At 39.1% G+C, this 288,358-nt stretch overlaps 3 protein-coding genes across 3 annotated transcripts; 1 reads left to right on the top strand and 2 right to left on the bottom strand.

The window, feature by feature from the left end:
• Positions 1-30,582: 30,582 nt before the first annotated feature.
• Positions 30,583-98,787, top strand: COL3A1 (collagen type III alpha 1 chain). The gene is made up of 51 exons (XM_067549046.1): positions 30,583-30,771; positions 53,889-54,091; positions 56,349-56,396; positions 57,060-57,158; positions 60,373-60,426; positions 64,192-64,263; positions 64,876-64,929; positions 66,409-66,462; positions 67,613-67,666; positions 67,843-67,896; positions 68,522-68,575; positions 69,178-69,222; positions 69,489-69,542; positions 70,585-70,629; positions 72,124-72,177; positions 73,222-73,320; positions 73,479-73,523; positions 73,644-73,742; positions 74,658-74,711; positions 74,881-74,988; positions 76,283-76,336; positions 76,464-76,562; positions 78,005-78,058; positions 78,489-78,587; positions 78,797-78,850; positions 78,965-79,018; positions 80,100-80,153; positions 80,656-80,709; positions 81,450-81,494; positions 81,610-81,708; positions 81,815-81,922; positions 82,399-82,452; positions 83,455-83,508; positions 83,611-83,664; positions 84,375-84,428; positions 84,918-85,025; positions 85,224-85,277; positions 85,839-85,892; positions 87,672-87,833; positions 87,991-88,098; positions 88,908-89,015; positions 89,286-89,339; positions 89,521-89,628; positions 91,130-91,183; positions 91,292-91,399; positions 92,795-92,848; positions 93,068-93,175; positions 93,894-94,173; positions 95,507-95,694; positions 95,833-96,075; positions 97,680-98,787. Exons 1-51 carry the CDS (start codon positions 30,693-30,695, stop codon positions 97,824-97,826), a joined length of 4,356 nt encoding a protein of 1,451 aa, XP_067405147.1. The 5' UTR covers positions 30,583-30,692; the 3' UTR covers positions 97,827-98,787.
• Positions 98,788-108,716: 9,929 nt separating this feature from the next.
• Positions 108,717-185,355, bottom strand: LOC137153562 (collagen alpha-2(V) chain). Its single transcript, XM_067549045.1, has 49 exons — positions 185,335-185,355; positions 180,294-180,404; positions 176,523-176,600; positions 174,706-174,750; positions 173,540-173,593; positions 172,122-172,175; positions 170,492-170,545; positions 164,360-164,413; positions 163,554-163,607; positions 161,303-161,347; positions 159,870-159,923; positions 158,824-158,868; positions 154,258-154,311; positions 150,405-150,503; positions 149,880-149,924; positions 149,679-149,777; positions 148,572-148,625; positions 146,787-146,894; positions 146,015-146,068; positions 145,202-145,300; positions 143,488-143,541; positions 142,499-142,597; positions 142,325-142,378; positions 142,173-142,226; positions 140,707-140,760; positions 140,059-140,112; positions 139,625-139,669; positions 139,017-139,115; positions 138,288-138,395; positions 138,120-138,173; positions 133,532-133,585; positions 133,349-133,402; positions 132,119-132,172; positions 131,119-131,226; positions 130,956-131,009; positions 130,683-130,736; positions 129,203-129,364; positions 128,525-128,632; positions 127,230-127,337; positions 126,999-127,052; positions 126,559-126,666; positions 126,364-126,417; positions 124,817-124,924; positions 122,669-122,722; positions 120,789-120,896; positions 117,738-118,029; positions 116,432-116,619; positions 113,634-113,873; positions 108,717-111,336 (listed from the first exon to the last, which is right to left on the bottom strand). The coding sequence occupies exons 3-49, from the start codon at positions 176,583-176,585 to the stop codon at positions 111,190-111,192; spliced, it is 3,918 nt and encodes a 1,305-aa protein (XP_067405146.1). The 5' UTR covers positions 176,586-176,600; positions 180,294-180,404; positions 185,335-185,355; the 3' UTR covers positions 108,717-111,189.
• Positions 177,903-273,578, bottom strand: LOC137152985 (collagen alpha-2(V) chain-like). Its single transcript, XM_067547911.1, has 6 exons — positions 273,335-273,578; positions 196,543-196,770; positions 193,536-193,549; positions 185,335-185,388; positions 180,294-180,404; positions 177,903-177,935 (listed from the first exon to the last, which is right to left on the bottom strand). The coding sequence occupies exons 1-6, from the start codon at positions 273,438-273,440 to the stop codon at positions 177,903-177,905; spliced, it is 546 nt and encodes a 181-aa protein (XP_067404012.1). The 5' UTR covers positions 273,441-273,578.
• Between the last annotated feature and the right edge of the window lie 14,780 nt (positions 273,579-288,358).

The raw sequence follows: 288,358 nt of genomic DNA, 5'->3' as shown, positions 1-288,358 counted from the left end.
AAAGTCCAGGTGTTTCTTTTACTTTTTTAGGAAGTCTGAATGGCACATGCATGTTAGGAGTGGGATATTGACAATTTCGGAAGGAAAGAGGAACTTTTCAATGTGACTGTACATCACTCCATGTCAAATGAAGAAACCTCTCTTTCTTGAAGACAGATCCTTATATAGTGGGGTTGCGGGATGAGTAGGAAGACTTCAACATTTTGGTACAAGGAGTCCTATGGCCCTCACCTAATGTTACTCTGATGTCAGGAAAAGATATACATGACTAACTGTAGAAGAGCAGTGTGATATTATTTCCACAATGTATAAAAATATTGTCAATAAAGGGTTCAGTGTCAGGTTTTCTGAGCTGTAACATGTTCTTAATTTATATTACAGCTGATGACATATAAGATCATGCAAATATCTTTAGAATTTGCTGTTTAAAAATTTTTTTGTTTTTAATATAGCTTACTTAACCCTCTGGGCTTGATTCTGATGAGTGGTATAGATGGTCAGGAATTTTTTGTTGGAAAATGTCTGATTCATCAAAGCAAAACCTTTTTGTGGAAACTTATCACTCTTTGATGAAACTTTGGACAGAAAGGTTACTGAAGTGCAGGATGGAATTGCTGGTCTGAGGAAGAGCTAGACACACTTGCCAGCACTGCAAATAGCCCAGGGCACTTTCTTTGGAGGTGGTAGACCCAGGTTCAAGTCCCTGCTGTATCCATTTTGGATCAGGGACCTTATACTGAATCTTCCACCTTACAGGTTAGTACCCTGACCGACAGACTATATTGGCTGTTGAGGGGGTGGGTCTCTTTTGAAAATGTTCATAAAAAATGAGACAAAGTTCTTGGTTCATACCCAATGCCAAATTAAATCAATGTCATAACCTCCAAATAATTTAGCAGAAAACAATCTTACTAACTTGCTTCAACTACTACTAGTCATCTTTGTGTCTGTCTCCCACACAAATAAGCCTTCCCATCAATATATGATTTATGAAAGAACAAGCTTTAGTATATACACTTGAAAATCTTTTTAACTCCTGCATGCATTTATAATGTATAGTTATTGGTAATTAAAATATAGACTATAATTACCAATTTAAGAGATTTTCAGTAGTAAGCAGTAAGTGTCTCATTTTTTCCCAGACCTTTACAAAACATTCTGATGTCTAATCTAATGTCCACAAACTTGTTATGAATACAGACTGATACAAACCAAACATCCAAGCCTTAATATCAGATAACGATAACACTAAAGATTCAAGTTTCTTTCAACACAAATCTTCTGGACCTAATTTTCTCTCTCTCTCTCTCTCACACACACACACTCTCACTCTCTCTCACACACACATGATATATCAATTCCCTTGGGACTTTATAAACTTTACATTGTTTGATTCAATTAGGTTTGAAATTTTGCTGCATAGAATGGGACTTTGAAGAGTATCATGTTTTTCCGAGCAATCAAAATTCAGGAGGTTCTGAATGTGTTCTGTACAACAATGAAACGTGGAACAAAGTACAATGGGGGGCGAGGGAGACATTCTTCATGTTCTACAAGAAGAAAAGTTTATGGAAATTATAGTGAAGTGGGGATACAAATTTTTTTACCTATGGTGTGCCCATAATATTTTCGTAGAATTTTTGTTACTTGAATATTTAGTGTGAATATTGGAGAACACTTTTGTAGAGATTCTGTAAGATTTTCCAAACATGGCTTTTCATTTCATTTGGTAGAACTTAAGAAAAATAAGCCGGGAAAGAGATTTTTAATGGACTGCCCAGGATTTATTATTAGGACTTAACAGTGTGGAGGAAAGAGGTGAATAGATTGGTGACAAAAATTTGCTGATGTCAAGTTTATTTAGGTTAATCAAGACTGTGAGGAACAGCTGACTAGGAAATTTGACAACACAATCAATCATAATCAGTGTGGAGAAGAACAAAATGATGCATTGTGGAAAGGAACAATTCAAACTACTCACATATGCTGATTGGGCGTGAATTAGTTTTTATTCTTTCTGAACAAAGGGGTTGTGGATGGTAGGGCTGTAATCAATATTTGAAAGTAAATTTATAATTGTTTACCTAAGTGAACATATTTTGCATACACAGTGGGTGCACAAACTAAGTTTGCAGACATAGATAGCCAGTTTTTAAAATTGGTCCAGAAATCTCAACAGATCATAGACTGACATTTTTCTAAGTGAAAAATGCCACGGGATATTTTCATTTTACAAGATCACAGGAAATGGTATTCTATCAGTATTTTCATACAAAATAATCACGGGAAGCCCTGTACTTGTGGTGGTTGAATAGGAAACATAAAATAGGAGCATCAGAAGGATGAAAAAGGAGGAGAGCTGAACAGAGATGCTACCTAGATTTTCACAGAATGGAAAGGGCAGATGTGGGCATGGAAAAGGAGTGCTGAAATGGTAAAGAAAGAAGCTGGGGATTTGTCAAAGGGAGCCCTTTGGATGCACAGCAGGGAATGTCAGCATTCAGTTTTGGATGCTCTGTAATTCAGAGGAATTTTCAAAGCTGAGAGCACAGGAGGTCTTAAACATTTTCCACCCCTTAGATGGGTCCCCAATCTACCTGTGCACCCTAACTCCAGCTAGCAGGATTGTTCATGTTTGCTATCACACGTCTGTGTACACCTCTGGGGAAACACAAGTTTCCCTTCCTTGCTGTTGGGTCCCAGGCACTAAACAGCAAGCCAAGCAGAGTCCATGTGCTGACATTTGGGTATTAGGAAGAATCCACCCAAATCCAGACAATATAGTAGACATTAGAAATACTACAGCCAGATAAGTAGGAGAAATCCCTGACATCACTGTGTTCTCCATTCCCTTGCTCATTAAACATCCATTCTACAACATGAGCAATGAGTTATCAGACAGCTTTGCATGCAAGTTGCTTATAATTTTATGCTCCTGACATAACTAAATTGGAAGTATCTGGCTGATCATTTAGGGTTGGCTCTTATTTCTTTTTAAAATCCCAGTTGAGTGGCTCGTCCCTTTCACATATTCCATTCCCAGAGTTCACAGAGGACTTAGGCTTGGATAACAAACGGGTGTGGAAATACCTTGGGCACTGAACCATACATACTGAGAGCCAGTTGGAGCATGCACTGACCAAGCTCTTAAAAATACTTGCAAGGCAATGTATAAAAGAAAATTTGGATCAAAATATAAAACAGAGGAAAGAGGCACACCTTGTGTCAGCTATGAGTTTAAAGACAATGCAAAAAAGTGGTTCGAACTGAAGACAGGTTTTTTTGAGATACGGAGATTCAAGGTTCCGACATATGAGACATTTTCTAAAAAAGCACAAACTTTAAAAACTTGTAAGCTTATGGCTAAATTAAATGCAAGGGGAAAATACCATAAACCATTTTCTGTTAGAGGACTATTTTGTTCCAGAGTGAGTGCAAGAAGTATGAATAGGGTGGTGACCAAGTTTAGTTCCTTACAGGCAATATAACACATTCACGTAATCTGACAAAGGCCCTGATTCCATTTTCATTGATGCCAATAGGACCAGGTTGCAGTGCGATGACGAAAGTTCTCAGGGCTACTGCTTCTGGGTTTGTCCTGCAGGTCTGGAGATGGGAGGAGACTATGGGAGAGCTAAGCCCCACCTTCCTTCATCTCCACACCTGCCTCTCTCCACCTGCAGATCTGCAGCCCCAGAATGGGGCTTAAACAGAGTTGGGGAAAGGGGCAGCATGCAACAGAATCAGCTCTTCCTCACTTCTGCCCCTCCCCGACCTGATCTGTGTCTTTAGCTCCCTTCCACTTGCAGAGCTGAGACCCATAGGTCAGCATGGAATCCTTGGAATCTTCTGATTGAAGTCAAAGGGCCCCTGGTTGCCAGTTTCACTTTTTCTAGTAGGTCCAGTGAAAACTATCCTCTGTAACTTTTGTGTTTTATTGTTTCCACATTCATAATGTTTTCTCTCTCTTAGTCTCTTTCTGAGTGGTAGATAGATAATTAATTGGTCCATCAGGGAATTTTAAGTAACTCACGTTTTGCCTTTGAGCAATTGCTCAAACTATGCAAGAGAAATCTCTCAGCCAAGAAAGACAGTTTGTGTGTGTGTGTGGGCGGGGATATTACAAAATTTTTTTTTTTAAATGCCGGGAACCTAGAAATCTTTTATTGTGGTTTGCTTCTTCCAGGTTCCTATAAATCAAGATAGTAGTTTGTATTATTCCACTGCAGCCCATGATACATCCAATTCTGCTTCTATAGAAGTCAGTGACAAAACTTCCAGTGAGTTGAAAAGGAGCTAGATTGTGAATTTTGTGATCAATGTGGACTAAATAATTGCTAAAAGATTAGAATAATCTGAAGTTACAAATGACCAGGCAATAATATTAAGATACTCCTATTAATGCTCATCCTGGAGAATCTTCTGAGTAAATAATGGGCATTTAAAAAAAAAATTGGCACTATTAGGGCCTGAAGAGTAAAATATGTCCTTAAAAATATGACCCTCTCTTTTTTTAAATTAACATATAAAAAAATCCTCAGTTTCAAAATAACTTGTACAAATACAAAACAAAACAAAAAACCCCCACCAAAGCACAGTGGCTGTAAAGTCTTTGAGGCAGGGGGATTATCATTCAGCACATATTAGCACAGTGCCTAGCACACTGAGCCCCCAACCTTGTGGGCCTTTTTTTATTTGTTATCATAGTCATAGACCAGGACCCATTGTGGTAGGCACTGTACAGCCGCGTAACAACAAGACAGCCCCTGCTCCAAGGAGCTTACAATCTAAGTATAAGACCATAGATACCAAGTGGATACAGAAAATTGGGAAAGTATAAGCAAACAGAGAGACAATATTGGTAATAGGCAGTTGTTGCAGCACTAACTCTTGTCAAACAGCCTAACTGTTGTCTAACTAACTAGCTAGCAGACTAACTGTTATCAAGTTTTTTGTAGGTATCATGGCAAAGGACAAATTTTTGAACAAGGATAATGAGATTATTTTATGGATGATAAGGGCAAGCATCAACAGCTTGAGAGTGAATGAGAAATGATAGATAGGGTGGGGATTGTTTGTGTAAGGCCTTGAAAGTGATGAAAACAAGTAGCTTGCATTTGATGTGATAGAGAAGAGGGAGCCAGGGAAGGCATGTAAAGATACAGGCAATATGATCTAAGGGATGGGCTAGGGAAATTATTTTTGTAGCAGCAGTCTGAATGGATATGAGTGGGGCAAGACTGCATTTGTCAAATCCAGAGAGAAGAATGTTGCAGTAATTGAGATGCAAAAATATGAGAGCTTGGACAACAGTTTTAGCTGTATGGATGGATACAATAGGACATATATTAGAGATGCTATGCAAAAGGAATCGTCAGTATTTAGACATAGCCTGGCTATGAGAACCTAGAAAGAGATCTGAGCCAAAGTTGATACCCGTGTTGTGGGCTTGAGTGACTGACAGGATGGTGGGGTTGTCCATAGTAGAGCTGGGTGAATAACTTTTATTTTTCAGTTCATTGGCAATTCATAAAAAAAATAATTAAAAAATCAGATTGAGTTTAACCAAATCCAAACTTTTTTGGAATTTGTGGTAAATTGAAAAAGTCCATATCGGGTGAACTGGAAACATTTTCATTTTGCCTGAAATGTTTTGTTTCCAGGCATTTTTAAAGAACTAGATCCACAACATGGCAAGAAAAAGACGAAGGATGCCTTCCATTCCCAATATAACTTTTAGCTTGCTTTAAAGCTGGGATTTGAAACCAGGTCTCTCCCTTCCAAAGCAAGTGCCGTAATTGCGACTGTTGGATTTCTGAGGTGGGCTCGCTCCTTCTCTCTTCTGTGGAAGCTGTTCCACTATCTATAAATAACTAGCCATTAGAGCAGGAACTTGAGTCTCCTACCTCCCAGTTGAGTCCCTAGTCAAGAGGCTATAGAGTCATTCTCTCACTCACTCTCTCTGGCCCAATGGCTATAAAATGTAAAAGCTTCAACATAAAAGACAAAGCAAGGCATACTCCAAAATATCTTATCACCTAATCATTCGGGCACTTAACTGGTGGGGGAGACCTGGGTTCAAATCCTGCTCCAGAGGAAATCAAATTCTTTTGCTTTCTAATGTATGTTTTCATCAACAACAAATATTATTGCAATGCACCATACTGGGCATTTTTGTGAATATTATGGAGTTCAAAGTAAAATAAAGTCTGTTCTTTTGAAGGTTTGTTGGCTCTGCAGAGAAATTAGACGACATAGTAACCCTTTGGAAACCGAAGTGCTCCAAAGAGAAATTATATGGTGAACCTTTTTGTGTGTAATGTGGGATTTATACTATGTTTTGCCCTTTGGTTTTCATGGGTCTGCCTTATGTGTGTGTGTGTTCACTTCAGTGAAAGTTACCATGTTGGATTTAAATCTCTGGAGACTGAAGGCCCTCCATTTATTCGCATAACATCTACTGAGTGAGCAGCAGCCTCTCTTCCATATTCCATACCATTGGTCACCAGTTTGTCTCATCCCTTAACTGGATGGACCAGCTTTGGGGTAAAAGGTGTTATGTTAATTTAGATGGAATAAATGAGCCAAGATATTACAACACAGGATACCATTGTCTCCATGCACATTTATTGTCTTTCTTGCTAAGGATGACAATTAGGAACTTGTGATTGGATATGTAAACCCCATCCTAGAACTGAATGGGTTAAAAAGCAAGTCTGGGCCTAGACAACTCCACCCAGCTGCACCTCCAGGGCATGCTGCAGATGGAGGTGGAGCGTAAAAAGCAGTCAGACAGCTCAAAAGGGGGATGACAGGGCAGGGGAGAAGGTCCTGCCCTGGGAACTCCTGTGGAGGGGAGCTGTAGAAGTCTTCTCTCGGAGAAGCAGAGCCTACATGCTGGCCCAGATAGACTGAAGATATAGTTAGTACCTTTTTCTATTAGCTTTTTTCACAACAGACTGCAAAACTTGGGCAACAGAATAGGTGGCAGGAAGTGGCCCAGGGAGGGCAGTCTTAAGGCTCTCCTAGGTGCCAGACCTTTGGAAACCCTTAGCCAAAGCCTGGTAGGGGAACTCAGGGCCTCTGACTCCCTTCTGCATTAAGAAGGGGTTAACCCTCTAATCACTAGGCAATGCTTCCAACGAGCAAAACCTTGATTCTCATTTATGCTAATTACGTCACTCTGTTCATGTGAAGGGTCCTTAAAATAGCTATAAATATAACTCTCTCCCACTTTGTTTCCTTGACACTGCCAGAGCATATATAGCATAACGTAAGTAATAAATGAGATTCTCATCCTGATTTCGACTCATCTCTAATTTTCTCTATAAAGAATGTTTTTAAACACCTCCTTTTCCACCTGAAATCTCTTATGCTGAGTCTCAGGCCCAATGGAAGTTTGATTAGATACACAGTGTTTAAGATGTGGGATTTGTAATAATGACTAGTTTTTTCCTTCCAACTGGAAATTAACTCTTTCTGTGTCCAATCATAAACCAAGACCACCTTGTTCTCACATCTCTTACTCATTAGTTTCAAATGCAAACTTCTGCCTAAGAGTGGCTTGGTAAAATATATTTTCTACATAAAGGTTATTCAAGGACAAACTTCTGTTTGGAATTTTCTAGGAGGTTGTCTGATCTGAATTATAATTTTTGTTATTCATCTAGCAGAACTTGCAATACACATTACCTAGATTGGTGGTGCTTTAAATGTTTGAGTGCCACATTCAGAAAGAGATGCCTTATGAAAGAGATGCCTTATGAATATTTAAAGTTGCTGTTGTAATTGCTGCTCTCCAAAGATGAGTGAATTTTTCCTAATTTTCGTTTATTTGAAGACATGGTTTTCAGTGGAGAAAAGGTCTGAAAAGTGGCCTTGTTTGGAAAGTAAACAAGCTCTTGCTACATATTGGATGCAGCAATCATTTGTCTCTGCCTTTTGTCTATAACAGAAGTATGTCACAATTAAAATCAGTGCTGGAAACTCAGAACTCTGAGATTGTCTTTGCTAGAAAATTACACTGAGTTAGAATGTAACAGCGAGGAGTTAGGTTAGCTAAAAGGATGCTGACCACAAGTTTGCATTCAGCATAGACAAATCATGTTCAACACAGTCTCAGCTGCTTGCGAGTAAACCTTGGCCCCACTAAGGCTTACTTGCAATCAACTGTAAAAACGTGGAACGTGATTTGTCCATGTCTACACTGACTGAAAAGTCATGGTCAGTATTGTCTCTTAGACCCTGTCTACACTTACCTCCAAGATTCGGCAGTAGTCGATGGGAGTCACACAAGCTACGCAAAAAACTTGCGTAACTCCCGTTGACTTCTCTGCTTCTCTTCTGCGCGCTGACTTCACTGCACTGCGCCGACGGGAACCGTGTTCCCACCGACACAGCGCTATGCCACTTGTGAAGGTGGTCTTAGTACGTTGATTTCTGGATCGACTGAGCGGGTCTTCACTGACTGCTCAGTCGATCCAGAGAAATCGATCTCATGGTGGCAACTTTGCCGCCGTCAGTGTAGCCATAGCCTTATTCTTCTCATGGCTGTGTTCTGACTTTAGACAATTTGTAGTGAAGGCAAGTCCTATGTGGGCTAGACTGTCTCTGCAGTTACATCAATGAAAGCAAGAGTAGTACTGCAGCTTATCTGCCTAAGGGATCCTCTGTAGCATAAACTCAATTAAAATTGAGGGGAAAGATATTATCCGGATGCTCTGGCTATACAATAAGAGCGATTACTTCTGAGATTTTATTCCAAAGGGCAGGTACTAACTGTTCTGACAGGTAAATGATGATCCCCCAGAGTCAATAATGAATCGATTGGAAATAAATGAGTTTAATTATAAACACAGGAGTAATATAGATTTTTAACTAGTTATAAAAGGACATAAAAACAATTAAGCACAAAACAAACTGATATAAGAAAGTATTAAACAGGCAACTAACTATAAAGACCTAAACTAATATTAAACAGACAGTGGTTCGCTGACTGGGAATCAAACCCTGGTCTCCCACATAGCAAATAGGGACACTTACCGCTATGCTACACAGACAACTAGTTGCTTGTAGGAAACAGAAGGGGGTTACCCAGACTGTTAACTGAAAAGCACAGAGGCAGAAGCAGTTAACTACACCAGGGAATGCTTTCACACAGAGATTTCACAGACAATGAGTTAATTACAGGGCACAGAAAGGGGAGGGGGTCACACGGGCAGTTAACTGCGAGGGGCAAATGGAGTTTAAAACAGAAACTAAAAGAGAGAGAGGGTTAGCAATGGGGGGTCACACAGACGGTTAACTGCAAAGACACAAACGGACAGTTAAACAGACAACGTAGCTTTAAAATACAAACTGATAGTTAACTCCTCACCAGACAGGCGTAGAAGAAACTCAGGCTGATATTCGCAGCATTATTCGATTCGATACGGCAAAACACGTTTCACGCTCGGGGGGGGGGAACACGTGAGCGGGGAGAACAGGGACCAACGGATCAGGCTGGTTTCGATGAAGCTTTCTTAGGGGGCTTGGGAAAGAGCCCTCTTTATAAACTATGGGCTACGTGCCAGCACCCGATTGGCCAGAGGACACTTGGAGTAAGTTCAGTTTCCAGGTTGCTGGTAAGTTTCATTTCCCATGTATGATGTGGGAGCTGATCCTTTGGCTGGCTGCCCTAATAAGGTCAGTTTCAGAAGGAGTGAGCTAATGGCCTAATAAGGTCAGGTCGAGGTTTTACTGATGCACCAGGTGGGTAGGTGGGGGCGAGAGGTGGACATATCAGGTACTGCGTTGCAACACTAACATTCAAAAATTTTCAAGACATAGTTGATATTCCCATTGCTATTTTAGGTGTATTGATATTCCCAGTGGTATTTTAGATATATTGATATAGTTAGCTGTTTTAACTCTTACCACAATTTAAACATGTAAATTCTTTCTGTTGAGTTTCTTGACATTATTTATTTATGCATTTGTAAATGTCTTGTAATTACAATTTCCTTTACAGTTTGGGAGCAATCTGAATAATAACATTAAGTGAGAACAGGCCGTATAGGTTATCTCTCTGTTCCAACAGCAGCTGGAACATCTGAAGTGCCAGGCAGAATATCTTTCACTTTGTCCTTGCTTCAAGATAGAGGTTTAGGCTCAGAGGAATGGTAAGGAGACCTCCTAAAGTGAAACTGGGCCATAAAGTAGAAATGCAATATGTAGGGAACTTGTCTGGAGGGAAGGAACTCCTAAAATAAAGAGGGTTAAATTGAGGGATCAGGAGAAAGTCTAAAGAGAACATAGAGGATAGAGATTCAATTTGTTTATTTTACATGGATGGGGAGAGTCTTGAGCCTGTGGAAAGGCCAAGGCTAGTATTTTAGTCAGATGATATTCACATTCTTCTTCGAGCATATGTTCCTTTAGGTGCCCCATCATAGGATGTGCACCCACTCAGGTGCCCTTGACCTGAGAATTCAACGCCGTGTGCGCAGGTCTGCACCTGCACAGAGCAGCACCTCATGCCTCCAAAGGAGGGCATATAAGGGGGCTTGAACCCACTGCTGTCCAATTCCTTCTCAATTGCCTGTGGCACAGCACAGAGCAACTGTGTGATCTGTTGATTCTCAGCTTCCCATCTTTCTTAGTACACTGTTTATTCTTCATTTTTTCCCTTTGTTCCCTTAGTTATTTTATTTCTTTAGTTTCATACAGTTTTGTTTAGAATGGGGGCCACCCCCCTCATTTCTCCTTCTTCTCCAGGCCACTAACACTCTAGGTAAAGCTGAGGACCCCAGGGAATAAGCACAAGTCTTTCCCCTAGTGGGATGGGCATTCAAGCTGTCTCTGCTGCCTCGAAGAAACCCACTTCCTGTCTAAGTGTAAGGTCTGTATGGGATTTAAAGGCAAGTCTCGGAAAGACAGAGAGGCTAGACTGAAGCTTCTTCTAATGGAGCAATCTCTAGCCCCAGTGGGGTCTGCTTCCCCAACATTCTCTCATGTATTGGCCTCAATTTCCCATGCTGCTTGGGTGACAGCAGCACCTTCAGAGGCTAGGACTTCTGAAAAGACATGTTTCACCCCTTCCAAAGAGCCTAAGAAGAGGAGTAGGTCACCTCTAAATTCCACTTTAAGGAGACCTCATGTCCCTCAAAGGGTACAGCTGAAGCTCCATTTGAGCACAGTACTGAGCCACCAGCACCACACAAGAAGCAAAAGCTTCTAGCTGACAGCACAGGGAGCTGACACTTCCAGGCACTGAGATATGCACAGGTCTCCTACCTGTGCCCTAGTATTGTCACCTTCTTTAAAACAAGGCCACAAAGTTAAAGCAGATCCTCTGCAAGCCTCACTGGTACCACACTCACCATTAGCAACACCAGGCCCCAGTATCAACTCAGTCTTCTGGATACCATCATCGTCCAGATTTCTTTCCTCAGACGATCTGTTTATATTGGAGTCTCACCTGCTCTGATCTTCTAACAGGACCCTTCTGTGGTACCGCTCAAACATATTGAAATCCGGTCATCTCTCCAGCCTTCAGTACTGGCAGCTATGTCTGATGCTCCCCACCTTCAGCCCAAAGGATGATTCTTCTTCAGACTCTGAGGTCTCAGTACTGGGCTCTTTTTTGGCACCTTACCACCATATCCTGCTGAGCCAGTATTCTGAAGAAGCTCTTCCGGACCCCAACAAATGTCCTAGATCCAAGGGAAATGACTATTCATGGGGACTCTTTTCCTATTTTCCCCTCAGTGGATTTATGGGAATCCTTGGGGCAACCCTAGTGATCAATTTTTATAGCGTTCCAACCAGAAAGAGACCCCTGGACCTGCTGGGATCACATCATTCACAGGCACTGACTGACCAATCTTTGGTACAACAGGATCGCCTCTCGGTACCACAGAATTGTCCTCCAGTAACATGCTCCCATGGCATCAGGAGACACCCAGGACTAGAAAAACCTTCAGATGGAAAGAAACTCTCCCTTATCAGACTAAGTCCTCCTCATCCCTGGATGAGGCAACCCACCACTTTCTTCTGCCGACAACTTTTGGGCCTTCCAAGACCTCATGAAATGCCTAGTAGATCCCTCCAGATCCCATTACAGGAGGTCCAGAAATCCCTCCAGATCCCATTACAGGAGGTCCAGGAGTCTCAACACTTCTTGGTGGACATTTTAAATATGATGCCTTTGGGGAAAAAACATCCTCCCAGTAAATGAGGCTGTTATCTCCTGCGACTATCCAGCTCGCCTGTAAGCAGACAGATTAAAAAGTACTGTATTCTGGCCAACAGAATGGAGCACTTCTTTTCTCACCCAATTCCCTGGTGGCTAATGAAAAGAATAAACAGGCCTGTTCCAGATCCTCTCTTGATGATAAGGAGTTCAAAAGTTTAGACTTCCTAGGTAGGAAAAACTATTCCTTGATGACTCTCCAATTTTGCATAGCAAACTATCAAGTGCTGTTGGCAAAATATGACTTCAACACACATTCCAAGTTCACTCATTTTAGTCAACATGTGCCACAAAGCCAGAGTGAACAATTTCAGGCCCTCATTTCAGAGGGTCTATTGATAGCCAAAACCTCCTTTTGAGATTCTGTGGGCACAGCTTCTAGATCCCTAACCATGGCTATGGTTATGTGGAAAACATTCTGACTCCAGTTTTCCAGTCTTCCAAGAAAGGTACAGAATGCAGCTGAAGACCTTCCCTGTGAAGGGCCTAAGCTCTTCAGTTCTGACACAGACTCCTTCCTCCACACTTGGAAGGACTTGAGAGTTATGTTATGGTCAGTGGAATTTACATTCTTGCAATAGAGAGATGGTTTAATAAGTCTCAGACATGTCCTTAATCTAGGCCATTCTACTACAACCCACAACAGGTTTTTCCCAGACCGTCAGACTTTCAGAGGAGATCTAACCTTCAGAAAAGGAGACCCACGCCCTTCTACAGCAACATGATATGCATCTTCGTCTAAGAAACAGTTTCAACATCTTAGTCAAGGATCTTAAAAAAACCTACCTTCCTGGATCCTGTGCTGAACAATTTGATCCAGCCTTCCTTTGGATATAGGCTATCCCACTTCCTCCCTGCCTGGGCACAAATTACCTCAGACAGATGGATTTTGGAGGTGATCAAAGTGAGATGCTCCATCCATTTCCACATTATCCTCCCCTCTGAGCTCTCTTTGTTATCCCTCTTCAGGGACTCCCTCTCACAAAGATCTCTTGAAACAAGAGGTCCAGTCTCTCCAACTCAACCCAGTTCCCCCAGAGTTCATTGGAAGAGGGTCCTATTACAACTATTTCCTAATTCCAAAGAGGGGTGGAAGATGGATGCCAGTCTTTGACCTAAGAAACCTGAACACTTCTGTCCTTTCCTAGCACTCAAGATTGGTGACATGAACCACAATGATCCAGGAGACTGGTTCATTGCTCTCAGCCTCTAGGATGCCTACTTCCATATGGCTATCCACCCACCCCACAAATACTTCCTACACTTCAAATTAGACTCAAAATATGACCAGTACAAAGTCTTCCCTTTTGGGCTCTCCGTGACCTGAGGATATTTACAAAGCTTCAATCACCAGTGGAGGCTCATCTACATCAATGGGGCATAGCAGTATTCCCTTACCTGGATGATTGTCTCCTCATGGGTTGATCAGCTATAGTGGTCCAGACTTCAAACTCCAGGGCTCTAGCCCTGTTTTGTCTCTGCTTTTGCATCAGTCAAAAGATGTCTACAAAGACACTAGTCCAAAGAATAAACTTCATTGGAGCCACTCCACATTCTCTAACAGCCGCACCTTATCTTCCCAAAGAGAGATTCTTCACTCTGTCCAGTCTAATTTCAACAATACAATGCAGCCTGCAAACAACTGCAAGAACCTGCCTACAACTCATCAGCTACATGTCAGCCCTCACATTCATCACAACTCTCACAAGACTGGATCTCAGTTGTCTTTGGACGTGGCTAAGGTCAGTGTACACCGCAAACAAAGTCTCTTTAAACTCATTGAACCTGAAAGCATGAGTCTCAAGCATGGAAATAACCTGCTCAGATGAGGTCCAGTCAGTTCCCATATCTAGCAGGAAACTTAGTACTCAAAACTTAATTCCAAAGTGGAAACGTAAGATCTATCAATGAGTTCAGTCAGAGTGTACATTTGGCCATTATAACTGCCTTTCACTTACCCATCAAAGGCTTCTCAGTCTTTGCCCATCCTGCTACAGCTAGATTCCTCAAGGGTTTATACAATTTATTTTGCCCTTTATGAAACCTGGCCCCCCAGTGGGACCTCCGTTTGATTCTCAAAGCCCCGAGGATACCTCCATTTGAACCAATGGCTATCTGTTTTCTCCTCCCCATCTCCCTCAAAATTTCATTCCTCATGACCATAACTTCATCTAGACAAATGATAGAGATCAGTGCTCTTATGGCTGGCCTGCCACATACTTCTTTTTATAAGGACACAGATCCTTGCTTCCTCCTAAAGATCTCTTGGGAATGCCACAATAAACAAGAGATTTGCCTACTAATGTTCTATCCAAAACCTCATGCCTCTAAAGAGAAGACCCGCCTACATATAGTAGGTATCAGAAGGGCCCTCACCTTCTACGTTGACAGGACTAAGATCTTCCAGGCCTCTCCTAGGTTATTTGTATCATTTGCTGGGAAGATGAAGGAGGTCAACCTATTTCCACTCAAAGAATGTCAAAATGAGCTTCAGGTTGGATCTTAATCTGCTATGACTCTGCTGGGATGTAGCCCCCCTCTCAGAATGACAGCACATTCCACTAGAACTCAGTCCACAAGTATAGCTCTATTGAAATTTGTAGGGCTGCAACTGGATCTTCCATTCATACCGTTTCCAAGCATTACTCTATCTTACCCTGCTTCCAGGGACAATACTATCTTTGGTGATGCAGTCCTTCAAACTGTCTTGGACTTGCTTCCCCAGCATTCACCTCCTTGTTGAGTTACTGCTTGGAGTCTCTTACAGTGGAGTATCCCAAGGGACATATACTCAAAGAGGAAAATAGTTATTTACCTTAGAGCAACTTGAGTTCTTTGAGATGTTTTGTCCTTGTGGGTGCTCCACTTCCTTCCCTCTTCCACTTGGTTGAAGATGCTCTGCTTCACAGTTAAGAAGGAGCTTGAGTGGTGGTGCGTCTGTGCTTTCTTATATGCCCTTGTATGGAAACATGAGGTGCTGTGCTGCACAAGAACAGTCCCCCAGACACTGCTTTGCATTCTCCAGTTGAGAGCATATGGGCGTGCATTCTATGGTGGCGCACCTATAGGATTAAAATAGCTCAAAGAACTCAAGTTACTGTAAGGTAAGTAACCTCTCCTTCTAAAGACCAAATATTTCCTAAATATGTCACTGCTGAATGTCATCCATATCTAAGTATCTGTCTTTTATAAGCTATTCTCTCATTCACTTGTGCTCTTTTACACAAGTTGTCTAAATCAGTTCAATGAAAATTGCATCTATTTGGCTCTGCCCGGTAATCTGAAAATACAAACGGCAAATGTTTAGAGGGAGAGTGTTTTCTTTAAATAATATGAAGAAGTTTAGGGAGAGTGTAGTGAGGGGGTGTGGCCTCTCTCTGAGACAGACAAGGAGACACCCACACCAGCCCCCTCGTGAGTGGAGCCAGGATGCCCTGCCGGAAGCAGATGGGCAGGTCAGGAAGGGGAAGTATAAAGGGCGGGCCCTCTAGCTCAGTTGGGGGGGAAGCTGTTGGAGGGGAAGGATGTCTGCTGGTGCACTGCTGGTGCTTGAACCCAAGCTGCCTGCCACTGGGACACTGAGGAACTGCTGTGGCTGCCGCTAGCCATTTACTTCAGGGAGACTGACGACTCCAAAACTCAGGTACCCTCACCAAAGACCTGAACCCTAGATGGCTTGCCGCTCAACCCTTTACCAGGGCCCTAGACTGTGTTTGTTGCTCACCCCTGCTGTGCCTGAAGGCCTGGGGCCATAGACTGTTTGGTGGCTCTACCATGCCTGAGGGCCTGGGCACCAGAAAGGGTGAATTTCCAGCTTTGAGCCTGCCTGCACAGGTGCGACAGCATTAGGGTGTGGCCTCTTTCATGAACTGACAAAGTGGGACAGCCCCACCCCCCTACAAGGAGATAATATCCAGCATGTACGTAAAACTTTCCATCAATCACTGAAATTCAAACACTGATATCTGCTGGCTTTTTGCACTTCAGGTTCTGATTTAGCTGAACATCTGTTAACAAAAGCTGACACAGATAGATGGTTCTCTATGGACTACACATATGTAAATATTCAGGAGTGTTAGCTATTACAACAAGGGTGTGGAATAAATTTATGCTAAAAAAATTTGCTGGGTTATCCTGTTTTTGATGATAGAATATGAATAATTTGTTCCAAATCCTTAGATTTTCAGATGAATGCCACTCTCATTTTTGAAAGTGCAGTCACAAATACAGAAGATATGTGGATCTGGTGACTTACGTTGTTTGGAGGATGGCAGAAGACTAATGGATCACCAGTCTAGCATTTCAAAAGTGTATATTATTTCACTTCTTGTAGGCATGCATGTGCAGTTCCAGAGATATTTGGAGTCAAATAGGATCATGTTAGTTACTTTTCTGATTCTAAATATAAATTTAGGCTAATTAAGAATTATCACACAGTCAGTTGAGTAGTGAAGACCAGATTTGCTGTACTTGTGTTTTCACCAGTTGTTTATCAGTAGGCAGTGTGATTCAATGGCCATGGCACTGGATTAGTAGTCAGAAGACCTGAATTCTACTTACAGCTTTGCTGTGTTCTTGGCAAATATCTTCACTTCTCTGTTTCAGTTTCTCTAGCTGTAAAATGTAAATAATGATACTTGCCCCCTTTGTAAAGCATTTTGAGATCTAGGGATGATATATGTAATACTCTCACAGTGAGGGGTGATATGGAGAGGGCTGGATAAATAACACCATGACAAAACACACAAAATCTCATCAGCTTATGGGAAAAATACAGTCCACTGCAATAACAATACTGCCCTTCTGACTTTCATAATTAGGAAGTGCAATTTCTAAATCTAAAACAGCACCAAAAGCTCTGGGAATGGGAACAAACTAAATTATCTATTTTGCACATAGCCCAAGATATCTCATAACTGTGGTCAAATCTTCAACCCTGTCTGTGTGTTCCTGTGAGTTGTATAAATTCCAGATAGCTGCACCCTGCTCTGCTAGATCTTGAGGACAAGGAAGGATGAGTCAGAGCAAATGGAGGATGCAATAGGAAGTGGATGCAGATCTGCACCTATTCCATGACAGTGATATGTGGAGCTGCTCAGATAGTGGAGGAATGAGGTTCTGCAAATCAGAAAATTCCCCATTCTCTTGGAATCCTTTTGCAGTCCAGGTACTTTTGCCTTCCCCATTAGGACCACAGAGGTAACTGTAGGCCTAATGCTGCAGTAAGCAAAATACTCTCTCCACCAGGGGAAGAAAGAGACAAAGATCCTAAAATTTTAAACCAAATATAAATATTGTATGGTGTTAGGAGTGAAAGCACTGAGTGGTATGTCCTTCCTCCTGACAGGCACTGGATTCTAACTGATCTCAACATTTTGGAGTTGTCTGGTGGAATATCCGTGTTGAGGATCAATTAAGTCTCCCTGGCTGGGCAGCTATGATTCTGTCGGTTTGCACATAAAGGCATAACCAAGCCCAACATATGCTAAATTCATAGAATCATAGAATCATATAGAATCATAGAAGATTACAATTGTAAGGAATCTCAGGAGGCGATCCAGTCCAACCCCCTGCTCAAAGCAGGACTAACCTCCGTTAAATCATTCCAGCCAGTGCTTTGTCAAGCCACAGATTAAAAACCTCTAAAGATGGGGATTCCACTACCTCCTAGGTAACCCATTCCAGTGCTTCACCACCCTCCTAGTGAAAAACTTTGTCCTAATATCCAACCTAGACCTCCCCCACTGCAACTTCAGACCGTTGCTCCTTGTTCTGGCATCTACTACTATTGAGAAAAGCCTAGCTCCATCTTCCCTGGAACCCCCTTTCAGGTAGTTAAAGGCTGCTGTCAAATCCCCCATATTCTTTTCTTTTGCAGACTAAACAAGCCTAGTTCCCTCAGCCTCTCCTCATAAGTCTTGTGCTCCAGCCCCCTAATCATTTTTGTTGCCCTCCGCTGGACTCTCTCCAACTTCTCCATATCCTTTTTGTAGTGGGGGGCCCAAAACTGGACACAATATTCCAAATGCAGCCTCACCAGTGCCGAATACAGGGGAATAATCACTTCCCTCGATCTGCTTGCAGTGCTCCTACTAATGCAGTCCAATAAGCTATTAGCCTTCTTGGCAACCAGAGCACACTGCTGACTCATATCCAGCTTCTTATCCACTATAACCCCCGGTTCTTTTCTGCAGAACTGCTGCCTAGCCCGTCAGTCCCCAGTCTGTAGCTGTGCATAGGATTCTTCCATCCAAAGTGCAGGATTCTGAACTTGTCCTTGTTGAACCACATCAGATTTCTTTTGGCCCAATCCTCCAATTTGTCTAGGTCACTCTGTATCCTATCTCTACCTTCCAGAGTGTCTACCACTCCCCCAGCTCAGTGTCATCTGCAAACTTGCTGAGGGTGCAATTTACCCCATCCTCCAGATCATTAATGAAGATGTTGAACAAAACTGGCCCCGGGACCGATCCCTGGGGCACTCCGCTGTGTTACTGGCTGCCAGCTAGACATCGAGCCATTGATCACTACCCATTGAGCCCGATGATCTAGCCAGCTCTCTATCCATTTTATAGTCCATTCATCCAACCCATGCTTCTTTAACTTGCTGATAAGAATACTGTGGGAGACTATATCAAAAGCTTTGCTAAAGTCAAGGTATATCACATCCACCGCTTTCCCGACATCCACAGAGCCAGTCACCTCTTCATAGAAGGCAATCAGGTTGGTCAGGCATGACTTGTCCTTGGTGAATCCATGTTGACTGTTCCTGATCACCTTCCTCTGTTCCAAGTGCCTTAAAATGGATTCCTTGAGGAGATGCTCCATGATTTTTCCAGGGATTGAGGTGAGGCTGACCGCTCTGTAGTTCCCTGGATCCTCTTTCTTCCCTTTCTTGAAGATGGGCACTATATTTGCCTTTTTCCAATCATCAGGGACCTCCCCCAATTGCCACGAGCTTTCAAAGATAATGGCTGATGTGATTTCAGAGCCATTGGCTAACTCCCTCAACACCCTCAGATGCATTGTATCTGGCCCCATGGACTTGTGTATGTCCAATCTTTCTAAATAGCCCCAAATCTGTTCCTTCAGCACTGGGGGATGTTCACCTCCTCCCCATTCTGTGCTACCCAGTGCTAGTCTGGGAGCTCTCTTTGTATCGAAGCACATGGCTACTGTGCTCTTCACTGACTACACCAGAAGCCACCCGTGCACATCCAAGAGCAGCCCTGTGTTTTCAATATTCTTTGGTATTTATACCTAGCAGCATATTCACTGTGGTACCATTTTGTATAGGGCCTTATTTTCAAACATGAATATCTAGTAATTAAAGTAGATATTTTTTCTGAATGTTGTGTGTGTATCAGGAATTCTATGTTGAGAAGAACAAATAGAGATATTAACTGTTACCATATAAATATCAACTTTTAAAAAAACATTGTCAAAACATTTTTTCTATTTAAAAAAAAGGAATATTTTTATTAAATATTTCTTCATTTTCCTGCCAGTTATAATGTTAGGCATATAACTAGAAGTTACCGGTATCTTCAGGATGCAGTTGATGGGATAAACTGATTTCTAATTAGGTAGCAAAAGTTTTTGTTCTAACAAAGGTCTGATTGTTCATAAGATAGTCCAGATCAAAGCCAGTAACAAGTAAAACTTTAAGGAAAGAAATATAATTCAACTCAGTGGTGTAGAGCTACTACCAAATGGAATATACTTCCAATATACTGGAATCAAATCCTGTCTCATGTTACTGAATTGAGTTTTGTGGGTATTAGAGTAGCAGTGTTGCTGATTAAAAATGAGGTCCACTGTAGGAGTTGTGTATGGAAGCTGGCACAATACACGCCTGGCCCACTTCTAGTTTTGCTGTGGGGATGCACACCAAAATGGAAAGAAACTATTAGCCTTGAAATACAGAATACTAGGACATTTCTATGAAAATTTCTGTCATATTTCCAGTGTCTTCACCAGGCATTGGTTATATGGTGAATGAGGTTGGCATTTTGTGTAGTTGTTTTTGCTGGAACAAAACATGTTTGTGCAGCCAAAGCCACCAGAATGCATGGCAGCACCCTGAGACTTTCTTAGAAATCAGTCTGTGTTGCTGCTGCTGGAAAATAAAACAATGCGACAGTCAGACTGAAAATTTACATGTGGTGAATCTATTAAAATTACAGAAATACACTATAGTCTCTTGGCAAGGATCTTGTCTGGTATAGCTCTATGGAAGATACAGAAAGGAGCACTGTAGTAGCTTAAGTATATGAGAAGTAGAGTGCAGTGTTACTTCGGGCTCTGCTTTATGGCTGTTTCAATCAAAAGTGAAGTACTGAGTTGGAAATAGTTTCAGGACACGTGTTTGCACAATGTAAGTGACTGCAATTAAAAAGGTCAGCATTTGCCAAAAGTTTCCACATAAAGGTAACAGTTTGGTACCTGGTAATTGTATGGTATCAGTTGGCTGATGAAGTCTTTTTAATGGTGTCTGTAGAACTCTTGTGAAAGTGATGGTGTGATTTATGGCGCACTACAGGAGCAGAACCAATCAGGAGCAGGTGTACCACTTCATTCTTTCCCCGGACCATGTGGCCTCTGCAGATGTAGTAGGGCAAGCAGTAAGGACAGTAACAAGTGAAGAGGTTGTGGACCCATAGAAATGCCCCAGCCAGATGATGCGTAGAGGGTCCCTTTAGTCAGTCCTCCAACGGCAACAATGGCAGCAAAGCTCACTGAATTGATGCTGCCATTTGTTCTGGGACTGTAGCTGTCCGCTGTATCCCCTCTATGATTACAATGCACCATGCTCAATCTGATACCATGAAAGAGTTATACTGATGGGAAAAATGTCATACCTTCCAGGTATCAGCAGTGAGTAAGAGTTAGTTCTGATGATACTGTGGCCTGGTCTACACTAGGAAATTAGGTTGGTACCCTTGAGCAACACAGTTAAACCAACCTTAATGCTCTGTGTAGACTGCACTACAGCTTCTCAGCGAGGTGGATTACCTATGCCGACAGGAGAACCCTTCCCGTCAGCGTAGGGTGTGTCTTCAGTGAAGTGGTGCAGTTGTATCACTGCAGCATTTACTTTTGTCCTTTGAATTAACTTTACTCTGAATGAACACAGAATAACAATTGTATGTTCTTTCTTCTCTCTCTTTCAAATATAAGTCATGTAGGTATTGGTTCAATTTGTAGTATTTTGGTGAAATTACAATTCAGTGAAATTAGTATTTAGTGCCTTATTAGTAGAGGTATTTTTAGGTTCCTATAAACATCCTAAAGCTGTCCTCAGAGACCCACTTAAAAAGGTTTTAAAATCTCAGAGACAGAAAAACATGAAATAATACTCTTTTAAAAGCCTGGATACAGCCCAGGACCTTTTAGTTATACAACAATATTAAGTAAATTTAGTGATCATGAAAGGGGTTGGCTTGGTAGCTCTGAAGGCCAAAATCTCCTATTTAGGCCTCTTAGGATCAGGTTTTATATGCTTAGATGAGCCACAGCACAGATAGCAAGTATACAAATTCAGGTAAAAGAATTGCCCATTTAATTTCTGGCTGCTCTACTGAGATTACCTTCAAGGAAGCCAATCCTAATGGTGTTTTGGGTGGTTCTTTTTTGTTTGCTTTTGGCAGGCCCACCACCAGCAATTCCAGGCCCCAGGGCAGAACAGTCCCATTCTGCCTCTTCTGTCGGCAGCACTGTCCACAGTCCACTCCTGCTCTGCCCCAGACCCCGCCCCTGCTTCATCCCAGGTCCCACCCCCTCCCCACTCAGTCTCCCTCGCCACTGTGTCATCCCTCCCCGTTCGGTCCCTCTCTTCTCTTCCACACTCCCTCTTCCCCCAAGTGGCCAGTGACTGGGGAGCTGCAGGGGGAAGGGACATGACAAGCAGTGACGGGGGGGCAAGTGTGGGAGAAGAGGAGGGACACAAGCAGCAAGCAATGGCGGGGAGGCTGACCAGGGAGGAAGGAGCAATGCAGCGAACAGTGGAGTAGGGGTGGAGTGTGAGCAGGGCCATGGGTGAAAATGGCCCAGGCCCTTTTAAATTGCCAGACCCCTGGGCAATTGCCCCCTTAGCCCTCATCCCCGTTGATGGCTTTTGGGGGGATTTTTTGGTTGTGATTGGACATTACTAATTGGCCTGAGGCAATCAATTAATTACTGAACCTCTTTTTTAGGAATCATATATTTTCCCATCTCCTTTTACCATCTGTCAAATGATGCCCACACAGCCACCACAAGATCTAGAGAGCTAAAGTCTTTACAAGAAGCAACCATTCCACAAACATTCCCATATCCCTTTAATAAGTTTTTTTGATGCTGGGGAAAGTGTATTACATTCATACAGATTGATGAGATCTTTTTTAGTGTAAACGTTTGATTCTTTTGGGAGAGCTTTCTTCTCTATGGGTGGAATGAAAATCATAACACATCTGGCTTGTAAGAGAGAGATCAAATAATAGAAAGCATATCTTGTAAGGCACAGCCAACTCCTCAATTAAAGAAAAAATCATCCTCTTGTAAATATCTTCAGAACAGTTTGGACTGGTGTTCCAAATTTCCCAGCTCATCATTGGCTAGCACTGTCAGTGCATATATGTTCCAAAAAGGCATCCAACCTACAGATCTCCAATTCCCCACCATCAGGTACACCCAAAGTTCACCAAGTAGTTTGGCCTGTGTCTGCAACATTATGCAGAAAATATTCTGTGGGTGCTTTTTGCTTCACCCATGTCCAGGCATTCTGTTGGCTCTGTTTTAAGAGCTGTTGCAGCTGTGTTGGACACCATAGCAAGTTCCCAACATAACTCAGATGAAACATTTCATTTAATCTTATCTACGCTAGACTTTTTGCAGAAAGTGAAGTTTCAGTTATAGGAACCATGAGGCTCTTTGGAGCCTGAGCACAGAATTCTTATGAGCAAGATGACACATATCAAAAATAAATTTCGCCAATGAAAAATTATAAGTTGAATGGAAAGTTGAGAGAGGAGTTGAATAATTTGATTAGCGTTGGTCAGCACATTAATTCTCTAAAACTGTTCTTTAAGTATATCACTACTGTTTGCATAGTAACAATCTTGCAATATACCCTGTGCCCCAATCATAATTGCTAAAATTGTAATGTATGCACCAAAATAAAACTTATATAGTGTTTTTCATGTTTAAGCACTTTGGAAACATTAGGTAATTAATCAAATTGATTAAAAAATGCAAGAAATAATTGCATATAGACAAAATATATTTGTTCATAGAAACAATCAAATTGCTCTAGCGTTTCCTCAATATTTGAAGAATTTGCAACTATGGGACTAATCCTGTGACCCTTATTTACAACATGTAGTCCTTATTCATTGAGTCAATCAAACTATTCACGTAAATGTTTTTATGTCATTGAGTTCTATATTGTATAATAATAACTTGAATGCCAGGGAAACTGAAGAAGATTAATATTGGGGTATATGATGGAATATTAAATAAAACTTGGAATAACTCTTTTTATTTTTATGGCTTTTTGGTGACCACAGAACTTTGATCTAGTGGGTTTAAAGGGAGATTCTCCATTTTCAAACCACAGTTCAAAAGAAGACCAGCATGTTTTCCTTTCATTCTCAAAACCATTTTGACTGGATGACTAGAATGTATCTGTTTAATCTAAATGATGGCAATATATTGGAAATGAGTTTTCTCCCAGTGTGTGGGGCATCATCCAACTGCCACTGAAGTGAAAGGAAAGACTTCTATTCCTTTTCATGCTCATTTATCAGGCTCATGGCATTTAGAGATGTCATAGCTACATCCTAACATGAGGGGACAGGTTTCCCAAAGGCAAGATGAGGGGAGAGGGAAGAATTTTTTATATATTGTACTGCTTGCTTGCAGAAGTGATGACATGGCTCTCAAATTGCTTTAAGTTGCTACATTCTCAAGAACACAGTACTATTTAAAATCAAATGCCTTTGCTTTGCTGCTCTCCCACTGGAATTATGAAAATGTTCTTGGAACAACCATTATTTGGAGACCATATTTCTCAGATGTTACACAGCTGACTTTTTATTATTCATTGACAACACTCTATCTCAGTACTCTGCAGAACTTAGAGTTAGCCAGAAATTGTCTTTCTTTTTTAGTAAATGAGAATTATCCTTAGATAGACAATGGTAGTGGATATATTTCTACTTAAAAACCTAAAAAATAAATTTAAAAACTCCAGATGTTGCTATTGGTACCTCTATTAAAAAAATGGATATCAAGCCAAGAAAATCTGACTCACAACTCAAGATGATCAGTTGAGATGAGACTCAAGACTGAATGAAGTCAGTGAGGCTACTCGTACGAATAACTGCCCACCAATGTGTGAGAGTGTGGGTGTCATACTCTGGGCCTTGATTAGTATTGTTTAATATTGTTTGACTTGTACCCAATTTCACCTTACCTCTTTTTGGTCAATATGAAATTCAACTCGGTGCAAAGTGTTTGAACATGACTCCATGCACTATTAAAGATGCACTGAAACCCTTAACATAAGGCTTAAATGGGGCTCGAGCTGTGCATAGATCCATGTGTACTCCTCTGCAGCAAGGTGAATTTCACCCTTCACATATAGGCTTTGTTCTTTCAGGAGTACCATGCCATGCTTGATCTATCAGTGTTAACACAATATAATGTATTATAAACTGTATTTTACAGCTAGTCAACATTTTTTGAATTTGGATTTGTTAGCTGTAAAATAACCATAAAGTTTTGAAAAATCTTCACTGTTCTACTTAGTTGCCTCTTAAATTTCTCTTTTATCAGTTAAATAGAATGAGCTTCTTAAATCTCTATTTTAAGGCATATCTCCCAGATCTATAAGCATTTCTGTATCTCTTTTGTGAACCTTTTTATATATATTCTTTCTGTGACTTAGCAGTTAATTATTACTGTGATTGTGAGTATTAAATTAACACTGAAAATTGAGTCCCTATTGACTAAAAGGATTCATAGAGTAGACATAGATCTAAGTCATCGGTTCAGATATGGAATTGAACAATCCCAAAGCTAAGGAGGGCCTGGATCCAATATTCTGTTTCACTTTAATCTTACAGAACCAAGAATTTTGAATCTGGATCCAAGCTTACCCAGAATTCAATACTGTTTGGATCTAGTAGTCTGATCTAGACCCATATCTAAAAATGGTAAGAAATACACAAAAATATAGTAATTAATTGATATTTGTTCTGTTACACCATGTTCCTCAAGAAACAAAAATAATAGTGGACTGTATTTGTATTTGACTGTATTTGCAGAGGTCTGATATTCACTCAGCTATTAAGTCAATCATAGCTGTATTGTTTTTATAGATATAACAAGTCCTGTTTCCTACTCATTGAAGAGATCCTAATTTGTATTGGATATCAGATGCTTCCATAATCTGGTTTATTTATACATTTTTCCCAAGAAGAACCAGACAAATCAGTACAGGTTACAATTTAGAAAGGAAAAATGTATCTCATGTGCATGTGGATAATACCAAATATCGGAACCATTTGCTATTACATACTTAGAAAATTCAATGGAAAAAGTGGATATGCGTGTTCTGTTGTAACTAATTTAAATGAACAAATCAAATAACTTTTGGGTCCTGATTATTATGCTATTTTTAAACTGCCAATGTAGTTCTAAAACAGTATGATAACACAGTACATTCAGTATCTGTTTAATACACCATGGACAGCTAGGAAAACTTAGGAGTACATGATTCAGGCAAAAATTCAGTTATTCTTTTGAAATTTATCTACCTACCTCCACTGCATAAGCATTTAATGTACAACAATTTCCTCGGTCCTATATCACATATTGTCCTCAGAATATGTTGAAAGTGATTCCACTCAGCTATATCAAAAAATTCAAGGTACCTTCATGGCTTGCTTCCACCTACATAACCCTATTTGACCTTGTCAGATCAGGAAGGTCTGTGTTAGGTGAAAATTCATTTCAGATACTCGTGTGAGCTTGCTCAGGAAATCATGACCTAACACTATACCAGGTTAATTGTCTGTACCATGACATGAATACCATATTGATATGAGGGATGATCCTGCTGCGTTGTTGTAATATCGACAGTACTTAAGAACAAACGGTGTTTGTGAAGGAGTCCATACATTCCGTACTGTCCACATGCACAAAATGGGACCAAATCCATCTCTTTAAATTAATCAAGTTACAACAGAAATGAATTCCATTAAATCATAGAACCATAGAAATGTAGGGCTGGAAGGGACTTCAAAAAATCATCAAGTCCAGCCTCTAAGGCAGGATCAAGTAAACCTAAACCATCCCTGACAGGTGTTGTCCAACTTGTTCTTAAAAACCTCTAGTGATGGAGATTGCACAACTCCCTTGGAAGCCATTCCAGAGCTTAACTGCCCTTATAATTTGAAAGATTTTCCTAATATCTAACCTAAACTGCCTTTGCTGCATATTAAGCCCCATTATTTCTTGTCCTTCCTTCACTGGACATGGAGAGCAATTAATCACGGTCATCTCTATAACAGCTCTTAACTTGTTTGAAAAGTGTTCTCAGGTCCTCTTTTCTCAAGTCCAAACACGGCCAGTTTTTTTAATCTTTTTTTCATAGGTCAGGTTTTCTAAACCTTTGATCATTTTTGTTGCTCTCCTCTGGTCTCTTTCCAACTTGTCCACGTATTTCCTAAAATACAGCACCCAGGATTAGACACAGTACTCCAGCTGAGGCCTCACTGGTACCAAGTACAGCCTACCAATTGCCTCTCATGTCTTACATATGACACTACTGTTAATACACCCCACAGTGATTTTAGCCTTTTGAACAACCACATCACACAATTGACTCATCTTCAATTTGTGATACGCTATAACTCACAGATCCTTTTCAGCAGGACTACTATTTAGCTAGTTATTCCCCCTTTTGTAGTTGTTCATTTAATTTTTCTTTCCCAAGTGTAATAATTTGCACTTGTCTTTATTGAATTTCATTTGATTGATTATATACCAATTCTCCAGTTTGTCCCGTCCTCTAAAGTGGTTGCACTCCCCTCCCCCCTAGTTTAGCATCAGCCACAGCTTTTAGAATATTTTCCACTCCCTTATCCAAGTCATTAATGAAAATATTTAATAGTATCAGTCCCAGGACTGACCCCTGAAGAACTCCACTTGATACGCCCTCCCACTTTGACAGTGATCCATTGGTAGCTACTCTGAGTATTGTTTTTCAACCAACTGTGCACCCACTTTATAGTAATTTAATCTACACCATATTTCCCTAATTTGCTTATGAGAATATCACATGCAACTGTATCAAAAGCCTTACGAAAATCAAAGATATATTAGAATCATATAATATTAGAGTTGGAAGGGACCTCAGGAGGTCATCTAGTCCAACCCCCTGCTCAAAGCAGGACTCAGCTATATCATCCCAGCCAGGGATTTGTCAAGCCTCAGCTTAAAAACCTCTAAAGATGGAGATTCCACCACCTCCCTAGGTGCTTCACCGCCCTCCTAGTGAAAAACGTTTTCCTAATGTCCAACCTAGACCTCCCCAACTGCAACTTGAGACCGTTGCTCCTTGTTCTGTCATCTGCCATCACCGAGAACAGCCTAGCCCCATCCTCCCTGGAACCCCCTTTCAGGTAGTAGTTAGCTGCTATCAAATCCCCCCTCATTCTTCTCTTTTGCAGACTAAACAAGCCCAGTTTCCTTAGCCTCTTCTCATAAGTCCTGTGCTCCAGCCCCCTAATCATTTTTGTTGCCCTCCGCTGGACTCTCTCCAACTTGTCTACATCCTTTTTGTAGTGGGGGGCCCAAAACTGGACACAATACTCTAAATGCAGCCTTACCAATGCCGAATAGAGGGGAATAATCACTTCCCGTGACCTGCTGGCAATGCTCCTCCTAATGCAGCCGAATATGCTATTAGCCTTCTTGACAACCAGGGCACACTGCTGACTCATATCCAACTTTTTATCCACTGTTACCCCCAGGTCCTTTTCTGCAGAACTGCTGCCTAGCTCGTCGGTCCCCAGTCTATAGCTGTCCATGGGACTCTTCCATCCAAAGTGCAGGACTCTGAACTTGTCCTTATTGAACCACATCAGATTTCTTTTGGCCCAATCCTCCAATTTGTCTAGGTCACTCTATCCTATCCCTACCTTCCAAGGTGTCTACCACTCCCCCTAGCTCAGTGTCATCTGCAAACTTGCTGAGGGTGCAATCTACCCCATCCTCCAGATCATTAATGAAGATGTTGAACAAAACTGCCCCAGGACCGACCCCTGGGGCACTCCACTTGTGACCGGTTGCCAGCTAGACATGGAGCCATTGATCACTACTCATTGAGCCCTATGCTCTAGCCAGTTCTCTATCCATTTTATAGTCCATTCATCCAACCCATACTTCCTTAACTTGCTGATAAGAATACTGTGAGAGACCATATCAAAAGCTTTGCTAAAGTCAAGGTATATCACATCCACCGCCTTCCCTACATCCACCGAGCCAGTCACCTCATCATAGAAAGCAATCAGGTTGGTGAAACATGACTTTCTCTTGGTGAAGCCGTGTTGACTGTTCCTGGTCATCTTCCTCTCTTCCAAATGCCTTATACTGGATTCCTTGAGGATGTGCTCCAAGATTTTTCCAGGAATTGAAGTGACGCTGACTGGTCTGTAGTTCCCTGGATCCTCTTTCCTCCCTTTCTTGAAGATGGGCACTATATTTGCTTTTCTCCAGTTCTCAGGGACCTCTTCCTGTTGCCACGAGCTTTCAAAGATAATTGCCAATGGCTCTGAAATCACTTCAGCCAATTCCCTCAGCACCCTCGGGTGTATTGCATCCGACCCCATGGACTTGTGTATGTCCAATCCTTCTAAATAGTCTTGGACCTGTTCCTTCAGCACTGTGGGATGTTCACCTCCTCCCCATTCTGTGCCACCCAGTACAGTAGTCCGGAGGCTGACCTTGTCTGTGAAGACAGAGGCAAAAAAGGCATTGAGTACCTCAGCTTTCTCCACATCCTCTGTCACTAGGTTGCCTCCCTCATTCTCTAAGGGGCCCACACTTTCCCTAATCTTCCTCTTGTTGGCAACGTACCTGTAGAAACCCTTCTTGTTCCCCTTCACGTCCCTTGCTAGCTGCAACTCCAGTTGTGCTTTGGCCTTCCTGATTTCATTCCTGCATGTTCGAGTAGTATTTTTCTAATCCTCCCTAGTCATCTGAACATCTACATCTCCTCCCCAATCCACTAGATCACTAACCCTATCCACTAGATCACTAACCCTGTCAAAGAAGTAAATTAGTTTGGTTCAGACCATTGTTTTAACAATGATAGAGTGATTTCCTCAAGCCTTACCAGCTTTCCGGACTAATATCTGCATTAATTTTGAAGTCTCACAAATGAAGGCAAATTGTCTTTATAAAGCAAATGTCTCTCAGGATATCTGACTTTGAATGGAATATACAGGCTTGAACTTTTGATGCTCAATAAAGCCCTATGTTATGAGGAATAAGAAGGAATTTGAGTAACAAGGTAACAAATGCAACACTTTCAGGATATTTTCTGAGATGAAGCTGTTTCTTTGAGTGGCATGCATACTGAGGAAAAAATGATTGTTCTACATTCCTTTTGTTCTACTGAAATTAGGGTGAATTCATTGAAAGGTTTTAGTTTGAGGCCAGTGTCCATTTTTAGGATACATTGTTTTCCTCATAAAACTTTCTATGTTTCATTACTTCCTAGATCAATACAAAACTACAGCCATGATGAGAAGATGGCAGGATGGAACTAGAACAGCGCTGAAATTCAGCTGCCATCATTCAGGGCCCCACTTTCGTTTAATCTGACTTCTCATCCTCAGAAGTACCAGGGCTCTTTCTTTAACTTCCAGGACTCCTTCATTTTCTGTCATCTCCCATCATGTAAGGTAGCTACTTATTATTTTCACTATGAAGTTGACAGGTTGAACTTTACTGAAGCTCCAAGTATTATACATCTTGGTTAAGTCCTAATGGACAGGAAAAAAATACATTACTACATAAAAGGCACTATAACTTCATTCCCACATACATGCAGTGCAAACACATACACACTAACTATGCATACATCTGTGGGTAGCATACATATACAAAAGCTCCAGATGTGCTATTTATCTAGTTTAGTTTCTTCTTTAAGGCCAAGAGAAAAATTCATCATTTCTTTTAGTGTTAAGGTGATTGGTCGTCTTCTCATATTTCAGAAAGGGGCTGGAAAGTAAAGGAAGCCAAACTTTTTCCTATTTAAGGCCAAAGCAAAGGAATGCCTGTGGCTCAGTTCTGTGCAGGGCCCGGTGCTGAAAGGGCAGGGAACAATTGATGGTGCTATTTTGAATTGATTTTTCTTTTCCTCCCGTTTTTATTTTTGCACATAGAGTCTCATGTCTAATATTTAGACATGACGAGCTTTGTGCAAAAAGTAACTTTGCTCATTCTTGCCGTGTTTCAACCCTCAGTTATTTTGGCACAACAAGATGGTAAGTAATTCAAACTTCTTATAAGTTTATTATTATGTTCATCAATTCATTTCAATAGCACATAAGGAAAGAGTATTTACAAATCTCCCCGGGATACTTTTCCTTCACTGATTCAATATTCAGATAAATAGCTAATGGTTTAGCTGAATACTGGAATATGTGTATTGCTAACCAGGAGGTTCCTAAATGTAAGAAAAGTTTGCTTTTCTTATGTTTAAATGTGCTGTACATTTTTCTCTATTTAAGCTGCAGTTGTTCTTGTTCTTTCTGGTGCTCATATTATAGCTCTGGAGAGTTGGGGGTTTTTAATGATTTTGTTTTGAATGCTAGCCCTGTGTAGTCTGGAAGTTATTTGTCTCATGTAATAAGCCTGTGTTTCCAGCTGTTTGCTAGATTGCTGCTCTGTTGCATACAGTAAGTGCTCCTTTGGCACTACATGGAAAATGTTTCAAAGATTTTAGCCTATAGAAAAACACCTTACAAATTTTAACCAAGGTTGCTGAACCCATTTTTGTAAAACTGCACAAGGAAATATCTGTCAGCTTGTTGACTTTTTATTTTTCACACAAAGCAAATGGGTGAATGCATTCACACTACTAAAAGCTTTTCTATCACTCATCTGCAGGCTGTTTCAAACTCTTAAAAGATCACTTAACAGCTAACTGCTTTACTTTTATTTCATACATATCCAGGGATGGATGGATGGGTGTGTAAAGCAAGAGAGTACTGACACACAAATGAACCTGGAATATAGTGGAAAAATTACTCTACACTCAAATTCAATTTAGAGTGAAGATTACTGTGATAGTTAGCAGATGAGTTTCCATGAGAACACTTAATGCTTTGGGGATCTGTACTGTTTCCTAGATACTTTAATCAATGTGTTTCAAATCTTTTAACTCTTAAGATGTAAAACTTTTGTTCATGCACAAAAGAAATTAATAAAATAAATACATTGATAAATGGCAGCAAAATAATATAAAATGCAGAGCAGTCAAATTCAGCCAAACTTTTGACCAGCTCTGGTAAAAAATAAAAAAAGGAAATGATTAGAAATGATTACTTTACCAAATTGATGGCCAACCTATCTGCAAAAGCATAGCTAGACAGCAACCTGTACATCAGGGTTTACTATATTTCTAACAGGATGTTTGATCAATGGAACAATTGGAGCATAGGGTAATTGTTTCTTTCATGAGCATATCAAGTATTACAATCTGTAACAAAGAAGTGCCCAAATGAGCTCCAAATGTCAATGTTCCTCACACAAAAAATAGGTGGAAATTAAGCTTCTGAATGTTTTTTAAATTATGGATTCCAAGAGATTCTTTAGACATTTTCATTTATTTAAATTATGTTTGCTGTAACTTGGCATTTTTACATCTCTCTGCTTTCTCAATTGACCCTTCAGTTTTTTCAATAAAATGAATATTGTAAAGCCAGAGGAAATGTATGCAGTGGGGACACTTCTCTGCTATAACAAAAGAAATTAACGTGCTTTTTCACTATAGATAATGGCTAAGGATGCTACCTTGATTTCCCTTGTCAACAAAACCCTCCTGCACACCATGCCCTGACAAGACCATTCCCCTCACTTTGGTTGTCCCTGGACTTTACTGTGTTACAAAACACGTTTGTTCTAGTAATGGTCAATTTTGGACATGTAAAGAAACAGTTATGTCTAAGAAGTGTGAGGGAGTATTCTTAAGGGATCATTTGTTTGGCACATTCCAGGTGCATGATATGGCAACATTTCCTTACTGGGCTAGCTTCCATATGGGTTAGAGAGAGATGGTTAACTCGATGTTGGTAAAATATCAGTTAATCAATTTGTAAATGCAACTGAAACTAAATATCTCCTTTGGTTTGCTGTGAACATACAGTACTGTCCTTACCCTGGAAAGTTCTTTTTCACAAGGTTCAAAAATCTTTTCACTCTTCTGAAACCATTTCTATTTCTTTCCCCACCACCATCACAATGGGCATACTCAAAAAATGAATAATGCAAAGATAATTCAAAGAGTTGACTATTAATATTGTTAATGCACGTACAGTGCAGTAATGGGCTTGGAAGCTAGTGTTTCCATGACTGAAAAGAGAATTTCCAGACATGCTAAATTGCTCTCACTTGTCAAGAGAAAATGTTTATATGGTTTATATCAAAAGTAAGTCAATATAAAATTTTCCTTGGAAAATCATGTTAGTAGACAAGCCTTGGCAAGATATTAAGGAAGCTGTTGAGTATATAGTATATTTAGAACAGTCAGATGTAGCTCTGGGCTATGAGTTTTAGTTTTTCTGTAATAACCAGAAAGGGGAGTTTAAATACAGTCTAAGATTGAACCTCTGCTCAGCTCAAATTATGGATATTATTGAATATGAAATATTCACTCACTACAAGTAATCCAGGCTATAAAATGTCCTGGTAATCTAGCTAGAGTTATTTATCTTGTGGGGAAAAAATTATTTACTTTGAGATGGGCTTAAATTTAGATTTTCTGGTCTGTGTTAGTTTCATCAGTTTAAGCTATATTGGCCAACCTCCTTCATAATGAAGTGCCACCTAGTGGCTGGTAGGTTTGCTTCATATGTGACAAAAGTAAGAGTCAAGAAATGTATACCTAATGCTCACCTGTTACATTATTGAATCATTGATTTGGGAGCTATTAAGTTATTCAAGGCCCAATTATGCCACCTTTACATTGGGTAACATTAGCTGCCCCCTAAGTAGTAGTAGTAGTAATAATAATAGTTGTTGTTGTTGTTATTATTTATTATTTATTTATTATGAAACTGAAGTGTTGCATCCTGGCCAACTCTGCCCAGAATTACTGTAACTTTGAAAATAATTTATGCAGCAAATACTTCGTGTTGAAAAATCTGAGACTAAATCCTTATTCTTGTGAATACAGTTCCTCTGATCAGGTGTGTACATGTTCCTGGAAGAGTGTCAAATTATAGAAATAATATTTAAATTACACATCTCTGAAAGAATTTATATACACCCATTTAAAGGTATTTTAAAATATATGGAACACAATGATGCTTGCTTTACTAAAAGCTCTGCCTCGAGCCTCAAATGTTCACCAATACAATAGATGGTTGAAGTTCACTGTAACACAAAAACTGTTATTAGAACTGAGGAAGTAAATGTAGCAGGGAGTGAGAATGGTTTTCTCTGTATTCCTATAATGAAACCTGTTCTAAGAAAGATTGCTGCAAACACACCTACCTGAAGGCTCCTTTACACTGTCAGAGTGGTGTAAAGGGGCTTTTGTGTACATAAGAATCAGAACCAAGAATTGAATACAATTATGCTTCACTGTTGTTAGACCCTGGACTACTGATTGCTCTCATTCCCTTGAGTAGTTCCTTAAATGGATTTCAAGCTGTTACCCAGCCAGCACTGACTCCCACCAGCCTTTGCTAGCAATATATCATCCACACCAACAATGACTATAAGGAGATTTTGGAGACCTAGGGCCTTATTGTTCTCTGATTTACACCCTGAAAATTGAGAGTAACTCCACTGCTGGAAAAGAAGCAGAATCAGACCCCCTATATACCTGGCACCTAACTCTATGATTAGGCATTGCTTCACACTTATAGTATGATATAAATGCTGCCTCAACTATTTGGTCAAGCAGCACACCTCTTTCTTGATGTCTCGGAAAAAATTCTTTGAGAATAAGTTTTGATCTTTCATATTAATATAGTATTCCAAGTGGCAGTTTTCAAAAAGTGGAATGCAGCCAGGAATCAGTATGTTGTTGCTTCTGCACTAACTCTTCATTCTGAACATCTACTTTTGATTAAATATCTGCCAAAAAAAAAAAAAGCTGTTTTAGAAATGACGAGGGGCAAAAATAGGTCCAATTTAAGAGGGTGTTTCTTAAATGGAAAGTGTTGGGGTTATGAAGAACTGGCACGAGTTCAGTGATATATTTGTGTGATTTCTAAAAGAACAGCAACATTTTTAGTGTTTGCCTACATGCTACAGCGTGCTACATGTGCATCCATTGAATTAACTGGTGGAGAGGAAACACTTGAGACAGTTAGCAATGTCTTTCTTATTGCAGCCTTTGCCAACCCAGACATCTCAAGCTTGCCATAATGCAGATAAAAGCAGGGATAGACTGAGACATGACTGGCACCCGCAGTGCATGGCCACGGATAAATATATCAGAGTAGATAAGCTGTTCTATTTGGTGTTTAAATACAACAAATCAGGTGTCTAGTGTCCAAAGAAAAAATAGTGGGTTTGTATCAAGTATACATTATTCACCATTCAGTGAATGTGAACGAAACGAACACCAAAGCAGAACAAAAAGGGATGGTCGGAAAAGCAGTAAGAAGCAGGTTTCTTTATTTAGCGGAGCAAGTGAAAGGGAAGGCCAATGGCATGTTTCTAAGAAAATTATTCCAGTGATCTTTATTCAGCAGCAGTAACATGCTACCATGTGGGACAATGTTGGCATACTACAAAGGCCACCCTTCATCCATTACCTGCTCCACGTGCTATTTTGGATCCACTGTCTAATAAAATGTCTCATTGCTTTACTGAGCATTTTTTCAAATGGATCCACAATCCAAAACATTGTGGATAAAGAAACTGGCACCTTGATGTACTGCAGAGTGTGCCGAGTAGAACACATGGCAATGCACTTCTGGCACCTGGATGTTTTAGCCTGTGCTTGCTGACTATCAAATTTTAAGCTAATGCATTGTTAAAAATTAGTGTTTGAAATGAAAGCTTAGCAATATGCACCTCTCAAGCAAGACTGTGTTTTGGAAAAGTGATGAGTGACTTTCTGATTTGGAAAAATCAGAGCCTAAATTTAAAGTCTGGGGAATCCTGTCCCTTCAATCAAGTGTGTATGTTTTTGGAAATGTGACGGATTTCATAAACACCATTTAGATCACACAGACATTAGCCTTATGTGAGTGAAACCATTAGGTTTCTTTCATAATTTTCCATATTTGTTTTTGATTTGAGACCAAAGCTAAGCAAGACTGATTTTTGAAAGGGAGATGGAGTTGGAAACGTTCACTGCTTTACTACAGAGGGAGGAGGCAGAGGTGGAAGGTGTTGTCCATTGGCAGTAATATTCTTGTTAACAGACTCAATACTTGAGTCAGAGCTGTTATAGCCACTCTCCTAACAGAGTTACAAATTACAAGCAGGTCCTCCATTCTTTTCCAGTTGTTGCAAAGTTTTGGGTCTTGAATTAGACAAGCACAAATGAGACCACTTCTTGCCAAATGTTAGTTGTTGCCAGCCTTACACAATTCTTGGCTGTTGGCTTTAATCAGTTCACCCAATGGAGACGAAAGAACAGGAATTAGAATCCCATTTTTTCCAGTGCCATATTGACATGAATATATTATTGAATCCGGTGCCTGACATGCTACTGTGGGTTCAAAGTTTGTTATGGCTCACTATTTAATCAAAAATATAATAAATAACTAGGGACATATCTGCTTTGATAATCTGGAGAATATGCTATGCATCACTGCTGGAGGGTGACGTAACCACCTATTAATGCAGCGTTCTTCATTGCAAGGCCCGAGAGCCAGTGGCGGCTCCCATCGACCCTAAGTGCGGCTCTCTGACTTATTGTTTATATTCCAATTTATTTCATTTTTAACAGTAGAATATGTACCGAGCCTATCAAAGTCCTCCTTCTTTACACAGCCCATTGACCACATGGTACGATGTGCACCAGTAAGTACATCTAAGTATATCCGTTGTATAATAACGGTAATATTACCATGGCAACCAACATAGAACTTGAAGTGTTCAACCGTTTGTGTTGTATATTATTTTTTGGCCCCATTGAGTACCTGGAAAGAATGGATAGATTCTTAATTCCGTTGAAGAGAAAATCGGAATGTGAAACAGGAGAAAAAACAGATAAGAATGTAACTGTGGATATTAATGAAATGAACAAACAAAAGTTTCACGAGTCACTCTGTAACATTACATAATTAAGGAGTAGCAAGCAATGTGTTAATTTAGCAGTTGCTGTGGCTCTCACATTGAAGTTTTTTTGCCAAAGTGGCCCCTGCTTGAAAAATAGCGAAGATCACTGTACTGATGTGTGCTTTCAGACAGTTAGTTTTTTCTATCTCTAATACGCTGCATTTGGGTTTGACAGCAGTCTGTTGAGAGAAGAAAGAGGCTTGAGCTGCCACGAGTGGTATTTGATAATGTGGCATGTTTTCTCAGGCTGGCAGGCAGCATGAACACTGTTGTTCTTGGATGTCATCTTATGACTGAGCAATAACCCAGTGACTCTAAGAGCAACAATTGCAGCATACACTGAAATAATTGCATGCCCCTCAAAATCGGCTTGGGATAATGACTCTTCAAAACCTATGATACTGGAGCTCGGTCAATAGCTGTGTCTATTGACCACCTCATTTCCAATGTTATCTTTTTGTTGTATTTGATCATGAAAAAAGGGTTCAGACCAGAAACAAAGGGGTGACAAGAAGTTCAACGGCAAAGCTGTATTTTCAGTTAGGCTGTTGAGGGACTTGAGGTAACTAGATTAGATTCTGAGGTAATTGTGGAAATGCAGTGTGATATAGCAAAGTAAAATTTGTCATCAGTGGTATCTAGAAACTACAGGTGGATCTTAAAGAAGCTGGAGTAATATCAGTGATTATCCTATCCAGCCTGAAACCTGCCCCCTGGTTTCTCCATAGCCCTAACCTTATTACACTGCATTATCTGTCTAGTGATGGCTTAGTAATACCTTCAGATAGCTGAGGCTTCAACACAGGACTTGGTCTCAGTTGAAAGCATTACTAAACATCACCCACTGCCTACTTATCCAAAGCCTCTATGAACATTTATAGACCTATAATCTGACAAGCATCTACAACGTTTAAATGAAAAATATAGTTAGCTCTGTAATATTCAAAAGTACTTCAATATTAGGTGGCAAAATTTTCTGTTTGTCAGCTACTATTTCTTATATAGCACATTAAAGCTGCAGTTAAAGACTAATTTCTGGACTTTTCTAGTTTTGATCTTCAGCAGTTATTGTAACTACATCAACTCAGTTTAGTTTTAAAAAATGGGAGATTTTTAATGACCATATTTTACCTTAAAATAGTTGCAAGAATACTACGTTGAATATCCCTCATTCCAGACATTTGTCATAATAATATATCCTGTACAAAACATTCCTGATGATCAAATATGCAGTTGAACTATATAGTCTATGGAGTAAATCCTGAAGTCCTACTCAATAGCTATTGCAATTTTTACTCAAGCAAAACTCTCATTGTTCAGTGGGTCTTTTGCCTTAATAAAGAATGAAACATTCTATAAAGATTTTGGAATTTGCCTCCTTCTTCCCTCCCTCCCCCCACCCAAATTAATGACAATTATTTTTACATTTTTATACAGTAGTCAGCATAATCCCTTCCATTGACACAAATTAAGTGGATTTAACATACTGAAAGTCCTTCTTAGGGAGTGGAGTGAGATGCTATTTCTCTGATATTGTGCCAATTCCCAGGAACCTATAGAGAAATACTTACATTGGCTCTTTATGGAAGAGTTCTGAGGAACTTTGTGGGCAAGGTTAGGTGTTAGAGAAGGTTGAACAGGGGACAACAGATACTCACACCTCTGTTCCATGCTTAACCCAGGATTTCCACTTTTCACTGGAATTAAAGCTACTTAAAGCAGCATTAATACCCATGGTATCCTCTCTTATCCTGCTACAGAACAGCCCAAGGTGACTGACCACACCTTTCCTTGAGGGACCATAGTACTAGAGGGGATGGGAACAAGGAACAGCAGTCATGGGTCAGCTGTCCCAGCAAAACAGCATCTTCTCTGTGGATATTGTATTTCCCTTCCCCTACTCATGAATATTTTTTATCAGTAGAGTCGGGAGACCTCACCTTTTGTCCTCTCACATGAGGCTCTGCTTCCCTGGAAACACTATGGGGGGGATACTCACAGAGTTTTCTGGCTGTCCCTTCATGTTTTCCAGGATCAGAAGAAGCATGGTTTGGGAAAAGGAAACTCCAGTATTTAGACAAGTTTTTTTATGTTTAGGAGTCAATTCTCCTTTGTACAAGTCTCCTTTATACTACTGTGACATCGTAAAGGGAATAGAAATGGTTCCTAGAGATTGCCCCTTGTTCTGCCTATTCTTGGTTGCTGGATAGCACATAAAGGGAGACTGTAGCAAGAACATAAGTTTAGAGCACTCCTTCAGCTACAGTACATGAGATAAAATATTTTAGAACAATGATTATTTTTCTACAAACTGTGTTTCATAAGAACACCTATTTTTACTTCATAACTCTTCTCACTTAGAAACAAAATCCAACACCCCTCTGCCCTCTCTTTCTTTTTTCACTTCAGTACTAATCCTGCTGGCTCTAAGTTTCCAGAGCTGGAAACTTTGCCTGTTTCATGTCAAAATGACAATGGAAAACATGATATAACCAGTCAAACAACAATTGTCTGTTAACTTTAACTAGGGTAAACTTCAGACACTGGGACTTCTGGCTGTGTTTAGTGAAAATACATCAGAGGAGATTCTTTTCAGATTAGCTCAGAAACCACTTCCATTTTCCATGATTTTTCTCAAGCACTGTAGTTTTTAAAATGAAATATAAGAATGAGACTGAAAAGAACATGTAGTAGAATAATATTTGCATTTTTTTTCTTACGTTGTTTCACGCAAACACTTTGTGAAGAGATGTTTGCCAGGGAACTGAATCACACGCAAGGCACCAAACAACCTAAGAATATTACATTAAAGTCATGATGTTTATTTTAAGGTAGAATGCAGCCTCCTATTTTGAAGGCAAGTGTATACTGTGGCTTAGATCCTTAGTTATGGCTAAAGGGGCATTTAGCAGAACCCACAAAGTGGGATACAAATGTAGTTTTAAGACCTGGGCTGGCTGTGTGCCAGAATGATCCTCACACACAAATTAGAGCAAATTAAGAGCTATTTTCATTTGCACCAAACTGCCAATAGCTCCAAGAGACCAATCCTGCAGCTGGAGATCACCAGTCTGGAGGCAGCCTTTGCTGTGCTGCCTTTCCCCATCAATGTCCTCTACATCAGCAGCTGGGGGACGTTGTAGATGTTACTCACATTCTGTGTCATCAAAGGAGTCTCTCTTCCTTGGAGTGCTTTTTCCATGGCCAGCTATGCCAGCTTTAGGTCCAGTATCTTCCAGCAGTCCAAAGCAAAGTGATATCACAGGGAAGAATATAGACCTGTTTTCAATAGTAGGTATTAAAGGCTGAGGTGTGGCTGGAAGCCATGCTCCACGGTAATGCACTATTGGGACTCCGAGCAACACCGGGCTTTTATCTTCCACTCTGGGCCATAACTTGCTCCCACTGAAGTCAATAGACAAAGTCTTATTAACCAATGGATGCATCATTGGACCCTCACTTGTGAACATTGCTTGGTTTTCTCTTTTTTTTTTCTTCCCAGTGTTTTCTCTTTTATAGAGATGTGAGTACAAAATTGCAGCTCTTCTTTCAAACAAACAGAACAGAAACAATTGTTCTCTTGCACAGTTACTGAAAAATATGGGAGGGATGCTTCATTGTTACTTTGCAGTTCAGTGTGGGTATTACATTGAACATCAAAGAAGCAATGAACTGTGCCACCCTTGTTTTCCTGGAACTATGTGCACATGAACACAGCAATTGTGCTTTTTGGAAATCACTCTTATGTTAGTGAGAAGTTCTTTAAAAAAAATACAATCTTCTTTACCATTTGTCTATCTAGCAATCTATGTTAGCATATCCTGCTTGGTTTTATATAGATTTGCCATGATGCTATGCCAGTTGTTTCATAGGAGGATGTTCAACTGAAAGGAAAGAAGAAAGCTATTGTAGTGGGAATTACAGATCTTTGAGCACAGTAATTGAAATCAGCTCAGATGTTTGTCAAAATCTGTGCACAGTACTCTAACCCCACTATCCTTTTGGATGCTGCCCAGGTGGTCCTCTGTATAATATCCCCCTCTTTAATAAGAACCAAATAATCTGTACAGAGAAATTCAAATCCAGCTGCATCTTTTCATGTTAGATTAGGAGAAGAAAACAAAAGTTGCTTTAGGCTTGTTTCTTGAAAATCTTCATTAAATCAGGTTTTCACTAGCCCAGCCCTTGATGTCACATTTTTCTAACATCTTTAACTGTAGGGGGATTGAAGTCCGCAACAATACTTGTGCCCACTTTAAATATCAGAACTCACTAGCAATACTAGGCTTTCTGCATTGTACTGTCTTATTAGCATCAGGACAGGTATTAGTTAGGAAAGAGGATCTGAAATACTTAGAAACCAACAGCTGAAAAACAGTGTTGCAAATTTATAGTTAACAGATGGTCCAAAAATTGGAAAACGTCTTTGCCTGCTGTAATAAAACAACTACAGTGGTTTGTTTTGTTAACTTTATAATTTTGACATAATAGAGTTGTAACCAAAGCAGAGTTTTACAGGTAGATATTCAACCTTGACTAGAATAGATTCAAGGGGAAAACTATAAACACTGCCATATATATCCGCTAAAAGTCCAAAATACCTATGGAGACTGGTGAAGGATCACACATTGTTTTACAAATGAGGGCAGAATGACAGCTTTGGCTGACCTGTTCCATTTCTGAACCCTTACAGATACTTGTAATTTATTTGCTGTCACGGACATGATTCCTTTCTTTGGACAGTGTACTGGATCTCTTTTTAATACATCATCTGAATATAAAGTTTAAGGGCCATATTCTCCACTAACTTATGACCCACTGAATTCAATGAAATTGCACAGGGAGTTATGTTAGTGCAGACCCTGATGCTTTATTCATCTCTGATATACTCCTGTGAAGTCAGTAGAGTCACACTAGGACTGAATTTGCCCAATGTATCAGAAAATGTAAATTGTGTTACCATATGTACTGCACAGCACTGGAACATTTCCCATCTCTTGACATCTCTTGAGAAAAGTATTGACCTGAGCTAGCTTCTTCCAGGCAGACCTAGACACAGCCACTAAATAAAATACTTAGTCCTCTCATTTGGTTAGAAAAAATAATATTCCATGCCTCATTTTCTACTTTAATTATCTGATAGAAATTGTTTAAATGACCAGCAAGGCTAATCAACAAAAAAAGATGATAAATATTATTCTGTTTCATGAGTTCAGGTTTAAGCTTTTAAAGTGTAATCATTGGGCCCTGTCCTTCAAGATCCTTAGTGCACCTTGAACGCAGTGGGAGCTGAGGCCATCTCTCCTCAACTCCCAAGAAAAAAGGCCTGTTTTAAAATCTTTCCAGTATTTCCTGCTTCTAGACAGGTCAGAAATATCACAAGAACAGACTTTGTTGCAATATCATGACCTATCCCCTTGTGGTTCCTAAGCACAGAGGTATATGGTAATGAAATACATCTTTAAAGTTACCAGAGCTTTTTGAAACTCCAAAAACAGATTGTTTTGAATCTGAGAGTGATATTTTTTGGCAGGGAGAGCTTCTGAAATAATCTGATCAAATTTAATTATTCCTAGTAGTTATGTGTACCTGCCCGTTGTTCATCCGTACAACGACTTTCTGCCACCCTAATGCATGCTAATGGGTAAAATTGAAGATTATTTTAGGACTTGCTTTAAGTACTCTGCATGTGAACTTTAACTTTATTGGGAGTTATTTGCAGGGAAAGGCTATTCAAATGGGCCTTTGGCGTGGTATAAAAAATTGGATTTTGGAAACTGGTATGGGTGGGTCAAATCTTGTAGACCTTACTTACATAAAACTTCCATTCAAGTCTTCAGGATTTGACCAATAATTTATTTCAAATCTGTATGTGTGTGTTACAAGAGGAACTCTAAAATGATCTGTATTGTAAGAGATTGAAAAGAAGCTTGGTACATTTTGATATTTCCTCCTTCCCCTTCCTGCCCCTCCTCTCCCCCCACACACATAGCATATTACAATCATAAAAACAAAACAAAAAAGTGTGTTACCAGCCTACAAGAAGTTCATTGTTACAATTACCATATTCTTGTTAACTTGTACAGGGCTGTGACTATATACTAGGACAAAACCTGATCCATAAAATCAGTTGCAGTCATAGCAGGGCTTTGAGTTCGTGAGTGTTTGTTTTAGAGCTCAGCTCCAAGCAATGAGAATCTGTTCCAATGCCATGATTGTATCACTGCTAATCAAGTGATTTCAGCCAGCGTCTTATATTTAGAGTCACTGACACCAAAGGGTGGACAGGGTCATTTGACAAAATCATAGTAATGTACTAAGGACACAGAAAATGGGAAAAATCTCATAGACATTTACCAATGTTAGGAAGAGAAACTGGAAATATTATGCTATTGTCTTCCTATAAAAAATTAAACATATGAAAGTAGACTATTCACTTATTCACTGTGCTTCTTGTTCTCATGCAATCAACAGCTCTTATTTCAGGGCTTGCTCCTCTATGGTTCTGAGGGCCCCCAATTCCCATTGAAGTAAAAAGGAGTTGAGGGCACTCAGGTTTTTCCAGGGTCAGTCTCTTGCGGTCTGATCTGAAGCCTTTGAAGACTTATCTTTACTATCATGAGCTTTGGATCAGGCCCTAAATTCCCAACTAACCATTGGTGAATCAGGTTCAGTTTAGGGATTATATCAAAGCATAATAAATTAGGGGGTATCTGAAGTGCCTGTCTGTAATGGGGCCCATTTCTACTATAAAGACAGGAATATTAATATTAACCTCTGTTCTGTAATGCTAAATCCATTAAGACAGGGCCCTGAAGAGGAAAGATCTGAGAGATCCCCCTCATTCAGCTCCTCCAGCACACATTCCACACCTTCTCAGTTGTGCCTCAGAAGAATTACTGTTTAGCTCTTAATGAGGCTAGGGATAGTTAGTAGCAATAGCTTAGCATAAAACCCAATCTACCCTTGTATCCATTAATTGCTTTCGTCAGAATGGAACGGGGACTTCAGAAATTGGATAACGTAATTCTGTGAGCAACCTAGTAAGAAGTTGGTTTTCTGTATTTAGCCTATATCAATATCAGTAGCTTTTTATTACATAAAGTTTGGTTTAAAATGCTCACTTTGTGAATAAAGGCACAATTCAAACCAGCTGGCTGTTCTGTAAAATCAAGGGTAGCATATGGTCCTTATTTCAGAATGATGACTTGTCTTGAATGCATAGCTGTGAGTGAGCATCAGAAGTTTTATTAAGAACATCACCTACGCATGTTAAAATACAAGAATGATTGGAACAACTGATGACATAAAAAAGACCAGACAGTGACACAGACACAGTTGTTTTAAACTACAGTACCACAAACAATATCAGTAGTCTACTTAATATAAAGAACATGATTTACTATTCTTAATACAAACACAGTTGAAAACGGTAATGAAAGTGCCAATAATCTGAGAGTAAGAATGAAGGCATTCTAAATTTCACTGAGTGACAAATTGCAATCTGGTGTTTATAACACTCACATTGAGTTTCTAACAAACAGAGGGAATATCACAGCGCTTGGAGACTCATCAATAAAGAGAAAAGAAATGAGTAACGATAGCTTAAACTGTAGACATTTGTATTGAACAGGGGCCTGATTCTTCCGTCAATTCGTGTGAAAGGAGGAGACACAGATGGGGTGGATGTCAACAAAAGGGAGAATTTTAGCTCCATGATATACAATGCTTTCCACTGAGCAAAGAGATGCCCTTTGGACTCCACTCTGCATTGTCATGGAAGTGGTGTTCTGTGTGCATCTCCTCACTGGGGTAGGGTCCCCTCTCAAACCTATGAGGGTACAGCGGCATTATTAGCACTATTTTGTGCTACTTCCCCTCCTCACTGTGCACCAATGCTGTGGTGTGAAGTGCTAGGACAGCGATTGGCAGGGAACTATGTCAGCACCGGTTTAAATGGAGCCATTTTTGGAAGAGCCCAGAAAGTAATGGGAAAGTACTGGCCCTCCATCCAAAAGTCCAGGTTTTGTGTGGGTCTCCTAGGATACTTTTCCCACCCTGTCCCCATGGATCTCAAGACAACTGTGTGCTTGCAGAGTTAAGCTCCCTTCCCACTCCATGTAACAGCTAGTACCCTCCCTCCTGTTCCAATGAGATTCTCTAAGGAAAGACCACAAGTTGAACCTCATTGACTTTCCTTATCTATGTGTGGGGTTTTCTCACATGAGGATGACCTGAAGCTAAATCCAACTAATAATGTTGACTAATAAGCTGAACTAAAGATGACATCAAAACTTATTGCTCTGGAAATGTTGATCGTGTTGTAAAAAGAATATTATTCCATTAGATATGGAATAATGTGCAGGCATAGATGGACTCTTTCATCATCAAGCAGATGTCTTCTTAATGTAATTATCCTTACTAACTGAGAGACTTATGCTCTGAAGTGTCCCTAGTCTTGGTTTGCCAGAAGCTGGGAATGAGTAACAGGGGATGGGTCACTTGATGATTACCTGTTCTGTTCATTCCCTCTGAAGCACCTGGCATTGGCCACTGAGCTAGATGGTCCATTGGTCTGACCCAGTATGGCCATTCTTCTGCTCTCACGAAAGAGAAGAGAAATACTAGTTGTTGGTCCAGTCCTGTACTCCTCCCTCAGGCTAGATGCTTGTGGGCTCACAATCAATATATGATAGAATTGCTTATAAATAGCAACTGTATATATTGGGGGATTGAATTTCTTTTCCCACTTGCTGGTGCAGCATGTTATTAATTTAGGAACAGATTCTGCTACGCTTACTCATAAGAAGTAGTACCATTCTCTGTGAAAACTCCAAATGAAGTCAGTGGGATTACTTACAGAATTAAGATACTGCTCAATGTGTGTAAGGATGGTAGAATCTGATCCTATTAATGAGTAACCACTACAATATGAAAAACAATTGAAAAATTACTATTTATATAATCAGTTTAGATCAGTTTTCTGAAAAAAGCATCTCTTTTTGTGCTCTCAGAAATTGGCGTTTTAATTAACTGTGTGTGCAATTCCTGTCACTTAGCTCTCTAAATGCTGAAAAATGGGCCCGTCATCTCAGAAGAGAAGGCAAGCGCCACATCAATAATATCTCTCATTGATCCCGCATCTCTCATTGATGCGGTCAGGGATACGTGCTGTCTCCTGTTTATAGATGGTTTGCAGATCTCCTTCTTACTCTTCCCAACTGTGATGACTCCCGTAGGACTGCTTAACAGGAAGCATAGCCAATTTATGCCATATGCTTGGATTTTCTTGCCTAGTCAGGATTAGGCCCTCAGTTCTTCCTTCTTCTCACAACAAAACCTGATTTCAGTGAACCCCTATAGGTGAACTGTCAGAAGGCCTATCTTTAGTATTGCGAATGTTAAGATATAGCTATGTGCTACACATCCTACAAAATTCAAAGGCATGCTAGCCTTTCAGCTCCTTCAAAAATCCCAGCCTAAGTGAATTGCCCAAGGTCACACACAGAATTTGTGGCAGAATCAGGAACCAAATCTACAACGCCTACTCCCAGTCCTGCACTTTAAACACATCTCCTCTGTGAAGTACATTCCCACTACAACTGTTTATAGCATGTCCTCTTGTATACTTGGGAGAAATATGCCTCATGCAAAATGGATTCAATTAGTTACAGACGACCATTTCGAAGGGAATTGAAATTGAGACAATGTCTGTAGGTCTCTGCTTTTTTTTTTTTTTTTAATCTAGTTAAAATATTTCTCTGCTTATTTCTCCATCTCTAGTAATGAATCCTATAAAAGCAGAAAGTGTTTCAAACTTCTCCTATACTTAGCACTTATCTAATTGCACAGAGTTTAAAACATTTTGGCACAGCAAGCCAATGAGTTCGTTATGAGAGCCCATTTGTTTCCATTACTGATCTTCGTATGGAATGAGCATGTTTGCTTTTCTTATAAACATCATCATCATAACAGTCAGAGAGTTCATACCATTTGCTGCAAGGTAGGCATTTTGGCATTCTGCTGGTTTGTTCAGTAAGTGGAAAGGAATGCTGTTTCAAAAACTGGGATGGTAAAACTTGTTGTTCCCATAAATCTGCTCCAGAAGATGGAGGAGCTAGAAAATCTTCTCTCTATATTAAACAACTACTTTCCTGGCTACTTTATCCACATTTTCAGTCAACATAGTTTTATATTGATGACATTACCTAATAAATAGAGCATTTAAAACGAATTATAAATGCACTTTTAGCTACTTTACGTAGTGCTTAGATTTAGATTTACTGTCCCAAAATAGATGACAAATAAGAGAGCATAGATTACAAACACTCAAGGGGAAATTTCAAAAGCACCTGGGGACCCTGACCCAAAGTCCAATGAAGTCATTGAAAAAACAATGAGTTCAGTGGGGTTCAGATCAGACCCAAGGAATTTAGGAGCAAATGTTCCATTGAAAGTCAAAGGGGCTTGTACTTCTAAATCCCTTAGATGCTTATGAAAAATTTTCCCTCCCCCTATTTATAGGCTCTGTCCAATTCCCCTTTGAAGTACTAGGAAAGGCTCCTGACTTCAGCAAGCTGACTATTGACTTCAGCAAGCTTGTGGATCAGACCCTATCAGAACAGATTTTTTTCAATTTAGTTTCCCCGTCCTTCATCGAAAACCATTATGTAAGGTACTGGCTTTGTGTACATGGACAGCTGCCCTTTACAAGTATATCTTGTTTTGTTTAAAAAAAAAAAAAAAGGGAGGGGGGTGTTCTGAACTCGGGTTTACTGCCCCACCTTAGCTAACTCGAGTAAAACAGCTGTGATTACACTGCGACTCAGCTTTTAACTCATGTCAGCAGCTTGTGCTAAAGCCTTTAAGGGAACCTGGGGTTGAACTTAAGCTGCTAACCTGAGCTGCTGTGTAATCATGGCTATCTTAACCCAAGTTGCCTAACATAGGTTAGATAACCTGGGTTTAGAACATGCTGGGTTTTTTTGCAGTGAAAATGGATGGAATCGCACATTCTTAGATGTTCTTGGTTTTCTCACCCTCTTGTAGCTGGTCTGAAAACAAGTTATAAATCCTGCTACTAATGCAGCTACAGGAGATTTCACTTCCTCCAAAGAGGAGGCAGTCTGTGGTTTTGGAGAATAAATGTAGATCTTTTCCCCCTTTCATATGTTTGGGAGGGGGAGGGAGAGGTTGGGGGTTAGCTGATGATCCTGGTGTCTGAGCAAACATAAAGCCAAACACGACTGCATGACAGGCCAGTTCCTGAGCCATTGAATTCAATAGCAAAGTTCCCATTTACCCCAGTGGAATCAGGATTATATCCCATGTCACAGCTGTCCTCCCTTCACAAGAGGATATCCAGATATACTTTCTTACTTCAGTTATCTGAACCCATCCATGTATCAGCCAGATGGGGTTCTTTCAGAGCAACATGAAGTATTTCCTCTCAACACTGTCTGTTCTGCCTCCACTGCTGCTAGCCTGGTTAACAAATAGGAATTTTGGACTCCAACTCAGAACTAATGTGTGAGACAGGATAGATAACATGTTGTTGCACATAAACTCTGAAGGTACATAAATTTTCCAACAGAAAACTATTTATATTTCGTAAAATGTCTTGCAGATGTTCAAGGATTTATTATTTAAACAATTGCTGGCAAGCCATCACAGTAACTATCAAAGAACTAAAGTTGTTTAAAACCATTACAACTAGTGCTTTGAGAACTGGGAACAGATTTGATATTAGCTATTTGTTCTTGATACTTCATGAAATCTTAGTCTTATATATACTAATAGGAACCAGCAAGAATAGCTGGTTAAAGCAAGTATTTGACTATTTTAGCCACAAGTTAAGAACTAGACGAGTCAGCCTTTTTTATATCTCTATCATTTGTATGTATCACTTGTAAATGTTTTAGCACAGATCAGCTTTCCAGAGTATTCTAGAGCTGTCTTTTAGTCTTAATGTGTAATATATGATGCATTATGTCATAACATGCTGACACACAGATCTATATCTGAGTATCGAGGGGGTGTCTTGAACAGGCTAAATCAACCCAGATGTAATTTTCCTCTGGAAAACCTATTTAATACTTTCATTCTGCCAAAAGCCTCAAAGATTTGTTCTCCAGTTCTTTCAGTTTATTTCTTAACTGATTTAATGAAATCCAGAAAGTTAGATGCAAGTATGAAAGTCATTATAGCCAGTTGTCTGTGCCATCTATTCTTCTTTCTGTTAAATGATGCCATCTACTGTAAACTAAAAGAATGACAATGTTATGAGACTTTAGTGAAATCAGGTTTATTTATTACTGTTAAATTATGTCAGTCCTTTTATAAGACAATCGAGATTCCTTTGATTTTCATTTACATGGTTTAATTTCATGGAGGAATAAAATGAAAACCATGTTTTGCTAATTTTGAAAAATTGTGTTTTGAGACATGGTCATATTTTGTAGTAGTTGTTGAGAATACTTGACTTGAAAACTATTGGTAAAACAGTGGTAGTATATGCTAACTATGGACTCTATCCTGCTCCCCACTGGAGCTGTGCCATTAAGTTCAATGGGAACAGGAGCTGGCCTTATAGACTTCTGAGGAGAAAGTAACAAAACTATGTTGATGTAATGGGATTTGAGAGAACCTGAAACTGAAACTGTGCATCATTCCAATTAACTTTCTGGTGAATATGAAAGTGATATGCTTGAGCAAGTGTGGCTAAAGACAAGCTGCCGTTTGCAAAAAGCAGACAAATAGGGATATATGGAGCTGTATATATCAACCTTAAGAAGGTAAAGTCAACAAAGATACTTTACAATGTTTAGTTTTATATTTTATATATAGGAGTGCGTATGCACGCATGTATATATGCTCATGCATAAATACATACACATTTATACACCCAAGGGCACATATACACATACAAGCTCACCAGCATGTAGTTCTTTAGTTATAAATAATGATATTTTTATTAAACAGTTCTGAGTAAACTATGGTTTGCCCTGTGCAGTGAACTAGAGTAAGAGAAAAGGCACATTCCCTTCCCACAGCAAGGTGGCATGGGAGGCAGATACTTTTTAACTACAGAGGACAGGAGGTACAAAGATGAGCTGAGTAGCTCCGAAGGGGGTATGCCCCTGCTCTGTATGCTCACTAGACTATGCTGTGGGGCAGATCTGGCTACCCCTTTTAAAAAGTATATCAAGACCTGCTCCTCACTCTGCTCTGCCCTGCCCAGTGCCTTGGAGGGGAGAGGGGATGGCATTATGCCTCTCCTCCAGATAGCACACGTCAGACAGTGGCCCATCTGGAGCATTCAGCAATTGCAGAGCCATCCCTGAGCTCTTTGCATGACTAACACTGTACGGTGGCTTTCATTACAGAATGCTACTCTTCTTGATTTTAAAATACATTTTAACCCTTGTCTAGCATATAGTCAATAGAAATGTCACCCAGTCTTCTTCTGAGAAAGCAATGAATTTACCATGGCCCCCTTGCAAATGTTTTGTTTCTTCATTAACAACCACTGATGAATGAGCACATTTATCACAGTACAAAAACATTTCTTACAGGAACATTCAGCACTTAGCTAAGAGAATGCTATTTTCAGAAGTCCTGTTTTCAGAAGTGATTTAGGCACTAGGAGCCTGAGGCCTACAGACTTTCCAGTGACACTTAGGCTCCTATGAAAAAACACTAGGAGCAGCACTAGGAGTACCTGAAAAACAATATACTACTTTGTATATTAGAGCAGACAAAATGGTGTTCAGGTGGTGACTCTTCCTAAAGTTCTGAGCAGGCCATTGCAGATGTCAGTGTTTTTAGAACAAGTGGCTGTGTAATCAGAAAGCTCTCAAGTTTAAGACACAATATATTCTGACAGAAATCTAATAAAATGCAGATTAATCCTCTGTAGGTCGGAGGATTGGGTTATCTGCCCTGACCTCCATCCTTGACATCTCTATTTGTTGGCTTCATTTACCGCTTGTGTTAGTTTGTGGGTGTTCGTGTTGATTGGTATTATGTCTTATTTCCAGTGAAGATAGAACGGTGGAGTCACTGGCTACTGCTCACTGTCATGTGAGAGCAGAATTACATTTTGTAATCCTAATCCATGTCAAGTGGCTGGGAATAAGATTTTGGGATTAATCTGCAGTCTCTTGACTGCATTCTTGCATGTCACAGTGTGACTTGGATATACTGATGATGTCTCAAGTGGGGAATAGCATCCTCAAGTGACAAAAAAGCAGCAGGAGTAGTTGAAGCAATGAAGATCATGGTCTATGCAGGAGCATACTTTGAGACAGCACTGTCCTGTCCTCTGAGAACAGGTTCCTAGGGAATGTATACAGGAACAGCCTCCCCAGGGGCACTAAATGGACTACTTCCTGGGCATGAAAGAAGAATTGGGTTAACTACTTCTCCATTCCACCAGCCCAGAAGATTTTGATTCTCCTCCCATTGCCCCTTATAGTACTTTAGCACAATGCAAGGCACTTGATGCTTCCTTCTCTTAAATCTCCCTGTCACCCACCCCATCCCCTGAAGTCAGCAGCACAGCCTGCAAGTGATACTGTGTACCTGAAAAACAATATACTACTTTGTATATTAGAGCAGACAAAATGGAAGCAAGAGGAGAGACGCTTCATGGCTGATGGAAGAGAGATCAAGGTGGTAGTAAGTGAGGGGAAGGGAATAAGATATCTGGAAGGGATAGGGAGAGAAAGAAGAGATGGTGGAGGAAATTGGGGGAAAGGGGGTGGAGAGATGGAAGCAGCAAGACTAGAGGGATAAGAGGGAATGAAATGGGGAGATGCCAGTCATAGGAGTAATGCAGATGAGAGAGAAACCAGCAGTGTCAGTCAATAGAAGACAGGGAGACTGAGAGGAGAGGGGCATGGGAATGGCACGGGAGTGAGAGAGCAGAAGGGAATGTAGGGTAGAAACAAACTATGGAGACAAAGATAAGAGGCAGGCAGGTAGACGTCAAGGGAGATGGAGGGAACAATGAAAATGAGTTATGAGAGTGGGCGAAAAAGAGAGAAACTCCTGAAGGGAAATGGAGAAAGGAGAAACAGATCCGGGTGGGTAGTAATGGGAAGTAAAGAGTACACTGGGGTACAACCTGGGAAGCAGAGATATCAGGGGGTATGAAGGAAAGAAAGTGCACATGGGGTAGGAATAGAAGTTGACATAAACTCTGGCTCAGTCTTGCACTGTATGAGTTAAAACATTGCTACATTTAATGCTGTTCTAAGTTGTCCATGTGACATCAGTGGTACTTTAAGGGCACAGCTATGAAATAAATGCTTAAAAATATATCTGGGGTGCTTATAAAATCTACTGAAAAAGTAGCACAAGAGGGTAATGATTACTGGTAAAACATATATGTTTTTATATTGATGAAAATTTAAAATGGGCATATGGGATTAGTTTGGATTTATGAAAAATGTAGTGCTATGTTAGTATGGAAAGCTGTTGTTGAAAATTGGGATTCTAACGCAAATGCAGACATGCCTTTGCTGTAACAATGCTTGAGGGGAAACCATTACAGGGAATAAATAAAATAAAACATCTTAGATCACTGAAAAAGATGTCCAGCTGGGTTTTTTATGTTGTTGACAGAATATTATGACAAGAGCTATGTGCATAATTTGTAATGGATAATCTGTTCAGATATTGCAGTTATGGGGAGTGCATAATGCACAGATAGATATTTAATTTATTTTGGTATTTGTGAAATGCCTATGAGCAAATTGTTGTTTTGCTGAATTTACTCCTTATTTGAAATTGTTCACTGAATACTTTCTGTATTTCTTGATCTGTAGATTGGAAAACAATTCATTGAGATGATTATTTGATATTTAAGACTCCTGTTGATTATAAGGAAATTTTATTTGGTCCTTAGCTTTGATTGGAAACATAAGTTGCATGGTATTTTTTTCTCCTCTTTGACTGATTGATTGATTGACTGGAGCTCTCAGAACCAGAGTTCTCAGAAAAAATATTAACTTTTATTAAGTCAAAGTTCAATTTCTGTAAATATTCAACAATGTACATTTAAAATTCACTATCTGCGGCATTTCTGCCAGCAAACATGATCACTGGAGGAATAGTTGCTGAAAACAAACTTAAGAGTCATAAACATAATGGGAATTAATTTGTTAAAACATTAATTTAATACTCACAGAAGCTGCTCTGTAATATTTGCTCTTTTCAAATGATAAATGAATTGAAAACCTTTTTGGCTATACAATTTTAATGTTATGTTAAGATCCAACCTGTTTAGTCAATCTAATGCTTGTTTTCAGATAAATGGACATTTTTCTATTTCAAAAGACACACTACAAATGTATACTTCTTCCTATATCATTCTGAGGGTCACTTATGCAGTACTTCTTCAGCCTAAAAAACTTGATGCTATCTATGATGCTGACAACCAAGGTTAATGTTGGAAAGCCTGCAAATGATGTGAGCAGTTTTTAAAGCTAGAAACTCCATTTTTAAAGCAAAAAACGTTCCTTGTCTTTTTCCATACACAGACTTTCCTGGAACTAAAAAAATTGTTTCCCTTATTTGCTACAGCGAACATGAAGATTCACTTTAAAAACTCTCCTGAACCCCAGCTGCCAAGTGTGTTAAACCAGTCTGTGGACTGTATGTCATTTCAATGTGTGTGGAGACTAGAGACTTCTTTTTACTGTAAATATGTGTGTGCATGTGCATGCACTCAGGTGACTAGTTTAACACTTTGGACACAGTCTCCTGTTGACCGGCACTGTTGAGCTCTCCTGCAGATTATGCAATCATTCTGCCTGTAGACCTGATCCAAAGGCTAATGAAGTCAATGGACTGAATGATTTCAGTTGACTTTGGATCAGCCCATAGAGCTTCCATTGATGTCAGTGGGATTATCACCAGTAGATCCAGTGCGGACTTTGCATTTCCCAAAGCAGATCTTCAGGGTGGTCAGAGAGGAGAATTTGGCCCTTTATCATCAATGATACAGGTTTAAAATAAAACCTCCAGTTTTCAGTTTCATTTTCAAAATCCTATGTTAAGTATTATTGAACATTGTACTGGTGATTGCTACACATCTTACATTTTCTTTCATTCCTTTTTACTGTTTTAGCGGCATGTACACATCTTGGGCAAGTGTATGCTGACAGGGATGTTTGGAAACCAGAACCATGCCAAATCTGTGTGTGTGACTCAGGATCTGTCCTCTGTGATGACATCATTTGTGATGATCAGGATTTAGATTGTCCCACCGGTCCAGAGATTCCATTTGGAGAATGTTGCCCTGTTTGTCCACAGCCAGCACCTTCTGAACGAGTAAGTGTAAATGGCATACTTGTTTCATTGAGATATGAATTGTCCTTCACCCACACTTGCCCAAATCATTTGTCCATCCATACAATTATGTACTTTAAGTACTCTTGATTCAGTCTAACAGCCATTAACATCTGCTAAGCTTCAATGATGGGCCAAACACTTCAGATGAAACCAACCAGAATCAACCTGAAATTTCATTAAAAATTTAACAACCCTTTAATGAAATTCAAAAATCCTTTTATCCCATTTCTTTTCATTTTCATGCATCTCTCTGTACTTCCTGATTCTTGCCATATATTCCATCCACTGAAAGCAACAAATCCCAGTAACCTCATAAGAAGGGCTTTTTTTCACAGGAATTCTTGCTTAATTTTACAAACTCAGGGGCTTCTGATCAACTTCAGAGAAGCAATGAAATGATGGATCCTTATTAGTAATAAAGCAGAGCCACAAAATTTGGGCTGTAATTTACCCAAAAGTTGAGTGTTGTTAGGATCCAGAGTTCAGGTTCAACGCATTCTAATAACACTTGCCAGCTATAAAGTTCAGATCCAGACTGAAATCTTCACGGTGTGTGGTGATGTTCAGATATAGGACTGTGATTCCGGCCCATTTCTCTGTCACTAGTATTTACTCAAATCAGACAAAACTTCAGAATCTTTTGAGAGTCAAGCACCAATGATTTGAAGTACAGAAGTTAAGCAAACAACCATTTCTGACATAATGCTCAGTTTATGTGCATGAAATCAAACACAGCCTAAGTGTTTAAAGTAACTAAACTAAGCCCTATTTATAGCATCATGTTAATATTGTAGGCCTAATTCTCTTCTCAGGACAATTTTACATCACTATACAATAACTTCATTTTGTTTAGTGCTGCTTTTACTGATTTACTATAGTGTAAATGAGAGGTGAATCAGGCCCTTCCTATTTAAACTTATTGTTAACCCATATTTAGAAGACAACATTTTCTAAAAACAGGTACAACAATAGTTTAACCAGCTTGGGTTGATAAATGTAATAGTTTTGCGTGTTTTTATTACAATCAGTAATAATTATGTAGGGCCTCATCCTAAATTTCTAGCTCAAGGAGAACTCCTGTGGAAAGCAATTAAGTATTTTCTGAGTAGGAATTAAAGGAATAGCCCTTTAAATTAGTAAACTTAATTATTGATGGTTGAACATACATAACATTTGGATGTTCATTTTACATTAACTTCCCAAGGCTAGAGGAGAAAGAAAGAAGTCAAAGATTACTTTAATACACAGGGACATATTGTGCCCTGTTTTACAACCCATATAACTCCTTAAAAGCAAGTGGGTTTGCACAAGGGTATGTATTAGGGCAGGAAGTGTCTTATCCAGAGACTTTATCATGTGATTTTCATTGCTTTCAAGTTTAGGCTGTTTTAAAAGTCTAAAGAAGGGCTGGTTCCAACAATTACCCAGCTTTCTACTTTTTCACAGTGAGTTCTTCTTTGGGTCCAGTAGTAGAAGCTTGTGGTTTGGTGCTAAAACTCCTAGGTTTGAGCACTATTTGATTAGCTCTGTGGCTTCAGACCTTAAAGGAGATGTAGGAGGCTCCCCTCACCCCCTTTCTGTGCTATACGTAAGTCTAGCCAGCACAGCGGGCTACTGTGGGTCAGGATTGGACATAATGAAACTTCACTCCATAAGATCCAAGATTCCGATCAACATCCACTACTACAGTTATCAATAGCAGTAACAGAGAGGCCTATTCTGCAGCTTTAGTTGGCACCTGAAGATGTTGAGGGTCACTTATAACTAAATTATGTGCTGAAAATCAAATAAATACATTTTTTCTGGTAAATGAAGCTGAAAAGGTTTGTCTCAGTTATTGATATGTGAATTTAATGGTATGGAGAGGAAATAAGAAATATATCCACTATGGATCTCCATAATGAAAGTTTACAAGGTGAAATCCTGGCCCCACTGCAGTCAATTGCAAAGCTCCTATTGACTTCAATAGATCTGGAATTCACCAACAGCACCTATGTCAAGAATGGCCACTGTATATCACATTATGGATGCTCGGTGGTGATGCAACTGAAAGGCTTTCCATTTGGCAGTAGAAACATAGACTTTTAAATGTTGATGTGGAAATGATAGATTTAGTATAGTACAGCTGTATTTCTACTGTTGTTCAAACATTTTTCCTATTTGTTAAATATGCTGCACTTTATTGTTACTTCTTGGTTTGATTCCTTTGTACTTTTGTTTTGTTTTGTTTTTCTAGCCATCTACTTCTCCCGGTACTGTTGCCCAAGGCCCCAAGGGAGACCCTGTAAGTGCTGTCAAATTCTTCAAATAAATTTAAAAACGCAAAGGGCCAAATCCTGCAAAGCTGGTGAGGAATCTCAACTCACATTGATGTCTGCAACATGCAGGAATGGGCCCTAAGATTACTGGACTATGTTGGCCAAAATCTGCTCATAATGTAAATTCAGGATAATCCTAATAGCTACAGTGGAGATACTTTTGATTTATATCAGTAAAACAGAGAGGAGAAAAGAGAATTTGGCCCAAGGTGTATATAAATTTGTAACCTTTTAATAAAGCTTCTGCACAGTAGAAAAGATTCATCTGTGCTTCATTATCAGTGTTACTTTTTAATATTGATCTATCAACCCTATTTTTGAATATTTGTAGTATGCACAAGCCAAAGTAACTTCCAATCAGGCTCAATAGGCAAAAATATTTTTTCTTGCCTGTATTTTTGTACTTCCGCTTTTCTTTCTACTAATTTGAACTGTAAAATTTATTCATATTTAATATAAAAAGTTCCCTTTTACAGTATACAATATCTATTAATGTACCCAATCCACAAGGGCCAGATCTTACATTTATTAACTTCATTATGGGCAGGATTTGGTCCATGGTGCACCAGATAGTAAAATATTGAAAGACAAATACAACTGTTAACTCTTGTCTATTTTGAACTTTCTAGGGTCCTCCTGGTTCACCTGGATCCCCTGGACAACCAGGCAGTCCCGGCTCTCCTGGCCAGCCTGGGATCTGTCGGTCTTGCCCACCTATAAATGGAGTCGTAAGTCATAACTATTACATTTAGCTCTGAAGGTGTTGCTCGCAAGCACTACGGGTGCAACTGTCACCCACTCAACCCATATATGTTGGGGAATAAGGTGGCATACGGGCACCCCCTTATTCCTCTGTGCATCCTACCTGAGTCATGGGTCACTGTGCAGTGGGAAGGCTAGACTGTTAAGACTTCTGCTTTGACATGGATGGGCTGTACAGAGGAGTGGGGAGTGGAAAAATCTTGATTCTTCCTCCCACCTTCAAAATACCAGCCTGCATAAATGAGCGGGCACAGAGTGGGATTAATCTGCTACTTGGATAGACCAGTCTAGGTTTGATTGGCAAAACTCGTATTATCTTCAGTGGATTTCACCTGAGGAGCAAATTATTTCACCCTGGATTGGGAAGGGGAGTACTAGAACCCATATTGTCACTCCTCTGATCCCCAATATTGTCCCTGTTCTACTTCAGGGGCAGCACAACTATTTGCTACCCCTTACACAGAGAAAATTGTAAACTAATATTTCCCTAAATAATAGCAATAAAGGGAAGATTTTCAAAGGCACAAAAGGCAGTTAGCTGCCCAGCTCCCATCAACTTTCAATGGCACTTGAGCACCTAACTCCCGGGCCATACTGCTTTTGTTCGTAAAGTTGTACTGAAGTGCAATTAAATCAAGTAAACATAGAAGTCTGTCTCCTAAAAAATATGGTCCTTCGTAACAGCCAGATCTGTCAGATATGCTTAGAATGGTAGTTGAATAAAAGCAAAGAAACAGAACTATTTCATAGGGTTTATTAATTTAACCACATTATCTATGGTGTTTTTCACATGCAGTGCCATTCTCTGCCATAGTATAAATGGGTTGTTCATGCTGTATCATTTAATATAGCATTTAACTAAAAGTTTTATACGTATAGTTTTGTTGCAGGAGTTTCAAGTGAAGCAAATAATTAGTAGAAGGGTCATATTTAATCTTTCACGCAACTTGACAAACCCAGATTTACCAAGACTACTGTTTGCACATTAATTGCATTAGTACTAAAATGTTAAAGAAAGTATTACATAACAATTGCTGCTTTTGAATTTTGAATTGCCTGCCCATCTGTTCAAAGAAAACCCCCCATACGCCTTCCTCATTTACAGGTAAGCCAAAGATCACAGAAGGCTGCCTTTGTTTCATTGAATTCATAGAGAAACTGCTTCTGTGGGTGGGAATTTCTGAGACACACATGCCACCCTTGAGTAGCAGATTTAGTGGACACTGTGATATTACAGTATATTCAAAAGTGCTACCTACAGTGGTGGCACTTCCAGATATAAGTTAACAATATAGGTAGAATTTGTCACCCAATCTAAAGCTGCATTCCAGCAATTAGATCTGTAAGAGAGAACCGTTGTGCTCACATTGAATCCTACTGACATCTCTGAGGCTCCACATTGGAATAGGATTTCAATTGCACTGATCTGATTGCAAGATCTGGGTCCAGAGTGGGCTGGATTGTCAAATTACTGGATGTACTCACATCTTCCAAACTTTTCCTCTTGATCACAGATAAAAATGTTTACACTGCATTCATTCATTCCAAGTTAATCAAGGCATTTTACCAAGTATCTTCAAAACTTATTCAAAAGTTGCACCAATTGGCATTTTGGATTGGGAGCTTCCTGAAAATCTGAACATAAAGTTTGTTAGAAATAACCAAACAGGTTGTTCCTGGGACGAATTGGGTAGACGGAACCTTTTATTGCCTGCTCATTCCACCTCGACGCCGCAAGTGAGCAACTAAGGGGTTACTTTACAATTCTTTTATCCATAACAGTATGTAAATGTAAACATTTCCAGCAACCCCCCATAGACCCTTATTTGGTTACATTGACTCCTATAAAATGAACATTAACAACTACATAATGAATACAATTATACCTGTCCCTGTTTGTTGTTTACAGGATTACCATACAGAGGGCAGGCACATCACCTCAAAACCTATTAATTTGACACTGACATTCTTTGAAGTAAAGAAATGCCGGGGGAAAGGAAGATAATGCTTTCTTCCCACCAAAGGCCTTGAGCAGGAGAGGGAATAGTTATTTTGTTTGCCTCATCCCCTACACAGATGGCCAGGGAGGGAGGAAAAGAACAGAGATAACAGACTCTAACTAAAATTCACACCAATTAACAGAAACAAGGCTTGCCCATGCCATGACCACGTTCCCTGTAGCTTAGGCCTGACCATTTGTCCAGCTTTTAACTCTTTGCTCTCCTACAAAGTTCAGTTTGCTTTTTAACTGTAGCTGCATATTGTCCAAGAAAGCGGGTATTAAAACTATAGTTTGCTGTCCCAAAGCCTATGAGCCACACTCTATTCTCCTGCCTTCTGCAGAACTCCCACTGATGTCAATGTGTGTCCCAAAAGTGAGAATATTATCTCCTTGGCTCAAAACTGCTGAATATCTTTGAGTGGTCTAGCATTACATGGTGAAAGCCTAAAGGGAACACAGAGAGATGGAAAATGGCAATAGGTCAGTTGTAATGTTTATGACTCCATTTTGTGAGAACTACCAGTTCCTGATTTTTGAGGTGTCTGAAAATCATTGATTTGATAATTGCAGGGGGTGGGAATGAAAGAAAGGACAAGGAGTTTTTCTGGTACAAATTACTCTGAAATGAAGATGTAATAAAATGTGTGTGTTAGTAACATCTAAAGATTAATATGCAGCAGGTTGAAATTAATGAGGCAGGAGCTTGTTACACTGCCAATTAAGGAGCCTAATCCAGCTTCCTTTGACATCTATGGAAGTCTCCTATTGACTTCAATGGAGATTGGACTAGATCAATAGAGATGTGGTTTCAGGAGGAAACTTGGGAACAAGCTCAAAAGGAGTGACGCATGCTCCTGGTAAAATGTTATCTGATAATTTGTCTGGGGATAAGAGAAGAGAGAAAGGGGAAGGGCAGTTGGTTTCCTGACATCAGGCAGATCTATAGTACAGGATAGGATCAACTGTATAGGCAGCTAAGGTTATCCTGAACACCAAGCTAGAGGTAAACAAAGAGGCTATATGGGCTTCCATGTGGGATGACTTTTGAAACGTGCAGAATTGTGTTAGTAAACAGCTTATATAAATAAGTTATTTCTCATACAGTCTGCCATATCAAGTGTATATGTTGCCTGATTTGATTTATAATGGTCTCTCTTGTTTTGATCTCTCTGTTACAGAATTATTCTCCTCAGTATGACTCCTATGATGTCAAGGCTGGTGGTGGTGGACCTGTAGGTGTCCCTTTTTTAAGAGCACTTTTTCCTTTTGTAGATTGTATCTTCGATATCTATGACTTTCCTATTGAACAAATAAGGTTATTTATTGAATTGCTGATTGCAAATGGAATAAGGTTTAAGGCAGAGTTTGTCCTGGAAATATCATTCTAGGGCAGAGGTTCTCAACCTATTTATCATTGCAGGCTGCATCCAGCACTACCTGTAGGGCCCTGAGGATGTCACACGGGCCACAGCTATATGCTGAATGGGCTGCAGGTTGAGAAACCACTGTTCTAGGGTGACTCCAAATGTGCAGATTATATGAAACTGTGTGGTCACTTCATCCTGTACCAACTTTTCTCTTCATCTCTCCATCCCATTTCTGGGTCTTCCCTCTCTGCCTTTCCCCCAACTGATTCTCTCTCATACAGTACCTCTGCTTATTATCATCCTTCTCCTTTCTATGTTCTCACCTTTTGTTCCCTGCTTCTTCCTTTCTCTCTCTGTCATTATTCTTCCACTAACTGCTTTCCTCTCCTCCACCCCTAAATGCTTTTATATCTCCCTTCATTTCTCTCCAACAGCATTCAAGATCATTCATGCTCCATATATTCTTTTCATTGTCTTCCTTTCATCGCAGATGCATCCAGAGTGTTCTTTTGTTACCCACAGCTATTCAGACTTTGCACTAAGGATGCTGAAGCTGCCTGGCATAAACGTTTTGATTTTTTTTTAAATAAATCAAACACACATTGGCTGAAACAAAAACATGCATGAATTACACTTCCTCCATAAAGTTAATCTAGAAAATGTATCTCCTTAATTTTCTCTTTATGCACTAGGTTTGTAAGATCATTCATTCATCACAGCTAACATGGAGTGTCCTTACAACAGTGATATTCCATTGATGTAAACAAGTGCCTCCTGACAGTCATGAAACACTATGCAATCTCTAATGGCCATGGTTAATTATTATTATCTGAAATTGGATGCTGCTTCATTAGCTACAATCATTATTTCCTAGTCTATTTAACAAAGATTGTATGTCACATGCTGTATCATACAAAAGCAGCTCCAAGCAAACATGTTATTTCTTTGTGTTCCATCAGATCATTGTAGTGAATGAATGGTAGATTTCTTTTTGCTGAACTGTAGCTCATTATTTTCTCTGTTTTGTTTTCTCTCATTTGTTAATAAGTTCATTCATTCATTCATTTTCAGGTTCTTACCGTTTTTACTCACAGCTTGTCATATCATCTACGTTCTGCTACTTGGCTTCCTAACATGAGATGAACCACACAGATAACAGAGACCCTTCAGTTCAATAAACATTGTTGCTATACTGTATTTCGGCATTTATATTACAGATGCTTAGATTTTTCTTTGACATGGTTCACTGGACACTGGGCATGTTGTTTTTAATGTGATTGATCCTTTGCTGTCTGTTTTTGCCATACTGTGTTCTGTCATAAATTGTTTTACACTACATCATAGAATACACTGATGTGATGCGAATAATAGACACATCTAAACTTACTACTCTGTGATGTATTACAAATCTCAGCAGCATTTGATTTTTGTTTTACTAAATTCTTGCTGTTAATTCAGGTAAATACCTGAACCAAATAGTTGGAAATGAACTTCTCTTCAGTGCAAATACATTTTCCTTATAGGTGGTTAATCATGATGGTATTTAATTATTTACACATCTCTCCATTATTGTCGTTACTGTGTCCTTTCCCTGCATGTTTGCTGCTTTTTTAACTTTACATGTCAATTTCTCCTCAATGGCTTTCATTTCCCTTACATAGTCACTGTTTTCTTACTGTTTTTCCCAGCCAATCATATTTTACAACTAAACAATTCTCATTTATTCACAGTTTGGAGATAGTGCTAACAAGCAAATGCCATTCTTAACTGTGGTTTTATTTCCTCAGTGTGTACTTTGAAAAATAACGTTTTGTTCAGTTTGTAGCCATACATAGATGCAACACCAATCCAATTTCCTTTCATGTTAAATTAGTTCTAATAATCTCACATGTGAGGATACAAGCAAGTAGACTGACTCAGATCTAAGCCACTATGCTACATAGTATACTTTCTGATTGAAACACAATTACTATTGTGATTTTCTTTATAAAATCTGGACAAATATGTGAAATAAAAGTGGTTGGATTAATCTACCCCTTCTGTAGAAAATGAAATTGATGTGAAATATATGACCTGTGTAGGAAATCATGGAATAATACCTGTTCTGTGAAATATATTATCTATACCGTAAGTCATGGAACATATTTACTCTGCTGGGGAATATATCATCTATTCTGTAAGTCATGCAATATTTGCACTCTTCTATATAATATAGAATCAATGCTGTAAATCATGGCATATATTTCCTGTGCTTTGGAATGTATTACTTCTGCTGTAACTCAGATACACCCACTGTACTGACTCTACCAGATAAACTAAAGCTTAGTGAAGAAAACGTTTTTATTTGAACAACTGAATGCAGGTCTAGCAGGTCATAGTCAAAACTTGCCATTTTTTCTTCATGTTATTCTACTGCTTCATGCTTCCCTACATGTTGCTACTTAACAAACAGGTATTTAACATGAAATATTAACCTGCTTGTAAATCTTAAAATTTTTTGGGACAAATTTTGTTGTCAGTTACACCAGTTTAAATCTGAGTTCACAAGAGTTATTCCATAAGAAAAGCAGAGTGTAGTCTACTGTATGGTGTAGTATTGTACAACTTAAGAAAATCAGTGCATTTCCTAATGTTCATGAGTCCCTGCCAAGTGTCAGAAATATAAAATTAAACAGCTAGACATCCTAAGATGTACAGGGCATAAACCTTTTCACAGCATGAAGGTTATGTTGCCAAAGCACATCCTGCCCTCAAAGAGAAAATCTTCTTATAGCTATGGAAAGTTAGAACCCTTTGCTCTAACTGTACAGAGTTTTTCTAATGGATTGTACAAGCGAACAGGGAGAAGAAATTAGAATCTAACAAATGCTGATTTTACTTTCAAATTAATTATAGAAATCCAAAACTGGCACAGGTAGCGTAGCCTGCAGGTTTACTAGCACCATTTGGCTCCATCATATTGGGAACCTGGGTTTAGGAGCAATCTTGGACACAACTGTGTCCAGACTAACAGAACTCAGTTGCACTGTGGAGACCAAGTTATTGCGTCCATTAAGGAAGCTGGTACTCTTTTACCCTAGGAATATTCCTTGCAACAGATTTATGAAAGGGCCGGGTGTTTGCCTTGGAGCAAGTGGCTGTCCTTCATTTTAGCTAGACAAAAGGCAATGTAACAACATCCTTTCGGGGTTTAGATGTCTAGAGGAAAAAAATATTAACCTTGAATAAAGGGGTGGAATCAAAAGGACCCCCTTCTGGAGCAGGTTAGTCAGGGCCTGTATTGTATGACTGCAGTATGCCACTGCAGCCCCCCCCCCCCAAAATATGATTTAGTCTTTCCTGGAGATATGGTAAATACTGGAGATTATGAGTCAGAATCAAAATACACTGCTCAGTCATACAATGAAAATACATCCTCATCCTCCTACGAAGGCTAAAATTTGTTACAGTTCTCTCATTACGGATAGGAAATTTTCCATCATCTCTAATATATTTTATTACAGATTTCTATCCTACAGCGATAGGCACCCATACTGAATTGTTTTCTGTCATGCCTGTCTACGGTTACAATACTACTAAGAATTATAAATAGATTTTGATGTAATGACTATTTTTAAATGTACACTTTAGGGTATGCCGGGACCCCCTGGCCTACCTGGTCATCAAGGTTCACCCGGCCAAGCTGGTCCACCAGGCCCGCCTGTAAGTAAAATTCATTCTTGCTATGTACATCTTATCCCTTTAAAATATACAGCTCCTTTTCTCTCCCTGAATTTGGGTACGTTTTCAACCAACAAATCTAGATGCTGAGAATGTTAGGAATTTGTTGTGTTCTTTTATTGGTTTGTAATATAACCTCAGGAACAAATGACTTAGTACCAGATTCTGTCCTTACTCAGATTCCATGTGTTACCACTGACATCAGTGGAATTATATGGCATGTAAGTCAACATAGATTATGACCCTTAAAGACACTTACATTTTATTTTTACTTATGATCCACTGATAATGCTTCAGACTCTAAATTCATATATAAACTTAACAGCCCTAGTCATCTAAAGTGAATCTGGAAATTCCAGTGCATGTACAGCAATGTGCTCTGGGTTTTTTAATCTCCATTTAGTGGAATAGTTTCAATCCATATTGCACAGGGGCTTATTTCAATTGATTATTTGAGCCTGTCAATTTGCTTCCTTCTGGTTGTTCAGTAATTGTTCTGGGTGAATTATTTTTATGATTATGAGAGTATTGTAGTATGTCACAACCTCATGGGGGGAAAAAGTGATTTCTCGGCTGTGTTCTTCTACACCGCAGGGCCCTCATGGATACCAAGGTTCCCCTGGTGAGCCTGGACAACCTGGCCCTGCTGTAAGTATCACTTTAAATTACTATACACTTCAAAGGCACATTCCTGCAGGCTTTCAATAGGCATTCTCCCACCTTACCAGAGTAAGGACTTTAGGATTGATCCCTAAAGAAATGAATTAGTAGAAGGAATATAGTGCACCCTTTATTAGCAAAGCCTATGCAACTGTATTTGAAAAAAGAAATGTCACACCAGACTTTTCAATAGAATGGTAATAGACCATAGTGAATATGTGTAGAAAAAAATGACTTCACTATGAGTCTCATCCAAAACCCATTGAAGTCAGTGGGAATCCAGTAGGATCAGGCTTTATGAAAGGAAGTCTCATAGTGAAGCAATATTCACTATGGACCAAATTCAATTATTGGGATGAGCTGTATTTGATGCAAACTATTTTTGCTCATGAAAATAGAGCAAATTCTGGAAACCCTTGTTACAATTAAATCCATTGCAAATTTTCCTTTTCATTGCTGATCAAACTCCTCTCCTATCTGGCTGAAGTTTATCCATTAGTTCAGACATTCGAAAACAAATCTCTCAGTTCACTTCTGTGAGCTCACCAAAGTGTTTAATCAAGTTCCTTTCGATCTGTGACATTTAACTGGTTACTGCTTTTCATAGGCCTACCACAAATAGTAACAGGAAGAACATATCTATGATACATTTAACATTTATGGAATAGTTTAAACCCATGTCAACTGAATACTAAATAGGACAAAAACCTAAAGATACAACAAGATCCTTGTGATATTTTGAGGCAGGGTTGAATAAAGGTCTAAAATAATTATTGCATAAATGGTGGTGCAGATGTAAATCCTACTAGCTGTGTTGATTTAAATGGAACTATGCCAATTTACACCTGAGGATATGACCCATTAATACTTTTAATCCCTGAAGGTGAAAGTCCTCCTGCTCTAGAGTGGGCATTGAGCAGTAAACTATTTGGGGGTTTGAGGATGGAATTCGCCTTGCTATCTATTTGCTGTCGGTGTAGCCACATGCGTTCCCTCCTTGGCCACTGTTCCAACTCATGGGCAGCAGGTTTCTGATTCCTGGATCTACATAGTCATAAACATAGGGCCCTCTAGTCCAGTTCTGCCCTACTTTCAAACCCCTCTGGCTGATTTGAAGCCAATAAGAACAGCCATACTGGTTCAGACCAATAGTCCATCCAGCCCAGCATCCCATCTTCTGACAGTGGCCAATACCAGATGGTTCAGAGGGAATGAACAGAACGGGTAATCATCAATTGGAGGCCTATTCTGTGGTGTGTATTTAGTGCAAATGTCCCCGTGCCCACCACTGTCATGAGGTGAAGCATGCCTTGGACCAGAGCTCCCCCTGGGGGTGGATTTAACCCAGAATGATTACTCACTGTATTTACCAAACCTGTGTATTGCAGCTGTGTGAATATTTTGACTTTTTAATACAATTTTAATTTCTAAATTATGGAAGGAAATTCATCTTTATTTTGTTTTCAGGGACCTCCAGGCCCCCAAGGATTACTAGGCCCAGCTGGTCCCCCAGGAAAAGATGTGAGTTCACTATTACAGTATGTAATGGGGGAGGGTCAAAATTACTGCATAGTGTTATTAAAGCAGTATCCATTGGTAGCACTCTGTTTAAGTATCTTTCAGGTTATCGCTTGTAATCCCCTGATTTGTAAATTTCATAATATATCTGTAAAAATGTGCTCTTTTAGCTAAAACTTGGTATGAAATGTCTCATTTTCAAAGGAGTTGTGGCAATCTCTGGCCCCTTAATAAACTTATTAAAAATAATACACAGGCACAAGAAGTGAGGTCAGGACTGGGTGGCTGACTTGACAGTCTCTCTGAATTTCTTTGCATTGGCCAGTTCTAGTTGTAAACCATAGTTTTGTTTACCATTTGTGTGTTGACAGCTTAGTTTGTCTGTGCTTCTGTTGTAGTTCCAAGCTTTTATGTTTGTTTGGGAGTTTGATCATTTCCCCTGAGTGTACTAAAGTGATTATTTTTCCTAGATCCCAATGTGAAGCCTTTAATGTGTGTCACCTATATTGTATGCAAAGATCTTACCAACTTGATACCTGGCACGGAACCATTAAGGACCTGATCCAAAGCCCAATGCAGTCAATGGAAGACTCCCATTAAGTTTAATGGGTTTTGGATCAGGTCATAAATAGACGGGCACTGATAAATATAGGATAGAGCCAACCTTTGGTGTGTGTCTGAAATCTTGCTCTGAGCCAGATTAATTTTGAATCTTTGGAAAATAGGTTCTATGGTCATGAAAAACCAAGTTTTGTCTCACAAAACCCAACAGACTATTTTGCATGGCTATAGAGACACATCCAGTCAATAAAAGTCTTTGTCCTTTTTGAACGTTTCTCCATGGGTGATAAATATCCGAGGCATCTCAGGGATGCCACAATTTCTACCAAGAATAGCTTGGCTAATGCTGAAATTTATTCCATGTTCAGCAAAACATTTGATGAGAATGGATCTTGGAGCTGTGAAGTGCTTCTAATGTAAAGACAAAATTGTACTGTGAGACAAATTTCATCCTGGCATAAACTGCTGTGACCACTTCCATCCACTTACTTTAATGAGTTAAATTATTCCAATATCTGTGTAGTCCTGTATCACTAGTTCTCTGCCAGAAAATGAAGTAGCAACAGAGCAAAACCATTTATTCTGTCCACAGGGAGAATTTGGAAGAGCAGGCAGACCTGGTGAGCGTGGATTACCCGGGCCAGCGGTAAGAAAGAGCTCTCGAGAGAGCTCTTCCTAAATTTAAAAAAAAAAAGTATTGATTTTGCATTTTGTTAACTATATCACCATGCTGACGATGACCCTTAATACATAATTAGTTTGTGTGCTTCATTACTCCTCTGTATTGATCATTTATATATTTGTTTATGCTTACATGTTTAGGGCCACAAAGGACCCCCTGGCATGCCTGGATTCAATGGAATGAAAGGTCACAGAGTAAGTATTATTGTAAGACTATTTTTGAATGAATTACTCTGCATGAATCATTATGCAACAGGCACAAGGACTCCCCTTTGCAGAACTTTTGGAGTGTTCAGATCTGAACTTCACGATTGGCTCTTATCTCAGAAATGAACCTTTTGGAAATCTAAAATCCTGGACATGAACATCATGCTTATTTTGATTTACTTGTAATTACCATTAATACTGACAAAAATAAATTACCTGGAATGTATTTGTAACTCAGAGCCAAATTTTGATCCCCTTATTTTCATTGTTGAGCAATTACCCACATGAGTAGTGCTACTGAAATCAATGGGGACTGCTCGTGGGACTAAATTCTCAGCACTGTGGTAAAGAGATCACAGTCTGTTCATAAGCATGCACTGATCAACTTATGCATTTGTATGTATGTTCCTGTAACCTTTTTGCAACAGGATTTTGATTTTCTACTGTATTGCTATTTGAAAAAATATAAGCCATCTTCCTACAATGTACGATTTGATGTTAATCCTTGATCAATATTGAACTTTAAGTGCATCCTTTTTTTTTTTTAACCTGAAAATCCTATCAGCTTTTCAAGAATACAAATGAGATGTATGGTTCTTTTTCGTTCCCTTAGGGCTTTGATGGACGAGATGGTGCCAAAGGTGATTCTGGTGCTCCTGGTCTGAAGGTAAAGTGACTTTGTTGTAGCCTTTTAAAAGTATGTAATTTTATTCTAAATCAATTATATTAACTATATCTTGCATATTTTGCTTCTGTAAAACCACTTGAGCTTTTAAATTCCTGGCTGATCATCTCCATATAAATAACCAATAACTCTAGGGGAATTTGTTGTCTACAATTGCAGCACATCTCATCTGATTTTATAACAGTAGCAGAAAAGATGGAGATTCCCATCACTGTTCAGCTTTATTACTTTAAAAAGATGCTATACTGATACACTTCATGCCTAATTTACCTCTGTGTTACTGTAGCTTAACGCCATCTAAATTGATTTTAATGGAATTACAGCCATGTAAAACTGAAGTAATACAATGATAGAACAGGCCCTAACCCTTTTAGTTTTAATATTTTGTGCCTGAGGTTGTTGAGACTTCTCAATCCCTCCCTTGACTTCTGTAGAAGTTGAGGACACTGAATACCTCATAAAAGGTGCTTAGCATCTCAAAGGACTTTGCTTGTTACTGTGTGTCATCCCTGTAAGAGATCACTAATGAAATATGGTAATAAAGGTTAATTCTCTCAAAATGTACTATTCTCTTTATATAACAGGGTGAAAATGGTCTTCCTGGAGAAAATGGAGCACCTGGGCCAATGGTAATTTTTTTTCATTATTATTTAATTTGGAAGTTGTTACAGTAACTGATCCTTTTTCTGTTTAGCATTTCTTGCTATCTTCAGCTCTCTTCTGACTTTGATCCTTAAGAGCTTGTTTCCACCACCCTTCACGCACACTGAGTACTATTCACCCATAAAGAAAGCCCCACTGAAACATTTCTAAGCAAAAGTTTTTCTTCTTCTTGTTTTGTTACATGGTGTCTTTGGAAATCCATCTGCCAAATTAATAATTGTATGTTCTTTAGGGTCCAAGAGGTCCAACTGGTGAAAGAGGAAGACAAGGAGCACCTGGTACTGCTGTAAGTAATTGGAACAAAAGTAATGAATTACTATTATTTCTCTTGCATGACACAACATGTGCTTCGTAGACACATAAAATAAAAGCTCCCTGACTCACAGAACTTATAGTCTAAGTTAGATGTAGTACAGGAAATAGTGTATAGGAGGATATGGCAATATATATAGTATTTGCAAAATCATCATGAAAATTTACCAGCCAAAGTCTAAACGTTGCAGTAAAGATCACAAAGGGTTGTTACATACCATGTGCCCTTGATGAGTCCTCCTTTATACTGTATGCTAACATATGTTTTGAGAGCATAGGTTAGGTTAGCCAACAGGGTGGGCGAGATGCAACAGAGGTCAGCTTTGGAAAGCTAACCAAATGAAGTGACTGCTGTGCAGGAGAAGAGTGAGACTGTGGTGTTCCAGTTTGGCCTACAAGGGGAGGTCATAATTAACGTCAGGTATTGCAAGCAATAAGTTACAATCTAAAATATAAAGAACAGTAACTGTTAATTCTAGTACTCAGTGTACTGAGCAGTCAAGATGTCTGATGCATCTACAGAATAGGTAAAGGGCCTTAAATCATCATTGTTCGTTCCCTTATCCAACATTATAGCCTTTCTCTGTGGTTTGTAAACCATTGTCATTCTAGAATGCATGACATCTATTGCTGTCTTACTTATTTTATCTAAAGTACAGGTCACACACATTGTTTTGCTTTATTAAGCATGATTGCTATACATTAAAAGATTTCTGTGGTTTAATAGCATATTTCCTTGTATACCGCTATCTTACCATTACAGCAGAGGGCATGCACAATTGATAGGCACCTTCTGGATAATATTTATTATTATTATTACTATTATTTAATATATTAGGCACTCATACCTGAAGAATTATGTATACCTTAATAAATTACATAGCAATATATAGACACAAAGAAACATGATCTGCAAGTCAATATCATTGCCCAATATCAAAGTTCCTTGTACCATACTGTACTGCACAGCCCCAAAGAGAATGTTTGGTATCTGATACGTTGTATTCTTTTGGTAGGGGGCCCGTGGTAATGATGGTACTCCGGGAGCATCTGGACAACCTGTAAGAAACTTAATTATTGTTTTAGTTTAACTACTGTATTGCTTAACTATTTTTCTCTTGCCCATATGCTTGATATGCTACACCACCACCACACCTATTAATAGACATTGCTTGCCTTATGAATTGGTGTCTTAAGCAGATATAATTTTCAATAACTTTATGCTTGTTATGATTGAAACAGAAAACCTTTATTTTTGAAGTCTAAAGAAAATAAGAGAAATCATGATACTGTAAATCAAGAGGATGTGTATGCTCAAACTTTTCTCTAATTATTTAGTGATGAAGATAATGGAAACTCTTTACATGGACCAGATTTTGAATAATTTGACCATATAATCACTCAGCCATAGGGCTAGAACATGATGTTAAGCTGTCTAGAGTAACTCCCACATGTGAGTGCCAACCTCAAGGGAGACTGTCAAGGGACAGGGCACAAACCCCACAGTGGTTGTATGTTCTATAATTAGATTTAATCAACCAAGTAACAAGTGTGAACTCCTGTCTGTCTTGCCACCCAAGCAAGCCTGCCTTTGTGACAGATGGTTCCTTACACCAAAAATCACAACAATTTTCAGGTTACTTCCAGTCCCAAAGGACTAGTCACTTATTCCAGGTCAATTATACCTCAGATCTCAAACCAAAGACAACGCTTATAGCCAATCCTATAATACTAAATAAGGAGTTATTAACTAAGGAAAAGAAATAAGATAATTATTTACAAGGTTAAAGCAGGTAAACATATACACACAAATGAGATAGTCTTATTTCCAAAAGGTAATAGTCACTGCTATAATAAGCAAGTTCTATATATTTTAGGGCTAGCCCAAGCCAAGCAGCTTGGGGATCCCTTGCTTATGCTTAGAAATATTGGCCTCTCTGACTTCCAAGCAGTAGAGTGATATAGTTCCTTCTTGTCAGGCATTTTCATTCCCTTGCCCCAGAGTTCTAGCTGATGGGATGAGTTCACGTGCAAGCACCCTCTTCATGGATGTGGGGGACAGCAATCAACAAAGTCTTTGTCCTTTGATGTTTCACAATGGCTCATTTGGTTTCAGTGGGCCATACAAACCATTAGGCTACCATTAGGTAGCCCAACACTTTTATTTTTCCAACTACTTAGTAATTGTAAAAGTGGCAACCATATTGTCCTCTTCCCTCTCCCATGCTTTCTAATAGCTAAAGTGACCTGTTAAAATATTATGTGCAATATCATCTTGATATTCATCTTGATAGTCATACCTTTCAAATTGAAATTATACATTTGATTGAAAATGCTGGACATTGATTGTGGGTAACTAAAGTATAGGTGAGAGATTTTAAAACCAGCCAAATTCAATCTTCTATAGTATGACTCATATGTCTTGATGTTTTGCCAGATGTTTCTTTAGTCCCATGACAGAAAAAAACTTTTACAGTCAGATTGATTTTCAAATTTAGGTTCATTCCATATGGCCTTCACCTCTTGTAATAATAACTTTGTCTTCTTTATTTAAGGGTCCCATAGGCCCTCCTGGAACTGCAGGATTTCCAGGTACTCCAGGTGCTAAGGTATCTATTTGAAGATATATTTTGCCATATGATGTATGCTACATTAATATCTAAGATATACTGTGATGTGTGTTTCACTAGATGTTTCTCATTGTCTGGTTGCTATCACGTTTCTTGGAGGTCTATAGCTGATGTATTTTCATACACAGGCTAAGACAAATCATGCTCACTTCACTCTCATGAGCACTCCCACTGCAACCAGTGCTTGTGAACGAAGTCAAGATTTGGCCCCAGGCCTGTAACATCTCTCACTTCTGCAGATGTTTCGGAAGTTTCTCTAGGATGTTTTCATGCTGTTTTATGATGCCATAATCCTTTGGACTTCTCTTTAATTTTTATGGCAGATTGTCCTTATTTAAATAGGTATTCTTCTATTTATAATAACAAATAGATCTCTAGACCCATTTACAATGCAAGCAATAAAATCATTCAGCAGCACCACTTACTTTGTGTGTCACCACTCTAATGTGAAGCCCAGGCCTGTGCACATAACTGTCCCTGTAACTGTTGCTTTGTCTACCCTTCTCCTTTTTCCAGAACATCCTCATTTAGCCCTCCTTCTCTGAACTGTCTCTCTGCTCCTCCATGTTAAATGTGTTCTTTTTATTTCTTTTCTTAAATTAAAAGGATTAAATTGCAGTCGTGTTCCTATAAGGAATACTTTAAGGTGAAGGATGGAGCTTTGGTAACTTGGTAAAGGTATTCTGAGGCATTCCGCCTGCACAGGAAAGAGGCAGACACAATGCCTCGTAGTGTATTAGGAGGAATGTGCTCTCTAGCACTCTTTATAGCTGTAGGAGACATTGTGCAGTATGTCAGCATGTACTCCCCACCATGTATTGCCAAGTTTTAGCCGACTGTGTTCCCTTGGGTCAGTTACTTGCCCCGTTGCTCAGGATATGCTAGTGTCAGCATTCTGCCTGGGTCCAGCAACAGTTCAAAGGCTGAGAAAGAGATAATGAGGCTAAAATGTTCTGTTAACATTATTCATTGGGAACAATACTAGAGTGAGTTCAATTTGCTCTCATACTGTCTTCTTCTTAGGGTGAAGCTGGTGCTCCTGGTTCCCCAGGCTCTGATGGTACCCCTGGACTAAGAGGAGAACCTGGCCAACAAGGTCATGCTGGTGCATCTGGTACTTCTGTAAGTAACAAACACCACACGTCCTTGGGACTATTGTGCTGGTTATACAGACATATTGTTATGATTATTGCCATACAAACTGATGTTTGCAAAGTGCTATGGAATTTTTGGATTTAAGAACACTATGTTAGCACAGATTAATCATTTCTTCTTTCTAGGGCACTCCCGGAAGAGATGGAAACCCAGGTTCTAAAGGTGAAACGGTAAGTATCCCACCAAATTGTCATCTTTTGCTATGTTATTGGTCAGGATTACAGTTTTGAATGTGCAGCATTCAGTAATGCCGTGTTTTTTTCATGCTAGTGTCCTTCACTCCCACACAGGGCCCTGCTGGTATTCCTGGTGCTCCTGGGCTGAGTGGAGCCCGTGGCCCCCCTGGCCCCGCAGGTACTAATGGAATTCCCGGACAAAGAGGCCCATCAGTGAGTCACCAACATTCTTTTCATTGCTAAGAGCAAACAAGGGGATAGATTCCCTCTGCCACCTACACCAGTGTAAATCCCATTAACACCAGTAGAGTTGCACAGATATATGTGACAGACGAATAATGCTTAGGGAGTTCTGTTAGAAGCCTTCAGACATTTCCTGTTTATTTGAACTTGCCTAATCAATTCTACCATCCCTTTGCTGTTATCTATCCAACCAACAAATCATAAAAGCACAGCACAGCAAAATCTTTGGTAATAATATAATGTTGCAAAGTCATGATCCATAGTAAAATGCAAGCTTTTGTCCACCATAAGGGTACCAAGTATTGAACCGTACTGCCATAGTTATATCTCAGTTGGCAGTAGGAGGATATGTGCAGATGGTAGCTCAGATTTAGACTCTCACCATTCATCCATTTCTAACTGTTATATAAAAAAACAATTTCATCTCTTTTATTTCTAAATTTCCTTGGGCCTACCCCTATGAAACCTACTCACAGTGTATAAGGCACTTATTCTTGTATTAACATTGAAATCAACATGCCGTGTCCTGACAGAATTACTCCATAGTTGTTCAAACCTTATTCATGGAAATTCCTATTGACATCAAGCAAAACTCCCCAGGACTCAAAACCAGAATGGAACAAAGGCTTTGACCCAATGGAAGCACTCACTTGAGTAAGGGTATACAGGAATATGCCCTTTCTCTTTTATAGAGAGGATGTGTAACCAGCTCCCGTAGGAGTCTGCCACTTCTGTTTGACTCCTTTAGACAGATAAATCATAAAAATGAGCTGACAATTTAAATGCTGATAGATATATTTCTTATTATTATTATTGTTATCTAACAAATCTACTAAAATATTCTGGTATTATGCAGAATTTGTAATGGAAGTGTATTTTGTTTAGGGTGAACCTGGTAAGAACGGTGCAAAAGGAGAGCCAGGCGCACGAGGAGAGCGTGTAAGTGATTTTCTAAATATTCTTATTTCTTTAATGCATCATCATATTTTACGGGCTTATTTTATTAATAGGCCAAATACAGTCCTTATCACAGGAAAACCTCCATTAAACTCAGTGAGAGTTTTGCCTCTGCACAATATGTTTTCACTTGTTCCTGCTTTGTTACTAGGGTGAAAATGGTATTCCAGGTGCTTCTGGTCCTCCTGGTGAAGAAGGCAAAAAGGGTGCTAATGGTGAGCCAGGCACAAATGGCATACCTGGAACACCAGGAGAAAGGGTAAGCCACTCCAAGTCACTATACTTGGTAGTTAAATCATATTTCACATACTATGTACCAGAATCTAGGATTCAAACTCCACAAATTTGAGGAAAGTTTGAATCCGGATAGATATGGAATCAAACTTCCAGATGTGAACATCCCAAATACTGGAAAAATTCAGATCCAGAGCCTAATCTAGATTTGCTCTTCATGGCTTGGGTCTATCTTTAGTTTAAAATATGTTATTCATCTTTTGATAGCTAGACAGATATTGATCTTGAAAAACTGGTGTTTCTAGCTAAGATTTTGAACAGAATAAGAAGAAAAGAGAACAGAAAGTATAATATCTATTAAAGACTCCAAATACAACACTAATTCATCTACAATTTGTAGAATGTCACTCCATAAATTAAGTTGAATTAGAGTAGATCAAATTAACATGACAGAGTTTCAGCTCTTGAAAGTAAAATTAGGACTGATTCATCCATATACAGGATTATTAGCTGATTCATCTGCCAACAGTCTTTTACCAATTAGATGCTACTGTTTTGCACAGAGTTTTATCATGGATTAATTATTGAAATAAATTGTTCAAGCATAATCAAGAGTGACAGGCTGGTGCTCATTTTAACGTTCGGTTTCCATCTAAAACAAATTGGAATTGAGATTGATACAATTTATATTCACTAAATTTGTAACTGGTTGCAGGATTTTGGAAAGTTGTGAGGAAACCAGAGTGACACAGTGAACAAAATAAAAGGAAGTTGAATACATGAGTGAGATACAAATGCAAGGTTGTCTTAAAGCATTAGGAACAATAACAACTAATGTCATCAAAATATTGCAACCAAGATGCCTTCTTCAAGAATGATCTAGGGGAAAATCATTTTTCAAGGCTGAAATATCTTAGATAATTTTTGCTATGTTTTAACATTAATTTAAGAATAAGGCCCAAACCAATATCCATTGAAGTAACTTGAAGGACTCCCTTTGACTTCAGTGAATTTTGGATTAGACCCAAAGTGCACTGTGCATACAGACAAAGGATCCTGAATCTGTACTGTCAGGTTGGAATGTCATCTCTACGTATCTCTTTCATTAAATATCACTACAATATAAGTAAATGTGTCTGGTTGAAAGCATCAAAGTTCATTATTACAACTTTTAAAATATTTAGATCTATTTGCATGAACAGAACACTGCACGTTCTTTCAATAAACCCGCAGATTTTTTTGGTTGCCACTGTTATATAGGTAGACTTTGCCTGTTATTTGATCCACAGGAATAAAATGTCTGCTTTCTTGCGTGGCAGGGTTCCCCTGGTTTCCGTGGCCTACCCGGTGGTAATGGACTTCCAGGAGAAAAGGTACATGCTTCCTCCTCACATAAAGGAGTCCACATTTAATAAAATCCATTATTATAATGATCATTTTAATTGCTTTATTTACTTATTGTGAATATCCCATGTCCTTCTTTAAAAAAAAATAATTAAGGGTCCAGCTGGTGAACGTGGTGGTCCAGGCATTGCAGGTGCAAGAGGAGCTCCAGGAGAACCTGGACGTGATGGTGGCCCTGGTCTTCCAGGAATGAGAGTAAGACAGAATGTTCTTTTAATGTGGTATTAAGATAATTTGGTCTTTGTTACAGGTGGCTGAGCTAGTTTGATACAACAACCAAGACCAAAGCTCCAATTATAACAAACCTTTTTTGAGATTTTCAATCTGTCAATTTCTATTTTATGTGTTTAATTAAGTATATTTAATTGAATATTCTGTGCCCTTTGTGGTTAAGAATAGAACTAGAAGTGCAAAAGATACTTTAAGGAAGTTTTTATGAGATTTCCAACCCAAGTGTTCAAGCCCAAGAGAATTAAAACAATCTGAATAAATTTTGGATAAGTATTCAGACTTTGGGGTGCTTAGCTGAACCCCTGAACCTTTTCATGTTTGCCCACCATGTCTGAATTTCAATTAGCTCAAAATCCTTTCAGTGCATTTTGGTGATGTTCTAAGCAATGAGTTAAATCATCTCTTTGGCGCATTAGGGTTGTCTGAAGTTGAGTATTGCATTCTTGGGATGATAATAGCCTCCAAAGCTGTGGTCGTGCCCTTGCACAGAAGTGTATTTGGTCCGAGGATCTATATAATAGTAAATCAACCAGCACTGACCTGCCACATTCATAGAACACATCTTCACAGTTGAGGGTGGGAAGGCTATATGAAACTGCACTCTATAGGATGCAGGTAGTTGCAGAGTGCTCAGGTTACACCACAGATCTTATAGGATTTGGCGCTATATGAACTTCAATTGGATAATTACATATTTAATCTCATTTTATATAAAATATATAATTTTAACGTTTTTTTCTATTAAGAAGCCTTTAGGATTTGCGCACACACAAAAAAAGCAAATATGTTGTTTGGTCAGTGGCATACAATAATTGATGCCCACAGGCTCATTCAGAGAGAAACTATAAGGCATTAGGTATAAAAAGTAGAAAACTATAATGTGTTATTCTGAGAATTAGAGGGTACTGGTGACCAATATTTCTAAGTTCGAAAGTCAGCAACCACTGATTTTCCATGCAGGTTTATGGGTTATTAAATTTTACTTACAGAATTGGAAATCATGTGGCTTTCATACATACAATGTGACAAACACACATCATATTTTGTATAGTAAAATGAAGAGAAAAGCCAAATTTTCTAAGAATGTGTTATTAAATGTAGTTGTTGTAAACAATAGGGACTTAATGAAAATGCTTACATTACTTACTTTAGTTTTAGAATATAATGACTGCTTTTTGGTGCCTCCTGCAACTTCATTCGTTATAATGAATCCCACAGAATGGGCTGAATCCCTAATAAATGAATTATTGATCTGCCAGTCCCCAATAAATTCAATGGATTTCTTTAGCGAGCCTGAAATAGGTGTGTTAACTCAGAGGGAAATAATGGTGTCTCCTCCATACAATGTAATCTAACATCATTTCCTTTTTCACTAAAAATTAACATAACTTTTTCTTCAAATGCAGGGTTTGACAGGAAGTCCAGGAAGCCCAGGAAATGATGGCAAATCCGGCCCTCCAGTATGTACATTGCACAAATATTATATGATAGTACTCTCACTGGGTATGGCTTTGGTCTCACTTAACACCAGTATCACTCCATTGAAGTCCTGTGTCAAATGTAGGTGAGATCAGAGACAGGCTGATTAGTGGCGTGCTGTGTTTATTTGACACTGTCAGAATATTCCGTAGGTTTTTCATTGTAACAGCACTGTCCATACCTTGTTATTTAACATTACTATACACATGGACAACTCTTCCACAGGAGTTTAAGTACAACTCAAATAACTCATAAAAGTATATTTCAAATGGAAAATTAGCCCAAAATAACATGGTCTTTGCTCACCTTTAAAACTGTCTTCTTTAAAAAAAAACATTTCTCTATTGTTTACATAATCATTGGTTTCTTCTAATGGTCTCTATATCTTTACCTCTCTCCTGCCTGTATCAGGGTAATCAGGGCGAATCTGGCCGACCTGGTCCTCCAGGCCAATCAGGTCCACGAGGTCAACCAGGTGTGATGGGTTTCCCAGGTCCTAAGGGTAATGAGGTTAGTGTAATTATTTTTTACTTAAAAAACAAACTTAATGGGCCAGATCCTCTGCAGTTGCAGATCAGTTTAGTTCCATTGACTGTGATGGTGCTACATTGATTGAATTCAGCTGATGATCTGGCCCTATACGTATGAAACTATTATTTAGCTAGATGTTGAATTAGAAAGTTGTACTCTAAATATGTCTGGTCTTTCCCTTTTTTAAGGGTGCACCAGGTAAAAATGGAGAAAGAGGTAGCCCTGGACCCCCTGGCGCACAGGTCAGTTTCATTTATCACCTTCTGTTTAGTAATATTTCACAATGTCCGCTGTGTTTTAATCCTTTTTAAAATTTCACTGATCCATAATCACAGTCTAATTTTGTCATTTGATAGGGTCTTCCTGGAAAGAGTGGTGATGCTGGTGCACCAGGTCCTCCAGGACTTGCGGTAAGTGCAATCTCCAGACAGTCTCTCAAAAAAGAAGTTTTGGAACAGCTGATATCTTTTCATTAAAAAAGACGTGTTATTAATGTTTCTCAAACACTATTGAACTGCTCAGTGCTGGTGGTCAGCAAAGAGATAGTGAACACTGAAAGAGAAATTTCCTGTTGGTTATGAAGACAGAAACACCTGCTGGACTCACTTGTCTTTGTTTGTTTTTAATATGTACTCAATATTTGTTAAAGATAACTAAGCTAAAGTTCTGCTGATATAAACTGAAGTGAATAGAGCTTTGCCAATTTACACCAACTAAGGATTATTGGAGAAATTTACAATTCCCTTTGGCAGTTTATCAGTGCTACAGTTAAGTAACCGGTATCAGGCATATCTATGAAGTTATTCTTTCTGTTGGAATTTTTAGCCCATGATAAGAGAGGAAAGAGGAAAAGAATCTTTGCATGAGAATTCACAATGTCTTTTTGAGTGCAGCAGGATAAGCATGGATGACTTTGACATGATGGCTTCCCCTTGTTGAAATGGGATACAGCAGTGGTCTCCTGTGTACCTGTTCCTTCTGTCGAACCTAGCAAAGCGAGCCTAGAGCAGAAATTTCATTTAGCAGAGAGCAAGAAGTGACATTATGCAATCTCTTCTTTCTCATCCCACAATGCACTTACTCTCATCAGGCTTGCCACAGTTGAGTCCTTTGTGTATTGGAAAGACATCCATAAAGCAACTTGTGAATGATGGATGTCTTGGGAAGTTTTAATCTTTCTGATTTTTTTAATAAAATTTTCACAGTAGGCTTAATGCTGCAGACCTTTGTTGAAAAAAAAAAAAAAGAAAACCAAAAAAAACCCTTGACTTTAATAGTTTTATGTGAGTATAGTCATCAGGATCAAAAGGGTCTGATAGTAACATGACAAAAGCTTAGTTGTGCTAATGATTCACCTTATGTTTTCTTTTTCTCTAATTTTGTGGCTTAGGATATATGTGGAATTTTGACTACAATATGCATATGTTAAGAATTCTTTTATGAACTAGAATTAGGTTGATGAATTTTGCATTGCTTTTTGTTTCTTTCTAGGGTCCTAGTGGTGAAAAAGGAGAGGCAGGATTACCAGGCCCATCTGGCTTCCAGGTACTATTCATTTCTCTTTTATTGCTTCCAATTTTTTTTTAAAGTTTTAAACTTTTAAATTTTTAAACAAATGACGAACTTCTTAAGTATTTCAAGTAAGAGTTGTTTTATCATGTTTTGAAGTGAGAAAGGTCAGCCAAGATCATCATCTAAGTTAGCTGGTCAATAGCCAGCAAGCCTGTCAATACAAAGAATGGAGATGGATCAGTGGGTTATCTATAGCCGAATCTCTGGCTTTTGTAGTTAGACCTTCCTCATTTTCAAAATATTAGATTAGATGACAAAATTATTTTCATCGAATTATTTCTGTCAAAGTTTTTTGTGACTTTGAAGAATGCCTAATTTAGATTGGAAAACTTTGATTAAAATAAATAGCTCTTAGGACAGTTGTTCAGATTCTGCTTTTCTCTAAATCACCATGAAATATCAAGTATATATAGATATTTCAATCTAGGTACATAGAAAATATTTATTTATGAAGTGGTATCTTTCATTCAAATAGGGATTACTCGGTCCTGCAGGACCACCTGGAGAGAATGGAAAGCCTGGAGAAGCAGTAAGTTGTCTTTCCGCTTTTGGAAATCAAGAAATCAGAAGACAAATATAATAATAGCAATTCCTTCCAGGCTCACTTTTCAGATGTAAAACACGTTATACATAGAGGAATCTGTATTCTTGTGTCCTGGGAAGCCGTGATCCATGACAGAGTCTTTATGCATCAACACAGAAAACATTACTGAGGGTGGGTGGGCAGGTCATCACAGCCAGAAGGATGGGTTTTGGTCAGTGTATCTATGATAGCAGATCCATTGGTCAACCCCCCACCAGAGTACAAATGGGCTGGAGCAGATACTGAGGCTAATGCAGTTGTGATGCTCTGGTGGACAATCATTTTTCTCTGAAGGCTTCTTCTTTCCAAGTCCCAATGAGTTATGATATTCTAACTTTTAAATCTTTCATACAGTGGGCACATGTGGGCTAATGGTGCTGATCCAATTTTCTCATCTCCCTATTCTACCCCTAGAGATATCCCCTGAAAACACACCCTAAGTCAGCCCTCTTAAATCTGAGGAAGCCACTACCTTTTGACATCCATCACTGGAAGTACTGTCCTCTTGAAAATAGTATTTCCCAGAATTAGATCATAACAGGAACTAAACATGAGTAGTTTGTATTATCACAGTCACGGGTAAAGTGTGAAGGAAATGAGATGCCAAACACAAGTATTTTCTGGATAGACTTACTGTGTAAAATATAAAGTATATGGATTAATAATATTTCTTGCATTGTAAACAGGGACAAAGAGGTGAAAATGGAGTCCCTGGACCCCCAGGTAGTAAGGTAAGTAGTAACAATATTTCTATGATTAAATATGTGAAGGAGAGAATGTAAATAGATGCAGAACCACAATACAGGCCTTGGAAACAAAGAACTAATGAATGTTTCTTTATCACAGGGTGAAAATGGTCTCCCAGGTGAACGTGGTCCACAAGGTCTTCCAGGTTCCTCAGGAGCAAGAGGTGGAATAGGTCCTCCTGGCCCAGAAGGCAGCAAGGTAGCTACTTTGATACACAAAACACAGTGAAGGGTTTGAGCATATTCAAGTTCACTCAGGTGCACCTTCAAATTTTATCTATCTTATTTCCCCATTACACTTGTAGGGTCCTGTTGGTGCTCCTGGCCCTCCTGGTGGTGTCGGACCATCTGGTTTACAGGGAATGCCAGGCGAGAGAGGCGCTAATGGAAATCCTGGACCCAAAGGAGATAAGGTAACAATTGTTTTTCTCCTACTAATTTTGTGAAATCAGCATTTTAGCTTCATGCAAAGCAGCAGGTTTGTTATGTGTTCCCTTTTGGCCTGATTTCAAAGGTGCTATATACCTGCAGTTCCTACTGACTTCAGTGAAAGCTAAAAAGTACACAGTATCTATCCAAATCAAGACATATATTTAAAAAAGACTACAATATGTGAAAGTGCTGAGTGAGTCTCAGCTGATGTAAATCAGCATAGCTCCACTGCAGCCAATGAAGCTATGTCAATACACACCAAAGGAGGATCTGGCCCATTGTTTCTAATCCTGTGTGGCTGAATGGATTTTGAGTCTTACACTTGATTTCCGTATCTGACTGCATTCTTATGCAGAACACTATTTGCATGACCACAGTTAGAAAATCCAGTTAATTTGATATCCTAGTGACACTTTCCTCAGTAATTATATAATCCTTTTTTATTTATGTTTAACAGGGAGAGCCTGGTGGCAGAGGTGGTGATGGCTTTCCTGGTAAAGATGGACCAAGGGTGAGTACAACCTCTCATATTGTATGAACATTCTCATTACATATGATTCAGCTTCAACAGCTGTTGGAGAATCAGTTACAATGTAAGTAAAGTTCTAATGAATGACCATCATTGTGATGTGAACTGCAAACCTCATCATGTCTACAGAAAATGATTTACAAATATAAAATTGCACTAACAAAATCAAACTAGATTTAATCCTTGTGCTCCTAACTTACATTTTTTGATTGTGGAAGAAGATATTATAGAATAAAATAGAATCTTGATTATTTGAAGCTTATAGATAAATAAGGTTATGTTACTTAGAGAAAACATCCAGATGAAAGTAGGAAGGGAAGCTGCTGGCTTCTCCAAAATTAACTGGCTGAAGAGAAGCATATCATTCTTCCATGAAGAATAGTTCCACAGCATGTTGTAACTAAATGAAATATGCAGTTTCTTTCATCATATGAATGAAACCAGGCATGGCGTCTCAACATAATGAGACACAAGAAATATAAAAAACTAGTTAATGTGGAAGTTATGGTTGCGAATGCATTTTAGACTTTGTGTTAATAAGATAGTTATGTAATTGTTTCTTCCTTATTCTGTGTCTCATCCTATGCCCATTGAACTCAGTTGCTAACCTCCCATTGTCTGCAGTGGTGTAGGAACTAGCCCACTATCAATAAAAGAGTATAAAAATGGATCAAGTACTATGGAATCATGAGAAATTCAGTAAATTGTCTGGAGGTAAAGTTTGATGAATGGATGACTTCCACTGAGTACCAATGGAATGACTCCCATTGACATCAATGGACATTAAATCAGGCCCTATATTGAGAAAACAGTCAAGAAGCGTATGCAATCCATCAAAATGTCAGTGTAATAGAGAAGTAGTTTTTCTGCTATTAAAATAACTAAAAATATTTATACTGAGGGTGGAGATGCAAGTTGTCTTGATCACAATACATGATCAAGTTCATACTTCTACAATAAATATGTTCTTCTCTAATTGTGTAGGGTTCTGCAGGTCCCATTGGGCCCCCAGGTCCAGCTGGTCCACACGGAGATAAGGTACTTTATAACCGTATGTTGAAATATGGGCATGTGAATATATTTTTGAGATTATCTCCTTAAATGGAGGAATAATTCTTAAACATATTTCCATTCTTTCAGGGAGAACCTGGTGCAGCTGGACCCCCAGGTCCTACAGGTGTCCGTGGTGGTCCTGTAAGTGATCTTTCTTTTTGTTCAGTCATAACTCTACTATAAATTATAATGACTGGGACAGATTCAGGTCTACTATTACGTGATGTCTTCAAGACCAGTTGGGGCCTGATTTCAAAAGGAGTTGAGCACCTGCAGTTCCTATTGACTTCAGCAAGATTTGTTGGGCTTCAGAACTTTTAAAAATAGGACAATTTGTTTTTAAAGTTATAAAAGATACCAAAGAAGTGGGGGGGGGGGAAAGTCTGAGATGCACAGTTTCTTGGCATTTTCATCTCTGGTTGAAAATATCACTAGACAAAATTAAATCCTGAAAGTTTTGAATTATTAGTTTGTTAAATGGCCTATTTTTTCCTATATTGTCTATTTATTTTAATAATTAAGTAAACTTTTCAAAATTCACTTATTTTTGTGTTGTTCCTTTTCACTTTGAAAAAATGGGACAGATTCAGATCTCAGTTACACCAGGATGAAACTGGAATAACTCCACTGAAGACTTACACTAATGTAACCGAGAACAGGATTTGGCACAATGTTGACAATTATCAAGAATGAAATAATTATACAGTTTGAAAGTTCAGCAACCACATTTAAATTTTATTTCAAGTCTGGCATTGTAGAGTATGAACCATATTCATCAAAGAGTTCTCAGATATGAGGTGTGAAGAATTTTTTTCCCATTCTTACGCCTTGGATATGTTTCTTTTCTGCAGGGTGAACGAGGTGAACAAGGTCCTCCAGGGCCTGCTGGTTTCCCTGGAGCCCCCGTAAGTATAAATACAAAATGAAACTGATACTCCATTTTTCCTTTTAATTCATCTTAGTAATAACTGATTATATTCTTGCCCATCTTAGAATGATTTAGCAAGCACAGCACAATACACTATAATCTCTTTATTCCATTCCTACATTTAATAGATCTTTTAAAAATTATTTATTTTTGTTTACTCACACAGCCATACTTGAAGATTCCCATCCCTCTTCCCTATCAAATTCTCTTTAGTGAGATTTAGAGGAAGCAACACCTATCAGTACAGGCGGCAACCAGAGAACAGTTTCTAAATTGTGTTTCAGCTCCTTAGATAAGAGTATAGAGTCCTGCTTCTGATCTCACATTGGGTTTATAGTGTCCGTTCTCTTCAACGGATTTATACCTTATAGCCATAGAGTCTTACTTAACAAATGGATACATCCAAGGAAAGTCATCTACCCTCAGTCTCATAGCTCTTAACAAAACAGAATTTATTTTATTACAGGGACAAAATGGGGAACCTGGTGGAAAAGGAGAAAGAGGCCCTGGTGGTGAAAGAGGTGAAACTGGTCCCCCAGGAGCAGCAGGTCCTCCAGGAGGCCCTGGTGCAACAGTAAGTATTCATTGTTACCCAAATTTTACAAAACTACTGCATCATTCTTACTACAACTTCAAATTTTTTTTTTCAGTTGTGAGATCAAATAGATGTTTGAGCTGTTTGAAATGCATAATGCATTGACACATCTTAGAATCTTATCTGTTGTTGGTTCTTTTTCATATCAGGTTACAATGTTCTTTTCATTCTTCATAGGGTCCACCTGGTTCCCAAGGAGGAAAAGGAGAGCGTGGTGCTCCAGGCAGCCCCGTGAGTATTATCCTTTTCTATCAGTCTGTCTATCACTGGTAGACATCACAGCTGATTATTATTCTAGCAACAACTTCAGCACGATCTGCAGCAAGCACAGGACGTTGATGGTCTTGATCTGTTTTATGCAGATTAAGAAATGTCATATCGAATTTTTCCCACACAAAAGTAGGCTGGAATAACTAAGCCAACCATCTATGGCCTACTCTAGGTCATCTACCATTTTGATCTGAAAGATCTCATTGGCAATTTTTCTTAGACCAGGAGTTAGACATTGAGGTATAGCTGAGACCTTCCAGTGTCAAAAGTGTCAAACACTGGGTCTGTATGTTTAGTTATCTTGAAAATTTAGTCAGGCCTTCTACGAAATGGCTGAATATCATCCAGCATTCCACTATGCTGTGCCTATTGCCTTTGCCATGATTTTGAAACCACAGCAGACATGTGTTGTGTTAGGAAACTCAGGTATCAATCAAACTTCTGATATTCCCTCACCTTTTTCTTTCTTGTTTTGTTACTAATGTTTTAAAATTGACATCTACACTTTCTTATGCATTTCAGGGTTCATCTGGTTTCCCGGGTGGTAGAGGCCTGCCTGGTCCCCCTGGTAATAATGTAAGTGTTTCTGGTATTCTTTTATACTTACTTTGCAGTTATATCTAAAACATATCACTATTACAGTACATCAGCATAAACAACACACAAGGAGAAGAATACTGAAAATGAAGTTTCATTTTTGTCTTTATGTCACAGAAATGGGCTTTTCCCTTTCTCACTTTGTGTTAGATGGCAATTCTTTTATGTATTGTCCTGATAGTCATCTTTCAAGGCTTGCTCCTCCAAAGCCTACTGATGTCTTTCCATTAAATCCAGTGGGATTTCAATTAGGATTATTTATTTACGTGTTTATGGTGGTCATAACTGTCCTATTTTCTCTCTTGCTTTTTTATGATTCAAGAAACATGCAGTTTAGGATCTTGACTTGCAGTGTTTTCTTTTCACACAAAGCCTCCTTTATTTCTATCAGTGATCTTAAACTGTGTTCCACAAATTACAGTTGATCCCTGCGACCCTTTTTGGTTGCCTGCAGAATGAAACAATTTTAGAACCAAGGAGTTGGAGGTACGGGTATTTGGAAGGAAGATGGCCCATGTGAGCATCATTTCCTTATGATGTGGTCCACAATATGAAGATGAGATAACTGCAAATCTACATTATCCCATTATAATCACTAATTCCTGCTTATTCTACTTTCCCAAATTTTTACAAACCATCTCTGTCCCAAGAAAATCTATTTTACAGTGCACTTGTTCAAACCACATGTACCTCCTTTCTTACTTCTACCATGAATACTAGACTATGACTTTGGAATTTTTTTTAAACAATCTGAAAAAACACATGGAATTTAGTTGATTTATCCAACTTTTGCCATTAAAAAATTAGAATTTACTCACAGTTACCATACAGTCTCAAGTGAGAAACAACATAAGAAAAGTTCCTGCTTCCTGTAACACCTTCAGATTTTTCTGTCTTTTCAATATACCCTAGTCACAGACAGACCTAAATCAATGTTCTATTTCACAGTTAGAGAATTATGACCATAGGAAAAGTTCCAGAGGGGTAGCCACGTTAGTCTGTATACAGCAAAAACAACGAGAGTCCTGTAGCACTTCAAAGACTAACAAATTTAATTTCTACATGCATAAGCTTTCATGGGCTGTAACCCACTTTGTTAGATGTAAGGAATAGAAATCAGAGAGGAGGTATATTATATGTCTAAGGGTAAGGAACAACAATAGGGAAGTTAGGTATGAGCAAAGTCCATTCAATTAGAGTAGCTGAGGCCTATTCACAACCATTGATTAGGAGGTGAGAATGTGTGAACAGTGACAGAGGGGTAGCCATGTTAGTCTGTAAACAGCAAAAACAACGAGAGTCCTCTTTGATACCAGGCACCCCATATCAGGGATATGACACAGTGACAGCAAGAGTACTAGAATTTGTTCTGGGTGGGGGATTCCAGAAATCAACCAGTATCATCAATAAGCAGGAATCCCTCTGGCAGAACCCTGGAATAAAAATGCAGTTCTACTTCCACCCAAGCCTTACAATATCAAGGAGAAAAAAAAATCTAGTAGGTGAGGGGCTAGGTTTTTATATAAAAGCAGGCCAGCCTTTCCAAATTTAGGTACCTCAAGTTAGACACCTAAATCCGCATTTAGACACCAAAACAAGTGATGTATTTTTCATAGGAGCTAGCTATCACAACTCCTACTTATTTTAAGGAAAAACAGTCTGTATCAAATGGATCATGATCAAGTAGTATATGGTGTTGACTCATCTATCATATCAGATATTGTATCTGAGTCTTCTCTCTTTAAAATTCATTTATAGGGCAATCCAGGGCCATCTGGTAATGCTGGTTCTCCCGGCAAGGATGGTCCTCCCGGTCCAGCGGGTAGCACTGGTCCAGCTGGCAGCCCTGGAGCTGCTGGTCCTAGAGGTGAGCCTGGCCCAGCAGGTGAAAAAGGTTCACCAGGTACACGAGGAGAAACGGTAAGTAAATTATTTAGCAGTGCTCATTAAACCTGTGAATAGGAATATAATAATTATGTCAACAAAAGAAGGATTCTATTGAATGCAGAGGATAATGATTCAAAGCTATATTTTAATTGAGTACCTAACACTTATGTCTTTGAAATATTGTTGACAGGGGTCGCCAGGTTCTCCAGGCCTCCAAGGTATAGCTGGTCAACGTGGTATTGCGGGGATATCAGGCCCTTCTGGCAGACCAGGCGCTCCTGGCCTATCTGGCCCAAAGGTAAATGGAGGTTTATTGAAATAATTTTCCCTCAAAGATAAGGCAGCTAACATCATGCAGGAAATATATAAAAGAGTTTCAGCCTATCAGAAATGTAGGGCTGGACAGGACCTCAAGATGTCTTCAGCTCCAGCCCCATTCTTAGGTTGGGCCAAGTAAACCTAGACTATCCTTGACACGTGTTTGTCTAACTTGTTCTTGATGGGGATTCCATAATGACCCTTGGATTTCAGAGTTTAACTCCCTGGCTGCAGATTAAGCCCATTACTTCTTGTCCTATCTCCGGTGGGCATAAAAACACTGATCAAAGTCTTCTTTGCAACTGCCCATAACATATTTGAAGACTGTTGTGAAGTCCCCCCTCTTGTCTCCAGTTGTACCACACTTTTCTGTTCTCTTTAACCCATTATTCAATAGAAGGCTCATGCAATTCTTGAGCAGTTGTTCAGTGTTAACATCACTCATTATCAGCTATTCACTTGTTTAATGTTCATTATGTACCTTGCTCAAAAAATATAAGTCAAACAGAACTTCACTTTCAAACCCTCACCAAGGCTTTTCAATCCCGCATCTGTTGAGCCAAATTCTGTTTTTATTTATTCCATTGTAAGCAGTGGCATGGCACTGGATTTTCACCATTGTAGCTCTACTGAAGTTAACCCACTCATTCCAGGTTCAATGTTTTGTTTTTTTTACAGGATGCTGCAGTGGATTGAGGGGAAGGGGGTTAGGAGAAACTGAGAACTGCATAATTTGATGACATTACAAGAAGTCAATATGTAATGAAACCATTTCATTTTTCCATGGAGGGTGAAGATGGTAAACCAGGAAGCAATGGTAGCCCAGGAGAACGTGGTGCTCCAGGTCTACAAGGTCCTCCTGGTCTAAGTGGCTCACCTGGAGAATCTGGCAGAGATGTAAGCAGAGGTTTCAGATTTTCATGCTAGATTGTGAATTATACACAGGCACTATCTAGGGGAGAACTATAGTGGATTTAGAATCCCTCTCTGAACAGCCTGGTGTATAGGGGAATTGTGCCCACACCACAGTCATTTAAAAGGGTGAGCCAGTTCCTCCAGTCCAGCCTACCCACTCTGTGGGCCAAGGTCCAATCCCAATTGGTGCAGACCCTGGGGACACTCCCTTCACTGTTACAAGCACAGGGACTATCTCTCTGTGTTTTTCAGGGAAACCCTGGATCAGATGGCTTGCCAGGTCGTGATGGATCCCCAGGACCAAAGGTAGGAAGCACTAAGTATCCAAACCTATCTATGGCATGTATAGATTGCCAATCTCCAAGGTATCTAGGCACTGTTCTGCACCTGCCATCTCTGAGACATCAGTGAGGTGTTGGTTGCATAGGCACTATACCGTAATAAACAGATGTGTTCCTGATGCTGGCTGTTGTGAATTTCTCTGCAGGGCGATCGTGGTGAAAATGGTGGTCCAGGTGCACCTGGTACCCCTGGTCATCCTGGGCCCGCAGGAAACATTGGTCCAGCTGGAAAAGGAGGTGAAAGAGGACATCCGGTAAGTGCAAACATCACAGAAACCATCTCATGTCCACTTGGTGTTGTTTTTCCAGGGGCAATCTGTTTTATATGCTAACAGAGAGCACAGGAGTATGCAAGAGTCAAACTGCAGGTTCCTTGATGTACTATTATTGCAGTTCATTGACAATGGAACATCATTAAAGGTCTACCATGGAGAAGAAGCCACTATGTGCATATAAAGAGATCTTATCTACACTTGCAGCAGCGTGAAGAGTATATGTAGCTATATGCAGCAGTGAAAGACTCTGGTAGGAGGAGGCAGCAGAGAAAGGCTTCAGGAGCGGGGAGCTGCCAGAGCCTTTCCCTGCTGCAAGCACTGATTGGAGAGCCATCAGGAGTCCAAGACGCTCTACTCACTTAAGCAGTGCCTTGCTGTCTACACTTCTGTTTATACCGGCCATGCAGTGTACTCTACATGTTGCCATAAGTGTATACCTACCTAAATCATAAACAGCTATCCACAAGTGAAGCTCAAATCCATATAGTACTTAGTTCCAGCAGGGGTAGCTGTGTTACTCTGTATTCAGCAAAAACAACGAGAGTCCTGTAGCACCTTAAAGACTAACAAATTTCTGCGGGCATAAGCTTTTGTGGGCTGCAACCCACTTCATCAGATGCATGCAGTGGAAATCATAGATAAGAGGTATATATACACATCCAAGGGTAAGAAACATAACAATGGGGAGGGCAAGTGCTAACGAAGTCAGTTCAGTTAGGGTAGATGAGGCCTATTCACAACCGTTGATTAGAAGGTGAGAATGTGTGAACAGTGACAATTACTTCTTGTAAGGAGATAACCATTCTAAGTCTGATTGTGTCAAGTTTGCATATGAGTTCCAGCTCAGCAGTTTCTTGCTGAAATCTGTTTTTGAAGTGTTTTTGTTGAAGAATGGCAACTTTCAAGTCAGCGACAGAGTGTCCTGGGAGATTGAAGTGCTCTCCGACTGGCTTATGGAAGTTACCATTTTTTATGTCTAATTTGTGTCCATTTATTCTTTTGTGTAGTGACACTCCGTGTTTTTTTTTTTAATATAGTACTTAAGATGCCACAAAGTAAATCAGCCAACCAGACTATCTCAAGTTACACACTATGCTGTGCCTGTACAGCACTATCAATATTATAACAGCTAAGGGAGTGGGGCACTTTGAAAAAGCCTGGCCTCTTTCCAAATGTTGGGTCTAATCCTGTAGCACACCATGCGCCTCCTGAGAGGTACCAAACACCTTGCACATGAGGCCTGGTCACATGTATCAAAAGGATTGTTTAAGTGGAGCTGGCTATCAAGTAGATTCAGGAATCTGTGTTACTAAACAATATAAGGAACTTACCAATGAAAAGCTAAACTCAATGACAAAGTTTGTGGATTTTCTCCCTAGTTTCTCATCAGCTCTACCCCTTTGCACATACCGTCTGTCAGGAGAAAAGATGATGACAATTGCACCTGATCATGAACATCTCATTCCTATTTTGTTTCCAGGGTCCCTCTGGGCCTGTTGGCCCTCCCGGTCCTGCTGGTACGCGTGGTGCTCCTGTAAGTATCCATTTAAAGCACTTGCAATATCAGCTCTGCCATTTCTGTTTTTGACAATTTCTCCTACTTATTTTTCTATTCATTTTTATTAATCATCTATTTTTAAAGGGTGTCCAAGGTACTCGTGGTGACAAAGGTGAAACTGGTGAGCGTGGCAGCAATGGCATTAAGGGTCACAGAGGATTTCCTGGTAACCCAGGTTCCCCTGGTCCCCCTGTAAGTATCATGCTGAATTTTATACTAAGGCTATAATTCTGCTCTCAGTTATAGTGACTCAGTGCAGGTAATGGAGAAAAAGAATTCAGCTTTATGTAATTTACTAAAGCATCTGTGTATTTTAAATGCTAAACGCAATCAGTAGTCTTGATCCCCCCGTTACACCAAGGGTCCATCAACAAGCGGGGCCAAGGATGAGTAAAGATCTCCATGGATTTATTAGATTTCTAGGACACACAACTGGATTTGAGAAAACTTCTTTGAATGAAGCTTTTTGCTTTGTTTAAGATAAATAATTTTCACATTGATGGTCTGTGACCCTGAAAATCTCAAAAGACAAGGACTAGGACTCAAAGATATCTATGGTATTTGATTGTCCATTTTCAGTTAGAAATTAATGGCAGTTGGATATCCAAATTCTTAATTTGGCTTTGAAAAATCCCACTCTTACAATCTGGAGGCTTGATTTTTTTGTTGCCCTGCAACTTGTGTAGTCATTTACACCAGCCAAAGTGAGAATGAAATGCTACCAGATCAGAACTCTAGTATTTTACATGTACTGTGCACTCATTTTGTATGGATATTAATGATTATACAAAGCACTGGGCAGCAGAGAATCCAATCCTAAGTATTTATCATTGTCTTCATGTCAGTCGCATAATTCTGCATGAGAAAGATTTGTATTTAAAAGAATCACTGTATAGCTTCCACTGACTCTAATGAGAATCAAGAAACCAAATCCCATGCAATGCTCTAAAAATTAATGGGTCATGTAATTTAAACTGTAATGGCAGAAATATAAAATCTTAATGTACAGAGGCCACGATTAAAAAGTCATTAACCAGAAATTACCATACAGTGGCATCTGACCTGTGGTTTTCTTCTTTCATGGATAGAAGGAAATCATGATAGTTCTATTAACTTACATTTTTAATAGGACACTATTAGCCCTATATGGCTTACTCCTTGGCAATTCATCAATAAGTAATGGTCATTTCCCTATAAATTATTGTAAATAATTGATGTTTGCAGAATCCTTAAAAGAAACCTTGCAAATATCATAGTCAGAACTGCAGTGATATAAATCTATAGTTGTGCATTGCAATGCAATTAGGGCTTTATCCAAAGCTCACAAAAGTCAATGGGAAGACTACCAGTGACTTTTTTGTGCCCTGGATGAGGCCTTATCACTTATACTTTTCTGTTTGGACAATGACAGGGTTTTATTTGTCATATCTGAGCTTGAACAAAAATCTTTTTTCAATTATTTGCTTTATATACATTTTAAAAGAAATCTTTATTAAAATGAGTATGCAAGGAGCATCACAGAGATTTCTGCTGCATTCAGTGGGTGAGAGAATATTATTAAGTGTATGACCTATCTTCTCTTAACAGGGTCCTCTGGGTCCACAAGGTGCAAATGGAAGCCCAGGATCTATGGGTGCAAGGGTAAGTAACATTTCCTGATCAGGCAAATCCAACTGAGTTGAAAGAATGTTTTGACCTAAAAATATGGCAACTGTCGAATGGCAGGCGCTAAAGAACCAGGAAACACATGGTAATTCAGAAGAACGAAATGTTTAAATACTTTTTAACATTTGAAATCATTCATATTCATATCCACCACACATGATCTTTTACCTTTAATTGTGTTTGTCATTGTTGTAGGGTCCCCCTGGCCCAGCTGGTCCTCACGGAAAGGATGGTACAAGTGGTTACCCAGGTCCCATAGGTCCTCCAGGCCCTCGTGGTAATCGAGGTGAAAGTGGGTCTGCGGTACGTGGGCAGCAAGCACAACTTTAGTTCAATGAGCAATTCCTCTTTATTGCTATCTCTATCATTAAGAAGATGAACCTTTCTTAAATATCTGTATCAGAACATTGTGTATGCTGGAACAACAGCTAATGTAGAATGTATCTACCCACTTAGGGCTAAGCCCTGAGGGGTATTGAGCACCAGGGGCTTGATCCAAATCCACTGAAGTCATAGGTGACATTTCATCATTAGGCTTTGGATCAGACCCCAGATAAACACCATCATTTCCCATTTAAAATGGGAAAGCAAAATTGCCTCTTTAAAGCCTTGACAACTCTAGAGGCTGGCTAGTGTGAAGTAGAGGCAGGACTACAGCCTATTTTCCCCACATGGGGAGGCTAGCACTATCCGTGGCAATAGCCTTGTCCATTGCCTTTGTTCCCTAGCCATATTGTGGCTGCTGTATGCACACAGGTGCAAGGGCTCCCAGTGTCATCTTCACGTCCACAACTCAATTTGAACAAGGTTGCCCACAATTTGACACTGCATTAGAAATAGGATGGGCCAAAGCTGGTCCCAGATTGGCTAGCACGAGGGCTGAATAAAAAACAAACCACAATAAAGGTTTTTCTGTAACTAGCATTCTCCTTAGCTTTATAAATTTGGTTCATGTAGTACTTGTATGGACTTGGGTCTGAGCCTGCAGTCCTTACTTGGCATTATATTCTTTATTTCCTAGGGTTCACCTGGCCCCCCTGGGCCCGCTGGACCTCCTGGCCCCCCTGGAGCTCCTGGTCCATGCTGTCGGGGAGGGCCTGATGGCCCTGATGAAAAAGGACCATCATCATATTACTATAGAGATGAGCCAGCTGAAAACAAGATCAATATGAACGATATCTTATCTTCAATGAAATCAGTTAACAGCCAAATCGAAAACATCATTAGCCCTGATGGGTCCCGGAAGAACCCAGCTCGTAACTGCAGAGACCTGAAATTCTGCCATCCAGAACTCAGTAGTGGTATGTTAGATTTTTTTGGAGGGGATATTTGTAACGCCGCCTGAATTGAATTGTTCAGTTTTCAGTGTGACTGTACACTGAAAAATGAATATGGACAAACTACACAGTCATGGCTGGGCTTCTTCTATGTCAATAAAATACTTTTTCTAATGGCCAGTACCACAAAGTAAAGCTGGAATCTGCAAGTCCGTCTGGATTCTCTTTCTTGCACATCATCACTAGTAATTGAGGGCTTGATCTCAACTGCAGAGAAATCACTAGAAAGATTCGTATTGGTTTTAGTGGAATTTGCTCAGACCCTGAGTTAGACCTGTGCAACCATATTTTCTTCAGATTATGCCTTTGCTGTCACCCATGAACCTCTGTTGCTTTTCTACACGTCTCAAAGTGCAGTTTTACTCAAAAAAAGAATATTCTAATACAACTTTTTTGGGGGAAAAGGGGGAATTGATTTAGATATGCTGCTTTATTTAATGCTTTCTTTATAATATAACACTATTTTACACTAAAATATGAACCCTGCATGCAATGCTTCTCTTTATACTTGAAAAGCTGTTTTAACAGGTTTATCAAACTGAATCAAAACCAAATTAAGTTAGAAAATAAAGTTATCTGATGGACAATAAAAATAAATGGTGTAAAAATAGTAATATAAAATCTAATTATAAAAATTATGCTTAATCAAAAATTTAGAGATTCTGTAATCTTTATCATCATGATCTGTTTTCCACGAAGTCTAAACACAAAAGTAAGCCTCATTCAAAATGCAGAAATCTGCTGAAAAATAATTGTCATCTACCTACAGCATACTATTCCCAGAGTATAAAGCGTGGTAAATATATCTTCCATTATAATAACTGAAATACAAACTCATGGAGAAATAAAACTACTCACATTTGAATGCTGACTTTAAAATCAAATTCACCATTAGCATATGAAGGGTGCAAACCCACTGTAGTCAGCAGAGTCTTAGGCCAATGATAAATTTTCCCCCAAATGATTTGGGCCCTGACAGAGCAAAGTACTTAGTGTGATTTTTAAGCACATAAGTTAAATATCTGCTTAAGTCTTTTGCTGGCTGGGGGCCATAAGCAGCACACTTTAAAGACAGCAAGAATTTGTTCTAAGATGACTTGTCAGAGATTTGAATGAGATCATACATTGTCTTTTTGTGCCATGTTAATTCTTCTCCTGGCTTGCCTTCATCCAAAAATTCCATACCTCTTATTCAGTGCAAGCATTCGAGATAGACATAAGCTTTAGAGCATAGGAGTATAATGATCAAATTCCTCTCCTGCTCGTCTAACCCTTCTGCTATTTTATGTCCCTCTAGGAGAGTACTGGATTGATCCTAACCAAGGTTGTAAGATGGACGCTATAAAAGTATACTGTAATATGGAAACTGGTGAGACATGCATCAATGCTAATCCCAGTAGCGTGCCACGTAAAAACTGGTGGACCAGTTCAGGAGCTGAAAAGAAACACATCTGGTTTGGAGAGTCTATGAATGGTGGCTTCCAGGTAAGAAATATTAGACTGTCTCAATTAGTAGCCTAGACATGAATTCTTGTATTTCATTCACATAAGAAAATAAATTAATCTCATGGTATTATATATCAGCAGTTTAAAAAAAAGATTGTTTTGTGTGTTGTACCACAGTTCAGCTATGGAGATGCAGAGCTTCCAGAAGATGTTTCAGATGTGCAGATGGCATTCCTTAGAATGCTCTCTAGCCGTGCCTCTCAGAACATCACTTACCACTGCAAGAACAGCATTGCTTACATGGATCAGGCCAGTGGAAATGTTAAGAAAGCTCTGAAACTGATGAGTTCCACTGAGAGTGAGTTCAAGGCTGAAGGAAACAGCAAATTCACATACACCGTTCTGGAAGATGGTTGTACTGTAAGTACACAAAATGTTTATAAGATAGCACCACCATACATTCCCACATATAGGGCTAGATGGAATCCTCACCTTGCAGAGACGGGAGAGGGCAAAGACTCCCTCACCCATTGTGTGGCTTGTGCAAGGGCTGGACACAGTTGCAGCTGGGACGCTCAGAGATCTCAAACAATGTACTCCAAAAGCTTGATCTCAAGAGTGACTGTGTGGAGAGTGAGCAGGGTCAGACAGGGAATAGGTGGAACCACCTGAGTTAGTTCACATGGTTGGCCACTTGCAGTTATAGCATACCCTTTGCCAGCACAACCAAGGAAGAGGGATTGGCAAGCATTATGCCACCTCCTGAGACAGTGCATGTCTCTGCACTGCCCCTCGCTATGGGTTACATGCTAAAAATATCTTTGAAATCAATAGGACTAAGATGCTATTCAAAACTGTGCTGTACAAGGGACTTCTTTTAGAGGTCCCCTTTGCTTTCTCCCTTTTGGAACTGGCATCAAAATCATACTGCTGAAATTCTGATCCAACCCAGACTTAATTCTATTCCATTCAAAGTGGGGCAGTTTGGTGAACTAAGAATTGAATGTTAAGGGCTAGATTGTCCCAATCATGCAAACATTCACATGGCAGAAAAAGATCCACACCCAAGTGCACTAAGATAGAGGTGGCCTATAAACAATTTCACCTCCCTTTGAGATAGTGTTACTTGGAAACATAGGCCAACGCACCTGTTTCATGACCATATATCTAGCTGGAGGGCATTGATGCCATGAAGTCTATCATTGGCAGGTCCACTTGAGGCAGGACTGACATCATCCAAGATAAAGCCGCAGTTGAGGGATCTCCCCCTATTCTTTGGCAATATGCTCAGTGCTGGCAGGAATTAGGAACAGGCAAGGAACCACGTAATAGCAATAGGCAAGGCGGTTAGTCTAAGCCTCTTGCAACAGCAAGTGGTGAATGGCAATTATGATCAAGCATGTCCGTTTATGTCAATAACAGTAGTCTATTTGGACAGCAGAAGCTAGTGCCCAACAGCATACACAATTGCTGGTTGTTGCTGCAGTGCTCTGAGGTCTCCGTGGCACAAAAGATACCAGTGCACATCGCAGAAAGTGCAACTTAAAGCAGCATGATCCAGGTTTACATTGCTGCATGCAAAAAAACAACAGGAAGAGAGGCATGAAACAAATGTGAAATGCAGCTTATTTTTTCCTTTCCTTTCCTGTGGTCACAACCACTTTCCTAGCACATTTGTGCTAACTGCTCAAGGATGGGGAGCATTTCTCAGTGCCCCCTACCAGCTCCAAGCTACACCAGGCGCCAAATGTGCCATAGATCTGTTCTGAGAATGAGAGAGATGTCTACTGATAGCCCCGTACCTAAGTCAGCACAAAATCTGGGCCAGATTTTGAACACTAATTAAGAGCTATTATAAATGTATGCATTTCCAAGAAGATAGTGATTAGGGAAATACAGTAGTTCGGTGCAGGGATGAAACATGGGTTAGTGGGACGAACAAAAGGTGTGAAATTAAATAAAATAGCCACCCTATAATACTATACTGGATTTCTTTAAACTGATTTTCTCTTTAATTTTTGCAGACGCACACTGGTGAATGGGGTAAGACAGTCTTTGAATACAGAACACGCAAGACCATGAGGTTGCCTGTGGTGGATATTGCTCCCATGGATATTGGTGGTGCTGATCAGGAATTTGGTGTGGACATTGGCCCAGTCTGCTTCTTATAATCAAGGATATTGCTTTTTCTAAAACCCCAGCAAACAAATCCACACTCTCCTTTTGTTTTAACCTTGTCAACTGGTACAGGTGATCAACTGTATCCCAGTTATTTGTTTACAAAATTTTTGGAGAAAAAGATAATTTGACAAAGTTCATTTTTTTATTACACAAAGTACAATAAAATGCTTTTTGCTTTTTTTTTTTTTAAACCAAATTCCATCTTCAAAACATGTCTCCGTGGTGCTATAATAAAACTTCAACACTCAACAAAACAATACTGTCTCCTATTATTTGAATGCAAGCCAATTTACAAAGCACTGATTGCTCCCAGCATCAAAGTTTTCCATCCTTTCTAAGACGGAGTCTGTAAAGCTAGAAAGACTTCCCCGTTTCAACTACCTCAACATGGACAGAAACTGGGATGAGTTTGATGAGTCACACCAAAAAAAAAAAAAAGCCAGCCAAACCAAAATCAAAATACATTATAACCATTGGTTAATCCAAGAGAATTATTTGGTATACAGTTGTATTTTTCTGTTCTGATCATTTGAACAGAGTACAGTACATTTGAAGAATTGAATCCCTAATGTTACAATCCAACAAAATTCTGTTTCTAAGGGCGCTTCTATACTTTCCTGTCATTGCTGGTAAAGACCACTAAAATTAGGGAAGTGTAAAAGACTAATGTGATTGTGCTAATGTATTTTTCACTTCTAAATCTGCAAGCCAGGTTTATTGACCTGCATTAAAAAGGAAATGTCTCCTGTCAGAGATTAGGATTGGCATACTATTTTTGAGGTCATTCTCCCTTCGCTCTGTAAAAGTCATTAAAGATGCAGAATTGTGAGCGGCTTTCATCACATTAACACATTTGTAGTGTTGAAGGTTAACCATCTTTGTAAGCTTTTATATGGTTGTTGGTCTTTTCCTTACAGAGACACACAATAAATATCTTCATAAAACTCCTAATTTTTCCTTAAAGTTGACTTTTTTTTTAACCTTGCTATTCTCATCCCCCAATTTTACTAACAGGGAAGCAAATTCTGAACTCTTTACTCAGTCCTGCAAACTCTCCATAATCTTTCCCCAAGCATAATTCTCATGGAAGATTGCAGGATTTCACCCAGAGAGTTTACAACTTTGTACTAAGTAATGCTACCTGCTGCAAATTTTTTATGCAGTTTTAACTTTAAAATTCCATCTGGGATGAGCTTTTCAGACTATCATTCCATGGGGTCAGCACTAAAAAAACCTGTGCAACATGAGAGACAAATGTCTGGTACTTTGATTTGTTCATTTCACAAATCCTTTGGAAGCTGCACTGAAATTTGTAAATTCTGTGCAGTTGAAATTCAGCCCCATGCTGAGGACCAGCATAATGCCTTTACTGCAAGTAAAGTCCTTAAAATGGGGCTTAAGCAGGGTATAGGCTTTATACTGGTCAGCACTGAATTTCACCCAGGAAGAATAGTGGATGGGTTAGGAATGAGTGCAAAAAGCGATTGTAGAGGTGGTAACGTACACCTCATAGGACTGCCAATATAGTCAACAATCTTGACTACAGCACAAGCCAGCAAAATGACTGTCATAATTTGATACATCTGTGTATTTTGCGTTATTAAAGAGAACGACTAGTGTCTAGCAATCTGGAAGAAAGAACAAGCATAGGCAAAAGGGATATAATGTGTTATATCAATGCTAACTATTCAGTTACCTTTACTTTAGCAGACCTTTGTTTTTGATATTAATACTGGAGATTAGATTGTGACTTGGACTAGGTGACCATGTAAGGGAATAAGAACACCTGCTAAGACTCTACATGGGCTACCCACCACTTGGGTCCAACTGTGTAGGAATAAGCAGGGCTACTCAGGAGCGTATTGCCTCCGTGGAGTAGGCAATGGGCTGGATACACTTTCTGCCAGGCAGAATAGATTAAGCTTCACAGGGTGGGTGGTAATAGTGCTTCTGGTATAGGTCAGCAGTAAATGAGGGATAAAGGAGAAAGCAAAGGAGGAAATGTGACATACAAGTAGGTTGCTGCATCACAATGGTGTCTGGTGCTACTACGGGGTTGATGGCACTACCTTTCGCTCAGGGCTGTGCCTAAAGACACAGTTAACATAGGGTGGGATTTTCTAAAATGCTGAGCATTAGACTAACATAGCATTGTCCAACTGACTTCAATGGGCACAGATTTGAGCCAGTGCGATTGAAAACCCCGCATGTACATTTATAAGGGAACCAACTTCTGCTCTGTGAAATTACATCAGGGGAGTTGCACTGGCATAACTGAGGCAGTACTTTAACCGTACTTAATGTTAAAAAAATATTTGGTTAACATAAGACGTGTATTTGGCACATTCATCTGTCACTATAAAAATGACCAATTCCATTTAAAAAGGAAGAAGCTGTTGAATTAAAATAATTAGGCAACCAAATTTCAAGCTGTGTAATTCACAGTTTCTAAAAGGTTCACCATTTTTTAAATTTGTACCCAAGTATATATTGCACTCTACTAAATTCATTTAGGTTTATAGCAAGCCTCATCACCTTCAATGCAGACTATACCCCTATATAGGAAGCAATAATAGGCAAATTGGCACAGAGGGAAAACACACCGAAGTAACAAAAACAAAACAAACAAAAAAAAGCAGTACCACTGATTAGTAGCAACTATGGGTCCACTCAGGATCACTGATTTGTCATTTGTAAAAAGTGAAACATTTTATTACATTTGTTATTACTCGTGGAGTGGTGTAAAAACACTAGTGTGCTAAGCCTTAACTTGGTTGGAAAGAACTTGTTTCTGGAGCCTTCCTCTCTGAGCTGGAAGCTTGTGAAACCAGCTGGCAAGAACGTTGTCAGTTTGATGTTGGCCTTTGTCATCACTACAGTTAAGTTTAACTGGCTGCTACTCCCATATTCACTGCTAATCTAGCTCTAAGAAGCCAGCACTAGGGCTGGTCATCTTAGAAGCATTACGTAGTAGTATGAATCAAAATATAAACTAGGGTATTTGTTCCTTGCGAGGGTGGAGCCTGTGTTTTTGGAACTGAAGATGTAGGGTTAGCTCCTGGCCTCGGCTATGGACTCTGTGCATGGAGGAATCCCCATGCAACATAGCGGCAGCACAGCTGGCTGTATTCTATCTTCCTCATAGCCCTCAACATGGGGGTTGGAAGCACTTGGACGTATACATGACACCAAAAGACGACTTACTCAATCAGCAGTGAGGCTGAGCAAATAATTGGCAACAAAAATACGTATGGGTGAACTGACAATTTCGTTTGTGTGAATATTCATGCATGTGATTTTGAAATTAATTTCCATCACCACTTTGTGCCAGTGAAACTTGATCACTTTAATGTTCCTTCAAAGACACAAAAGAGGCACAAGACTGTTTGATTTAAAAAAATTGGCAGATGTTTGCCTCACCCTAGTAGAATCAGTTATTGGTTTTTGTGTGTGTCGTTGACAGAAAAATTGGATTGATGCAAGGGTATCAGAGCAGCCTAATCGGTCCAGATTCCAGAACCCTTGCTTTATCGTTAGTCAGTGCTCTGTGGGTGTGTCTTTGTTTTTCCCTCTCCCCTAGGTAAAAATGCCAGCATAATAATAATGCTGCTTCCTGAGGATGTTGTAGCAACTGTACGCTGGGTTACATTCCAAGGCCCAAGATCTTCTTTAATAATCTTTAATTATTCTACTGTGTATCAAAAACATGGCAGATTTAGGGACCAGATCCTTAGCTGGTGGTTCTTCAATGGATTTAGATCAGCTGATGAGTTTTATATATACCCAGGCAAAAAAACCCACCACCTTGGCAGTGGTGCTGGAACAATTTTGATAGTGAAGATGCTCAGAACCATTGAACCAAATTGTAAACACTGTATATAATAGATAGACACCACTTCAAGCCGGGGGGAGGACAGCAGCACTCTCACCACCCCTAGTTTCAGCACTTTGGTGTTCAGGGTGAAAGGACTAACCCTTAGTTTCAGCCAAAAACCTTTTAGACAGCAATGTAATTTCCTTCCTCTTTATACCCCCCATGAAACCTGCAATTCCCATGTTCAGATTCTTGTGAATAGCCAGAAATTCTGAGATGGCCTAATGACAAGGTGTGGCTGAAAAACTGATTCAATTCGTCAGGAAATTCTGACACTTCAGAAGTTATTGGTGTTTTGTTTATTTAGAAACTTCCCATGGATTTCCTCCCAAAAATATTCTCTGCTACACCAAAACATTTTGTGTTGATACTGTCAAAGCATTAAATATAAACTATTGACTAAAATGACAACTTCAATTGTATAAATAAATAGGAATATACATTTTAATATGGTATGTAAGTAAACAAAAGACATCAATATAGTCAAAATGAATAATTATTCAAGAAATGTGTGAACTGGAGGATGACATGCTATATGCCATAGTTTCTCAACCTGTGGTACGCATACCCCTGGGGGTACATGAGACACAGGCAGTGAATACCCCGGGAAAAACTGCGTGAAGGGGAGGCGGGCACCAGCTGCCAACTTCTGGGAAAGCCTGACAGCAGCAGCCCGCTTCCCACCCGGTCCCAGCTGGGAGGTGGGCAGCAGCTGCCACAGTCCCAGGAAGCCAGGCTGCAGCCACCCGCTTCCTGCCCGGTCACAGCTCCCAGCTGGGTGGCAGGCAGCAGCCACCAGCTTCTAGGGGAGGCAAGTGGCAGCCACCCGGGTCCCAGCTCCCAGGTGGGAGCCCAATGGCAGCCTCCTGCGTCTCGTGAGCTGGGCAGCAGCCACTTGCGTCCCAGCTCCGAGTCAAGAGACAGCCTCCAGCTTGAAGACGGGCAGCAGCCGCCTGCCCACATCCCTGGGTCCCAGCTGGCGCGGAAGCCTCCTCTGCCCCAGCTCAGATTGGGTGGCAGTCACCCACCTCCCGGGCTGGCAGCCACCTCCAACTTGCCCATGTGGCATCCCCCTTCTGTGGCTCAAAGCCCAGTGCCCAGAAAAGTTGTCAATTTCCCTGCTCTGGCTGAGCAGAGAAATTGACAACTATGACAGCCCCAGATTTTACCAGTTACCCTTTTCCTGTCTCTCTCTCTCACCCCTTCCTCCTCTCAAATCTATAGCAAAAAATTTGGCACAGTGCTTTATATTCCCCAGCATTGGCATGCCGCTCAAAGCCGCCTAACTTTGGCCAACATCACCTCTACTCCAGGTACATACTTGAGTTGTGCACCGCTGGTATAAAGGTGGTAACCCTACCCACACTGTCATATCACAGCCTTATATACTCAGCCCTTCTTCCAACATATGGCTCACAATGGTCTGTAAATATAAAATCCCGTGAAATATTGAGTGTTGGGTACTTATTAAAGTTTTCAGAAGTTAGGGGGTACTTGTTACTTAAAAAGTTGAGAAACACTGCAATATACGAAGGGCTAGGAGGCTCAGTAAATAAATAATTTTGAGGGAAATTGAAACGCTGTCATGAGCACTTAAAGTACCCAGCCACTCTAGCGTATTAAGGGATCACAATATGAAAACAAATATATATGTTAAGGGGAGGATGGGAAGATTAGGTAAAGTGCAAAGTTTAAACAGATTCATATTGTGCATTCTGTTAAGAAGCAGATATTTTAGGCCTAGACTCACAGCGGGACTTACTTAAGGACTTAAGCACCTAAATCAAACAATTAGGCACCAGCCCCCATCAGTTACCACCTAACGCTGTTGGCACCTCATGTCCACACTTCTCAAACTGGACTTTACATCTCCAGCTTGGAGTCACACCCAGGGCCCAAGCATAATTTTTTCAGGCCCAGTACAAACTTTTAACACAGGCCCCCCCCTCCCATAATGATGATAATGGGGGGGGGAGGGGGGGGGCGCCCTGGTCATATCTGGCAAGCTCTGATCAAAATAGCATGCAAACAGAGTGTAGCCATGGTGACAGAAGCAACTGGAGCTGCTAGCAGTCCTCAGAAGTTACTGGTCCAAGATCCTGGGACTATAGTTGAAGCAGCTAGCCTCTCCTGCCACGACTACACTCTATTCTTATCAAAGCTAGTACAGGTATGTCTCGTCAAATTGGCATTTACACATCCAGTTCTAATGCAGACACACCCTGAACTTCCAGCATTAAAGTCCCTGAAGCACCTAAATTTCAGCAGCTAGGCTTGTGCACAGCCACATAAATACTGACATCATCTCCCAACAGCTTGGCCCCTAACTCATGCCGAAGCCCCTGCAGGAATCACAAACTAGACAGTCTCTGCCTCTCTTGTCTTCAGGGCCTGATCCAATTGGTGTGCTCTGGAACACCTAAACCCACACAAGAAGAAGAAGAGGAGGTGGTGGGGGGTGAGGATCACTGCCACCACGTGCTGCTTGGCCATCAGCTTTTGTGAAGCCCATTCTTAGAGACCCAACGCTCCCCAGGCACCATATGCAGGATTGTGAAGTCCACTAGGTAGCAGGGGATCTAAAAGTTAAGTGTTGCACTGCTGAGTATTGCAACACCCAAATCACCCTTTGTAAATCTAGTCCTTACAGCCAGTGAGAGTTTTGCCCGAGTAAGGACTAAAGGATCAAGCCCTTTGAAAAGGGAAGCTGTAGTCAAAAGACAGTTTAAAATTCTTTTAGAATATTCTACTCTTCTCTAATAAGCACAACTGCAATTGGACTTTCGTGCACAAATGACTTTCGTGCACAAATGATCTTGGCCTTTCTTTACTTACATGGTTAAGTAAATATTAGTGCTTATGAAAGGAGCTGGATAAAGAGAAGTAGAGTATGCAATCTTCTACCCATCAACGGCAGTGCAAACAATATGTCACTAACATTCTTCAACTGTGCCCTAGTCAAAGGTGAGAGCAGGCTGTCTCATTACCCATTCAGGTCGCAATTGCTAGCTCCTTACAGAACACGCGCAACTGGGTTTTCACCAAGCAACATGCAGTTCAGTGACATGCGCTACTATCTTCTCCATTTGCCAATCAACTTGGAACCTCTCCTCTCTCACAGCCAGTGACTGCACATCCAGGAGGATATCTATGTGCTACAGCACAACAGAGTAGTCCCAATAAAAGAGGCAACAAAGGACCCAAATAAAATAGCCACGGTTTTTACCTTGATCCGGTATAAGTTGTCATTTTCATAATTTTGGAACAATTTATATAGCTTCATTATGCCACAGTAAATTTTCAACATAAGCAACACTACATTTTCCCCACCACAAAGAGCTAAAGGATAGTCAAGAAGGGTTTGTCATTTACTGGAATGTGGTGCCACAAGTAATTACAAGTTTAGCAAGGTCAGCTGACCGTTGAAGCAGGTGTCAGTCTAGGATAACCATCTCATCTGGTCTCAAGGCAACCTCTTGTAACACCATTCATGTTTGCAACCAGTTTTCCCATCACAGAAACAAACAGCACCATTTTCATGCAACTCCCAGGACCCCACAATCATACAAGGTTGGTTTTTTTTGTTTTGTTTTTCCTCATCTGTATCGGTATATGTCTGCAATTCTTTGGTGTCTCTGACATCAGTATTTAATACAAGCTGTCAGTTGAACAAAGTGTCAGCATATGACAACCCAAGCTTCACAGGTGTCATTCTGCAGTTTAACAGTACTGAACACAGATCAGAGTTTGACTCCCTTTGCTTGGCCAATTCTAATGCGTTATCACGGGTTAATTCTGGGTCTGCCAGCAGTATCTCTGTTTTTTTGTCCCAGAGCCCAGTCTGGATCTGGTCTCCTGACATGAACTCCATTAGCACTGCAACAGTGAAACATTGGCGCTTCAATCTTAGACTCCATGGCATCACTGTCTTTTTGCACTCTGTTTTAAACCCTCTCCCCCCATGTTTCACTTTTACATGGGGTGCAGTGCACCTCAAATTTCTGAACCACGGTGAGCCTTTTCTGCCTGTCTTAACGAAAAACTAGTAAAACACACTAAGTGCTTCAGAACCAGCTGCTGCCAGAAATAAGGCTTACCTTTTAACTGGCTTCCTTTTTGTTGGCACCCATTCCTTGCGGCTAAAGAGTGAAACACTATTTAAACCTTTGCCAACTGTCTGCCAGAGCAATTTCAACTCTGGTGGGGCTTTTAATTACTCCAGTCTTCCTCGCAGGGTACTTTCTTACTCCTTTTACTCCTAGCACTGGGGGGAGGGGGGGAGCCGAGAAGGGATGGCACTGGGCTCACACCCAGTGAGTAGGGTATTTGCAAGTGCTCTGCTGTATCCAGTACCTGAATGCTAACTCAGCTACAGTCCATAATTTGAGCCTCTGAATAACAGACGATCCAGCTCCAAAATGGCTCATGCCACAGTCTTTGCAATGTACCATGTCCCCCCAAGACAAATACCCTGAGTGTGGGAGTAGCCTGAAAACACACCTGCCCCCGGCCAGCTAGCGCTCAGGCAAGGCCTTTCGGAGTGACCTGGTGCCACTCGGAGCTTTTAGACAGGAAATCAGGCGTCGTTGACTGAGACGGGTCTGCTCACTTACCTGGTGAACCCCACCAGGCTGCGACTTGCGGGGGCTGCACTCCACCTCTGCCTGTTCTGGGCACGCACAATGCGGCTGGAGCGCCCCTTTGCGTTAACGTAGCGCCAGCCGGGGAGCGGAGAGAGCAGAGGGGAGAGATTTCCCCTGCCAGCTTTCACTCACTGAGCCACTTCTCCTACCAGCACAACGCATCTGTGGGCTGAAAACCAAAACACCCCAATGGCCGGGCTGTTACGGCCTGAACGCTGAGTGAGCCTTTCCCCAGCACAGCCAGACACGCGCCACTCCCCACTCAGCAGGCGACGTGCACCTGGAGGCCCGGCTTCAATCAGTTACTCCTTAACAAGTGCCTCTGAAGGGGAGAGGGGCGCTGAGCCCTCACTGCTACATTACAGCACGTTGTGAGCAGGGGCCCGGCCTGCTGGAGAACAGCTGCAGCAAAGACACCTCAGGGTGGGAAAGCAAAGGAGAAAGAGTTAAAGCCCTGCTTTTAAAAAAAAAGGTTTAAGGTTTGCACCTTAAAAATTTAAATGCCTACCTTACAACGGGGGATAGCACTTGCTTTTTTCGTGGGGGGGGGGGCCTCTGGTATCTTTGCACCCTGTAGTAGGCTGGGCAGGTTCTTCTCCTTGCTGTGAGAATGCTGTTTATGCTCTTGGGTGAGCAGCTCCCAGTAGCCTCCTGGCTTCAGGTAGGGTTTGAGGCCCCCACGTGCCTGTCTGACTCTGTCCATTCCTGGCAGAGTGCAAGGCTGCAGCTACAACGCCCAGCTCACCCTCTCAGCACCCCGGGCCCTGGTACTATGCGAAGTCAGCAGTCTGTGGCCACAAGGTTTGTCCTCTGATGCTCCATACCCTGGTGGAGTGCAAGGGTCAGTGGACCCTCATTCTACAATTATGCAGAGTTCCTCAAAATGTCACTACAGGATGGAGATGCCTAAAGTGTACATTTCCATGTAACATTTCACCATCACCTCTCACTCAAGCAAACTTGGTTTCACTCCCATTAGGAACAATGGGTGTTAGTAAGTGGCCATTTGGGGAAAAAAAGAGAGACAAGGTGGATGAGGTAATATCTTTTAATGGACCAGCTTTTGTTGGTGAACTAGACAAATTTTTATACCATGCAGAGCTCTTCTTCAGGTCTGGGAAAAGTACTTCCACCACACCACTGGAAAATGCAAGGTGGAACACATCGTCTAGCATAAATAGTAGCACATATTGTGAGGAACTATTTAAGGTGGAGTAGCTAACTACTTTTTGCTGTGATGCTAGGAGTACCTTTTCCAGACCAGAAGAAGAGTCCTGTGTGGCTCAAAAGCTTGTCTCTGTCACCAATGAAAGTTGGTCCAATAAAAGACATTACCTCTCCCACCTTGTCTCTCTAATATGCAGGTCCAACACACAAGCTGATTGCAGGCTACAACTACACTACATTTGGGAAAAAAAGGCTCTTTCTTTGCCAGTGGCAGCCCTGGAACCTCACCTTCCCTGAGAACAAATAGGAGATGGCAGCCATTTTGAACACAGGCAGTTCTTTGTGGAATTCTATGAAGCAAACCATTATTTGTCAGCCTTGCTGAAGAAGAAATTGTCAGTAATGAAGAATAATGGCAGGAAGTGACCATTAATCTTTAAAGAGTTGATTCAAATGTAGCCTATGCACAAGCTTTCGGTAAGGAAAATTGAAATGTCTTATTTTGTTACTAAGTTCATTCATGATGATGAAATGGGGTACTAAATTTCTTAAAGGACCCAGCCTTTAATTAATTTTAACTTGAACTAACCAATTAACTTTTAAATTCTCAGAAATAATATTGTATTTTTGGGGAGGATACTCCACGTTCTTCATACATGACACAGTGGTTAAATCTCTGTTTGAAGTGCAAAACTCAGCCTCGACAATGGAACTGTGTGTGGTGCTTCCATATTATTTAGAAAAAAGAGATATAACGTGCATCCAAGTGTATGTGTATGCATGCTTTTGAAGAATTTGTTAAAGGACAGACACATGGATCTCCAACAACTTGACCCTCAATTAATTTTTCTGAAAATATTCTGCTTCACGGTGGCACAAATTTCTAGAAATATTGAGTCCCTGCTGGCAGTATTTGGGCATTATTTTCTCGTTAATCTCCAGAAATGTCTTTAACAGAATATTACATTGGGACACTTTAGTTAAAGGTCTCCCCTAATGAAGTCACAGAATGCTCAGGGAGCCCCCATCAAGGAAGTGCTTCAGTACAGCATGAGCATCTATTAAGAACATGAATAGAGAGGTTTGGTAAGAACAAAACGATCATAATGCATCCTTTATACCTAAAATCCATCTGCTCTAAAGTATGCTGGAGGGTATTATTTCTGGATTATGTTACTCCAGCTGATGAAGGTCAGAGACTAAAGTACTTTAAATCTTGAAACAAAGTAAAAGATTCATCCTTGGTTTACTTCTCTTTATTTTATGCCTCTGAATAAACCCCAGGACAATACCATCTGACAAACTACCACCAGTGAGCAATATTGACATTTCTGATAAAGTAGTATGTACTAAACACTGTTCATCACAGGCATTCAGCCATGATTAGATTGCCCATCAGCTCTGAAGGAACCTATCCTGCAGACTTTACTCTAACCAGATTTTAATGGAAGTTTTGCCCTAGTGAAAAATCACAGAACTGAGCCTTTGTCATAGAGACAGAATAGATTATGCCCATGTGAACCTCTGAACATTTTTGGGGGTCACTGTGTATATCTACTGTATACAGATGTGCACACATACACACTTAAAATTTACAGTGATAGAACAATTACAATTTTGGAATGACTGATTATTTAAACATTCATTTTTGATTATCTTGATTACTGCACGTATAACTTTGGAAATGGTCTATATATTACATTTTTAACACCAGAGATCATTTAAACTGACATACTGATTTGATCATCATATTTTATTCAATCATGAATAAAAATTCTGTCATCCTGGACTTCCAAAGAGTATAATCTTGGCAGCTTTAATAGGATAGATGATGATAATTTGGTGCAATTTGACTTCTACCTTGTGGATTTGCAACAAAAAAAAGGATATCACTCAAAATTTCCTCTATAATCCAATATATAAAATATTTTAGGTGCACATTGTACAAAACACATAAATCATTTAAAACAGCAACAAAAATATAAAATAATTCTGCTTTCCCCCAGCAATGAACTGATATGGGATACGTTGGAAGGAATTTTACAAAAAGGAAACCACTGACATAACAAGAAGCATGTATTTAATTAAATGCTTTGCAAAGATACATGAACAAAGCTATGTGCATGGCTTTTCTTTTGGGATAGCCCTAGCTGGCTTTTTTTTTTTTTTTTTTTTAAAGAGACAAACAAAACATTGGCGAGCACAAATGCAATAAAGAAACAGAAAAACCCCCTCAAATTATGTTTGCACCCACACGCTTCATGTAATAAAACATGTTGGTATTACAAAAATTTCCATATAGTGTATGACCAACAGATATAATGCACTGTAACACTGTTTTTTCAAACACTGGAAGTCTAACAGCTTTACTCTTCAAAACAATGTTGTTGGTAAATATCTTTATTTCATCAGGCTTTTACAGAAGTCATTTTAGCACCATCACTTAATTTTTTTTTTTTTTTATTTTTATTTTTGCCCTGCCTATCTCCATATTTGGAATTACAACAGAAGCATATAGCACCTTTTAGTATCTAAAATAAAAACAAGAATATTAAATGCATCCCAGCTTTTAGAGATGAGGTAGCTCATGCTAAGACATGATGGATCATTTTTTGCCCTGACAATTCAGGGCTCATAGGTCAAAATTACTGGTGATGCATGACCGGTTGTCGACTAAAAAGTCATCTCTGCAACAGTGAGTCTCTGACCCTTTGTTCTGATACACATGTGAATGACTGACGACACAGGTAAGCTGACAACAAACTTATGACATTATATGTAATGGCTTATTAGATTAGGCAAGTACTGAAGAAATCACTTGGGTATAATGTTTTAGACATATTTAAGAGTACATACTCCTCCAAGTGAAAGCGTATGGAGTTATGTACATACATTGTCAGGAGGGAGAAGGACAGACCCTTAAAATTCAAATGTAGACCTACTCAAAGATTAACTCCAGAATTTTCTTATTTCATAAAAGTTTATGATGCTGAAGGGATTTTTTCTGGGTCTCATAAAATACAAGGCCATCCACTTCTGTGTAGACTATTACATTTACATAGAATAGTTAAGCCTTTCACTAAGGACAATACCAAATTAAGATGGCTTCACTTGAAAAGCATTGTTCGATTAATGAAACTGATTTTTTGTGACTGGCTGTTATACTGGCAAGAAAACAAATACATTGGCTTCATTTAAACAGCGTGGGGGAAAAGCATATTTGGTTGCAAATGTTATAAATGAGAGTTCACAAAAGTGCTCTACTTTTCTGTTATTTAATCTGCATCCAAGCAAAAGAAGTATTCCTTTGAGTTTTACACAGCTCCACATTTAAAACTATCAATTTAGAATACCTATACATTTTGAATTACACTCAAAGAAGGTGAGCATAAAAGCCCCACAATTGTCATTCAGAGTTTTTTAAAAGGGTAATCATTGGTCCTTTTTAAAGTGTACTGCTGCACTAGAAAGTTGGTTAGATCATTTAAAACTGAAGGTCTGTAAGTAAAATAAATATTCTGAAGGAGGCCAGGCATTTAAAAAGAACTGTACATACAATGCTGATGCAATATCAGCCATTACTTCAAGAGTCTCAGGATTAACTTCCATCAGTCTAAGTTCTTGAGTTTAGGTGGTGGTGGTGGTGATGGTAATATTTTCCTCTTTCTTTTACACAAAACAAACAGGCCCAATCTCAATGCCAAATTCCTGGTCTGTACCACCAACGTCCACTGGGGCAATATCTATGATAGGTAAGCGTGCCACGTTCTGTGTTCTGTATTCAAAGACAGTCTTGCCCACGTTCCCATTACGTTTCTAAAAAAGAAGTGAGGGAAATGTTACGTCATGGTTCAGGGTCATTTGAAAAGTGCTAATAAGTAAGTAAACAACACTAGGTAACTGTAACAGACAGTCCAGATGTCGTCTTGTATTGCACATTATTTACTGAAGCTTTTTAATTAAAAAATAAAAAATGCTCGCCCATTTAAGTCATCAGCTTCAGTCTTGAGTCTTAAATAGCAATATTACTGCCCTAAAATTAGATTAATTTTGAAAGTAAAACAAATTAATTTCTGTTTGATGTGTTAGTATACATAAATACTGCTATGTATAAATAATACTGGGCTATATTTCTATGCAATCAAGCTGAAAGTGAAGTTGGGGGGGGGGGGGGCAGGGAGGCATTCTCATTCATTCAAAAATAAAATCTCTTCTTCTTTTCCTTTATGTCACTTTTCCTGGTGAGGGTTGTGGTGGCAGCATGAAGAGTAGGGAGGACCAGACTCCTTTTCTTCCGCAACATGTTCCATCTTCTCTTAGGGGATTCCCAGGCTTTCCCAGGCCAGCCGGGAGATATAATCCCTCCACAGCATGTCATGAGTCAGCCTCGGGGTCTCCTCCTAGTGGGACATGCCTGGTATATTTCCAAAGGAAACCAAACCACCTCAGCTGACTCCTCTCAATCCAGAGAAGTAGCAGCTCTACTCCAAGGCTCTCCTGAATAGCCGAGCTCCTCATCCTATCTCGGAGAGTCAGCCCTGCCACCCTACAGAAAAACTCATTTCCACTGTTTGTACCCACAATCTCATCCTTTTGGTCATTACCCAAAGTTCACGACTATAGGTGAGGATAAGGACATAGATTGACCTGTAAATTATCTGAAAACTTAGCTCCCATGGATCGGTACAGTGCCCACATCATTGCTGCCGCTGCACTAATCCACCTGTCAATCTCATGCTCATGCTTACCATCACTCGTGAACAAGACTCCTAGATACTTAAACTCTTCCACTAAGGGCAGCTGCTCCCCTTTCACCTGGCGAGAGCACTCACTTTCTTCTGGGAAAGAACCATGTCCTCTCATTTTATATAAAAAAAAAATTATACAGAATACCAGGACTTGGATATCTAGGCTGAAAATGGTATGGTACAGCAGGAAATTCAGAGCAAATATGGTTCTAAAGAAAAAAAGGTGTGAGAGCTGCAGAATAAGGATGATAGACTTTAGCAAACACAGAACACTGTTAGGTAAAGCCCCAGAGGAAGAAAATCTAAGGGAAAAAGTAGTTCAGGAGAGCTGGTGGTTTCTCAGGGAGACAATATTAAAGGCACAATTGTAAACTAACCCAATGAGAAGGAAAGATAGGAAGAATAGTAAGAGCTAATACAGCTGCATCTGAAAATCAAAAAGAAATTCTGCTAAAAGGGGAAACATGGACAAATTGCTAAGAAGGAGTACAAAAAATAGCACAAGCATGTACGGACAAAATCAAAAAGGCTGAGGCACATAATGAGTTACACCTAGCAAGGGACATAAAAGGCAAGAAGACGAGGTTCTCTAAATACATTTGAAGCAAGAGAATGACAGAGCAAAGTGTAGGTCTGCTATTAGTGGGAAAGGAAAGCTAATAATTAATGACATCTAAACACGAAGGTGTTTAATGCCTATTTTACTTCAGTCTTCATTAAAAAGTCCTGATGCTCAACATAATTACTGTTAACAACCAGGGGAAATAAATGCATGCCAAAATAGGGAAAGAATATATTAAATTTTCCTAGCATAAAGGAACTAGCTGAAGCAAGCTCAGAACTTTCCAGCACCACATTTCAATGATCTAAGCTGTTTCTTATTTACATCGTGGACTTTCTCTCCTTTCCAGTTCAATCTAAGTAGAGGTATCAATGGATTAGCAACTGTACACGATATCTATTGTCCTACTTATTTGGCACAGAAACATTTAATTTCGGATTTATCTGCATTTTTTGGGTGATCAGCACAGCAGCAAGGGGGGGGGAAGAGTGAAAGGAGGGAAGAAGAGACACAGACCTTGTATAATAATAAAAAATAGTAACTAGTAATTAATAATTCCTCTAAATTGATCAGAGTTCAATTGTGTGTACCTAGCTCTGAAAATCTGGATCAAAATGTCTTTTCCACCTGTAAATCCTATTATTCTGACACCCAGGAAGGATTTCTGTAGTATTATTACATTAGAAATGTAAAATTCTGTAGATTTTTTTCCAACTTGAGAAAGATCTGAAAATATTAAAGGACAAAAAAAATGTTTTCTCTATACCACATTATGAAATTAGTTTTGAAACGGTAGAACTTACAGAGCAGCTGTCCTGAAGGACTGTGTATCTAAATCGATTGTTTCCTTCTGCTTTGATCTCAAGGTCATTAGCCCCCTTAAGAATGACAGCTTTCTTCAGGTTTTTAGACTGGTCATCCATATACCCTATACTGTTTTTACAATGGTATGTGATATTCTGGGAGGCTTCCTTTGACAGAAGGCGCAGAAAGGTCATTTGGGTGACAGCTGTATTGGGTGACTCACTGTCTCCATAGACAAACTGCAAAGATACAAGACAGATTATCTTAGGTTACATGAATTCATATAAAGTTTGTGGATGTAAGTAATATTAATGGTTTCCAGATGCATCAAGTCCAAGAATCATTAGAATTCTTTAGTAATTTGCTACAAGCTGAGTATCCAGAAATTGAGGCCACTTTGGAAAATTTTGGCCATAACACGTAGTACCTTTTAAGCTAAGGCTCTGATCCTCCACTGAGCGCCACATGCACATCCCAATAGATCCCTATCAAAGTTAACAGGATTCTGAATGGGCACAAGGGTCCAATGTGAAGAAACTCAAAGCAGCATTAGTGCCTTTAACATTAAATGTAATAGCTCATTATAGCAGCCTCAAACTATATAATAGATGTCAATCACAAAACATTTTTAATATGTAACTATTTTATTGTAATTCTAGGATATTATTTTACATATATTTATTCAGTAATATCAACAGTAACCAAAAAAGTTTGAATATATTAAATTAGCTACACTTCCACCTGCGGATTTTATCAGAACAAATGACTTAGACTGGAGCTAGAAAAAAGGCTTATATCTTGTGACCTTGACATTGCACATTGTTAGCTATTTGCACTCTTCTCTGTGAATAATCAGAAATCAGACATTTTGCTAATATTCTGAGTTTTTCCTTCCTTTATATTTTTCATTTTATTCATATAGTTTGAGTGACTGCAGTGTAAAAATGTAATATTGGCTGGAAAATGTATGCTTTCCACAAACCAGATAATGTACAAAGAGGAGGAAATTATTCTCTAGCTGTAATATCTTTTTATAACATATGCTAGTTATACTCAGTCAAGTCTGGAAATTTCTTTTCAACTACCAGTCTCTAGAGTTTGCAAGTGAATATTATGAAGGTTATACTGGTATCAGATCTGATTGTGTTGCCAAAATATTAAATATTCTTTTACGGTGTTTTTGGTGGTGAACTCTACCTCCCTTCCAGCATCTGATAATTGCTTAAATATCCTCAAATCTGTAAAATATTACTGTGAGATGCTAGTAACCACAGCAACTACTGCCTTTAATGCCCCTCACAGGAATTCTTCAGAATGATCTTCAGTGGCCCAGGAAGTGAGTGTTCCGAAGCTCATTCTGGAAGCCTGGTATTTTGTATGGTGATGTTATATGAACATAATCAACAGGAGTTTTGTCTGCATAGGGACTGCATGATTAGGCATTTTGATTCCAACATTTTGTTTGTGCAACCACATTTTTGGAAAAGAATTTAGGGATACAAAAGGAAGTTTTATATTTGTGAAGAGTAAACAATATTTTTGAATCAAGTAAGTAACAGCTTGAATGCCAGTCAGTCTGTCTTCCAGTATTTATAAAGTTCTTATCATAGAATGATCTGTTCAGAATAGTAGGCAATATCCAAAAACAAAACAAAAAAAGAATCTGGAGAAAAGCCTTCTCACAGGGTGGATTGATTTAAATCAAAGCTATTTAAAATAGCAAGCAAGAAACTTTGATTTAAATAATTGATTTTACTCATGTTTTGCATTTGTATTTTTTAGTTAGTTTTTAAGGACAGGTTGATTTTCATTGGTTGGTAATCTTTAAAACATGTTGATTTTCAACTAAATATAGCCCTCATACTGAATTTGGTGCTTCTTTTTGCTAACCAGCAGGATACACTATGTCTGTACACATTTATTTATGCATGTATGTAGTTTAATTTACATTTATTCATATTCTTAATTTTTACATTTTTATTATGTTAGAAAATGGCAAATAATGCATTTATTTACTAGATGCTGCTTGGTTTTTCCACTTGTGATTTGTATCAAGCTCTATTTGGATGGAAATTCAAATTCAATTAAAATGCACAAAAACAGAATTTTATTTTATTTTATTAAATAAAACTATATTAAATGTGCTGTATACATAAGAAAAATCAGTTTGTCAAAAGGTTAATCAAAACACGTTTTGTGTTTAAAACTAACTGATTTATTAACCAAAGGAAGTATCTGCAGTTAGTGAATTAAACTGATTCTTTCTGGCCACTATGTCCTTCAGGATGTTAAACTAGATCCCACCCTTTCACACCTAGTTTTTATTCATAGATTGGCAGAGGTTTTCCTGCTTTTTCAGTTCCCAATCAGTTTCTTAACTTTGAATGAACTAGTCATTGAACTGATATAGTTGAATAAACTTAAATAAAGAAAATATTCTCTCTGCATCTACAGAAGAGGTTACTGTTATCAAAAGCTGGTTTAGCATTTCAACAAATTATGGTTCCAGGTCTTAGCCAGTGACTTCAGTGGTTTGACTTCCTTCAAAACTTGGTAGCAAATATATACCACTTACTTACTATTAATTTTTGTACTTAATTTGAATGATTTCAATAGGTTATAATAAGTTTGGGCCTTAATACATGCTGTCAATTTCAAATTTAATTTTAAATGGGTTTATTTAAAAAAACAAACAAATCTGTATTTAATTTAAATAAAATTATCTTATTTAAATGTTAAAAAATCCATTACAAATTTTATCACCCCTATTTTATCCCAATTAAATATATTTAGTTACCTGTGATCCCCTGTTCATATCAAGGCCATACCATACAGGCTTGAGGTCAGATGATCTACTAGTCCACCATGTTTTGCGTGGTATGCTAGATGGATTTGCAGAAATACAAGACTCTCCAGTTTCCATGTTGCAGTAGACTTTTACAGCATCTTCAACACAACCCTGGTTAGGGTCAATCCAATATTCCCCTGCAAAACACAAAAAATGTAATATCTGCTATATTAGTAAAATTCCAGAATTAATTAGGGAGTTACAATTAAGAATCTCTCTAAGTATAACAAAACACGAGATTAGCATTTACCTTATACCTTTTATTTTGATGCCTCAATGGCTAACCTGTTTCGCTTATCAATAAATAACTTGTGTAAATATATTGAGTATGATGTAAAAACCCTCTACTTGTTTTAATATGTACTCAAGGGATAAGTTCAAGCACAAGAGTTGGATCAGTATTTTAAGCACTTTCAAATTGGGGTATTTAGAACCCAGATTTTGCTTAAGCCCGGTGCTTAATTTGTAATGAAAGAGCTGCCAGGGTTCAAGCAATTATTTTACTTTAATAACTGATGCAGCAAGCCCAGAGGTGCCGGGGCTATGAACTGCCAAGCCTAGAGGTGCCAGAGCTTCAAATTAAGCACTGCTTAAGCCCATTATAAAAGCCCTTGGCACTACTCCAGTGGAACAAAGCAGACAAGCCTAGCTTAATTGGCCACTGGATCATTCTCCCTTCATAAGGGAATACTCTCGGGGCACGGAGCCAGCATGGCAGCTCCTATGCCATTCCTCTCCTAGTCATGGTATAGTGGGCACAACTGTGGAAAAGGGGAAAGGCTGGGGTGGCCCTGCACCAGTTCTCAGTTACCAGACAATTTTTATGGGATGCTGGGAGCCAATGTAAATTAGAGTAATTCCAACACACTACTCAAAGAACAATGAAGTATACAAAATTATACTGGGTAAAGCATAACCATGTTATTTTAGCAATTGAATATATTATGCATCCAAGGACAGCCTTTGATGCTTAATTATTATTGGCTCAAACATGCAACGTACTGGCTTATCACTGTGATCGTACATACAGGAGTGGCACTCCAGTGAAATATCCAAGTGCCTTACACAATAAAATACTTAAGAATAAACAACATTTTTACAAGAGGTTTTGAGCTTCTTAATTCAAAAGACCTGCTGTGTATGACAACTATTATCGTAACAATTTATGTCATGCATGTTTTCCCACAGATCCTAAGAAGAGAATGGCAATACACACCAGGATACTGCATGATTAAATGTTGCATTTTATACACACCACTTTTCTTGGATGGATGACAGAGCTTTAGATCATCACAGGTGCGTGCTGGGTGTTTCTTGGAGCCATCAGGGCTCCGCATAGTTTCAATCTGGCTACTCAGTGACTTCAGTGTGGCATGGACTCCTGGGTCAGTTTTATTGTTGTCATCAGGGGCTGCTTCATCTTCAGTGAATTCTGGTAGTGGATCTGCCATACTGTCATCAAAGTGGCCCATAATATCACCGATGGCAGCTGTGAGGTGACCTGGGGGACCTGGGGGCCCTGGGGGCCCAGGGTCACCTGGAGGACCCTAAAGATAAAAGCAGCAATAGGGATACACAAGATCCTTTCATTAGACGGAATGGAGAATGGGACAGTATAGTCAGTAAAAAGACAGGCCCCAGCCAAAGCCTCAGCTCCAATCACCCTCAAACTTAGGGAAAGTTCAGATCCAGAGTCACACTTCACAGCTGACTCCTGCCTCTAAGAATAGAGATAAGAGAATAGACCTACACATATCAGACACTGCCTCTTAGGGCATGTCTACACTACAGCTTACGTCACTTAGGGATACGAATAAACGATCCTTCTGAGCGACACAAGTTATGCCGACATAAGCGCTTGTGCGCATGGTACTATGTCAGTGGGAGAAGCTCTCCCGCCGACATAGCTTCTGCTGTTCACAGAGGTGATTTTATTATGCCAATGGGAGAGCATCTTCACCAGACGTACTGCAGCAGCACAACTGCATTATACAGCCGCGCCACTGTAGAGCTGTATGTGTAGACATGATTTTACTATAGCTCCTCCCCTCCCTCTGACTTCTCTGCTTCGCCTGCTGTGCTAGTCTTGATACCCTCTCTGGCTTTTTTCTTCGCATTCCTGTCTTGATGCTTTTTATGTGCTGCTAGGGGTGCATGGAATGGCCTCCCAGTTTCAGTTCTCTAAACCACTACCCTCTGCCCATTCAAATTTTGCCTTAAAGCTCCTTTCTTCCAAAATTCTGACAAGTTATTAGCTATTAATAATTACATAACTACAGCAACAACCTTAAGTTATTACTTTCTCTGAATTTCCCTGTGTACCCTGCCTCTCAGCTAGTAAAGCCCTTCAGGGCCTGGACTGTCTCTAACTCTGTCCTGTACAGTTCTGAGCATTTTGGCCTGAAATTCAGGAAAGCTTTTTAGCAAGTACGAAGGGATACTGTGCTAAAGCAGGATCTTTGTTGGTGCAAAACAATGAATAATGCATTCTATAATGGGTCAAACCAAAATGTTGATCTGAAGAGCCCTGAGCTTTAGCATCTGAATTTTATGGCTCAGGGCTATTTCTAATTCTAAATTTGATGCTGTGGTACCACCACAGGTACAATGAGATTTGGATGTAAAACTCCCTTTAATAGTAATTAACCAGAGTTCAAAACTAATGTTCCAAATGTCCAGTCAGGGGCATGCCCACCATCTAATGCATTTTGTGTCTAGGAAATATGGCAAGAAATGTATTTCTTAATATATTATTGTGAATTTGTAACTGACATTAAGTATTGAGAGACAATAAAAACAGAAATGTTAATATGAGATATCCCACCATACTGTCTCAACTATATATCCGAGCTATTTAGAGACAAGCTATAATAATACTCTACTCAAAATTCTGAACTCTGCATTCAGTTCATGGCATCTCAGTGGTAGCTGAAAGATAACTTCAGACAACAGCTATAAAAATGAAAAAAGATATGAACTGATTCAGACATAAGGAACATAGGAACTGCCAGGAATTCTTGTGTTATGAGACAGGGAGAACAGCAGTTCCCAATCTGCCTACTCTATCATTCATTAAAGATACTTTTATCAGGTCTCCTCTCATTCATCTTTTCTCCAAAGTAAATAATTCACATCTTTTCAATCTCCCCTCATATGAGATATTTTTCAGGCTTTTGATCAGCTACTCTTTTCTTAACACTCTCTAAGTCTATCCTTTTTGAGATGCACACAGAATTCCAATGAGGCTGATTTATATAAAGGCATTATAATGTTCTTTGTTATTATTCAGCATCCCATTCCTTATTCATCCTAACATCCTGTTAGCTTTTTTGACTATGATAGCATATTGAGCAAAGGTTTTCTTTTATCAGTCTACAATGACACTGTGGTCTCTTTTCTTGATTTGATACAGTTAATCAAGAACCCTGTAAGGTGTATGTTTGGTTTAAATTTTTCCCCCCAATTAACATTACTTTGCATTTATCAACATTGAATTTATTATTTTATTATTCTGTTTATCATTTCAACCAGTTTATCAGATCTGTAACTCTAAATCACCCTAAAACCTTTTTTAAAAATATAGATACAACAACATTTGCTACCCTCATATGGAATGTTTGAAAGAATTAGGGCCAAATTCTATTAGTGTAAACTGGTGTAATTCAATTGATTTATGTTATTCTACATTTACACCTGCATAACTGAACAGAACTTGGCTTTTAAATATCTGTACCGTGCCTGATCAAGAAGCAAGGATATACAAAGGTAATTTTCTCAAGTATTTGTAGTGTCTGAACTCCAAACAAGAAAAGGAATTATTTAGGATGGAATAAGGGGCTATTACTAGACATGTAGGCTGAAATTCAAAACAGAAACTATTAGAGTCGATATTAGGAGAAATTCTTTAACATGATTTATGGAGGGTAGAACAAGCTTCCCAAGGAATTGGTAAAAGTCTCATCTCTGGAGTCATTTGGAACTAGACAGGATAGCTCACTGGAAAATGTAGTGTAGAGAACAATCCTGCAGTTGAAGTGGGACATACTTAACTAATACATCTTCTCTTTCTCTAATTACCAGAGTGGCTTTTGATGGAAACATCTAACATAATATATTTCAGTTCACAAATGTAATGGCTAAAAGCCTATCTTCTAGATTATTTTTGGCATTATAAAGTAGTTAAGGAGCACTGATCTCTATTAGGCATTACTCATACGTCTAAGATCAATTTTATAGGGTGCTCTTAAGAGTTTTAACGTCATAATACTAGAAGGCAGCTTATCTCCCCAAATTCCCATGAACTTACTTCGGGACCTGCTTCTCCGAGAGTTCCTCTTACGCCAGGAGGCCCAAGTGGCCCAAGTGGCCCACGACTTCCATCTCTGCCTGAAGGACCTACTGGACCTGGAGGGCCCTGAATAAAATTAGATAATTAAAGATGGGTTTTAATAGTTAATAACGATCACATTAGCCAATTTACTAAAGCAACTTTTATAATAAATGTAAATAATATTTAGTGATTTTTGAAAATTAGTGAATTTAAAAATAACAACTCTTTTCTTTTTCTCTGAAGCTTAGAAGTTAGTTTGAATTTTACCATATACTGATACTTCTGAATTTGCCCAGCCTTAAGCCACAGAGCTAGATAAGAGGCCTGAAGGCCAGAGAATAGCAGAGGGAGTTGACTGCTGACTTCTGTGATGAAGTGGAGATATTCTTCGGGTTTAGTCTGACTGCTATGTGTGTGCCTCAGTTTCCCCATATATTACTCATGTATTTCGCTGATCGGACCTGGGTGTGTGATCATTTTAGAAACCATTAGAGGGCAGATGGGTTTTCCCCAGCCACATGTACACAGACCTAGCCAGGACCCCCTGCCCTGGCCCAACCAGTTGCAACAGGTTGTGGCAGATGGAGACCAAGAGGAGTGGCCACCTTGCCTGGGAAGGAGGCAAAGGACTGGGGAGGGGCAAGGGAATGGCTCTGAGGGGTGGGGGGTTGATGGGCTGCCTAGAAGGAAGAGCCAGTGCCCCATGGGGAGTTCACCGGGAGCAGAGCCCAAGGATGGGGCTCCTTGGGGGGTCGCTGCTGTAACTCCTCATTAAGCTGCTAGCAAAGTCTTTCTACGCTGTGATCCTGAGAGCTGATAAACCCTTCTGAGGCCACGCTGGCTATGAATCGCTTCTGACTGCAAGGCGAGGTGCATGGCCCCTTGGGGACATGGAAGAACTCCCCAGGGTCCCATCCAGGGGGGCCCCACAGTGGGAGTTCTGGCGGAGCAGGGGTGCTGGACCCTCCGAGGCCAGAGTCAGGAGGTGGCTGCACTGTTGTGTGGAGACCTGAGGGGGCAGACTCCGAAACACTAGAATCCTGACTGGCTGCGTTTCGAGTGATTCCAGAGCATGGTTCCTGGGGGACTCCGTCACAACTTCTAAGATGGAGAACTACAGCCGAAGGCCAGAAATGACTTAAGACAGGGGAGCAGTGGAGGGGCTTACTTGCTGATGTCTCCACCTTGGAGGACTGGACTCAGGAACAGTGTGAGAATGAGGGGGAGTGAGGGATGCTCTCTGGTGAGGATGATCACCAAGCAGAGAGGCTGTGGGGGTTCTTGCTAGAAAGACCAGAGTTGCACTCCAGCTGAGAGGTGTGCGGTGGCTGTCCAGACAGAAGGACAGAAGAGGACTGACAAGGAGCCTAGGTGTGGTAGAAAGGGCTGGAGTGTGGTATGTACTATGTCAGTGGATGACAGGATATGGGATTTGAAGGACTACATGTACAGGGTGTGAGAAATGGACTATGGTTTGGGAGTTTTGTTATGGCTTATGTGGACTGTGTTTTGATAATAAACTAGCCCAAAGAACTGGTATTAGTGAGGCAAAAGAGCCTGGAATGGAGTTTCGGGGACTGTGAAGGGAAAACTGAGGCAGGCATGCCAGTCATGCCATAGCCTGCTGCAAAAGGGTGCCCAGAAAAGGGCTTTCAAATCACAGTATACTTCTGTAAAAGCTTCTGCTACATCAATTATTAAACAATATAATTTCCCCCAGCAAAAGAGAATAACGTAACCATTAAATGAAGTTATTTTAGGCTGAGATCAACAAACTCCAGCTGCCTAACAGTGAACTGTAAATAGAAATTTGATCGTTTCCATATTCTTATTTATATATAACACAATATACTCACTCTAGGGCCAAAAGGACCTGGAATCCCAGGACTGCCTTGTTCACCAATCGGACCCTAAGCAGAAAGAAAAGGGATATTTTTATTATACATTAAATTGAACATCACACTAACTTTAAAGAAATGCTGTGTAAACCTAAGCTGTAAAGCTATGATTTCCAAAGTGAGCAAGGATGTGCCCAGGAAACGTATGCAGTAATTTCCCTCTGAGCTCTCAATGGGTGTGCACTTTTAATTCTCAATGTATTGTTCTCTTTTGCCATGGTAACACAATAACAATGGCCATTATTAGTAAGGTAAGTAAAGTTTGTAACGCTAGTACAAGTCTATACACAAAATTATGTTTGAGGTCACATGCATAGAAAGTCCTTGGTTTGGTATTAATATTGATGGCAAAACAATGAAAGGGAAAGAGGAACCTGTCAGAATCTTTATCCAAAGCTAAAACCAATCAATGTCATTCTGTACTGGGAAGAAGTTCCAATTTTGTTATTTTGTCTGTCTGTTTTATTTTTGCCTTTGGTTAGGACCAGGACACAAATACTACAAGAAGAACAAGTTTCTGTGGCATTTCCATCCCACTGCAGCTGAAATTAGAAAGAACTGCAAGTATCATATGAACAAAATTTAATGAAAAAGACAGTTCTTATGAGACGTCTAGTCTGATGCCTGGACCTTAAAGAGTTCAGATAGACTGTTGAGAAGCAACTGAACTGCCTGCGTACTTATTTGAAACAATCAAAAAGAGCATCTTAACTTTTTTTTTAAGGTTCATGAAGCATCCCATATTTCTGTACAGTGGTTCTTCAGTCACTGGCTACCATATGGGTGATGAAAATGAGACAGGCACAATTCCTGCAGGAGCACAGCTGCTGACACACCATTTGAAAGAGCACAGCATCTGCTCCTGTGGTCCCCGAGGTGCTAGGCCAACTCTGCTTGTGTGTGTGTGTGGGTGGGTGGGTGTGTGTGGGTGTGTGTGTGGACATGGATCTGTCTTTTCCTTGTCCTCTTTGGTGTCCACTGCCATTGGCAATTCAAGAATCTTATATTCACTCCCTACTCCTGAGCCCATGAGATGCTGAGCCCACTTACATCTATTTTACCTGAACTAACTAATCTTTTTGTTTTATATATTGCCAATCACTACAGCATTTAAATATCTTTTAGAAGAGTTTTACGTTCCAGGGTAGTCTATGCTCTCTGCTCCACTTTCAGTTACAGGTCCACAGGGTTGTTGAAATGCTGAGACGTGGTATATGTTGGCCAGAGAGCACAAGATCTAGTAGTGACAGGACAGAGACCATCAGGAAGAACCAGAAAAACGTGGTTCAAGATGCTGAAGGAGGACTTGAGAAAGAACAAGAGATGTCGACCACAAGGAGGAGGAGGAGATTTGTGGAGGAGGCAGAGAGGGTTGGAATATTTTGGGGAGCTGAGGGTGCTCAACACCGAACTATGAGGTGCTGAGCATTTTGCTGGGTTTGCTTCACTCATGACAAGGACTATGATTGGACTATGATTGCACTCAGCCTCTGCACAAGCACACTAAAACTTGAGCCTGAGACACATGCAGGGCCAGGCACACACTGATTCATGCTATATAGTTTTGATAAAGCAGAACTGCTAACAAATGCAATAAAATGCTATTGCATCAGCTGTGCATGGAACAAATATCACAACTGATATATAATTACCACTATCAACAGAAACCACAGAAATTTCTATGTTGGATACAAAGTTACTACTTAAATGGTAAGTTCTTTGGGGGAAGAGAATCGTGTTTTTCTATATGTTTGTATACTCCCTAGCATATTTTGTATGCTAACATTAATATTAATACCAATGCTAACAGCAGTAGCAGCATGCAGGCTGCTCAGGTTGATTAACCTGAAGTTATAATTTGCATAAATCCACTTGATGGATGGGGAGCAAGAAATAAATTTGACAATTTAATATTGCATTGATATTAGCAATATAGAAGATCTATTGGAAACTACAGACAGTCAGGGCACCAGAGAACGGCTATATGGAAAGCATATTTATTGTTGTCCACTGCAGATTTTCCCTTTGGATTGTTTTTAATATCAAAGTCTTAACAGAGGCTTTATTATTCCTTTCTTTTCTTGCTAATTAAAGAAAACAACTTACAGGAGGACCAGGAAGACCCTGAAGACCAGTGAAACCTCTATGACCCTTCTGGCCCCTGTCACCTCGGTCTCCATTGTCACCTTTGTCACCACGAGGCCCTTGGGGACCCTGTAGGTACAAAAACAGTCAAACATAGGATTCTAAACTAAGGACAAACGTTACTTTGCTTGGGACACTAATGTCTGACACTGTTCACTTCTAAAGGCAGAAAAACATGAGGCTATCTTTACATACCCATATTAGAAAATGCCACACACATAAATAAAATGGAGTTGTTTTTTATTGTGGTTGCCATAAACTTAGTCCTTAGTGTTTAACCTATCTACTTCATACATTCAAAAATACTGGTACTAAGAATAGTGAAGATATTATATAATATTATATACTTATATAATATTCATCCCATGCTTGATAGTGGGAAGCACTCTTATGAAAAGGACTGAAATGTCATGAGTAAAGATGACCTCCATATACTTATATCTATAAGTCTGTATTTTCAGTATCAGGAAGGAAAATGTCTTCACTTCTCACAACTAGCTACATACCCAAAGGCTGACTCCTACAGTCTTTATTATGGTAAACTTAGGTTTGAAACTTCAATGGGGTTTTTGCCCGAGTATGGATTACAGTATTTGGGCTCAGATGAGTTTGTTTTATAATTATTTAACTCCAAGTTCCTGAATTTTTTAAACTTTACACATTGGTTAAAAATCACTAAAAATATTTCTTTGGCTTACACTTTTAATATTATATTTTCTAGTCCAAATCTCATGCTAGCCTAAGAATAGCATTTGAAATTTTACAATCATTTTCAGTAAGTTTTAGTTACTGAACTACCTACATCTTGAAACCAGAGTGAACTTTTAGAAAAAGTCAAGAATTCTCTTTATTTTCCTTCTTCACCTATGTCTTCTGACTAGAAATGTCAGAACTGGATTTTCATGTTTGAACCCCCTTTGAATTCCTGGGGATGTGATCTTGAATCTTGGTACCAAGCCTGAACTCCCAAAACAACTTTGCCTGTGATCAAAAACTGGATGGCACATATTTTTGGCTCCAGTTCAGCTGCATCCAAAATTTCACGATATTAATGAGGTTGTTTTATAAGAACAGCCGATTTTGCAATATTTCTGCCATTTCAGTCTGAAATCTCATGACAACAGCACATGATATTTCAGCATCATCAAATTCTAACATGAATCCAAATCCTGATTTGGCCTCATATGTGAAACACAAACCCTAGATTAAAGCTAATTCAGGTCCAAATGCCACTTGGTTGGCCACTCTACTGCACCACTCTAGTAAAGAAAGTTTGAAGCTTCTTGTTACCTCTGTTCAGTCACGTTTTACAGACAACACATTGTCATAGTTGGAGACTCTAAAAGAATTATATAACTCAGAAAATATTTGCTATTCATTAGGAGTCAGCTCTCTAAAGCTTGAGTTATTATTCAGTCTTCTAACTCTAGCTTTCTTACCGCTTTGGTAACGTTTCATGTAAAAATAATCTGGTTTGGGCAATAGTAAAGGAATCACGCAGAACTTACAGGCAAGCCTCGTTTTCCAGCACGACCTGGTGGACCCACTGGACCCCGAGAGCCCTGCAGGGAAATGCAAGGACATGTTATGTGAAGCAACGAAGCATATCTTTATAGCACATCCGTTTGTATAACATGTCCAGAATCATAATGCAGCCATACATAAAACTAGTAAAAAAAATCTGAAATAAAGTCCCTACTTACTGGTTCACCTCTTTGCCCTGCTTCTCCTGTCGGGCCAACTGGTCCTGGAGTTCCTGGGCTACCCTGTGCACCTGGTAAGCCTGCAGGTCCAGGTTCACCACGTTCTCCCTACAAATCATCATATTTTACTTATTGTGTATTTAAAAAATGGCACCTGTCAATATCAAAAGATTTTTCTATCTTGGTGCTTTAGTACAACAGTTATGACTGGTTGAGATATTCTTGCTATCAGTCCTCAAGCGTGAACTCCCATGAAAAGGCTAGCTAGGATTCTCCAGCTTTGAATTTGTGTCCTCTTGCAGCCCATCAGTGTCCTGATTTGGGGTTGGGGTGTAGTTTTGCCACCAGGGGAACCCTAGGAGCCATGCAAGGGAAAGAATCTGCCACAGACCCAGAAAAGAATGGAGATTTACAGCAATAGCTTAACTAGATATTCTTACACGTTCTCCAACAGCTCCATCTCGTCCAGGAGTACCATCATTACCAGCAGGGCCCTAGAAACAAAAATAGGACTATACTTAGTTAATTGTGCAAGTTGCAGGGAACATGTTACATTTGCCCAAAGACAGACTAGAAACTAGCAGGTTTTTTTCAGCTCTAACTTCTATGACTCTAGGTAAATAATTACAACAAGTCAGTTATTTTTGCCTGTTTTACACCACAATACTTACTTCTGGACCAGGTTCACCTACGGGACCACTGGCACCTGGTGGGCCAAGAGGCCCTGAAGGACCTTTATCTCCCGATGGCCCTGTTGGACCCTGTTTTCCTGGTGTACCCTAAAAAAAGATAAGAAATACCTTATCAACCATTTAAGGTAATGGAACAAAGAGAACTCAATAGAAAAGATCACCTGTTGTTAAACATTATGGTTATGAATCCAGTTTAAGCATTGTTAACATTTGTAGCTTTTAAAACTTCAGGACGGAAGAATGTGTTCTAACAGATTTTGAATACCCTTTAGATTTGTTGTATAGTACTATGCAATTTGATTGTGCTTTTAAAATTAATTAATCATCCTAATGGAGTAGTCCTTTATCAGCTAGGAACTGTATTTTGAAGTCAGCATTTCTGATTTCAGCTTTATAAGGACCAGATCCCTTGTTATCTAGATGATAATTGTGCTTCATGCAGGATCCATGGTGGACTAACACTCCTTTGATCCTTGGCCCAAATGGGAACCTAACCAGCCTCCAGCATAACTTGGAGCAGCCTAAACATAACTGTTGGCTTGGGGCCTTCATTGAGCCAGACCATCCTTCTCAAGGCCAACATAACTTCTGATTAGCAAGCTTGGGACAAGCTCTGGCTAAGGTTGTAACCTGCTTGCATAACTGCTTAAACAATCTTTTCATGTATACCATCCTTTGATAATCACTATATTAAAGGAGATGTTTTTTTTTCCTCACCAAGCTTTCAAAATGTATGAATCTTACAAGGAAAAAATCCAGAACTTTTGTAAGTTCTAGACCTCACTGACACTTGCAATGACTACTTATGAGGCATGGGTCCTATTGTACTCTGTTTAACAGAATTTCACCCTGCTCGAGTGACCTTGTTAACCTGTAGTATCTGGGCTAAAAGACAAAAGTCAAAATATTCAGACCTGAGTTCTTCTTTGGACACCTAAATGAGTGGTCTGATTTTTAAAGGTGCTGATGCCTAGTAAGAAGTGCCTGATTCGGAACATTTTGGCCAGAAACCTCTCTTGGACTAAAGATTCTCCTTTAGCTCAGATGGACAAGGTGTTTGTTCCATAGGTTCCATTCTCCATGCCATCTGTGTGTGGTTTGGTTGTTTGCCATACATGTAGACACACTGCCACTGATTCTTTACACAATTAGAACCCTCTAAGATTGTCCTGTTTCCATGTAGCAGCTAGGAAGAAGGCACATAGTATCACAGAGGTGACCACAATACTTCAGACTGTGTTGCCAGGTGAAATATCGGCTGCATTGCTACTCACGCCAGGGCCAGGCAAGCCAGGCATGCCTCTCTCACCTCGCTGACCTGGCATGCCAACAATACCTCTCTGACCAGTAGTTCCAGCTGGACCTGGGGGGCCATCAGGACCCTGAAATGGACAAAGGATACACCAGGGTTACTATCATTTTCAGTATCAATACCAACAACATCATAAGGCAGAATTTCTAGAATTTAACTTAATCTACAAGGAGTTACCACCTCAGAAACCTCATTATTACACGAAGCAAACATTATGACAGTATGCACAACTGGGAGGTGATGTGTTACATTTGCCAGCAGGACTAAAGTGTTCAGACTGGACAATGTGTAAAATTAACTTCAAAGTCAAATGGAGTTAAAATGCAATTGGAAAATCCATTTTAAACAAAACATGAATAAAAATGGATGTCTGGGACCCAGTAAGAGTAGTTCCTTTTACATCTGAAATAGGTATTGTGTGTAAGCGCAAGGGGAAATAGGTGACATGAAGCAGGGTGTGGAAAATCAGATGCTATGGAATGTTGAAGTGGATTTAAAGCTACATTCTGTACATATTATACTGTGCACCTGTAGCAGATTCTACTTTTGTTTCAAGAAGGTACAAAGGTTGGGCATTTCAATAAATAACTCATTTAAAAAACTGTGACTAAAAAGCAAATATAAAGACAAAAGCACTTACATGTTGCCCATCTTCCCCTGAGTCTCCTTTGTCTCCAGGGCTGCCAGGTGGCCCAGCTGGCCCTCGATCTCCCACCCGACCATGAGAACCTGGATCACCACGAAGACCTGGAGGGCCTTCTTTTCCTGGGTCACCGAGAGGTCCAGCAGGCCCCGGAGCTCCCTAGTAACATTAAAAGACCCTGATTACAATAGACTTCTGATCAAATCAGAACCACGTTCTGATTAACTAAAAATAAATAACTACAAAGGAAGGACCAGGGTGTGAACATAATATGATATGATATAAAAGATAATACAGTGCTTTCTCTTTAATAACGTATGATGGACTTCCAAGACTTGCAAATGATCTCCAGGTTTCATCCCTTACCAGCCATTTTGGATTCTCTCCTCTAAAGAAGGAATTATTCTAGCTAGAGCTGAGCAATTAGTGCCATAAAATTCCACAAATATTCATTCAAAAATTCTTCACTCACACCAATGATAGAATTTTGTATCCATTTTTCACTCACTTTTCACAGATGTAAATTATTTTGGTACCACTGAACATGACCAGTTCTCACCTTTTTTTAAAGCAACTTCTTACATTTATGTTATGTCTTTCATCCTAAAAGAGCTCAGAGTGATTTATAAATTACAGGAATCAATCATGAGATCAGTTGTGTTACGGGAGGACTGAGAGATAATGGAAAATACTGAATATATGCATTGATCTCCCACATTTCTTCAAAGGATGGCAATGTACATTATTAGCATGTATGTTATTTTCACAAATGTGTTTTGACATCACTTCACTTGTTCCATTGCATGTGACAACTACAAAGTGAACTTGAGCAATTTTGTTATCTGTCATTAAAGACAGGATCAGATTCTAATTTGTCAAGCCTTACATGGAGAAATTACACTTAATTCTTTAATCACAGTGTCACTGAGAAAAATTTCAGCATAAGACGTACTTTTTGCCTTCTTCTTTTTCTTTAAAAATGTACTGTTAGAGCAATTTCACTGAGGAGATGGCACAAGTAAGGGTCTGTTGTTTAAAAGGAAAATTCCCCTAACATCAATAATTATACTGAAGAAAGCACTGCATGACATGGGATTTTTTTAATTTTTATTTTAATGGTAAGTGAACAATTCAACCAAAAACAGCTTTACTATATCTCAGGGTTTTACCTGAGATAGTAAAGCTGGGTTTTTTTCATGGTTTTCTTTTTTTACACTGAAATAAATTGAAAAACTTCCATTGACTTCAACAGGCATTGGATCAGGTCGACAACTAAGAGGCTTTGTTTGTCTTAACGCCTAATCCTAAACACACTGAAGTCAATGGAAGCATGCTATTATCTTTGGTGGGCACAGGATCAGGCCATGAATACTGTGGGTCTTTTCAAGTTATAATGTCTTGATTCTCTGATTTGTTCTTGTTTCTAACAACCATTTTATAAAATATGCCTATCAGAATAAGTCTCGAATTGACTTACAGTAGGTCCGGGAGGTCCAACTCTTCCAGCAGATCCGGGGAATCCAGTAGCACCCTAGAATACATTTTAACATAAGCACTTGAAAGAAATCTGGCACTGGTTATATGAAATGTTCTCAGTCAATCAACTACAACTGGTATAATTATTGAATATGCAATACAAACTCAGATTAAGAAAGATTTAAGCATTTCCACCAAAATAATACCATATCTCTAATATAAAATGGTTCTATGGCATTAATTACACTAGTTCACAAAAAAACAAAGTACTTACAGGTGGACCCTGCGTACCTCGACCACCTTTTAGACCAGGAACACCATGAGGTCCCTTTGTTAAAAATGAGAAACAGATGGGCCATGATGAACAACAAAGAACATTTAAAATGAGCAAAATTGATAGAGGTCATTGTTTTCCTTCAGTTTGCTTTTTTACTTACTGGTGGACCAGGAGACCCAGAAAGGCCTTGTGGTCCTGGGGATCCAGCATCACCTTTCTGTCCCGGTTCCCCAGGTTCACCTTTCACACCTGGTTGACCATCAGGACCCTATGAAGAATAATATAAAAAAGACAGATTGGGTTAGAGAACACCAAACCTTTCCAGTTTGACAGTCAAGATACACCGTGGAAAGCTTTGCAGGCATAAAAAAGAGGCAAACAAATCAGTCTAGCACATAGACTAGTACATAAGTTAAATGGGACAGCAAAAGTAAACTGTAGTAGTTTGATACTAACTTTAGGGAGTCAGAAGTGTTTTATGTGAAATGCCACAAAAATGTTTTCTAATCTAGTTTAAATTTCTCTTTTCTTAAAACATTAGGATTTCTCTTCATTCTTCATCTCTATGTCTTACATGTCTAAAGGTTAAAGGGATTAAACTCTCACTACCTGCTTTATTGTCTCTTTTCCAAGGAAAGTAGATGCCTACTTCTCTTTCCTGGAAGTTCAATAAACTATTTGGGGAAAAGGGGCCATTTTCCAGGTATCCTGAAACTCACTAGAAAGCACTGTCGGATTGTGGGAAAGGTTATTGCACTCACAGATCTCCCAATCATTGTCATGAACACCCTGGCCAGTTTCCTCATATATCACAAACTCCACAGCAAGTCTCTGCTACCTTTCAGTGGATGACACTTCATGGTTTTCTTCTTTTCATCGCAAGAGGAAACATTTTCATAAATTAGTAAAGATATATAATCTAGTTAACAATGATATAATCTTGTCAGCAAAATAATTTTCAACTGTCTGGGGCATTTACTGGCTCACTATTTTACATGACATAATCAAGAAAAAAAGGAAAAGTTCTTTTGAAACAGAGAAATCTGACTGTTTCAGAAATACTTCAAAATGGTTTAGAATCCACTAAACAAAAGAGGTTAAACAGCATTTAAAATTAGTTTATGGTTAAAGGAAATGGATTAGAATAATAAAACACATACCGGAGGACCAGCAAAACCAACAGCACCAGTTGGGCCATTTTCACCACGGGAACCCTGGGCAAGAAATTAAGAATGGTTATGTTCACGTAGTATAAAAGGCTTGTTGTATGGAGAATAATCTACACAGAAGTGTAGAAGAAAGGATGTGAACAATTTCCTGTTATAATTATAATTACATACATGCTATATTAACTATAATCGCACAACTGAGTTTTAAAAAGAGTCATGTGGTGTAACTTAAAAGGCTAAGTAAAATACCTTTGGAAATATATCCTTTTAAAACTAACAAATAGCCATCTGAGATACACGTGCAACTAAAGAACTCAATAGGCCAAATTCTGCTCTCTGTTGTTGTGTAATTGATAGCAGACTTTGGCCCAATGTATACATTTTATGTGATCTATTATTCCATTCGGTTAGATTGGAATACAAATATATGTTGGTTTCATTAACCATATGATTCCAAAATTATGGGACCAAAGGAGCTGTAAAGATTCCTCAGTATGTGTGGCTAGGGGAGAAGGGGAACTCCTGAATGCTGCTGAGTGCCAGCACTCCCCAGCAGGTGTAGTGGTTGTTCTAATTTACACCTGTAATGACATGCTCTAATTTATACTGGATGCTTAATTAAACCCCAGTAGGATCAGGCATTGGGTAGTGCAAAGGTACCCTCTATGCTCTGATACCTCCATTGCCAGACCCTAGGACTAGGTCCATAATTCCCAAATAATTCAAAATAATCCCAGATCTGAAATATGCTGAAATGGATAATCTGAAGTAAATGGAATTATTATACTTCTTTTCACCCCTCCTCCTTTTTAATATACATAAATATAGTAAAATGTTAGGGGTATGCTTTAAAAAAAAAGGCTCATGCAATTAAAACAATGAGCATATGGCACAAGGTTTCCAGATGTGAGGAAAGCCGTAGTAGCTCTATTGAAAGGTTACGCTGACATCTATGACCAGATGAATGAGATTTGAATGAGTGCAGCTGCAGTTAGTTTTATGGGATCGTGGCAGCAAAGCAAGAACTACAGGTTATGTCTGAAGAGCAACTTGATATTTCGGAGGGTGCAAGGGAAAGAGGAGGAGAAGATGAAAGAACAAAAACAGGAAAGAAATAACTGAAGACTGGATATGATGAACATTGACAAATGTTGTTAACTATCAACCCTATAATGAGATTTGGTAACACGGGGTATGAAGAAGACAGAGATGTTTACTCACAGGATTTCCACGGGAGCCTGGGGGACCAACTAAGCCTCGAGGACCAGGTTCACCCTTTAAATAAAGTTAATAGGTTATTTCCAAAATCTCTGATCGGAATAGCAGCAAAAACATAAACATGTGGTTTTATTAGGAGAATTCAATAGGAAAATATCAACTCGCTCTGTATAAAAATCCTATTACCTTTTCACCGGTGTGACCTGCTGGACCTATTGGACCTATTGGACCTGGAAGACCCTGTTGAAAAAAGCAATAGGAGATGTTTCAGCGAGAAGAGTACAGATTCAGAATTCCCAGGGTCAAGACTTCTTTTAATATTTCCTTCTGCACCATTATATTCTGTTTGGTCTTTGCTTTAATTTAGTACTTGCAGTCTAAGTAACCCTGATCTTTGAGACACACCTACTACCTTTCCTTTCATAGCCATACCGTCCACACTTAAAAACCCTGCTCTCTCCTGACTGACTTTACTTTTTCCTTTACATAGTATTTATGAAGAAGACCTAATGATCAAAAAGTCCTTTTTTTATTTGCTCTTTTCAGGGGGACATGAAGAAAGACCGTTTGTCCCATTTGTACAGAGCCCCTCGAGATCTCTGGACTTTTTGTTATTAAGTGCTTAACTGTTTAAAGAAAAAGTCTCTGCTAGTACTTATGAAGACTCATTTATTCCTATCAAGCAAGTTCTCCTGAAAAGTGTCCTTTTTCCCTTTTGTATGACATGTAGGATAATTGATTCTAATCTATTTCTCCACCCACACCAATCTAATGCCTACATTTAATGAGCCTGCAATAATAGCCAGATAGCCTTTATGAATACTTAGATACAACAATTATGATTTTCCTTCACTGGAAGCAGAATGTCAAATTACTGTCCATAATAAGAACTCCCAACACCACAATGCTGCACTGCTATCTGTCATGTTAAACATAAATACATGGAAAATTTTAAAATGAAAAGTTATTCCATCACTGTCAACGTTCCACTAACAAGCTACTGCAAGAATGTTTTAGTGGAAGGATCTAAAAGTTAGTTCATCATCCTCACACTTACTTGATAGTTTCCCCAAATAGGCATGCAGCAATTCTCCAAAAAGAGCCATATTTTTGGAGTTTAATGTTCTCATAAAACACAAAAAACACATCATTTGAAAGCTTATTTTATGTACGTTTAGATGAGGTATAATGTGGAGCTGTCAAATGGTGCCGTAAGCCTGTAGGCAAGGTGAAACAATGCTACCCAAAATGAGAAAATGACATTTTTTACATAGTTCCAGAAACACTGCAACATGACTATGACTACAATTTTTACTATTTAAATTAATGTCAACATCTTAATGCGTGATTATTGGTCAAAGCAATCAATTGACAATGTATTAGACAAATCTGTTTAATATGTGGCAAAAATGGAGAATATCAACATTTTGCAATATTCTAACAAGAAATGTTTTCACATCACATATTCTTAATTGTCAGAGTATCTCACAAGTGATTATAATAGTTTTCTATATTTTTAACTGAAATTTGCTGACCAGATCAGTCTCACACTGAAGGTTGATACAGTAGCAGTAGATTGTCTACCCACAGCTCATACTGCATAGTGAGTAGATACAAAATATATGTGAATTCCTAATGTAAAGCTTCTCCAGTTGTAAGCTTTTGTACCTATAATGTAGCACCTAGTCTGTCTGGTAGGTAATTGCCTATGCATGCAATACTAGCCTTTGAAATACTCTAAAAACTAGATTTTAATTCAGTGATACCTATGGATAGATTAGTGTTAGTATTAAAGATGACAACAAACAGCTTCACATAGGGCTTCAGTGAAAGTGGCTCCCTAAATAAAAATGGCAATTTTTATGTTAACATATAGATCTAATTTATATCTAATTTAGCACAGCCTGTATACTTGTACAAAATGAAAAATGGAGGTAGCAGTAATGCTAACAATATACTTTGGAATGTTACATCTACTGGGAAGATACAGTATATCATGACATGGAGGATATAAGCCACTTGAAGCTTACATCACAGAGAAAAGACTCTCCACAAACTTAGAAAAAAATGTTATTTGTCAAGACTGCCAAAACTGCCAAAAATCACAGTGCTGGCAACAGAAGCCAGGAGAGATTAATTGTATTGGTGGCTATTGGATGAGTTTTCTAGTTTACAGGATGTGTCTCCAATACTCCTGATGTCCTACCAATACCAAATGATGTTGACATAGTTCACACTCAGGTGATTCAATTTTGAACTGGTTTCAACCACGAGTTTGCTACAAAGAAGAGCATCTACATGACAGTTTCATATGCACCTACTGTGGATGCCAAACTAGCTGACATGATCACAGTCTATACTACAATGATCAAATGAAAGGAAACGTCAGCAGTTCTAGGATAGCAGCATGCCACTCGGCTCAGACCAAGGATCAGCAGTTGTATGCTGTTGCTCAGCAAGTGAAATGGACTCTCCCAAATAAATTTGGTACTAATATGATTTACCAGGATGGTTTTCACACCCTGTGCTGTTTTGTTGCATGTATTGGGAAATTTTGGGGAGACGCAGGATTACTAGACCTTGTTGATCCGATGTGTATGCAGCTTGTGCTACAGATCAAATGATTGCTGGTAAGCAGTTCAACTGTGCCATGCATGTCTTGACTCTAGCATTTGAAGCCCTGTGTGCTCTCATTTGTTAAATGGTTTGAGCAAGGAAAAGGTACTCATCCAGCATTTTTCTGGCAAATGTTGGCTGACACTCAGAAGGTGGTTGAGTCTGAAGACACTGAGTTCTTACAAAATGTCATTAAAAAGTTGATGATGCTGTAACTCAGAATATGCTATAATTACTGGAAAAAATTCAAAAATGAGGTTATGCCCAGTGTCCTACATTCAAGTTCTGAGATCATTTTCTTCAGGTTATGCAGATACTACTTCTAAATGTCCATACAGAGCAAGAGGGTGATTAGAAACTTCACCTACACACGCAGCTTGCCATGCTTCCAAACTTCTTTACTATGAATAGGCCCAACTATGCCAGGTGGATACCAATCTACATTCTTTGTATGTTACGTCTCCCTAATGCCTTTGAATCTGGGGAATTTGATGTGCCTCAGACTCTTGGTTCTTTCAGTGGAATTGGAGTGACATGGAAACAGAGGAAGCTGTCATCAAAGATAAAAGGGCAGCAGTGGGATTGTAGGACTGACAAGAGAGAAACCAGCCTTTGTCAAATGGACCTTCATAAGACATGTCCTGAGTGAATATGCAAAAGCTATGTGAGAAAGAAGTGCCCTAACAAGAAGTAATAAAGACAAAATCCACAAACAAGTCCTTGCCTCTGCACTGAAGAGGGATCAAGACCATGTTACAGCTCTTAGGAACCATGTCATCTACAATATGACACACCCATTTGAGCCTGACTCACAAACAGAGGTGCTTATCAACCACATGTAACACCCGATGTACAAGAGTTTCTACTGAAAAAGCAGATGTTGGAGAAGAACAAATGTAGAGATTTGTGAGATTTGATTCTGATGGAAAATGGAGCATCTTCAGCCCAGTCAAGAAATCTGGCATTAAAACATTTGCTGACATGGCCAACAAGACCAAATTTAAGTTTGGCAAGGGAGGGACAATAACAGCAAGTTATCAGTCCAGAAATTGTTTTCTGAGAAGCCCTGTCCTTAGCAAGATTCAGAGATGATGTTTCAAATGCAACTGTTCTTAGTTACCTAATAGGACCTGTGCCTATCTCCTTCTTTCATGCTGATGAAACAAGAAGAAGAACAGACAAAGCTGAATTAGGGCACCAGTGGAAGCTCAAGATGAAAGAATCCATGAGCTAAGATCATGCAACAAAGAAACCACAGTGTACGTCAGAGATGCCTTGCAGAAGGGAGCCATTCCCTAGGGACCCAGGTGGAGTGTACGGTGCTACAGGATGTGTACTGTTTCCTTGCTGCAGCCAGGGGGACAGGAAATCAGCGAGGAGTGAGGCAGCCTTCTCGCTGAACTCCTGTCTGGCTGCAGTGGGGGCTGCTGGTGGAGACTGATGGCCCTTCAGGGTTGTAAAAATGATATCTGTGGCCCTCAAGCCAAAAAGGTTGGGAACCACTGACTTAGAGTCATTAAACTAACAGAAAAGCATGCAAATATTTCAAAGCAGCTATTTAAACATGTTGATGGTATCATCATTGTTTATCCCTATATCTATGGTAACGGCACCACTTGAAAGCTCCACATCATACTTCATCTTAAAATAAACATAGAAAGCTTTCAAATGATGTATGATTTCTGTGTGTGTAGAGAGGTGCATTAAGTCAACCACATCAGTGGTGTCTGATGCTTGCTTAAAACTATATGATTGCCTCTTTAACAATTATGTATTATCATATGCCTCAGTGCCTTAACTATGTTTTAATTTTCTAAGGCCAATACCTTCATCATCCCTCTGATCTCAGAACATTCAGACTGCATTATGGAATTAGAACACACTCCCTATTTGCTACTGAATCTCAATTTTGAAATTTACTCAGGCTTAAATATCATGCTGTTTTGCACATTGTAAATGATAGTTCTACCTGGAGGTGTAAATAGGCTTCTTCTCACCTCCCTATTCCCAATATAAACTCTAAATTCCTGGAACTATTTGATAGCTTATATTATTTAGATGCTGCATATACTTTGCTTTTGGAGTTGAGAAACCGCTATCTTGCTTAGGAGTTCCATTACTTGGAGCTATTTCTAAGAGGAGCAATGTGTTTACTTACTCTTGCACCATCATTGCCAGCTGTACCTTCAGAGCCTTTCTCTCCTATACCACCCTATGGAAAGTATCCAAAAAGTCCAAGTCATTTATATATCAGAGTAACTACAGAATTATCAAGTGAGATACACTTCTGTTTAGTATTTAAAGGAGCAACAATAAACAGACTTACCCTGTCACCCTTGGGGCCTGGAGTCCCAGCAATACCTCTTTCTCCAGGCATACCCTGAAGACCTGGAGGACCTGGATCACCAGGTGTCCCACTGGGGCCTGGACTACCCTGAAATGAATAAAGAGCAAATTACTGCCTATTAAGTTGAGGTCTCTTTGTCTTTACACTGAAGACCCTTCTGTGTCTATGAATATGCCTCTGCAGGACACTTGAAAGTAATCATTTTCTCTTAAACTTCTTTCTTGTTCATATGCAAGCATTTTTCAGGAAATAAAGTTACAGAGCTGAATTATTTATTTATTTATTTATTTATTATTCTTATTATTATTTTAGAATTTATGACCAATGTTTTTAAAAAACTAGTCATGACTCTTGGGTGCATAAATAGAGGAAGAATGGGAGGAGGGATACTAAGGGGCTTTAGGCAATGGTTTCATACCATTCTACTGAAACAGGCAAACCACAGTGGTGGTTTTAAGGAGGTTTGGTCCTGTATTTTAAGAAGCTTTGTTTGTATAAAATGAATGAAAATTGTGATTTCTCAACAATATTTTAGTGTTCTTCATTATATTTGCATTATTCTACTGGAATATCTTTGATTAACATTGCAAGACTATTGTCCTTCTAGAGCCTTCAGGAAAACAAGATGACTCTCTCATGAGAATATTGCAAATGAGCAGAATCTTAAATAAAATCACTAAATCAATACACATTTCTTGGGTAATTTACCTTTGGACCATCAGGACCATGACCTCCAGCCATGCCCTTTTCACCCTGAAGTCCTGCTGGCCCTGGTTCTCCTCTCTCCCCTGGATTGCCACGTTCTCCCTACAAAAAAGTTAGATGTGAAATATCTGTTAGTATGCGGATCCATCTGGCAGAAAAAATCATAATTACACATTGAACATAGGGCACTAGAGAGCTTTTGCTCAGGAATGGCTTCTGCTGAGTTTACTAACAACAAACCCAAGTTAATTCTTTTGGCCATAATACAAGTATCTTTTGAAGCGCATAAAATGGTACAGTACTATAATAAGATTATTTGCACATGCTATACAGCATAAAGTGCCTTCCATCCAATGATCTCAAAATGTGTTACAAACATTAATTAACTGAACTTCACAAGAATACAGAGGACTATGAGTCTATTGTTATTGATTAGCTGCATCGTGCCAACTGTTGGTAAAATTGGATATATTTTTATAATAATTTTACTAACAGGTAAATTGAGGCACAAATGCATTAAATTACATGTTCAAGATCACATAGTCCACCCGTGTCATAATGGAACCCAGGAAGCTTGCTAGGAATGGCCACTATTTGGGGAAAATACTTACTCTTGGACCTAATGGACCTCCAGCTCCAGGATCTCCAGGAACGCCCTTGTGAGAAAAGAAATACAAAGTTGGAAGGAAAACATTACACAGTACATGTCGGTGGGTATAGAAAATAGAGGATAATGTTTTCATTTCAGTAGTTCTTAGTGGTTTGAATGTAGATTGCTGGTTCTGAATGCAGTTTTTCCATGTTGATCAGAGATAATCCAATCCAGTCAAAGGACTAGAATCTGCTACCTTTACTCATGCTGAGTAGTATTTTACTCAACGAGTAGTCATCACAGACGTTTTTGCGGATATTACTGATTATGTGTCAAAGTAGAAGAATCTAGCCCCTGGAGGACTTGAAAGTGAATAAATCAAATAGAAGGTAAAACCATTTTATTGAGCAAGCAAAACTTGGCAAACACTCATGAAGTTACAAAAGAAGGTACCTGATCTCCTGGCTTTCCTGCCTCCCCTGGAGGACCTGGTGGCCCAGGCAAACCCTGAAAAAAATGAATGGAAAGCTCACTGTGTATGTGGAAGAAATTAAAGAGGACACCAAGAATAAGACCTGTGCTTTCATATCTACACTGGATCATGTCTTCAAAGATCCCAACAGAAATGATTACATAAGTACTGATGCAAACACATCAAACTGTTTCCCTCCATAATAAAAGGAGACGACAGCATCTCTTTATTTAGGCATGCAGGAGTGTAAAGTGCAGAGGTATAAGACCTTTCTATACAAAGAGGTAGTGATTTGACTCCAGTGTCAACATCACTATGAAAGCCATTGATTTGTTCAACTTTTGGGTATCTGTTGGCTTTGAAAATCTTCAATTCTGACAAACCTAATGCAGGCTCTGTGGGCTCCGCCAATCCTAATATTTTGCCGTGGCATACAGAAATGGTATTTAAATCTTTTAAACAAATATAGTTAACATGTGGCTGCTGAAGGCATGTGAGATGTACTAACTAGTCTGACCAACACTGTCTTGGTTCTAGAGACCCTTGTTTAACATCATTCTATGATATTTCTGTAGATTTAAAAAAAAATGTGTGAATTATTTATATAAAAGAACATTTGTTACACATACCTGAAAGCCTGTAGGACCTGGAGGGCCTTGTTCTCCCCTGTCTCCTGCTAGACCCTAGACAAAAGAAAAAACACTGTACAATGTATGGACATGGCCAGGTCCAACATACATGTTCTCTGCCTGATTGTGCTCATGGGAAAGGATTATATTTCCTACTTTTTGTCTTACTATTTATTATTACTTACTCCATTTCAGTTGAAAGATGAAATTTAGTCAAAACCAGATAGTACCTTTTTAAGATCCTGGGCTCAATTAACTGCTGCTATAAATGAACTCAGCTCCATTGGACCCAAGAGAGCTGCCTCATTTACATTAGTAGAAAATTTCCCCTTGTAATTTTTAAAATGGGTGGTAGAAGGAATTTTAATACAAATATATACCTTTTAGTATACATATTAGAAAATTGGTTCTTGAAATGTTTTTCATATATTTGTAAATATATTTGTTTGTCTGGAATCAACAACACTGTTAGATGGATAGATAAATAAATATTTTTCGATATTTACGTGAAAAGTACCATACATTTTACTTTGTAGGCATTTTTCACTTGTGAGGTTCATTAATCAACATTTCAAAAATAGAAAAACAGCTAGAGAAAACACACAATTCAATTTTAATATGCTCTATGCACATTTCTCTCTAGCACTAGAGGAAACAGCAGAAAATGTTAACATATCTTCCTTTCTCAGAAGATTAACTAAAATCTGAAGGTGTTTACATATTTAAACAAAAACAAATTCAAAAACTTTCTTAACTCCCTTTGACACATGCAACTAAACATCTGGATTGATTATTTAAGTAACATTTTATCCAGAATTTTAACTCTAATGGTGTGGTGCTATTCAGACAATTTTTTTTATTTGATGAAGTAATTAAAAATTCAACATTAAATTAATTCAGGGCCAGATTCTGCCACTCGTTCTCACAGCAAATAGTACCTTACTGAATGGGACTAGCTAAGTGGTATTTTATTATTAATACAGTAAGATAAGTAAGGGTGGCAGAATCAAGCTCTGTAAAACTTAATTTTTCAAAATAGAATATAAAGTGGGGGGAGGGGGGGGAGCACAACATGAGCTCAAGTTTTCTCCATAAAACTTTTAAATGTAAAACTTTATTTAAGAAATATTTACACCTCTATCTGGGAAGGAAGATAAAAGGGTGAGACTATTTAGTCTTTATAAAACCCTTGTATTTTTCTAGGGATAATGTCAAACTAATTAGGCCTTAATAAAGGTGAAATTAAAAATAAGTCAACACTTTACAGATTGCTTCAAAGAGAAACAGAATGAAATTTGACTTCATTTGGCAATAATCACTGCAGAATAGCAACAGTCTGTAAATCAATAAAGAAAAACATTTCTTTGTTGTCACTTTTACTCTTAGAAACAGCTCAAATAGTACAATGATGGCTGCCAATATACGAAGACAGATAGCTAATCCTGTATATTGAAAAGCTGACTTACAGGAGGACCAACAGGACCAGAAGGACCAACTTCACCATCTTTTCCAGGAGCACCCTACAATGGCACAACAAATGAAGAGGAATTATACTGAGCACATACACAACAGATATATTTTCGTATAATCAATATAAAGAATAAACGATGATACTCACTCTCTGCCCCGGGACACCAGCATTACCCGCTTCTCCAGGTTTTCCAGGATCACCCTAATTTGTGGGAAAAGTTGCTATTTTTACTCCTTATTTTCATCCATTTAAAAACATATTTAGGTTTGAAACGAAGGCCAGCTAGATAATTAGATTCCAATTAGTAGACATTGTACTCACACTGCTGCCTTTTGGCCCAGGAAGGCCCATGCTGCCTGGCTGACCTCTAATTCCTATTGAACCTGCTGGGCCTGGACGTCCATCTTCTCCTGGCGCACCCTATAAATATAAATAATTTATTACATCACATTATAAATAGTCCATAAGCTTTTTCACCAAGAAAAAGTTAATATAAAAGCCTAAAGCAAGTTATTGCATAAAATGGTATCACAGTAACTGGATAGGTCTTTTGTGTTAGAGCTCAATAAATAGCTCTGTGTTTTTTGCCTGGTAGTCATATATGAAAAGTAAGGAACGGATAGGAAAGAGAACTTGTATAAGTGTATCAAAAATAGATTCTATGAACTCTAGTGTATCTAACAGTGAAACTTAGTGCTAGAATTTTTCATTTTTTCATTTTTTTTTCATTTTTTCATTTCATTGTTTAATCCAATATTAACCTACCCTTTCAAATATTAAAACTTTCTAACCTTTAACATTTTTATTGTTATCTACTTATATTCTTAATAGTACTTGTTTTATTATTTATGTATTTATACTTTATTTCTTCTTTCTTTTGTTTTTCCCATTGTGGTTGTTCCATTAAAAATATCTTCAAAATATATGTCAAAGAGACAATTCTAACTTTCAAACATCTCAATGAAATTATACACAGACTCGTTGGAGCTAGCCACTAATTATGAGAATTCTGTAAAACTATTTCTTTCCAACAAATCTGAGGAAACACTGAGTTCACAAGTGTTTACATTCCTTAGGATAGCTGACTCTCAGCATTTACTAAAATCCAAGAAAACTGATTTGCACTAACTCATTTAGACATTAAATGCCTTTTGGTTACTGGCATTTATAAGGACTTATGCACCTTGAAAGACCATAAAACCATGGTAAAGCTAATTTCAAGGAGAGCAGAATTTCAAATGAGTACAGTGTCAAGTAAAATGACCAATACTTATGTCTATCCTCCTCACTCCCAGTCACAAACTACTTACCAAAGGCCCAAGTTTTCCTTCAGGACCCTGAACACCTGGATTTCCTGTGAGGCCCTAAAAAAAAAAAAAAAAAAAGGATAACAAATTGATATAAACCTGTGTATGTATATGTGATCCTAAAATACTGCAAGGATTGTAAATTAGTTCAGAAAGGGTGCTCAGTTACTAAACATCACACTGGGATATTTTTCACTAAGATGGCAAGACCAATGAAAAGTCCTTTACTCGACCATGTTACTCCCCTCTCTGAGTCCCTCCAGGGGCTCCCCCTCACCCTACTCACCTTCAAAATTCTGCACAATTTCATTCCTAACTGCTTCTCTGATCATTTCCTCCTATTTACTTTCCCATTTGTTGTCTACACTCCTCTCAAGCCTCCTACCGGTCCATCCCTTTTATTTCTCCCACTCTGAACCATTCTTTCATGCCACTCCTTATGCTTAGAATTTCCTCTCTCTCTCCTTGCACAGGACATTCCAAACCCTCCTCAATCATTTCTTCTGCAGCATCTTTCCATGATAGCTCACCATGCACTGCACAAATACAATAAAAACAATTAACCAATGTAACAAAGGTTTGACTTTCAACCTATGTTTCCTATGTACCTCATGTTTTACACATCTACATTCCTCTGGACTGCATTGTCTATGTCTAATTTAGCGCTAGACCTTGCTCCCTTTGAAGTTAATGGGAATCTTGCCTTTGACTTTAAGGGGAACAGAATCAGGTCCTTGTGCCCTAATCCTGCAAACACTCTGTTGCAACACAGTACCTGATATGTCCACCTCTCGCCCCCACCTAACCACCTGCAAAACCTGCATCAGCAAAACCTCGACCTGACCTTATTAGACCATTTCCTCGCCCCTCCTGAAACTGACCAGGTGACCGAGAGCAGCTGTCTACGTGACCTGTAGCACAGCCACCCTAACGGTCGGCTCATCACCCAGCCAAAGGTTTGTCCTGGTTCAAATGTCTCCCCTCCAATCAGGAGTAACCACGGCCACCTGAAGCCATTAGTATAAAGCCGGGGCACACCCCAGGCTCCGGTAGAGAGAACTCACCGTCCGCCAGACTGATCACCTGGCCCGTCCCTGTCTCTCCCGCTCCGGACTCCGAGCGCGAACGTGTAAGCCTGCTCTTTGTTGCTGCTGTTTAGCTTCTGGGTGTCATGTTGCAACTCTTCCTTCTGCGACTGGTAAGATGCTAACCCTCTCTCTCTTTTAGTTTCAGTTTTAAACTTGCTCCGAAAGCAACAGCCCCCCCCCCCCCCAGATGTTAACCCTTTCTCTCCTCTCTCTCTTTTAGTTTCAGTTTTAAACTTGCTCTGAAAGCAATAGCCCCCCCCCCCCCCGCTTCCTCCAACTGTATAAGTAAAAAGTAATCTAGTTTTTATATTCCTGTTGTTTTAATAAAATCCTTAACTTTTCAATCGATTCATTATTGACTCTGGGGGATCATCATTTACCTGTTGGGACACACTCGTGTGTTTCACTTTACACATGAGCAGTCCCATAGAACTCAAGATCAGGTTCCATATTTCACTTCCCAAGTTGAAGGCAGTACAGTGGTGGAAGAAGTGATCCCTATATGTGGCTTGTATAAACAGAGCTTGTATAACAGTTTGCTAAGCCTGTAAAGTACATTGCCATCCTCGGGAATGGAAGATGCTGTACAAATTCATGACATGACATTGGTATTTTTATAATTTCCTTACCCTGGCACCTGGGAGGCCAGGCTCACCAGTGCGCCCAGGATCCCCCTGACTTCCTTTAGGGCCTGAAGAACCTGCTGGACCACGCTCCCCTTGAGCTCCCTGGAAAAGATATCAAAGCACCATTAGTCAGACTTTAGATGGAACAACCACAGTAAAAGGAAGTAAATGCAAAATAGACATCTTCCGTCAGCAGCGTCTATTGATATTTTTGCAAACTGGAGTTCCAAAGTATTCTGAACCAAATCCTTAACATTATATAGAGATGGTTTCTTGTATAGAATTAATTAAGATAAGGCGTTTAGAATTCTTGCACTTCTAACTGGAAGGTAATAATCTATGGAACTAATAGACAAAAACATCTTTGAGTCACTTGTCAATAAGCGATATAGTTGTAAGGTAACACAAAGGAGGATGGGTTTGGCTTCTCAGTGGAAATGTCAAGAAAGAGCTATTCTAGAAGGAATGCTTCCCTTTCCAAATGCTAATTTAATAGTCACTGTAGTATGCAACGAACATAGTTACTTCTCAATGGCTATTATACATTATGATGCAAGCATGAGAACATGAAGTTGGAGTCTTAAAAGGAGAGTGGAAGGGCTGAGGCCCACGGGAAGAGTGATTTTTTCGCTTGGAGCCTGGTTTCAGCACGTTTGGAAAACTTGACCCACTGTCATTTGGCATTTCCTTTGGCCCTGCCTACAAACATTCAGCAGATCTGCTCACTTTGCACAGCAACCTCTCTTTTCAGTTAAATTCTTCTTTTGCATATATTTTTACGGCATGAAAGGGAGGAAAAGGGCCCAATCAGCTTACCTTTGGTCCAGGCAAGCCATCAGAACCTGGAAAACCACGATTACCAGGAGCACCCTATGCAAAAATATCATAAATCATTATTAATAATCTGATGTTCAATAGGGCTTTGGAGTTCAGTTTATTTCCTTATAAAATCTTTGTCCTCAAACTGGCTACTGTGTCTTTAAAATGCTCTTTTGTAGTGACAAATATCTAAGGGCTTTATTCCTATCTCCTCACTCATGTTGAGTAATACACCTTAGCTCTGTGAGTAACCCCACTGAAATCAATGACATTATTTCTGAAACAAGGTTCTAACTCAATAGAAAATCTATCAATCTGTCATATTTGCAAAGTGCCTATCACTGTGCTATCTAAACACAGAGTGCCCAAATGAGTGTGCTGAGCTCCAAAGTGATATTTAACATGCCAGGCTTCATTCTCCTCAACTAAAAAACCCAATACAGCAGTGGAGTAAATTACACTCAATCTGAGAAAGGCATAATGCTACATTTTCATATTCTCACCCTCACATGTCAACTTCTGAAAATAACCTACCATGTATTACAAAAGAGAGAATCCTATCACTTCAGAGAAATCAGGTCAATATACAAAATCACTATTGTAAGAAACAATGCTAAATCACAGTTGTCAATATAATATCATTAAAGAAAAGTTTGACTCTGCCCACCCCAAAACTTTAAGAGAGTTCACATTCAAATTCAGGTCAGATGAGATTTTCATTAGAGAAGCGCACCTCAAACTAATATAATTATTTTTCTGGCTTCCTTACCCGTTCTCCAACAGGGCCTGGCGGACCTACTGACCCTGGATCACCACGAGGGCCTCTTTTCCCTTCTTCACCCAAAGGGCCAATGGGACCCTGAGGACCATGTGGACCCTATTGAAAATATTTTCTTGTTTAGAGTAAAGCAAATTAGCCATTTTTAAGGCTCAGTCAAACATTCTTTCTTCCAATGTGAGCCATAAACATTTTCCCAATAAACAAAGAACAAAATTAGATAGTTAGATTTATTTTAAAAATCTCTTTTTGAATCAGTTATAAAATGCAATCATTCCCATTCAGATTTTCCTTTTTCAATGTTTATCAACTAGTATTTCAACATGAAGGGATGCATAAATGGAGGGTAATTCTGAAATTTGGCTCTACATTGTGTCTTGCAATCATTTGCTTGCTTATATAAGATCCAGCTATTTGTTATTGTGGTATTTATTAATCATTAGGCAAATAGCATTAAGGAAATCAGTATTTAATTATTTAAATCACTTGTGGATTCCACCACTGTACACTACACAATACTAAACTTAGGACAACATTTCTTCTGTCTGATTCACACTGCAGATCTCTTATCTGCAATGCATCTCTTTGGTGTAAATTCTGAACTGCTTCTGCACATGGAACCCTCATGCCATCTTCTCTGTAGAACTTTGCCTCAGTGACACAGAGGCTCTGAAATTGTCACTTTTTATTTTTGACAGATGGAATTGAGATTTACCAGCCCCATAGCTGACAGAAATTGTCAGGGCTTCTTTCTAGAAGGACATTTCTTCCAAACTACTCAAAAAAGTAGTAAGTCCAGCCAGTGTTCAAGAAATCATTTGTCAACACTGACAGTTTTGCTGACTACTATCCTCTCTATAATACGTTACTTGAGCAAGAATATTAAGAAGGTATTGCCAAATCAGCTACAAGTGATCCTGACTCTGCTAAAGCTAATCATCTTTTTATTCAGTCTTCCTTTTGGCTACGAGATAGTGCTGGCCATGCTGATGCATTGTCTTCTCATAGCTATGAACAGAGGCCAAACTTCCATGCTAACACTATCAGGTCTACCAGCATCTTTTGCTATGCTGATCAGAAGGTGCTGCTGACTCACCAATGGGACCTTGATGGGTGGACAGAGTTGAATTAAGCTAATTTTGCTCATTCCTTTTGGAGATGGCCCAGAGGTTTAAGGATGGACCGATGCCACTTGTCTTCCTGAGTTCTCATACGTGAAGTCCCATGGGGACTTATCAAATGCAACATTTATATTACAACTTTGGAATAGATTGTGAGATGCTGCGGTCTACATTGGTACCAACCTATGCTACGTTCAGTTCTGTTCAACATATTTTTAGTATCTTTCCTTTAAAAAGTATTTCTCATATGGGACCAAATCATCTTGTCAGAGCACAACCCTGTGTCCATGAACATCTGCGATCAGTGATTTCCTCACAAGACCAAGAAGTTGGAGCAGATCCATTCCATGCTTGTGAATGAAGCATTAGGGGATGCTGTAGTTTCCTGGTATGCTGTGGCCCCCTCAACCTTGAGTCCAGAGGGTAACTGGCTGGAGGATTAACCTAATCATGAATTCAAAGGACCCATCCTGCCACTTATTCACATTACAAATTGACGGGGCTGTTTCATGGCCATTACTTGCAGGTGAAAAGCAATAAATGAGAGGTAGTATTAGATATGTATCAGTGAATATAATATTGTGCTCCAGACAACAATGCATGCATCATTCTTTGTTTTAATTCTGATTTGATTACAAAAAATATAATGACTTACAGGTTCACCTTTGGGACCTGCTTCTCCTTTGAAACCTGGCACACCAGGGTCTCCCTGAAAACAAGTACATAAATACCATCCATTAGAGCAGCAAGTTGCACAAACCATTCAACCAGCCTTACCTGAGTTACCTATGTACAGCAGGTTCACATGAAAAATGTCACAGTGCTTCTGCTAATCTAGTATACAGATAGGTTTGTTCACAAACAGTACCTGATCCAGATGTCTTTAATCAGTCCTCATTCAGGCACAAAGTCTATTTACTTCAATAACACTTTTGCCTGAATAAAAACCTTAGAACTTGATCCAAGCACTGTAACTTCTTTTCCTGTCCAGTTTAATAACCACCTATAGCATGTTATGGCCAACAGCTGGCAAACAGAAGCCCAAAGAGTCAGTCCCATATACTGCAGATTTCTGACATTTTGTAAATGATTCTATTTATTATCTGTTTATGTAATTATATTCAGTGGGGTTAAAACTGTCTTATACCAAAATTACTCAGCTGATAATGCTGTGAAAGAGTATATGCTGAAGATTAAATGAACCAGATTGCTAATGGTTAATTTACAGAAGACTTCAGGGATAAAGGATTTTTATAAAAACATTAAGCATTTAAGCACAATTACTTTTGAATAATTTTGGTCTATGTTTGGCATCAGAAAATTACTCCCTTCTATGAAACTAGCTATAGTAACATTTTAGTACATTCATGATATTTTATGCTTATTGTATATGTCTGTTTCTATGTAATTACATATGCAAAATACTAATTAAGGCTCTGATTCTGTAGGTGACTCCAAGCAGGTAGGCACATGGGCCTGGGTGGAGACCCACTGAAGTCTACGGGTCTCCAGATATGCCCATGTGGAGACCTCTCTGTAGTCAATTTCAGGATTGGGGCCTAAGAAAGAAAATGCTGTATTTCAGAATACACAAAGAATTAATGAGAAACAAATCTTGGTATATTTACTCCTATTCAGCAGTCTGCTGATTTCATCTTATTGCTTGGAAATAAGAAGCCTCATTGAAAATCACTATATTAGCTTTCCTTAGTTACATCATTGCTAAATACTGTCTTTTCCATGGTGACAAGGAAATTATTACCACTTGGCCTCGGATGCCAGGAGGACCAGTACTGCCTTGCGGTCCTGGAGAACCAGATGGACCTGCTAAGCCTGGTGGACCAGAAGTACCAGGAGAGCCCTACAAAAGAGACAAGTGTGATAAGAGATGCAGCATTAAACATCGACATTAAAAATGGCATCCATAACCAAAATTCCTTATACAGTTGATTTGATTACTCACTGTTGGGCCTTTAGCACCAGGGGAACCGTCTGTTCCTACAGTCCCCTAAAAACAGCATATGAATCATTATAACAAATTCTAATGAGTGTATCAATGGAGGCATGAAAATATATTGTAAGACATATACTTGTGCCTCCTCTGAAGAGCAGATAATAAAGGCTAGTATGTAGACACTGCAAAAGCTCACCATTAGGCCCCAATTCTCCAAACATACATATTCTTACCTTTAAGCATGAAAGTCAATGGGACTATTTACTTGCTAAAAGTTAAGCTGGAGCATAAGTACTCAAAGGATGACAGTTTCTATCAGCATGTGTAACATTTAATTTGCAAATGTTTTTATTCATCTATCTAAAAGGCATTTGTAATAAAAACAATAGGAAGACATGAACAATGTCTTTCCTTTCTAAAGATACTTTGGTGGTGAATTTTCTGCTCACAATAGTACGGTATTGAGACCCCTGGCTTTGGGTAGAAAGTGTGCAGGCAGTCAGGGAACAAGCATCCAAAGTCTGATGAACTTACAGGAAGTCCTTGTGATCCTGCTGGACCGGATTGCCCTGTTTCACCCCTTTGTCCCTGAGGACCTTCTGGGCCACGTGCACCCGTTGGACCAGCTTCACCCTAATGTTTCACAAGAGAAAACAGTCACTCAGTTATGAATTTTTTTTTTTAAAGCAGCACATGATAATTAACAGGGAATAGTGCATTTCTTAGATAGCAATGGAACTCAAACATCCATATACTTCAATATTAGGAAAGGGTATTGCATATATAAGAACCTAATTCTGCCCTCAGTCTGTCAGAATTTATATCTTTGAAACTGAAACCACAATTTGCCCCATAGTCGATATGTATACAAAGCAACTTTCTTTCAGAAGAGAAACAGCATGACATCCAGTATAATTTATCCAAATCACCCTGTGAACAGAATTACTATGTAACAGAAGAAAGCACAGCAGAAAGAATCCCATACAAAAATGTTCATCGTAATGTCAGTATTGGTTGATTCAATAGCTTTTGTTTGCATTGTTTGCAGCTGAGACTTAAAACTTTATATAAATTAGAATTGATAAGAAGAAATGCCTCTTCTAGCAGTATAAATTAACCCATGGAGCTCACTGCTACAGGATTGTTTTGATACAAACACTAAGTATTAAAAAAGAATTAAACACTGTAATGTGGTAGGCTTGCCTATAGTCCAAAGTAGCCAAATGAATTATGCAGTAATGACCATTGTCTGAAAAAGACTGTGAGACTAGATGGATCTATGCTGGCATGGCAATTCACTCGGGTATGTCTTCAATTTTATCCTTACGTGGACTAATTGCCTTTTTGAACTGATGCTACACTAAAATTGTATCTTCAGGACTGAAGGCCAGATCCTCAGAGGGTGTAAATCTGCCTAGCTTTACTGACCTCGATGCAACTTTACCAATTTACACCACCTGAGAGTCCAAGCCTGAAAGTAGTTCCGCCATTAAAATATATCCCATTGCTTCTTCCCTTTTCAGCGCCTTCAAACATTTATTTAGATGCTTTGTTTTGTTTAGACATTGCTCTATTTTTTCTGCCATGCATTAAAATGTTTATAATTTAGTCTAATACATTATACAGATGGTTGTATTAGCCTTGTTTTCAGAGAATTGTTTTGTGAATGTTGCCAACTGTACAAACAACATATAACATCTGCTGAGCTTGGCTATCTAGCCAATAGAGAAATATGTTTAAATAATTTTCTACCACTTGTGGGAATTCAGCATATAGGAGAGGAGCAGTGTTGAGGGGGAAGGAGAGTGGGGATACTGCATGACCCTGGGTCCTCCTCAAACCAATGGCAGATATGCTCTGATAGCTGTGGGTAAATATTGTGCAGTTCCTTGAATGCCTTCAAAGCAAGCTCTCATATACAGTTCAGACAGTGATCCACTGGCTCAAGTCCCTTTTTCTGCTCAGCCATCAGTGCAAGTGCAGCTCAGCTTAGACCATAGGGGTTGTCTCCAACCCACATCTTGAGCAGCATGACAAGAACTAAGATGGGAAGAAAACAAATCCAGAAAAAGAGTTAAAAAAAGGATCTTAAAACAATGAAGAAAAACTCAGAAAAGAAGAAAAAGACATAGAAGAGGGGAAAGAGAAAAAAGCGAGAAGGGGAAGAGAAAAAGAAAGGAGGTCAGAAATTAACCAGAAAAAACCCCCAAGTGAGATGGTTGCAATTGTGTCAGATCAGAGCATGGAGTAAATTTCCACTGGAGCAGGAGATGACCCCTCCATCATCCTATGCAAAGGTTGTGAGGATGACTTCAACACAGAACCATCATGGCCTGCCAAAATATTTATTACAGTTTTAGTTTTACTACATTTCAGCTAGAATTTTTCTTATATGAATTATGGAGTTTCACATAGCTTTTTAGTTTCCATGACACAATGTTTTAGCACTTCATACAGGAGGATTTAAATGCCATTTGGTCAGTGTATATAAGGAATCAAATACCTTAACATCCTTTGAAATTACAATTTGAAAAGTTTAATAAAATATGGGGTATTCCTGCCCTTAAGGTGTTGTACTCCATTATTACTGTACTTTGCAATTAAGGAATAGATTTTCTTTTCACGTACAGGATTAATTTGTAGTGGTCAAAGTCATGAGACATCAAATGTTAAAGAGAATTTGTCATTGTAAGGTCCCATGCTTATTATCTCTCAATGACTTTCATATTAAATGTGCTCCCTTTCCATGTAAAAAGATGGGGGTGGAGGTTCTGACAGTGCTTCAAACTCAGCCTGGGATCTGAGAGTCAAGCTCTATTATTTCCGTCTTACTCTTATGCATTGTCACAAGCAATAAAAAAAATCTGCGGGCTGTATTCTTCTCTCAGTTATACCTGCAGAACTCCACTGTAAGAGAACATCTCAGCTATCCCCTTCACCCTATCCTTTCCACAAAAACTCACAAAAAGCAGATGGATCAGATTTGCTGAGGTAGGTTCTCAGATACATGTAGGGTCTCAGCGCCTCTTGAGCAATCATGACCTAGCTTTGTTTTTGGTCATGCAATTAGTCATACTCATTACTCGAGTTCTAAAGAGCTCTCTGAGGAGTCAGGAGTAAGGAAACTGAGTCTCCCATTCCCATTTAGGCTGAACTGGAGAAGGCGTACAGGGCCATTTGGTCTCTCCCCCTACTGCAGTGGCATTCAATTGTTGATTGTGTGCGTCACAATTTGCCATCAATTTGCCGGTGTCACAATCTACCTTCCAGTCTGCTTCTGAGGCAACACAACAACATGGTGCCCCTCGAGCAGGCTCGTAACAAACCCATGAGTTAGTCTGACATTACTAATTTTTCTCGTAAATATTCCTTTTACAAAGTTCATATGAAAAGAAAGAGAAAGTAGCAACTCCTTGGAACCTGGGTCACCAGCATATTTAAATTTCTAAATGTCACACTCACACCCACTGGCCGATTATAAATGACATGGAAAAGAGAACAAGCACAACTAGGATAAGAAGAGTAAAAGCAAAAATGAGGTTTAAAAAAGAACAACTAAATACTCTAAAATAAACGCTGATTTTTATTGTTAATGCTGTGATGATAATCTTAATATCTTTGTTAGCCAGCATTGGATACGTCATCCAAAACATAAGGATTACCAGAAAATCATCACTCTTAATAAATGGAAGTTTAGAAAAGTTTTAATCTGTTCCCATTCCTTGAGCCAAATCACCTCTTTTGTAGAGGTTTAAAGGATGTTTGGGGGGATGGGGTGGAAAGAGGGGGATAAGGCTAACCTTTTATGAGTGCACAACTGCTTTATGACCTCTTTTGTTTAGATCATTCCTTTGTTATTCTATGGCACAGTAACCCAGGTGCATTGCCAATTCACATTAAAACTGCTATTTCCTGCAGCTGTCTCAGTTTCCTGGGGGATGGATCTACAGATTCAACTCTGTCCAGTTAGTTGATTTCACAGCCTTATGATTTAACATAATATTCTAATTAAGAAGAGCTCTGTGGAAGCTCAAAAGCTTGTCTCTTTCACCAATTGAAGTTGATCCAAAAAGATATTGCCTCACCCAACTGGTCTCTGTAAGCGTTGCTTCAGCAGGAAACCCATTTTTCTCACTTTTTAAAAAAATTTTCTCCTATGACCATGGCTTTATTCTGTCAAAACCTAGTGCTTCATCACAGTTGCTGTTTCTAGCTTGTATCTCCAGGCGTTAATTAAGAGTGAAATTCACAGTCACCTATTAAGGACCTTCTTTTCATTGGTGAAGCTGAATTCCACATACTGAAGGAGGTCTCTTTTAACTGTAGGCATATGGAAATCAAATATGATCAAACAGACTAAAAAAAAATAAAAATTATCTTCTCCTACCTTTATACCAGGAGGACCCGGAAAACCAGGAGAACCAGTTATACCAAGTGGTCCCTACAGAAAACAAATAAAGTACATGAGGTGGTATTTCCACAATAAGTATCACAAAACTAGTAGCTTAACCACTGATGAAAGCCTATGGAAATGGAGTTTCTTAGTTTAAATGCAATGTCCAATCACAAAACATATTGCCGCAAAAGAAAGGCAAACTACTTCCATAAATATTGCAAACGTACATAGGTTTTATGAACTGAATACCACTTATAAATATAATGGTTTAATTAAGTACTTGTTTACTGATATTATCAATGTTACAGCTCTTGATTCATATGTCAACTTCCAAATACCAATCAAAACAGTTTTTAATTATAATCTTTTTAGAGTTTCAGTTTTCATTAAAAATATACTATTTCTTCTATTTTATGATCATGTTACTGTTGAAGGGTACTAAAAAAACCAAAATAATCATAAAGATTGACACTGATTTTCCACTTATACTTTCTATCTGTAAAATCTCTCCATACTGTGATATAGATGATGTATGAGACAGTATTACAAATAGCTAAACAAAACTTAGATAAATATACTAATAAAAGATTAAATCTATTTTGTATCAATGCACCTCCATCAGACATGTCAAATCAACAAAACTATTCAACCAGTGAAATTCAGATGTTCTTATATAACATTAATACAGCATTGTATCTTATTTATAGTACAATTTAGTAATAGGTTAGTAACTGTATCAAAATCTCTGTGAATCATGATACTCATAATCATTCAAACCACAAGACCTTTATGATCAATAACTCTAACAGTCCTGCATTCTCTATATAGGGAAAAACCCCAACAGAACTCATATTGTGCAGATTAGGCCCTATATTGCTCTTGATCTGTTCATGCAAATCCAAATGTTGCCAACAATTATCCTAATTAAGTTAACAGCACGAAAACACTGAGGCATATTAAGGGAGGCATATAGTCCAAAATAAGTAACATAATTGACACAATTGCATCCAAAAATAACAGGTAAATGCACTGGGGACATACAAGTTCCATGGATGTCAAGCATAATGTCGCTTCAACCAAGTGGTAGACTAATACTGCTTTTTTGTTGCTATGGTGCTGGGTGGGCTGAACAGATGTACTAAACACTCATCCTTCTATATATTAGTACTATGTACTAAACACTCATCCTTCTATAGCCTTTGGATAGTGGTGTGCAATGGTCCTAAATGTTGGAGGCCTAGTGCAATTTAAGTTGTCTGGCCATAGTTTTAAGGCTAGCATAGTTTAAGTTGCTTGCTTGACTATTTTGACCCAAGCAGCCTAACATTTTCCGGTTGGAAGAGACAAATAGAAAATACTGAGTAACCTTGCAGATGTCTCAGTTTCTGCATAGCATGGCACATAATAAGACGAAATACATAACATGTATGCTTGCAGCTGCACATAAATAACGGTAAGGGGAATAACAAGTTATCCTTAAACATCTGGGGCTACACTTTTCCACTGCTAAGGGGCATACTTTTTCACCACCCCTCCTATCACCAAATGTCATTTTAACAAGCCCAATTATCATGGTAAAAATAAAATGTAGTCCAGGGTAAAAACCCAATGTAGTTAATAAAATATGCAATAATTATTAAAAAGGTAATTAAGTAAAAACTATATATAAAAAGGTATAAAATGTCACCACTTAAACAAAGGGGCATGCTCCATCAACACCTAATTCCACAAAAGGTGCTGCCAGTCAAACCAAAAAATCCACTAACTCCCTGGCGGGGCCCCCAGAAAAACACCATTCCTATATACAGTCTTCTAAGCAACTGCTTAGCTCTCCAAGTTTAGTAAGTATAATACATTGTGGTTAATTTTAGGCTTTATATTAAACTAGTATATTTATATAAAACCTTGCACATTAAACCTTATTAATCTGCAAATCGGGCATACCATGCCTCACTGGTATCCACACTAATCACGAAGCGTCCAGTATCAACACTAAATATTCAGTGCAACTGTGTATTCCCAAATGATTCCCCTTTCATTGTCTTTTGCTGGCTTTGCACCCTCTTTGGGGAACATGACATATCCTGTGAAAGAATGTTTTATATAATGAAGCTTCTACTGACAAACTCAGTAAGAACAATCTGTTCCACAGACCATTAATTATGGAGAACGTTTCTTTCAGCAACCTTTTAGTGAATTACTAAAGCGCTGCTGTAACAGCTCATTTAATGTATTTATGAAAAAGCTACATCCCAATTTATTGGGTCATGAACACGGGGTCTGCCAAATCTCTCTCTCGTTTCAATGATAATGTTAGCATTACAACATATTTTTTTGTACTTACCCAATTCATCATATATTTGGATAGCACTTTCTCCAGAGAGATCATGTTTAGACATCATGTATCTCCCTGTGATGATTGTTAGTGAACGTACCAGACATATTAGCCAACTAGATGTCATGCCCAGTGTGTTGAGCTCATGTTGGAAGTCCACTGAAATATTTATGCTTCATCTAGAAGTTCAGGATGATTGTTTTGAGATCCAATTTTTTTCTGTTATAGAATTGTTTTAAAATATTGAAAAATCCTTTAAATCTTTTATTTTAAAGTACTGTAATAGTTGTGGCTACCCTTCTTTGAAGGATGCACCAGATCATTGAACTTGACAGCTATATACACTCTTAGCTTGAACTTTTCTCATCCTCAGTTATTGGTTAATGGAGTTTACAACAGTACAGTCTATTGTGCAACACATGGACAAATACTGTTTCCTCACTGCAGCATGTTGGGATTCCCTCCAAGACCTTTTCTACTCGGCACATCCAGAACACCTCATCCAGTTCTGGGAGAAAGTTTTATCCAGCCTCTTGAATTCAAAAACTTGGTTCGAATCAGACTCGTCACTGAGGTTTCTCTATGGCGTTTCATAAAGCTACACTTGAGATCAGGCTTAGGTGTAGGAGGCTGTGTTAGGATGCACCACAACTCCAACATACATAATCATGAATCAGCTTGTATACACACTCAAATGTAATACTATTGGCTACTATATTGTATCACACACTTTATTATTGGTCAACTAATTTTTGTAATCAATTCCTGTACAGATCTTGAACTGTCCATGAGCTGAAAAGTATGATAGCATGAAAAGCTGCAGCTGCAAGCTTATCACACATTACTCTTCTCACTATTTCTTAATCTACTAACTACATGTTATTTACAAGGCCACTTGTGCGTTTAGGCTTTGTCCATTGTTAACCTCAGTTTCCTTTCTTCTCTTCCTTGCTTCTTCTTGCATTGTTCATGCAAAGCCTCACACTATCATTAGTGAAGAAAGACTATGTACTTAAACAGTTAAATTTTTAACTTTGGACAAGTGTGCCTCATATTGAATGGACGATTCAGCATACAGGCACATCACATTTTTGTATCAATAGGCAATAACTTTAGCAGATGCTTTTAGCAAGTGACATTTGCAAGAAACCAAAAAGAATAAAGTATATTTCTGGTGGAAGTCTGTCATACATTAATAGTGAAAAAGTATAAATGAGTAAACAGTTCTAGAGGCCATGAAACTTCAGACATTTATGCATGTGCTCAACTTTACACATATGAGTAATACCACTGATTTCTGTGTATTCAGTTGGATTATTCACACGCATTAAGTTAAACATTTATGCATAAGTATTTGTAGGACTGGGACCAGAGTCACTTGTTATATGAAAATCCTTAATTTTAACTTAGTTTAAATATATTTAACCTTTTAATATATTTAAACTATTTCCTTTATCTGAAAACTTTTTACAATACACAAATGTGATCAAATGTAAACCTATTCTATGATACAAAACCTACTTGTAAATCATGTACTGAAAAGCATTATCATTTTAATTTTTATAACCTTCTATATAGAAAATGTGAGTGTTTTGTATTAAATCTCTCTCTCAAGCAGTCAGTTTATCAGCTTGTAATGCATTTGTGCATATGCTTCTGGTTCATCAGCTCAGTGTACGACCTTTTCTAAAAAAAAGGGCTATATATACTTATAAGTTTTGAAAATATATAGTCTTTATGGATTCCAGGTAGCAAATTCACATCTTTCTGTTAATAATGAAATTCATTTATTTCTTACTGACAATGGGTATAACTTCCTTTGACATCTTTATTTGAAAAGAAAGACAACTTCTTATTAATTATTCTTTATTAGAATACATATTTCTAAAATGCTTAACCTCTTTGCATCTAGGTTCCATTGCATTAATGTAGCAGTACATCAGTTCCCTGCGGGAAGATGAACAAAGCACCAGACTTCTACCCCACAGATTAAAATCACTTACTTGAGAGGAAGCAAAATCTTGGTGGTTTATTTTCCAGAGCACACAGCTCCACGGTTGTGATTAATAATTTAATGACTGTATCGGGAATCATGCATCGATATTCAGGATTTGCCTCCAGTTATCAGACTAACAAATGGCAACAGTTACTCATGCTTCTGGTGAAAGAATGTCTGGAGGCAAAGGAAAACCACAACACTGGGAACAAGGAAAAGAACTTACCAATGGCCCAGGCTTCCCAGGCATACCATGTGAACCACGTCCACCCTAAATATGAAGATAGATAAGACAGTACATTTATAGGAATTGAATTCTTATTAAACTCTGGCTTTGAATATAGTAATTGTGAAAGGAGTCAATTTACAACTGTCTTTAAATTATACCAGTCCATAAATCCATCCCAGAATGGACATGGAGAAGTTTTAGTGTGAAATCACAGCCCATTGAAGTCAATGGGACTTTTGCTAGTGATTTCAATGGGGCCAGGAGTTCACTTTTGTTATTGTGGGGAATAGCAGACACTAAACTCACAAATGTCATGAGTAGATATGTGAAAATGTTTTTTTAAAAATATAAAACCACAGGAATGAAATGTTTGCATTTCTTCTCAGAGATGGTACCATATCATGAAATACTTATGAAAGTTACTTTTTTTATTGAAAAATAGGATCATTTTTAGTGAGACCATTTTTTCTATTTCGAACTTAAAGAAGGTTACTTTTGAAATTTTCATTTTAAGGGTTTTTTTTCAGATGCAAATTAATTCACATCAGAAACATACACGATTTCAAATTTTGCAAGTTTTTGTGAAAATGCCTTTTTCACGGAAATTTTACAGACAAAAAAATGTAATCACAAATCTGTGTCACAAAGCTAATGAAAATTGTGAACATATCTGTCAGTTTTGTACAGCTCCGCTCATAGGAACCCCATGCATCCAGTTTATTCTTGGCACCTTTGTTAATAAAAGTGTAGCAATTAATGTCTGAAACTTACAGATGTTATTGCTTTTTAAAATTTAAATTAAGGCTGTTATCCTGCAAATCTCTAATTAGTCCTTGCAGTAGCCTTAGACTACAAAGGGACAATTTGTGAGGGTAAATGTGAGCATGAGAGTGAGTAAATTACTCGTGAGTAAATTTTTGCAAGATCAAAACTTGAAAGAAGAAATACAACTATAATTTAGTTTTAAAAGGACCTAAGATAAACAACACGTAAAGCACAGCAGTAGGACTAACAGACAGCAGCAAAACCTCAAATTCACTTACAGGAGCTCCTTGTGGTCCAATTCGCCCTCTTTCTCCTGACATTCCTCTAGGACCCTGTGGAAAGAGAATAGAAAAATGCTTTAATTGAATACTCATTGTGTGAGGATAATGAAAAGTGGAATGTAGAATTCACCTGTTTCTTCCCCCTCCCCCCCCCCCCCCGCCAAATAACCATGGTGTAGAACATTTTTTAGTTTTCTTTCAAACCTCTCTGATTTTTCCTTTTTCTTTCAATAAAAACTTTTCACTGCACTCCTACCCCAGAACTTATAGAGTAATGGAGTCTGATCTGACAGGCCTTACTCAAGAGGAATCCCATTGAGTTCAGTCTTGCTCTCACTGACGAAATTTGGAGTCCACATATTTCAATGAGAGCATGATTAGGCTCAGTGTTTTTAATGAGAATAGAAGCATGAATAAAAACTACCCATGTGACTAAGGATTACAGGATCAGACCAATGTTTTGGGGTTTTTTTGCAAATGAATACCCTGGTCCATAGTGCCCATAAAGTAGAAGTAAATTTATGTCCTTGGTCAGCCTCACAAGTTTTGCCCCAGGGATTTGAACTGCTCTGTAATTTCTCTTTTCCATTTTTAGCTGTATTTCAAAATTCAACCCTGCAAAAAGTAAATTCCCTACATACTCATTGAGGGTCAATAACTCAATCTAATTTCTTATGGCTGATTCACTAACTAAGATCCATTTCAGGGATATTACACTCCTCATGACACAGGATAATGTATCAAAACCAGATGGCTTTATCTCCTACCCCACAGGTGCCTGTGTCTGTATAATTACTGCTGGATGCCACTAATGCTTATAGTTTTACAGATGCCCTAAATACCAGCTAAGTAAAAACATTCTGAGATTGCTGGAAAGAAAAGACTCCTCACCCCATACATTTATTCTACACACAAACTCAAAAATCCTCTGTAGTTTTCTTAGCTAATATTTTTCTAGCTGAAAGAATTTCAATTATTGACTCAAAGAGACCTAGTTTGGGATCTTCATTATATTAAAACCTCTTCATATAAAGAATCAGAATGGGTCTAAAGGGGTGTAGAGGGCTTACTCACGCTAAACCACAATGGGAAAGAGGTCATACCAAAACCTAGATTTGTGTTAATTTCTTGACTTACTGCAATTACTGAAAGTACTTACATGGCCTCAGTGAGTTCTGGGGAACAACAGAACACAATGGGCCAGGTTCTCTGTTGGTACAAATCTAGCCTGGCTCCATTGACTACAATGAAGTTCCACCCATTTACAACAGCAGAGAATTTATCCCTAAAATACTTAGACATGGTTTTCAACAAAACTTAACTCATGAATGCATTCCAGGCTTCTTATAAGGGATCAGTGTTTGCAGTCTCACAGCCACACATTAAGCAGAACAGAAAATACAATTGCAAACATTGCAAATGATACTCACTAGAGGGCCTGTTAGACCCATTTGGCCAGTTGGGCCAGCTTCACCCTAGAGATGCAAATGAAAGCAGAAAAATCATGTTAAAGGAAAATGAAACTCCATCTCCTATCTCCACCACTTACATTTAATTTAGATATTAGGGACAAATTGGCATAGCAATGTATGGGAAGTTACACAAATCAGTCCCATTGCTGATGGGAAGAGCCACGTTTATGAGTTCCCACTGAAGCAAAATAAGCTCATCCCTATGAGATATGCTGAGTCAGACACAAGTTTCCAAATGCATGCCTGACCCACCAATTTGCTACAATGCTGATGATTTATTACTGAGCACTGTCAGTGTGCTTGACAGCTAGAGAACCAGACAGTGGTCAGTTTTTGCGTTGCCAAGGATGGGGTGGGTGGCGAAATGCAAGAAGACCAGGGCTGACTACAGCAGCAGTGGCTATCAGCAAGAATCACATCCTCCTCCCTAGTGCAGGGAGAGCAATCTCATCTACAGGATGCATGGCTAAAATGCCAACTGACATTTGTGCCCTATCTACGCTAGTGCTTCTACTGTTGCTACCAATGGCAGAACTAAATGGTGGGAAATTTTAGCAAAAATGTTTTGGTTTGAAAAAGACAAACCAATCAGCAGTGCTTTGATTTAATAAGTGATGATTCATAAAAAGGCTCAACACATTCAATTTTTTAAATTGTTTTTTATTCTGGAAAGTAAAGAAAATCAGTTCTTCTATATCCACTTAATCTACATGTTTTTTTCATCCAGGTAACAGTTCCAAACCATCTGCAGTTTCTACCTTCTGCAGGCTAAAATAGCTCCAACACCATTTTGTAGGCCATTATGAATAGGGCTGAAAAAATATGTTAAAGGTCTCTGGCACCCTTTTGAAAAGTGGCTTTAACACAACTGATCTCAATCCATGCTAGCTGGCTAAACTGTGTTAAAACTACTTTAAAATAAATCCGCTTCCAGATGACCTGCAAATGGGAAGAAGCAGGCCAGGGCCTATTTTGCACATAAAGAACTTTTCTGTTTGGTGCTTTTACACTATAGATAGCTAGGAAGCATTCCATTTTTATCAGTCAATGTCGGTAAAGTAGAGAGAGACTACATACAATAATGACTGAAATCGACATTTACCGACAACGCTGAAACTGAAGAAAATATTTTCATTGATAATAATCGACATCTTCAGACAGGCAAAGTAAGAAAAATGTTGCTTGAGAACTTATTAGAGCTGGGCTTAAGGATATTTTCTTTGTAAATTTTGACATGAGATGTTGACAATTCGTGTTTTAATGGTTACAAACCTTCAACCTTTTGAATCTCAATGGCTACTGTCATTAAATAATTATTGTCTTACACCCCCATAATTTCCCTCACTTCTGAAAATTTTAATGGATAAAAATGTAAAAAGCCATAATTTCATGCAACTGCAAACATTTAAATTGCTACCAATTGAAAAAAAATGGTTTAAAATAAACATTGATATTATCTGTTGAAATGATTTTTTAAAAATTAATTCTGCCAAGCCTAATTATCGATGCAGGGCCTGTCTGAGGTCCTAAAATAGTGTAAAGTGGATGCACAAAGCATCTGTGTACCACAGGAATTGTCTCCGTGCCAGCTTCACATGAGCCACTGAGGAGTGCAAAAGTGGCCTGACAGCTAGTTAGAAGAGAATTAATGGAATCTAGTTTAACATGGATCCATTGGCCCCAACACTTGGAAATGACACAGATAATCCATGGCCATTATGGTAACCCACAGACTGCAGACCCAAGTTGGAGGTGAGGATTTCATCTCCCCAGCCCAACTACACCCCTCCTGCATAAAGTCCAAATTGTTGAGCTTTAGGCAATGGAAGTGGACTGCATGTATAGAGAAATTTCATGCAGTTCTGCTCAGGAACAGTGACATACTCATGCAAGTAGTATCCCCAAAAACAGACCAATCACATCAATGGAGCTATTTAATGAGTAAATAAGTAATCAGAGAAGTTGGTGACCAGCAGAGAAAGCAACGTTTTTTGTTTTAAAGATCTATTATCGTCAGCTGTTTTTAGCATTAGAGAAAGAATGATTAATCAACGTTCTTCCAAAGGTTTTATTCTTTGGGCTTTAGAATCCTTCTGGATGAAAGATATTGACACATATAAACATGAATCATGAGATCACTTCAAGAGTTAAACACTACAACTCTTTTGAAAGCCAGATTGAAAGACAAATTTCACAATGAAAATATTACCTTAGATCCAGTTGCTCCAACTTCACCTTTAGGACCCTCAAGTCCTTTGTGTCCCTGGAATGAGAAATAGAAAAATATTAAGAAATATATACAAACAATTATTTGTAATATTTATTATTAAAATAATATTTTATTAAAGTATTATCATCAGGGTGGATCTGAGCTGGGGAGAAAAAGAAAGAATAAACACAAGAAAACAGATGGGAAAACAGTTTTAAAATACTTTTCAAATGAAATAACTGTTTGTGTGAGATACGTTTCCTTGGGTTTATTCCATCTGGGAATGAGAGACTTGCAAATATATATATAAAGAACCTAAAAACTACAAGGAAAAAGCTCTGAGCCCAGTAACCCTATTTATTTCTCCCTGTAACCCTGTTTATTACTCTCTGAAGTGGAAACCTGGCCACAAACCTTGCTAATTCATAACTGTTCTTTTTCATAAACATGTTCAACTCTAGAGTTCCCCTTCCTAGTGCCAGATCTGCCAGCAAGATGGGAGAACAGTTAGCCAAAAGTCAGTTTTGTCCCCTCCCGAGTTTAATACAGAATTTGCTCACTTTTTTTCTTCCCATTAGCCTGAGACATTTGAAACTAGATTGGACAAAACACTAGAGATCAATCTGCACTTAAAGGAGGGTGGACTAGGTTTTCTGATAGCTCTTTTTAATCTCTAACTCTCATGATGGTGCCATAACTTATAGGACTATATAGGTCAAATACGCTACAGGCATCCAATAGGCGGATTGCTAATAAACTACAACTGTTGTGATACATTATTTGTAAGACAGATGGTTAATACTCACCCTATGGCCCTTTAGACCTGGAAGACCTGGAGCACCAGGAAAGCCTCGAGATCCCTAAAACAGAGAAACACAACACAGATAAAGTGACCTAGACCTGAAGAGTTCAATACTCTCCTTACACATCTGAGTAGATACACTTACTGTTAGTGCAGCTAAGACAGGTAAGGGAACAAGGAACGAAGTCCTATAGCCTCAGTACACTTAATTGACACATACCTAATACACCTTCACCTTGGGAATACAGCATTGCAAGACACACAGTATGTAACACAGTATGTAACACAGTATGTAACAATGAGGCGGAATGTTCCTTTTCATGATCACCATAATGTCCTGCAGAAATTTAGAGGTCTCCTAGTAAATAGCATTAAGGGTTTCCCATTGACTTTAATAGGCTTCGGATGAAGCCCTAAATCCATAACAGAAGTAACACAATAAAAATCAACAGTAGAGTTAGGTTTTTAAATGTAAGGAAAAGGGACCCTGACAAGTTAAGTGAGATCAGAAGACAGCTAAAATTTAAATTAAAATAAAATCAATGGCCAAATTTTAAGCTCTTTCTCACACTGTGATATGTTGAATCACAAATACCACTGATGCAGCCTAATAAGCAAGCTGTTTCTAAAACTTAGCAACTATTTGAAAGCTACTTGGGGTACTTTTATCTGCACAGGAAAATGAGGCAACAAACACAGAATTTTTTTTTTTTTGAAAGAAAAGGCCTAAATAATGCCTAGTAAGACAGGGAGCTAGACCCAGATAGTATAGTGTGTACCGTGTCGCCATATTGTTCACGTGTTTAAAGCTTGGAATACCTTCTGCTCTTGGGCCTCAGTTCAGAAAATTACATAAGCATGTCTAACTAATTACTCAGTCACACCACAAACATGCTGAAAGTTAGGCCTATGCTTTTAAGTACCTTGCTGAATCAGACTTGAACATTATCCCAGGCTGTGATCCTTTCAAAGATTACACTTTCTGCTTCTACAGCACAGTTTCCTCCCAAATGCAGATAGTTAATTAAAGGTGTCATTGCAGTCCAGGTCTATGTACTGCAATCAGGACTCAAAATGCGTACAGAGAAGAGCATTTAACAAGGGAAACTGAGATGCAGAAGGACCAAAGGGGTGAATCCCTATACTCCTTACTTGGATTGAGTGTAAAATTAGATTGAGATCTCCTTCAACACAAACCAGCTGGGATCAAGTGGGGCAGGGAAGCCCATTTTTGGATACCTGTGATTTCCACCACCATAAATAAAATGACACTTCCATTTCCTCTTCATTGACTGGAATCGCTGTTGAACTGCGAACTACACAGTGGTTCACAAATTGCTAAAATGAACTATTTAATACAAGGAATAGCATTTTCTTCCATCTTTTTAATAGTGCCATATTATGTCACAGAGTTTGTAACTGTCATGTAACAACATATACCGCAATCCAAACTGAAAAACTAATAACCCCAGTTCTACTTTATGTCTGAGTTGCACGAGTGGACAGGACTGGCATCAGAGAGCTGCCTGCATGTCCCTGATCCACAGCTATTCTCCCCCAGTGGAAGTTAGAGCAGCAGCGGAGCTACTCTAACTTACGTTGGCATAAGCTCTGTAGCAGACCTTTCAGCAGATAGGGGATCAGGCTCATGGATCCCCTGCTGCCCAACACACCTTCCCGTCCTCAACCTGCCACCAGCATGCGCACCACTCCCACTTAAGCTGGAGATGGAAGGGGCGTCTCGCCAACTTTACTTCAGCCAAAGATGGGAATCTCTAGCTGGTTATGGTCCCTTGTGAGCTTAGTGAACCAAAGTAATCAGCTCAATGAATGCCATAGGTCAGACATGCAACATATCACAAAGCCATCATCCTAAAATAAATATTTTCCCCATCATTTATTTTATTAAATAGCTGGTTTAATTACTAGTAGCTTTTTTTTTTTTAAAGACAAAATACAGGAACAACAAATAACATAGAAAAGGAGACAAATTTTATAGTCCATCAAAGCTGATTAGAGATATCCATAAAAATGAGCAGCAGTGATAAGTAAGGATCAAATTCTGATACCCTTACTTGCACTGAGAGTATCTTACTGTCAAGTAGCACTGAAGTCGGTGGCACTACCTAAGCTGTAAATTATTATTCAGTAAGGATACCAGAATCTAGCCTATTCTGAAGAAAATATGTTGATCACCTTCTAGCTAGAATTTATCAAAAAGAGTATAATTTAGACATAAGAAAAATAAAAACTATAAAATTTATTATAAACATCTTGAATCACTATTCACATTTAGGGAGCAAAAATATATTTCAGCTGTGAACATTAGAATATGGTCCTGACTTCTGGTTATTATTAGTATTAAGTGGAGATTTGAGTTATCATAGCCAAATATACGATTGATCTTCAAATAAACAGAATCTAATGGGCAAGAATAATGGGCAAGAGAGACCAAGAGAAGAGCATTCAGATGATAAAGAAATTAATTTTCTGCACTGAATGCATATGACTGCACTAAATGGAAATACTTTGAAAGAATTTCACAGGAAAGGATGCTCTTAGCCCCAAGTACCAAAGTCTTCAGCTGTATGCATATTTCAATTATACAAGGTGGACATTGTGCCATCCCATCAATTTAATCAGTACAGTTTTCAGGAACAGAGTATAAGCATTTCTGCAAATGACCACACTGCACATTAAGTGTGTAGGGGGTGAGGGATCATTGTCTGGCTTTCTGGAGGACGGTATATACTTCTTTAAGGGATCGAAAGGGGCACGGAATGAGTTTGCAGCAGCCACAGAGCAAGTCAGCGTGGGGACACTGACCCATCTTTCCGCAGGTGAGCGGAAGAGAGGGGAGGTTATAGAGGTACATACTGGACAGGAAAAGCCCTCTTTTACCTGGACTAGGTGAAAGAAACCCAGTAGTGAGGCGTCTTTCTATGGTTATAGTCGTTAGAAGGCATCTGTGTGCAAATGGGAAAACCAATTCACATACAGTATTCCCCAGTTCCTCATCCTTCCTCTCTGCAAGTATATGCACACCTGCTACACTGGATTTATCACATGCTAAGGGAAAGATGATCTTGGAAGCCCTTGGCTAAAACACTGGCAGGACATCACTGCTCTTAATCCACCCAGGCACTCCCTACTGGACAATGCACTCCACATTTTCTCAGGCTGAGAGCACATCTAGATGTGACCTCTTCATGCTCCTAACTGACCTTTTTATCACAGGCTTTAAGGAGAAATTTTCAACAGTTTAAATCACTCTAAATGTATATGAAAATGCAAAGGTGTCCCATTAAGCGGAACAGCTTGACGGAAGCATAACATCCGTGCTCCATGGTTTGCATTAGTGTATTAGTTTCTGAGGGTATGTCTCCACTGCAGTTGGGAGCAAGCCTCCCAGATCAGGCAGACAGTCTTGTGCTAGTTAGGCTTGAGTTAATGCACTAAAAACACTACTGAGGACATTGCATCTGAGGCCACACGAACCCCGGGGTCTGTGCTCAGGTGGCTAGCCTGAGGCTAAGGCTACACTGACAGAGGCAAATTCGCCTCCGTCAGATTGATTTTTCTGGATTGACTGAGTGGTCAGTGAAGACCCGCTCAGTCGATCCAGAAATCGACGCACTAAGTCCAGCTACACAAGTAGCGTAGTGCTGCATCGACGGGAACAGCGCAGCGGAGTGCAGTGAAGACGGTGCTCAGAAGAGAAGCTTAGCAGTCGACGGGAGTTAAGCAAGTTTTTTGCGTACTTTGCTGGGGATAGACCTTGGTTGCTGTGTAGGGTGTCCCTGAGCTGGAACCTGGAGTAGAGGGCGGGCCCGGAGTCCCCTGCCAGCCACTGTGAAGCAGAAATCTGAGACTGCTGGAAGCAGGAATCTTGATACACTCCCCTCTCAGAAAGGGAAATCACAATAGTGACATGGCCCAAGGGCTGTTGTGAAGAGGACGCTAAGGTTCCTGAAAGCAAGAGAGGAGCTGCAGAGAAAGAGCGGGAAAGAGCTAATCCCCAGAATCGCCAAGAGTGATGCCGTCCAGCAGTGAGTAGAGCAACCCATCACAAGGAGTAAAATCTGAACCACCAACTAGTACTTTCTTCAGCATTTGCACTATCTATTTAGGAGCCCTTTAACTCATCAACTATGTGCCCTTGGAAACTTGGGGGCTGATCCTGGAAGGTGTCTCCTAGGGGCATTGAGCACCAAATATTTCCATCAACTTCAGTGTGAGTTGCAAGTGCTCTGCACCCCCAGGAGCTGCTCAGCACCCCCATGCAGGATGGAAACTCTGGTGCACAAGCCACAGCTTTAGTTGAAGCCACTTTTGTAGCACTCATCTGAGCTCTGGGAAGGAATTCTATCCTGTTGCCTGTGCGGAGGTAAAAGTATGCATGAAATTTCACATTAAATCTACTGTCACTTCATTTCAAGCAATTTTGTGCCTGTGAAGCACAGCTTTCCTATAACAGTTTTGTAAAATATATTGTGCATATTGAAAATATATGGAAATGTAAGTCTGTATGTGTTTGTGATGCCAACCCTTCTCTTCTCAGACTACATATTTCAAGTTCACAATTTTGCTTTATTTCATGAGCAGAACTGATATAATGGCCTTGGAAAAACTAAGGCCCTAAACCTAAAAACACTTATGCACATACTTAACATTAAGTATATGCGTAGTCCCACTCAAGTCAAAGGGGCGTGCTTGCATGCCCATGTGTTTGAAGGAGCAGAGCCTGAAACTATGAGTAGCCCAGAAATTGAAAATTCTGTGAATTTCTTAAAGCAATTCACTTCCCAGTTAGAACACAGCAGAAAAGTTTTGCCAAAGGAACGTATGGAAGTCTGCTATCAGCAACTCTAGCTACCAAATGACCCTGATGTTTCTCAAAGGAATGTTCACTAGCAAAACCAAATCTAAACTAACAAGCTTTGGAATTCTCAATAGCTGTTCAGTGTATAGAGCAGTACTCACTTAATTCTTTTGTGTTTTGTTTAAACAGGGTTCATGGGGAGGGCCCTAAAAAACCAACATCTCCTCTGAGAAGCTGGGTAAAAATGCCTTTGCTGACAAGTATGTGAAGCACACACAGCCAGTCAAGGAACTGAAAGAAATACCATGGGAGTAGGACAAATCATGCAACTTCCTTCATGTGAACAAACCTGTTTGTAACCTTAAATGCATTCCAACAAAGCTATCTCAAAATTATCAGACAACCAGATGATGCAAATTATTTTAAAACACTTCCTATTTGCAAACGTATCTCAAACTCAGCAGTTCAGGGTGATGCTGAGTACTCCTAACTTTCAAGTAGAAAATGTCATACAGCTTTTTTTCCCTTGTCACTCTTGGCAGCCTTTGGACATGAATGCAGCATGGAGGAGAATTTAGCCCTAGCAGCAGATTTTATATATGGGAACAAAGACAAAAACTGGTTTTGAACAAGAATAACTTTTAAACTGGCAAGCAAATGGATTGCTAACATGCACCCAATTAACCCTGACTTTACACCTTGAGTTGTTTTTTACACCAGTGCAAAGGGGTGATCATTCTGATCTGGCACCACTTTACACCCACTCACTTTGCATTGGTGTAAAGGACAACGCCTGTTGCTGGGAAATGGCAAATCATGCTTGATGGATCGTATTCAACAATGGTGTAAGTTCATTGCTGTCAAGGATGAATTTTACCATACACAAGCAGATGAAAATGTTATTGGCTGCATGTGATGATATTCTGCATCCATGACATCATTCTTGCACAAACATCCTGGCACAGGTGTTATACATTTATATTTTTTACATTTAATTTAGTGTTCTCTAAGATGATGACCATGTATAAGAAAATATGTCTATAAGAAAGTATACTGGCACCTATCTTACATTTGGTCTCCATTGAAGTTGTTTAGAAACATTGTGGGCCTGTAAAAGAACCATCAGGGACAACACCGATTGTCTTGGATTAAGATATAGCACTGTATTAGTTCATTAAAGGAAACTGACTACAAGTGTATTGAAACAGTAACTGTCACAACTTTGCACCACTTTGCTAAAAATGAAAAATTAATATATTTATTAAACATAATAAACAGTATGTCTTGCTAAATTGTAAATAATCATGGTCTTACTGGAGATCCTGGGAATCCAGTCTCGCCTGATTGTCCTGATCTACCAGACTCACCCTAAAAAAAAGTGAAGATATAAGAAAGTCAAGAATAAGTTACAATGTTATCTTTTTGTCTAAACTTCATATCCTCATTCAACAAATCACCTGCATCAGTTTTCTTTCCAGTATTATAAATTAACTATACTTTTGTTCTATTATATGTATTTAACTGTGCTGACTCCAGTAATAAACTTGATTGCTACATTTTTTAATATAACAAGATTATTGCAAAAACTCTGGAGGACTGGGTTTAAAGTGAATCTAAAGTGTATTTCAATGTCACTAGATGGCGCTGCAGAATAGTTTTGCTGTGGATTAGTAAAAATGTAACCTTTTGTAATAACTTAATTTTGTTTGTGATCTAAAAATGTTGTGTGGTAATATTAACCTACAATGGTTTGGGGCTATAGCTTGTTATCTTTCCTAGTCTCTGTGCAGAAATTTGAATAATTAAGCATGACTCAATGAAAGCATTTTCTGTGCAATCTGAAGATGAAAGAAACCTGATACGAATTGAGTATGTGAACTTTAAAGATGATTGTTTACAGTTAATCTGAGCCACCAACTACGCAAAATGAATTTGCATGAATTAGTTTGCATGAATTAGTTATAAACAATTCAGGGATCTAGACTTAAATAAGTTAAAAGGATCCAGGAAAAGGAAAATTCTAGACACAGGTAGGATGACATGATACATTATAAAGGAAACGAATGAAACTGGAAACTGGAGCAACGTGGGCTCTGTTGGCATCAATGGATTAAGAGCTGATTCTTTCCTAAGATTCCAATTGCTATAATTATTAGTACCGTATAATTGCCAGTAAGGGAGTTTATTATGTCTTCACAAAATATGATGTATTTCCATAACTTTAACTGAGTTTTACTTTTAATTCTTTACCAATTGTTAAAATTCAATGTAAGATGTAACAGTCGTGCTTTTACAAACAAAGGATACATGTGCACATATCATTAACCTAGTGGGATGAGGTTACAAATTGGTGGCAGAGGGATACATTCCTGTAACACATCACAGTTGTAAGTAACTCGTGGTTATCTCATTCCTTCACTCACAGACATGGTTAAATCTCAAGGGACAAATCAGACGGTTTAAAAATAACACATTATGTCATGGATCCAGATCAATATTATTATGTTCCTTTTTCTCTCTAGCTGACCATAGTACTCCAAAGCTTTTCTTAAGAGACAGCCTAGGGTGTGGCTCATGTGCACTATTATATGGGAATCCTGGGTTTGATTTCAAACCAGGCACCTCAATTTAAGGGATAGTAGGGCAAGGAATATCAGGAAGATGATCCATTTAGCTCTGTGTGGGAGTAAGGGCCTTGCATGGCTCACCATTGGCCCCCCAAAGTGAAAAGGGATGTTGTTGACAAGACAGAAGTCCTGTCCTGTCTTCTTTGGCAAGAGGTTAGTAGCTATGACACTGGATGTGAGGAGTGAGGTTACAGTGAAAAGCAAATGGATAGAAATCATCAGAAAACACACTTGCACTGGCCAGCAACTGTACCTGAGAAGCCTACATGTGTTTTATTAAAAGTAAAACAAGGTGCAAAACAAAACAAAAATCATACATCTTCACCAGGTTTGCCTGGAGGTCCTTCTGGGCCACGAGCACCAACTTGACCCTAGTAATTAAATACACCATACATTAATTAATCCACAAAACAGTCCTCAGAAAATGAATATATTTCATTCTGAACGTTCATTTTATAAAGACAACATGCAATAGTGAAGAAGATTATTTTAATTTTCAGCATCATCATAGTTCTTAATCCCTTCCCATCATTCTGTTCCATAATGCCTTAAACTAGGCTTCGAATAAAATGTGGGGTGAATTCTGTGCGGGCAAATGTGTATTTTAGTTATTCCAACGTCTGTGTCAGGATCATGCACAGGGGCCTCTCAGAGACATTACACACTGCTGTCAATACAATATCCACTCTATTGCCAGGCAGTTTAAAACTGCTGTGCTGTAGTTTGAACCCATTGCCTCTTGTCCTGCCCTCTGTGGCAACAGACAACAATTTTTCTCCATCTTTTTTATGACAGCCTTTCAAGTATTTGAAGATCGCTATCATGTCCCCCCTTAATCTCTTTTCCAAATTAAACATACCCAGTTCCTTCAGCCTTTGCTCACATGGCTCGCATTCCATCCCTTTGATAATCTTTTTCACTCACCTCTGGATCCTTTCCAGTTTCTCGTCATCCTTTCTATACAGCAGTGACCAAAACTGGACATGGTACTCCAGCTAAGGCCTAACCAGCACCAAGTAGAGTGGTACTATCACCTCCTGTGACTTGCCTGCTATGCCTCTATTAATGCAACCCAAAATTGCATTTGCCTTTTTTTTGCAACAGTATTGCATTGTTGTCTCCTGTTGAGGTTGTGATCCATCACAACTCCCAGATCCTTCTCAGCAGTGCTGCTGCCAAGCCAGTTATCCCCCATTCTCCATTTATGCATTTGTTTTTTCTTCCTAAGGGTAGCACTTTACAGTTGTCTTTGTTGAATTTCATTTTGTTATCTATAGCCCAGTTCGCCAATTTATCAAATTCCCTTTGAATTTTAGCTCTATCCTCCAAAAGTGTTTGAACCCCTTAACACCCCCCCCCCCCCCCGGCTTTGTGTCATCTGCATATTTGATCAGTATGATCTCTATTAGTACATCCAGGTTATTAATAAAGATGTGAAATAACACCGCAGCCAGAACAGATTCCTGTGGAACTCCACTTGAGACGGGAATATTATTATTAAAATGGGACACCCTTTTCATTACAAGTGTGGACCATCACTGCAATTCAAAGCAATTAAAATCCAATGAATCAACAGAAAAATATCACCACCAGTCCTGACTGAAGCCCTTATCACATCATAACTTTGGTGTATGCAGCATGAGAGGAGCCTATAGTATAGTGAGAATTTATAATAGTCTCTACTGTTGCACTATGCAATTTTACACTAGGGAGATGCACATATATTTGACCTTACCATTGATCCTGGATCCCCAGGTTCACCTGGTGGACCTGTGGGGCCAACACCACCCTAAAATTGACCAAAAAAATAGAGTAGATTAGAACCAAAGGTTGTGATCTGGAAAAACAGTTACAAACAGTAAAAACTATACAAAGAGATGGGCTCAAATTAACTACCCAGATCAGAATAATGACTGTCCTTGAGACTGTTCGGGATCCAGATTTGAACTCCATGGTGTTATAATGGAATAAATGAACACTCTGTATACTAAAACTCTGAAGAATGCAGTATTTGCTATAAACAGGTTTCTCTTTTGTCCATCAAATATCAGGATAAACACTTCACCATAGTATAACAACAACAGAGAGCCAGAAACCAGTGGGAGTACTGGAGGAGTAAGGTATTATTCAGAATCTGGCCAGTAAATTTGAAGCTATTTCACTGATAACTGGAATCAATTTAAAAACCAGGAAATAAATTCTGACTGAAGCAGAACTGCACATGCATCTAAGATCATGTGAATCCAGCGGCTAGTGGTGTAAGACTGAAAAATTATAATGAAATAAAAGAGTTTACGTTATCATTCTCTGGATATAGTGCTTGGTGGTGACTTGTGTTAATTATGTAGTGCTTGGATTGACCTGCCTAATTCCTCATAAGAATTAGGGATGGACTAAGACATTGCAGGCTATTCTTTCTATAAGCAGACATACAATTTGGGAAAGCTTCAAGAAAGATGCATTACTGGTGTTATGCTAACTCTGAATAGCAATATCATTAACAAGAGTCATCATTGTAAGCATCTGATAAAAAAACAATTATAGGCCAAATACATCTCAGATGTAACTCCATCCAAGTTAATGGGGTTACACGAGGGATAGATTTGGCCAACTGTGTATCATAGAATTACAAAAGATATAAGATCATTTAATACAAATAATGATATAATAATCATTTTTAGGAATGAACTTGTGTGTATGCTACCTCTTTATGGCTTCAAATCAGGAAAGCACTTAACCACATACTTAAGTCCATCCCTAACCAGCGAAGGATTTACACCTTTGAAGAAGGATACTTTCTTGAAACAGGAGTTCCATGCACACTTTAGATACCATGAACTCTGCCTGTTTTTCTTCCTTTTGTGTACATCTGTGTTAAATACCATGGAACAAATCACTTACTTGTTGTCCCTGTAGACCTGGAGGACCTCTTGGACCCACTGGACCCTATTAAAAACACAAGGGTTTGTTAAATTGTCTTAAAACAAACGAAATCAAATGCATCTCATGCACACTGAGCAAAAGGACATATCTAGTGGTGACCTCCAGGTTAACACTTCTATGGTCAAAGCCTCTTGAAGCATAATGAGATGATACTCATTAGACACTGGGCTGTTAGGTGCAGATGAACTAGAAAGAAGGGAGTCAAAGAAGAACCAGAAAGCGGGGAGGCGTGTAATTCAGAAGGGGTTGAGAACCTTGGGTTGCTTTCTCTCTTTAGAGTCACTGACTCTGGGAGGAGAGAAACTCTCCTAGTTATGCCACAAGCTTGGAATATGTGGTGAGACCTGAGAACCTGTGAGGCTTGGAGGCCTGCATCACTCTACAACAAAAATGTAACAATCAGAAATAAACTTTTCAAGTACAATGTAGCCAAATGTCATGTTTAATTAATTCCAAACCCAAACTCAAATCTCTACCTTATTACTCACATGAATAGAACTGTGAGATCAGTGCTGTACTGTGCTAATCCTGCTACATTAAATGTATGGGAGGGGGCCTCAGTAGTGTTTTGAGTCTGTGAAACCTTCAGAAATATTTTTAAAGGGTCAAGTTTCACAATAAATTTTTTCAGAATTTCATGAAATTTTCCTCCCGAAAAAAGGAGGGAAATTTAAGAAAAATAAGACATATTCCTTATTGAATTGACACCTGAACTATGCGAGCAATAATAATTTTGTTTGAAAGCAGTTATCATCTTGCTTCTAGGAATACTAGGGAAATAAAAGAGAATTCTACAGCAGAGCAGAATTTGCATGTTGATAGAGCCACAAAGAACTCGTATCCTAGTTTCATGTTCTGTCTTAAGACACAGAGCCCATAGTTTCCAAATGATTTCTACATTACATTTCCAGTACAAGGAGCATGTAAGAGAAGGAAAGAGCAACTGATCAATACATAATATTAATATAACAATAGGGAACAAACAAGTAGTCCTGGGTGAGACTAAAATGTTGGGTTGAAAAGAAAAGAAACGAAAAGAAAAGAAAAGACCTAATCCAAAACCTAATAGAGTCAATGCAAAGGCTCTAATTGACTTCAGTTGACTTTAAATCTGGCCCTGGATGAAGCAGCATTTAAAAAAGAAAAAAGAGAGGTTTTGAAATGGGATTTAAAATTTTGAAAAGGGCCAGAAAAATAAAGCAAGGGGAGTTGTAAATAGTTTGGGCTAGAACAGAAAAAGAGTCATGTTTAGAAATGGCAATGGAAGACAAAGCAATACCCATGGTGAGAAGACCGTGGCAAAGTGAGCAAAGGGAATAAAGGGAACACTGAGAGCAATAAACTAAAGAGGACAGGTTTGGGCAATAAAATTATTAAATGTAAGGGTGACAATTGCAAATCAACAGCACAGCCTTAAAATTAGGTATTTATTTATTCTACTATCTTTCAAAATCCTTGCAAAAACACAAGTAGTGAGGAACGTGGAGGTCTGTTTTATATCATATCTCAGGGTAACAGCTAATATATTGAGTGCAAGAGAGAAAGAGAAACAAGAGCTCTTATGCTCTCACTTCAGCACAAAGAATACTTTTTTCATTTCTTTTACATATACATTTAAAACAACACTAAAACATTGTGTGTTAAGTGCATTTAGATAAAGGGAACATATGGCATCTGGGTGGATGTATTTGCTATTCATTCATTTCTTGCATACATATACATATTCTTGTATTCACATTCATTCTGCCATACGGAGGTACTCAATATGTTCTTACCACTGCACCAGGCATGAATCCCATTTGACCACTGAGTCCAGATTTCTCATCCAAACCCGCCATCTGTGCTGAAAATGGCTGTAAAAATGAGAAGTCTGATTTTAACTGGCAATTGTGTTCATGATGCAAAAGGCAGAAAACTACGCAACTCACTCTTAATTATTTATATTGGCTCTGCAGTGCTATTGGAGAAAATCTTATTTTTGTCATTAAAAGAAAAACCTTAATTTACTTAAATGGGATTTGGGATCAGGCTCTCATAAAGCGGCTAAGTTAGATAATTCACAATTGGCTTGCTTGCTTTTCAAACCCTACTGAATTTTAATCCTAAAAAGTTTTTTGATCATTATTAAGGAAAAGATCTTCCTTGAAATTAGATTTCTCTTTCACTGATTTTAAATTTATACCAATCTTAATCTTGTTTGCAGACACTTTTCAACGTTTTCTGAATCTCAGTTTTTTTTTTTTTAAACACAAATGTGCCTAACATTCAGATATATCTGAAGTTAAGTGGAAAACTAGCTGATTTTTTTTCATCTTAAATTATAGCTTTGACTGTATTTCCCTTTGTCAGCAAAGCTGAAGAGCAACTTCTGTTTCTGTGATCCCATGCCAGCCCAAAACATGAATTTAAGCGGGGAGAGTTTACAACACACATGCACCCCCCTCCGTTGCCTAATTACATGTTGATGTGGTTGAAAACCAAGTCTTTTTATGTTGTTTATTTAGGGCCAGATCCTTAGTAGCGGGTGAGGAACACTCATTGCAGCTGAGGCGTGGTAGTACTCCTCTGACCCTACGGTTGCACTGGTCCCCTACCACAGTGGTCCCCTACCAAATTGGTCCACTACCACAGTGCCCAGATGCCTCAAGTCTTCCCTATCCTGTTCCTTCCATCAGTGACACCAAGGAGCTATTACACAAGCCATGAATCTCTTGGAAGCCGGGAAGCTCTGGCCTTGCCCCTTCCTACCACACTTTCTAGGCTAGCCACCACAAAAGATGGACAGTTTAGCAACCACTACAGCACTTCTGTACAACAATGCTTGGGATATCCTCTGAGGGCTGGGTTTAGGGTCACCTAGAATAGTATAAAGAGCCAAAGTGCTGCCCACATTATCAGAGCTTGATAGCCTGATTCACCAGTACATTACTCCAGTTTTACATCCATCATCAGCGTAACTCCCTTGATTTCAATAGAGATACAGTGCCATAAAGCCAGTAATGCAGTGGGGAATCAAAATATATATCATTAAAACAGCAAAAATGATGTACCTAAACGTAATTTACAAAATATGAAAAGGAACAATTTTATTTCATTAACTTGTAATTAATCATACACATCATAAAATCTGGAGAAAGAAATGTCTTGTAGATCACCTAATCCACATCCATGCTGTCTGGGATTGCTCCCTACAGAACATAGAATCATAGGACTGAAAAGATCCTCAAAAGATCCTGTCTTCCAGTCCCCTACACTCAAGGCAGGACTAAGTATTATCAAGACCATCCCTGATTGGTGTCTGTCTAACCTGCTCTTAAAAATCTACAATGACCGAGATTCCACAACCTCCCTAGGCAATTTATTTTAGTGCTTAAATACCCTGACAGTTAGGAAGTTTTTCCTAATGTCCAACCTAAACCACTCTTGCTGCAATTTAAGCCCATTGCTTCTTGTCCTATCCTGAGAGGTTAATAAGACCAATTTTTCTTCCTCCTCCTTCTAAAAACCTTTTACATACTTGAACACTGTTATCATGTCCTCCCTCAATCTTCTCTTCTCCAGACTAAATAAACCCACTTTTTTCAATCTTCCCTCATAGGTCATGTTTTCTAGACCTTTAATCATTTTTGTTGCTCTCCTCTGGTCTTTCTTCAATTTGTCCACATCTGTCTTGAAATTATGGCGCCCAGAACTGGACACAATACTCATATTGAGGCCTAATCAGTGCAGAAGAATTGCTTCTCGTGTCTTGCTTACAACACTCCTGCTAATACGTCCAAGAATGATGTTTGCTTTTTTTGCAACAGTGTTACACTGTTGACTCATATTTAGCTTGTGATCCACTATGACCCCCAGATCCCTTTCTGCAGTACTCCTTGCTAGGCAGTAATTTCTCATTTTGTATGTGTGCAACTGACTGTTCTTCCAAGTGGAGTACTTTGCATGTGTCCTTATTGATTTTCATCCTATTTATTTCAGACCATTTCTCTAGTTTGTCCAGATCATTTTGAATTTTAATTTTATCCTCCAAAGCACTTGCAACCCCTCCCAGTTTGGCATCATCCGCAAACTTTGTAAGTGTACTCTTGATCACTGATGAAGATACTGAACAGAACTGGATCCAGAACTGATCCCAGAGGGACCCCACTTTATATGCCCTTCCAGCTTGACTGTGAACTACTGATAACTTCTCTATGGGAACGATTTTCTAACCAGCCATGCACCAACCTTATAGTAATACAAACTAGGCTGTATTTCTCTAGTTTGTTTATGAGAAGATCATGCAAGACAGTATCAAAAGCCTTACTAAAGTCAAGATATACCACATCTACCGCTTCCCCCATTTGTTGTCCTGTCAAAGAAAGATATTATTTTGGTTTGACCCAATTTGTTCTTGACAAATCCATGCTGATTGTTACTTATCACCTTATTACCTTCTAGGTGTTTGCAAATTGATTGCTTAATTATTTGCTCCTTTATCTTTCCGGGTACTGAAGTAAAGCTGACTGGTCTGTAGTTCCCCGGGTTGTCTTTATTCTTCTTTTTATAGATTGGCATCCCTCAATGCTTCACCTAGCTTTAGGTCTGAATAGTTCCAGCAATGGGGAATCCACTGCTTCACTAACAATTAGACTCCATCATACTTAAAATAACTTAACAACAATGTGAATCATTGTCCAGCCTAAATTTCCTTTTGCTAAATTCCATCTCATTGTTTCTTTTCATTCCTCCATGAACCATCACACTGTATCTCCACAGTCCCTTAGGGCCTGATCCAAAGTTCATTGGAATGGAAGGATTCCTATTGACTCCAATGCACTTTGTATTGGGATTTTTTTTAACTGCTAAAATATATATACTAAATTTTTTCAGACTTTCCTCAAAGGTCAGCCCTTCTCCAAGTGATTAATTTTCTTTGCCTGTATTTGCACCTTTGACAGATATGTTCCATCCTTTCCCTTAGCTTCATATTTGATCAGTTTGTTCAAAAAGGTTGGTTCAGTTTAACTGAAAGGAAAGGATCTTATTCTCTCACCCTTCTTCGGCAATTAAACAGAGAGGAGAAATAATTCAGGGGGTCAATTAAATTACCTTGATGGTCTTTTTCAAGCCTATTGTGAATGAGCACATGAAAATAGTGGGTTAACATCCCCATCCTCTCAGAGATGCAACACAAATTGAGAGCAAGAATCATCATAACTATCCAGAATTAGCATCTATCCACTAATTAAACCTGTGCTGGTTAGAAAATTTAAATCCTGATTTACTTCATGTACAAAACACAGTCACAGACACTCTGCAAACCTACTGATCACATTCCACTGGCTGGCACCACGCTCACTATGCTTCTTCACCCATGGCCCCAGCTATCAAAGAGCAAATCCTTCATTTTAATCAGAATGGATGGCAGAGATTAAGGACTGGATAGGAATCATATCCATAATTCCCCAACTCTAAGGCATCTTTTCATGGCCGGTTTTGTGTGTCTAAAATTATGGGATCCATCATCCACCTGGATCCCATATTTATGCATCTATAATACTTACTGCATTCCTCCCATCTGTTCCTGAGTGAGTTGGGTGTCCTGGAGGTCCAGGATCACCAGGCTGTCCAGGGATACCAGGTTCCCCATCAATCCCTTGAGGACCACGAGGACCCTAGAAAGAAAGTCAGCAGAAATTAGTGCAGATACATACCCAAATATATTAGTGAGATTCATCAGAATTAACAACTGCTCAACTAGCTTTTTATAAATCCAGAGGGGATTGTAAAATTTCTGCTGAAAAGATCCTCAAGCAGCCAGCATCCTTCATAACTACAGTTAAAGAAAAGTTAAGTCCAAATCTGACTACAAAGAGTTACAAAGGGAATTCACAAAACTAAATAAAACGGCAGATGAAATTCAATGTTGATAAGTGCAAAGTAATGTACATTGGAAAACATAATCCCAAATATACATAGAAAATGAAGAGGTCTAATTTAGCTGTTATCACTCAGTAAAGCGATTTTGGAGTAATCGTGGATAGTTCTCTGAAAACATCTGCTCAATGTGTAGTGGCAGTCAAAAAAGCTAACAAAACAGGAGGAACCATTTGAAAAGGGATAGATAATAAGACAGAAAATATCATAACACCATTATGCAAATCCATCATATGCCGACACCTCAAATTCTGAGAGCAGTACTGGTTGCCCCATCTCAAAAAAAGATATATTAGAATTGGAAAATGTATAGAGAAGGGCAACAAAAATGATTAGGGGTATGGAACAGTTTCCATATAAGGGGAAATTAAAAAAACTGAGACAGTTCATCTTGGAAAAGAGATGAATAAGTGGGGGAAATGATAAAGGTCTATAAAATTATGAATGGTGTGGAGAAAGTGAATAAGGAAGAATTACTTACCCTTTCACATAACACAAGAACTAGGGGTCACTCAATGAAATTAGTAGGCAGCAGATTTAAAACAAACAAAAGGAATTACTTCTTCACACAATGCACAGTCAACCTATGGAACTTGTTGCCGTGGAATGTTGTGAAGACCAAAAGTATAAATGGGTTCATAAAAGAATTACTGTAGATAAGTTCATGGAGGATAGATCCATCAATGGCTATTAGTCAAGATGGTCAGGGACGCAACCCCACGTTCCGGGTTCCCTAAACCTCTGACTGCCAGAAGCTGGGACTGGACAACAGGGGATTGATCACTCAATAATTGACCTGTTCTATTCATTCCCTCTCAGGCATCTGGCACTGGCCACTGTCAGAAGACAGAATACTGGCCTACATTGTCCATTAGTCTGATCCAGTATGACTATTCTTACAATCATTCCTGATCCTCAGACAAGAAGCGCTGGCTAGAAGTAGCAGCAATAGCATCCACCAAGTATGGAGCTAAAAGAACATTTTAAAGATTTAAACATTTTAGGGGCCCAGGAATAATTCATATCATTCCCAAAATGTGTTATAGTGGCTTCAGAATGTTTAGCCTTGCAGATATGTTTGATTAGAACATACAGAGTGGATTTCAATGGAGCTGAATGTTTGCAGCCTCCTATCAGAGGTAGACCTGTCAGCTATTGTGAATTTGCTGCACAAATGACACATTAGATCAGGGCTCGTCTACACCTGAAATGCTACAGTAGAAGAGTTGTGCCACTGTAGCGCTTCAGTATAGACACTACCGATGCTGATGGGAGGATTTCTCCTTTCAGCATAGGTAACCCACCTTCCTGAGAGGTAGTAACTAGGTCATAAGAAGAACTCTTCTGTCAGCCTAGCATTGTCTACACTCAGGGTTAGGTTGGCTTAAATACACCACTCAGGATGTGGATTTTTCACATCCTTGAGCAACGTAGTTAACCTGACTTAATTAGTATATACCAGGCCTCAGAATCTGATCCTAGTAACTCCACTTATACCAAGGAGTTATGTCTGATTAGCGGTGGCATAAATTAGATCAGAATCTATCCCACAGCTTCTCTGAGTGAGTATAGTCACATGATCATTCTAGTCATAGGTGGGCCACACAGCCTGTCAGGGTTGGAGGGGCATGGCAGGACTCGGGGATGGAGCGCCACCTCCACCCCCAACTCACCTCTGTATGGATTGTAGGAGTGCAACCAAACATTATAACTCAAAGCCTAGGGCTCAACTCAAAAATAGGGGTGGAGGTGGTGCTCCCTCCCCGAGTTCTGCCATGCAGTGCTGGCCCAAGCCACCTGGCCTCACTGCTCATCCTCCCCCTCCCCCAAGTTCCTCCACACCCCACTAAGGAGGTGTGCCCCACAGTTTGAAAACTTCTAGAAAAACTGTTGCTAAATGGAAGGCAGAAATCTGGGGAGGGAGCCCATGACCCCACGTGACCCCCCCCCCCCCAATACATTACCTCTGCCTATTTCAGATGCGGGTACGCAGTAGACTACATTATTTGGAAAGGGGTATCCAGCCTAAAAAGTTTGAAATCCACCATTCTGGGGATTTCTATATTGTCCCCATTCCCCTGCATCCAGTTTGCTTCAAAAGCAATAATAAAGAAGCAGCTGGTAAGATATCAATGGACTTAAACAGACAAAATCAATAGCACTATTTCATGGACACATAAAAATCCAAGCCCCTTTAAAATGTCTCAGATTGAGCACCCAAAAAATTGAGCCATCCAAAATTAATAGTCACTTTTGAAAATCATGGCCAGTGATGTTTATTTGTTGTCTCCAGATGTTTTGTTTTGACTGGCCAACAAGCTATGAACCCTCTATGCTAAATGGAGTTTGAGGGCAACAATGTACTAGCCCTAAACATCCCTTTAGACACATACTTTGTGGTGGGAAAAAATTTGAAGCATTTTTTAACCTCAAAAAATTCATCCGCCGCAACATCAACATTGTGGAATGAAAACTAGCACATTGTGTGTTTATATTTATTTGGAGAGGACAACTAGCCAGATGGAATTAGGTCATATTGAATGTTTTAGTCTTGCAAAACCATTTTGTTTATCCCTGTTCGTCCTTTAGTAACTGTTCAAAAATGGGGAAGTTTTAAGCAAATATTCCAACTAGGCCACAAGGTGGCATCCTTTGAACATGCACACAATTTATTGCAAACACAATAATACTGTGGTCATTTGTCACTGGTATTCAGAAACAAAATATTAAAGTTCTGCCTTTGATAATGTAGTGAAATAAAACAGTCTAGGGTAAAACAGTTTCAAACCACTGTTTATCATACTATTAAGGAACTATCATTAATACCTACTGTACTAGTATACGGAGAGAAACTAGAACCCCTGAACAAGATTTGGTTTATTTTCAGTCATGTACAAAATTGCCTGTAAAAGTAAGAATAATGATGTTTGGATTCAAAGAAGTAACTGGCTCAATCCCAGAAGGCAGATTGTGGAAACAAAGGTTGATGCTGTTCAACAGACAGCCACATTCCTTCTTATTTCAGAACTCCTCCCAGAATACAATGTATTTTATAAACTTGCAGTTGCTAAACCCAACCACCAAGTGGCACTTCATCACATTAACCTGGGGGTTTAGAAGGGTCGCAAGTGCAGATCTGGTATTGGGGGTGGCAAGAAAGGCAATTGCCTGGAGCCACAGGGGCGCCATGAAACTAAGTTACATGCCTCAGCCCCATGGGGGTAGGACTCAGGCTTCAGGGGTACAGTAGTTTGGAAAGGTTAAGAACCACTGCATTACAATATTAACAAATAATCTGATATCTAATATAAACATAGAAAAAATGACAATTCTTCGTTTTCATGTAAATGTTTTGTTTTCCTAAAATGCAGGTCCATAAGGAAACAGAAAGTCAGCATTCACATATAGGCCCCCGCTTCCAAAAGCAGCCTCAAAATTTTGGGTAGGAGGAGTGGTGGTAGAAAGGAGTAAAGTATTCTCATGGGCCTAAGAAGTCTGGCCTTTTGTCAGGGCAGAGAGAGCCCTGGTCTACACTTACCTGGAGATTTGGCAGCAGTCGAAGGGAGTTACGCAAACTATGCAGAGTAGCTTGCTTAATTCCCGTCGACTGCTGTGCTACCTTTCTGCACACCATCTTCACTACACTGCGCCGTCGGGAACTGCGTTCCCATCGATGCAGTGCTACGCTATTTGAGGGAGTGGTTTTACTCAGTCGACTTCCTGATTGATTGAGAGGGTCTACACTGACCGCTCAATCGATCCAGAAAGATCAATCTTGAGGCAGTGACTCTGCCGCCGTCAGTATAGACATACACTCAGTCAATGAGAACTTGTTGTGTATTAAGGGATGAGAGAATATCCAATATAAATTGAAAGAATGTTGCTGTTTAAAATCTAAAAACCTGTTTAAAGAAGCATCTGTATTTTTGCTGTGGTTTTGTTTCAATAAGGAACATGTTGGAGAAACAGTTTACTATTATAAAGCATAATTCTACTTCAAAGGCTTCATGCTAGAACATTATGGAGCAGAGAAGAGAATTTTGAAAGGATCTTTTTTATACCCACTTGAAAAAACCTCAACTCCTTTGGTATCTTCACCATTCCCTTTCGGTCTTTCAGTGGTTCATACAGCCACCAATCATGTGGATGCTGAAATTCCTGTATTAAGCATTTATTTCTGCAGTGCAGTCTCGATAATATTATTCACTAGCATACTGCCATGTTCTGCCCATCTCTTGACTCTCACTTATTTCTGAGCTCTCCCTTCCATTTTGAAATACTCTGAGCAGTTAACATCACCTCTGATACACAGTTGTCACCCTTAAAAAGTCAACATTTACCTTTAGTTCCCATACAGAGGTATGAGATAATTCAGGTCTCATTTTGGATACCATTTTGGGTAAGTGTTGGCAAATGATGACTTGTCTGTAACAATGCCTCTAGACATTGGTCAATTGTTTCAAAGGTAATATTCATGTTTCAAACTATTCAGAGAACCACTGGATATAAAATCCTCTGGTCTTGTGATCTGTGTTTTGGGAGGTAGGTGGGCATGTTTACAAGGCATTGGATCTTAGAGCAGATGTAAAGTAATTTAGCACTTTGAGGTCAGCCCTGCAGGTGAATACAGATTAAATGAGCTTCTAGGAATATAATTTAGCAACTTACAGGTCTCCCCTTAGGTCCTCGTTCTCCTCTTGGTCCTTGTGAGCCTGGAGGTCCCTAAAGGAATGATTAAAACCATTAAGTACATTAAGCTAATGCTTTACAGAGTTTTGAAAATGTAAAGTGAAATAATTATTAGAAAATTAACTTTATAAAAAACAGCCCTTCTCCGGAAAGCGTACACTCATTGTGAGATCAGTACTTTGGTTTGTTTGCCTTTTAAAAAGGTGGAATCACTTTAAATCACTTCTTATGGATTCAGGAGGGCAATGTTAGACAGCAATATCATAAATATCACAAAGAATTTCAAATGCTCCCTATTTTTCCTCAAATGTTTAGGTCCCCAGAGGTAGTGGAACCAGTGCTATTTCACTGCACCTGGGTTACAGGATTTGAGCAGTCTACAAAAGCAGAGCTCATCCTCTGTGCAATTCAGCAGAGACTCCCTATGCCAGAACATAGAAGATATGCAGATCTGTACCACTGATGAGGCTGGAGGATCCACCACTATGTGTCGCCTCCAATCCTTCCACCCTCTGAAGATGGTTGGAGGAAGATGGTTGGCCATGAGGCTAGAAGCACTGACCCTGGAGTGACTCCTCTACCAAAAAAAAATTCTCCACTCTGTCATATTGGTGGTAGCATTTTACACCAACTTTGCTCTTGCTTTGTGCAGGTGGAAGGCAAAGGAGAATCACACCCAAGGAATAAAATCCTAGCCCTACTGAAGTCCATAGCAAAACTCTCATTGACTTGAATGGGAGTGGAATTCCACCCAAGGTCTGTCATTTATTTCTGGAGTGGGGCAAAGAAAAGAGAAATTAATTTTAGTTGTGAATGTGTTACTCTTGAGGAACATCTTGATTGAGGGCCCTTTCATACAAGGGGTACAGGAAACAGTGCAGGCAAGAAAACTTCAGGTTAAAAAAAGATACAGAGATAGAAGAGTTCAGCATATATGCAATCCTTTCCCTGGGAATGGATACCAATCTGAATGAATAAGCACCAAAGGGTGGACACGAGGAGGGAAATGACACAAGAGAGGCCTCACACAGCAGCCAAAGTAGCAACCAAATAGGGGGAAAGTATAAACATATTCCTGAAGCAGCAGCAGAAGGCAGTACCCAAAAAGGATAGAATGAAAAAAGAAATCGGAACAGTTGGCATGGGCCAGATAAGCTGACAGCAGCTTTGATGATGCAAAGAGCATTACAGAGAGTTTTTGCTAGATGCAGAACTGGACAATAAGAGAAATGAATCATTAAGGACATGGTTCACACGGAACAACAGCCACTTTCTCCAAAGATACTAGAACAGGCAATGATGCCCTGGATCTCGGCAGACAAATGCACATATACAAGGGTGGAATTTGACATCAAACCCTTCAAACAGGTCAATAGGTTCAGTACCCACAAAGCACACATGGTGGCCAAAAGCACCCACATAGGTGCTACGGCACTGCCCATTTGTTTTAGTGCCAGGAATCCCTAGTAACTTCCTCTTCCCTTTCTTCTGTGCTGCATGACTTTCTCCTGTCTTATGACCCTAAGGCCAATGCTGTCCTTTTCTCTGATGTCACCATGCATGCTCAGCAAAACAGTTGCAGTCTGTCACAGATTTTACAGCTGGGTAGGGCTGTTTTATCTCTCTCTCTCTTATGTGTCTAATTCATTTCCATTCCCAGAGGGAGTATTTAGCACTGTACAAGTTCCTGTGTCCATGTCCTTAATTTATTTTTTCATGTTCTCTTTTCTGTTGTTTCATAACTTCTGCAGCCACGTTCACCGGACCTCAGGACAGGACACCAGCATTCCTGGCTGTATGTAACTCATTCCCTTGTTAGGTGTTGCTTACATCTTATTGTTGTAAGCCAGTGGTTTTCAACCTTTTTTTTTTTTTTTTTTTGCGGACTCCTAAAAAATTTTGAATGGAGGTGCAGACTCCTTTGGAAATCTTAGACATGGTCCACAGACTGAAAATCACTATTGTAGGCTGCATAATAGAGGGAAAATTGAGCCCCTGAGTTTAGTGCCTCTCCCTCACTTCACTTTTAGTATTTATGGCTTTGTAGGATGATCACTTCCTACACCTGCCGTGTTCCAATTCCAAGTAACCATATACTGCATGGGAGAATGAGAAATGCAACCTACCATCCCCACCAGGTCACATATTGGTAGCAGAGTCAATATGTGGCTACCATTGCAGCTTCAGACATATAGTACCAGAACGTTCACTGGTTGGTGGACCTACAGGACCCTGCCCCATTTCTTTCCCATCGCAACCCACCTCTGCATGTTGTATCTCAATTAGCCCTCAATGAGCTGTTCTCTGCAGCATACTATTGGGGTTCACACACCAACACAGGGCCCCCAGTCCAGTTCCTTCCCCGTTCAGTGGAGCCACAGCAGCTACAGCGAAGGCAGGTCCCTCCATAGCCATGGAAGTTCCAACAAGATTTGCACCTTTATTATTATTTATATCATTGTAGTGCCTAAGAGTCCCAGTCATGTTCCGGGATCCCATTTTGCTAGGTGCTGTACAAATGTAAGGTGGAAAGCCCTATTAGCACATTAATGTATATAGTTATATAAGGTATAGTTAAAGTCAGGTTGCCTGAACCTCAGGCTAAACAAAATGGAGTTTCTGTCTCCAGCTGCGGTCACTGTCACCAGCAGACCTTTGGCACAGATCCAGGTCTTTTAATCTGCCTGACAACACCAGTAAAGGCGGGAAAGCCACCTCTAAGTAGGTCATGGTGCCGGGTGCAAAGGGTAGTGCCATGTGCACACCCTCCCAGGGTGGGAAATTCCAGCCCTAGGATTGGGTCTTTGACATCGGACCGAGGCTATATAAGTTCAGAGCACCCAGTGACAGTTGCTGTCCCTTCCAGAGACAGTGTGGTGGGTGGTGAGAGAACACCTTGGTTGTAGTGTGGGTAGGCTCGACGAGGATGTGGATAAGAAGCAGACGCTATCCAGGACAAGAAGTAGATGACAGCAGGACGTGGAGTAGAAGCAGACGAATGCCATCTGGCAGACGGCTAACAATGCCTGGAGGCGAAGACTGACCGTGAGCAAGCCATCATAGCTCAGAGACTTTGGGGAGTTTTATCCAAAGGTTTGTGTTTAAAGGTATTGGGTCTGGGGTTCAACCCCATTGTATTGACCCCCCGTGCATTTATTGAGTTGTCACCTAAATAAATTCATACTTTTGTTTTGGAAACACACCTTGTCTGTCGTGGACTGTAAGCCGTTGATAGATGCGTCCAGAACAAAGATCCCTCACCCTAATTCACCTGTTAACATTCGCAACACAAAGACAGACAGAAAGACAATCCTTGCCCAAAGAGCTTACAGTCTAGTTACTGTCAGGACACCAATATTGAACCCAGGCCCACCAGATCCTTAGGAAACACCCTTAACCACTGCACCACTGCCGCCCTTCGCCAACAGACTTAGTACTAAAGGCCTACAAACCCACAGCAGCCATGACCAAGGCCCCTGATTGGATAGACAGGCAGCACTCTCTAGTACCTAGACTATATAACAGTCCCAACAGGAAGAGGATGCTGTTTGAGCAACAGGCCACACTACCAACTCCTGCGAGAACTTAGACCATTGCCCCAGGCTTCCTCTAATACCAATGAACCTCCCGGATGCTCAGCCACACACACACACACACAGAAGTACTGCTCTGAACTCCCCACAGCTCACCTTGGCCACCAGGCATGAGTCATTATCATATTAAAAATGAAATTGAAGAGACTGGAAATAATATAATCAGAGAAATAGAAGCTCAGACTCGACTTACTGCTGGTCCTGGGCGGCCTCGTATTCCTGTTACCTAAATAAATAGAAGACATGAGCTAAAGCTTTCCAAAACACTAGGAATGCATTTGTCATGGCTACCCTAAGGAAAACTTCTCACTGAATGATGATGATCTGTACAGTAAATTAAGCTACCTGACGACTTTTAGGACTTTGAAACCCTTTTTACATTTCAGTACCTTTGCCTGAATAACATCAGAAGAATTTTGGAAGAATGATGATAATTTTGTGCTGACTTTTTTCTACTAGAAAAATGTGAATAAAGATTTTGAAAAGTGAGTGTTACTTTCTCTCACTTTTTAACTTTTTCCCCCCCACTTTTCTACTAGAAAAAGTTTAACCGTGTAAGAAAGTGTTTTTCTACCACTTTTTCTCTTTTTACAAAAAATCTTATTTTCAACTTTATCCAGGGGGAAAAAGTAAATCTGAGAGAAACTGATGTTTGTACCTTTCCCCATATTTTTCCTGGGTGCAGGGGGTGGGGGGTCAGGCTAAATAATGGAGAGAAAGTTGCAATTGTCATATAATTTTAAAACAATTTTAAAAAATATTTTGAATTTTGAACATTTTTGAAAAATAAAAAATGTTGCCAAAAACAAATTATTTTCAATTTTAAAAACTGCTGATTTTTTTTACCAGCTCTTTTTATGAGTTCTAAACACTTCTAATATTAGCCTATTTTCCATTACACTATACACAAAATTCCGAGGCCTTGTCTACACTACAGAGTTTTGTCGACACGTGTTATGTCGGCATACAGCCTCATTATGCACGTCCTCATTATGCTTCTTGTGTCAGTGAAGTGCATTCACATTGCCAGCTCTTGCATGGACACAGGGAGCAGTTCGCTGTTGGTAGCCAAGCCACTGTGCAACTGCACGCAAGGTGCTTTGGGAAGGGTTTGTAATGTCTCATGGGGCAGGCCCAGCGTCATAGGATGAAGGTTTCTGAATCCCATCATTCCATGGGCATCCTACTAGATTGACAGCCATTTTTCAACTGCCGTCAGCCAAACTAACACGGATGAACACAAACACAAGAAGCCCACAGAAGTGTGTGTGTACGGGGGGGAGAGAGTGTGTGACAGGGAGTGAATGTGTGTGTGAGAGAGAGACAGAGTGTGTGTTGGGGGACAGTGAGTGTGTCCACACACTGTCTCTTTAAGTTCAGACAGCCGACAGAAACAACCAATCCTGATGCAGAAGCTGGTGCAAGGACAGCTGGTGTCCCTCTGTTTCCCTGTCCCCACAGCTCAGTGGAGACCTGTATATTGGCAGGGGGACAGGGACACCCCAACATCAGCCCCCACCTCCCTCCCTGGCTCTGCACAGCACATCAGGAGTCTCTCCCCCCTGCCCGATAGCAGCAGCCTGCGCTATCTGCATGCCTGCTATAGGAGAGCAGGTTGATTCCCTCAGAGTTCTCCCACAGACTTATCTCCCCACAGACCTAGGAGAATGGTCCATCCCCTCCCTTGTAGTCCAGGCAGGATTGCGTTTGCAGCCAGGAGCTGGCATGCTCAGCTGTGCAGTAGCTGTGTGAGCTCTCCACGCTGAGCAATTTCAAAACTTCCTGGGACTTTGAAAGGAGATGGGGGCATGCATGTGTATCTTGGGGTGTAGGGCAATGCAGCAGAGTTCAAAACGGTGAGCAGAGTGGTCACTGTGGGATAGCTCCTGGAGCCCAGTTATGGCATACAGTGTCTACAGAGACGCTTTTTCCCTCTAATTTTGCCACAAAAATCTCTACACCTCTCACTGAGGTGGTTTTATTTTGTCAGCAAAGTAGGGGAGTTTTGTCAGCTGAGGAAGCATTGTAGTATGTACACCGCCACTGTTTTGTCTGGCGACAAAACTCTGTAGTGTAGATCAACCCTAACTATGAAGAAGGTTTCTGTGTAAATGTTTAATTCTGCAGAATTTTTTCCAAAAATACAATGGACTGTAGTTTTCAATGGCATATATTTGAAATACTAGCCATTAAAAACTACTGTCAGTTATATTTAAGGAAGAAATTCTCCTTAGACTTAATTTTATTCCTCCCAAATAAATGCGACCACTAAAAATCTCATTGTGGAGTTGTTATTGTTAAATAATTTCCATCTTTTCATTGGATAAATGCTGCAATTCTGTTATATGGGTGATTACTTTTCTAAAATCTCTTAAATTACAGCACGCGACATGTACACTTACATAAAGCACTGATAAATGAAGAAGAAATTAACTTACAATTGGCACCACTCCAGGTTCTCCTTTTTGTCCCTGCAGGGTAGAATAACAAAAATAGCTCAGATAGCAGAATATTAGTAAATAACAGTCTTTATGAACTTTAACAGCCTTTCCCAACATTAATATTGACATATGATGCACACTATGACATTCCTATTATCATAGGAGAGATAGGAAACTTACATGGCTATAGTAGCTGACCAATAGCATATTTAATGATTATGGACATTGTGGTTTTTATGAGTAATTTGTAAACTAACAGTTTTTCTATTATTACATATTTTATTGGCTCGGGTTGCACAAGTACTTGTACTGAAAAGACACAATGATTTCAATTCAGCTAGCTTGCCTATTTTCATGTGCATAAGTACAAACCATCTTGGAGAGCTGTTACTGTCTGATCTTGCTCAAACACATAATGTAGCTTTCCACTGCTAAGAGAGCAATTCACAATCATTTAGACATCACTTCTTCATTCAACCAGACTGTATAAAGTCAGTGAAAGGTAAGATAAAATGTTCTTCTTCCACAGACAGAAGAACCCAACACATCAAGCCCAGTGTTAACACTGCATTAAATAAATGAATGATGTGACACTGTTTTAGGCACCGGGGACAAATTGGTCAACTGTCACACACGTGTAGTCCAGCATACTGACAACAGTTGCATGATATTAGGAACATCAATATTTAGACTTTTATTTATTTATTTTATTTAAAGAAGGGCTTAAATTCATTGCCTGGTTTATCAAATAACAAGTTAATTACATTCAATTTAGCTCCACAAAGGAAATACTGTTACCACATTTAATGAGAAGTGAATGTTTAGAGTTACTGAATATCTACAACTTATCGCTTTAAAATATAAATGAACGTTAAATACTTATTTGTGGCTAATTCCCCTCTTAATAGGTTATTAGAGATAAGTATTTTAATTTGCATTTTTACTAAGAGCTCTCACTACGAGCACATTTTCTCCCTGCTAATCCTCACACAATTTGATATGTTACAGACATTCCCACATCAACAGAGGACAAAGGTATCTTACCAGGAGAGAATGTCTTCTCTCTAGAGTAACTCAGGCCGCTCAACAATGGGTCAAAATGAACCTCCAGATCAAAACACTCTGGAACTTCGGAGGCTCAAAAGATGAAAACTGAGTAATATTTTTCTGTTCGGGCCCATCTCCACTTATAACTAACACAATAAGATTCAGTGTTGAATGTTGAATAAAGCAGTACTGTCAGCTGAACTACTACAGCAGTGAAAGTGAAAGGGAAGCTGGAAAGATGTTTATATTTTTAAAATATGAATTCATAGCACATGAACAGCACATAGCACAGTGACCAAATAGGTGCATAACTGAAATAGAGCTAAAGACATGCATGTTGCATGTTGACTATTGTAAGCACACTCTAGTGATTAATGCAAAGATCTAATTTATCCCTGGCCAACTCTATGAATTAAATATAACAGCAAATGTAACAAACATAGAATTCTTAATAGTACAGTATTATTTAGGTAGTGTGAAGCTGTTATAATAACCCTCATTATTAAGCAGGTCTCCATGTTGGAACTCATTACACCAGTGCTCCAGGATAAGAACTAGCTACTAATTAGTTTTTGGGCGTAGTACAAGTGTTGGTTTTAACCTAAGAGGCTGGGATTTTCAGGGACGTAAGGGAATCAGGAGGCATTGGGCACCTAACTCCCTTACAAAATCCCAGTGTAAGCCTTAAATTGTTTGGACCCCTTCAATCCCTATGTGATGCTGCTAGAATTGAAGCCAGCTGAGGTACTACAGCTGGAACTCCTTTGATAAAAGGTATGAGGTTTCTGGGCGGGTGGTCTCCATAAGGGAAACTAAGTTGTGATCCCCCCAACCCCAGGATCTGGTAGCCTTCCAGATACATTGCAATCTCCCCAGGCATTAGGAAGAAGGTGTGGTGAGAAGAGAGATTTCATTATTTAGATGCCTGCCGTGGAAGGTTAATTATTTTGTGATGTCTGCTGGGACATGTTTATATATCAACTAGCCAGAGTGAGATGAGCAGTGTTTATGATATTTTATTATAAAATTTAAATTATGTAAAGGATAGGAGCCTGCTTATGGCTTTAATACACTTAAAATATAAAAAAGTAAAACTTACCTTCCTTCCTCTACCTATAAAAGGAGCAAAAAGGGAAACAAATTAGTTTACTGAGAGTGGCAAAACATTCTAAGGAGTGAATGGAGGTCTGTACAGCCAGAATGGTGCAGCATGGAGATATAGAAAAAGGTCATATTGCCAATGGGGAGCTTGAGAAGTGCCCAGAGATACATATGCCTCACATTCCTGAATGGGGATCAGTAAGGTTTGGAACAGAGTTCCCTAGATGCCCAGCCTCCCTGAATATTGCACAGAATAGGAATAAGCATGTCATCACAATTACCCCAGAATAGCAAATGAGATTTTAATGTTGTCCCACTATATACTCATATTCATTTCCCCCTTTCCGAACATTTTTCTGGAAGTGAATACATCTGACTCCAAGTCTCTTAAGAATACTTAATATTACGGTGGGATTTTCAATAGCACTCAACATGAGCTTAACTCTGCTCCGATTCAAGTCAATGGTGAAATTCCCAACAACATCATTGGGAACAGATAGATGAGCACTTTTGAAAATCCCATCCTATATCATTGTATCTGACACTATTTTTTTGTAAAGCCACAGATGATCAAATGATAGTTGAGTTTTTTTGTCAAGTACTTGCAATACTTATATACAGTCCCCACTTGCAGTGAATTTACAGCTCTGAAGTCAAGCTCATAACAAAAATATTTTGGAGGAATATTTATTAATATATTTAATAGCCTCAATTCATTCCACAATGTATCCCTAATGCTCTTCTTCTTCTTGGTTGGTTGAAGACACTCATTCGTGGCCTAATGCCTCCTAATGCACTGCAAATATGCACCATCTGCTTATTAATGCATGCCATGTCTTGTCTTATTGCTTAATTATACAACTCCCTCTATGTGCCCTTTATCATTACTCCACATTATTTACACTAATATAATCAGCAAAATTATTTTCCTTTTAAAAATGCCTGTGATGCTGGCTGGATTAGAGAATCATTTATGATATTATTTAACATCAATATTTCAAAATTACAATAATTCATATGAGTTATGCCATGCCAGGTACCGTTAGAAAGGTTATAATTTTCTAAGTATGATGATATTGTTTATGTGCATGTGTCATATTTGTATTGGAAGTTATGGATATGTTGGATGTATCTGTATTTCAACTTGGGCTGTGTTTCTGGGCAACACTCCAGACAGGATGGCAGCAGCAATAAGCTGCTTAATGGCTCATTAAGGAAACTCACAGGTACAATGGGCCCAGGGAGAGAAGCTGGGGCTACACTTGATGAGTCACTAGGACTTACTCATATGACCCTGGACTCCATCCTATTTCTGTAAATTTCCACAGCAGCATGGAAAAGGCCAAGGGACATAAAAGGCGACTGTACCACATCCATTTTGTCTTCAGTCAGTCTTTAGTCTTTACCTACCTCTGGATCAACTCAACTGCAACTGAAGCTGTGAATCAAAAGACTAAGACCCATCCAGGTACTGGATGTACACCAGAGGGACTATACAAGCCTGTAAATGCCACAATTCTAATGAAAACCTCATATATATGGACTTTCAAATCATTTTTATGTATCTGATTACTTTAATCATTTAACATTTCTCTTATAGTTTGTTTCTTTCCTTTTATAATAAACCTTTAATTTAGTTACTAAAGGATTGGCTGGCAGTGTGGTATTTTGGGTAAGATCCAAACTTATAATGATCTGGTAATGTGACTGACCCTTTGTGGTCAGGAGAACCTTTTTGGTAAAGAGCATAGAGTTTTAAATAGCTTCTCTCTTTACTTGACCTAGTATCTGATTGGGAGCCAGAGACTGAAATGCAGTTAAGGGGGCTGTGTATATTTTTGCTTTAGCTTCTTGATAACCAGTGTGGGAAATCAGAAGCATTGTCTGTGGCTGGTTGGGAAATCTGACTTCAGTGTCACCCACCAGTATTGGGAGAATCTGTTCTCCTTTTGCAGCCTGCCCTGACCTTGGCATTTTCAGGTAGTCTACCCTAGGCACGGACAGGTCACAATGCCTTTAGATTATTATATGCTGAATGTGATCCAAATAACATAATTCATTACTATGAATTAAGGAATGCAGAATGAAAAATTTAGAAATTTTTGTTCAGAAAGTCACCCAGTTGTTTTGGGATGATTTAGCTAAACTTTACCCCAATCTCATGAGTCTGAAAAATTGGGCTAGAAATGTCACAAAAACAGTAATATAAAATTACTAGTATTTTCTGTTTCTGGGCCTGGAGGCAAGCAGAAAATGTAGAGGAGCAAATAAAATTAAAAAAAATAAAATGAAATGAAAAATATTAAAAATTAAAAGGTTAAGTAAACCTTTCTTATACCTCATAAGAGGTTTAATTTGGCTTTGGCCAAAGATTCAGGTTGATTCATCCAGATTTATTTGTCCACCACATATTTTCACACTTGGCAAATTCTTTAAATTGAATTAAACAATTTTTATATTTATACATCTACAAAATTAGAAGGGAAAATAGGAGGGGTGTATGGAATGTAACTATCAAATTAATGTGTTTTCTAAACATGGACCAGAGCAAGAGCCTGAAATCCAAACCTCATCAAGATTCCAAGAACAGGGTTGAAAGCAAACTTCTGGCTCTGAAGTCACTTCAAAAGTATTGGGTATGTGTAAGAGTCACAGATAGAAAGGAACTCTATTTCATATCCAGCTCAGATCCAGCAAAAATCTCACTGGAATAACCATTCTCTTGAGATTTGAGGCCCAGATTGTGGAAATCTTGTGACAATAGCTGATCTCACAAATTTTCTGCCTCTTTGGGCTGAAATCTTGTTAGGACAACTTATGAGAGTTGGTTGAACCTGAACTTTAGCCCTAGTTTTGCATCACACCCAAACTCCAAACCCCAGACAGATTTGAATCTGAACACCATCTCCTTTGCTCATCTCAAATTACCATATCAGCGGCAACATCATTCAAAATGTCAGCCTGATCAATCTTCAGGTAAAATAAGGAATTTAAAGCAGTCTTACCAGTATTGCTGTCAAAACCACCACGTGGCATGTTGGGGCACACAGGACAGCACTCTCCTGGGGGAATCTGAGGGCTCTCACATTCTAACACATCCGTACACTGAATCTCATCACAGAGAATGGCTCCGTTGTCACAGACGCAAATCTGGCATGGTGAGGGCTTCCAAATATCCCTGTTCAGGTACATCTGACCATTTTGAGTACAGGCTATTTCGTCAGCATCTTCTTCTAGGAAAGAACAGAAAAGACTTTTTAAGCATTTCAAGGAGGAATGTGTTAACTGGAAACAGTGAGTTATGGGTCCAAAAAGCACATGAGAGATGACGGCAACAGCCCAACAATGGAGTAGAAATCAATCCTTGGGACTTTAAAACGCTAACTCTTTAATCTCTTTGATTCATAGATTTTAAGGCCAGAAGGGACCACCTGTAATCATCTATTCTGACTGCCTGTATAACAGAGGACACAGAACTTTCCCTAAATAATTTAGAGCATATTTTATAGAAAAATATCCAATCTTGATTTAAAAATTATTAGTGATGGAGATGCCATCATGACTCTTGGTAAGTTGTTCCAATGGTTAATTACTCTCACTGTTAAAAAATTGCACTTTATTTCCAGTATGAATTTGTTTAGCTACATCTTCCAGCCATTGGATCATGTCATACCTTTTTCTGCTAGACTGAAGAGACAATAGTTAAATATTTGTTCCCCGTGTAGGTACTTATAGATTGTAATCAAATCACCCCTTAATCTTCTCTTTGTTAAACTAAGGTTAAGATCCTTGAGTTTATCACAGTAAGGTTTGTTTTCCAATCCTTTAATCATTCTTGTGGCTATTCTTTAAACCCTCTCCAATTTATCAACATCCTTCTTGAATTGTGAACATCAGAACTGGACACAGTATTCCAGCAGCAGTCGCACCAGTGCCAAATACAGAAATAAAATAACCTCTCTACTTCTACTTGAGATTCCTGTTCATGCATCCAAGGACTGCATTCACCTGTCTGGCCACAGCATCACACTGGGAGTTCATGTTCAGCTGACCATCCACCATGACACCTAAATATTTTTCAGTCACTGTTTCTCAGGATGGAGTCCCCCATCCTGTAAGTACGGCCTACATTCTTTGTTCATCAATGTATACATTTGACCTTTAGCCATATTAAAATGCATATTGTTTGTTTGCTCCCAGCTTACCATGAGATCCAGAACACTCTAACACTATAGTGCTAACCTATCTCCTTCATTATTTACCATTCCCCCAATTTTTGTGTCATCTGCGAACATTATCAGTCATGATTTTATGTTTTCTTCTAGGTCATTAATAAAAATGTCAAATAGCATAGGACCAAGAATGGATCCCTGCGGGACCCCACTAGAAACACAGCCATTTAATGATGATTCCCTGTTTACAATTACATTTTGAGACCTATCAGATAGCTAGCTGTTAAAATACTTAATGTGTGCCATGTTAATTGTATATCTTTCTAGTTTTTTTAATCAAAATGGCATGCAGGACCAAGTCAAATGCCCTACGGAAGTCTAAGTATATTACATCAGCACTATTACCTTATCAATCAAACTTGAAACCACATAAAAAAAGATATCTAGTTAGTTTGACAGGCTCTATTTTCCACAAACTTGTGTTGATTGGCATTGCTTATATTACCCTCCTTTAATTCTTTATTAATTGAGCCCCACCATTGTTAAAATGTTGCTATTTTACCACTTTCTTTCTTGACAAAAAAAAGGGGAGCTGTAATCATCATGGACTGCCCAAGTCAACTATAGTTTATAGGATCAACCCACAGCTGACTTAAACTTTCAATGTTAATCTATTGGCATAAAAAGGCTGTAAATCTGCTGTAACCATCACTGGGGAATTTCACTTACTAGCATTGGGGGATGACTGGGAGTATTACTAGAGAAAGGAGCCAGTGTAACAGTATTTTCCAGCTACCCCCTGCTGCTGAGACCACAGGCAACCAGATTCAAGTGAAGGTTGCCACTGAGACTGCTGTAACTTAACTGAGGGGGCAAGACCCCAGAATGGTGAGCTATAAAAGTGGTATAAATCCATGTTTGCCTTTCTCCAATCAGATCTAGTGCCGAACTCAGTTTGGGTGCCAGGATGAATCAGGCTTAGTCCTTAAAACATAAGAAATGAATGGGTGCAAAATATGTAGAAATATATTAAAGGCAGACAAGTGTACAGGAAAATCTAAGACTTTGATAGTAGATAAAAATAATATATATATAAATACTGATATGTGTAACTAGAAATTAGGGACAAAGAAAAAAATTATATTACCCATGCACAGTTTATATATAGTGAGGGAAATATATATGCACATATTATGACATATTATATTTTATACACACACACATTTATATATATAATATGTTAAAGTATATGCAATTTTGTTGTACCCATGCTGGTCCTAGGATATTAAGAAGACAAGATGGGTGAGGTAATATATTTTACTGGCCCAAATTGAAAAGATATTACCTCATCCATCTTCTCTCTCTGACATGTACATACATTTCCTTCATGTTACCTTCATCTATCTTTTAACCTTATCCACTACTCCAATTACTAGCCTATCACCTTTTATTCCTTCACTTCTACACTCATCCAATGTACCATTTACACTGAGTTCTTCTCCTCCAACTCCAGCTGGAATCCCATCCAGGCTGGCTTCCATCTCTCCACTCCACTGAAACTACTCTCACGAAGGTCTAACTATTTGTCTTGGCCAAATATCAGGGCCTCTGCTCCATCCTAATCCTCCTTGACACTACTTTTGATACCATTGGTTATTCTTTCTTTGACGTTTTATCCACTCCCTGGACCCACTTCTATTGTGATGTCTATAGGCAGCAGCAATGATGTAATTTGGGATCATCCATAGATTATATAAATATTATAATTGTATATTCTCACTAAGTGACCATCCTACTTATTCACTGTTCCCCTTTTCACTGCTCTAGCTTTTTTACAGTGTAAATTCAATGGGGCAGGGACTACGCCTTCTTTTGTACCTGTACACAGTGCCTAGCATATTGTGGAGGCTATTAGAAAAAAATATTAATCTTTTTTCACACTCAGTTTTACAGCTCCTTTCCCTAATACTTGGAGCAATCTTGTGCTTCCCATCCACCAAAAGCCTTCCCTCATGTTAAGCCTACTCCCGAAACTCTTTCCTACACTGATCTCTACAGCATTATAATCTTCACACCCTCCTATGACCAATTTGTTGCCTGTACTTTGTTTTTGTCTCTATGAATTCATAATCGTGCTGGAACAGGGACCGTCTTGCCCTGTTTATTTTGTGAAGTGGTGAGTCCATTTACAAAATTTTTTTTTTTTTTTTAGTTCAAAACTTTGTGTGTCTCCAGTTTTATATGGGAAAAAGGGAGACAAAAAGACTGAACTAAGAAAGAAGGAAAAATATAAAAGTAGAAGTGAATACATCCACTAATATACAGCCTTGTATCCACAGATATTAATAATAATAATTATTATTATTGTAGTAGAACCTCCGAGTTATAAACACCTTGGGAATGGAGGTTGTTCATAACTCTTAAATGTTCGTAACTCAGAATAAAACGTTATGGTTGTTCTTTCAAAAGATTACAACTAAACATTAACATAATACAGCTTTGAAACTTTACTATGCAGGAGAAAAATGCTGCTTTCCCTTTATTTTTAGTACTTTACATTTAACAATACTGTATTGTATTTCCTTTATTTATTTATTTTTATTTATTTATTTTTTGTTGTTGTCTCTGCTGCTTCCTGAATGCATACTTCTGGTTCCAAATAATGTGTGTGGTTGACTGTTGTGTTCGTAAATCTGAGGTTCTACGCAGTATTATTATTATTACATGAGGGTAAAAATTAGCAGCACAAATCATGGTGCAATTTCAGTCAATCTGTTCTCTGCATTACTGTCACAATTTAAACGGGATGTAAGGAGAAAAACAGAAAACAACACATGCGGGAGCTGGAGATTTAAAGTTTGTGCCCTTACTCAAGTCATTTTATCTTTGTTAAAGCTAAGAGAAATGGAACAGATGTGTCATTAACTTTTGCAGCTTGCTAACAGAAAACTGAAATCCTGATTTATGCACAGATTAACCAGTGTTTTGAATCTGTTTATCACATAGGCTGACAAAATGACTCCAACTTTTGATGCAAATACTCAGGAGGAAATGATGTCAGAGTGAAGTAAAGGCATCACTGATGTGTGCTATACAGTCCATTTATGAAACGGTGAAAAACATTTTCCAAGCTGTAGAATGCACTGTGGAAAAGCATTCTTCTCATTTCTCCCTTGTGTGCATGACATAATTCATTGGCATATTTAGCCTTTCTCCCCAGATGTCTGGTATATGGACTATGTCTTCTTCAGTGTGTCAGCATTAGAACTGGTGGTGTTGATCAGTTGAGCAGCAATTAAGATACATTAAATTTCTAAGTCACTGAACCCAAAGTCAACATTCTGTCATAACTTCAAATAAACCATATAGCAACTACTTTGGCATGCCAGAGTAGGGCGGTATTGTGACAAGCACCTACATAAGTTTCTCTTTTTCACTTGTTCTCTTCCCCTCCCCCCACACACACAGAGCTAACTTTCTGGAAAATATAAAATGAAACACTGTGCCTGTTACTTTGTACTTCCACAGGTTTACTGGAGAAAAAAAGTCCACGGCACCATTTAGCACCACATAATCATGTTCTCAGTTCACCCTCTTCTCTTTTCATATTCTTCCTTCATCTTGTGGCAACAGTACTATTTGTGGAGATAACAGACCATGTAATATACAGTTTATGAGAAAAATTGTTAATCAGCTCCAAATACTACCAACCTAGCAGAAAAGATCTATTATCACCTTAGTGGTCAACTGATGGGAGAGGAAGAGATCTGAAAGAAGCAATCATTCCAACCCGGACTCATTTCTGCTTCTAAACATCACATACACATTTTGCCATAATTCATCATTATACTGTACTTTACTATCAGGCCTAAGTTATAGTCGCTGTATCCATTCATATCCAGACTGAGGGCTAAATGAGGGTTGTTATAGTCTCTCTATTTCCTAGTTTGGAAATCAACACGGAGCGTTTGCAGTTAGTTTCTTTATACAATACAAGTCATGCATTCTTTGGGTCACTTGGCCTTTTTACCTTAGTAACTCTAACACAGGCTGCTGAGTGACTTGGAAAGTAGCTTTGGAATGTCTTGAAATGACGTACTGAAATAACAGACTAACTGCATCCTCTCTTCCCAACCAAAAACCATACCTACTACAACAGACACTGACCCTGATTCTTTTTTCACACACACTGGGTAAATCAAGGGTAACACCATTTAGATCAATACCCAAAGCATTCTGTACATATAACAGATAAACACAGTGTGTTGCATTTTAGGTAATCATTTATCCAGGTGCTTGTATGGGGGACATTTGTCTAGGAGGTTTTCACTGTAAAGAATAGTCTGTCCATTGTGATTTTTCCATTATAGGCAAACACAGTGCACCTTTCAGGTCTATGGGAGTCCCCCTTTTGTCTTAAAACATTATCAAATAAAAAACCAAACAGCAAGTGACGGTTTATATATTAAAATATCACATTCAGAGACTGCACGCTGTTTTGAATCAGCGTCTAAAGTCATTAAATAAATGCACAGATATTTTAATTGGTTTTTAAATGACTCTCTCTGATATCTGCCCTGAACAATTGTACTTCAAGAACTAGATTCCCCTTCTATTGAAGTCAATGGAGCTTTTGCTGTGGAAACAGAATTGGGCCCTGTGTTGTGAAACTTCAGGATTAATGCTGATGTTAACGGAAAAAAATTCTTCAGCCAGTGAGAAGCCCCATTCAGCCGCTAGGAGACAGCCAAAACCCATCACTCACTAACAGCAATTGTCATAATGAAGCAGCAAACAAACAGAGGCCGCACCCAGTCTCAGTCATCTTATCACTGGGTTTTGATTTCCCTCCAGATAAACTTCTCTCAACTTTTATTAGAACATTTCTCCTCCACATCTCAGCAACAGGGTGAATATTTTAAGAGAGAGAGAACATGAAAACATTTCACACTAGAGCTACCAAATCACCTGCATTTTGGAAGGCAACACGTGGAAATTCAGTTGCTCATTTGCCCTCTTCACCCACATTTAGAGGGTGCTCTGCTCCTCTTTCCAAAGGATCCTGTTGCAATCAAGAATAGGTGTATAGCACAACAGAGCCAGGAAAGAGAGCGGCTGGCACAGGAACTGCCTCTGCCAGTTTTACATCAGCAGGAAGTTCTCTTGTCCCAAGGAAATACCCTACTGGCAGACTGTGGCCAGAATCCAGCCCCTTTGCATTGAGTGAGTAGCACAAAGGGGCCAAAATAGCAGGATAGTTCATAAGTGATTTACTTGTACTGTGATTCACAAGGGTTGGAAGTTACAGCCCAGGCAAGCTCCTTCCCCTCCTATCTCTTTCATCTTGAGGCTAGTTTATGAAAGGGCTGAAGCAATCTTAGAATTGCTATCAGATAAAATAAATACACTGTAGTCCCATTACATTAGCAAAGGATACGAATATACATGATTGGTTTGGTGTATTTTGCTGTATTGCAGTTATAACAACAACAAAAAAGCTTCCAGTTGTAAGAATGGAATGGCTATCCATAGTCACACTAGCACAAGATCTGTTAAAAATACAAATATGAAAACTGCATATGCCCTGAAATTACAATAAATGAATGTGCTGATGTGGTAGTGGGATGTAATAGCGTTAAAGTGGTAATGGATTGGCAAGATATTCTAGTTTAACTGGAATTTTCTCAAACTGGTAAATGCCTAGCATATCACTAAGTACCATGCACATAGATCCAAATCTAATTCATGATGGAAGTGGACATAACTCTATCTTCTTTTCCTTAAAAAACTGAAGTTTTCCCGAGTTTCATATTGTGAACTGCAGGGAATTAATGCTTGTGATTCATAAAGCAGCGATGATGAAATAAAGAACAGTGAAAAATGATATGTGCTAGCAACCATATTGCAGTTGTGCTGTATATGCATATATACTAAATCTCAGTACATGCACAGAAGTAGCATAGTGCACACTTGATATTCCTGTTGCTAATCTACTGAATTAGGCCTGATTCATCAATGAAATCAATGGAAAGAATCTCATTCACTTCAATAGGAGTTAGATTGAATCACATATCCTGGTTTAGAGGAAACAAAACAGAGTTTTATCCAGTGTATTGTACAGTTCAAACTTCTACATAAGTTTAGTCCTATTCTGAAAAACGCCTGCTAAATGCTAGATCTATTTTTCCCTTGATGCACAGATATAATTACCATTACCATTAATTGGTGTTGGACACACATATGCAAAAGAGAAAACACACCAGGATTAATCTATATAACAGTGATGTAGTTATCAATAAGCAGATAGTTGAATTGTATTCTGAAATCATTTTACATGGAATCTGACTGTCACCTTTCTTTTTAGCTTTCAGACATTTCTGTTTAGCATTCAGTTCAGCTCATGTCCAGTACGCGTCAGATGCTGTGACTAGACATTTATAGTGCAAGGATGCAGATGAAATCCAAATAACTGTCTGTAATTTCATTATAAGCATTGTCATCATTGACTAAGCACTTATCATTTTGTTACACATTAAGCATTATCATCACTCCTAGAAGATCTGTGCTCTCAGAGAGGCTTGAAATTCAGCTTTAATTCTTTTGCCAATTCAAAAAACAAAGTAGGCAAGGAGTGACACACAAAAACTGCTGAAAGTCCAGAACCCAGAAGGTTATTTCCCTGTGGAAAAGTCCTACAGAATTTAATAGACAATTATAATTAGCAAGATCCTTGGCTGGTGTAAATTAGGATATTGCTGTTGAAGTCAATGGATCTATGCTGATTTATACCAGCAGAGGGTTTGGCCAAACATTTATATATATGTGCTTTTTAAAACATGTCCTATAGAATATAATAGAGAATTATATCCCTGCTGTAGAATTCTACAGCATAGTTTGAACATCAACAGTAAGATATAACTAAGTAAGATATATACAGTAAGGATATAATGTTCTTTATAAAATTTAATAGGATTGTAGAGTAATTTCTCTCATCCCTGTTAAATTCAACAGGAATTTTCCATATGGTTTTGTTGGTGGATCATCAAGATGCAGAGGTGGGATTTTAATATGCTGCTGCCCTTGCTTTAGAGTTATAAGAGCTTTTCCAAATTAGGTGTGTATTTTAAAAATCAATGTAATTTTAGGGCTGGGAAAAATACAGAATTCATTGTCTTTATAAAGTGCCCATTGCCATAGCACTGAGCACAATAATAATTAAAACAGGCAAGATAAAAGTAATATCTCAATAAGATACTGAATTAATAGGCTGCAGGAGCTATCTTAATAGTTAACTAATGGCCTTTTTAAACATATATGCCTTGCATTGTGCCCTGAAGCTTACCAAACTCAGGTTCTAGGAGGCATTAGAGGGTGGGAGCTCCAGGCATGAATTTAATCAACTGAGAACCTCCAGCCCTAGACAAAGACATTCCAGGAGCAGAAAAGAATAGCAACCAAGAAGATTGTGAACTCCACAAGAGGATGAAGAGGAAGAGGTAATCTCCCAGGTGAATGGTTCCTAGGATCAGATTTGCCAGTTGTGGCATTGTCCTTTAAGACTGTTGTGCCAAAATCTCTATTATCAGTAGTATTTGTATTACTGTAGCATCTAGGAGCCCTAGTCATGAACAAAGACCCCATTAGCATCATAAATCATCAGATTTAGCTGCACAGGGGACAATAAAAGGAAAAAAAATATTTTTATTTATTAGACTACATTGATGGAATTCTAATTTCACATTTTATGTATGTTCCCATGGCTTCCTTAATCAGAAGGTAACAGTGTTACCTTACATGTTGGCTATATTCTGTTCAGTCCCTCTTCTTCGTGCCCCAGATATCATAGAATCATAGAAGATTAGGGATGGAAGGAACCTCAGGAGATCATCTAGTCCAACCCTTCTCAAAGCAGGACCAACTCCAACTAAATAATTCCAGCCAGGCCTTAAAAATCTCTAAGGATTCCACCACCTCTCTAGGTAACCCATTCCAGTGCTTCACCACCCTTCTAGTGAAAACGTTTTTCCTAATATCCAACCCAGACCTCCCCCACTGCAACTTGAGACCATTGTTCCTTGTTCTGTCATCTGCCACCACTGAGAACAGCCTAGCTCCATCCTCCCTGAAACCCCCCTTCAGGTAGTTGAAGGCTGCTACCAAATCCCCTCTCACTCTTCTCTTTTGCAGACTAAACAAGCCCAGTTCCCTCAGCCTCTTTTCATAAGTCGTGTGCCCCAGCCCCCTAATCATTTTCGTTGCCCTCCGCTGGACTCTCTCCAATTTGTCCACATCCTTCCTGTACTGGGAGGCCCAAAACTGGACACATTATGCCAAGTGTGGCCTCACCAATGCCAAATAGAGGAGAATAATCATACTGCTGATAGTAGAAGTCAGATCAGCTTTTTTATGGCTAATGTTAGTGTCGCATACAGGGCAGCCAAGAGTAAATTTTCAAGGTCAGTGTTTAACACATGATGGTTATGGTGGAAGGAGATATAGTATAAATAAATTCCAGTACAAAAGATTTTTTGGAGGCCTCAAGTACAGCAAGTAACCTCTTGATATTATCTCTTATATAAATGGCCCAATTCATTAAGAACAGCTAATGATACCATATGTAAATATTAACACCCGCATTGCTGAGTTAATGAGCACCTTATTAAATCTTACCTGAGATCCCATCTTATGGCTATCTGTAAAAGATGGGTGAGTGAATTGTATAGCAATCAAAATGTGGGAGGGAAGGAGACTCAGCTGAAGGGAGAAGCAGGAGTGTGCTGCAGCTGCAAATTTAAGAGTGTGGTGAAGTGGGAATGAAGAGAAAGGAGAACTGGTACAGCAGCTGGCAGGTAGAGATGTCTTGGTTGGAGGTACAAAGCACAGCCTCTTAAATTAGCAGTTACAAATATGGAGACATTTTTATTCTTCCCTCATCCCATTTTTCCTAGACCCATTTACCATCACAGGCTATGGATTTTCCTTTTTTTCCAATGCAAAAGCCAAGATAATCATCAGTTGCGACATCACAAAAAAGAACCAAATTAGCCCGATCAGCCCATAACTTTGGACATTTGGTGCTGAAAGCTACACTCCCAACCATTCCCTTGTTTCGGGGGTAACTAGTTATCCCCTGGTTCATCCATGAGCATAGCTCATACTTTAGCATTTTTCAACACTCTCTCATAGGGTAGAAAAGTTTCCTGATTGACCCTCAGACCCGTTCCTAAGCCCCTCCAAGACCTTTGTCTCCTTCCCGAGCAAGGTGGCCACTCCTTTTGGTCACAACCTGTTGCAACTGGTTGGGCCAAGGCAAGGGGTCCTGGCCAGGTCTGGGTACATGTGGCTGGGAAAGGCCCATCCGCCCTCTAATGGTCTCTGAAATGATCACACACTCGGGTCCCATCACCAACATACATGAGTAACATATGGAGGGAAACCAAAGCACTCACACAGCATTCAGAGAAAACCCCAAGAATATCTCCACTTCATCACAGTGATTTAGATGGAAGACGTATAAGGTTCATTCATCTGGGAATAACATTTAGAGAAGGGAGTATTATACCATTTGATTTTCTCAGGGAAGAGTTTGATTATTTAGTTAAAAATGGACAATGGAATTTGGAGTTCTCTTATAAATAGCTTGTGTGAAAATGCATGACTCATAGAACTTGCCATTTAATGGTGAATGTACATAGATAGACTGAAGTAAACATTAGGATGTGTTTACTGTTGGCCTAACTCTGCTCTCCCAGTGTTGAAAATATCATCCTGAATTTTCATAGGACAACTATTGTAATACATGGATTTTCTTTAATATTGAAACAAGTTCTTATTAGGACTATAAACATTATAACTAGTTTTAAGATGGAAAATTATGTTTAATTTTAGAATCACTATTGGTGTGGTAAAACACAATTGCAGAAATTCATAAGATCCTTGTTGGTTAATTTGTATTTATTAAAAAATCAACACTGCAACCAGAAAGGAAAACAAAAAAGGTGGTAGTGACTAGCAAGTCAAATACATCAAAAAGCTAAGCTACCAAAAATCTCTTTCACTAGTTAAATATACATATAGCGGGCTAAAGGCTACAGTGAGTAGACAGTGTAAGTAACTGTCAAAAACTAGAAGATAGGGGTTGTTGCTGTTGGCTTTGGTTGGTTTATTTATGCCTGGAAGCCAGTACCAATCCATTTTACTACTGTTACTGCAATATCTTCCCCCAAATATCAGGAGATGAAGTGGAAGGAATGAAAAATATTAAATTATGACAAAAATGCTGAAAGCATGAGTGTCTCAGGTGCTATAAAGGGTTCCTTTAGACCTTTTCTGTACTGCTCAGTCCAACCTTCCGTTGTCTCACACACATCTTTTTCTGCTCAAAATTGCGTCTGCTTTGCAGTTCAGCACTCTATCAAATCCACCACATTTTCAGTTCTTTCCGAGCACTGCTATCATTCTTTCCAGATACCGCAAATCAACAAATACACTACAGTAAAGGAATTTCTAACTGAGAAACGAGAACAATATGGAGAAAAAGCTCATTCTTCAGGTAAGAAAGCAAGCTAAATCCATTCAGCATGACTGCCCTCTGAAGCAATTGATCACATGGATGCCCAAACTATTTGGTTTATTGCATCAGCTAAACAACAGAGAGTGAAATGATTGAGGGACTTGTTTTGTATGTTTCATTCTGAAAGCCCAAACTCCCCAACATGGTGCTACTGTCTGTCCCAACTGCTGTTAGGAAGTCTTATTAATCCTACCATGACCATAAGTAAATTTGCCAAACGTGTTTTAATCTGCTAAATCTAAAATAGTAACCCTACATAGTGAACATGTAATGCTGTGCTACTGTCTGCTTTGGCATAATCAGCCCGAGTCTGTTAATGTATTTTATTTTGGTTTCTCCAAAGACCAATCTTAGACTGCTGCGCATCTCCAAAAAATGATACATTTTGACTGTGAAGAGAATACTATATACACAGCTTCCTGTGCCAATATCAGTGAGACATAATTTCCACTCGCAGTCCATTTGGATGCCTGTATTACATGTACCAGCAGACTGCAAATGGCCAGTCTGCTATTCCAATCAGCAACTTGCAAACCTGACCTTGCAAGCAACATGCTGGACGGTCTGAGCTACATTATTTCACTGGAGTGACAAAGCTTTACGCCACCAAGGCAGGGCTTCATGCTGCAAAGCAGTCTAGACATCTTGAGTTGTTTTAAACTTTTGTCATCTTTTGTCAAAATGTATTTGATATCTTACCAACATCCTTCACCCTTGCTTATGTGTCCTCTCCTAGCTCCACCCAACACAGCGTCAGGGGTTATGAGTTCATACACGTCAGTAAATATGATCTTGTTTTGCTATATTTTGTAGCATCAGCAATTATGTTCTAGGTCAATTAAAACAGACAAAAAAGAGATTTTTGAATTCCCACCTTAAGATACACAATGATTAAAGGATCTGGGGCATTTTAACAGAATTGTTTATCCTAATCTTACCTAAATCATCATTTCACTCTAAGCCTCTTATATATCTGAGTGGATACATCACAAAGTTCACTTGCCCATTAACATTTTAAAGTTGTGTGTCCTTAATAAAAAAAAGTGTGCACTTCCTGAATATCTAATTCAAAAAAGTGTGCCAGGCCTGCAATGTGTTTCCAGGAATAGAATATTATATGCGGTGCAACGTGTTTAACTTAAACGCCTTCTGTAGTGATTCTCTGCTGACACAGAAGCTGTTCTGTGAAAACACTTCTTCTCAGTGGGGTATATCCACCACACAAAACGCAGCCGTAGTAGCCAAATAGTGTATTAGGCAGAGTCTAGGGAGAGAATGAGGTTAGAAATCCTCCTCTACCCCAGAGTCACAGAGCAGCATGCTGGCTGAAGGCTCCAAAACCCATTATGGGCTCTTCCAACCCATGGGCAAGGGAGCAAGGGGATATATGCAGCAGCTCCACTGTCACTCTGTCTCCTGTACACCCCTGCCTATCCCATGTGCACTGTCATCATATTGGGCCCCCTATGGGCTTGAGTTCAGCACCATTCAGGGGGAAAAGCCCTCCCCAGAACATCACTGGACCTCCTGCACAACTCAGGCCACAGAACCTCACCCACCCACTCCTGTAATAGACCCCTAACCTATGACTGAGTTATTGAAGTCCTCAAATCATGGTATAAAGACTTCAAGGTACAGAGAATCCACCAGCAAGTTACCTGTGCCCCATGCTGCAGAGGAAGGCAAAAGCCCCCAGGGTCTCTACCAGTCTGCCCTGGGGTAAAATTCCTTCCCGACCCCAAATATGGTGATCAGCTAAACCCTGAACATGTGAGCAAGACTCACCAGTCAGATACCTGGAAAGAATTATCCGTAGTAATTCAGAACCCACCACATCTAAAATCCCATCACAGGCCATTGAGTATATTTACTGCTAGTAGTCAAAGATCAGTTAATTGCCAAATTCGGCTGTCCTATCATACCATCCCCTCCATAAACTTATCAAGCTCAGACTTGAAGCCAGCTAGGTTTTTTGCCCCCACTGATGAAGAACAAATCAAGCAGAAGCCACAGGGACAAATTCCCAGCTATGCTGGGGAAGGTTCACACCACTCCACAGGTACAAAGCTGCCCTAAAACTACTCTAACTGCCCATTCCTTTTCCCCCACCAAGGATCTCCCCAGTGTTGTGCTCCTTGCTTCACTACCCTCCCTGCAGCTGATATAGAACACGTGGCTGAAGGAAAGAGACACATGCAGAGCATCCCTGTGACCTGGTGATCCCTCTCTCCCTGATGAGCCCCATGGGGCATCGGCAGCTAGTGCAGCTTAGAGTAGCCGTAATGCCCAGCCCATGTCAGCCCAGGATCAGGAGAGTGCCACCCCTGCATTCTACCTCCTGCTTCATGCTCATCAAAATTAATCAGTAAATATTCCTAAAGCGGAAAACATTAATTGGGTAGTCACAACTGAACAATAGAGTTTATTAAAGGGAGGAAGAATGGGGAGGACATAAATGGTTGGTTCACAAACCTCTTGTGTGACTTGCTGCTTTGTATCTGCAGCAGCATATGGCTTTTTTAGGGCTGTGACTGTGTGGTTAATAAAATATTGTTCTATAAATATTTTGAATATTCAATAGATATATTTGTATGGAAGTAATTCACATTTCCCAATGCCAATTATCCATTTACTTTCCCCTAGAAAACACTTGAAGCATGTGTTTCAGTAGATAGCACAATTAAAAAAAAAAAAAAAAAAAAAAGAATTACCAGCAGATGGATTTAGTCAGAGCACAATAAGCATATGTTAAAGCATAATGACATCCTCGAGGTGCTTCAGACAAAGTATTTAAAGAACACGATTGAAAATATTTCAGATTAAGAATCTAGGCCTGCTACAGACTACTAGCTCATTCATTTCCAGATTCTAAATGGTTGAATTACTTAAAATAAATGGAATATCTGAGGGCATAAGGGGATAGGGCGTATTTCAGATTTGGCAATGATCTGACTGTGAATCTGTATAAAGAGAGCTATTTGTTTACATTGAACGCTAAACACACATAACAAGGAAACATAAGCCCATCAAAACCCGCTCCTTAAATGCAAAATGTTATAGCTGAGGTTAAATTCCTAACTAAGCAACATTAAATATTTTTTGCCAGATCCTCAGCTGGTGTAAATGAATGTAACTCCATTGATTTCAAAAGAGTTATGCCAATTGACATCATCTGAGGACCTGCTCTTCTGTTCTCACATATTTTCTGATACTCCTAGAAATCGGTCTGACAAAAATAATTACTTTGCACTGTAAAAGAACAGAATTTTCCTCCCTCACTGCTGTAGCATTTCACTGTTTTGAAGACAGGGAAAATGAGTAGATATGATTTCTCAGAAATCGTAAGAAGAACTGAGAGAAAATCTGTTTGCTGTCTGCTCTGCTACCTTCATTCTGTACACATCAAAGTACAACAGAAACCTACCATTACACTCAGCCATTTCAAAAAAGTATTTCCACATAGTGGTTTACAAAGTAGGTTCATGTAATTTTCTTAATCCAGTCTCCTTTGACCAAAATCACCCTCCTTTCTTCTTTCCTAAAAATAAAGACTCATAATTAGACAGAAACTTCAATTCCATAATTAGAAAGACTTTGATTCCAACATTTTCAGCATTTCAAGATGAAGAGAAAACCACTCAGATGTTTGGAAGGAGTAGGAAGGCATTGCTTTGGCTTTACTAGGAAAGTTACATCCATAATGTGCTGACTGTAGAGCAAAACTACTCATCTGGTGAAATTCTGTGCCTCTGGGAAATGTAAAAAGAACGACAAGCAAGAAAGTCTGCAACAATGCCAGCAATAAAGACTCACTCTTTTTTCCTACTCCCATCTGTCTTTACCACACTTACATGAGTCAGTCAGCAAGTTGTGGTGTAAAGATGACATGGAGCAGGCTTTTTGCAGCCCATAGGATCCTCCTTGCTGCAACTATGAACACAGCTGACATGAAAATTGTAAAGGAGCAGCTTGATTTCTAATTTAATGTAAAATAAATGATTTGTGTATGAAAGACAGAGAGACACACACAAAGAGAGATTTGGGTGGGGTCATGACCAACAGCTTTTTATGTTATTCCAAGATGCATGGTAGAAGGAATTTGATGTTATTTGTACACTACTACAACTAAAAGCACAATGTAAAAATGCACTAACATCTCAGTCTTGCATTGGGTAGCTGTGGAATGTTGCCTGTATGAGAAAAAGGTAAAAGTGATTATCAGGACAGAGAGCAATCCTTTCCAATCCTGCATTAATGAGAACACTTCTTCTAGTAGACAGGAGTAAAGCCTAAGGATCTTAAGGTGGGAAGTGCTAGGAATCCTTCATGCCTATTAAATTCAATGGGAGCAGAGGGCACTCAGAATTTCTCATGAGGGCAACGTGTAGCCAAGTACCTCTTTAGCATGATAATTACCTTGGGCAAGCTACTTTCTGTCCTGTAAAATAGAGGGCACCCATAATTTCCTGCCACTGTAAGGAGCTTTGAGATCTAGGTAAGTGTTAGTTATTAATACATTATTATTACTTGTTGATGGAAAGAGCCATGAGCAGTTTCCTTATGAGAGTCTCAACCATTTTTCACCCAGTGAGAAGATGAGTATGCAGGGGACGTGGGGAAGAATCTCTTCCCTCCATGTGACTGAATATGAAAGTAGGACAGTCTAAAATGCTTGCAGCCTGGAATCCCCATTCTGTCTTAAATTGGGGTCTTTCACTGAACAAACCAGTGTAACTTCATCCCTAAAACAGTGGGGAAAAAGCCAGCTCTCATAATTGAATAGTCTTCTCCCCACCCCCTCCTTTTTTTTTTTTTTTTTTTGAGTGGTATGTGACACCAAAATGCCCTTGAGCACATTTACACACTTTCCTGCTAAGCTTCGGGAAGCAGATGATACTAGATTTCTTATTTCACTTGTATGTTACTCCTGGACAAGGTATCATTATTATTATTATACTGTTGATTTTATTTGTAGCCAAGGTTAGGCATTGTAAGAAATTGACTAGAAACACAAAAACTCCAGAAGACTTAAAGAATCTCCAGATATACGATGTCTATTATCCTGTCCCGCATTTAAGTAAAGTCATCATCATTTTAATTTGCTTTCTGGTATTCTCCCATTGTGCCCAGCTCCCATTGAAACGGACACATAATTCCTATTGAAATGGGCACCTAACTCTCTGAGGTGCCTTTAAAGATCCCCGCTCTAGAGTTCAACTGGACACCAAAAGGAAAATAATTCCCAAGGGAAGAGGCTGGAGTAAAAAGGAGCAGCCTGGTCAATCCAATGTAAGAACTAGAGATGAACATAAAACCAGGACAGGGAATAAAAAGAATCAGCAGGAAAGGAATCCGATCCCCCCCAAGTCATTTAGATCCACAAGGTTGACAAATGTTCTTAAATAAACACATACCAATCATTATTTTGCTCTCCTTCAGGATTATAGTTTCTGGGACAACAGGAAATTAAAGACTTTTCTGCAGGCTACCCAGCTCTTAGTCTTTGGATGTGGCTATGTACTTTGGGGATGGGGTATTATGAACTTCTACATTATTTAAAGCATACAGTCTACACTAAAAAGGCTTTATATGAATTAGAATTCAAGGAAGGATATGCACTTTAAAACAAACCAGACGTCATCACCTCCAGCAATTGTCTGCTTTGAGACTCATCTATTCTCTATTTCTGAGTTTTTCTTTTAAAAACTACATGATCTCTTTCAGTATCTTTAATTTTCTCCTTGCATTGTTTCTTCGATTTCAGCCTTTCAAAACTACAAGATTCATGCAGCTAAATTGCAAGAACATTGCTTCTTCACTGCCAAGCCCTACAGATGCTCTCTGTGTAAGCTGATATACTTTAAGGTCAGAAGTGACCAATATGATTATCTAGTCTTATCTCCTGCGCAACGCAGGCCACAGAACCTGACCCAACCACTCCTGTAATAGACCCTTAACCTGTGACTGAGTTACTGAAGTCCTCAAATCATCATTTAAAGGCTTCAGGGTACAGAGGATCCACCAGCAAGTGACCCATGACCCATGCTGCAAAGGAAGCTGAAAACCCTCAGGGCTCGGAAGCTTTTTTGTCAATAGAAGTTGGTCCAATAAAAGACATTCCCTCACCTACCTTATTTCTCTAATATCTTGGGACCCACATGATCATAACAACACTGCAAACACACTTCTTCCAAAAGTTAACTCTGACAACTTACCCACAGTGGGGTTATGAACAGCAGCCAGGTGTCCCTAGGCAAAACAAAGACTATACAGTACCACCATTTTTGTAAGAAAATGAAAGACAATATGACCAACCTTATATGTGGTGAAGTGGTCAGAGTCAGTAATTGGATATCAGGACTCCCAGATTCCACTCCAGGCTCTGTCAGTAGGTCACAGTGTAACACTGGACAAAAATTTGTGCCTCAGTTTAACCATCTCTAAAATGCACATTATGATACTGTTTGCCTACCTCAGAAAGATGCTGTATAGTTTAACTACTTAGTGTTTGCAGAGGGTCTTTTGATCCATATTGGATCAATGAGCAGACTCCCACTCACTTTAATGGGCTACAGGTCAGGTGTTGAATAAAACCAGAATATTATCATATTACTTTTAGGAGCACTGACTAAATAAAGACTGAATAAAGACAGACAATGGATATGGTATCTTAACTCCCCTGTGCACCACTAACAATGCTTTACATCTTAGGATACAAAACAAGAAATGATTAAAAAGATTTCTATGGGCCAGGATAAAAAATAAGGTTAACATGAAGTGTCAGTGTATGTAATGTTGGTGCCTAGTACTGTTGAATAGATAACAAATAAGCACTGTTTCTTCAAAAGATACAAGGTAGAAATGATTTAATTGTTCATGACCTTAAGGAATCAAGTTGGGGATTACCTCTGCCTGAGCAGGGAATTACCATAGATTCTGTACATAAATAATGACAGGTAAATGAAAAAAGAACTGAGAACAGAAACACAATAAAAAGTAGCTCACTCACTGTCTCCAATATTTTTAAAATGACTCCTGACAGCATGTCAAAGATGCTTGGTTTGGTTTAGCCTACCAAAGGTCAGATGCTTATATCAAGATCAAATGAGCCTTTTGAGGCCTTATTTTTCCCAAACTCTTCCTCCTCTGTTCCAGAATCCAACTGTTATATCAGAATGCTATGAGCTTCAGTGATTCCCTAGGTCAGAAGTGCCCCAGAATCCATAGTCCTAGATCCAATGAAAGCTTTAGAACTCCTGAACCAGGAACATGCAACCATTTACCATTGATATTATAAGTTTAGAAACACGCAGCTAAATCAGCAAAGACTTCTAAATCTGCTGAAACACCGCCATAACACTGGCAAAGTAGGAAACCTCATATGGTCAGGAGAGAAGAGAGGAGATTGTTAACAGGGCTCTTTTAAACGTAAATAAGTTTTTGGTTCCATTTACCTCAAGATGAATGTGAAATCCTCAACTCTTATATCTCATGAACTATCCCTTTTGAAATATTGTTATGATTTCCACATGCATATTTTCTTTCCAAAAATCAAGATTTGAAGTGATATTCTATAAAAATCTAATTAGCAGTTATACAAGTGAGAATTCAAACGAAGAATGGAGTTCAAACAAAGAGTGTGTTTTGGCCCTGTCACAGTAGTATTTCTGTCAGCAATACCCATGATAATGCATATACTGTATTCCTTGGAAGATGCATTAATGGAAAAAGGCTGAATCTTTAAGGACCAAATCTTCAGCTAGTGTAAACTGAAACCAATTATTTATACTGAGCTTACATAGACCTGGCTTTTTAGTCTCTAATATATCATCTATTTTATACATGTCAATTCACTTCAAGCAATGTATTTATGAGGCAATAAGTACTTTCCAGGGGATTAGAGATAGCTGTTAGCCATCAACAAAATACATTTGAAGTATGCAATCTCCAGAAATGCATTGTTCCATCGTTTACTTTATTCACAGTAGTGAATACAGTTCTACTTTAACGTTCCCAGAGCACTTCATCTTTCTGTTCTACCAACACACTATAGTATAAGTCCAACACCCATGCAACTACACTCACAGCAATATTTTATGCAAACAAGATCCGATATAATCACCAAATATTGTTTGAAAAATATTATTGGTTTTACTCTAGGTAATTGGGTCCTTTCTGGAATAAAGCCCTTTAATTTTTTGTTAGGTTGAATGCATTTTTCTATAATGAAATATTCCATTTGACAAATGCAATGCCCTACAGGAAATAAAAAAGCTTTATTACATTGGAAATTAAGGGTATTCAAAACCAGTTCTTTATCTTACCTCAAGCACAACTAATTTCTGCCTTTAAGACGAGGGTCAAAACTAAATTACTGACATACCAGTATACTGCTTGGTACAGTACTTTCTACCTTGGCTCTTTTACAAAGAAATGAAAGATTTAGAGCTTTCGGTAATATTACAAAATATACTGGACAGGCATAAGAAGCCACTTCTATTTCATGCTTTTAGAACACCCCAATAGACATTTTTTTCCTTTATATCCCTCAGGTCTCCAGAACTAAAAGCAAATGCTATGTGAATTAACTCCCTCTAGCTTCTTTATAACTGCCTTTTTAAAGACATTTACATTTGCAAGAGAAATTCTTCATAGATTATAGTCGTCACCTATGAGTGATCGGGATAAGCCTAAATATCACATATTTGACAAACAATGAACAATTGATAGAATCTGATTCTCCTGACAAACTAGTTTCAGCTGACTAAATTGTCACAGCCATATTATCAGCTGGTGTAAATCAGTATACCTACACTTAAGTTAATTGAGCTACTCCAATTGAGGATCTGGCCTGCCATTTACAGTATGTTGAACTCTTGAACAACGACATCTGGTACTCTGTTCTGCAACAAAAAGTGTATTATGTGACAACTGGTGTAGGTTCAAAATACATAGGACCCTACTTACTTGTGCCTTATGTTACCCCTGAAGAACTACCAAGACCTAAGTGATTAATTGGGGCAGCATAAGGAGGGAAAGCTTTCTGCTCCTGGAGAATTCACAAGATTAAATTGATGCCTTATCTATATGGCATCAAGCGTGGCTATCTTTCATAAAAGCTGTTATTGCCACAGTGACCATACTTCTGTATGTTACAGACACAGAAAGATAGAGAACAATATTTTCATAGCAATAAGTTGACAAGAAAAGATAACCACGACCTTACAGAAAACAGATGCTTTGTGCTACTGTAATGCTGTTGATAAAGCTGTGTCAGCTTTTCTGCAATAGACCTCGCTGGCTTCAGTGCTTTTCAAGCTGGCAGAGGAAATTCTACCACTCCTGGAAAAACACCCTGTGTAAATATTACCGTTTTGACATATGGTAAAATAAAAGGACTGGGGATCAATTTGGGTCACAATGGGATCATATTAAGGGTGTGGGCAAAAAGTCAGACAATATTTATTATTTTATTATGTTTGGATTAAATGATAACCTCAACGCATAATGATTTGTGAAGAAAAGCAATCTAAAAACCAGTACCAAGAGAGGTTAGAAATTTAATTGCTATATGGACAATCCAGATTTATTTTATATTACGAAATATAGCTCCTGTTGACATTAGTGATTTTAGGTTATAGATACCAGACTGATGTTATAGTAACTGCCTGTGTGTGTTTTAATCCTACTCAAGAATTCAGAACTTTTGTGTTTTTCCATAGATGTTTTTCTTACACAACACAACAGTTTAGGCTCCTAAACTAATTTGAAATGAAAAAGTCTGCTAGGGAATAAGAAGGGGGACTCCTGGGGTATTGGAAGAAAATAAAATTATCTGATAAAAATGGTGATCTTTCAAACACTTTCAATTCCAATAAAAGGGAATTTCCATAAAGTTCGTTAGCATGTTGAATGAACTGTTTACTACAAGCATGTGCAACACCAGCAGAGTAAGGGAGACGATGATGTTAGTAGTGGGGATGAGCTGAAAGAGAGCATGCATGGAATGGGCATCCAAAAGAACATATACAGAACCAGAAGTGCCTGCAAAGGATGCAAAGAGAGCTTCCATCTTAGAGAGTTGTCAAGGAAAGCCCACATGTGAGAAATAATGGAAAGCCAACGTCACACACAGCAGATGTCCAGAAGCCAAAACATCTGTGAGAACTGCTTGGAAGCCAAGCATTTTCTACTATCAGCATATGATCCAGCACGACTGGACTTATCATACCCAAGGGAAATAATAAATATGCATCAGGGTGGGGAAATGAGTGGGCTGGATAATAACTTTACTAATCTGAATGTGGTGTTTCTCTATGGAGAAGGACCTGAAGCCCACACTTCTCTGTGTTGACTAGTTAAGAGAGTTTTCTTTGAATACATCAGAATGCTGCTTCATCCTTACTCATTCAGAGACTCGTTTTCAAGCTTGGGTATTTAGGTTACGCAGCCTAACTCCACATTTGGGCCCCAATTCAGCAAGATGTTTAGCTTAAAGCACATGCATGTATCTATGAGGCCTGAGGACTTAGGTGTCAAATTGGAATGCATGTATCTAAAACTAGTGTCTGGGCACCTTTCTGTCCACAAAAGTGTGTAATTGAGTGACCCACATTAGACGCACAATGTTGAAAACTGGGCTCTACATGTGTATATGCTCTAAGGATTATAGCCTGCATCAATTGTAGTGCGTAGTTCCACATATAGATCAATAACAGATTATGGTTCTGTGCCCTTGTGGCCTAATACTGTTCCCAATTAAGTCAATGGCAAAGTTAATATTATTAATCATTAGCACTGCAGTAGTGTCCAAAATGTCCAAGGCATTGTATATGCATAGGAAGAGATAGGTCCTGTCCCAAAGAATTTCATTCTAAAAAGATAAAAAAATCAGATGGAGAATGGGGAAAGAGAATATAAAGGCAGAAAGGCGAGGAGGAGGATTTGTTCACGTCATGCTGGTACCATTCTTTAAATCATACTATATGTGACCCAGGCATATACCCCATTTTGTTACTAAACCCCATATTTAGCTGCAGCTGCTGTGATTTCTATAAATTATACTATTAATATCAGCCCTAAGGGCCTTGTGTGGTTCTATAACCCTATAACCCTGACCTTTTATTTTTGAGAGAGAGAGAAATCATATTGCATCCTTGCCTAATATTGGGATAGACCAAGCCCTATAATGTCCACACGCAAATCTCATCCTTCCAGTGTGGAAAGCAGTAATCTGCCATGTGTGCAGCACTATCTCCCCCTTTCCCAGGTCCAGTCAAGGTGTTTCAGAAGACTGGGATCCAGGTGGGAGGTGAGATTGGATTGACTGTAGGCAGGGAGTGGATAATGTTTTAATGGCTGAGGCAGGGAATAGGTATTTTAATGGCTGAGGGCAGGGCCAGGGGAATGTGACTGAATGTTACACAGATAGTGGAATGTTTAATTGTTGCTGAAGATATCTGGAGTTCCAGGGGTGGCGATGAGATTGATAGAATTCAGGGAATGAGGTCAAAAGGCCGTTGACTTCCATACAAGTAGGAGCAACCCCTAAAGAAGCTAAACAACATCAGTGTAGAGGTCACATGAAGGATGCAGTATGTGGAACTTCAATATGACTGTAAAATTAATGAGAAGGGAATATTTGGATACTGTAGGCCTGACTTGGATCTTGCTTAAATCCCAATCTAGATCTCACTGAAGTCAAATTACATTGGATTGGGCCTTATTTGTACACTGGTTTACAATTTCACTGATTCAGTTGGTTCTGTTCCAGGTTTACACTGATACAAGATCAGAATCTGGCCCTGTCAACATTTCGGGGCAGGGACGCTGCTCTTTGGTTGGCATATTATGCCTATAATGCAATGCTATCTATGCACATACCTCGCAAATAGGAAATAAAACAATAACAGTGTGTCAAATGAAACTTGACTAAGATACTCAGTTTTAGAACATGATATGTTTGATCTGATGTATAAGAAATGTTTGACCTACAGATTGATACCACATTTAGAACCAAATCTTTGCTAGGTAATAATGAAAAGACATTTTACTACATACTGCAGCTATTTGAGAAACACCCTAGAATAGCAATTCTTTATACTCCTAAATGGTACTACGCTGTTTAAAAAATGTATAATAATTAAACTAAGCAACAAGCTATGGTGGCATGTAAGCATGGGTGTAAGCTTTCTCCCAAATTCATTAAGAGAAAGTGTAAACTCAAGATATAAATTTGTGATTTCTGTACTTTGATTCAAGTGGTGTCTATTTTTGATCATGGAGTTGAGTTTTTCCCATTTATACACTCTAGGAGGAATGGGAACAGCCCTAACTAATTCCTTGTTGAACTGCACCCCATTGTGCAGAATGGCTGGGAAACTGCAATATACATTTCTCCCCATTGTGTGGGCTGGTTTTGGTTGTTTTCTGTACAGCTTTTATATCCTATTGATGTAACATTTTGTTCAGGGGAATTTTATGCCTGGAACAAATTTCATAACACATATAAAAAAACATGTTTTCCCTGCCAATTCATGTTCCTAATTACAACAGATTCACTGGAACAAGTTTAAACTGGAGAAGTAATATATACTGTGTGTTTATTAAGCATTTGATATGAGTGGGTTTGGGTTTTAGTAAAATACTTGAACAATCCATGAATTTAGCAATATTGTGGAAAATATTTTTGTAATATTTCTCTAAGGATTTATTGTTTTGAACAATTTAGAAATATATTAGGTGTAATTATACTTTTATTCCACATTAGGGGTCATTCCTGGTCCCACCTTTTTCCATCTGTTTCCATGAAAAAAATTAATTGTAATCCGTAGAATTTGCAGTTCATTGGCCTGATGGAAATGGCAAGATTGCAATCAATAGGCTTTGCATGAGAACCATTACCTATTTTTATTTTAATACTTTCTCTGCATCCTTTTTATAATATTACATTGTAATGATGCAATACAGAAGTCTATGGCTACTCTGGATCAACCTTTTTGGATCAATTTTCAGTGTTCCAGTGCCACTGATAGACTCATAGAGTTTAATGGTCCTCTTAATTGCAATGCCAATTGATTCTTCTTAGTTTTCCCCAATGAAAACATTTTGCCACTTCATCAGGATGTGTGGAGTGGAGCCAGCACTACAGGATATGGAGATTATTTAAAGCCTTTACAAGTGGACCAGGATTACCAACAGGAGTAGACTATAGTAGGACAATCCTAAATTTCCCTCTGCTGTTATCCGCTTCCTTTTGTACTATGCACTAAGACTGTGGCTTTGTCTTCACTGCCAATAAAAGGGGTTATTTTTAACATGGGATAATCAATGCCTATTAGATAGCCCACTGTAAAATCATGGTGAAGCCAAGGCACTGTCATTTTACTGTGAGGTAACTAGGCAAGGTCAACCACAGGTGGGGATATAGCGTTGACCTTGCTTGACTACCTCACAGTAAAAACTACAGACCTGTCTCTACTAGGACTTTACAATGGGATAGCTATAATGAGTGTTAGTTATTCTGCAGTAAAGAAAACCACCAGTTTTGCAGCAAAGATGTAGCTTGTAGCATTATGGTGGAATAAGATATGAAGTACATAGCTGATATTAGGTTTTATACACTTCTCTCATATGATTAGTAAAAGAGAAATCCATAGACCAAAATTGGGGATGCAGAATTAAATATTTGGGGGTGGGAAAAAGGCTCAGGAAAGCATAATCTCAACTCTGCTGAACGTTGTGGGTGGAATATGAACCAGAACTTCTTTGGGTTTGTCAACCACTATCAAATATATTTGCAGTCACTCTTCACTCATTCCACAATTCTGCAAAGCACTTTAGCATATGCTTTTACTCTAAATATGGGAGTATTCCACTGCCTGACTTCAATGGAACCATCCGCACATGTTGGAGTGATTTCAGGAATCAAGGCCTCCATTGTTACCTTTGCTGATGTTTGTAGACAACATACAGAGAAATCAAAATATATTAATATAATATACTGAAGCAAACAGATCTATGAAAATTACACCAGCTGAGACTCTGCCCCTCACTATGCACAATCTACGGATTCATTCTGTTATTTACGTTAGCACACACTGATTCAGGAGCCTATGCCTGCTTGTATCAAAAAGGCGTGTGCTTGAGTTTAAAATGTTTCTTTCCACATATTAAAAGAAAAAAATTAAATAATGTAAATAATTAAATCTAAGTAACTGCAGGACACCCATTGTCCCAGAATGCACACTGGTTCTGCCACATTTAATTAGGTTGCACTGTCTTGGAAACATTATGGTGAATGGAACTCGGTCATAAATAATTAATTGTAATTTGTACTCAGACATTCTGCCCTATTCCAAGGCATTTCTTGAATGTCAACACCTGGAGAAAAGAAGGAACCTGATTGCTTCAGGGCTCAAAATGTTCTTGATATTATGCAGAGCAGGGCAGTTTACACTCAGATAGATGTAGTAACTTACAAAAACATCTAGCTCAGAGCTCTTTCTTTGTGCTCTCTAACTACTTTCCATCTCTAAGAGAGGTGATTGGTGAGTGATAGATAATTATGGCATTAATGAAGTAGTTCTGAGTTACTGAGTCACCCTTTACTTGCCATTATGAGATTTTTTTTAAGACAAGTTGTGCAATCTCCCTCAACCTCTGAGTATCTGATTATTAGAGCTAGTTGGAAAATCTTGAACCTTTTTAAATTTTGATGAACAAAGCAGAAATATTTCCAAGAATTTGTTTCTATTTTTGAAACAACTCAAGCGATAATACTCATCTTATAATAATATGCAGTAGATATTATTTAATTATTTAATGGTCATCCACAGAAAGGATGACCAGTGATGGGTCTGCATTCGCTCACCACAATTCTTGGTGATTGGTATTTATTGTTCTTTGCTTTTTCTGTAACATGACACATGGGTTAAATAGTTCAACTTCACGTATGTGAGTAACGCACACTATTTAATGCACACATTAATGGGAGCTCTGTGCCCTTTCTGAAAACATATCTTTACGTAATTAGACAACCATGTAGGTTCCAAAATTTAACTCAAACACATCATTTATGTGCCCTAATTAACCTCAATTATTTCTAAACTGCAATATTACTAGGTTATTTCTTAATTATTTTAAATAAGACAATATTTAATCTAAAGCTCTGCTTTGGCTCAGGTATGCAAAATATTAAAACTCCTCCTCTATCTCCTCTGAAAAAAGTTAATCATTTTTATTCCTGCAAATAGGGTTTTATGGTTTTAATTAAGGGCAGAATTTAGTCCACTGTGCCTAGAAGTTTAATTTAATTTACTCGAGTTAATGTTCAGGAAAAATAGAAAGATTATTTATTCTAAAACAGTATTTACATTCTAATTTCCCACAGCTAAAATGTGCAGATTATTATCATATGCTATTGTACAATGTTTATGAAAATTTGCTTCAGTAAGAGTTCCTGCCACACTTACTCCCAGAGGTGGTGAATGCTATTGCTGTGTGAAGTGATTCTGATATACTATGTAAGTCAGGGTAAAAAGCACTTTGGTACCTTCTAGAGCATAAATATTTTTATTTGTGGGGATCTCTCTTCCAGATTTCTGACCAATATAATACTTTGTAACAACCAAAGAATAGACCACTCAGAGAATTCTTCTTTTTATGCTGAGACCACTAAATGCTGAGACAGGGCTTCAGATGATTAATCAGTGTGAATACTGATATAATTATCAAAAATCTCTTAGTTATATAGCTCACTATTGCATCTCAGTACTTTGATCTAATGAATTTTCAGGAAACTGTAACATAACAGTGCAATATAAAAATACTGTCATCACTGCAATAATAAAATTAATTTTATAATAGATATGGAACATGGGATGAAACCCTTGTCTGTCAGTTTGTGACAAACAGAAATCAGAAATAATAAATTCTTCTTTTTTTAATAATGGACTAAACCCTGAAGTCCCAACTCAGTTTTTACTCCTTACTCAGACAAAGCTCCCACTGTAGTTAAGTATTTTAGGATTTGATCCAAAAAGCATATTCCATGTTGCACAACAATTCCATACTCCATGTTTACTCCATGTTGCACAACAAGTTTGTGGTAGACTATGCCATGTTAAGCATCCTTTGGTACAAACACACATGCAAAGGGATAAAGCATGTTTGACCTTCCAGAAGAAGCTACAAAAGAGCCACATGTCCAAATAAACATAAACCATGCATCTGCATGACTGTAAACAACGAAAAATATTTCCCCAATTAGGAAGAAAAGCTAAAGTTACTGGGCCCAAACAGGGGAACTGGGTAAAATTTAATGGTCTGTGGTCAGACTAGATGGTTTCTTCCGACCTTAAACTCTATAAATCTATGAAAAGATCATCTACAAACCTAATAGTTCTATAGACACTATTATTCTATAAACTTGTTGACTTTAATGAGGAATGATGTCCTTTGTATAGGATTTTATTCCAGCCTAAAGAATTCCATAGATAATTCTATTCCTGCTATAGAATTCTATGGGTTGGTTAAAAAAAAAATCTTATAGACAAGTAATTCTCTATTAATTGTTACTGGAATTGTCCATAAATTAATCTCCATTAAATGGTTAATCTCATTAATGGTGAAATCCCCCACTCCCACCTGCCTCCCATCAAGAAAACCAACACACTGCCCTTCGCAAGGGTAAAATTCCTCCCTCAGGGCAGATAGCCTGCACAAGGCACATGTTAATGGCTCACTGGGACATATGTGGTGCATAGAGTCTTGTCCAGCTCTCTGCAGCAAGGTGGACAATGTGTGTGTCTATAAGTTAGTGTCCAGTATACTACTGAGTAAAGGAGTTTGTCTCATATTTTTCTTGTGATTTTACTCCTGTTTCTTCCGGACTCATTATGTAACACAAATGTTGATATTAAACAATCCTTCAGGTAGCTATGATTTCAATTTTACTTGACAAGTTCTGCCAACACTCTCAGTAGAAAATTCTCTCTCAATATAAAAGTTTCATCTATCCATGCAAATGGAAAAGTTATCTGGCCATGACAGCAGGCATCCCACCATCACACCTGCTGGCCTTGATAAGGATTGATTATTCACTCCCCCATATTGCAACGTGAGAAAAAAGAGACAAAGCATCCTCAACACGATTTGAAATCTGTGTGTGACTGGGGGTGGCGTTGACTGTTAAATGGTCCAAAAAACAAAAAGGGGGCCACTAACAGCACAACATGTAAAACAATATTTTTAAAAGAGATTTTAACTCAATAACCTCTAAAAATAAAAGACACACTTTCTAATTCAGATGCTTGCTACAAGTTTAACACAGAGAACCTCTTCATAAATAAAACATTTCAAGTCAAGAAAAGTGGCATTTCCTACAGTTAGATCATCAGCCAAATGAATGCCCATGAAGACATCTGCTGTCTCTAAAGGGTTAACTATTGACATTGTACAACACAAAAATCCATTTGAATAAAACACATAAACACATGATTATAAAGGCCAATCAAAAATACAATTCCTGAAACAGTCTATTTTAGGTAGATAGAAATAAGAAAAATGCAAATGACTGGCTATTTAGGTATCAATATATGCTTTTCCTGCCTCAGAACAGAGGGGATGGACTAGATGACCTCTTGAGATCCCTTCCAGGCCTACATTTCTACATGTAGCTTCTCCCACAAGATGCAACTCAAACCTCCTCCCTGGTGCTTGCTAAATGGAGTGGCTTCTCCTCTCTCCTCACATGGGTTGGGTCCTGGGTTCTTTTTTGTGAAGCCTGGTGCCCCCACCCAAGGTGATTCCACACTCTACCTGAGTCACAAGGGGTGCTGTCCCTTGGAAAAATGAATAATGCTACCACTACTGGCAAGGAGCATAAAACCCAGCAGACAGGAAACAATCAATATAAATATATTACAAATACATATAATTTATAATATACGTATAATTATATATATTATATATTTATATTATAAATATAATTATATCAATATAAATCAGTATAAACCCCAGCAAAGAAATGACATCCAAAAATAACAATATAACAAAAGGGGACTTTGTTGGGAACAGGAAAATAGGATATCGGGAAGAAAAGGATTAGGGCTAACAAGTACTAAACATTAACAACTCAACAAATTTCCTACTTCTCAACATTCAGAATTTATCCCTGCCCCCAGCTTCCTCCTTGGCACCTTCCCAGGTAGATGGTACACTGAGGATGAGTCCAGGGGTGAGCTCTGCAGCACTGTGATCATTGGCCAGCTTAAACAAAGGCGTCCTCTTACAATGAGTTTGCCTCTGGATGGGGCAAGGTCTTCTTCTGGCTCCCTGGTCTGGAGTCTGGGGGGATGGGGAGGAGTGGTCTTGGCTGGCTATTGGTAGCCAGCACCAGGTTGGATCTCTGCCACTCTGGACACATGTCTCTGCAAGGCTGGAATTGTCTGACTCATGCACTGGTCCCACAGCAGTTCAAATACTGCCTCTGTGGGGAGGAGGAGTTAATCAGCACCTCCTGGAGCTGTTCTCTTCTCTCTCAGCTCCCAACTCAGAGCTCAAAACTGAAACTGGTCTCTGTCTCTGAGTCAAGCTGTCCCCACCCACTGAGGGTCTGAGCAGCCTTGACAGCTCATCACTGGGCCAGCAAACTACATGTCCAGATCACTCCATGCAGAAGCCACTCTGTGGCCTGAGTGGGTGTTTCTAGTTCATTCTGTCCTCAGCCCTGACTCCAACCATCCTGGGAAATGGTGTTAAAGGGCTCCGGTAGCCATTACTGTTGTACTCCACAGGGCAGGCCTCCTTAGAGCTCGGGCCAGAGTTCCAGCAGCCAGCAAACTCCAAGCGTGAGTTACCTATGATTCTCTGATGTCCCATATAAAACTAAGTTATGTACTGTCCTCAGATTTCCTGCAGCATTGCTCTCCTATGTTATCGTACAAAATTTACACACATCCAGGCCCCAGTGCCTAGTAAATTCTGGCTTAGTACATTTAATAAAAAAAAATTTTAAAAGCCCATTATGCACTGTTGATAATCAGTTTTTAAAGTCTTGCAAAGACATTTTAATTGTCTCTAATTAAGCATTACTGCGAAGCAAGTGAGCTAGTAAAATAGCATAACTGTGCTTTTCAATAAGTGGAAAGATTAACCTTATATATTGTACCACTGAATTTTTGTTTAATAAGTGCAGGCATGCTTTTTGCTCCAAAATTCCTATTGCTTCAAAAGCCACTGTAGATTTAGTGCTTTGGTTTCCCTTTCAGTGAATGGCTGGTACATCTCCAATCAATACCTTCAATAAGCTCTTTTATGTGATTTTCCATCTTCATAGCAACCCATGCCAGCCTCAAGAGACAAAAAGGCTTTTGTGCCACGTTTTATGTGTATTTTTATATCCTAGGAGCTCATTTTTCTAAGATGTAAGTGGTACTTCCTGCCACATCCACCCACTCATACTGCAACTTCTTATAGTAAAATCTTCAGAAAAACGGAGGAAGAATTATGGTTTACTTGGACAAAGATCATAGCTTTATGAAAGCTATTGATTTAACCATTCTAAGACTTTTCTAATATACCATTACTGTCATCTTCAGCATGAGTTGTTCACTTCAACATACACAACAGGGGGCTTTTATGGATTATTTTAACTAACGCAATCATCTTATCTGATTATACCAGGCCCTCATGTCCTCTTCATATTTTACAAGTTATTGTCATTTTGCAAGAAGAGAGAAATAAGCATAATAATAATAATAATACATTGACATGCTGCCAGTTGCAACTGGCAAGAATCAGATAGGAAAGAGAACTTTTAATAGCACTGGCTTCCCTCATATTAGTTTCAAAATCACATATAAGTGATCTATCTTAAAAATTAAAAATTCATTAAAGTCTTATCTAGTTTATGAAAATATTAAAACAAAAAGTACTACTTCTGTATGCCAGACAGTATTTTTTTTTCTGTAATGTCTGCTTGACTATTGTTAGGGAAAGTTTTCTATGTGCCATACAATTTCTTATCATTCAGTCCATTGACTGACTAATTTTCTTAATGTGTCCTTGTAAAGCTTCGCAAATGTTTTGCAACAAAATTGAAAACTCAGAACTTATATATTCTGTACATTTCACTGCAAAATGGAGTTATTTCTTTATATTCCAGTAAGGCTAGAGACTCCAGTCAACACATTATAAAACAAAGATTTGTCCTGAAAGGCTTGCTCTATTTTCACAAAAAAAAAAAAAAAAAAAAAAAGGAATTTGAATTATTTAATTATTTAAAAATTGACGATTTTAAATGACAAGGGCCCATTTTTGAGTCAAGAATGATAAAATGTCACTTGGAAAAATAGATTTTTTTTAAGCAACACTAAGCCCATTTCCAAACAAAGATGGATTTAGAACAAAAATATGGGAAATTCAAGGTTTTGTATCCTTTTGATATGAAAACTTCATTGCACACAGGTCTTTTGGTTGCAAAATTGCCCCAAAGGAAACTGCAAACATTTTTTCACATTTTTTTCCCCACAATTTATTACATCTTTGAGGGCTGATCCTACATTTCTTTTTCTGGTAAAACTGTAATATATGCAATGGAAATTATGCAAGAATATGGTATGCAGGATTTGAGTAGCACACAATGGTCTGTATGTTCCTCTCCCTCTATGCAGCAGAGAAAGAAGCAGAAAAGCCATAAACTGGATTAGGATTAGGGGACAATGTGGAAAGGAAGGACACATAACTATATGGTACCTACTTCCCATTGTGTATACTGATTCCAGTCTCTTTACCTTCATGGCCACCATGCTGAGAAGGGTTGCTGAGCTCCATCCTAGCAACAGGAGCATCTACAGAGAAGAGTTTGGAAACAGCTGCTTAAAGCAGCATTTTCCCTTGTATCATAAGTAGCTCTGAGCTGCATTATCTTCCCCTTCCCAATTTTAACATACTACAGGGAGGATGGCAACAAAGAGAGGGCCAGAGGGCTGGGAGAGTACCAAGAGAAGAAGGTGAGATCCATGATAGCTGGCCCTCTTGTTTCCAAGGCCTCAAGAGCACCATAGGAACAGGAAATTCTACCCAACAGCCATTTTTCTCAATTGCTGACCTCAACTCCTGGAGATGAGGATATAGTGGCTTAAAAAAAAAAAACCTATACAGCTGTGTGGGTCAGTGTGTTTCTTCTGCACAGTTATAAATGGGAAAGCAAGCCCATGGTTGAATGTCTATAAACGGTTATGGGTACATTTTCGGATAATTTTTTTTTAATTACATGAGTATAGACATAAAGCCATTTAATGATGAAGGGTTAACTTAAAACAATGGAAGTAAGGAAATGTGGGTTTGTGGATTCAACTCTGTTCTTTCTTTAATCAAATTTTTCAGGTTTAATTTTCATCTCATTCACACTAGTAAAAATCTGGAGTAGTTGTCACTCAAACTACAAAGTATACGTGAGAGCAAAATCACACCTATTTTCTATGGGAATTTGTAAGGCTGGCAGTGCAATGCATGATCTTGGCAACCTATTACAATATCTAGTTAGAACAGGGTTAGTTAAAGCAGCATTTTTCGAAGTGTGGGATGCAACTCTCTGGGGAAGAGGAGGTGCTAAGAACTAGCCAAGGGGTATTGTTCACTAAAGTCTCAGCTTTCCTTCCCTCTCTCTCTCCTCCTTCTTCCAACCTCGAATGTCTCTAGATGTTACGACTGTGAAGATCTTAAATATGTGACTCAAGGCTGTGATGCATGGCCCAGTTTTCAGAGAGCCTGAAACAATAGCTCTGAGGTATGAACTGTCTGCTTCTTTCATTGATTGCTAATTCAGATACCGAAAGGCACCTTAAACGTCAACATAGTTAACTATTTCATTACTAAAAACAATGAGAGTCCTGTAGCACTTTAAAGACTAACACATTTAATTTCTGCAGGCATAAGCTTTTGTGGGCTGCAACCCACTTCGTCAGATGCAAGAAATAGAAATCAGATACGAGGTATATATACATCCAAGGGTAAGGAACAACAATGGGGAGGGTACCCTCTTGCATCTGACGAAGTGGGTTGCAGCCCACAAAAGCTTATGCCTGCAGAAATTAAATTTGTTAGTCTTTAAAGTGCTATAGGACTCTTGTTGTTTTTGCTGTATACAGACTAACACGGCCACCCCTCTGGAACTTTATTTCATTACTGCAAATAAGGAAGAAGAAGGATCATATTATGGAGAGCTACACAATCTACTCTGAGGAACTGCCATTTTGAGTAAGCCTTTAACACCACATTATAAGGTTGGAGAACGGGCATAATGGGTTTCATTTTACTGAAGGGAGGGTTCATCAGCTTTTAAAATCTGGGAATCAGTGAGTTAAAGGAATCTGAGTAGCAGCCTGAACTATGAACTTCCCATCCTTTTTCCCTTCAGTTAAACCCTTCTATGCAATTTTAATTTACAACATTTGTGTTCAATTATTTTGATAATACCCTACGCTGCTCTGGATAGTAGGTATGTAATTAACGAAAATCAAATATAATTATTGTGGGATTCCATCCATTCTGAGTTTTCAAGTAATTCATATTGACAGGAATTATTTTCATTCATGTAAACAGTTAATTTTGGAAACACGCTATGTAACTAAATACTACATTTAAAAGATACTTAATGCACCTGCACAGCAGGTGAAAAAGTTGTTGAGCCTGGGACAAATTTGCCTAATAGCACAAGTCTGCCACAATAGGTCTTGTAGTTAAGAACAAACTTTTCAGCAGGAAAGTAAATTCATTATAGAGCATGTGCATCATGCCAAAAATGTTGATATTAAGGGTAATCAACACTAGCGTCAAACATGCTCCAAAACACACAGATTTCTCCTGTATTTTTCAAGAAATGCATCATCAAAGTGTGTCCCTTTGCAATGCATCTTCGTAATACTGCAATTAATTAGAAGAGTAAAACAAATATTAGATTAATGTACTATAAGAATCAGCCATATTAAGTGGTGCTCTCTAGGGAAACAATCTCTAGAAACAGATTAAAATCAGCCAATTACAGCAGATGAGAAATTACTTTCCTGGATCTAAGTGGGAATTCTGGAAACTAAACACCTTTTTTTCTGGCTTTGATTTCATTATCACCATGGCTAACAAATCAACATCAGTCTATTCAACGCAGTTTTTGTTTTAATCATGTAAATCTTTTTCCATTTATCTTTTCATTTGGATTTTTACAACTACTATAAAACCCTATCAAACTTAGCTTCACAAAAATGTATATTTAGTACTGCAAACTAGATACAAACAAATAACCTGAACAGCTGATTTTCAAATTCATTAGGAAGGTAAATTTAATATAAACTAGCTTTGAAAATTACATGTTATTTATATATGTTTCTTAGAAATATATAGTACTTCCAGCTGGATTCCTTTTTATCACCTCCTCATGTAGTAGCACAGATCAATACCAATGTTTATAGCATAGCGCACAAGAATAACAGCTGGCCACTCCTAGCCACACACTATCTTCCAGCCTGCTCCAGGCGCAATGCAACAACATCCTGCCCCTTGCTCAGAACTTGTGCCAAGGCCACAACTGTAGTATATAAGTAGTATATATATAGAATATACATGTGTGCTGTTATCAAAATACATGAGACCCAGTGGATTATTCATGTGCATAAAGCTAAGTATGTGCATGTTGCAGGATCAGGGCCTTATGTATTATCTCATACTCCTGTGTTATATGCCACATAACTGTATACTATTGTTCCTACATCTGGAGCTGATTTAAGCCTTCCAAAGAGGTTGCTATTTTTCACAGCAAATTAAGGATTCTTCCAATATGGAAAATAAATTTTCTTTGTCCTTGTCCTTCTTGACAAGGCAAGGCATGTACACTACAACTGACTGTAAATGGTATTAATGAAAAATGTGCAGTACTCAGCACAGATAAGATTTTTTTCAAGTAGCATTTTATAAATATCTCCCTCCACATCACACCCCAGCATTAATTTCATGAGCAAGACAGATTCAGTTAATTATGAACAGACATTTTGAGACATTAACTTAATGCCAAAATGTCTCCATACGTCTGAAACGCAGGCAAACATTTGGTTCTCATTCCCTAACATGGCAACAGATGCAAGAGATCTAAGGCTCAGGATCCATGTGTTCTGTTATCAGCAGTGAGGTCAAATCATTTTATAACATTCTCTGTTCTTGAAGCAAACAACATATCAGTTCAGTGGTTGTGTATGTAAGAGCTTAGGAAACACCAGAAAAAGACAAGGTGTTCCGTGTATGTGATACCACAAAGCACCAAGTCCAAACTTAGATTAACTGCTTAACTTAGTCTTGCAGGGTCTCACCGTTCAGAGCATCCCTAGATGCTAACCTGCAGTATTTATTCTCTTCCTTTATGTATATTATGTTAGATCTGTGACATCTGCAGCCAGAAATTTGCTAGTTAAGACACAGACAGAGAGCTAAGTAACCTGCTTGTTTATAAAGCAGCTGTGTTGCTTCTTGCTCTGCCACACTATACTGCTCCATTACTTGGGATCTTAATACATACAGATGCCGTCTAGTGACTGGGCATGGAACATGCACAATTACATCACATACATTAATTATTGCTCCCCATTAATTACAGATTACCATTTTTCTGACTGTATTTATTTCGCAGTGAGGCATTCAACTCTCCCTATGCTCACATAACTAGAGCAGGCTCTAACGGTTCAGATACCCTAGACCAATCAGGAAAGATCCACCCCTCAACTCCACCAGCCTATAGTCATCTCATCCCAGTTACCAAACATTTTGCAGCTGTAAATGACCATCTGTTCTGGTGGGGAGAACTGTGCCTGACCATAACTCCCAAGAATGTCAATGGGAGCTAGATGTATACAGTAAGATGAGACTGCATAGACCAGAATCCTGCCAGTGATAGTTCCTGATCCAGTGAATGGAAAAAGAGAACTAGGTTTCATTGGCCCCTGTTTTTGTTTATATCAGCTGACGACTGTAAAACAGAAGCTCTCTTACCAATATTTTTATATATATGGGAACCCCAGCTATAGCCTTAGATGTATTTCATAAAGCAATAGCCTGGGTCTTCCAGACCTCAGAAAATTATTCCTTTTCTTAGACTATATGAAAAAAATAAGTTCTTAAGTTTAAGAGTACTGCTTAAATTCAAACAAAAATATGTGGAATAAAGAGCTTTGAAGGCCCTGGTCTACTAGGGTTTAAGACAGTGGATGCACCAAGCCTGACAAGTTCAAAAGCAATTCTCGAGCCTCAAACAGAGCTCATTTTTCTTATTTATACTCAACAAATCATCCCTTCCATTTTTTTCCCCCACTTCACTTTATTATTCTTGCTGGCTCAATCAAAATAAAGCAAAAGTTCTGATTCAAGTAATGGCACTTGAAATTGGATCTCAGTCATCTAAAGCAAAGGATCTAACAGAGACTCATTATACGGCTACAGCATTACCTCAGCTGCCTGCTTGCCACTATTCTTTCTTACTCTCAGATATTTCAGCAAATTAGAGTTATGGGGACTATAGGTTATGGTCTCCCAAACAGGTGGTGATAGGACACCACTTTCATTGAAATATGGGGCTTTAAATGATACAATTTATAGAGCAATTACTTATGCATCATAGGAAAATAGCACAGAGGTGCCAGATGTCTATAGAAACCTACTCTGGAATATAAGCAGCAATCCAGCTGGCTTTGCGGCAAGGGGATCCAATGAGCCTTTAATAGGTGTGTTTCAGTATTTCCTTAATGTGTTGCATGTATGCTCACCATGGAGAGTATTTGGAAAATGAAAGACAGCCACATGTGGAGCTTTTTCTTTCCAATAAAATGATGCCCAATAGGCTGCTAGCTGTTAAATTTCCACTGCTTCAACTTTTCAAAAGGCAAAGGCCTAAATCTTTACATACTGTAGTTTTCAACATTACAGATCATTCTTCGATTGTCTATAAGACTGGCCAAATTTGATCTTTAGGACTCTATTGAAAATATCCATAAACAAATTATTTAATTTCTTGATATGTATGGGGGACACTTTCAAAGAACGTTATGAGGCGTTACCCACTACCATTGACTTAAAAGGAAGTTATGTGGCAAAATTCCAAACAAATTATTTTGCAAATGTACCTCGCCTTGTTTAATTGGAGTTTTACTGAATAAACAAGTCTATCTCCTGGAGCTGAAAGGGGACAGCTGAAGATCAGGGCAGCTCCCCACCATCAGCTTTGACTTCTTTATTTGGGGGGAGGGAAGAGACTTAATACTATTAATAATAGGTATAGGTCTTACTTCTGGATTAACCAGTTGTAAATGGTACTTAAATTACAGTGTCCTTAAAGAGCGAGTCAGGAGGGGGGGGTGGCCTGAGCTACCTGGCATTGCCTCTCACCCCCCCAAACGTATACCAGAGGTTTTCAAATTGTGGGGCACACACCCCCAGTGTTTGGGGGCAAGCGGCAATGCCTAGTGGCTCAGGCCAGCCCCACATGGCATGCCCCATTTGAATATCTCTGGTATAAAGTTTGGGGGTGCAACGCCCCAACTTGCTCCCAGCTTTCTTGACAGCGTCAGTTTAAAGCAGTAAAATGTGACAGAGAGTGAATTTGGTTGTACATCTTACAATGCATAATCTAAATCTTGATTGCTTTTGCATTCCGAAACTTGGCTAGCAATACAATATTAACCCCGGACCTGTGTATGTGCCTGGATTTATCTTCTACAAAACAGTACATTGTTTATATGCTCTGAGCCCACTTGTCTATTACCGTTTCTCTGTCTTGTCTATTTAAAATGCAGGCTCTGCAAAGGGTTGTCTCATACTCTGTATTTGTACATTATTAACACTTGAGGTCTCAATCCTTGATTGGGGTCATAATGCAAATAATAAAGAAGAAGCCTCCAAGTTAAATGGGCTGAATTTTGCTCTCAGAATTCTTATTATACAACGAAATATCTCCATTTCTGTAGCCTGCATTTTATTGGTTAATGATACTTACCAATTCCAAGCTTCACTAAATGGTGATGTGTCACCATTCCATTTGGAACACTTACTGCTAAATATTATGAGTTTGGATAGTCATCCAAAAGTGCATTCTGGTTTGGACCTTTTTGTTGATGTCATGCACCCATTTAAGATTTCATGTATATACAGGTATGACATCATTACAGTCCTTATGGGAGCAGCCTATTTACATATCAGCTAACAATGGTCCAAATGCTTCAATTTTGATTAAGTTCAAATCTTTACTCAGTAAGAATGCCCATTAAAGTTAACATGAGTAAAGCAGAAGAGAAGGAGTATTAATACTGTGTGACTAAGTACTAATGTTTGTAGAGTTAATAAATGGTTAATCAACTGTCAGAGTTCAACAAGTCAACAGGTTACTTATAACCTTCTATTACACATATTATGAACATATGTAACACACTTATAACATCCACTAATAATACAGGTCTATATTTTTAAAGGTTTATAGGTATTGCTTCACTCTGTGTGTTGCAAGGCCTTAGTGACTTAGACGGCTCTCTCTCATTTCCAAAGATGATATAGGTGGCTAAGTCTCACTGAAAGTTGATTGAAATTAGACTCACAAGTGCCTAACTTGCTTTTGAAAATGGGACATACCCATCTTATAATACTGAGCAGAGCCACATCTAAATACATTTAAAAATCTGGGCCATAATCCTTTATAAAGGATTTATAAATGTAACTTTAACATAAAATGTGAATATCATGGACCTGATCCTGCATTCCTAATACATGTAAATTCTCCAATGATTTCAGCAGGAATTTATGAATGTTAGTTGTTAGTGAGATGTTAGTGTTGCCTTCTCTCATGATTTTATCATATATATTGTGATATTTGAGATTTTCTTAAAGATGCAGGTGCTGGAATCATGTGATTATGTGAGAATTTCAGCTTTCATTAAAAATAAAAAGTCTACATGCAAAGAACAGCTTAAAATTAAAAAAACAGAAGGCAAATTTTAAAAAATGCCAAATTTATTATTTCTAAGTCAACCTTGTAATTTTTTGAACCTGATTCATGAATTTTGAATGCTGAGGTTTTACATTACTAATATATTTCTGTTCCAATAACCAGTTAAAAACCTGTATTGAGATTATTTCTTGCATCCTTTCTTCCCAAATCCCAACGGCTTCTTCTGTCTTTTCAATTGTCCTATGATCATTATTTTTGCCTGCATTATTTATCATCCATTTTAAGGTTTTTATTCTCACTTACAGAGACACCAATTTCTAAAAGCTCTCAATTCCACATTCAGAAGTGAAAGTAAAATCTCAAACTCTGCCACCATCACCCTGTTCAGCTACACTGTCAAAGTTCACACAGCAGTGTTGCATTGTTCATTTTCCTTTCCTGCTGGATCTTAGTGGTGGATACTGATAGAAGATAGATTATGTCTTCACTGCAAAAAAAGTGGGTTTTTTTACAGTGGGATAACTGTTAGTTATCCCACTGTAAAACCCTACTGGAGACAAGGCACTGTAGTTTTTACCATGAGGTCAACAACTGGCAATGGTATAGTGTTGACCTCAGAGTAAAAACTAGTAAAGAAAAAGCTATAGTCTTGTTGACATTGACATTCAAGAAAAATGAGTTTCTAAATGACTGCAAATTATATTAGTAAAACACTTTCCAAAACTGGTTTAGCATGTGCAAATGACCACTTTGCAAACAGAAAGTTTTTTGTTGGTAGTAGACCATGACAAAAATATCCTTTTAGCGAAGTTGGAATACAGTTGTTACTTGTCTGAAACATAGCTTAAAATTTGGTAGCATGGTCCCAATCTGTGCTGTCCATTTTTAAAACATTATATGTAAAAACAATTAAAACTAACTAGCACAGAGTAGGCACATGAATAAGGATGGCAACTCTACCATTCTACATAGGTTTATTTGAGACTTTGATATTATAAATGGAGCTTTTTTATGCCAATGACTGAGATGTACTCAGATGAACCAAGTTGGATGCCAGTGATTGACGGTGCCAAGCTGTATGAAAGTCAAGAAATTATTATGGATAGATGGTAGTCACTTAAATAGTTATGTTTGTAACTGAATTTCCATTATATTTCCAATTTTGACCCCCACTCTAACATCTACCAACAAGTTATCTTGACCTCAAAATTGGTAGGTTAATTTGGCAAATGTTTACTGCAAAATTTTCCTATAATATGTGAAGCCAACTTGGAGAAATGCAACCTTAATCGTGCATTTCCTATGCTTCTAACATTTGAGGGGTTTACTTTGGTGTTTTTTGTTTATTAACCTCTGCCATTCTTGAAAGCTAATATGCACCCAAACCACTTTAGGTGCCTGCAATCGTCACCTAAATGAATTTTTTTGTGTGAGAGAGAATGTATATGAGGAAGAAGGTAACTAATTTAATCCAATAAGTGCACATTGTCCTTTTTATTCTAGATATTTGTAACCAATCCTGTCTCCATGTGGCCTCACTGATGAAATCAGCAAGTACATCAGGGCATATTTTCAAGTCACTGCACAAAACAGGAGAGCTTGCAATAAATCCTGATTACTACAGAATGCAATTAAAATGCTGTTCCACGTTACCATGGATATGAAAACCACTTACTGTCATACATCAAAACCTAAAGACATGTATTATAACCATGTTAAATGTGCAAGTCTAACAAAAGGAATCAAAGAGCCTTTTCCTTCTTGCTTTCGCCCCAGTATTCCTAGGACATGAGAGAACACCTTCTGTTTCTCTTCTGAAAGACAACCCCTGAATAAAGTGCAATATTCATCTCATTCTCCAAAACTATTTTCTCTCTCAGCTCAGGCTGTCTCTTTTTTAATTTTAAATGTTTTATTCTATCCATGCTGCAATAGGAATCAGCCATTACTCTAATTAACATAATCTGCCACTTTCTCCCATTTTTATGTTCCCACATGTGTGATCACAGAAAATAAGGACAGGTGACAGGGAGGTCCATCAGAGCAGAGATAGCATTCTACATAGAGAGCACACTAACCTGTCTGTTTCTCTCAACTTCAATCACTTAAACTAGACAATCCTTTACACACAACTTGATCACTATCATAGCAGCTAGAGATAGAGAGCTAGCAGAGTGTTCAGACAAAGCATAATGAAGAACAAACACGCACCGGCTAGTTGTTAATTATATTGCCTTGGGTTAGATGGTGCCATAGTAGATAAGAATGTAACAAGTTAAGTATGGAGTGAAAGACTTAACCCTGAATTTTTCCTCTTTTGATGATTTAAGCCAAACACATAGACCTGGGCTACACACAGTTTTTGTACTAATATATAACTATTTTGGTTAGGGGTGTGATTTATTTGCCAAAATAGTTATATATCAGTTTACCCTTGGTATAGCTGTTATTATACCAGTATAAAGATACTGTACCCATAGAAATATAGGCCCACATTAGGTTTGGGTGAACTATGGTTTAAAATTGAGTTGGGATATTAGCATGAGCAATAGGCCCAAAGCATGTGACCAAAAAGAATGAGATCATGAGAAAGAAGAGTTGCTATGTTAAACTTGTAGCAACCCTTCAAAATGTCAGTGTTATCTTACTTAAGGTTTGGACTGAAGTCATAGAAATAAAACATGGTTAAACTGGGTACCTGGTGCAATAAATAATTGGCCATATAAGAAACGGCGTCATCTGGCCTTAGCTAAGGTTCAAGAATTGGCAATGACATCACTTATTTGTTAAAGGAAATAAAAAACTCTTCCAAGGTTCACCGCTAACACCTGCCTGAGCAAGTTGGAGCTGACCAATATTGGTCTAAGCCCCCCCGGGTTTAGCCTGCATAGAAATTTCTGAATGAAATGCTTATAAATGTTTTGTTACTGTTTCGATGTAGTAAGTAAACAGCTTATTGTTTAGGTTTTTTAGGCATGTTTAGAGCAATTATATAGATACCATTTAGCCTTTGGATTTAATGAAGGCATTTATGGTGAAATTAGTGTGCTAGTACCCCACATAAATAAAAATAATTCCAGTAGTACCTTAACCCAGTATATCTCATTTCTCTTTGCATATGGGACTAAGCTATGCCGGTCTAAGGCACCTTTGTACAGGTATAACTGCATCTACAATAGGGTGTTATTAGTAAGGATTAGTAAATTAAAGTAGTACAACAATGTGGACAAGGCTTTAGAGACAAATTTTCAGAGGGAGCCCCTAAATTTTCCTCTGCAAAGTTGCACACACATCAGCCTGTTGTACACAAAAACCTCATTTGTGCATGGAAATGAGAATTAATATATACAGATAACATAACTGAGGGTCTGTCTGATTTGCTTGTGCAAAATGTGGGTCTCACATACATAATTGGCTGCACATGTAAAACTTGCCTGAGTAAACTTAGAGGCCCAATTTGTAACAGATTGCAATACTTACTACAATCGAACATGTGTGTCAACAGTCAGACTGCAGGTTTAAGGCTACCTGCTTCCACAGAATTATCAGCAGCAAGAGGGAAATACATTATAAACATTGGGGTTCATTCTCTTCTTCTTACTTGCGCTTAACTCTTGTGTCTGCTTTGTGTGCACACAGAGAGAGAACAACCTCCCCCACTTTGACTGGATTTAATCTACTGTTCCTAGGACTTTAAATATACAAATGTATTAAAGTATGGTCTCAGTAATAGTCATTCTTTGGCACATGTTGCCTCAACCAGACCTGCTTCCAAGTTCATAACAGCTGTCATGAAACTAAAGTCTGCTTTTTAATAAAAGTACCATAACTAAAATCTCTCATTAGCGACTGAGCGTCAATTGTACTTCAGTTACATTACATCAACCAAACCCCCTGTACTATCATCAACATCAAATTGTTTCATCTTTTTGTTTAGTTCAAGATTCCACTTTAGAGTGTTCTCTTATTGGAAACCAAACTTTAATTAATTGCATATGTATCTCCATAGTTACCAGCAAACAGCTAATGACATCACAGCATTATGTGTATCAGCAATCTGTCTATGGTTTCCAAGTCCCATCTTTTCTCCCCCATCCTCTGAAAAAATTGTTGGAAAAAAAACTATTTTAGTGATTTCACAATAATTCCTGTTCACTCAGGTTTCTAAAATACTAATATATTTAATCTTATTCACTAATGACAAAAAGATAGAAAGTTGAATAATTCCTTTTGGAATTGCTCAAACAGTTTGGTCTTGTCTTACTTCCAAAATTATAAATATAGGTATGGCTCAGGGAATTCATAATAGATCTTTCACGTCCTGGTCACCAGAACAGATACAACGCACTTTATAGACAGAAACATCCTTCCTCCCACCTCCTCTGGAGTTTGAGTTAGGCAGATTAAACTTCCAGGCATGGCAGAGGATTATTCTGCTTCATTATTTTACTTATGTCTTGTTTTCTATCCTGTAGTAGTAGCTGCTCCATTGTTATCAAGCATCAAATATTCAGGTTTTATTTTTTGATAAATTTGGGTTAGACATGTGGGTGAAACACATGCTCCAGGCAAGCAATTTCTGAATGTTTTAGGTTTTAAATTACTGGGTCAAATTAAACAATGGCATAAATGATGGTATAAGTTCTACTTCAGAGGTCAGTTATGGGGTAAAATGGGATGCAAGTGTGGGCCGAATATTACTGTCAATATAAGTGGCCATAACAGGTGTAAATGCCACAGAAATGTAATTTACACTAATCTAGCATTCGTCTGTGTTATGGCCCAGAACTAGCAAAAGCAATGAAACACGCACCTAAAGTTAACCACTTGCTTAAGTATTTTACTGTTTCAAATCAAATCAATAACTTTCACTTATTTGGCATTCTCTTTAAACTGAATTCAGCACTGGCATTACTGGGAACAACTGAAGTAATTGGGAGTTATGCCTGCATACAGCAAGACAGAATTTGGTCCCAGCATTGTGAATGGTATGTGAATAAAGTAAAGTAGATGAGGGGGCTGCTTTATTTTACACATTTGTGTTAGTTTTTTACCTCAGCATGCAATTTACAATCATTTTGCACCCTTTGCCATTTACTGTACACCCATTTGATAACTTATTCAGATCTGGGGCCTAATTCTTTGCATACTTTCACTGGTGGAGATCAAGAGTAGCTCCACTAAAGTCTACAAAATTGCACTGATATAAAACAAGTATAATTGAGTGAGAACCATAGAGTTTACATAATCACCGAATTTGACCAAGAGCTTTCAATAAGAATAGCTAGTTCAACTCAGACTGCATTTAACTGACATTGGCTCATTGTTTTGATTTGTGGAATTAAGTTTCTTATGGTTCTTCATTTTATGTAAAAGCTGATTTCTCCAAAGAGCTAAGAACATTGAAACATATTTCCTACTTGAAATAGTTATCATGAGTTATCAGTTGCATGTTCTATCATGTGGCTTTGTTCAGGGCCTGCACTAATTTGTAGATTACATTTCTCTTTGGATAGCATATGTCCTTGTTTTGCTTCAACTTGATTCTCTAGTTTTCTATTCATGTTTCCCCCCACAAAATCCGGTCATTTGGATATCGATGGAGCTGCTCTGAGTTCTTCCAGTACTGGAAATTATTCAAAGCCTTGATTCTTGCTTTGTCTTCTCTTGTTCTTATCAGAAATATGAAAATAATTTACCTTCAGGTGCTTAATTACATAGGAACATGAATCATTTGTTGCAATCATCACCATAACAATAATATTGGAAATATTTTGCAAATATGTACTACCTACTGCCTGAAAAGCTAGAATTTAAAACCTCTGAGATGGCACCAGATACACTGGAATCACTGGCAGAACGAAAAGATACTCGATGAGGATACCAATGCTGATAAATTCACATGGACTTCTTAAATATGTTTAGTTTTCTGCAATTTTTCTCTATTCATTTGGTGCATTTGAGTTACAATGAGTTATGTCATTTTTTAATAATGGGATTAACCTATTTTACCTTTGCATAAAACATGCTGTAATTAATTTTTCATGTTAATTAATATAAAAAAATTGCAAAATCTGTTATGAAACCACATTAATGTGACTATATTAAGAATGCTACACAAGATTATCATTTGGGGAATCTGTAACCTACGGAGATCTTTTTCCTTTATAAGATGCAATATAATGAATATCTTAAAATGACATTTATATACATAGAAAAAATACTACAACTTTGTAGGTATATACCATCATCTGTCACAGGATATCAAAATGTTTTACCAAGTTTCACAGCATGCTTGTGAGGCAAGTAGTATTATTGCTCCTACTTTACAGTTAAGGAAATCGAGTCGTATAGAGGTTAAGGGACATTTTGAAACTGGCCATTGTTTTTGAATGCTCAGCTAGAGATACCTTGATCTTGATTTTTTAGATGCTGAACCACAATACAAACTCAAGTGAATGTGAGCAAGTGCTCAGTGCCTCTAAAAGTCAAGTCCAAAGTATTTCAGTTTGTTTAACCAAAAATTGAGGCACCAACCTCACTAATTTCAGGTATGCAACTTGAGTTACCTTTAGCCTGGGTGCCCGTTTTGAGACACATCTAAAATGACTACCCATGAGATGCCTTTACGTTTTTCCAGATGGACATCCAAAACTTGAGACACTAAATGTTAGAGGCCACTTTTCAAAATCTTGAGCTTATTCTGTGGTACAACTAGGAACAGAATCCAAATCTAAGACACTTTCCATTTTCAACCTAGTTTCCATTTGACATCTGAGCTTTGTAAATTAACACCTTTATATCAATTTGAAAGCACTCCTCAGTAGCTTTTCAAAAATACATTATTTGCCTTTTATCTACTCCCTTTTTTACTGCAGTGTTGCTTTTGGTGTTAAAAACATTTCAAACTTTAGTTTAGTAATTGTCTACTATAAGAAATCACTCATCTCTGTTCCATGTAAACAAGTCAGTTCTCAGAATTTGCCAAGGATGATCTTGTATTTCTTCTGTCTGTCTGGGGCATAATTTCATTTTGCTTCTGTTCCTCAGATTTCTTTTAAATTAGCATGTGTATTTCTTCATTTATTTCAACATCAGTATCTATTAAATTTAGCTTAACATTTATTACAATTTAATTTTCTAGATCTCTATAGTAGTTTTTCTGTCCTAGTTTTACTTTTGAATTTATTCTTGTTATATAGAACTGGCAAGGAATGGTATCAGCTTCTGCAAAGCAATATATGCTTGCCTTTCACTGGTATGTGTATCCATACAGAAGGTTATAATTTACTGGTTTTTTTCTTAGGGTGACCATGAGAAGTGCATTCTCTAGATTGCTTTAATTTTTTCTCTTGAACTATATTTGCCTGTATATGTTTTGAGTAAAATCATGTTTTATCCTTATCTCTATACACAAATCAACTAACACTTGGGTGCAGTAATAGTAAGCATGTCACAGGTGTGCCAGCTATGGTTAAACACATTGTTGACAGTGGAAGGGATGCCAAGCCCCTCTCTCATTGTTCTCGCCTTTTGTCCTTTGGTACCCTATTTCTCCTCAATACATGCTGCTGAGACACAGTGAACAGTGTTTTTTAGACATGCCAAGTTTCTCCCTCATTTACCACTGTCTCTGATAACGTGTACTGAACTGAGCCCACCCATATGCCACAGAAAAAGCTTCCTGTCAACCAGTGAAGAGGGCTTTCTGAGATGGGCAGTGGATTCAAAGCACAGCAGAACAGAAAGACTATTATCACCAGAAGCCTAAAGAAGAAACTGACACCTTTCAAAGAAATAGCATTTCCAGGTACCTTGGACACATGTAATGGAGAAGGAACACCATCATTTCTGCTACAAGAAAATTGGAGTTACCTCTCAAGTGACACACACTTAGGGATCTAGGTACAGAACTTGGCCATTTTGAGAGATTCTCATTTTGGTCCCAAAGTTGGCTGTGTTCCACACACACTTGATATCCCCCTTCACTGTCATTTATGAAAGTTATTTACATCATAAATGCAGAACAATGGAATAGAGGTTATAGAAAGTGTTATTTACACACAAGAAATTAGCCTGACAGAAAAATAAGTTTTCTGAATGAATGACTTTGTGCCCCTCATATTTATTTAGATTTAAAATAATAAAGATACCTATCCAAGATTCTAGATGTCATAACAATTAATTATCAATAAATGCAATTAAATTAAATTAGCATCATTAATATAATGAATTCCATAGGAACTCATTCAACCAGTCACCTACCCACTTCATCAATGAGGGACCATACCCGCAGCCTTCTTCAAAAACCCAGTAAAACAATTGTCTTTTCCAGTGTACTCAGAAAGTCACCAAATTCAGGCCATTTTGAACCTAGAGTGTTTGCCATACATAGAATGCCAAATAGACTGAGAGATGTGAAACTGCGTTTGCAAACAACAAGCTACAGAACAAGCATATTAGTTTTATTGGTGACTACCTATCAACTGGCACTGTATTTCCAGGCCCCAATAATTGCACGCAGTTCTTGGGTCTTACACTTACATAGAGTGGCTCCTGCAGTGATATTTGTTACATGTCTATCCATGAGTCTTATCCTCTTCGATTATGTTTATCTCCACTGGATTTACATTTAAGTGTAGTTTCTTAGCCCTGGTCTACACTTACCTGGAGAATCGGCGGCAGTCGACGGGAGTTACGCAAACTACGCAGCTTGCGGAACTCACGTCAACTGCTCTGCTTCCCTTCTGCACGGTGTCTTCACTGTGCTGCGCCGACGGGAACAGTGTTCCTGACGACGCAGCGCTACGCTACGTGAGGGGGTGGTTTTACTCATCAACTTCCTGATCGATTGAGCAGGTCTACACTGACCGCTCAATCGATCCAGAAAGATCGATCTGGTGGTGGTGACTTTGCCGCCGTCAGTATAGACGTGTCCTTAGTGTCTCTCTGAGTGCTTCAAGTTTTAGAAGTCCAAACTATCATACTCTTTTTTTATGCACTACTATTTTGTAGCTGTTTTTTCTTGGTTGGTGTATAATTTCTGTGAACAGCATTTACAATATAATTACTGTCATAGTTTTTACTTGTCTCTTCCACTCTCAGTATATCTATTAAACTTTTGTAGGATTATCTCCCCTCCATGCTCACAATACAAGAGTGAGTTTAAGTCACATTTACAAAAATAAACATAAATGAATTAGACCACAAGGAATAACACAGGTTTCCTGGCCCCATATATCTGCCACTCACTCCTTTTTGTTTCATTCATTTCAAAACATAATGCAACTGTAGAGAAAACCCTGAACAGCAGAAGCCTGTAAGAACTGCAAAAGATTTTGGAAAGTTCATATAACTAGGTCACACTTCTGTTTAATGGAATAACTGTTCTGTCTTTTTTATTGTTAAGCCTGTAAATTGGATAAGAAGAGAGACTGCTAAATATGTAATAAATTCTTAAAATATCTGCCATTTTCCTGAACATTATCCAGTGTACCGTTAATTATGTTACAGTCAGAATGAAGAGATTAACAAAGTATGGTACTATGTCTACTGCACTTTGTGGTTATGACGAAATAATATTACAGGAGTTTTGCAATCTGACTGACTGAGAAACTCACTTGTATAGCAATATATTGAGAACTGTTGAAGCGATGGACAATCAACACCAGAAATATGTTAGTCATAAAAGTTAATATACAGAACATTTTCTTCCATTTTAGACCACATATATTCAAGAGAATGACACCAGGGATTAATTTCAGCCTCTGTTTTACTATGGCAATTGCAAAAGTAGGGTTAATCCATTAGACTGCTTAATTAATCTGTATTTGCTTGGGGTGTATTGTATTTTTCTTTGCAACACTGGGTGTATAACTTTGTGTGACAAACAACAATGAAATATGGCTTTCAACCAACCTTAAGTGAATGCTGTGGCTCAATAGAACATGCATCATTTTTCTTTTAAGCCATTCTTATCTGTGGGCCAAATCCTGAAAAGCTGAGCAAATTTTGAATGAAGGGAATTAACTTCAAGAAATATGAGTTGATGTAGCTGACTCCTATGTCATTCAGGGTCTTTATGCCCCAGTATTGGCTTGTGGGCACTACAAGATAAGAAAGGAAGTAGGGACACAACTTGATGCTTTCCTCCAAAGCAGAGTTTGACACCTCCCCCCCAATGGAGTTTCATTGAGTGTGAACTCACTGGCCACATGCCCACTTCCTCCCTTCTATATTACTTCTGGTTACAGACAGCCATAATGGGGACTTCCCCTGTAGCATACTGGACACGCAGAACTGCATTACATGGCCTTTCCCCCACATTGCCTGCTGGTACAGAAGAAACAGTACTTTTACTGCTTTGTAGGTTTACACAAATATGGAAATGAATTCAAGATTTGCTCCTTTTTAAAAAGGCTGCTGCCTCAATGCATTTTCTCCTCGTAAATAAAGTTTGTTACAAATGCCAAATGTCAATGTTCAAAACAGATGACACTCCATGTGTGCCAATTTCTACTTCTGGTTTTATAACATAAGTATAGAAACTTGAGTATAAGTGGAAGAATTCTATGTGCCTCAAATTTATTCTTCAATGTGCAAATATAACTGTAACAGAAAGAACTGTATAAACATTTTGCCGGGTTAGTCTCCCAATTATATAATGTGCTTATTTTTTAAACTACACATCCTCATATTCAACCACATCATATAGTTCTCTTACTTTCAAATGCATACATGCATTTGATCAATGTTTAATTCTTCCTATTTGCTGTATAGTTTCATTATTTAAACCACCACATTGTGTTTGCGATCAGTCTTCTGGGCCAAATCTTCAGTTAGTGTAAATTACTCCACTGAAGTAATGGAGTCACACTAATTTACAGCAGCTGAGGATCTCACCCATTCTTCCTAAGAGAAAGCTCATGAAAAATAAAAAAGCATTGATTTTTAAGCAATATTTTAGTTTGTTTTTTGTTTATATAATACACTTATCTAAGCACATAATTAATTATTGAAAATATATTACCAAAGTAAGTCAGAGTTAACAAAATATCAACACCCAAACTCAACTCCAAAACTGAAATTTGCCACCAACCAGCCTGCCTCCTCAGAAAGGGCCTGACTAAATCCATAGACCTTGCAATGCACCCTGAAAGTCAACAAAATAAGGGTTTATTCAGACAAGAGGGAATAGGCTCAAGATTCAAAGACTCTCTGTTGAGAATATCTGACCCCAACCCCTCTGATGAATGCATTCAGGGATTCCCATCTTAAGATCTCAGCCTGAGGAGAGAGTTGATCTCTAAGAACACGCTCACAATGGTGTCTGGCTTGGAGAAGGTGGTGCTGTACCTGGAAGATACTTTCCCCCCTCATCAGGCTTGGGAGGATGCTGAGAGCATCTTTTTCCTTAGGCCTTGAGGTGAAGCGCCATGTGGATCATCTCCTCTCTTTAGGCCATGGGGTGCTGGTACAATGTTCTTCCCCCTCAGTCCACTGCACTGACAAGGAGTCTCTAATGTTATCAACAATCAGAAAACAGGCCCTTAGCTTCAGAAAAAAACTGAATCCCTGAGTTAATAATTTAGTGAAAACAGTAATGTCACACTATCCTCCCTCTCTGAGGTTGAAAAGATCCCCATGCTAGAATTGAAGATGGCAGAAAGATGATCTCTCACCCACTTCTTTCCTCCCTACAATAAAAAAAAAAAAAAAAGTATCTTCTTCTTTCTCAGTTAGATCATCACTTTCTGAGGGACATACCACCATATTTATTAGGTGACCATTGCCAGAAATTCTATCATCACAAAGAAATGGGCAATACCTTTGTCATAATTACTTTAAAAGATCCATCATGGATCATCCCAGTTTCAATGAAAAGGAGCCAAAAATAAAGAGTCATAGTTTAGAATTATTATTCGTAAGGAGTATCCATTCTGTTCTTATCTCAAAGTAAAATGTAGTCCTCTTCCCAGCCCTCACTAGGTAAAAAGCATTTTAGTTAGCTCCATGTACTGAGATTTGTGACCACTAATTTTGTTGCAGAAGATATTTAGAGCTTGTGTTCTAATTCTTAGAATTACTGTAAAATGGAGATTATTCCTGGTATGCAGGCTTGGTCCTAAGCAGCAGCATTCAGATCAGGATGACAGTTTACCTAACGTTTGAGAGTGCTTAGATCTGGGGTTTTGGTTCAAGTCCAAGCCTACTGCTTTGTATAAATAAAGAGATTCCATGCAGTATACAGCTGACCCTGACTAGTCAAGCTGGAGTCTTGCCCTGCTGACATGGAGGAAGGATACCACAGTTGGGCCTTAGTAGGACCAGATGCTTCTTCTCTCTTTAGAAAGGAAATTACAGTCTACATAACAGGAGCTTGGCATACGCAACCTTTTAGGATAAGAGGTTTCATGATCTGCTGGAACATATTAACATGCACGATTTTCCTTCTACAACAGACATAGCCTATCTTTGGAACAAGCGCCTGAAGGGGGCGGAGTTGTAAGGTCTGTGGGAATTTGAGAAGTGGGTGATTTTGTTTTCCTTGCTGAATGGTTGGTTAACGTGGGAGTAGTTTGCTGCTTTTTTGTTTTTATTGTTATGAACTGAGTATATAATTGATGGCAGGGCACCAAGAGCCTGGGATAGGCATCTTTTATATTATTTAAGTTGAAACAAATAAATGGGGATTGGCCTAGTTTTGTACTGATTTCAGGAACAAGAAAGGTTAAACTATTTGTTGTTGAAAGGTGTCAGCCTGACAACAACATAGATAGAAACTCTCTACTCACAAAACCCCAACAGCCTGGGCAACGGCATGTGGAAGCTCTCAACACCACCCTGTCACTGCACTTCAACTCTGACTCAAAAAGACAACCTCTTGGGGTGAAAAAGAGATTTCAGTTTCCAAACAAGTTTTCCCAAGATCAAACTCTTCTGTTTGAATGTTCAGTACTACATTATATACCACAGCTCATATAAAATTCTTAAAAAGGTAAAGGCTGCCAAGAACTGCACATTAATGAGCAGGCAAGCATCCACATTTGTGCATTCAAAAAAATTACACTTGGCCAAGCAAATCAGCTAACTCTGCAAGCAAACAGGTACTTATTTACTTAATTTCAAGGACAATTATATGAGCTGCACATGTGCGCATCTCCTTTGTATGTATCCTCAGCCTTTGCTACTTGAACATTTTTCTTCAGTATTTTTATATCATGAGCAAAATCTCAAATGTCTGTTGTACAAGAATAAAATGTTACTTTCCAATTATTCTACTCATGAAACTAAGATCCAGGAATGCTAGGAATATTAATTTGAAATGAATTGCTTTGTTTACCTTTATGCTAATTTATTAAGGATAGTAAGAAAATTGGGTGAGGCTTGTATTATGCAGGAGATCAGACTAGTTGAGCATAATGGTCCCTTCTGGACTTAAATCTATGAAAATGGACGGAGCCAGCATTCATGTATATGAATATTTCAAAGTAAACATTTGGGAAAACAAGTAACAGGCTGGGGACTGAACAAAGAACACAGCTTGCTAATAGAGATGGAAAAACAATTGGTTCTGATCAACTAAAACCTAGTCTGAAGCTTTGCTCAAACTTTATTATGCACCTGCTCCTTTTACGATGGGGTCAATTTTTTTCCCTTTTGTGCCTGGCTGCATTTGCCAACTTCTTCTGAAACATGAAGTAGAAACAATGAGTTACTGGGAACTTTTATGCAGATAAGCTCCCTGTTCCTCTCTCTACTCCTTATCAGCCCTCAGCATAACCTGGAATCTCTCTCTTCCCAATGTTGGGTGTCAGAGGTTTCTGTCCCCTAAGGTGGCAGGAACTCCTGCTAAACTCCATTCCTGTTTGAAAGGCACAAGGGAGGTGTAGGAAATGGCTACTTGAGGGACATCATTACTTTCAACTGAAAAGGAGTGGGCTTCTCTGGCCATAATGTGTTTCCCATCCTATCTCATGTGACAACTCTGCAATGGATCTGTAAGATTGACCCATTCAGTTGTGTTCTATTAATCTATTCAGTCTCTCTGGTTGTCACTCAAGTAGAAAGTAATTCCTTTACCCATTCAGATATTGGGTAGTCCCTGTCTTCCCTGAAATCATCCCCTGGTTCCCTGGGCACCAGATACTGCTGTCAGGGGAATGGAGGACAAGGAACAAGTTCAGCCCTTAATTTGGGGCTGGAGAATAATAGCTAAGACTTGCATTAGCTGAGCTCAGTGGTGCAGCTTCATTGTGCTCTATGTTATAGAGGGCTATGGATTGGGCCTTAAAATGATTACAACTAATGGTGACCTATACACATCCAAAACAGATATATCAAATAAGAAAAGTAACCTTTTAAAACAGGTTAAGATACAGAACAGGTTTGGGGTTTGTTTGTTTTTTTCATTTTGCATTAAACCATAACACAAACAAAATATTGCCTAGGGATTTCTGCCTTGGTTTGTATTAAAGTTCTTGTTGGGACATAAATACTATTGCATAGCTATACACTAGCAGCATAAAGGCATCACTATTAGATAACAATGGCGTTTGTAACCAAGACATTCTAGAGGCTAACTTCACAGCACTGCTAAGACAGAATTTTTGTCAGTGCTCACTTTGTAGAACCTGTGGGAGGCTGAGCAGAGGGCACAGCCATAGACTTTCCGTAAATATGATATGAATTCAACTACGTTGCAAGCTCCTTTTAATGCCTTTGAGAAGTATATTTTATATATGCTCTCAGTTGTTATGGTTGGTCTGTAATTATATACTGCATGAGATCAATATAGAAAACAACCTCATTCATTACTGAAAAGCTTCTTCCACAAAGCACACACCTTAAGAAATCAAGTGATCATGCGCTGGGACATAAGAACCAATTGTTAACGTGCAAACTGTGCACTTTTGCAATTTTTTTATTTATGTCATAATTGTTTGTCAGGTGATCTTAATGAGCACTACATTAAACCCCAAATGCACATCTGCTAACAACCAATAAAATAACAAAATAGTTCCCATACATCAATGCGCACAAGTGTTCTCTTCGAGAAAGCATAAGATTTGGTGGTTAACATGGTATTATTATGCAGAGAATTTATGGTCTACAAATGTTCCTAGGTCACACGGAAACAAAGGTTGCCTGGAGCATTCTGTAAAATCTCCTTTTTAATAAGGATGGTCTTGTGGATAAAGCACTAGCGAAGAGGCAGGACAGCTGGGTTTGGACTCCCAGTTCTGCTACATACTTCCCAAGTGACTGAGGTAAGTCATTAAGGCCTCCGTTTTCAAAACAGTCCACTTCTTTTGGGGACTTCTAGCTTTTGGATGGCCAAGGTAGCCATCTTGAGTGGGGCACCCAAAGTGAGCAGGCACTTTCAAAATATATGCCTAAACCTTGCTGTGCTTCAGTTTCCTGACATGTATCTGGGGAAATCTCCCTCTCTCCCACATAAGAGCTTCAGTCTTTAGGCATTTTAGGGACTGGATGGAGGTGCTACATAATTGCAAATGTTATTGTTACCATAATTAAAATCATTATGATATTTCAACAAAATAACTCAGGAGTACACAAATATTTTAAAGAGTGCAATACAGATTTTTTTTAAAAATGCATTTCACCAGACAAATTTAGCAGATCTTGGAAAATTTCACTATAAAGTTCTTTTTACCTAGTTTGATAACATCTATTATTGCTCTGGTAAAAAATAAGTGTTACTGATGCCTTGAGATCTAGGAGTCTGGCAGTATTTATCACAGGAAGAACAACTAATGCTGACTGATATACAGAGAGTAGAGAAGCTAGAGTATTTCTTCAAGATGTCTTTAAAATACACTTAGGAGTTTAGGATTAAACCTAAAATGTTTGACTTTGAGATGCATTTTGGTACACAGGGAGTATAATGTCATTTATTTATTTAAATTTATTAGAGACTCTGTACAAACTATAAAATCACATACAAAATTCAAATGGATCAAAAGTCAAAGAGCATCTTCCTTACCCAATACAATCATTCTCTTGCTGTCCACTTATATTCAAACCAACCTACTTCCTCAAGGTAATCCTGGCATAATATATAGAGTGCCCTAAAAGTCGCCACATTGAAGATTTTTCTGATGAAGGAGAGGCAAGTAAGTTCCCGAGTCCAGGATTTCTCTCTGAAAATGCCTTACCATCAGACCTTTCCTGTTTGGGGGGTGTTTTCTATGGTAATGTATCTGTTTGATTTTTTTTCTCAACTGTTTGGCCTATCCTGCCTAATACACATATATGGTGTCCCAGCTGTCTAATACACGTGCCAACCTGTTTAAGATTTAATCAAACCCTTCCCCTTGGACACAGTAGGTAGCTAACAGCAGATGTTTCCATATGGATGGCACAGCACGTGCTTGTGACATCTCTTTCTGAAGGAAGTTCCTCTGCTGTATCAGAGTCTAGTGGCACCATACACTATCTTACGCTTACCCACTATGACATGTCAAAAAATTAAGGCAATGAAAACATGAATTTTGGAAGCACTTTTGGCTCCCAATAATACAATACAGATCATCTTACCACAGGTCCATGAAAATCCATTACATTTACTTCATGTGTCAAAGTCAGTAGAAGAAAAGCACTGCTCCACAGGCAGGCTGTGTGATAACAGTTCCATCTCTGAGAATGAAGATGTGTGGAAATAGGCCTCTACATGCTCTTCCTGGGGCAGGAAACAATGTCAGGTAGGAAAGATGGAGGAAGCACTTCCAGGAAACATTTGATGTCCTTCTGTATACAGTAGGTCCACAAGTAAGGTCTAAGCACATGCCTGCAACTGCTCACAATCTGAAGCAGGCTTTATTAAACGGATCAGTGAAGTCACAAACAATACAGCAGAGATACAACGAGGAATGATCCCCTTCAAAGTAACATCTTTAGATGGAAGGCCTTGTGATAAAGTAGAGGATCTACAGAGTATATACATTCTAGTTTCAGCTCTGCCATAGACTTTCTCTGTCATCTTGGGCACGTTTATTAGGCTGAAATTTTCAAAAGTGGCCTCTAATTTTGGGTTTCCAAAAACAGCAGCAGGCAACTTTACATAGCTATGAGTGTCTAAAATTGGGCACCCCAAAAAAATGCAGTACCCAAATTTAGAGATATTTTATAACCTCTATGTGTTTAATGGAAAAAAATTGCATTACTGTCTCTCTTCTTTAATCACTCAGACATGAACCAACTAAGCCATTTAGGTTTAGTACAGCAGGAGTCATCATGAAGTACTAAGTATATTTTCCATTAAATTGAAATAACCAGATGTCAGTGTGCTCCTTGAGCAAGACCCGTTAGTATCTTATGTCTTTGGCCCATCAGTTCTAGAGTCATTGCATACACAGACATATCAGAATATCTGGCCAACTTGCTTTACCTTAGCCAAAGTGATTTACCAAAGCCCAGTTATATGTATACACGTGAGTGCAGAAAAGCTTTTGGCTCTTGAAGCGGAGGCCAGCAGAATCAATCCAAGTATGCCCTGCGTCCAGAACCACACAATATATTAGGTGTCAACAGAATTCATAATTGTTCGCAATTTGCCTTGCCATAGTGGTGACAAATGTCCTTAAGAGAATTGCCAGCTGTGCCCTTAAACAAACAATTATAATAAACCAATGTTATCTGCAAACATAGGAGTACCAGAATTCTGGTGTTTACATTACATTATCAGCTGTGTTCCATTTTGTAAGCAAGTGACTTAGAAAACAATAAATCTTCCAAACTTCAGGAAGGCTTCAAGCCTCTACAAAGAAAAATAAAAAAGAATCAAAAGGAAGATAGAGTTAAGACAACTTTAAACAAAACAAAACATCTGCCAAAATGACTCCAGTATCTCTTCTTTGTGACAGAACTATGAGCTGGCTGTACTGACAAACAATTGTTGGAAACCAGCTTCAACAAAAGTGTACCCTGAGGCTATACTACGTCCAAACCTTATGATTCTTATGAGTCCATTATGATCCTTATGAGTCCATTCATTAGCCTTAAGTGATTTGATTTGGTTTGATTTTTTTGGTGAGGGGAATCAGAAGGATGCAACAAATCCATGTTCTTCTCAGCTGATGATACAAAGAAAAGGATAGACTCGACAACAGACTTTACATAAGAGTCCAAGAGGGCCTATATTTATACTGAAATGCATTTTAATAAGCCTAAGTGCAGCAGCAATATTTCATAACTTTCTTTAAACAACAAAGTCTAGAATAATTCCTTTTGTGTGCAATCAAGAATTATCTTAAAGTGTTGAAAGAATGATTTGCTGTGAGATGAGGCTACAAAATCCTAGAACTGAACTGTTTTTCAGCAAATTCAAATAATATACTGTGCAAGCCTGAACAACACACCTATAAGATGGGCAGCCCTGTCTGGCACGCCCTCATGCAGCAGGTCACAGCACAAGTGGCCTGAGCCAGATTCTGCTCTCTGTACTCACTTCGAGAAGTATCATACACTCCAAGTAGTCTCAGTGAGCCATACGGTAAGATGCAAACACATGTAAGAGTAGCAGAATCTAGCCCTCTACATAAAACTGTATTTGGAGGTTTGAGTTGCAACACTGTGTAATGCTTTGTGTCATAAATTCATTGTATTGTGATTCCTGCCCTAGAAGGTGGGTAAGCAGGAGAATGCTCATCACATTAGAAAAAGCTTTTTCTTTCAAGGCCTAATGCAAAGCCCTCTGAAGTCAATGGCTTTGAATAAGCCCTCAACGCTCTAATAGTGGGCCAAGAGAACACTGGCCTCAGAAGATATGTCTACACTGTGCACTAAGCATGGACTCCGACTCAGGTTTGAGCCCAAGCCCCGCTTCCATCTGTACACAAATCAATCTGATTTGGATCAGAAAGCACTGAGGACCGCACTGTGACTTGGGTCTATGCCCTGTCGTTTTGCAGAGCAGATGCAGGTCAAGTCACAGACCCAAATCAAAAGGTCTGTGTAGTGTAGTATGGACGCATTAGCATGGCTGTGAGGCTTGAGTCCAAAACTATAAGCCCTATGAGTATACTCATGCATAGGCATGGAAACCCCAAGTCCAAAAGCCCAGAACCAGGTTTACAACACAGTGTAGACGTACCCTAGGAGACTAGTATCTTTCCCAGTGCAGGCAGCACTCTCCTGCTATCTGCATTCCAAGGTTGGGATCATGAAACACAGGTTCTTTAGGGCTGCACTACAGCTGCTGCTGCTGAACATTTCAAATATCTCATTGTAATCTAGTTCAGGTACACTTAGCTATAGATAGAACCCAAATCTGAACCTCAGCTTTCCCTGTGTAGGCACTTTTAGTATCTGACAACTAGTTTATCTCCAGTACTCAGTATATACCTGTTCTTCGGTGCTCTGCAAACCTTCATTCACTTTTGATTCTTGGGAGTTCATATCCCTTGAATGTTTCTTTGAATTTCAGATTTGAACAAACTACAAAACTCAAAGTGAAACTCAGCCACATTTACTCAGTACTGGGCCCTGCTTCATTCAAAATCACAGGAACTTGAACTGAGTTTTCGATTTCTAACAAAACTCACATCCAGGATAGTGTTGCCTGGTTTGGGGTTTCCATTATGAAAAGTTTGCACAACTCTAATATTAAAATAATGTATATTAAACATTCTACTTATGTTCTATAGTAGTTGGAAATAATCTCTCCATTCACTTACATGCTATTATTTCAACATGGTTAGTAGAAACATCAGGCACAGTCAGAACTATCTAGCCCACTATAACCAAATTAACTCACTGCTATGCCATTTTTCCTAACCAAATATTTTTCTGCAAGAATAACCTCCCGTTCAATGTTATATTGGAAAAAGTAAAAAAAACAACCAAAAAAACCCACAGCCACAAAAACCACACTAAGTATCCATTCAGTAAGGCAGTTAAGTGTAAGGTAAGTTAAGCGTGTGTATTCCCACTGAAGTCAGCAGAACTATTCATGAGCTTAGAGTTCAGCTCTTAAGTACTTTGTTGAACTGGGGCCTAAATTATCTAGCATTTACTTTGTCAGTATATCACATTCAAGCGTGTATCGCACAAAATATGGACGTCTCAGACAGCATCTGTAAAACAGAAAATTCCATGCTACAGCTGTTTCCTAGGAAGCCAACACATAGTCTCAAAGAAACAGACTGAACACAGTGGAATGAAACCACAAACAATAACTGCTGTTTATCCCCACTTATAAACTATTTCAAAGTTTTAAAAACAATAATGAATGATGAAAATAATAATGAATAATGAAATAATAAAATAAAATAAATAATAAAAATAATGAAAATAATAATAAAATAATGAAAAGTTTTGTAGTATGAACAATTTACTACTGGTGGCACTGGGATACTGCATGGTCCTTCCTCACTTGCTTACTCACTGGGCTTAAAATCCTCAGTGAAGATGTTTTACATGACAGACAGTCTTCAACAGGGGCAAATATGAGATGACTGAGGAGATCTAGAGTCAGACATTACTGCAAGAAAAAAAAATCTACAAGATTTGATGCAGTGTAAAGAGCAAAAGTTCTAGACTTTCAAAGCAGCACTGCATTCTGAATTCAAGCCCAACAAACAGGGAGATCCTTATGAATGTCAAAGGAAACTTCATAATGATCAAGGAGGTGACTCTTTGGTATGTTTGGCATATGTTTCTTCCATAGGGGGCTAGACCCCAGGTTCAAATTTTAGTTGAGCTGTCCACATTAGTAAGATTTCTTGAACTGTAGGAAACAAACATGCATTGGTAGGGAAATCAACTAGATAATTTAGTAGGACTTAAGTTTTATAATTCAATATGATCCTAATTTTTACTGTAAAACCATATTTTTAGGTATTCGTGAACTCTTTGTTTTCTCCGCCTCACTTGTGAACCAGTGTTAATAAAAGTACACTTGCCATTCATTACATATTATACACATATAACTTCAGTGGCTTATGAATGTATCCGAGTTCTGATTCTTAACTAGAATATGTTGTTCTCTGTCACACTGATTCCATTTTAAAACTTCTCTTTTCATAAGGAAATTTTAGGCAAATTCTATTTCAAGATTCTGAGGGACCTCAGTGCAGCAGGCAGTTAATTGTGGTGAGTGTGAAGCTCCAAGCTATACATTATATGCAATTTTTTTTACTCCCATTTACTAATTCTGAAGAAATTTTTGTTTGACAAATTACAGAAAATTCCATGTATTTTTTTTTTTTGTTGAGATTTGTAATTTACTATCCGTTATGGAATAATAGCTATTTATAGTTGGATTATTTGTGTACTATTGCTGATGGTTTGTTCTGCGTCTTTAAACAATGAAAGAAACAGCTGGTTGGTTTTTCCATTATTCCAAAGCGGGGGGGGGGGGGGGGGGGGAGGAGCCAGCAAGTTCACAAAATTCTAAGGCTCTTATACCTCCACTCAGTCAATAGAGCTTACTGTTGTGATCTTTGTCCTGGCTCCTAACTGTAGACAGGCTAGTCTGTTAAGCATAAAACCTGGTTCATTGTTTATCTTTGAAAAAGCCATTAATAAATAAGAAATTGCAAGAGCTCATATCTAATTCCTCCCCCTACTTCCTTTTTTTTTTCCCCCGCCACCTTCTACTTCCATTGTTTCATACCATACATTTTAGAATACAATGATAAACACAAGAATTCTGCAAATTACAAAGTAAGGGTCCAGTCCAGCATGGAAGTTTAGCATGTTTTTAAATGCTGTGCTCGATCATAGCTTAATGCTTCAATCTAATTCCCCACAGAAGTCAACTGGAATCTGTTTCACTGGGATTTGGACACGGTCTTAGATTACCAAGTAGATCTTTCTGCTGGTTATAAGAATTGGGTTCAGATAATCAAACAGATCACTAAATTCAAGAGTAAGACATAAGGTGATGTATGCTGCAATATTCTTAGCAGTCAAAAGATGGCACTATTACAACAGTCTCAAGTTGTGTTTTACTGAGTGTGTAGGCAGTTAGATCTTCAAAAGTGTCTGTTTGTTGTAATGTAGCTCCTCTTGAGAGCTGTGCGTATTATCAATAAAAATTGGTTTATTATGGTAATTTCAGACTGAATCACTTCTGAAGTTCAGTTGCTGCCTGCAGGATATATCCACTCAAACAAACAAATGTGTTACATTATTAATGTTAGTGCTTAATATTACTATTACTGTATCACCCAAAGATATCAGTCAGAATCACGGATACATGATTAGGCTTTCTACAAACTCAAATGAAGACACTATCCCTTACCCCAAGAGCATAAAACCAAATAGCATCAAAACATCACATGTCCTATCTACAATATCCAAGTTTAGCTCAATGTTTTTTAAACCTCCATACCCACATTTCAGCTGAAAGTGTGAAAAAGTTGTAACAAGAAAATACACTGATAATCACAGTAGTGCATGTGTGACATTGTAAGTTATGAAATACAGTTTTAATATTCAGTGCTGTCAGAGTACCCATACAGATTTATTGGCTCTTCTTTCTCCCAAGTGTCTCCATTTTCCATGTTCTGCATGCTTTGCTTCTCCCAATGCTTGATGTTTCTTACATCAGCGCTTCACTTCCTTTCTTCCTTTTCTTGCCAACACATGTTTCAATATTCTGTGACTTTAGCCAAAACAAGCATTTAAACATCTGGAAATCATCCTCCATCATTTTCACCAGTGAGATGCATTTCTTAAAAAGTAGTTCCCAAGCAGACCCATTGAGACACTGTATTACCTTTAAAAAAAATCTTTCCAAATATTTCCTGGCTATAGAATATTGTAATCGCCTGAGAGCTCAGGGGCTTTTCCTTCAAATTAAAACCAAATTTCACTGTATTAATCTAAGTTGTAATGTCCTGCAGAAATACCTCTGATTTCCTCTGAAGAATTTAAGTAGCCATGTTGGTGACCTGGAAGCCCAAACCAAAAGGCATTGCTGATGTTAGGAAATTACAAGCTAAGGGTATTTAAAACAAATTTGAGAGGTTACGTTCAGTTTTACATCTTTTTAATATGTGCAACATGAAGTTAAAAGCACATCACTATCACCTTATTATATTTCTATTTCTTCAAAACAAAACATTTTAGCAAGTAATATATTTGTATGGGATTTCAGTGGCAAAAATGTGAGACTATACTGTACTTAATGCCATAATAAAATACACTGTAGTATTATGATTTTAATACTAGGAATATAAAAGTCTCAGCCATAATGTCTCCATAAATGTATTTAATTGTTCAGCCACCTCTCTCTCAATCTCCTTCCTTCCTTCTCTCCCCCCCCCCCCCCTCCACCCCACCCACTCTCCAACTAATGCAGGTAGTGGTTTAAACAGGAATTAATCCAATATATTGTAGCCAACAAATCAGAAACCCTATATTTCATGAGATGTGAGGCATATGCATTATTCTTTAATTTCATTACATGAGAGACTCAGCAGAAATGTTATTTTAAGGCTTCACATTCTTAAAGGGACTCTGTTAAGACTAGCTGGCCCCAACTAAGACTTAATATATCAATTTGGTTTGCCTATACCTCCATTCAGCATGCCTGCTCTATGGCTGTGAATGCTATAGGAAAAGATTGAAGTTTACACAACTCCTACCCTTGGGGTGCCTTGGCTTGTTTGGGTCAGTAGTTGAGAAGCTTTAATTTATATTTCAGCTTTTCGTTTAGAACGCTGATAACTTTTTCAGTATGGGAAAGAATTTAAATGTTGGCGGTTTTTATTAATTATTATTATTTCTGGGGGTCGGTTTACCCACTTGCATGGAAATCAGTAGTAGAGGAAAAACTAATACTCCGTGTCTGTGGCTTTTTTAAACAATGGAAAATACCAGCTATTGTGGGTCGTAAGTGTGAGAGAGAGGAGTAATGTTAGGACATACCTTCCCAGTCACAGAGAGCCTGAGGATTCTTGGGAACCATTGGCCCCATCTCACACCTCAAGCATTGCTAAGGAGTTCTTGCCTGTTACACACTGATGCACCCCAAAAAAGCAATCCCAAAATGCAAGGAAATCTAAGCAAGACATGCAGGTAGGCGATCAGTCAAAACACACAATAAACCATGAACCAGTTAAGTCAGCAACAATCTGAACAAAACGTAACAGTCCAAACAGCCACACAGGAATAGGAACTGGAAAAGTGATTTCAGGGAGCAGGAACCAGGAAACAAACAGGAACAGGTACAGGAAGCAAAAGCAGGAAGGCTCCAATTCACACCAGTCATCACATTACCCTTTTATTCTTTGTTCTGGCTCCTCCTCCCAGATGGAAGTACAAATCTGCACTGGCACTGAGTCTGGTGAGCATGTGCAAGTCTAAGTTATGGATAGGAAAATAATGCTGCAAAATCCCTGGTTGGCTAGGGTAGTATACATCAATTTCTCTTCAGATTCAGCAGGCCATGTCTCCAAAATTTCCATGTACTATGTGGGCAGAAGGGCTTCTGCTGACTGAAGAACAGATGAAAGACTGAGCTCCTCTACCCTATTATTTTCTGTCCAATTTGAGCACGTTAACCTTATTTATCTCCACTCTGGGCCATGTGGCAGAGAACTGGATGGGGCCACAGTTTTATGCTCATTTGCTTCCATACTGCAATGAAAACTCAGATCTAATTTTCTGTCCATTAGCACACTCAAGAATCATTCAGCATCTCTCTCACACACTGACTACCTGTGTATCACATTATTTTTCCCGTTGGATAATGACAGCATGCATTTTTCTAATCTGATTCTGATTTTAGTATTTTCTATCATTTCCAACAACTCTCTCTTTAGTATCATCTATGAATTTCATCAACATGCTGTTTCTCTCTTCTTCTAGGCCATTACTGAAGACTATCTACACAACATTGAACCTAAGAGAGATCCCTATGACGTTACACACATCAGAAACCTCGCCCACCTAAGTACATGACTGTTAATCTTTAATCCAGTTATTTAACCAGTTCTCAATCCATGAAAAGCGTTTACATCCAAGCCAACATTAATTGGCTTTGAGTCTAAAATTGCATGAGATATTTTGTCAAACACTTTATTAACAATCAAATATTACATCTACCATATTCCCAGCATACACTGATTTGTAAATCTGAAGGGGAAAAAAAATCAAATCTGCAGTGTCTTTCCCATAAAACAACTTCACTGTCATTTATGATCCCATAACACACAAACAGCATTACCCTCTGCGACTGAAGTTAAGGGTTAGAATGTCTTTTATGGGGTTCAAAGGGGCTGTAACCCAGTTTATGAATCTAGCTCTAGGGGTATGTCTATACTGCAATGAAACACCTGTGGCTGGCCTGCGTCAGTTGACTCAAGCTTGTGGGGCTCAGGCTGCAGGGCCAAAAACTTGCAAGGCAGATGTTCAGGCTCAGGCTGGAGCCTAGGCTCTGGAACCCTCCTCCCTCACATATCCTCAGTGCCTTGGAGAGATCTACAATCACTTCCAAAAACTCGAGTCTCGGATTTCCAAGGTGAACACATGGTGGAAGTTCATAGAAATCTACTAAACTATCCTTGTGTGTAGAAATTAAGCCTAAAGCTTGGAAGCCTAAAAGCTGAGCCTGGAAAAGCATCAGCTAATACAGAATACTGAAGACACCCTGCTAAGCCACATTAGCCACTATGAACATGTCACCTCAGTGCATTGTGCCTTTCCACTGGCTCCTATTGAACACAGCACTCAATTCAAGGTTTCCATTTTAATATTCAAAGATCAGCATGGGATTGGCCTAGGAATCTGAGAAATCACCTCTCCTTCCATAAGCATGGCCTCTTAAAAGTACATTTCACTGGAAAGGCAATCAGTAGGTAGAGGCTCATGGGGAGAAGGGCTTCCGTAACATTCACATCCTCTGATACACTAAGAATGTGATCTAGTGAGGCTGCCCAGTCAGTGCTGGACTTTTCCTGAATGAGTAGTATCTTTCCATTCCAGAAGCCTAATCTTTCAGAAAGAAAGGTTAAATAGAAAGGCATAGAAAGAGCACATAATAAATTAGTGAAAGGAGCACACAGGGATTGGTTTTGATTTCACTTTAACAATTCATAATTAATTTTAAATTCCTTGCCTTAAAATAGCATTGAACATTAAAGACAGGATGTACAATACAGTATCTGATGATTCTTAATTATATACCATAGCCTACAGGAGGTAGTAATATTTCAGTTCCTTCTTTCAACAACACTTACTATGCCCCAAGATACTGTTAACCAGGCATCTAACATGTGAACTGTAACATTTGACAACTTTAACACTCAATGCAAGCAAAGAACATCCTGAGACAGGCATCTAAAAAAGACAAATAATTGTCACAGGGTAGAAATCACAGTAGCAGCTAATTTCTATTTCAGTTTTCATTATATTTAAAGAGTTGACAGACTGAAGTAGAGAAATTATTTGTGAAAAGTGAACTGGAGATAAGTTGTCTTAACTCAGATTGCCTAAGTTTTATGTCTCTATTTCTACACTTTAGTTCATTTCCTGGCCTTCTGGGATATTTAATACCTGGAGGTAGATAATGCCCACTTACTTCTTAAAAACAGGATATAATGTATTATGTTTCATTTTGAGTAAGATTTGCTCCTGTGCAGGGGGGCCACACAATACCCTCAGACTCACGGAAGTATTTGCATCCCCCAATCTTCACCAACCAATGGAGAACCTTATAGCTGTGCATGAATATGGGTCTCTCACATAAGAGAGCAGTGTACTGTTGCCACCCCACTGGCCCTCTGATAGTCATTCTTAATCTTCATGCTTATATAACACATGACCTTTCAGCAGCGTGAGCTGGTGAGATGATGGAATGCTGAAGCTGTCTCTCATTATAAGAACAACAGACAGCACAGCAGGCAATGGAAATTTTATGTTTTAGTCAGAAAAGATCATGATAAGTAACAGCTCGGATATTTGATCTTAATTCCCATAAGTGCCAATGGTTCATCAGCATCCAAAGCTTCCGGTGTTCTATTATTTTCATAACTGTAAATCAGCCTATGAAACAAAAATTCCACAATCCAATGAAAGGAAGGCTCTCCACACTACTGAAAGTACATGTTAAGGACTTCTCTGAGTCTGAGGGTGTTGTGTGGCCCCTCTGCACAGGAGCAAATCTTACTCAAAATGAAACATAACATATTATATCCTGTTTTTAAGAAGTAAGTGGGCATTACTGACCTCAACATGTGCACTGTATCAAATCGGTACCCTGCAAGTACAATTCCATGCAAATTTATACTGGATGGGTAAACGATCCATACAAAATCATTTTCAGTGCAACGTAGATATTGCTTTCTACCATGAAATATCATTTTGTACAGGAGTAAACAAATAAAGAATGCAATTCCCCAACAGAGATATTCTGGAAGTAATGAGCCATAGTTAGCATTTGCTGCATTTCTCTTTGACCTAAAACTTACGTATTTGTGAGCGCCACAGCTGAAATATATTGGCCCAGAGCTAGCAAGTAAATCACTTATTCACATTTACATATTTTTTTCCTTAGGCTTTGGGAAGTTATCTAAAACACACCCTTAACATTCCTTGCATTCCTTGTAAATACAATGACTGGAGCAGTTCAGTTTAGAACAGAGTACTGGGAACGGACTAAATTGCAAAGAGCAGAGTTTTCTTTCAGAAACACAGAACAAGGAAGGCATTTTAAAATATGAGTACTATGAATATAATGGCTAAGCTTAGACGTGATAGTGATATATGTATAATTAGTACATTATAGTACTAGTAATACATGTATAACTATATAGATAGTAATACATGTACATTTGTACATCAGTAATACATTTATAATTAAAGGATCTATTCTCCTTTCCACATGTAATTCTGGTAATTCCCAACGACATTAATCAGAGTTATGTTGGAGAGACGAATAGTCTGAATCAATCCACATAAAACAATCCATATAAACAATTTATTTGTTGAACAATCCATATAAAACAGAGTTCACTTTTATTATCTCATACTGTTAAACTAATGTTATATTTTATTAACTGAAAACAGAAGAAGAATAAGTCAACCAATAATTCACAACAACAGAGTCAAAACAAAAAATGCCAAGCAAAACAGTCAAACAATATGGAAAACTCCTAGTGCACCCAGGATCTGATAAAGGACAAAGAAAATAAGCTTCTTTCTACCTATTAAAATTGAATATATGAGTTATGCTCACCTTGACTAGACCTTAGGCTGATGTTAAAATGAGTGCAGGAAATCCTGAGTAGAGATAAACATGAAGCTATCCCTTCAGATCTGGACTTTTCAAGGATTCTGAAATTCTTTTCCAGATTTCTGAACTGAATTTTTTATTTGGGACCTTCTCTCATGCTGAATTTTTAAATGTTCAATGTGGACCCAATCAAACTCCCATCCTCATCAAAGGGCAGTCATTCCACTGATTTCACTGGTAACTGCATTAGACTCCAGGTAAACTCAGACACATCAACATCTCTGAGATCAGGTCTACACTAGTGGCGGCGGTCGACAAGGGGATACGCAAGCTACATAATGTAGCTTGCGTACCTCCCGTCGATGTACTTACATTGACATACCGTGGCGTCTTCATGGCACTGCATCAATGGGAGATGCCCTCCCGTCGATGCAGCCTTACTCCTTTCGGGGAGGTGGACTAATTGAATTGACCGGACAGTGCTCTCCGATCGACTGAGCGGGTCTACACAGACCCACTCCATTGATGCCGCTGCATCGATCCCTGCTGCTGCAGCAGTGTAGTCTATAGTAAGGATTTATTATGGCATGTTCCTGAAGATCGGTTAACAAATTACTGCATGAGCCAGTGAGGGGAGTTAGGTTTCCCAGTACTAGTAATTATTTTTCTTGCTATCACTTATGCTAAATTTTAAAAATTCACTTTGACTTGTTCAATTTTAAGACAATTCAGCATATCATGAAGATTGTGATTCCATTATTCCAAAACCCTGTGCCAAATGTTACAAACAGAACTGAGCGGAGACCTTCACAAATTGAGTCTTTTGAATGGTTAGCTAAATTTGGAATATGTCCTACACATTAAATAGTGTACATTTTGCATCTCTGGCAATTATATGATTGAACTTTTTCCATATAGCATTTATACAACTAATTGGATGTGTTGTCTTCAATAAATTCTGGAAAGGTAACAAATATTTCCTATTATCTGAAATGCTGTCAATACTGGAACATATTTTACACCAATCTATTTCAGGTAATATTTTAGGCAACATAAAAAGAGATACTAAATTTACTAACAAAATTGGGGACTGATCCTGCAGCCCTTTCCCTCTAAGATTAGTCCCATTGGAATTGTACTGCAGGGCCCCATCCAATGGCTTCTGAAGTCAATGGAAAGTCATAGAATCATAGGAGATTAGGTTGGAAGGGACCATCTAATCCAACCCCTTGCTCAAAGCAGGACCAACCCCAACTAAATCATCCCAGCCAGGACTTTGTCAAGTCGCACCTTAAAAACTCTAAAGATGGAAGTCACCATCAAAGTCACCCATTAACTTCAATGGGCTTTGGAACAGGTCATTAGACACTATAGCAATCGGTGCTAATAAAAAAACATTTTTAAAATAGAGGAGTTAAATGAGATGGACAGAAAGGCCCAACCTAAAATCAGAAGACTCAGAAAATGAAATGTTACCAAATCATGGAATTAATTTGCCTTAGGGGATATTCCATGGTAAACCAAAACAAACTTATAGCAGGAATATTTAGCAAGAAGTGTGCCTTCCACTAACAGGACTGTTACTGCATGTAGATGTTGTGTTACTGACTTTAAACAATGGCACCTTCTCATTATTGGTGGTAGCTCAGCTGCAGACTGAATTCTTCACGTTTCCTTTATCCTAAGGATGCTCCAGCCTGCAAAAGCCTTGCATAATTTCCTGAAGTACGGAAAACAAGTGATTCAAATGTAGTTATCTGGGAACTTTTTAAATAAAATAACACAACATAACATGCAATACTATAACAAACCTACCACTATCTTGGAGGCAAGACATGACTGTACATATTTGACACATGGCATCACCTCTAAAGCACCTTTTATAGTTTAAAAGCATGGACTATGTAGTTATATCTCTTCCTGAGACATTATAGATCACATAAGTGAAAATGCAATATGTTCTATTCATTTTATTTCAACTTGAGGCTGTAGTACCCGACTTCCTCAAAATCTGGAGAACGTATGTTTTATGGCAAAACCACATTTTTGTTCACTGTACAAGTAAATACCAACTATTTCCTGTGTGTTCTACTGGATATTTTAGAGTTTTTAGTTAGCATAAGGTATTTTACTATTATTTTAACAAAACTAAAGATTTTTATTATTTGAGGATGAGAAGTATGCAATAGATTCCAATGTTCTAACTACAAAGTGGTTTTGATGACACTTGAGATTTCATACTATGAATCTTCTGATATTTCTAAATGCTCTGAAGTTTCAATCCCCAATAAGCTTCTGTTAGAAACTAAAATTCCATGCTGACCTAATTAGGTTATTCATTTTTCTCTAAGGGAGCCTGTGTTTGCCTTATTTTCGCTTTATGTACTTTACCAAATTAAGAATGGGTTATTCCTTTGTTTACAAATGCATTAATTAAAGTAGAAGCCCCACCTCTCTCCCCTAGTTCAACTGAAAATCCATTGGACCAGCACTCAATGATTTATATTTTTCAAATCAAATTTTCTCAGAATTTCCTCTATTCTTAGGTCCAACTGTACAAAAATAAGCAAATTCTAAGCTGCAGAGTCACAAATACAGAAGCTTAGCAGAAAACGTCTGCACACATGAGGAAAACACTGATGTATATCTAATGACTGATCACGTTTGCAGCTGGAATTTGCTCTATTTTTTTATTTCTTGGAATATAGTTCATTGCCTTTCTCTGTATACTGAGAAGAGTTACATAAAAGAACAGTCACATTATAATTACTCTTATCTGCCCTCAGAGTCACTAGTGCCCTCCCCCTGACACAACCTCCTGCCCCACTATATCTTTTCTCTCACCAAACTCTGTGTGGTCTAGTTGTTTAAACAAAGCAGGGGGGGGACACAGGGAGTGCCTGGGTTTTATTCCTGATCATGGGCAAGTCATTTAACCCTCCTATGGCTCAGTGAACCCAGATGGAAAATTGGATGGACCCCAGTGAAAACAAGATGCTGTTTCTAAACTGGGTTTCCCTATGTAAATATAGAATAAATTGACTGCTGTTTGGCAGAAGTTTTATTTTTCCATTTTTTAAAATAATGTAAAAGGGGAAAAGTAGGTTCCTGACAAGTTAAAAATGTCCCATACAATTTATGTTAATAAACAATATTAATGGAACTGATCCTGCAATCTTACATGAGTAAGGACTGCAAAATCCATCCTAACTGTGCTAATATTAAAGTAGATTAATACTTGAAAGGATTAACATTCAACAAAAAATGGTGCATAGGAGTGTGAGAGGGAGATGAGACGATGATGTGGTTTCTATGGTAATAATCTGTATTTATAAACACTCTGGTGAAAATTCCAGTACTAAAAGGCAAAGCACAGAATTATTTTTAAATTCCTGAGCAGCTATGATCTTTTAGAAGTACTCAGCAGACGTGCATCGCTTGTGTGAACTACACTCACTCTCTCTCTTCTAACCAGATTTCATAACTTTCAATTAGACTGCCCTCATCCAGGGTGGGAGGAAATCTCCAGGAGGTTCCCCTTGCAGAGTTTTCTCTACATAGTTCCATAGGTGAGGGAGCAGTACTGCCAACCACAAATGTTCAAAAATCATGACTCAGGTCCCAAAATATCATGAGACTTTAAAAATAAATTTCCAATCTTTTTTTGCTTTCTGATTTTCCACAAATTCACAGTAGGGCTGGAAGGGACCTCGAGAGGTCATCAAGTCCAGTCAGGTCCAGGCCACTGCGCTGAGGCAGGACCAAGTAAACCTGGACCATCCCTGACAGATATTTGTCCAGCCTTTCTTAAAAACTTCCAATGTTGGGGATTCCACAATCTCTTTCAAAGCCTATTCTAGAGCTTAACTACCCTTAGAGTTACAAAGATTTTCCTAATATCTAACCTAAATCTCCCTTGCTACAGATTAAACCCATTACTTCCCGTTCTACCTTCAGTGGACATGGAGAACCATCCTCTTTATAACAGCCCTTAACATATTTGAAGACTGTTAATGAGGTCCAACGTCAGTCTTCTTTTCTTGAGATTAGAAAACCTGACCTATGAGGAAAGGTAAAATAACTGGTCAGGTTTAAACGTTTTTTTTTTTTAAATCATTTTTGTTGTTCCCCTTTAGACTCTCTCCAATTTATCCACATCTTTCTTAAAGTCTGCCACCCAGAACTGGACACTATTACACCAGCTGAGGCCTCACTAGTGCTGAGTAGAGCCGGACAATTACCGCCAGTGTCTTACATATGACATTCCCGTTAATACACACCAAAATGATACTTGCGTTTTTTGCATCTGCTTCACGTTGTTGACTTGCATTCAATTTGTGATCCACTAGAATTCCTAGATCTTTTTCAGCATTACTGTCTAGCCAGTTGTTCCCAATTTTCTATATGGGCATTTGATTTTTCCTTCCTAAGAAGAGTATTTTTGCACTTTTCTTTATTGAATTTCATCTTGCTGATTTCAGACTGATTCTCCAGTTGCCCAGGGTCATTTTGAATTCTAATCCTGCCCTCCAAAGTGCTTGCAACCCCTCCAACTTGCTGTCATTCGTAAATGTTATAAGCATATTCTCCACTCCATTATCCAAGACATAAATGGAAATATTGAATAGTAGTAGACCCAGGACTGACTCCTGTGGGACCCCATTAGATACACCTGCCAGTTTGAAAGTGAACCATTGATAACTATTCTTTGAGTAAAGTCTTTCAACCTGGTAGTAATTTTATCTAGATCACATTTCCCTAGTTTGCTTATGAGAATGTCACATGGGACAGTCAGAAACCTTGCTAAAATCAAGATACATCACCTCTACTGCTTCCCCCCATCCACTAGGCCAGTAACCCTGTCAAAGAAAGTAATTAGATTGGTTTGGCATTATTTGTTCTTGACAAATCCATGCTGGCTGTTCCTTACAACCCTATTATCCTCTAGGTGTTTATAAAATGATTATTTAATAATTTCCTCCAGTGTCTTTCCAGGCATTGAAGCTAGGCTGACTGGTCAATAATTCCCTTGTCCTCCTTGTTCCCCCTTTTAAAGATAGGTAAATAGCCTTTATGGGTCATGTTTTCCAATTTTCCTTTGCAATCATAAGAGCCAGAAATGTCCTTTTTAAAAAAATGGCAGCAGAGATGCTCATGTAATCATGTGACTCCAAGAGAGGAAGTTTTAAGAAAAATACCAAACATTCAGAGACTTGTGCTAAAATGGTGAGAGTCGGCAACACTGCAGGGAGGGATTTTCTCCTCCATGTCCTGCAAATGAGTTGTGAGACCCATTCATAAACATGGAACATCTCTGGAATCCACTGGAGGCTTTTTGTGCAGAAGCATTGTGTCCCTGCACCAGTGGCGTACTGTGGGTCTCTGGCGCCCAGGGGCCAATACTTTCTTTTGCGCCCCCCCTCTGTCGGCGGCAGCAGTAGCAGCAGCACCCCGTGGTGGGGCGGGGGTGTGTGGGCCCATATCCTGCTCTCCCCCATTTTCCCTCCTCCCCCCCACTGTGAGGGTGGCTGAGAGCAGGAGTGACAGGGACAAATGCCCCCGGGCCGCCCGGCAGAGGGGGAGGCGTGATGGGCTTTGGTCCCCACGGCTTCCTTGTTGCACCCAGCTTGGGGGTGTAGGGGCCAGGAGGATGCTTGCTCCCCCCCCCCCGCAGTGGGAGCCCTCGACCACCGGCAGGCCTGAGCTGGGGTCAGTGCCACCGCATGCGACAGTGGGAGGGCGGCTCCGCTGAGGAAGGCCTGGCTGGCACCCCCGGCCGATGCCCAGGGTCAGTGCCCCCCACCCTTCCTCTCTGTACGCCACTGCCCTGCATTAGTTCAGTGCCCTGAGCAACTTACACCCAATCCTGCCCTCAGCTTTCATAGTCTTCCCCTTGCCATGGGTGACACCATGACCTGTCTAGAGGGATGTCTGCACACTGCATTACATTTTGCAGATAAGCTCTGTGAGGCCAGTGAGGGGACAATGCACACATCTTCCAACCCTACATCCACCCTGAACACCCTGCCTTTACTCTGGCCAGACTCCCTCTCTCTTCCATCTGGGTAGATCCCAACCCCATTGAGAGGCCTTGATGGAGTCCTAGAGAAGGAGGGAAAGTGCCACGAAGGGAAAAGACCTTCTCTGTGGGAGGATCTTGCTTGGGAAGCTCTCCAGTTTAAGAGCTTGCTCACTCAGAAGAACAAGAAGAAACCAAATGGCCTAATTCTACTAAAACACCCACTGAATTGAGCGGGAGTGGGATTGACCACACAATATGAGAGACGCTACAGATGTAAGAGATTGGAAGGCATGCAGGAGGCAAGTAAATTTTCCACATTTTGGAGTAAATTTAACCAAAAGCTGATAAGAGAAGCAAACTGAACTAGTTGGAGAATATAGGAACACACAGAAATCCAGGAAATTATTGCAGAAGATCAGCTGCCATTTACAGATGGAGTTTGGAGCAGACTACAAATCCCCCTGCACTGAGGGAATTCCCAGCATCCCAACTCTGATTCAGACAGGCAAGAGTGAAGCGTTCCAGTTTTCTGAAACGACTTTTGTTGTGTATCACTAAGGGTGGCTTTTAAGGAAACCTGCGAAGAGCTGTTGCACAGGAAAGGAATGGCCTAGGAGCATGCAGTGGTTCTGCCAGCAGTCTCTCCTATCCTAAGCCCTAAGGCAGGAAGAAGGAGGACCTTACCTATATGTGATAACTCCTACTCCAAGTGTTCAGTATGGGGCCAAGTACTGGACCATACTTCCAGCCACCATGTGGGCTCCATTTGGCCTTCCTGCTCTCCTAAACTAGCCTGGACTAATACATAGAATTTAGACTGAAGGCGAGCATCCTCCCCTCTGCTGAGGCATTTATAGCACACTTTCCAACATGGTATCAAAATGCACTCCCAAATGACACTTAAAGGAACACTCTCAAGGTGGCTAGACCCATAATTAGACCTACCATTATTTTACCATATGTTTGAAAATTCTATTACTTTTAATCGGGTTCTTAATCAGAATATAATGTCATTTTTCATACATAATTAAACAAGTGCACCATATTGACATATAAACCAACTATAGGGATGTGGTCCCCTCCCATGCTTCAATATATACACATTTTTTTTCCAAATATCAAAATAATTCTTTTTTTATACTGAACATGGCAGGAAGAGGTTCCTTGTATAATTAAATTAAACACAAGCCAGTGCAATCTTAAGCAGAAAGAACAATAATTAAAAATGATACATGAGACAAGTTAATTTATGATAACATATTTCACAACCTGGCCTATCAAATACACCTTACAGTTTTGCTGAGAGCTCATATATAAAAAGTGCATTTGAAAAGGTTTTGTTCTATCAAGGGCTTACCACAGTTCCCATAATAGTAAAGAACAAACAAATGGCATTTATTAACCCTGTAAAAAAATCTCTTAAAATTTGTAGGGTATTTTAAAGTTACAAGAAGGTCATAAATAAAATTAAAGTTCCACGTTCTTCTTTTAATAGTCTGACATTGTACATCTAGGTTTTTATAACGGGTTCTTCCTTTTTGTAACCATTATATCTGAAAAATGTACAAGATATGTTCTACTTTATGGCAACCATATGAAACATACTCCCAAGATTACACAAAGTGCCCCCTCTATAGGGCTTCTTACACAAGATACAGAATCATAAACTTCTCATTTCCCCTCACATAACTGCAAACGTTTTTCAAACCAGTTTCATTGTTTTATTCACCAGGATTTGAATTCACATCACTTTTGCAATGCACTGTATTGCAGATTATGGGAGAAGATTTAATAACAAAACAACAAAAACAAACAGGAAAATGACAGGATGCAATAAAGTGATTATAAATTGCATTACATTTTAGCCTATTAGTCACTTCTACTTCTTTTCCCATTAACCTCTACTATGATTTATTACCCGAGAAGCCCAGCAAAGGTAGTGCCTAGGGCACTATACCTACTGGATGAAATATAACCAGTCTTTACACTTTTCAAAGAGCCATAATACACCAAGGCATCTGGATTTGACAAGATAGTAGAAAAAGCCACTACAAGGTCTCCCGAATATCAATCACTTTCTTACAGTTATATGATATTAAATATAAAGGAACATAAAGCCTGCCATGCCACATAAACCAAGTATTAAGTGTGCTTCCTGCCTTCAAACATCCTGGAAAAACTATCACTTTCCAGATAAGCAAGTCAAAGGGGTGGGGAAGTATCATGCAAGAGAAGCCTGGATTCCATCAAACCCTGTCATTGGGAAGTAAACAGGGTCTCTCCAAGAAGGAAACAAAAAACTGGAAGTAAAGACAGAAAGAAAGGAAAAAAAACTGCGTTTCTGTATTTCCCCAAAACAAAGAATTTAATAAAGCAGAGGCAGCTCAGGGCAAAAAGACTCCACCCTGCAAGGCTTCTGTGTTTACTTCGCTCAGCTCAGCTCAGATTGTTCAGGCTAGTCTCCAGCCCTAGAGACTGCATTAGTCTTATCCCTTCCCAAGCACTTTCTTTTGTCGAAACTTTCCAATCTCCACAGCCCCACACGGAGATAATGCCAGGCAACAGGGTTTATTCCTAAGTGCTCCACAGAAACGTTTTGCATTTCATTGTTCTCCGCTGGTCTGCAGAACAATGCAGCAAAGGCGAGACTTGGGAACCTTGCAAAGTGCCAGCTTTAAAAAACTCAATTGTCTTGCAATCAGATTCCCAAGGTGCAAACCGCTTAGCCCCCTTCTCAGCATTTAAACCAAAAATCTGACAATTACTGTATCCCAGAGGCTTTCCTTTGCACTTATTATCCAAACTAGGCAATAAACACGCAGCACACAAAGAAAAAGGGAAACTCACCACCCACAAATTCTTCTTGAAATTCTTCTTGTGCTTTTATTGTTACAAATTGCCCTAATAAAGCAGCAAGAATAAAAAAAGTTCTTTGCACCCAGATTGCCATCATGTCTAAATATTAGACATGTGTATCCTCCTGGGCAGCAAAAAGTGCAAAAAATGTAAGGTTATTTTAGCACCATGAAGTCAGCTGTGGGATCTTTTCCTTTCAGCACCAGCTCCAGGACAAAGTCTGCAAGCTCTTTTTTCCAGCACCAGCTCCTGCACAGTCTGCAAACACTTTTTTCAAGTGATGCAGCTTTAAATAGGAAGAATGCTGCCTCCACTTCTTTTCCTGCCCCTTTTCAGCTTATTCAGGCTCTTAGTCATCCAGTCCCTGCCAAGCAACAGTCTGATTGATGGTAAACAACCAAATCAGAACTAGCTTCAGTTTTCCTTGAACTTTCCCTTTTACATGTATATTCTCAGGATCTTTTCCTGCTGCTGTACAGTAAAGATACTGTATCAAAACATTTTATTAAGGGATTCAAACATATTTGGACAAAAGGCTGCTGGAAAGTGAGGGGTCTGCTCCTTACATGCTTTCCTGGCTGCTGAAAGGGGTCAGGCATAGGAGAGTATTAAACCCCATCTATTGCCACTGACAGGGGACTCTACCCCTTCCAAGTTGCTGGGAAGTGGCTCTCTCCTTCCCTGTTGATCCCTTTTGACTGGGAGTTAAACTATCCACCTCCAGCTCAGGTTGCTGCAATATCTACCACCATCCCTGCCCCCTAAGACACCACACTAGCTACCAACCCCAGCTAGTTGTTGTAAGGGGAATTACCCTGCTTCTACTGCCATAAGGGGGCTCTCGCCCATCTGCCCCCTCTGTCCTACCTGCTGCGGGGAAAATTTACCTCCCTGAATATTGCAAATTGCTGGAAGAAGCTCTACTGCCCTGGCAGCCAGAATGGGGTCTACTTACTTACCTTTCCCCCAGTCACTGTGCCTCAGCCCCCTGGCAATTGGAAGGGATCTACCTAAATCCTCACCTCCCATTTAGCAACTGGGAGAGTTTTCTACCAAACTTAATACTGGGAGAGAACTGCCTGAAACCTCTATACCCAATTAGTCACTGGAAGTAGACTCTACCCTTCACCTCATCCTCCCAAACACAGCTGAGGGGCTGGGGAAGCTCAACCCATGTCCCCCTAACTTCTGGGATGGGATCACCTGTACCTGCTGGGTGGGAATGTTTATAAAGCCATCTGCTGGGAAAGGTTATATCCTTCCTGGCCATTTGAACGGGAAAAGGTAAAGTCCAGTATCAACAGCCAGGGAGTAACAGGCTGGAGCAACCAGAGCAAGAGTCAATACCATGCTCTCAGTGGCGGTAGTGAGGGGTAGACTTTCTTGCCAAGATTTGTGGTGCAAATGCAGGAAGGTGACAATGGTCCTAATTAGAGCTGGTCAAAGGAAAAAAAACCCAGAAATATTGTTCACATTTTCTCAGAAGAATTTGTATCTATTTTTCCCCATTAAAATTTCAAATGTAAATGTTTTTGACTCCGTCTATTAGCTGATTTTTTAAAAAGGAGAAATTTTTCCCAAAAATGTACCTATCCATTAGTTTCTCAAAAAAAAAAAGTTACATTTGGACAGTGTTGACCAGCTCCGGTTGTAATCACCATAGAACTGTTCTGCATTTCCTGACACAGGGGAAGTCCCCACTGTCATAAAACTGTTAGAGCTAGCTCCTGAACCACATATGGTGCAAGGAGTGTGTCGGGGGAGGGGACAAGAGAAGAGGGGTAGGATGGGTTATGGCAGAGCACTGCTATTTTATGCTGAACCTCCACTGGCATAAGGGCCTTAGAGCAACAATTAAGATGATGCCAGATCTGGATCAGCACAGAATCAGGAAAAGATAATCTCTTCCTTAATAGCCTCACCTCCCCTGCATCAAGAGGAGCTCTGATACAGGGGAAAATGGAGCCCAGGGAATATTTCACACACACTTCCAAAGTTACTCCTGCTCAGACGTGACAGTAACAGCTCCCATTATAATCTCCTTGTCTCCCTAAATAATTCTTACTACGTTTAAAGCACTACAAGCAGAATAAAAATAAGATATGCAAACTCTAGACTCAATATTAAATCTACTTATTAGGAACAATAAATTCATTACGAAGCAGTAAACAATCCTCAGCACTGCCAAAATACTTATAGCAGTCTCTAGTTATCTACCAGTGCTTGGTGCTAACAACGTTCATAAAGGACCACATGGCAAACCAGTCCACAGCATGAGCAAATATGCACTTTTATTAAGTTGAGGACAGTTTACTACATGATCTTATTACAAAAATGAACATCAGAATACACAGTAAATTTGTCGCCACAGAGCCGAATGCATTTCCAGTAACAAGGAACCTCAAAAAGATTTGAAGTAGAGCTGGTCAAAATTTTTCAAAATTCCAGTGATTTTTTTTGTTGAAGTTTGAATATTAACCAGAAAAAGGGATGAAAATTTCACAACATTTTTCTTCTGATTTTTGACAAGCTCTAGTATGAAATTCTTTATGGATAAGGTCCCAAGATCTCAGATGCTTACCCTAATTATCGTAACCTATGGTGGCCCCTACGATTCCTTATAGCCCTCCATGTCCCCTCACTTCAATCCCCCTCCAGCAGTGAACCGTCTCCCTGACAATCTTCCTGTCTTTTAGGGCCCTACAGTGTCTGTGTTGGTAGAAAGGCCACAGTCCCTTTGGGTCAGGAAAGGCAGCTGTGAGAGAGAAAAAAACAAAGGGATCAGGTGGCTGGCAATTGCTTAGGGAAGGTCCTCTCTAGAGCTGTGCAACAGTTACAAGTTCAGTTTGAAAGTGCCTCACAAATGTTAATTAGAACTGATTCAGAGGCTCTGGAATCCAAAAAAAGAAAGGGATTATTGTTTTAATAAACTCAACTTTCCCTTAGCCAGACCTCATTGCTAGCCCATAGGGTAAGTTTTGGTTTGATGGTTTTGTGCCCATTTGTATAGGTTTGCCGGTATCAAAGTGGAACCAAATTAGTCTTAGATTTCATGCAATACAGAACTTGGATCTCTAGGAAATTTCCCCTTTCAAAAGTGGGCTGTAAATATGTGAACCAGAAAGAGAAAGTTACTTACCATGTGGAGGTTCATCAAGATGTGTGGTCCCTATCTGTATTTCACTGTGGAGTAGGCATGCAGTCCATGCACTCGGAACCAGAGAGTTTTGAAAGCACACCAGCAACATGGCTCAGCTCATGCCTCCAACTAAGGAAATAAAGGGTGGAGCAGACCAACCACCTCGCCGGTTCCTTCTCCACCACAAAACAAAGAAGATCCAAAGAAGATGAGAAAGAGGGTGGGTAGTGGAATACAGATAGGGACCACACATCTCAAAGAACCAACATTTATTATAAGGTAAGTAACTTTCTCTTCTTTGAAGGCTGATCCCTATGTGTAATTCCACTGTGGGTGACTGACAAGCAGTACTCAAATAGGAGGAGAGTGTGAGGTTGTAGACGGCAGAGCCAAACGAACGATTGCCATTCCAAAAGATGCATCAGCAGAGGAGTCCTGTACCAAGGCATAATGATACATAAGCATGTGAATGGAACTCCACATAGCTGCAGTGCAGATATCAAGTAGAGGCACTTCTTGAAGTGATGCCATAGATGTTGCTTATGCTCTTGGGGAATGAGCTCTTAACTCATGAGGCTGGGGGAAAGATTAGACGGCCTGAGATCCATTTTGAGATTCTTTGAGAAGATACAGCCTGACTCTTTCCGCTATAGAGACAAACAATCCGAGAAACTTTAATTGGTTTTGTTCTCTGCGGGTAAAAGGCTCAAGCTCACCAAATGTTGAGGGAATAGAGTCTCTTTTCTTCTGGAGATGCATGTGGTTTAATGAAGAGCACAAAATGAATTGACTGGTTCAGGTGAAACTCAAATTACTTTGGGCGTGAGTTTAAGGTGTAAATATAATGAAATTTTGTCTTTATGGAATATAGTGTGAGAAGGATCCACCATCAGTGCTCCAAGTTCACCAACCCTCCTAGCTGAACCAATGGCTACCAAGAATGCAGCCTCCATGGAAAAGGGACACACAGAGCAAGAAGCTAATAGTTCAAAGGGAGGCATAAATGAAAGAACAAGATTCAAGTCCGATTGTGGGGTAGGCTTTTCATTAATAGGCAGAAAGGTTCTGATTAGACTGTTCCAGAAGCTGCTAATCAGTGGGTATGGGAAGATCGAGTAGCCCTGTGACAGTGGATGGTATGCACTGATTGCTGCCAAAAGTGGTCAGAGCCCACCATGAATCTAAGAAAGTGTCTGAGAGCAGGATGGATGTTCATGTGAAAGTAGGTATCCTTCATATCGTGAGCTGTAAACCACATGACTTTTTCCAAAGATGGAATTACAGATGCTAACATGACTATGCGAACCTTGAGTTTGCGAATAAAAAGGTTGAAATGGTGAAGATCAAGAATAGGTCTCCAACCACCCTTCTTTTTGGGTATGAGGAAGTATGTTAAATAAAAACCCCTCCGTTGGTACCGAGGGCAAGCCTGCTCTATTGTTCCTTGGTCTAAGAGGGATTCTATGTCTTATTTGAGAATCTTCTTATGAAAGTGGCCCCCTAAAGGGAATGGGGAAGGGAGTGTTGGAAGGGATAGGCACAAACTCTGTAGCATAGACAGAATGGATGATGTTCAGTACCCATTTGTCCATTGTTATTGCACTCCAGGTGTTGAAAAAGGGTGTTAGATGATCATCAAAGGTTGCATGGGGATCGCAAGGTGTTCCATCAAAAATAACATTTAGTCGAGGGCTGGCACTAGGATATGAAAAGTGCGGAGAAGTGGGTTTTTGAAGCATCTGCCTCTTATGGGCTGGCTCATAAGATGTCTGATGGTAGAATTGTCAAGCCATCAGTCTAGGCTTGTAAGACTGCCTATGAAATTTTCTTTTCAGGGCAGGAGTATATATACCCAGAGAGCAAAGAGTGGCCCTGGGGTCCTTAAGTGGTGTGAAGACTCATTCATCTTCTGATTAAACATACAAGTCTCTTCAAAGGATAGTTCCTCAGCGGTGTACTGAACCTCCCTGGGAAACCCCAAAGCATAGTTCCATGACTCCCTGTGCAATTCAGTGGCAGCAGCCATTATCCTGGAAGATGTCTCAGCCACATCCTCCACTGATTGAAAAGCAGTCCTGGCAACCATCTATGAGAGCTCTGTCCTGCTGCGGATATCTGTCAGTAAAGCCCATGGATTTTGAATAGTTCAGGAAGTCATACTTATCCATTAGTGCTCGGTAGCTGGCTATTCTGAACTGGAGGCTAGAAGTCCTTCCTTTCCAATAAGTCAAGATGCTTGCACTTCTTACCAGTCAGGGAAGATCAGGGTGTTGTTGCCTAGATCTCGCTATGGCAGCCTGGACCACTAAAGAGCTAGGAGCAAGGTAAGAGAACAGAAATTCCTCCCCTTTGGCTGGGACATAGTAACGTTTCTCTGCCCTCTTAGCATAGATCGTTGGGGTATACCAGACTGTTCTAGCTGGCTCCAAAAGTTAAAGTTCCAGGCCAGGCCAAAGAAAACAAGCAATTCTTGGCTTAATATTCTTCAGAGCATGCACATATTTGAGTCATTAAAATTCCTATACCCACCTGAGGGCTTCTTTTAAACATAGTATGAAGAACTTTCCCATTGTGTTGCATATGTAGAAACAGTTCCTGGGTTAACTACATTTCATTAACTTGTACCAAGCTGGCAAAAATGTGCACTCAGACATGTTACTAAATATTTGCTCAACATCGGAGGATGATGCCAGTTTTTTAATGTGTTGTAGCTAATTTCAGCAATCTCATTTTTAGTCTTTAAAAAGTATTTTTCTATAGATCTAAATATATAAAATATTTAATAATACATTATGCCTCTATAGCAGCTTCCATTTGATCTGAAAGTACTTTACAATCATGAAAGAATTCAGCCTTGAAATACCTCCATCAAGCAGGGAAGTATCTTAACACTGCACACCATTTTCAGATGGGGGAACTAAGGTACAGAATGGTAACAGGCTAATCCTGGGACCCTTAATCATGTGAGTTGTCCCATTTGATATTAAATAGAGAAATGGGTTTTTAATGACTTGAGTCCTGCAGGATGTCTGTGGAAGTGCTGGGAATAGAATCCATGTCTCCTAAGCTCTAGCACTCTGCTTCAGACACAAGACCATCCTTCCCCTCAGTTGCAATTAGTTGACAATCCATTCGTTTAATATAGTCCTGAGGAATTAAGGCTGTTCTTGCTCCCATTACATTCAATGGTCAATCTGCCATTGTTTTTAATAGAGTAGGTCTTTATCTAACATGTCTGAATCCATTTCTTACACTTCAGATCTTTCAGTGAAACCAAGTTTATCTGAATTCTCAGGATCTTTCAATTATGTTGAATAGAAATGAAGTTTAGTAAACATACCTTTTCACCCCAATAAATTGACAAGCGGGATCTAACTCCTTTTAATATAAACAATCCTAGGACTCAAGTTCAGATATAACATTTCAGTAAGTGGTCTGGGAATAGCTGAACTGTATTCAGATAATATTTCTTTAAATGAAAAAAAAGTACTTTATTTGTTTCAGTTGGATAGCTTTGCCAGACATACATTAACCAAAGTAAAAAATAATTAAAGCACCAGCTGACATACATGAATTCTATCCTTTGCACTTATATAGTATTTTACTTTCTCAAAGTGCTGCATAAGCATTAATGAATCAGTCATTTTTTTTTTTTTTACCAAACCTGTGCATCCGGAGCATTAATCATAAAAAGATTCATCTTACTGAAATGACGGTTTTCCTCATCCAGAAAAAAACAGAACATTAGTTGTACCGGTGCAACAACATAGACTCAAGGTTTTCAGAACTTTTGTACCCTGAAATTTTGATTTGCATTCTGTTTGTGAGTCCCCACCTCCACTCCTACCCCTCCCTTTTAGAAGCACATTAGGCCATCTAACCTTAGCTTTGGATTCAATAAACCTTGGAGAATTTTTCCCAACATTGCAATTCCAATGAATGTTTCAGTGTATCTTCTGCTAAGTACATCTCCTTAGAAAACAATACAGTTTTTAAGGGATCATTTCCTTTGTTGTCAAGTGGTGAAGTGTACTCTCATTAAAAAAACAAAAATATGACTACATCTTTAAAAAATAATGTTACACAAAAAGTTTCAACTTCTGAGCCTAATCCTGTGTTCCTCATTTGCCTCAAAAACCCCACTGAAATCAACAGGAGTTTCACATGCACAAATAAATGCTGGATTGGGCCTTTCACTGGCTTGGTCTGATTGCCCATCGATGGCAATGAGAGACTTCCTTTTGAGTTCAGTAAGTACGGGACCAGGCACTAGGAGCGAGATTTTAAAAAGCACACAGCTTTGGTTGAACTCTACCCACACTGAAGTCAATGCAAATTTTACAATTGACTTCCTGGGAAGCAGAGTTAGGCTATGCTGAGTGCTTTTGAAAATCCCACCCTACATAATAGGTCTAAGGCAACCATAGTTATTAGCAGCTCAGAGATTGTTGCAATCTCTTGCAACTAAATTTTTCACTTAAAGGAATAGAGTCAACTTAAAAAATAAAACGCTTTGTTTATTGTTAGAAGTAACACAAGAGGATTTTAACAAAATTGGGGGAAAATATTTCTATTTTTATAGTTTACTTTGTGTATTTGACAGCATTTTGTGTACAGATAAATAGATAATCAGTAAGTTTTCCCCTTTTACAGTGAAAGGGTGGAAAAATCTGTTTTAAAAATATAAAAATGTAATATAAAATTACACAATCTGGCAGGGGGATTTCAGGACAAGAGTTGTAACAGAAAACTTTTAACTCCATTTTTTAAACTAGATTTCAAGTTGATGGTGTCACTTTAAAAGTTACAATCTCCCAGTGTTCATGCTTACAAGGACCACCCTAAAAAAAACCCAACTAGAAATTTAAACAGCAATACTTCAAAGCACACTATGGACATTGTAGTGCACAGTAACAGGGTTCATGCAGCCATTTTGTGCACAGCAAGCTAATGCATGGTATACTTACATGCTGGCTTGCCGCATATAAAGGGTAGGTCTTCACAGTGACAGGGTATGTAATTCCCAGATGGGTAGACATATACACGCTACCTCTGCTTGAGCTAGCAGCAAAAAATAGCAGTGTGGGTGGAGGAGTGGCTCAGGCTAGCTACTCAAATTTGTACCAAATTGGTACCAAAGACTCTAGCAAACTAATTAGCAAACTAAGCAGTTATGGGATAAGAGAAGGTCCTGTCAGGGATCAGTAATTGGTTTAAAGGTAGGAATCAAGGGGTAGGAATAAATGGTCAATTTTCATAATGAAAAAAGGTAAATATAGGGATCTCCCAAGGATCCGTACTGGGACCAGTGCTGTTCAACATAACAATAATTGATCTGGAAAAGGGGGTGAACAGTGAGGTGGCAAAATTTTCAGATGATACAAAATTACTCAAAAGAGTTAAATCCAAAGATGACTGTGAAGAGTTACAAAGCAATCTCACTAAACTTGGTGACTGGCCAACAAAATGACAGATGAAATTCAATGTTGATAAGTGCAAAGTAATGCATATTGGAAAACATAATCCCAATTCTACATACAATATGATGGGATCTAAATTAGCTGTTACCAGTCAAGGAGGTCTTGGAGTCATCATGTATAGTTCTCTGTAAACACCTGCTCAACGTACAGCAACAGTCAAAAAAGCTAACAGAATGTTAGGAACCATTAAGAAAGGGATAGATAATAAACCAGAAAATATCATAATACCGTAGTATGCCGACGTCTTGAATACTGCATGTGGTTCTATAGTTGCTCCATCTCAAAAGAGATATGTTTGAATTGGAAAAAGTACAGAAAAGGGAAACAAAATTATTAGGGGCATGAAACAGTTTCCATGTGAGGAAAGATAAATAAGACTGGGACTATGAATCTTAGAAAAGCTAAGGGGGGATATGATAGAGATCTATAAAATCATGAATGGCATGGAAAATAAATAAGGAAGTGTCATTTACCCATTCACGTTAACATAAGAATTAGGAGTCACCCAATGAAATTAATAGGCAGCAAGTTTAAAATAAACAGAAGGAGGTACTTCACACAAGGCACAGTCAACCTGTGGAACCCATTGCCAGGGATGTGGTGAAGGCCAAAAGCATATCTGGGTTCAAAAGAGAATTAGATAAGTTTATGGAGACTAGATTTAATAATAGCTATTGGCCAAGATAGTCAGAGATGCAACCCCATGATTCAGGTGTCCCTAAACCTTCAACTGCCAGAAGCATTTGTCACGGGCCATTGTCAGAGATAGGATACCGGGCTAGATGGACCATTGGTCAGACCCAGAATGGTTGTTCTTATGTTCTTACCCAAGGGGTTGGGCAGGATTGTACTCAGGCAGCTAGCCCAAACAGTTCTTGCATGTATGTCTACCCAAGCTGGGAGAATTACACCTCCCAGCTGCTGTCTATACGTACCGTAAGTCTCCATGTAGAAAAGCCCTTAGAGAAGTCTCTAGATACATCACAAGCCTCACTCTCCATTGAAAATAGAATTTTCCCAGTAACTTTAAGACCTTTATGTTCCACTAAATAATTTAGACTCTTTGTGGAGAAGGGGGAGAAAGAATCTCTCTTTAGTTTGTTTGTTTGGTTTTGGTTGTTTTTGCAGGAGTGGGGAGCGGGAGTTAATGCTCTTTCAAAAACATGGCCAGTTTTATTTTCTGAGGAAGTGTCATGCTTTGTTTCCAAATTATTAGTGTGGGGTCTTGGAGTACTTCAGTCGTTACAAATCTGTTTTCATTGGTGGTGAGTCCAAGCCTAAAAAAAGCTATGCAAGGTTGTTAGGGTTGGCACGATTCCCTTCAGACTGCCTCACCTCAAAATGAGCAGAGAAATCTTCAAACTCAAACAGAAATGCTCACAACAGAATAAGCAACAGATCAAGAATAATTAGGAGAAATCTTGTGTGAAATCCTGCTGAAAATTGTACTTTATTTTTCTTTTTAGTTTTCCTTATAGAGTAGAAGAATTCCAGCTTTCAGGAGCATTACTGCACTGCTTATGATTACGAATGCATTGTCAAGCTGATTTTCTCCTGCATGAGAATTTTAATTTACAGAATGAAAGCGTAAGAGCAAATTGTGTCTTGAAATGACACAGGCAAACACTAACCTCAAGCTCTGAACATACACTAATCATGTTTGCTTTCCTTTTCCCAAATATGAAGTTTATTGATGTTGGCACCTCAAACTAATTCAGTTTATATTTTATCATTGACTGAAGATATCTTTAGTAAAAGTAGGCCCCTAAGCAGCAAGCAGATCCACATACCACATCCTTATTCTCATGCTGAGACTCAGCAGAGTCAATGGGAACTCTGCATGTGGAATCTGGACAGAATCAGTCCTATAATCTTTTGGTCAGATCATTTAGGCACCAATCCTGCTATGAGCTCTGCATGGGCATAAGGGGCTACACACCCATAATACTCACTGCGGGACCAAGGCTCAGTTGTATAGAAGCAGTAAAATAATTGCTTTATGCTTATTTCATTCTCATTCCTTTGTTTATAATTTGCTGTCTCTATGACTCTACATAAAGCTATATGGACTTACCATCCTAGCCAAATCAAACATTAAATACATGATAGCAGGCAACAAAATAACATATCCTGGTGTAAACTTCTTGTTAGGGCAAGGATTGGGTTTTAACCTGCATCTTGTACAGTACCAGGCAGACAGTACCTAGAGGCAAGAGATGTGGATTCAAATCTTCTCTTTGCATGATTCAGAGGAAAGTTTTGTATCTACATCTCTTACCAGGCAATGGAGTCACACTCTGTCTCTCTCTCTAGCCCAATGAATATTTAAATATCTATACAAAATGGAAAAGCTTCAACAGGAGAGAGTGAGAGCAACTCACCCCCAAATAGTTTATACATAAGGATTAGGATGCTCATCTGCAAGGATGGGAGTTGTGAATTCAGGTCCCTGCCCCAGAGTGAGGATTCAAACATGAATAGGGCCCTACCAAATTCACAGTCCATTTTGGTCAATGTCATGGTCATAGGATTTTAAAAATAATAAATTTCATGGTTTCATATATTTAATTCTGAAATTTCGCAGTGTTGTAATAATGGGGGTCCTGACCCATAAATGGGTCCTGGGGGGTGGGTCCAAGGCTATTGTAGGGGGTCTGCGGAATTGCTACCCTTACTTCTGTGCTGCTGCCTTCAGAGCGGGACAGCCGGAGGGAGGCTATTGGGCGGGCACCCAGCTCTGAAGGCAGCACCCCTGCCAGCAGCAGTGCAGAAGTGAGGGTTCCGTGGTATGGGGGGGTCGGCACTTTTTTTGGGGGGGCAGGCTGGCCTTATGGGCGTGTGACTGCTTGAGGCCCTGTGGTCAGGGGGCGCAGTGGTGCAACCCCAACACACACATAGCCAGTCCAAGGCCCCTTTAACTCCCAAGCACTGGGCCTGGAGCTGGGGAGGGACAGGGCTCGGGGTGCTCTGGCTTGGGACTCCAACCTAGCACTGGGCTCCAGCTGCTAGTCCCAACGGGGCTGCTGCTGGCAGTGGCGCTGCCTTCAGAGCTGGGCGCCTTGGCCAGCAGTCACCACCTGCCCAGGTCTGAAAGCAGTGCCACCACCACTAGCTGCGCAGCAATAGTGTGGCTTGCTCTGGTATTGCCCCTCTTCTGCACTGCTGCTGGCAGCAGCACTGCCTTCAGAGCCAGGCTCTCAGCCAGCAGCTATGGAACTTCCTGCAGCTGAGGGAGGCTTCTGGAGGTGGGTCTGAGCCAGCCCCGGGAGCAGCCCGTGCAGGGGAAGAGGAAGTCCCACCCCTTCCCAGGACTAGCAGCTAGAGACCAGTGTGCAGTAGGAAACCCCAGCTGGGGTACCCCAGCCCTGATCCTTCCCTACAATAGCCAAATTTCACGGAAGGGGGGGACCAATTCTCACAGCCTGTGATGCGTTTTTCACAGATGTGAATTTGGTAGGGCCCTAAACATGAGTCTCACACATCCCAGGCAAGTGCCAAAGGCTATGCGAATGGAAGGACAGACTCACACAGAGAGAGACAAAGTTTGCTGGCCCAAAATTGACTTTTCCAATTTGCTGACAAATTCCAAATATTTTCAGAACCAAACCAAATATTTTCTCTGATTTTTCAGTTTGCTGCTCAAACTGAAAAATCAATTATTCAGCCAGCTCAGCAACTAGCACTTACATAAATAATACTACACTTTCTTTTTCTTCAAGGGATGTGGTTGGTTTGAAAATTATGTCTAAGGGCACATCTATGCTGCAAAGCAAACAAACAAACAAAAAACCCACCATGGCAGCCAGTCTCAAAGTGGGCTCATGCTATGAGGCTAAAAATAGCAGTGTAGCTGTTCCTACTGGGATAGGTCTCAGAGCCTGAACTCCAATCCAAGTAAGAATGTCTACATGACTATTTTTAGCTCTATCGCATGAACAAGCCCGAATCAGTTGACCTGGGCTCTGGGGTAAGCCTATAGTTCAGAACAACAAACAAAAAAATGCAGCAGTGAGTCTCACAGCCTGTGTAAACTGACTCTGGCTCACCAGGCCTGCACTGTGGAGCTAAAAATAGCACTATATATGTTCTGGCTTGGGCTGGAGGCCAGCTTCTGAGACCCTCCTCCCTCACCAGGTTTCAGAGCCCAGGTTCCAACTTTCACCCAAATGTCTACACTGCTATTTTTAGCCCCACAGCACAAGCCTCAAAAGCCCGAGTCAGTTGACCGGAGCTCTGAGATTCACTGCTGCAGGTCTTTTTTTGCTGTGTAAACGTCTCCCGAAACTCACTGCCACAGGGTCGTCTTTGCAGTGTTGATGTACCTAAGAAACAAATTCCTTTACCTAAATTATTAATAAGAATGTAGTTGATTAATATGGAAGAAATTATTTAAAAATAGTGGGCTTATCGCTGTGTGTGTTTTGCATTGCTATTTAAGTATTTAATGGCTACCATCATCACAGGACTTGAATGCCTCGCAGACATTAAGATGTTTATCCTCACAAATGCCCTCTGAAGTAGGGAAGTGTTACTGACCCCATTTAAAAGACAGGGATCTGAGACAGAGATTAAGCTCTCCCTCCCACCACCAAAAGCTGCATGCAAATGGAACCCTAAGGAGCGCCACGCAGGATCAGGGTTCGAGGTCAGATAATAGGTGTGTGACAGAGGAACTGAAGACCATGTTCAGCTGAACAGCAACCCAGTGCCTTAACCCAAGTATTATCCTTTAAGTCTGAACAAGGAAATAGAGTAGCTGGTTTCAGTTTCTGGTTTTCATGAACTAGCACAATGCTTTAAAATAATTGTTTCAACTGGAATAATTCACTGAATTATTGCTTCTAGGTTTTTAACTGACACTAAAATCTAGCCCAATTTGGACCTTACAATATTTCTTAAATAGTAAAAGTGTCTCTCTGTGTTTGACTGCTAATAGAACATGATGAATTTCACCCAATTTAGTCTTTACTAGTATAGCCCTAAGACAGGAAACAATTGTAGCCACAGTTCACCTGTGATCTGATCCTGCAGTGTGCTGCACATCCTGAACTCCTGCTAAAGTCAATGGGAGGTCAGGGAGGTTAGGTAATCAGCATGCAGCAGGATCAAGCCCCTATTCTCTCTGACTTTTTGATTAAAAAAAAGCATCCTTACTATAAGCCTGATCTGGATTTCAGTGAAAGCTGAGGGCTCTCCATTTCCCACAGGAAGAGTTGAGAATGTTCAGAATCTCAAAGTAGGTGCTTAGTTTCTTGCAGGAGAAAGCTTTATGAAGTGCAGCAAAGGAAGAAAAATTAAAAAGAAAAATCAGGAGGAAACTAGATTCTGTGTAAGTATCCAAGCAACATATCACGATGAACCATTCAATAGAAGACAGAGATGCACCTGCAGCAAGCTAACAGAGAGAGACCTGACATTTTGATGGTGAAGAGATAGTCTAAAATAGGAGGAATAACTCTGAGCACATCTGGTTCTGTTGTGCCCAGTTAAAGAAACGCCTCCGCTTGGCTAGGAACATTTTCTGGGAGAGTCTTTCCTGCTTTTACTAAGAATAGTTTGTACGGCCTCGGAACATGAATGCTTTAGGTTTGATACCAATCTAAACACCAAGATGTGAGGTGAAGAGAGTCCTTGTTCAGCAGCCTGACCCTTACGAATTCCTGAGTTAGCAGCTCTGGGAAGGGCTGAATGTGGACAATTGACAGACTGACATTTATAGGAGGTCTGGAAGTCAGAATTGTCTGCACCAGTTGAGTTCAAAGAGAATGACTCATGCTTTGCCATGAGGAATTTTCCATAGAATCTGGGGTAGTAGAAGGATGGGAGGGAAGGTGTACCTTAAGTGGCCTATCCAGGATAGTAAGAGATCATCGGCCCTCGAGTCCTGACCTTGTGCTGCTCTGGAACAAAATAAGTTGAACTTCTTTGTCATCTGGGAGGTCCCAAGATGGTTTACCCTATTGAGTGAAGATGCTGGTTGGCACTGAATTGTGAGATTCCTACTCATGATCGGTGGCAAAGTGCCTGCCGAGGCTGTCTGCCAGTGAGTTCTGGGCCCCTAGGAGTTATGTCACAAAAATTGTGATGGGGTTCCAGATACACCAGTTCCATAAATTCACCACTTCTACACATAGTGGAAAGGATTTTGCCTCTTCATGTTTGTTTATATAGTTTGTTATCTGACATTATCAGAACATGTTGGGATCATATGTGTGGAAGGGATGCATTGCGGGTCCACCTGACTGCTCTTAGTTCCAGGGAGATGATATGGATCTTGGCTTCCTGAGATGTCTGCATACCTGGTGCTGTCCAAGAGAGCTCCCAAGTCTATGAGGAATACATTTATAATCATCATGTCAGGTGTGGGAAGTAGGAAAGGGACTCCGACACATACAT

The sequence above is a fragment of the Emydura macquarii genome, unplaced genomic scaffold (genome assembly GCF_026122565.2).
Source record: "Emydura macquarii macquarii isolate MOO-44397 ecotype Brisbane River unplaced genomic scaffold, CSIRO-AGI_Emac_v2 contig_1253, whole genome shotgun sequence".
In the NCBI taxonomy this organism is placed as follows: domain Eukaryota; kingdom Metazoa; phylum Chordata; order Testudines; family Chelidae; genus Emydura; species Emydura macquarii.
Note: the sequence above shows the minus strand (reverse complement) of the source record. Positions and strands in the feature narration are given on the sequence as shown.

Bases quoted from the DNA above. Each gene is read 5' to 3' on its own strand.
- COL3A1 (XM_067549046.1), top strand. From the start codon at position 30,693: ATGACGAGCTTTGTGCAAAAAGTAACTTTGCTCATTCTTGCCGTGTTT. The intron at 66,463-67,612 runs GTGAGTTCACTA...TTCTGTCCACAG, and splicing joins CTGGTCCCCCAGGAAAAGAT to GGAGAATTTGGAAGAGCAGG. The intron at 91,184-91,291 runs GTAAGTATCCAT...CTATTTTTAAAG, and splicing joins CTGGTACGCGTGGTGCTCCT to GGTGTCCAAGGTACTCGTGG.
- LOC137153562 (XM_067549045.1), bottom strand. From the start codon at position 176,585: ATGGCGGGTTTGGATGAGAAATCTGGACTCAGTGGTCAAATGGGATTC. The intron at 142,379-142,498 runs GTGAGTACAATG...CCCACAAATTAG, and splicing joins CTGGGCCAAAAGGCAGCAGT to GGTGATCCTGGAAAACCTGG. The intron at 129,365-130,682 runs GTAAGTCAATTC...TAATGTTACTAG, and splicing joins TTGGACCTCCCGGACCTACT to GGAGCTCCGGGGCCTGCTGG.
- LOC137152985 (XM_067547911.1), bottom strand. From the start codon at position 273,440: ATGATGGCAATCTGGGTGCAAAGAACTTTTTTTATTCTTGCTGCTTTA. The intron at 196,771-273,334 runs GTGAGTTTCCCT...GTTCTTTCCTAG, and splicing joins TCAAGAAGAATTTGTGGGTG to AAGAAGATGCTGACGAAATA. The intron at 177,936-180,293 runs GTAAGTATTATA...TATGTTCTGTAG, and splicing joins GAACAGATGGGAGGAATGCA to GGAGCAATCCCAGACAGCAT.